Raw genomic sequence first — 288,358 nt, 5'->3', positions numbered from 1 at the left:
AAAAAAAAAATTTTTTTTTTAAAGAGTTTATAGACTGGGACCAAGCTTAAACAGGAGAGCACAGTAAACCCAGAGTTTGAGGAATAAAATATTCAGATACTAGGAAACCAGAATCAATGTACATAGTTGAGACATTATTTTCTCTAAGCTCCTCAGGTGAAACCATACTCAAGATACTATACTCAACTGGGATATTTGTTAGCACCAGTTTTAACTAAATTGGGAATTTGGAGGAAGAATTACCTCAACTGAAGAGTGAGATACAATGCGAAATAAGAATAAGAAATGGAAAAGAAAAAGATGGAGGATGTCGATACAAACCTTGCCACTTTCAGCATTCTTTTCAATCTCTAAATTTTTGATCTGTTTCTCAGCTGCCTCGAGCTGCTGTCTAAGGTTCTCGATTTCTGATTTACCTTCGGAACTGGCTTTCCGAAGCGCATCAAGATCCGAGAGCTTTTCTTCGGCAGCCTTGAGCTGTGATGTAAAATTATCAATAACCTTGGTTTGTTCCTTGCATTTGGCTTGCAGTACCTCTAGCTCCTTTACCTTTATCTCGGCCTCCTGCAATTTGTTTAAGGTGTCCTCCATTTCTACGAGGTGCTGGTCTTCCACTCTGTCCAGCTTCGACTTGATGGCTTCCAGACTGTTCTCCTTCTCTTTAATGACCTTCATCAGTTTAGCCCTTAGGGCTTCCAGCTCTTTGGTGTGAGCAGACCTTTCGGAGTCTTGTTTGTTCTGCAAGCTTTCTATTTCGTGCTGGTAATCTAGCCTCATCTTCTCTATTTGTGTCTTTAACTCGGCAAGTTCGGCTGTCTCCGTGCCGACCCCCTTGCTGAAGGACACCTTCAACTCCTCCATCGCCTGTTGGTGGGACGCGATGGCCGTCTCCAGCTTGGACTTCCACAGGGCTATCACGTCTGAGTTCTCCTTGTTGGCGTGATCGAGCTTGCCTTTCAGAGACTCGTTCTCTTTGGAAAGCTTCTCTGTGGCCGCCTGAAGAGCCTTGATCTCCTTCTGGTGTGTTTCTTCCCGAGCTCCAAAATGCTCCTTCAGAGAAGCCATTTCTTTCTGGTGGTCTGTGTGGGTGGCTTCTAACTTTTCTTGCAAAGAGCTTATCTCTTGCAAAAGGGAGAGTGACATGTCGACATCCCCGGCAGGCTTACTGGACTCCAGCCTCCTTCGCAGCTCAGTTACTTCCTGCACTCTGAGCGCCAGGTCTTTCTCTAGTTCCATTATGCGGGACTTTTCAGACACCGTGGCCACCTGGGATCGGCAGTCAAAGAAAAAGAGATCATTTAAATAACAAATCACAGATGGTTTTCTTTAAACTTTAAGATCTTTAGTAACTACTCCATCTCAAGCAGCAGTCAAGCCGCCCTGTGAATCTCACAGGGATAATGGGAGTTCCAATTCAAAATTACAGTCTTTGGCAAACTTTCACTGTTTTGAGATGCTGGAGGAAAACACAATGGATACTGAGTTTCGCTCACCCCCAAAATACTTCTTTTTCCCCTAAAGAACCTTAAATCAGGGGAAGGACTCATTAACCGGCATTAAGTTAATAGAAACAGTACCTTTCAAGGTTCTCATGTCTCTGCCTTCCAGAAAAAAGAATCCTTATTTTGCCAGTTTTTTCTTTCCTACTTCACCCAAGGTGTATAAACACTTATCTACATGATGGAGGTGACTTTACAGAAGCGTGCTGTCCAGCAGAGTATCCATTAGCCACATACGGCTACTCGGCACTTGAAATGTAGCCCTAAAGTGTCAAATACACATCAAATAATGAAGACGTGGGAAAAAAAGAATATATCTTGTTAATAATTTCTTATATGGATTACACGATGAAATGACAATACTTTGGACATACTGGTTTAAATATATTATTAAATTAGTTTCACATATTAAAAATATGTTAATGTAGGTACCAGAAAATTTTCAATTACATACATGTGGCTCATATCATACTTCCACTGGATAGCACTGATAAAATGGTGTGAAACTATCAAATGTTTTAGTGAACATTGCAATGACAGTAGAATAAAAGCCTCAAGTGGATAATGAAGAACTGATTTACTAGCCTTTTTTAAGAAGGACAAAGAAAGAATGACTACTTACCGGCAGTGATACGTAAGAATCTTATACAGAGTTCCTCCCCCTTTTAGATTTTTATAACTCAGCATCTTGATGAACGTGTCTCGCCCCTCTAACTGAGCAGTTCTCTGGCTTTAGTGCACGTGAGGCACCACAGCAGGTGGGTGAGAGGAGGTCTATGGTGCAGATCCCTGTGCCCATCCCCTGCTGATTCTAGCTGAGCTCTGGGCTAGTGGCCAGGAATCTGCTATTTAAACAAACACCCCAGGATGAGGAAAAACGCTTCTCTAGCCTGTAGCCTCTTATTCTTGGTCAAATCAGAGCTGCAGCTGCCGGCCTATGACACAGCCAGAGCAAAGCCAGATCTGAGCTGCATCTATGACCTACACCTCAGTTAATCTTTAACCTACTGACTGAGGCCAGTGATCAAATCTGCATCCTCATAGATACTAGTCAGGTTAATTTCCGCTGAGCCATAATGGAAATTCCCAGCCTTTTATTCTTAGGAAGTTATTTCTCTCTACTATCTGTTAGGTAGTCTGTTTAGTACAGAAAATTGGTGGGAGGTGGGAGCTCCAGACATAAAAATTAATTATTTGACTAACCTGGGAAATAGAAGGCAACATGAGTAATTTACAAACATCAGTGAGTCCCTGATTTCATGGACCAAAAGTCCTCCAGAATGCAGGCTCCCCCGCCACTGCCTTTATCAGGACAGAAGATAATGGGTGTGTATTTCCTTCATTCCTTCTGCCCACCTATAGGCTGTGAGATGGACAGACTATGGACAGACTAAAATGTCCACAAAGAACAAGAAAATAAAGCACCTGGGGCTCTAAAACTGCTAGATCAAGTCACTGAATATTTCAGAGATGGCTATAATTGTTGTGTTTCAGGGTTATAAATGCTTCAGGTCAAAGATTCGTTTACATAGTTTTTTCGGGGGGGGGGGGCAAGAGTTCGTTACCACAAAATAATATACATTATTAAACTTCATTGTTAACATCTGTAACATAAATCAGTTAAATTCGATAGGGCACTAGTTCTTAATTAGTCACAATGAAACAGTCAAACTGAGGAAGTCCCAAGTTAAAAAAAACAGGGAGGTAAGAATTCCCGTTGTGGCTCAGTGGTAACAAACCCGACTAGTATCCATTATGGCTCCAGTTCCATCCCTGGCCTTGCTCAATGGGTTAAGCATCTGGCTGCTCAGACCCCAAGCTGCTGTGGCTGTGGTGGAAGCCGGCAGCTGTAGCTTTGATTCAACACCTAGGCTGGGAACTTCCATATGCCACACCTGCAGCCCCAAAAAGCAAAAAAAAAGGGGGGGGGTGATAACAAATAGTGTGATTATGCAGCATTTTCACAGCACTTCTGTTTTATATTTTATTTCTCAAAATCTGTCCTCAGGTGAAATGATGTGTCTGCCTTTGCTGCCATAAAAGTCAGGTATGATTTCTTATTCTTGCTAATAAGAAATTTCTAGAGCACCAAGCAGTGTTCATAAACTGGGCTTACTGGCTTAGAGGAATTATAAAGCACTTCCTAAAAAGGAATGTAGGTGATGAGAAACTTAGATGAGCCAGTGGTTAGTTTCATGCTTGGTAAACTGTGAGGGACGATCAACTGGCTTGTGACAGAAAGATAATGGCTCGAATCTGAGTATGTGAATACTCACTACTAAGCCTGTGAATGGATGCCTTAATCTTAGTATTAGTCCCCTGTATTTCCTAGATGGAGCCTGTGGCTCTTCAGGTAACAAAGACTTGGCAGCAGACTACCAGGATTTTTTTTTTCCTTATCAAATACCCAGGAAGTATCTTTAGTTTTGAGGCCGACTGAGAACTTTTTTTTTCCCCTCTTAAAAAATAAAAACTCATGATTTGAAGAAAAATTACTCGATTTTCTAGATTTGTAGATCAGTCAATGATTTCTCAAAAAGAGAAATTTCTACAAATACTAATAATTCAAAAGAAAAAAAATCAGGATACCAAATTTAATCAGAGACAGAGTAATTTTTGAAAATTTCAAGTTTTAGAGATCTGAGTGATTTAGCCAGTGACAGTCAAATCCATGATGTAAAAGGATGTATGTAAAAACATACATAAATGTTTCTTATATGTAAGGGACTCAGATTACTTCTTGAATCTTTTAACACACAGCTACTTCCATAATAGACAGACTCCACCCTGTTGTGGTTAGAGCACAGACCCTGGGGTCAGATGGCCCAAATACAAATCCTGGCCCTGCTATCTCAATTAGCTATGTGACCTCGGGCATATTATTTAACCCCTCTGTGCCTCAGTGTCCTCATCTGTAAAATGCGGTTGGGATGAGACTGAATAAGTTAATTCAGTGTGTGGAAAAGTGCCTGCCAGGAAGTAATAATCACTATATGGGTGCTTAAATATATAAATAAGTAAAAATATGACTAATGCACTGGCTCGAGGGCCAAACACAGTGAGCTGAGGTTGTAAGAAGTCATTCTGTCCCCAACACACTTTTCCCTCCTGATCACTGAAATTTTAACCTACTGGGTAACAGAAATGCAAAGAGAGCAGGTGCTAAGAAAAAAACATAACTGGGGTGAAAGTGCTTAACTCTTGTTAAGAAGAGCCAATGTTTCAATTCCCTTCCCCAAAAGGCTAGGGAAGAAAGCAAGAAAAGAGAGCTAAAGTAAAACAACAATAACAAAAAGTTATTTCAAAAACCCACTAGGGATATGAGAACAAGAGGCCAAATGACTGCTGGCAGCAAACTGGAGGAAGGGATTTCATGGTTTCAACACAAAGAACCTCAAAGGCAGTTGTGGATGCCCACACGGCCTATACGCTTGCAGGGTCTCTGATCTTGATTTTGGTTCAGTTAACCAAAGGAACGAGTCTTTACCTTTGACAAAAGGTTGGACATAATACACATGTGCCCACCCGTCAGCCTATGCTCCAGAGCACCTGAGCAGTACCGAGGCCAAGCTCAAGTCGAACCACTGGGTCAAGGCGTCGGCCAACAGCAAGGCCTGTCACCCGCGGTGTCCACCGTTCACAAACATGGGTCTGCTTCATTAAATAGTGAAGACCATTACCCTAGTGTCTTCTAACTCCCTCTGGAGTTTGTCAGCTTTGGTCTTTTCAAAGAGCAGGCTCTGTTCAAGCTCCTTAATGCGGGCATGCTCCAGTTTGGTCTGCGTCTGTTAGTAAAAAGGAAGAGGAAGAAACACAACAGTGCCACCATGACATGCCAGCACAGGAGGAGAGAGCGCGGCATGCAGGCTGAGCCACCAGTACCTTCCGCCAGAGGATGAACAAAAGGTTGATGGAGACGGGATGGGGGTGCACTGAGATGAGGAGATTGGGGGTGAGGATGAATACTATGGACAAGAGGATGAGGTGGGCAGGGGTCATGAGCTAGTCTATCGAGAAAGAAAAAATGGGAAACATGAGGCAAGATGAAAAGTGTCAGATGCATGCAGCCAAATATAAGTTATATTGATAAGTGAAGTTTATCAGCACAAATTAGAATAGTTAATATTCCCCTAATCTATCATTTTCCCTCCTCCCCACAACAGCTACTTGACATTAATGTGTATGTAACTGACTCAGTGATTTAAAAAAGTAGATTGACACAGGGAACTATAGCCAGCCTCTTGAGATAGACCATGATGGAAGATAAAAGAAGAAAAGGAATAAGTGTATATCTGTATATGCACGACTGGACCACTTTGCTATACAGCAGAAATTGGCACACTGTAAATCAACTATACTTTCATACAATTTTTAAAAAGGTAGATTGACTCCCAAATGATCATCATTACCACCTAAATATGGAAACAATAACGTCTTAAGTCTCAGTAAGTGTTCAGTAAATCCCTAAGCAGATCCTTGCCCTTTGGCATACAATTTGACATGAGCAAGGGTCAAGTATTAAACCTAACAAGGGGAATCTAGAAACCAGAGCTGAGGAAATCACACCAGTGGCCTTTGCCAAGATGAAGGGTCTGAGATTCTTGGCAACATTCTCACAAGTGGCAGGGGAGGAGCCACTAAAGCTCTCATTTTCCTCCCCATGGTGGACTTTCCAAAGACTGTCTGCCACTGGAAATCAAAGGAAGGGGGCATCAGGTTTAAAAGAGAAAATTCAGTAATGAGTATGCTTGAGAGCTTCCATCCCTGAGACAGGGAGAAGCTTAGCTGGAACTGGTAAGGGGCTTATAATATTGACTCTGGGATGAAGTCATACTTCTCAGCTCAGAGGTAAGAAATGGTAACTCAACAGAGAGGCCTGAGTTTCAACTCCATGCAAAAAGAGCTGGTAAGATCCTCATCATCACTTACTTAGACGTAACCTGATGGAGAACCCAGAAAGCAATCTCTCTCTAAAAGGCTTAAGTGCAGCAGAATCATAATCACTTTGAAATAATGGAGATTAGTCTGAATGCACCTCTGTCCCTGCTCCCCTCTCCCACCCAAGAGGTCCTCAACACAATCAACTGTCAAAACCGGCTGACGGAGCTGCTCTCAGCAGCTTCTAGTTATCTGTATTAAAATCTATTTTGTGGTTCTAACTGGTGGGATTTCTCAGTCTGGACAACTCTGGGGAACCAAGAATATAACAACAAACTCTAGAGTCCCAGAAAGTGGGCCAGAGCTTATGTGGAAGGCAGACTGTTTTACATTATAAACATTTTTACTCTCTGGGGATTTCAATGCATTCAAGACGTCACTTTTGCTTGTGAATCAGGTATAAACCATCATGGAATATTTAAAAAGTAAACAAAAAATTTTTAAAAATTCTTCACCTGCTTCAGCTCTTTACACTCAACAAAAATAACGAAATAAAATTCGAAACCTAATTGTCTGGATAGTCCTCTTCTTCCGCATGTGCCTTAGACAGAAGTTATTCAAATTACCTGCTTACAAGAATCTAAGCCAAATCTACATAATTGGGGTCGCAACCTCAAGAACAGAAATCCAAAATTAACAGGGAGAAGCAAAAGGCCAGCAGGACCTTTCTTCTCTTGACACCGAGTTCAGGGTCCTCTGGGTGCAAGGTCACCACTTCAAGATAAAAAGCAAATATCCACATGATGTGACCTCTTCCCCCTTCCAAGATCTTCCAGGTGCCTCCTTACAGGGGAGGCTGCCCACACATGATCTGGGCTCTACAGCCGTCCCTGCCCAACCATCAGCAAGGGAACTAGTGATCCGCCTCCCTGCCACCGGATATGGTAAAAACACTACGCTGAACAGGACAACTCTCCTTTTAAAATTACTCTTGTCTTAGTCTAGGTCAGAGGATCCTGAGAGCAGAGTCCTGGGGCGGGGGACTGAGAAGGAAAAGCAAAGGATCTGTGAGAAGCACACATGAGAGGCAGGAGGCAGGTCCCATGCAGGCCAGCTCCAGATGCAGGGATGCAGCGGGAGCCTGTTTTGGAAGGAGACAAGAGACCCAGATCACTGAAGTAGCTGCACAACAAGGAAACCTTCAGAACGGAGGCTTTTTAAAAAAATTCAGTCTTTGGTGGTCTGTTCCAGCTGCCAGGAGGTGGTGGGAAGAAAAATTCTGTTTTTTAATTTCGTTCTCTTGTGGTAGTAAACAAGAGTAAGAAGTTTTTAGGTGTTTTTCAATTGGCATCTTGGCTGGCAGTGTGAACCGAGAGGCTGTGCTTCTGAGGCCACTCCGGTTAAGATCTGAATAAGGTGTTTGATCCTAAACAGAGGAAGGAAGGAGAAAAACACCTCTATGGCTAGTGGCACTACTAGTAGAAAAATCTCGCTTCAAGAATAATAAACTTAACACACACAATTCTTCATGGAAGAATGCTTGCCTACAACTTCACAAACTAGGGAAAATTCTGCCCCAACAAATTCAAAGAAGCTGACAAATTCAGTTTGAATTTGTCAGCTGCACTGACAGCTATTGGCCAGCAGTGGGCGCTCAGGCAAAAGGCAATCAGTCCGGGACTTAATTCCTTTATTCTAATGGGGATAAAATTAAACAACTTGGGGAAACTTTCTCCCAGAATTTCTATAACAACTTCGTCTAATATGTTTTATGTTTCAATGAGCTATCATATACTTTGGAATAATTCTATTAAAACTAGAAGGCATTATGAATTAAGTGAAGGCAGCCAGGCACCTCCAGACAAAATTCTTCTGTTTTTGCCGAAATTCTTGATAGAACAAATATTTGCCTAGGTGTTAGATAAATGAGTTTACAGAACTCAGTCATTACATACAATTTCTTCAGGATTCAAATGTAACTGCTTTGAAAGCCACATGCACAGAAGTATTAAGGACAGTGTCTCAAGGTCAGATTATGCAGTTAGTATTTGAGTATATCAATAAGCATTTTAATCTGTAATCAATCTGGGTGGGTTAACGAGGGAAATATCCACACAGTTAAGTGCCCTCTTACATTCTCAGGATCTTCAGAAATCTGGCTCTTTTGCTATCAGTAAAAAAATAAAAAAATTAAGCAACAACAAAAGAGAGATTCAACTAAAGTTTCAACATGTGTTAGGGTTTCAAAATAACTTTGATTAACTACAGGTAAGTTTACCAGACAGACTACACTTGCCTCGTGCTGATGTAAATCTTTTAACTTGCTCCACCTCAAAACACCACAGGCTATAGTTGACATGAATTAGATGATATGAAACTTCTAATGAGGCTTTGGGGTGTTTTTACATGGATGAGAACAACACAAAAGTCAACTAAAGGATTATGATTGTATATGAAATGAGTGAGGAAGATATCTATTAAATTGCTAATAATTCAATAAGTTCTTGGCCTTATAAAAACGGAATTCAGAAAATGTTTCCCTTATGTGTGTTGGCTGTAAAGATACTTTTATTTCCAAAGAAATCAGAGTTCCTATTTGGGAGGGCTCTTAAAATTTAAGCACAGTGTGGGCAGTCAATAGACTCTAAAATTGCAATGGTAGCAAAAACATATATTCTAAGAACTGCACAGATGAGTCAAACTTTTACTAAAACATTTCAGATTAAAGTATCGAAAATCTGCAAAATTTTGAAAAATCTAATTATATTTGTCATACATATAGCAGTGGTCTGAAAGGCATCAAAACCATTTAATTGGTTTAAAAAACTAATAAGAATAACTGTTAAGAGGTGAAAAACTTGATGCTAAAGGAAAGTCCATTTAAAATATTTTAAATATTCTATGGAATAAAAGAAGTTGAAATACAAATTGGTTTTTTTTTCTGATTACTTTAAAAAATCAATTACTAGAACATGTACTTATTTCCCATGGGTTATAAAGGATTTATCAAGTGAAAAGCAAGGCTGAGATTGTTCTGGACCATCACAATGAAATAAAAAATGCTCTTTAAAATGCCATTTCTGACCATCAGAGGGATGTATAGAGCCTCACTGAGGACACACTGTCAGATTTATGACTTGATTAACTCCAATTCAAGGTTTAAATTTTGAAGCATGAGAAAGGAGCAAAGAGTTGGGACACTTAGCCACCAGGGTTGGGACACTCAGCCACCAGAGTTGGGACGGCACAGGGACAGGGGCCAAGCAGAGCCACGCCCACAGCCCAGAGGCTGGGGTTCCTGCCACTCCTTCTGCTGCCTGTTCCAGCCACACTGACTTTATCCATGGTTCTGAATACTGCACCCATTAAGCTTTAGGGAGCTGGTGGGGTTTTACCTCAAGATCCCCCTTGGTAATTGATTCTTCCTCAACTCGGAACTGAAGGTCCTCAACCTTCCTGTGGAATAAAACCAAAACAAAACACTTAAGAGAGTAACTAAGGAACACCTCTGTCTCACCCCCAAGTTACACAGATATAATATATATAAATATGTAATCAATACATATTTAGCAGATGATGGTGGAAACCAATACCATCGAGACATAGAAAATAAAGACATGCATCTTTAAGCCTCTGGTTTATAAATAAAAAAGCTTTACTCTACTCGGGAAGCTCCCAAGTTTTATCTGGGTATGGATTCCAGAAGGGATGAGGTAACAGTTGAGAAAAATCAACTCATTTCCTGGGGTTGCTGTCATGGCTCAGTTGTTAGTGAACCCGACTGGCATCCATGAGGATGGATGGGTTCAATCCTGGGCCTCGCTCAGTGGGTTAAGGATCCAGCGTTGCCGTGAGCTGTGGTGTAGGTTGCAGACGTAGCTCAGATCCTGTGTTGCTGTGGCTGTGATGTAGGCCAGCAGCTACAGCTGCAATTGGACCCCTAGCCTGGGAACCTCCATATGTTGCAAGTGCAGCCCTAAAAAAGAGTAAAAATAAATAAATAAATAAATAAACTGATTTCCTAGGTCACAACCACCAGAAGTGCATCCAAGCCTAAAAGAAAAGGTCTGATTACCACAGAAATAGGATGTCTGTAATTTCTATTTTCCAGTATAAGACACAGGGGAAAGTGGCACAGAAAACAAATCTCTATACTGCCAAACATCAGCTGTTTTAGGATGAAACTAGCAGGCTACCCACGCAGGGATCCCCAGAACAATAGGAGGACCTGTTCCAAGGCTGGGAGGACAGGGCTGCAGACAGTTTGGGAGGGAAGTAATCAAGGATTCTACTTCTTTGCTTCTAAAATGCACATTTTTTTTCACATTTTAAAATCTCTATTTGGTGTGGAGTTCAATCAAGACCATCACAGAGTGAAATATATTAGGAGGATTTACAACATCTGCATAACGTCCACATTATGAATCTTTACAAAATTGGGTGTAAAAGAAGGAAAAAAGGAGAATGAAGTAAAAACCTACATTAAAAAAAAAATCCAAATTCACTAGCATTTCTAACAAAATTAAGAAGAAAAAAAAAAAATTCTCCTCAGTTAAATCAGAACTATAATCATAGGTTAAAGCCCTCAAGCTTTACTGGAAAGCTGTGGGGACATTTCTACTGCCACAAGCCAGCAGACCAAGGGCTGGTTTGAGAATAGAAGCAAATGGTACTAGTGCCTTGGCATTGAGAAGAGCCTGGAAGGGTCTGTCACTCTCTCATATCCTTGTAGCCATTTTTTTAGGATTCAAGGAGAACTTCCTCTGCAGAGTGCCTCTCTCACCAGTGGGAAAGTCATTTCCTGGGTCAGATGCTGTATTATCCCCACCCACCCCCGTGCTCCCCACTACAGCAGTGCCTGTGACCATCCCGAGCCCACAGTCATGCTAAGTACCACTGTATTAGGTCACTGCCATCATAAATGACAGACCACGGCAGGAAGTGCCACCTAGGACAAACATCCCATAACCCAGAGATGTTCAAATGCTTTCTGTGCAGACACTTTTCCCAGAGACCTTGTTTGTTCATGGCCTCAAAAAGACCTTTTATAAGAACAAATCTCCCGTCTCATCTCACACACTTTAGCACTGGATTTCACCCTGACCTGCATAATTCTCTAATTGAGAGTTTTGTTTTCCTATTAAGGTGGTAAGTTTCTCAAGGGCAGGGCCCCTCTGTCACCTCCTAGACACAATACAATTTCATCAGATACGTGGACAGTGTCTCACCAACACCAGTAACTGGACCCAACCAAGATAGCCTCTCACCAAGAGGGGCTCCGGGTAGAAGCTGGGTTTGAACCAACTGACTCAGGCCCTCCTGGAGAGGATGTCTGGCACACAGTAGGTGCTCAGTACAGAACTGGTGATTTAATCAGGGCATGTCTGGCTGATTCCAAACTTCTCAAAAAAAGTCAGACCAAAGCAAACGATTCTCGGAGTTCCCATTGTGGCTCAGCAGGTTAAGAACTGGACTAGTATCCATGATGATGTGGCTCGATCCCTGACCTCGTTCAGGACTTGGTGTTGCTGTGGCTGTGGCGTAGGTCGGCAGCTGCAGCTCTGATTTGACTCCTGGCTCAGGAACTTCTGAGGGGTTCAATCTCTGCCGACCACACAGACAGTCCTCCGGTTCTAAGAGCTGGACACTAACAAGGTTGTTAATGGGAAGCCCTCCCTCAGGTCATTTAGGACGAGAGCAGTTTGGGGGGCACCTTTTCTCCTCTTCAAGTTGGTTGAGCAGCTCCACCTTCTCCCTGTCGGCAGCTTCCACCATCGTTCGTAGCTGGTCCATCTTGGCCTCCAGCTCCAGGACGTGCTGGGGAAGGCAAGGGCGTCAGTGAGTGGCTGCTTTCTGACCTGGATGCAGGCCCAGGGATGCCTCCCACGGGCTCCAGCTAAGTGGCAACGCTGTGGGTCAGCATCATTCAAGAGCTTGTCACATTAACATCCTCCCTATGACCCCTAATAGGTTATTCTCTGTGGCACTCCTGGGAGCTGGATGATGAAAAACCGTACCATTAAAGCAACAGGGCGCAATGCTCAAACAACTCTCTTCTTTTTGAAGCTGAAACTCATACGAGGAATAATCTAACAGAACAGGAGCTGTCACCAATGCTAACCTCCCAATACACATGCTCACCTGACACACAGAGACCCAGATGTAAAGACCCAAAGAGTACGGCAGACTGGAGAAGGAAAGAACCTCATCGTTACAATCATGCAACGGGTACCCAGGCACAGCGTGCTAACCAGCCCAGCAAAAACATTTACACTCATTTCCAGGGCTCTCAAGACCAGTTGCCTGGTGCCAAGCACCAGGTCCGATGTTCTGCCTCCTCCCTCAACTTAGAACCCGTGACCGTCTCCGCAACAAGGCTGGCACCAGACTTCACCTGGTCGTGTCCATCCCGGGCCAGAGCTAGTTCCTGTTCTATCTCCCCCACGTGGCTTGTGGCCTTGGCCACCTCCGCCCTCTCCAGATCCCGCTCAGCCAGCAGCTGCTCAATGTGCTGCTGCTTCTCCTTCAGGGCCTCCTGGAGGGCGGTGGTGCCGGAGATCTTCCTGGCGTAACGGGACGAGGTTTCAGTCAACTGCAAAAGCAAAGTCAGAGAAGTGAAGAGCTGACGCTACCAGGGGTGTGAGGAGGGAGCGATGCATGCATGGCGGGCATCCCTTCGAAAAAGCAAAAGCGCTGCCCAAGCGCCCAGGCTCCCTGAGGATTAGGGAAGGCTTTTCATCGAGGAAGTGAGATAGCACGTGCCTCTTGTCTGCCAACTTCACAAACAACACGTCAACGCAAAGAGGCCATGGAACAGCCAGGAAGATGTTTAGAAGAAGTGGCTCAAAATCAAAGGTTCCCTGAGCTTGGTTGACAGGGTGTGGGAGGAATCCTGAAAATTTTCTTAGAACCCTTGTATTAAGCTTCTCTAGACTCCATTTTGGCCTGAGCTTCATTAATTTTATTTTCATGTTATGATAATTTGGCCAATTTTTTTGGTCCTCAAGCTTGAGGATAAGACTTTCTTCATCTTCTTAAGATTCTAAATATCATGAAGTGACCAAGAGGTCACCCTTGGAGTCACAAACCTTCCTTCAATTGATTACATAGCTGGATCTTTGTCAGGATTTTCTTCATCTTTCTTTCACCATGAGAGGAGGAGCTGATTACACTCAGGAAGCCAGCCTTGAGGGCCTGAATGCTAGGCAGAGGGATTTGTAAAGATAAGAGTACAAGGAAACCTGTATTTGCCTTCTAAGCATGTGTGAGTGTGCAAGTACACACCTAAGGGAAAGGAAGAAAAGGGGCACGGGGGTGGGCAGAAAGTAGGAGAGGGAAGGAGGGAGAAAACAGAGGTTATAGAGAGGGAATGGGGTTCAGCTCTGCCTTCTGTTAATCTCTGCTGTTTCACGTGCCCAGTGTTCCCCCATGAGGATAATCATCATGTGAGGACAGAGAAAATAATCTTCTGTTAAAGGTTAATCGGTAATTTGGGCAAGTTGAATAATACTCTTCCAAGCTGGGCTCCAGGGCCAGAAAGTTGTCCAGGAAGGGCCTCATCCCTTGGCAAATGTTTGTCCAAGGCTGTTCACTTCACTCTAGATAAAGGCTGACTTGACTTCATCCTCTGCAATCAAAGCCTTCTTTGCCACTCGAATGTTCTCATCATCCATCTCCCTGAACCCCATCCAGGATACAGACTGACAGCAAGGATCTGCCGTCAATGAATAGTTGGGTAGCTGCTCGACTATGAGAGTGAATTAAACCCAAATTGTCCTTTGCTGTATCTATTTAGTGAAATTGTTGAATTACTTAAATAGATGGGGGGGGGGCAGAGGGAGGGCAGCAATTCCTTGTTCTCTTTAACTCTCTGACCTTGATTTTCCAATTTCACCACGTGGTTATACTTTCCCGTCCTAGCAATTCTTCCTGGATACACTAAATCTGAGGTTCCCAAACCCTCCACAGAGATACACCCCAGGGTGCTGCAGCAAACTCACAGGGTGCTGTGGAATGTTTCTAAATGCCTAGGGAAACAGCGACAACTGTTGGACACAGTGCAAACTACTAGCTGGAGGCAACTGGGTTTCAGTTGTGGTCTGTACTACATTCCTTTCCATAACGTCATGTCTTTCCAAAGCTGGGTTCTGGCTACTGCCAGGACAAAAAGAAAGTTCTGTGCAAAACTCCATGCAGCACAGGACATGGGGACGGTAGTGCTCGGTAAGAGTCCACCCTTTGACAGGATACACAGTGCCCAACGAGAGCATGCAACCTAATAGTAACTGTGGCTATTTAAGAATGAAAACAAAATGTTACGTTTCCTTTCAATTAATGCGTGTCATTGTTTTTTTTTTGAAGAGCTACTAAATTGTAAGGACATAAGTATTAAGTTGTTTGGACCTAATTACTTAATAAACAGGACTGTTAGTTATTTCTTTTGGCCTATAGGCACTGTGAAAAAATAATTCTTTCTTGAGTAATTTTTATTGCGTTGTACTTAAGTGTCTGTGAAACTGAAAAGTTTGGGCACCTCTGTACTCAACACTTTCAGAAGATCATTAAAGAATCTTTCGGCATTTTCATATACACACAAGGAATCCTACTGCTGAGATGTCTTTTTAGGAAGTCATGCTTTCAATTATTCTGTATTTTTGGTATATTCATTTATGGTCATTTTTGCCTTAAAAAATGACAGCTCTCTATAGAAAGATGTACAAAAACTAGCTGTTTTACAAGGCAGGGAAACTCATTTCTCTTTTGCTAGTTTTTGTCACTGAATGAGGTGTGAGCTAAAAGGAGTCAGAACTGGTCTAAAAAGTACAAGAGGCTAGAAGTTTCCACTATGGTGCAACGGGATGGACGGTGTCTGGGGAGCGCTAGGTCACAGGTTTGATGGCTGGCCCGGCACAGAAGGTTAAGGATCTGGCATTGCTGCAGCTGCAGCTTGGGTTGCAACTGTTGCTTGGATCTGATCCCCGGCCCAGGAATTCCATGTGCTACAGGGCAGCCAAAAAAGAAAAAAAAAGTAAAAGAGGCTGGAGGGAGCAAGGAGGGCTTGGGTATTCTCCAAACAGACACTTAATTACAACGCAATAAAAATTACTCAAGAAAGAATTTCTAACCCAGGGTAGACACTTCTGCAGAATTGTTCCCGGATGAGCAAAGTAAACCAGACATACACCTTAGAGTTCACCAATCCATGCTAATACGGCATGGTCCAAACAGAGGGGTTTCTTCACCTCCATTTCATTCAAACATCCAAAAAGTTCTTGTCAAGCTTTTCTCATAAAGTTCATTTATAATTTTTATGAAGACACAGACTTTTTTTTTTTTTTTTTTTTTGGCTTTTATGTTTTAGGCCACATGTGTGGCATAAGGAGGTACCCAGGCTAGGGATCAAATCAGAGCTATAGCTGCTGGCCTACACCACAGCCACAGCAACAAGGGATCCAAGCTGCATCTGTGACGTACACCACAGCTTGTGGCAACTCAGGATCCCCAACCCACCAAGGGGGGCCAGGGATCAAACCTGCATCCTCATGGATACTAGTGGGATTCATTTCTGCTGTGCCACCTCGGGAACGCCCAGATATTCTTTTATATGCAAAATGACATAGTCCGAGCAGGTTATTTATTTTACATGAACATTAGAGGAAGGAAGTCCAGCTGGCTGCAGAGGAGCATAACCCCTGCTTTAAAGAAATATTCCTCCTCTCCTCCCTTCCCTGTCCAACATCAGTGGAATGAAGGTGAAAAGAAATCCAGGGCCAGTGGCCTTACTTCCCATCATGCTTCATAATCCAACTCCCGTCTGTGGACCCTGGCATAACACAGAGATCCAGGACTCAATCTGGAGTATAGCCTTATCCTGCCATTTCAAATTCAAGCAGTGTTTGCCTCACTCCAAGTGAATAAACTAAAGGGGGGGGCAGTGAATCCAAACAGTCATTGCTTTGACCCTAAAAAAGCATGACATTAACAAACAGAATGAGAGGCTGCCTGTTTTGATTCTGATGATTTTTATCTTACTGATCTAAACAGGAAAGATGGAGAGTGAGGAAGACGGAGGAGTGGGATGGGGGAGATGGAGAGAGAAGACAAAACAACACCTGGCTTTCCCTAGCATCCTTTCAAGTTCCCCAAGTTCCCTTCTGCATCCTCCATCAGGAACACTCCACACTGTGACTACTTTCAGGCGGCTCAACTGTATTAATGTAATATTGAAATTCTAAGAACATGCCTTTGCTCAAAATACTTTAGTTCCTAAAGTTGAAGTCAAAGAGAAGGAGACCCAGGTCCTTGAAGCAAAGGATCCCTCCAATGTTCCTATCATTCTTGCACCAAAATAATTTCAGAAGAAAGAATCATGCCATATATTAGATGAAGCAGTAGTTACTAGAGATTCACTAAGAACTGGGACATTTACTTAAAGCCTCAAGCATCAGAAAGGGGCTGTTAAAAACTCTATTTAAAGCTTTTATTCTTACTAGTGGTCAGTTTGTTTTCTGACATCTGTAGGGGCTCTCACACACTACAACTAGCATTTAGTGCAAGGGCAGGGGGAGATTAAGCATTTCCCAAAGCAAAGCAGGTGCACTGACGGGGCGTTGGTCATGCCTGGGATGTGGATATGCAAGGGGGGCTCACCAATCCTGTCCGACTGGGCTTGCTGCTCACGGAGGAGGCCACGGAGCTCATGGAGCTGAGAGAGGAGGCGGAGGGGCTGCGCTTCAGGCTGGCGGGAGTGGTTGCCATCACCCGCCTCACAGCAGCAGCTTTGGCTTTGGCTGGTGTGGTGGAAGGGAAGCCAATCTTGGTCACTTTGTGGACAGGAGCAAACAGGCCATATTTGGGTTGACATTGAAAATACCTTTTGAGGACAAGAATGAGAACAGTAGCAAAAAGAAACTTAATTATGAGAAATAACAACTATAACAAAAAGCTCTCCTGACTGGTAACCTGTGACTGGTTCACTGTGAATTTTACCAACCAGCCTGCAGCATTCACTTGTGTGCAGGCTGGTAAACAAACTCCATGATGTTTTAGAAAACACAGGAGGACATAACAATATGATACATAGACAGGGTATTGATCATCTGTTACCAAGATTCTACACGAAGGGAAAATATTTCTCCTATCTGATAAACATACAACAGAGGAGTTCAACAATTCAGGGATTCCACTTAAGAAAACCTTGCCAAGGAGTTCCCATTGAGGCTCTGTGGTAATGAACCCCATCAGTATCCATGAGGATACGGGTTTGATCCCTGGCCTCACTCAGTGGGTTAAAGATCCGGTGTTGCCATGAGCTGTGGTGTAGGGCGCATGTTCAGCTTGGATCCCCCACTGCTGTGACTATAGCGTACACCAGCCTCTGATTCGACCCCTTCCTGGGAACTTCCATATGCCACAGGTGCAGACCTAAAAAAAAAAAAAAAAGAAAGAAAGAAAGAAAAGAAACCCTTACCAAACAAAAGGAAAAAGAAATCAAACAGGCAGGTTCACTCAAATCAGGGTGGGGAAATATCAATGGCTAAGTCAGTTTACTGGACTGACACTAGAAATCTTATGACTCTAGAGAATTATAACTCTTAATATCAAGGATGGCTTCATAACCATGGCAGCACCAAGAGATTTTGATCTCCTCAAGGCATTATTATTATATTTGATACATAAGGTCTATATGCTTATAATTAGTCTGTATACATTTTATAAGTAAAACGTTAACTACACCTTCTACTACTACTAATAATGCATCATACATCACAACTGTGCCTAAGGCCTTCAAAACATCTGAAGTGTGGGTCATGCCTCCTACATTCATTTGTGAGGTTTAACTCCCATCCTGTCCTGGGAGGTATGAGTGGGGTAGAGGTGTGCCTGGCGTCAGTTCTCCTGCCACAGGATGGAATCCTTGCCATCAGATATAAAGACACATCTTGCGTTCTTGTGTCCTAACAAAGGCAAATTTCTTCTCTCCACTCCCCTACCCCCAGTCCCCAACGCCCAGAAACTCACTCAGGCTCAGACTGCTATCAAAGAAAGAGAAGCCAAAGGAAAAAAAGACAGAACGCTTCCTTTCTATTTTGAAAAATAAAATGAAAATACTATACATGATACCATAACGGTGGAAAGGGGTCATTAGACACTTGTCTAAACCCCCAGAAAGTATACCAAGAATGAACTATAATATAAACTACAGACTCTGGGTGATGATGTCTCAACTTAGGTTCATCAGCTGTAATAAAGGTACCCCTGGGTGCAGGGTGTTAATAACAGGGGAGGCTGTGCATGTGTGGGGCCGTAAGGTGAACTATGGATGTCTCTGTACCTCCCCCTAAATTCTGCTGTGAACCCAAAACTTCTTTTTAAAAAAGTCTTAAAAATAAATAAATAAACCAAATGCTTGTTCAGAATCTACTCAGATGCACTGCACATATTACTAAAAGAGACAGTAAGAAGAACAATTCCAATTCTAGTTGGGGGAAAAATCAATAGATGAGTCTCAGGAAATAGAAGTGCAGCTCTTCAAAGCACTCAGGTCCATTTTGTTATCCACTCAGCGGGATCTGCTTGACCACGGTGATGAGCAAAAGGGTGACTAGATTCCAGCTGCATACAAACCTGGTTCCGGCAACAGCCCCGTCATTCTTCCCCAGTGGCTCATCCAACTCCACACCACACCACTCCCCCTTGGCGAAGTCTGTCTCCCCCAGAAACCGGACCACACCAGCCTTCGTGCCACCAACCTGCAGGAGGAGAAAGTCACAATGAATGAAACAATTACACTAACATGTGCAATCTAACCACCCATCCCCCCCACAATGATACAAAAGAACTTAGAAAAAAAGGAACAGACTTTTCTTTTTCTTTTTACCTTTTTTATTACTTTTTACTTCCTTTTTTGGCAGCACTTGCAGCATATGCAAGTTCCCAGGCTAGAGGTCGAATCAGAGCTGCTGATGCCGGTATACACCACAGCCATAGCACCATGGGATCCGAGCTATATCTGCAATCTACACCACAGCTCACAGCAACTCAGGATCCTTAACCCACTGAGGGGGCCAAAAGGCACTGAACCCACATCCTCACAGATACTAGTGAGGTTCTTAACTTGCTGAGCCATGACAGGAACTCCCAGACTCAAAGATTTTTGAAACCAAATTTATGGTTACCAAGGGGGAAACGTGGGGCAGTAGGGATAAATTAGGGGGTTGCAAATGACATATACATACTACTGTATATAAAGTAGATCGGTAACAAGGACCTACTGTATAGCCAAGGTAATCTATTCAATACTGTGTAATAACCTATATGGGAAAACAATCTGAAAAGTAATGGATATCTGTATATGGATAACTGATTTACTATGCTGTACACCTGAAACTAACACAACTTTCTAGGTCAATTAAACTCCAATAAAATTTATTTTTTTTTAAAAATTACAGTTCCACAACTTAACCCTTCGCAGCTGCAGCCAATAATCAAGTACTGTGTTTCATCATTTCTACAAGTGGCGGTTCTCTTCGCCTTCTCTCAAATCTGAAGAATTCTCTCCAGAGATTGGCAAAGTTCACCTGGGTGACTTATTTGCTAGAGGGATTCGGTACCTGGTATAGTCCAACAATGAAATTGCCTGTGTAATGCGTAGTCATTAACATGCAGTTAAGTTACTCCTTTCTTTAAAAAAAAATACCTTGTTATTCCAGAGGGAGTTTCCTGCTCCAAAATAAATATTTCCCACAAAAACAAATCTCTACATCACTAAAGAAAAACAAAATTCATGCATAATCCACTGGAATAATTGCTTGTGTTTGTTTTCTCAAACTTCCTTTACATTATTATCCATGTAAAGCAGTAACACATACTTACTAAGGACATATTCACACAGCCACACACAATGAAGTGTATTTTTAAAATATTTAAAATATTGCTATTTTCAGAGTTCCCATCGTGGCACAGCAGAAACGAATCTGACTAGGAACCATCAGGTTGTGGGTTTGATCCCTGGCCTCACTCAGTGGGTTAAGGATTCAGCGTTCCCATGAGCTGTGGTGTAGGTCGCAGACGCAGCTCGGATCCAGCGTGGCTGTGGCCATGGCGAAGGCTGGCAGCTACAGCTCCAATTAGACCCCTAGCTAGGGAACCTCCATATGCCTCAAGTGTGGCCCTAAAAAGACAAAAAAATTTAAAAAAAAAATATTGATATTTTCAATTTTTCCACAACTGTTAACATTACTGTTCTTCACATTTTATTTTACATCATCTGTTCAAAACTGTGAATATTATTAAATGTCTCTTTGTCCCAGCCACTGTTTGATATAACATGCAAAAATTAATTATTTCCAAAATTTTCCTGTCAGCATTAGTTAACTATTCCTTCCTTTGCCATCATTTTTCTTTTAAATACTCATTTTATCATGTGTACATAAGAACAGATATGTCTGAGCTTTTCATAGTTTTAAAACGTCATTATCTGCGCTGGTGTCATAGCATTTAAATTACTGTTCCTTTACAATCTGTATCATATTTGCTAGTGCTGCTTTCCCTCACTACTCTTCTTCAGAATATTCTTTTCTTTTCTTTTTTGGATTTTTAGGGCCACAGCTTCGGCATATGTAGGTTCCCAGTCTAGGGGTCTAATCAGAGCTACAGCTGCCAGCCACAGCCACAGCAACGCCAGATCCGAGTCTCGTCTTCAACCTACACCACAGCTCATGGCAACACCAGATCCTTAACCCCCTGAGCAAGGCCAGGGAATGAACCTGCGTCCTCATGGATACTAGTCAAGATTCGTTTCCACTGAGCCACGATGAGAACTCCTCATTTGTTTCTAATTTTTCTCTGAATACAACTTCCTATGATACACAATTTTTTTCCAGCTCTATTTAACCTTTGTTGAAGATGGAAAATGTAAAGCCTCAAAGCTATATACCTTTTCTCTGAAAGAGAACTGTGAAACTGATTTAAGGGACTAAAGGAGTTATGGTTTAAGGTACTCTAGGCAGGAAGGGTGTGTGAAAGGTGACAGCGAACAGGCAGAGCCCAGACATTTCAGAAAATCCCCGTGTCATGACAGGTGTCACTGAGGAAAGACAGAGTTGGAGGTTGGAAAAAACTCTGCGCAGGAACCCTGTTATGTCCAGCCCTGCACCCCACAGTGCCCAGCAGAGCAGGGGAGGCACTCAACAAACATGTGCTGAAGAAATGAAAGGTGACCTTCTCCTTTGGAACTACACACAAAAGGCCACTTTCCCAGGTAAGCCAACGAAAGGACAAAGATGCCCCAAGCTTGGGGTTGACTCCGATGGCTCAGAAATGAGCAAAGGAAGAAATATGCTGACACAGACTAAGACTGGGCTCCAAAGTTAGACAAATTCAAATGTCAGCTCTGTCGATGAGTTAGTCAAGTTATTTAACATCTAAATCCTGGTTTCCTCATAAGTAAAATGGGCATAATTACAGGACTATTGTGAGGATTAAATAAAATATAATCCACATAAAACTGTTCAATGGAGTGTCTGACAGACAGTGTAAGAGTCTGATATATGTTTGCAGCTAGTTTGCCCATGTCAGGGAGAATACTCCATTCTAAATCTGGCAAATTGAAAAAAAAAAAAATTAAAAAAAAAAATTAAATAAGTAAATCTGGCAAATTGGACTTTTTAACACTCTTACTGCTAATCCTGGGATGTATGATAGTAACCTATATGAAACTGGCCTCTGTTTCCTCTTACACACCTTTCAGAGGCAGACTAACCAATATCACTCGAACAGCACATAGCACATTAGTTAAAGATGATGTAATCTCTTTAGATAATTTGTTGAATTCTTTCGGGGTGAGTCTGAGTTACTGTTATGACAATTGTTTTTCTGAGAGGCGTCTAACAGGCTGTGGGCAGTAAATTCTTCAAATAGACCACAAGCTTCACTCAGATCAGAAGCTTTATCATTAAATTACCACAAATAACAGATCAGCTACTTTTCCTCTAAATGCAGGTAACAGAATATACATCTACCCTTTAAAAAAAAAAATTGCCACAAAGTCTATTTCAAATGGATGATTACTAGTTCCTAGTTCCTAGAATGGGCAGTTTTCTTATACTTTTTCTCTCACTTAACTTGGAATTCCTGACTCATATAGCAGAAAATACACTTTACTTCTTCCTATAAAAGAGCCGTAGTAATTATTCAAAGTATCTTCAACAGAGACAAGAAGTCACAGGAAGTCCAAAATCACTCACTTTTCTATTTAATCATTTTACAAATTTTTTCTAAGCATTTAAACATGATTTTATAAAGTTAAGTTTTATTTTTCATGTGTTCCAGGGCAGCCAGAGTATTCTCATATATGCACTTACATTAAGTCACAATTTTCACATGTATATTTTAGGAGACATGGAGATTACTAAAGATAAAAATTTCAGGAGTTCCCGTTGTGGTACACTGGAAATGAATCTGACTAGGAACCATGAGGTTGCGAGTTCGATCCCTGGCCTCGCTCAGTGGGTTGGGATCCAGGGTGGTGTAGGTCGCAGACGCAGCTCAGATCCTACGTTGCTGTGGCTGTGGCATAGGCTGGCAACTGTGGCTGTGGCGTAGGCTGGCAGCTGGTATAGGCTAGCCTGTGAACCTCCATATGCCTTGGGTGTGGCCCTAAAAAGCAAAAAAGTCACTACTGGAGATGAAATTTATTTAAACTAGAAACTCAGCTAAAGGAAATCTTAGCTGTGTTCATGCTTTAGCCAATCTTAAGTTTTCATTCATTCATTCGATATGCATTTCTTGTGTGCTTGGGCCCTTAGGATACAAATGTAAAGAGAATACGGGGTTGGCCACTGACAGAGAAATTCAAAAAATTCCAGTAAAAAGTGATAAGCACTTGATATTTCTATAAAATGCTGTGGGAACAGAGACAGCTACCTTTCTTGTAAACGCTTGTGAAAAAAATAAGAACGCTGGTTAAGTTCTGCTGGGCTAATGAATGGGTCTACAAACAGGAAACACTTAACCATCCCTGAACATTCCCATCTATCCATCACTGAGTCCCACACAAGTCATTTAACCTCGCTGCGCCTCAGCTTATAAAGCTATAAAATGTCCAATGAGTGGTAATAAGGGACTGTTCCGGGAGCAACACGATTTCGTGAAGTGGCTTCTTATCTGCCATACTGTAAGTTAAGCATCTTACTTTAAAAGGTAAATATGGCTAATTGGTATTTACCAAATACAGATTTAGCCCTGATCCAAAACTTAATCATCTATGAGATGAAGGCATCAGCGTAGGTATTTTATGTTATCTCCACTGGAGAGCAGTTTAGCTTTGGGCAGCTCTACGGGGCAACTCCTACAGAAAGGCAAGATCTATATGGCCTGGTTTTTACCCATGGGTTTTAACTACTGGCTGTACTTTACAGTGTTACTCCTCCCCTTTAAGGGTATGATGTGACAATAGAATTTAAAACCCCTCTGACTCTTTCAACAGTATTATACAAATACCTCCTATGTGCCAGGCATAGTTCTAAGTGCTGTGGAAAAGAACGGATGAATGAGAAAGTTTCCAAACTCATGGAAGGCTACATTCTGGTCAGGGTTGGAGGAGGGAAACAGACAATGAACAAGTAAATAAATGAACAGATCATTTAAAACATGTAGAGGGCCATGGAAAACACGGCAGTGTCATGTGATAATGCTGTGAAGGGTCTTTATTTGGGGGGACAGGGCAAGGATGCTTGAGGAGGTTAAGGTGAACCACAATTCAAGGACTGGGAGACACCAGTCATGTGGAGACCTGGGGGCAAAACATTCCACGCAGAAGAAAGAGCAATACTGAGATGGGAATGAGTCTGTGTGTGGAGGAGACAGTAAAGCGGCCGGTGGAGCTGGAACAGAGAAAGGGGGAGCGAGAGAGCTGAGTCCAGATCATCAGGTCCTACGGGTCTTCGGAAGGATCTGAGATTTTGATTTTAATGCAATGGGAAGTCTACTAGAGAACACTGTGCTGGTTTTGGTCACTGCCAAATCCACAGCACCTAGAGGAACACCTGGCACATAGGAGGCACAGTGCATTTACTGAATGAATTGGAAGGTGTTAAATACAGCTGTCAGAGCCATCTTCTTTTTTCTTTTTTTCCTTTTTCAGCCACACCCGTGGCAGATGGAACTGCCTGGGCCAGGGAGGAAATCCAAGCTGCATCTGTGGCCTATGCCATGGCTGCAGCAATGCTGGATCCTTAACTCACTTCGCCATAGCAGAAACCCCAGAGCCATCTTATTTTTTCTCCAGGCCAAATGAAAAATCCCTTTCTTTCACTATTCCCTTTATGTCATCACTTTGAGTCTTCCAATCTATGAAATACGATGGTAAGTAAATCCCCTTAAAAAACTAAAAGAGCGGATGGTGTATAACAGATATTCTCTTATAACTGGAACACCCTGGAACAAACAGGTGAACAAAAGATGACATAATTAGGGAAAATACTAGTTAAAAGATATGCCTGACTCGCACATCTAACTCTTGAAATTAATCTTCCCTTCTGAAGGGCATATTAACTCCTTCAGGATCAAGGACCCTGAGAATACCAAGAAACAGGGGATAAAAGTGGGGAGAGAAAGCTAACTTGTTATCACAGAGAGGGGCATAAAACTATTTTTTAATATAAGATCATAAGCACCAAAAAATGTGACATTTTAAACTATAAGCAAGGGGTGTTCCCTAGTGGCACAATGGGTTAAGGATATGGCATCATCACTGCAGCGTCTCGGGTTGCTGCTGTGGCATGGGTTAGGTGCTTAGGCTGGACTTCCACATGCCGTGGGCATGGTCAAAAGAAACCAAAAAACTGTAAGCACGGATTCCTTTAAAAATTTTTTTAATTAATTAGAACTAAATAGGTGATATCAAAACAGACAGACAGACCAATGGAACAGAATAGAGAACCCAGAAATAAACCCTGACACCTATGGTCAATTAATCTTTGACAAGGGAGGCAAGAACGTAAAATGGGAAAAAGAAAGTCTATTCAGCAAGCATTGCTGGGAAACCTGGACAGCTGCATGCAAAGCAAAGAAACTAGAACACACCCTCACACCATGCACAAAAATAAACTCAAAATGGCTGAAAGACTTAAATATACGACAGGACACCATCAAACTCCTAGAAGAAAACATAGGCAAAACACTCTCTGACATCAACATCATGAATATTTTCTCAGGTCAGTCTCCCAAAGCAATAGAAATTAGAGCAAAAATAAACCCATGGGACCTCATCAAACTGAAAAGCTTTTGCACAGCAAAGGAAACCAAAAAGAAAACAAAAAGACAACTTACAGAATGGGAGAAAATAGTTTCAAATGATGCAACCGACAAGGGCTTAATCTCTAGAATATATAAACAATTTATACAACCCAACAGCAAAAAAAACAATCAATCAATGGAAAAATGGACAAAAGACCTGAATAGACATTTCTCCAAGGAAGATATACAGATGGCCAGCAAACACATGAAAAAATGCTCAACATCACTGATTAGAAGAGAAATGCAAATCAAAACTACCATGAGATACCACCTCACACCAGTCAGAATGGCCATCATTAATAAATCCACAAATAACAAGTGCTGGAGGGACTGTGGAGAAAAGGGAACCTTCCTGCACTACTGGGGGGAATGTAAACTGGTACAGCCACTATGGAGAACAGTTTGGAGATACCTTAGAAATCTATACATAGAACTTCCATATGACCCCACAATCCCACTCTTGGGCATATATCCAGACAAAACTCTACTTAAAAGAGACACATGCACCCGCATGTTCATTGCAGCACTATTCACAATAGCCAGGACATGGAAACAACCCAAATGTCCATCAACAGATGATTGGATTCGGAAGATGTGGTATATATACACAATGGAATACTACTCGGCCATAAAAAAGAATGACATAATGCCATTTGCAGCAACATGGATGGAACTAGAGAATCTCATACTGAGTGAAATGAGCCAGAAAGACAAAGACAAATACCATATGATATCACTTATATCTGGAATCTAATATCCAGCACAAATGAACATCTCCTCAGAAAAGAAAATCATAGACTTGGAGAAAAGACTTGTAGCTGCCTGATGGGAGGGAGTGGGAGGGATCGGGAGCTTGGGCTTATCAGACACAACTTAGAATAGATTTACAAGGAGATCCTGCTGAGTAGCATTGAGAACTATGTCTAGATACTCATGTTGCAACAGAACAAAGGGTGGGGAAAAAAAATGTAATTGTAATGTATACATGTAAGGATAACTTGATCCCCTTGCTGTACAGTGGGAAAATTAAAAAAAAAAAAAAGAATTAAATAGGTGAGTGGACAAATGTGACATATTCCTAAAATGAAATATATTCAGCCATTAAAAAGTAAGATAAACCTTAGAACACTATGTTAGGAGCTCCCATTGTAGTGCAGCGGAAATGAACCCAACTAGTATCTATGAGCATTCGGGTTTGATCCCTGGCTTCTCTCAGTGGGTTAAGGATCAGGCATTGCCGTGAGCTATGGTGGCTGTGAAATGTAGTGTAGGTCGCAGATGTAGCTCAGACCCTGCATTGCTGTGGCTGTGGTGTAGGCTGGCAGTTATAACTCCAATTCAACCCCTAGCCTGGGAACTTCCATATGCTGCAGATGCAGCCTTAAAAAGCAAACAAACAAAAAACACTATGTTAAATTAAAGAAGCCAGACGTTACAAAACTGCATATGGTTAGGGGTATTTATAGAGAATATCCATGAAAGGCAAATCTATAGAGACAGAAGACACATCAGTGATTGCCTGGGGCTGAAGGTGGAGTGGGAAATTACTTACAAACTGGCCAGTTAAATAAAAGATACGTTTACCTTAAAATAAAAGATGGGGGTAGTGGATATCTGTTAGCAAGAATGAGGAGCTGGCAATGCAAAAAATCTAAATCTTCTGAGGAGCTGGCAATGCAAAAAATCTAAATGCCACCTGAGCCTCACACAGCATTTCTTTATTTATTAACTTCTAAAATAAAAAAACATACCAAGATGTATAGAGATAACCAGAACCCAACCTCCAGATTAACTTGTGAATATTTTACCATATTACTTGAAATTTTTCTAGAGGACTACCACAAGAAATGAGCCAAGGTGTGAGAGCTAAGCATACCAAATAAATTAAATAAACATGCATATTATTAAATAGTGTGCATATTAAATAAATGTATAAATGTCTCCTAAAAAGGGTTATCTGGGAACCAGGAAGACGTCAAATAAATCCATTATCAGTCCCTAGGAGGCTGCAAAGCAGATTTCTACAGTTTTCTATCTCTATACACTCCTATTCAAAACTTCCTTTGCCCAAACTCCTTAAAATAACAATGAAACAAAAAAAACAAACAAAATTCTGTGTATTCTATAGTTATGGCTTTTTTTTTTTTTTTTTTTTTTTGCTTTTTAGGGCTGCACCTGCGACATATGGAGGTTCCCAGGCTAGGGGTCTGATTGGAGCTACGGCTGCCGGCCTACACCACAGCCACAGCAACGCCAGATCTGAGCCACATCTGCGACCTACACCACAGCTCACGGCAATGCCGGATCCTTAACCCCCTGAGTGAGGCCACAGATTGAACCTGCAACCTCATGCTTCCTGGTTGGATTCATTTCTGCTGCACCATCATGGGAACTCCCCAGTTATGGTTTTCAAAACAGGCAGTGAACGTGAATATATTCCAGTGTTCTACAAGTGTTTTACTTTTTAAAATCTATTTGTAACTTTTTAAAACTTATTAGAAACCAGGAGTTCCCTGGTGGCCTACCTGTTAAGGAGGTTAAGGATTCGGCACTGTCACTGCTATGGTTTGGGTTCAATCCCTGGCCAGTGAACTATGCTGCACTGTGGGTGTGGCCAAAAAAAAAAAAAAAAAAAAAAACCCTCACATACACACAAAAAAGCAAACACTTGACAAAAGCAAAAAGACCCTGAGGAGTTCCCATCATGGTGCAGCGGAAACGAATCTGACGAGGAACCATGAGGTTGCGGGTTCAATCCCTGGCCTTGCTCAGTGGGTTAAGGCTCTGGCATTGCCGTGGCTGTGGTGTAGGCCGGCAGCCATAGCTCCAATCAGACCCCTAGCCTGGGAACCTCCATATGCTGCAGGTGCAGCACTAAAAAGCAAAAAAAAAAAAAAAAAAAAAAGACAAAAAATTTTTAAAAAGACCCCTACTAGCCCTGAGGTTGATAAAAGTGCAGAATATTTAATTTCCAGAGTCACATTCTTATGTGGCACTAAGATCAAAAAGTATTCCTCTTGGGAGTTCCCGTTGTGGCACAGTGGTTAACGAACCCGACTAGGAACCATGAGGTTTCGGGTTTGGTCCCTGCCCTTGCTCAGTGGGTTAACGATCTGGCGTTGCCGTGAGCTGTGGTGTAGGTTGCAGACAAGGGCTTGGATCCCGCGTTGCTGTGGCTCTGGCGTAGGCCGGTGGCTACAGCTCCAATTCTACCCCTAGCCTGGGAACCTCCATATGCTGCGGGAGCGGCCCAAGAAATGGCAAAAAGACCAAAAAAAAAAAAAAAAAACAAGTTCACAATAACATCTAAAAAAAAAAAATATTCCTCTTGATCAAAATCGTACCAGCCCACTTTGCTTTTCTAGTCTATATGTTTGGTAGGCTGTAAAGACCCTCAGGCTCAAGGTATTTTTATAACTATGCTTAAAGAATTCACAGAAGCCCTATTAGAAGTTAGAAGGTTCGTTCTAGCAACAGGCATTTCGACATTAGGCTCAGGCCTGGGCAGTGGTCAAACCTTCCTCTCTTCAAGTCCCAAAGCTGGATGGTGTGAACTGCCTCCTCAACCTTGAAACCCCCACCCCCAGGAGCCTACACAGAGTCCTCAAGGCAGAGATACCAGCTCTGACATCTTTGGTGTTAAGATGCTGGCTTGGGTTTGCAAAAAGGACCTAATTTCCTGGTCAGCCAGGGGCAGGTTCTGAGCCCTGCAGGAAACTCCCAACACTGAAAACAGCAGTGGCAGACAGGGCACCACCACACAGAGGAAGAGTATGATCAGATCCACATTTCAGGTGCATCACTCAGTAACTGTGTGAAGAAAGGAAAAGAGATGAAGCTAGTGGCACAGACTGCCGAGTGGAGGTCTAGGTCAAGAGGATGATGGCCTAGGTCAAGGCAGCTGAAGAGAGGAGGATGGGCAATAAAACCAAAACAGGAGGAATTCCCTAATGATGCAGTGGGTTAGGGATCTGGCTCTGCCACTGCAGTGGCTCGGGCTGCTGCCCTGGCCCAGGAACTTCCACATGCCACAGGCATGGCCAAAAATATTAATTAATTAATCAAAACTAAAGACAGAAAATCCAATGGGCAGATGGATGAGTTTCTGCATTCCCAAGCCTCCAAAGTGAAAACAGAAGAAGCACATGGATCCTGCCTTCAAGGCTGAAAGCAATGAGCAGGAAGAGGTATCAATTAAGAACTGCTGAGATCTGACTTTACTAAACCTGGGCTGTACAAACAGGAGGAAGCTTCTCATCCAGAGTGTGATTCTCTGCATTTCCCTCCCAAACAAACCTACAAGGCTAGGCTGAGTAAGACCTAAGGCTCTGGAAAGTGAAAATGAAAAAAAGCAAAAGAAAAAAGAAATGCAAATCTACAGCAATCCGCATTGCAAAGCAATCAGGCTAAGCAAAGACTTAGGTGCTGGAAAAGATTTTAACATTCAGCCAAGGTGTCCACAAAGTGGTTTTCGTTCTGTTTGTTTGTTTTGCTTTTTTTAGGGCCGCACCTGCAGCACATGGAGATTCCCAGGCTAGGGGTCTAATCAGAGCTACAGCTGCCAGCCTATGCCAAAGCTGCTCACAGCAACACCAGATCTGAGCCGAGTCTGTAACCTACATCACAGTTCACAGGAACGCTGGATCCTCAACCCACTGAGTGAGGCCAGGGATCGAATTCAAGATTCCTTTCTGCTGTGCCATGATGGGACCTCCTTTTTCTGGTTTTTCCTTTTTTTTTTTTTTTTTTTTCCAGAAGTGTTTTTAACATAATGTAAACATCTGGGGTCTTTTCAACTCTAAGCCATACAAAATAACAGATCCTTCTACTAACAACCACTCTATCAGCAACCAAGGGAAGATGTCACCACATCAAGAATACCTTCTTCCCCCACTCAACCAAAAAGAGCCCAAGAACCGACCCCGCAGGCAGATGATGAACAACTAATACAGGTGCAATGTCACACCCAGACTCAAAGATTTGAGGGTTATAAGTCACTGATAAGAAGACGGAAAAAGAGGAGTTCCCATCGTGGCGCAGTGGTTAACGAATCCGACTAGGAACCATGAGGTTGCGGGTTCGGTCCCTGCCCCTGCTCAGTGGGTTAACGATCGGGCGTTGCCAAGCTGTGGTGTAGGTTGCAGACAAGGGCTTGGATCCCGCGTTGCTGTGGCTCTGGCGTAGGCTGGGGGCTGCGGCTCTGATTCGACCCCTAGCCTGGGAACCTCCATATGCCACGGGAGTTGCCCAAGAAATAGCAAAAAGACAAAAAAAAAAAAAAAAAAAGACAGAAAAAGAGAAGAAATCGGATTAGAAAGGGCACTTACTTGTACACCCTTTGTGAGAACACAAAAAGGTAAAAAGCTTTTTGGACTGTACTTTGGCAATATTTACTAAATTTTTAAATACTTATACAAATTTTGACTCTGAAATTTCATTTCTAGGGAAAAAAAGAAGGAATAATCTAAATGTCTATGATTAAATCAGGTGCCCCAAACAGTGTGATACCAAACAGCTGCTTAATATTTTAAATAAAGAGCTGTATTTACTAGCATAGAAATGCCCCAAATCTACCAAAGTGTATGGTAAAATGGTGTATATAGAATAGGATCCCACTATGTGTGAGTTTTAAGTTTATATTTTATAGATTAGTCTCACAAGCAATGTTGAACAAATTAAGAAAGACACACAAGAAGTACATGGTGAATGAATAGTTATTCAGGGGTTATTTAGGGCTCAAACACAAGGAAAATTGCTTATAAACAGAGATTTCTTCAAATCTCAGGAAGATGTCTTTCCCTTTCATAGTGTCCAAAAGACCTACAGATTCCCATTGTAGGCTTCTTAGTTTAAGAGCCCTGGGAGCAGCTCACAGAAAGATAAAGCTTGTCACTTTGACAACAAAAGCCTAAAAAGTCTCCTTCTCATATTTGCTCATAACCTAAGAGTTCAGCATAGAACATACAGTCCCAGATATGGAGAAAACCATGTCGAAACAGGTCAAATTTCTCAAGAACCTGACATCACATCCTGGAAATAGTGAATACACCCAAAAATGCAGCAAAACCATAGCAAAAACATTCAGAGTAATTAGTCACCCCAGAGATTCCCTGCCTGGAAAGAGCTAAGTCCTTGAGAGTCAGGTGAACTTCTTCAACCCAAAGAAGCTCATCCCACAGGACAGACGGAAACAATATTCAACTAACAAAAGCCATGGAATATTCATGAGGACAAATGGGAAAGCAGAGAGGCCAGAGAGATGGGAAGGAGGCAGGTGGGTTTGTTAAAAGCAACTCTGACTGACCCTCCCTGACAGCTCATTTGCCCTCTCAGGACTAGGAGCATGAGGAGTGGGGGTGGGGGGCAGGCTTCCCCAAGCCCGGGCTGCCTCCCTCAAGATGAGTACCCCATGCAATCCTAGTTCAGGAACCCCCACCTGGATCTTAAGGCGGTCATTTAGCTGAACCTCCTGCCTAACAGAGAAACCACTTTCCTGCTCTGCTATTCCTGAGATAAAAGGAAGAACTGAAGGCTCGTAGGGAGAGCTGTGTGGAGAAGGCAAGCTCAACCCTTGCCCTTTCTGCACAACTTGCAAGTGGAAGGAAGCACGGGGGCACTGCCATGAGACTGGGAAAACTCTAGACCACTCCTTAACTAAAAATGATCTATTGGTCTTCGTCCCATTAGATTTTTTTTTTTTTTTCAATGGCCACACCTGCGGCATACAAAAGTTTCCAGGCCAGGGACTAAATCGGAGCTGCAGCTCCAGCAATGCAGGATCCTTGAACACACTTCGCCGGGGTGAGCACCAAACCTGAACCTCAGCAGCAACTCAAGCCACTGCAGTTGGATTCTTATCCCACTGTGCCCTGGCAAGAACTCCTGGAATTTTTTATTTTTATTTATTTTCTTTTTAGGGCCACACTTGCAGCATATGGAAGTTCCCAGGCAAGGGCTCAAATTGGAGCTGCAGCTGCCAGCCTACACCACAGCCATAGTAATGCTGGATCCTTAACCCACAGAGCGAGGCCAGGGATCAAACCCACGTCCTCACAGATACTATTCGGATTAATTTCCACTGGGCCACAACAGGTACTCCAAGAACTAGAAGAATAACTGACTTACTGTATCACATTCATTCAGGAGCACAGCCTAAGAACCTGATATTCTCATATGTTACAAAATGATCATCATGAAAATCCTAGTAACTGGCTATCACCATAATAAGTTATTACAGTACTGTTGACTATATTCCCTATGCTGTACATTACACCCTTGTGCCTTATTTATTTTAGAGGTCTGTACCTCTTAATCCCCTTCACCTAATTCATGCACTCCCCTTCTCCCCTCCCCTCTGGCAACCACCAGTTTTTTCTCTGCATCTATGAATCAGTCTGTTTCTGTATCATTATGTTTGTTCATTTGTTTTGCTTTTTAGCTTCCTCATACACAAGTGAAATCATATTTGTCATTCCTTGTCTAACTTATTTCACTTACCATAATACCCTCTAGGTCCATCCACGCTCTTGCCAACGGCAAGATTTTCTTTTTTATGGTTGGGTAATATTCCATTTTATGTATAGACCACATTTTATCCACCCATCCACCGATGTACATTTAGGTTGCTAATAGAATTTTTCTTTTATTAGGAAAACTCCAAATATTTCAGATTTCTCTATCTAATTTCCTTAATACATTAATTTTGAAGTAAAAATGTTTTACATTTATAAATCAAAGATTTCTATGAAACAAGGCAGCATATGAAAGTAGAAAAAAACATAGGAACTGGGAACAAGAGGCCATAATGATGTGTGCACACATACATCACACACCACCTGAGGCAAGTCACATTTCTTTTTTGGGCTTCAATATTCTTCCCCACCCCACTCCCCTGCCCCCGGCTACAGCCACAGCATGAAAAAATTCCCAGGCTAGGGATTAAACTCCCACCATAGCTGTGACCAGAGCCACAGCAGTGACAACACTGGATCCTTAACCTGCTGAGCTACCAGGGAACTCCCTGGGCTTCAGTATGCTAAGCAAAAAGAGGCATTTGGTGATCATGAAACAGTCTTTTCAGCCTAAAATACTGTGATTCTAAGGTATGCCTTTAATTTCTCCTAGAAATACCACAAGTACATACTGCCTCCAAGAACACACTCATTAGATTTAAGATCTTACAGATTCAAATTGTCCCAAGTATGCTACTTTTGAACATGTAATTAGAAATTTCCTACAAATATGCCATTCAAACCTCTACAAACCAGTCTGCATCTGCAGATTCTCCTTCTTCCTTCCTACAAAAATGGGGAGTGTCACCATCCATCTCAATCAAAGGCAAAGCAATCCCCTGTGTGTGTTCAGGGTGCCACCTCTTCTCAGGAACCTCATTCCATCACTGGTCCCTCTGCTCTGCTGACCTGTACCTGTTCCTCTAGTCCAGATGATTTTAGTCAGGATAGAAATACCCTGGATTCTGCCATCTTTAGAAGATATCTTTCCTAGATCCAGCACTCCTCTGGCATTAGTCTGCCAACCCCCGCCCCTTCAACACTCAACTTCTTCAAAGAATGATTTCTTCAAAGAATGGTCCCCCCATATCCACTTTCAACCACCTCCAGTCCATCCTTCCTTTTTTTTTTTTTTTTTTTTAGGATCACACCTGGGGCATATGGAAGTTCCCAGGCTAGGGGTCGAATTGGAACTGCACCTGCCAGCCACAGCCACAGCAACACCAGATCCAAGCCACATTTGAAACTGATGTAACAGCTTGGTACAATGCCAGATCCCTAACCCACTGAGCAAGGCCAGGCATCGAACCTGCATCCTCATGGATACTAGTCGGGCTCCTAACCACTGAGCCTCAATGGGAACTCTGAGAGTTATTTGTTTTGAAAGTGTTCCATATGCTTTCCCATTTCAGTTACAGCTAAGCACTTAGAATGGCATTGCATACAACCTGCAGTCTACTCTACAAAGTAGTCCTGGGCTAAGGTAACAGGTTTCTGACTTAACCAAAGCTTACTAGATAAATATGTACCGTAAGTCTTAAACATGTTTATGCACTTTGACCTAGTAATTCCACCTCTACCACAGACACAAAATTTAAGGGCATTCATGGCAGCAATATCTACACAGTAAACAGGGATCAGAGAGTCAGCATTAGTTAAAATGAAAAAACAAGCATCAAAAAACCTTTGCTACAACAAAAGAGCAACTGCGTCAAATTTTTTTTTTTTTTTTTTTTTTTTTGCCACAGCCATGGCATGCAGAAGTTCCCAGGCCAGGGATCAAACTCATGCCACAGCAACGACTCAAGTCACGGCAGTGCTAATGCCAGGTCCTCAATCCACTGAGCCACCAGGGAACTGTTCCAATTCAAAACTGATGCAGCAAGTGGAGTACTAACTAAACAGACAAGTTACAGACTGAGCTGCTAGCACTGAAAATGCTGTTTTAAGAATGCTCCATTTGAGTTCCCATCATGACTCAGTAGAAACAAATCCAACTAGTATCCATGAGGACCGGGGTTCGATCCAGCGGGTTAAGGATCCAGCATTGCCATGAGCTGTGGTGTAGGTCACAGGCGTGGCTTAGATCCCGCATTGCTGTAGCTATGGCATAGGCTGGCAGCCGCAGCTCTGATTTGACCCCTAGCCTGGGATCTTCTATATGCCTTGGGTGCGGCCCTAAAAAGAGAAAAAAAAAAAAAAATGCTCCAAGTCCTGAAGCATCAAGCCCTGAAACTCACTATTATAACTGGAAGAAGGAACCTACTGACCTTGAAACTAAGAGCTCCAGAAGGAACCCCTTGAAGGTAACAGGAATTAAAGGGTTCCCACAGGGATGTGGGGCCTCCTGGATTCACAATGCTGTAAGACAAGCAGTCACAAATACTTCCAATTTTCAAAAATAATTTGAAAATTATACTATCAATCATCAGCTCTACATTACAAGTTCTGGAGTAAAGATACCTAAATTTAAATTGCAGAGACACCACTCTCCAGGCTGTATGACCTTAGGCAAGTGATTGTACTTCTTAGCACCTTTGCTTCCTCATCAGTTCTATGGGGGCTACTCAGTACACTGCTGAAACATTAAACAAGACGCAAGGGACACTCTAAAGGCTAAGAGCCACTCTTCTCTTTCTGTTGTGTTATTGGAAGCCTGCAAGCCTGAAGGAATTTTACGGCAGTTGAACATATATAAAGGAGACTGAAAGAGCACAGGGTCAAAGACTTCAGACAAACATCATGCTTCTACTCAACTGACTCAAGTGCTGAAAAAGCTAAATAGTAAAGCTTTAAATTTTCATCAATGAAAAATATAGCTACCATTTCTTGAGTGTTGATGGGATACCACACACTGCTAAGAATTATATATGCATCATCTAATTTAATCCTCACACCGATGCTGTGAGATTAGCACTATGATTCAACCTCATTTTTACAGATGAGAAAATTAAGAAATTAAATAACTTGCTGAGGTCACAAAGGCAAAGCTGGACCTAGCTTGTGTTTTTAGCACTACCACACTGCCTCTCATTTAAAACAAAAACAAAAAAGAATAAATCAATCACCATGTGAAATTCATGGGTTCTAAAAAGTACAGCACACAGACCTTATACACTGTGTTTCCTACTTATTAGTAAAACAGAACCTACTACACATTTCCTTCCTTTTCCTTGATCATTTATAATGCAATAAAGAAATTCTGAAATAACATCCTACGATGTCTGAGTTTCCCAAGACATATAAGGAAACAGGACCTCATATTTATTCACACACTATCCTTAAAGCAAAAAATGAAAAAACAGAAAGAAAAAAAAATCCACCTTGTAAAAAATAATCCAGGTCCACCTCCGAGCTTGTTTTATCAAACAAAGCTACCTTAATATTTACAAGCTAAAAACTCAACATTCTTTTGGCAAAGCTGGAAGATAAATTTAGAGTCAATCATTGTAAACCTACACTTACACTACACACAACCTATGCAGCCAGTTTCTAACCTCTTGCACATTTACACATAAACAGAACCAGGAAAGCTGGTTAATTTCCCTATACATGAATGATCACCCTACAGAACAGATTCGGAACCAGCATGTGTGTGTTTCAGCACCTCACTCAGTTCCACCCAATGACCTGGGAGGTTTCGGGACTCACCAACACTCGGTCTCCGATTTTGAGCTCTCTTTCTCCTTTCTTGATTGAGCCGGCCTCTGAAAGGTTGGAGATAGATTCACTAGCAGTTTTTGTAAGGTTGCTGATCTGAGACGTGGCCGAGGGCTCCTTTGCAGTTGGCTGAGACGATTTATGAGGAATGTTTGAGGAGGTGGCTGGAGGAGAGGATACCATGCTGGCTGCCGAAGTGGACAGGGGCGAAGTAGCTCGGGAAGCCTGAGTTGTCTGCAGGCCGTCAGCTTCATCTTCTGCCTGCACCTTCCTCGTCAACTTTGAAGGTCGGGTGAATATGCCCTTTAAAGGCTCACACTGGAAATACCGAACTCCGGCCACTGAACCGTCATTCTTGCCTATGGGTTCATCTAAAACGATCCCGGCCCACTGGCCTGGTGCAAACTGGGTTTCTCCCAGAAACTGGATAAATCCAGGTTTATTCCCATTCACCCAAACTCGCTCCCCAACACGAAAGTCATCCACAAACTCCTCTTGTGCTTCAGAGGATGGAGTGCTTGATGCTTTGTCACTGGATATTGTTTTTTCTATTGGAACTACAACTGAAAAGAGAAGAAAGGATCAGAAAAGAGTCCCGTATTTAAACAGACAACCCCTAAGCTAAAGGAAAATAAACTAGAAAACGGGCCAAAAGCAGCAGAAGTAGCCGTGGCTCTTTAAGAGGTGCTCTATTTACCTTTTTCTGTCTTCCTTTTTCTAGCAAGGAGGCAAAAAATACTTGATCCATCACTAACATTTTCACTGCTGTCAAAACTCAGTGAGCTGATAAGACTGAATCCTTATTTGCGATTAAAATTGCAAGAAATCCATGTGGATGTGTACAAAATTTCACTTTAGAAAAATAATCTGTATAAGTAGATGGTTTTTAAAAAACCATCTGAAACAGTACTGTGAAACTTATTTTCTCAAAATAAAGTCATAGTAACTGGTTAAAAAAAAAAAAAAAAGATCGGAAGAAGTCAGAGTTCCCTCATGGCTTAGTGAGTTAAGGAGCTGGCATTGTCACTGCTGGGGCACAGATTTGATCCAACTTCTGAATGCCACGGGTGCGGCCAAAGACAGGGGTCAGTTGTTTTTTGTTTTTGTTTTTGTTTTTTTTTGAGTCAGTTCTAACTTTGTACATTGAGATTAACTATATATAAACACTACTATACATAAAATAACCAAAAAGGACCTGCAGCATAGCAGAGAGAACTATACTCAACATTTTGTAATAACCTATAAGGGAAAAGAATCTATAGAAGAATATATATACATATATATTTAAAATGTATAACTGAATCATTGTGCTATACAGCTGAAACACTGCAAATCAACTACATTTTTTAAAATGGTAATAAGAAAAAATAAAAAATAAAGATGGCGCATCATGGCACATCAATGAAATTAAGATAAACTACAAAAAAAAGTCAACTCTTCATTAAGACTTCTAGATATAAAATGCTATGTCTTTCAGTAGAAAAAACTTTTTCAAATATTTTCAAGAATATGAAGTTGTGGAGTTCCCATCGTGGCACAGTGGTTAATGAATCTGACTAGGAACCATGAGGTTGCAGGTTTGATCCCTGGCCTTGCTCAGTGGGTTAAGGATCCAGTGTTGCTATGGCTGTGGTGTAGGCCGGCGGCTGCAGCTCCAATTAGACCCCTGGCCTGGAAACCTCCATATACCGCAGGAGTGGCCCTAGAAAAGGCAAAAAGAAAAAAAAAAAAAAAAAAGAAGAAGAATATGAAGTTGTGTAAATTAAAAAAAAAATTTTAGGAGTTCCCGTTGTGGCTCAGTGGTTAACAAATCCGACTAGAAACCATGAGGTTTCGGGTTTGGTCCCTGCCTTTGCTCAGTGGGTTAACGATCCGGCGTTGCCGTGAGCTGTGGTGTAGGTTGCAGATGCGGCTCAGATCCCACATTGCTGTGGCTCTGGCGTAGGCTGGCGGCTACAGCTCCGACTCGACCCCTAGCCTGGGAACCTCCATATGCCGCGGGAGCGGCCCAAGAAACAGCAAAAAGACAAAAAAAAAAAAAAAAAAAAAAAATTTAAAGCAGAAGGCTTCTGATAAATTGAAATTTGCTTGCTATTAAGGAAAAACATCAAGCATTACCAGCTGGTGTCTTGAGGGCTGTGCTTCCAGGCTTAAGGATCTTGGTTGGGGCCTTAAGCCCACTTGGTTTTAGCATACTCATTGTCCTTAGTGTGTCAGAGCTGTTCTTCCTTTGCTTGTTGCCACTATCTTTCCCCAGTCATTGATACAACTGCAGGTGTTTCTATTATGAAGTCTGTCTCTGTGTTAAATCTGCAAAGAGAAAAATATAAAGAGTTTAGACTCTACTGGAGAAACAGTTATGTTTTGGGTTTGGGGAGGGGGTTGCCTTTTTTCAGGTCCACTACCAAGGCATATGGAAGTTCCCAGGCTAGGGGTCCAATCGCCAGCCAACACCATAGCCACAGACATGAAGGATCTGAGCCACGACTGCAACCTATACCATAGCTCACAGCAACACCAGATCCTTAACCCACTGAGCGAGGCCAGGCATCAAACTTGCATCCTCATGGATACTAGTCAGGTTGAATACCACTGAGCCATGATGGGAACTACCAAGAAACAGTTATTATGAAAGTAGCTTTCACCATCTAAATTTTTCCTTATGTGGGATAATAAAACCATCTCCCCAATGAACCTAGGAAACTAGAAAACTCCAGATATTAAAAATAAGTACTACTCAGCCATAAAAAAGAACAAAATAATGCCATTTGCAGCAATGTGGATGGGACTAGAGACTCTCATACTAAGTGAAGTAAGTCAGAAAGAAAAAGACAAATATCATATGATATCCAAAGAAAAGAAAATCATGGACATGGAGAACTGACTTGTGGTTGCCAAGGAGGGGGAGGGAGTATAATGGACTGGGAATTCGGGGTTAATAGATGCAAACTGTTGCCTTTGTAATGGATAAGCAATGAGATCCTGCTGTATAGCACTGGGAACTATATCTAGTCACTTATGATGGAGCATGATAATGTAAGAAAAAAGAATGTCTGTGTGTGTATGACTGGGTCACCTTGCTGTACAGTAGAAAACTGACAGAACACTGTAAACCAGCCATAATGGCAAAAATAAAAATCAGTTTTAAAAAAAGTAGATGCTGCTGAAATAGATTTAGAAGCAATTTACTATCCTAAAGACAAGTAGTTGAGGCTGGCAATCTATTCAGCTTTTTTTTTTTTTGGTTGCCACGTACAGTGGTTTGATATAGGATCTCAGTTCCCAGATCAGGGATTGAACCCAAGCCACGGCAGTCAAAGCATCAAATTCTAACCACCAGACCACCAGGGAACTCCCTCACTTCTCTTTATAGTATTAATAATTCCAGCTCAGTGCAGTGCCTAAAAACCACACAACCCATACAAGAGGGTTCAGAAAAATGTGCATCAATCTTAATAGGGGGATGAGAAGGGTGCTTTCAATTTTCACTTCACTCACTTCTATGTTGCTTAAGTTTTATGACAAGCCTATGAAACTATACACACTGTTTAATCCACAGAACTACATGATAACAATATAAAACCACATATGTTAAACTAGTGAAAGGTTCAAATTCAAACTGTAAGAAAAAGCTGTATCTGGAAAGTACTAAAGGAAAATTTGTTCTCTCTACAGAAACTTCTGATTTACTCAAGACCAAGTATGTATCTACAACTTTGGGGCTCAGGCAAAATATCTCAGGAAGACCTTGGGAAATTGGAGTATGGAAAAAATATTTCTAGACATATTAACTAAAAAAATCAGAATTCGAAGAGAAAAATGCTATTTATTGGCTCCCTCTCAAATGATGGCATTTAGCATTTTTTCCTGCTAGTCAAGCTTGGATGACAAAGCTCAGACCCCACTTTATCACTGTCTCTCTTACAGGCCATGCCAAGCATCAGTAAACAACCTTGCCAGGGTTGACAGAGGAGCCTGCTATGGCCCCTGCAGCGGGTTGAACCGTGGCCTCCCCAAAAGATATGCTCATCTGGAACCTGAGAATGTGACCTTATTTGGAAAAACAGTCTTTGGAGATTTAATTCAGTTACGGATCTTGAGATGAGCTCGTCCTGGATTACCTGTGGGGGCCCTAAGCCTGGTGACAAGCATCCTTATTAGAAGAGGGCACAGAGGAGACAGCCACAAGAAGATGGAGGCAGACTGTGGCGACGTGTCTACAAAGCCAAGGAGGGCCAGCGGCCGCCAAAAGGTGAGAGAGAAGCATGGGATGGGTTCCCCCTCAGAATTCCAGAAGGAACTCCCCAATGCTGACACTTTGCTTGTGGACTCTGGCCTCCAGAACTGTGAGAACACGTTTCTGTTATTTGAAGCCACCCAGTTGGTGGTCATTTGTTAAGGTGGCCCCAGGAAACTAATATAGCCACTAAAGTTTTTTCTATTCAAAGATAATCAGACTGAAAGGAAATCAAACCATGACAGTGGCCTCATTAGGCCCACTCTGCAGATTTCCCATGGTTCCCAAAAGGGTCCAAAATGGCACAAAGTGTTTCTTAAAAAGTCAAAGGTAAACTAAGTGGTTTGGGGGAAGACTGTGATCAATAGAGAGAGAAGTGCTGTATACCTAACTGGTTGCCAGTCCTGGGCTCCATACCATCACCATCACTGTCAGGATGGGGGCCGTGGGCTGCGAGTCTGTGTGCCAATCAGGTGGTCCTGATTCAGTCAGATTTGAAACCACTGGCTTTACTGCCAGACCCTCACCAGACATAGTCTGTAAGTTGCAAGTAAGGTTAGCTGCTCCTACTACTGCCTTAGACCGATGGAGAGGTTTGAGTCTCCTCTAGATGATTTACACATGCAAAGATATTGGTAGAGGATGAGAATAAGCGAAGTGCAGAGGTTACAGTGGGGTCTTATACTGCCTTGTCCACTCTTCACCCTGGTCCAACATCACACAGGGACTGGGGTCAGGAAGGTAAAGACAGAACAGCCAGAGGAGGCATGATGTCCTGGAAAAACTATTATGGTGGTGAGAAGACAGGATGAAGTACTCCTTAAAATATTTTGCTTGGGAGAAACAGTGAATTCTTGGGCTCTGGTCAAGCACTCCTCCCTAAAGAAAAAAACCTGCCACAGTAAGCGACTGGGCAACCTCAGCCAGTTTCAAAGCTTGCAGCTCAACATCCTAAGCTCACAAAAAGCTGGCCACCTAAAAGCCTCCATCTAAGAAAGAGAGGTGTATCAGGCATCTAAGAATGGTTATCAACTCCAAGTTTTGAGTCTTCTGTTGTCTAATCTTCATGCCTCTGGCTCTTGGTCCATCTGAGTTACTTGAATCCCAAAGCAGGGAACTGTGACCAGGATTTAATGAAGGAGAAAAATCTAGTCTGTCTCAATAAGAGAATTAGGAGCTACATCACCAATGTTGGTTTTTAAATCTTCCAATTTAAGTTTCTTCTTCATGCATTATTAATGAATGCCATGTCAGGCTTGCTTTAAAAAATCAGTCGCTGAGAAACAAAAGATCAAAGTCTTGGTCATGGTACCCACAAAATGTAATGACCCAGAAGCAAGAGCTCTGCATAATGCTTCAAGGTTAGTGAATGCCATACTGAAACCAATCAATTCCAAAACATGCAAAAGGAAAAAAGATGTTCTTGCCTCACTAATGCACTGAGAATATTTAAAATGTTTATGCTTATGCTCATTGAATCAAGAGTGTGGGACCTGAAATAAGACACTCCAACTTTTAGAACATGTGAAAGAAAACCACAACACCAGAACCTTATAATTTAGAAATAATTGTTATCCTTATTACCCCATTTGAGCTTTACAATAATACTATGGATTAGCTACTGTAATTATTCATTCTTTAATGAGGCAACACCTCAGAAAATAACACATGTATTTCCTCATCCGTTAATGACTGGCTGCCTAAAGTCATTCAGCCCAGAAGCAGAGATGGGAACATAAATCTTTCCCTAAAACTAACATTCAAACTTAGGAGAGACCACATACTACAGGTGTATACATTAGGACTAGTATTACAAAAAGGATCTACATAGGTACAGCACCAAGCATGTACAAAGCACAAATATAAAACTGCCTTATTTATGGGAGTTCCTGTTGTGGCTCCGCAGTATCCATGAAGACCTGGGTTCGATCCCTGGCCTCTCTCAGTGGGTTAAGGATCTAGCATTGCTGTGGCTGTGGTGTAGACCGGCAGCTGCAGCTCTGATTAGAGCCCTAGCCTGGGAACTTTCATATGCCACAGGTATGGCCCTAAAATTCAAACATTAATTTTCTAAAAAAATTAATAAAACTGCCTTATTTCAGTCTCAAAATAACTGTGGAGGAAGGTGAACAATTATTTTTATGCTCATTCACAGACAAAATGAAGTTATGAAAGATTAGGTAACTTTCCCAAGGTCACTCAAAGAAGTGGTGGCACCTTGGGGTGCTAGTACTTTGCCTAATAGATTCACTCTCTGAAGGAACTCTTCCCCCAAGATGGTCATCCATTCATTCCACAAATATTTCCTAAGAAACTGAAACAGAAAGGAAGGGAGCAGGGCACAACTTTTAAAAGAATGATATGACCATAGAGGACACAACAAAAACTGGTTAGAACCAACTAGATCCAAGATGGTGAAAGATTCAGGACATCTTGAGCCTCACTAAAGCTCACAGTCATACATCAGCATCTAAATGACATGACCATGGGCAACATGACAGCCAATTATAAAAGGCCAAAAAGTGGGTGGTGGCCCAATTCCTGGAATTCCCCACCCCCTTCCCCCCCACCAAATGGAATAATCCTCATACTCCTTAGCCTATGAAATTACCCAGCCCATAAAAAACAACCACCCATCAACTATACTCCAATAAAATTAAAAAAAAATAACCACCCCATATTTTGGGGCCACCCTCAAGCCTTTTGAGATGAACTGTATTCTATGGTATGTGTATCTCTCTAAATACATCTAATTCCTTTTTAAATTTTTTATGGCCACACCTGCAGCATATGGAAGTTGCCAGGGCAGGGATCGAACCTTAACCCACTGAGAGAAGCCAGGGATTGAACTTGCCTCATCATGGATACTAGTCGAATTCGTTAACTGCTGAGCCACAATGGGAACTCTCTCCAAATCTACTTCTTGCCTATCATTTTGCCTCTTGCTGAATTCTTTCTGTGTTGAGACAAAAAGAACCTGAACTACAGTAAGTCCTGAGACAAAGTGTGTGATTTTTAATTAGAAGACTGTGGGTTCAAATCCCAAACTGGGGTTTGGCTGGGTTAGAGTTCCAGCCCATGGGTTCAAGTCCCATCTGAGTTATGCTATTTCAAAACTACTACATAAAAGTTACTCTTCCATTTTTCTCATCGGCCGGCACGGTAAGCAGGAAAGGAGAAATCTCTGGGGAGTTCACAGAGTGCTGAACACACTAAATATTTGTCTTTGAGCAGAGAAACAGACACTTACTGGGGAAACATAGTAGGAATGCCAAACAGCACAAAGTATACGTGAGGTTTGTGGTCATGAATTTAAAGTGAAACCAGTCACCCATTATTTGTTCTCTAATAACAAGCTTCTTTCTGCTCAGGCATAGATACAAGGAAGGTAGATAGCTAAGTTAAACTGCAATCAAAATTCTGGTCAGTTGAATTAAAATAGAAGAGAAAGGCAAGGGAGGTGATGGTGACTTTAACGGAGGGTTTTAACGGAGTGATTAAAATGGCACAGTTCCCTGGCAGCCTAGTGGCTAAGAATCTGGAGTTATCACTACTCTGGTTAGAGTTCAGTCCCTGGCTTGGGAATGTCTGTATGCCATGGTGCAGCCAAAAAAGAAGGAACTGCACGAGGAATTAAGATGGGTAAAAAGGGAAGCGAAGACAGGGTGGGGTCTGAGAGTGAAAAATCAGATGAGAGGTCTCAAGGAGAATGAAGGATTGTTACAATGAAGATATTGGATACTCAAACATGCATACAAATCTCTTGGAATTTTATTAAACAGCAGATTCTGATTCAGTAGGTCTGGGATGGGGCCTCAGATTCTGCTTTCTAACATTCCCAGAAGATACTGATGCTGCCACTTTGAGGACACCTCCTCCCCTTTGAGTAGCAAGGGGTCAGTGGTTAGAATGAGAAGCTTCAAGGCTCTGACCGTGGGGATGGAACTCTGAGGCCTAAGTGCTAAAGGGATTCTGGGTAGGATGTGGGAGTATAAAACACAGGGCAGAGGAGGAGATGGTGATGGCAAGAAGGAAACAGGTTAAAAAGAACAATGGCCAGATGCTGAGGTGGGTGGATATCAGCCACAGGAGAGGTACCAGATGGTAAAGCTTCCAGGTAGCTGGGGTGACTGAAAACCTGAGAAGGAGCAGTTCAGGGCATCAGACAACATGTGGTCAAGTCTGAGGTGGGCCCTTGAGAGGGCTGCAGGGGAAAGTGTTTTCAGGGGCCAGCCAAGTTCTAGATAAGGCAAAGAGGGAAAGAGGATGCTCAGAGAAGGGCTTGGTGATATAGGGAGAAGACTGATAATCACAGAAGGGCTCAGTCAGTAGATGAACCCAGCAGTACGGGAATGAATAGGTAGGTATAAAATTACACGTCCTACATTGTAGTTTGGTAGTAGGAAGGAAGGAGGAAAGAAGAAAGAAAGAAAGAAAGACAGACAGACAGACAGGGAGGGAGGGAGAGAGGAATTAAAGAAAGAAGAAAAAGTGGATTTTTTTTTTTGTGTGTGTGTGTGCTTTTTAGGGCTACATCCATGGCATATGGAAGTTCCCAGGCTAGGGGTCAAATCAGAGCTATAGCTGCTGGCCTACACCACAGACACAGTAATGCAGGATCCAAGCCTTGTCTTCAACCTGCACCACAGCTCATGCCAACACTGGATCACTGATCCACTGATCAGAGCCAGGGATCGAACCTACATCCTCATGGATACTAGTTGGATTCGTTTCTGCTGTGCCACAATGGGAACTCCTGAAAAAGTCGATTTGTGAAGAAAGCAGCCTAAACATAATGAACTTAAAATTTAACAAACAAAAAATAATGCTGTTTTGTAATAATCTGTTATAAAAATAATATAGAAAGTCAACATAATGGTAATGTTCAATTTCTTAAACTGGGGTGGGTAGTGTATGTGGGTATCCACTCCATTTGTTCATTATGTGCCTACAAATCCTGGGCATCTTGTTAAACTGCAGATTCTTATATACATATACACACACCCACACTCATCTCATATGTATAACTTAACGTGAAAATACACCAAAATGAAGAAAGGTGATCGTGTACTGCTAAACTAAAAAGCATAGCCCAAAAAAGTCTAGAAAAAGAGTTAAAAAGAAAAGGTCTATTTTACTGACACTGGAGAAGGGTTCTCCAGAAAATAAACACAGGGAGTCTATAGAGCAGGTATACTGCTGACTTAGAAAAGCTGGGTAAAAATCTGTAGCATTGAGGATATTTCAGACAATGCTCCAAAATCCTGTGCTCAGATTAAGGTTTGGGTTTCTAAGAGCGAACAAAGGGAATGGTGCCTTTTGGCATTTCTCTCACCATAAATACACAGTTATAATTTATGAACTACCATCTCTGCATTTGTTAGTATGAGTCTAATCTCTCAGTAAATGGATAGAAGACTTTCCGAATTTACAAAGTAGAGAGTGAGATCTCTGAGACAGGAATGACACTGACTTTCATTACTACAATACAGTGGTTCTCTAAGTGTGCTCCATGCACTCTGAGGGTGCCCACAGACCCCTTCAGGGAGTCAAAACTATTTTCACAATATTGCTAAACGTTACTTGCCTTTTCCCGCCATGCTGACATTTGCACTGGTGGTACAAACGCAGCAGTGGGTAAACCTGTGGGTGCTCTAACACAGCAGCAGGTAGAACTACACTACACTGTTCTTTTCTGTATTCTTTGCCACGGGTGCTTGCAGGGGAAAAAAAAAAAAACTGCTTTCACATAGACAGGATTAAGATAGCAGAACAGAAGGACTGGAGCTCACCTTCTCTCATAAAAACAACAGAATTACAACCAAATGCTGAACAAACTTCTACCAAATGGAATGAAAACTTTCAAAAAGATATTCTGCTCCAGAAGACAAAGAGGAGGCCTTATCAAGATGGCAGGAGGGGCGATTACACAATATAAGCAACTTCATACCTGCAGGTGGGCAGCCCACAGACTGGAAAGTAACTGTATCACAGAGACTCACCTACAGGAGTAAGAGCTCTGAGCCCCAGAGATCAGGTCCCCAAATCTGGGGATCTGGCATTGGGAGAAAAAGCCCCAAGAGCATCTGGCACTGAAGGCCGGTGGGGCTTGTGCACAGGAGCTCCACAGGACTTGGATAAACAGAGCCCCATTCTTGAAAAGCGCACACAGGCTTTCATGTGCACTGGGTCCCAGGGCAAAGCAGAGGCTCCACAGGAATCGGGGTCAGACCTGACTGCAGATCTTGGAGGATTTCCTGGGAAAACAGGGGCTGACTGTGGCTCGTTGTGGAGGAAGAACATTGGAAGAAAAGGTCTCGGGAATATTCATCAGTGTGTGTTCCTCTAGATGTGGCCATTTTGGGAGAATCTGGCCGCACCCATCAGTGCTGAAAAGTCCCAGGCCAAACAATAATTCAGGTGGGATCACAGCCCCACCTATCAGTAAACAGACTGCTTAAAGACCCCCCCAGGCACACAGCTGCCTCCAATCACCCCCAGAGACAATGACCCACCCACCAGAGGGATAAGAATAACCCCATGTACCAATGGGCAGGCACCAGTCCCTCTCATCAGGAAACCTACAGCAAGCCCCCACACCAACTTCAGCCACAGGGGGGCAGACATAAGAAGAGAGGCTAGGAGTTCCCATTTGTGGTGCAGTGGAAAAGAATCTGACTAGGAACCATGAAGTTGCAGGTTCAATCCCTGGCTTTTTTCAGTGGGTTAAGGATCCCAAGTTGCTGTGGCTCTGGCATAGGCCGGTGGCTACAGCTCCAATTCGACCCCTGGCCTGGGAACCTCCATATGCCATGGGAGCGGCCCAAGAAATGGCAAAAGGATTAAAAAAAAAAAAAAGGAAGACGAGGTAGAAGAATGAATAAGCAAGGTGGAGGACAGACTAGTGGAAATCTCTGATGCAGAATAGAAAAGAGAAAAAAGATTGAAAGAAATGAAGACAGTCTAAGGGAACTCTGGGACAACGTTAAAACACACCAACATCTGTATTATAGGGGTGCTAGAAGGAGAAGAGAGAGAGAAAGGGACAGAAAAAATATTTGAAGAGATAATAGCCAAAAACTTCCCCAACACAGGAAAGGAACCACTTGCTCAAATCCAGGAAGCACCATGAGTACCATATAAAATAAACCCAAGGAGGAATACCCCGAGACACATATTAATCAAACTGACCAAAATTAAAGACAAAGAGGAAAATATTGAAAGCAGCTAGGGAAAAGAAACAAGTAACATTCAAGGGAACCCCAATAAGGTTATCAGCAGCTTTTTCAGCAAACTCTCTGCAGACCAGAAGGGAGTGGCTTGATAGACATAACTTGATGAAAGAAAAAAAACCTCCAATCAAGATTATTTTACCCAGCAAGGCTCTCATTCACATTTGAAGGAGATATCAAAAGCTTTACAGATAAGCAAAAGCTAAGAGAATTCAGCAACATTAAACCAGCTTTACAACAAATACTAAAAGAACTTCTCTAGGCAGAAAAGAAAAGCCTGCAACTAGAAACAAAAACACCACAAATGACAAGGCTCACGAGTAAAGGCATGTATACAGTAAAGGTAGGAAATCATCTAAGCACAAATACATTACCAAAATTAGAAATCATGAGAAGAGGAGGGTAGAAATGCAGGACACTGGAGATGCACTTGCAATTAAGAGACCAACAACGTAAAACAATCTTGTATATATATAGACTCCTGTATCAAAACTTCAGGGTAACTGCAAACAAACAAACAAAAAAATACAATTGATACACACACAAATAAGAAAAATCAACTCAAATACAACACTAAAGATAGTCATCAAACCAGAAGAGAACAAGAGAAGGGAAGAAAAAAGGAAAAAAAATCCAAAACAGTTAATAAAATGGCAATAAAAACATACATATCAATAATTAAATGGACTAAATGCCACAACCAAAAGACAGAGACTGTCTGAATTGATATGAAAACGAGATCCATATATATGCTGTCTTCAAGAGAGCCACTTCACTTCTAGAGACACATACAAATTGAAAGTGAGAGGATGGAAGAAAATATTCCATGCAAATGGGAATCCAAAGAAAGCTGGAAAAGCAATACTCATATCAGACGAAATAGACCTTAAAATAAAGAATATCGTAAGAGACAAAGAAGGACATTACATAGTTATCAAAGGATCAATCCAAGAAGAAGATATAACAATTGTAAATATATATGCACCCAACATAGGATCACCTCAATATATAAGGCAACTGCTAACAACCTTAAAAGGAAAAATTGACAGTAACACAATAATAGCAGGGAACTTTAACACCCACTTACAGCAATGGACAGATCATCCAGACAGAAAATCAACAAGGAAACACAGGCCCTAAATGAAGCATTAGACCAGATGGACTTAACAGAAGGTATTTAATAGGACATTCCATCCAAAAGCAGCAGAATACACATTCTTCTCAAGTGCACACAGAACATTCTGTAGGACAGATCACATTCTGGGCCACAAATCAAGCCTCAGTAACAATTAAGAAAATTGAGGAGTTTGTGTCATGGTGCAGCAGAAACAAATCCGACTAGGAACCATGAGGTTGCGGGTTCGATCCCTGGCCTTGCTCAGTGTCACAGACATGGCTCAGATCTGGAGTTGCTGTGGCTCTGGCATAGGCCAGCAGCTACAGCTCCAATTAGATCCCTAGCCTAGGAACCTCCATATACTGCGGGTGTGGTTCTAAAATTTAAAAAAAAAAAAAAATTAAAAAAAAGACATAAGACCAAAAAAAAAAAAAAAGAAGAAGAAAGAAAACTGAAATCATATCAAGCATCTTAACGAGCTTATATCAAGCATCATCTCAAGCATCTTATACAACATTATACGACTGGAAATCAGCAACAAGAAAAAAACTGCAAAGAACACAAACACATGGAGACTAAACAACATATTACTAAACAATCAATGGATCACTGAAGAAATCAGCGAGAAAATTAAAAAATACCTAGAAGCAAATGACAACAAAGATATGACACTCCAAAACCTATGGGATGCAGCAAAAGCTGTTCTAAGAGGAAAGTTTATAGCAATACAAGCCCACCTCAGGAATCAAGAAAAAGCTCAAATAAACAAGCTAACTTTACATCTAAAGCAGCTAGAGAGAGAACAGACAAGACCTAAAGTTAGCAGAAGGAAAGAAATCATAAAGATCAGAGCAGAAATCAATGAAATAGAAACAAAGAAAACCATAGAAAAGATCAATGAAACGAAAAGCTGGTTCTTTGAAAAGATCAACAAAATTGATAAACCCTTAGCCAGACTTACAAGAAAAAAAGAGAGAGGACTCAAATCAATAAAATTAGAAATGAAAAAGGAGAAGTAACAACGGACATCACAGAAATACAAAGGGATCATAAGAGACTACTACATGCAACCATATGCCAATAAAATGGAAAACCTAGAAGAAACGGACAAATTCTTAGAAAAGTAAAATCTTCCAAGACTAAACCAAGATGAAATTGACAAGATGAATGGACCAATCACAAGTACTGAAATTGAAACTGTGATTTAAAAACTTTCAACAAACAAAAGTCCAGGACCAGATGGCTTCACAGGCGAATTCTATCAAACATTTAGAGAAGAGCTAACACCTATCCTTCTCAAATTATTCCAGAAAATTGCAAAGGAGCACTCCCAAACTCATTCTATGAGGCCTCCATCACCTTGATACCAAAATCAGACAAAGATACCACAAAAAAAAAAAAAAAAGAAAAGAAAATTACAAGCCAATTTCACTGATGAACATAATTGCAAAAATCCTCAACAAAATACTAGCAAACTGAATTGAACAATACATTAAAAGGATTGTACATCATGGTCAAGTGGGATTTGTCCCAGGGGTACAAGGATTTTTCAATATCTGCAAATCAATCAGTGGGATACACCACATTAACAAACTGAAGAATAAAAACCATATGATCCTCTCAATAGATGCAGAAAAAGCCTTTGACAAAATCCAACACCCATTTCTGATAAAAACTGTTCAGAAAGTGGGCACAGAGGGAACATACATCAACATAATACAGCCCATATGTGACAAACCCAAAGCTAACATCATTCTCAAAGGTGAAAAGCTAAAAGAATTCCCACTGAGATCAGGAACAAAACAAGGACGTCTACTCTTGCCACTACTATTCAACATGGTTTTGGAAGTCCTAGCCATGGCAATCAGAGAAGAAAAAGAAATAAAAGGAATCCAAATTGGAAAGGAAGAAGTAAAACTATCACTATCTGCAGAAAACATGATACTATACCTAGAAAATCCTAAAGACACTACTAGAAAACTGTTAGAGCTCATCCATGAATTTGGCAAAGTCGTGAGATAAAAAATTAATACACAGAAATTGACTGTATTTCTATATACCAACAACAAAAGATCAGAAAGAGAAATTAGGGAAACAATCCCATTTACCATTGCATCAAATAGAATCGAATACTTAGCAATAAACCTACCTAAAGAGACAAAAGACCAGTACTCTGAAAACTATAAGATACTGATGAAGGAAATCAAAGACGACACAAATACATGGAAAGACATACCATGCTCTTGGATTGGAAGAACCAATATTATCAAAATGACTATACTAACACAAGGCAATCTACAGATTCAATGCAATCTCTATCAAATTACCAAGGACATTTTTCACAGAATTCAAACAAAGTATTTTAAAGTTTGTTTGGAAGCACAAAAGACCCAGAATAGCCAAAGACATCCTGAGAAATAAAAATGGAGCCAGAGGAATCAGGCTCCCTGACTTCAGACTATATTACAAAGCTACAGTCATCAAAACCATACAGTACTGACACAAAGACAGAATATAGATCAGTGGAACAGGATAGAAAGCCCAGAATTAAACCCATGCACCTACAGCCAACTAATCTATGACAAAGGAGGCAGGAATACACAATAGAGAAAAGACAGCCCCTTCAATAAGTGGTGCTGGGAAAACTGGACAGCCACATGTAAAAGAATGAAACTCAAACATTTCCTAAGACCATACACAAAAATAAAGTCAAAATGGATTAAAGACCTAAATATAAGACCAGATACTATAAAACTCTTAGAGGAAAACATAGGCCAAACACTCTCTGACATAAGCCACAGCAATATCTTCTTAGATCCACCTCCTAGAGTAATGACAATAAAAACAAAAATCAACAAATGAGACTCAATTAAACTTAAAAGTTTCTACACAGCAAAGGAAACCCTAAACAAAATGAAAAGACAACCCACAGAATGGGAGAAAATATTTGCAAATGAAGAGACTGAAAAGGGATTAATCTCCAAAATTTATAAACACTTTCTGCAGCTCAGTACCAAAAAACAAACAACCCCATCAAAAAATGGTCAGAAAATCTAAACAGACAATTCTCCAAAGAAGACACATGGGTGGCCAAAAAACATATGAAAAGAATGTTCAACGTCGCTAAGTATTAGAGAGATGCAAATCAAAACCACTCTGAGGTACCACCTTACACCAGCCAGAATGGCCATCATCAAAAAGTCTACAAACAACAAGTGCTGGAGAGAGTGTGGAGAAAAAGGAATCCTATTACACTGTTAGTGGGATTGTAAATTGGTGCAACCACTGTGGAAAATAGTATGGAGATTCCTCAGAAAACTAAACATAGAACTCCCATTTGATCCAGCAATCCCACTCCTGGGCATATATCCAGAGAAAACCACGACTCACAAAGACACATGAACTCCGATGTTCACTGCAGTACTATTCGCAATAGCCAAGACATGGAAACAACCTAAATGTCCATCGACAGAGGAGTGGCTAAAGAAGATGCGGCACATATACACACAATGCGATATTACTCAGCCATTAAAAAGAAAGAAATAATGGCATTTGCAGCAACATAGATGGACCTAGAAATTATCATGCTAAGTGAAGTCAGTCAGACAATGAGACATGAACATCATATGCTATCACTTACATGTGGAATCTAAAAAAAAGGACACAATGAACTTCTTTGCAGAATGGATACTGACTCACAGACTTTGAAAAATTTATGGTTTCCAAATGAGACCGTTTGAGGGAGTGGGGGGATGTGCTGGGGGTTTGGGATGGAAGTGCTATAAAACTAGATTGTGATGATCATTGTACAACTATAAATGTATTGAAATTCACTGAGTAATTTAAAAAAAAATTCTGCAGAGAAAGAAAAAAAACTGCTTTCACATAAGAATGTGATAAAGCACCTGATGAAGCTGAAAAATGAGTAATTTTTACTAAATTTGTACCTTGAGTAAGTGTCTTTTTAATACTCTTGAGTAACAAAACAGGAAGTCCACACAAAGACCTCTGCTGCACAGCACTGCTTAAGGATGCCTCAATGAAAAGCACATGTGTGACTGGGGTGCAAGCTCCATTAGCCACTTGGTTCATGGAACACTATTTCCCCCTTCAGAGGTCTGACTAAGGTTACCCAGACTTGGTATCCACAGACATCCTCTTGAAAATGAACTACGTGAGCTTGTTACTTCAAGGACAACAACGATTTGTTGACAATGATAAAAATTTAAGCTTTCAGAGTTTCTGCCTTGGCTCAACGGTAACAACCCCGCCTAGGATCCATGAGGACCAGGGTTCAATCCCTGGCCTCACTCTCGTTGTTGTGAGCTGTGGTGTAGGTCACATAGACACGGCTTGGATCCTGCATTGCTGTGGCTGTGGCATAGGCCAGCAGCTACAGCTCCATCTTACCCCTAGCTTGGGAACTTTCATATGCCTCGGGTACAGCCCTAAAAAGACCCCCCCAAAAAAATATCAAGTTTTCAAGAGACAGTTAGAATTTTAGAAAACATATCCTCTGCTGTGAGCTTAACAGCTTCTCAATACCACAGATTTTTCTGATGAGATTGATGGTATTAACAAATATAGTTTTTATATTGCAAAATGAAATGTACCAATATTTGGAAGATCTCATAACTCAGTAAGTCAATACTTTCCAACCAACAATGTATAATGTTACAAAATCTTTTATGGTAAAGGATTCATTCAAAGCACAAATTAGAACAATGAATTTTCATGCAACAAAAAAGTTCATTCCTATAGTTTGAGATTCCACCTTTAAGAAACTACAACCGGAGTTCCCGTCATGGCGCAGTGGTTAACTAATCTGACTAGGAACCATGAGGTTGCGGGTTCGGTCCCTGCCCTTGCTCAGTGGGTTAACAATTCGGCGTTGCCATGAGCTGTGGTGTAGGTCGCAGACATGGCTCAGATCCCGAGTTGCTGTGGCTCTGGCATAGGCTGGCAGTTATAGCTCCGATTAGACCCCTAGCCTGGGAAACTCCATATGCCGTGGGAGCGGCCCAAGAAATAGCAAAAAGACAAAAAGACAAAAAAAAAAAAAAAAAAAAAAAAAAAAAAAGAAACTATAACCTATGAATTTTTTGAGTAATATTAAAGAAGAAAATCCAGGGAGTTCCTTTTGTGGCTCAGTGGTTAACAAACCCAACTAGGATCCACAAGGATGCAGGTTCAATACCTGGCCTCAATCAGTGGGTTAAGGATCGGCATTGCCATGAGCTGTGGTGTAGGTCGCAGATGGGGCTCTGATTCTGAGTGCTGTGGCTGTGGGGTAGGTCAGCGGCAGCAGCTCTGATTTGATCCCTAGCCTGGGAATTTCCATATGCCATGCGTGCAGCCCTACAAAGCAAAAAAAAAAAAAAAGAATATTCATTAATTATCTGAAAATGCTCTTCCTTTCCTATAGGCCTATGTGAGGCCAATTTTCTTTATGTACTTCAACCAAAACAATGTGTCACTACAGATTAAATGCAGAAGTCATTCTTCCATTAAGCTTGTTTTCTTTCTTTCTTTTTTTTTTTTTTTTTGTCTTTTTGCCTTTTCTAGGGCCATTCCCGCCTCATATGGAGGTTCCCAGACTAGGGGTCTAATTGGAGCTGTAGCCACTGACCTACGCCAGAGCCACAGCAACTTGGGATCCGAGCCACATCTGCAACCTACACCACAGCTCACAGCAACACCGGATCCTTAACCCACTGAGCAAAGCCAGGGATCGAACCCGCAATCTCGTGGTTTCTAGTCGGATTTGTTAACCACTGAGCCACGGCAGGAACTCCTATTAAGCTTGTTTTCTGTTAAAGCCAGACATTTAGAGATTTGTAAAAATGTAAAACAATGCCACCTTCTAATTAAATTTTGTACTTTAGAAAATAGTCATGCTTTCTTTCTTTCTTTCGGGGGGAGGGGGCTGTACCCACAGCATGTGGAAATTCCCAGGCCAAGGACTGAAGCTGTGCCACAACAGTTACCCAAAACACAGGAGTGACAATGACAGATCCTCAACCACTAGGCCACCAGGGAACTCCAAAAATAGTTACTCTTCATTAAAGATTTATGTAATATGCAATGGGTTTATTTTTTTTAATGAATGAATTGTTTTTTGCTTTTTTTTTTTTTTCTTTTTTATGGAGGTTCTCAGGCTAGGGGTTCAATCAGAGCTATAGCTGCCGGCCACAGCCACAGCCACAGCAACATCAGATCCAAGCTGCATCTGTGACCTACACCACAGCTCACAGCAACGCCAGATCCTTAACCCACTGAGCAAGGCCATGGATCGAACCCGCAACCTCATGGTTCCTCGTCGAATTTGTTTCCGCTGGGTCACAGTGGGAACTTAATGAATTAATATTTTAAGCTTTAACTTATAATATGGTAAGTATCATAGATAATACCTACATAAATAAAAACTTTGGAGACTGCAGTAACTTTTTGTTTTTAATGGCTGCACCCGCAGTATATAGAAGTTCCCAGACCAGGGATTGAATCCAGGCCACAAATGTGACCTATGCTGGATACTTTAAGCCACTGCACCAGGCTGGGGATGGAACCTGCGCCTCCGCAATGACCCAAGCTGCTACAGTTGGATTCTTAAACCACTGAGCCACAGCAGGAACTCCAAGACCTCAGAAATTTTTAAGATTGTAAAGGAGTCCTAAGGAAAAAAGTTTGAGAACTGCTGCATTTTTGCTTTATATTTTGAATCACATAGGGCTTGCCAGATCAAAAAGGTTTCCAGAAGCATGTGCTTCTCATGCAGATAATTTTAGATTTAGATGCCAAGTTAGCAAGTACAGAATTTATTACTGTATTACCATTGTTACAGCACTTTGCTGGGGGTTATGGGATGTAAGAACCCCAAACTTACAATCTATAGGAAGACCAGATGTATACTCATAAAGGAACAAGAACCCAATGATGCATTAACATTGGGATACTTATATATTAAGACAGACATTTCTCTAAGGCAGATACCAGATGGACAAATCCTCTCAATCAGCACTTTTCAAAATGTGCAGCAGCAGCAGCATTGTGACATAGGAACTTACTAGAAATGCAAATTATTTGGGACCCTCCCCAAACCTACTGAAACTCTGGGGGTAGGGTCAGCTATCTGCATTTTCAGCCCTTTTGGTAATTCTGATGCTTAAGTCTGAGAAATGCTGCTAAATGACTGATACGATGATCAAAGGTTCACCTTCTCAATTCCATGCGCAGTAACGATCCACAGGAACGATTTCACAAGTACCCCTACAGAAGCCTTGGTGCTTTTACTCTATGGTTTTGTTTCAGGTTTGTCACCCAGCCTTGAATGCCTTATCCAAGCCTAGCTATTTTCATCTGCTGAAACCTTAGGGGCAAATTCAGGGATGCAGCCACCCACGCAACCTCCAATCCTCACCAATGACAATGTGTTCACCCTTCAATTTCCTATAGAACTGAGTCTGTAGCTCTTTCTTATCACTGAGCACACTGAGCTGGGTGTACAAAGTCTATAGATTCTACCGGACTATAAATGCCCTGGTGGGGGGAGAAAATGTGTTTTAGCCATCATTATATTTCCCATGGTACTTTATAAACAATGCTTACTCAATAAAAATGAGGAAAATGGTCTCAGCTGTTTAAATATTCAGTTGGGATATAGTCAGTATTTTAAAATAAAACCAGTTGGGATATACTCAGTATTTTTAAAAGTTTTATTTAGTGACAGAAAAATATAGGACACAGACCTCAGCTCAAAGAATTTATGATGTAGCTACAGAGGGAGGACTCACATCCATGAGAAATAACCAAGAATACAATGCAACTTATGAGAAACACCGAACCATGTGATACGATGGTCCTGGATGTGTTTTAGAAGATGGGAGGGCAGAGTAGACTGAGGCAGAAAGAAAAGGCTTCCACGGCAAGGCAGGATTTGAGTGGGGGGTCAAAGAAAACAACAGTGTCAGGTATTGGCAGTTGGGATTTTTTTTTTTTTTTTTTTTTTTTTTGGTCTTTTTGCCATTTCTTGGGCCGCTCCTGCAGCATATGGAGGTTCCCAGGCTAGGGGTCTAATCGGAGGTGTAGCTGCCAGCCTATGTCAGAGCCACAGCAACGCAAGATCTGAGCCATGTCTGCAACCTACACTACAGCTCACGGCAATGCCGGATCGTCAATCCACTGAGCAAGGGCAGGGATCGAACCCACAACCTCATGGTTCCTAGTCAGATTCGTTAACCACTGCGCCATGACAGGGAATTCCTGCGATTTTTTTAAAGACAGAGAAAAAATCTCTGAAAAGACGAAGGAGAAGGAAAGGTACAACATATGATTAAGAGTGAGAAGCTCAGTTTGGCTAACATTAAGGATTCTTGTAAGAATTGAGAAAGGTAAACGGAAAGGAGGCTTTAATGAGCCTTAGAAGATGGCCAATAAGCACATGAAAAATTGCTCAACATCACTGATTATTAGAGAAATGCAAATCAAAACTACTATGAGGTACCACCTCACATCAGTCAGAAGGGCCATCATTAATAAGTCTACAAATAACAAACGCTGGAGAGGGTAGAGAAAAGGTAACCCTCCTACACTGTTGGTGGGGATATAAACTGGTATAACCACTATGGAAAACAGTATGGAGATACCTCAGAAAACTAAATATAGAACTACCATATGGGAAGTTCCTGTGTGGTACAGCAAGTTAAGGATCCAGCATTGGTGCAGCTGTGGCACAGGTTACAACCGTGCCATAGGTTCGATTCCTGGCCAGGGAACTTCCACATGCCATGTATGTGACCTCCCAAAAAACAGAAAAAAAAAAAAAAAAAACTACCATATGGGAGTTCCTATCGTGGCACAGTGGTTAATGAATCCAACTAGAAACCACAAGGTTTTGGGTTCGATTCCTGGCCTTGTCCAGTGGGTTAAGGATCTGGCATTGCCGTGAGCTGTGGTGTAGGCTGCAGACGCAGCTCGGATCCCGCGTTGCTGTAGCTCTGGTGTAGGCTGGTCGCTACAGCTCCGATTAGACCCCTAGCCTGGGAACCTCCATATGCCAAGGAAGTGGCCCTAGAAAAGGTAAAAAGACAAAAAAAAAAAAGAACTACCATATGATCCAGCAAACCCACTCTTGGGCATATATCCGAACAAAACTTTCCTTGAAATAGACATATGCACCCGCATGTTCATTGCAGCACTATTCACAATAGCCACGACATGGAAACAACCTAAATGTCCATCAACAAATGAATGGATTAAAAAGATATGGTATATATATACATAGTGGAATACTACTTAGCCATAAAAAAGAACAAAATAATGCCATTTGCAGCAATATGGATGGAATAGAGACTCTCATTCTAACTGAAATAAGTCAGAAAGAGAAAGACAAATACCATATGATGTCAGTTATATCTGGAATCTAATACACGGCACAAATGAACCTTTCCACAGAAAAGAAAACTATGGACTTGGAGAACAGACTTGTGGTTGCCAAGGGGGAGGGGAACGGAGTGGGTTGGACTGGGAATTTGGTAGATGCAAACTATTGCCTTTAGAATGGATAAGCAATGATATCCTGCTGTATAACACGGGAACTATGTCTAGTCACTTATGATGGAGCATGATGGAGGATAATGTGAGAAAAAGAATGTATATATGTATGTGTGACTGGTTCATCTTGCTATAAGTAGAAAATTGACAGAACACTGTAAACCATCTATAATGGAAAAAATAAAAATCATTTAAAAAATAAATAAAAAGCCTTAGAGATCAACCCAAGAAATTTACTTGCTGTACACTTCAAATGAAAAGCCTCCCTTAAGATTCTACTGGCACAAAATGAAAGATGTCTAGAGTTCCCCTTAGGCCCTATATGTATTTTGCTTGTTCATGTTGGTTCTCTTAATGTAACCATCATCACCAAGCTAAGATTTAAACCAAAGGTTGGCAGCCTCTTTCCAGAGACATGCCTAGTCTTTATTCACTACCGCTATGGGTGCTGGTAACAGATCAGGGCTGCCAGGACAGGTCTTAAATTTCAGAGAAGAACCATGAACACAAGAAGATGATGATTAAACCACAAACAAAAAGAAAGGTGCTCATCTAAAACCCTTCAACTATAATAGAAAAAGTAAAAATCTTAAAAATAAATAAATAAAAATAAATAAAACCCTTCAGATAACAACTTAGCAAGGGTAAACTTGGAGAAGCTGTAAACACCACTGAACCCATACAAGACAAATTCCAGGCTTTTCTACTACTCTTCAGACTGCAGGAGGGAAGATCAGATATTCCACAGGCCACTCGGCCTTGGTAACTTTCCATATCCTACCATAAATTGCTCGTTCCAGTTTCTAAGTCAGGTTGAAAGCTAAATATTCTAGGTCCAATATAGTAGCTGTTAGCTACATGCACTATTTAAACTTAACTTTAAATTATTTTAAAATGAGGAGTTCCGACTGTGGCACAATGGGATCAGTGGTATCTTGGAAGCACTGGGACGCAGGTTTGATCGCGGGCCTGGCACAGTGGGTTAGGGATCCAACACTGCCGCAGCTGCGGCTCAGGTCACAACTATGGCTTGGATCTGATTCCTGGCCTGGGAACTCCCTGTGCTGTGGGGCGGCCAAAAAAGAAAAATAAATAAATAAATACTCTTGAAATGAGATAAAGTTAAAAAATTCAGTCCCTCAATCACACCAGCCACATTTCAAGTGCTGAACAGCCATAAAACATAGAAAATAATTTCCACCACCACAGAAAGTTCCACTGGACAGCACTATTCTAGAACCTCCTTTGTCCAGGGACCATCTACCTGTCAAACGGACAGTGTCCTTCAAACCTGAGGAAATGGTTAGTTTATATAATAAAACTACTTTGGTCAAGTTATTTTCAACTCTTCTTTTAGAAATAACGTTCGCACGTTATTAGTGACCCAGAGCGACAGTGACCGTCTCAGTCCCTCAAATGCACTTCATTAGACTTGGCTCTTAAAATGCTACTAGCTATTTCCAAAATGTGAATCCAAAAACGTCAAAAATATAATAATAGGCAACTACGGAACACAGCAACAATGTATCCTAGGCGCACAGGTCAATTCCAAGAGTTTCAAAAAGTATTTATTAATGGCTTATCACTGTAATTAATGAACAATACCTCCCTAGATGAATGAACTTAGGTTCTGGTGCCTTTTTTTCTTTTCTTTTTTGGTCTTTTTAGGGCCGAACCTGCAGCATATGAAAGCTAGGGGTGAAATCAGAGTTACAGCTGCTGGCCTACACCACAGCCATAGCAACTGGGGATCCAAGCCACATCTCTGACCCACACCACAGCTCATGGCAACACCAGATCGTTAACCCACTGAGTGAGGCCAGGGATCGAACTCTCATGCTCATGGATACTAGTCGGGTTCATTTCCACTGAGCCATAAGGAGAACTTCTTTTCTTCTTTTTTGGCCGCTCCTTTAACTTCATGAAGTTCCTGAGCCGGGGATCAGATAGGAGCTGCAGTTTCGACCTACTTGCAGCTGTGGCAACACTGGATCCTTAACCCATTGTGTCAGGCCAAGGAAGGAACCTGTGTCCCAGCACTCCAGAGATTGCAGCTGATCCCGTTGTGCCACAGCGGGGACTCCTTATTTATTTTTGAAAGTCAGTTATATTATTTTATAATCCCACTTTCCAAACTATACCTAGAATTCTTTATTTACAACTCTAACTGATGCCATAGTTCCAATATTTTTTTGAGCCAAAAGCTGTTCGTAAAGTGTTTATCTCTAGAACCACTCACTTCTCAACAGTCAAAAATAACTCCTGTTTGACTCATAACATCCTCAAGAGGGAAATGTGGAGAGACATCTACTTCTAAGCACTAATCATGTACCAGGGGAAGGCCTCCTTCTGTCTGAAAGGTTTACATTTCCACCCCAAACCAGGAAGTTTTACTGCCAAACATCAATACTAGAGGAACGTTTTTTTCTTGTTTTGTTTTGTTTCTCTGTAACCTACAGATTTTAAGAGACAAAAAACCAGGCCTGAAATAAACAAAAATTTCCAACTAGATTAATAGCTTGCTTCTGTGATTTAACATCAAGATCTGATCTAAATAACAAATATAAAAAGGCAAAATATTAACTTCAGGGAAGCAAATAACCTTAAAAGATCTATCCTCTTTGGTTGCGTTTTTTTGGGGGGGGGGTTGTTTTTTTGTTTGTTTTTATCTTTTTAGGGCCACACCCACGGCATATGGAGGTTCCCAGGCTAGAGGGCTAATCAGACTATAGCTGCCAGCCTACACCACAGCCACAGCAATGCCAAATCCAAGCCGTGTCTGCGACCTACACCACAGCTCACGGCAACGCCAGAGCCTTAACCCACTGAGCAAGGCCAGGGATCAAACTCGCAACCCACGGCTCCTAGTTGGATTCATTTCTACTACTCCACGACGGGAACTCCCTCTTTGGTATTTCTAAAAAAAGAAGTATGCATTGTATGTCTTGAGAATGTCAGCTTTACAGAAAGTTGAGATTTCAAAGCAGGACCATTCTTTCGCCCAGCAAAATAAACACCTTCTCCCCTCTATGAAATCAAGCATTGGTACACATTTGTCTAGTGTGCTGGGTACTGGGAAATACCAACATTTGGGGAGGTTTTGTGAAATCAAAACAATGTTGGGACATAGAAAGCATCACAAATATTAGCTATTATTAATTCTAAGGATCCAAGCACTGTATTTTCCTTTCCGATATAACCTCTCTCGATACAAGTTACTGGAGAGGAAATTACATACAAATCAATCTCCCATTCTAAACAAACAAATTTTCAGAGGGTGAAGATACAGTTCAAGACGACAGCGTTTTCAAAACATAAAACACAGACTTATTGCTGTTACTCCTTTTAAAAATCAATTTCAAAAGCAATTACCTGTCATCTGCCTCATAAAGGTAAGAATGTTGAAAACATCCAAATAACAAAAAATGTTACTTGTAGTAAATAACGATAGTGGGTTAGTTACCAGGACCTTGAAGAGGAGGAAAAAAAAGACCCTAGGAATGAAGCCCAAGTTCAGAGGTGGTACTACTCACACTTTATGCAAGACACAAAGAGCTGTTACTGTCCAGCCATCCCACGAAAGTACCAGAGTGTCATTTCAAAAGGCCTCCAGGATCACCGTTCATCTGCTAATACCCACTCTCATTCAGTCCCCATCCTCATAACCCCTCCACCAAAGAGGTCTTGCAAAGGAAACAGGAATTCAAGAGTTAAAGATTCAGTTCTACGCTCCCTGTGTAACTATATATAAACATATAAACAGAAATATTTTCAATAGTGAAAACTGACCTAAAGCAGTTAAAAATTGCCCCCATCGCTAAAACTGATTTTAAATTGGCAATTTCAAGTATCTACAACCTAAGTGCACAGGATGACTCATTTCTTAAAATCTGTCTTAAAGGAGCTTCCACTGTGCCACAGTGGGTTAAGGATCTGGTGCTTCCAGAGCTGTGGCGTAGGTTGCAACTACAGCTCGGATTCGATCCCTGGCCTGGGCACTTCCACATGCCAAGGGTGCAGACAAAAAAAAAGAAGAAGAGAAGACATCCCAGTTAAAGAGACAGACACATTTGGCACATTTGGCAGGGAACAGACCTAGCGAATCTAAAAAGGGCTCCTAGGAGTTCTCCTGTGGTGCAGGGTTAAGGATCTGGCACTGTCATTTCAGCAGCTTGGGTGGCTGCTGTGGCGTGGGTTCAATCCCTGGCCGAGGAACTTCTGCATGCCATAGGCGCAGCCAAAATATTAAAAATAAATTAAAAAGAACTCCTATGAGTTCCTGTCGTGGCTCAGTGGTTAATGAACCCAAGTAGGAACCATGAGGTTGTGGGTTCGATCCCTGGCCTTGCTCAGTGGGTTAAGGATCCGGCGTTGCCATGAGCTGTGGTGTAGGTCGCAGACACGGCTCGGATCCCGCGTTGCTGTGGCTCTGGTGTAGGCTGGCAGCTACAGCTCCGATTAGACCCTTAGCCTCGGAACCTCCATATGCCACGAGAGCGACCCTAAAAATGGCAAAAAGACAAAAAAAAAAAAAAAAAAAAAGAACTCCTAGTCTCAAAGAAAGTAAATATTTTAAGACTCTAGGTCATATGTGTTTAGGAAAATAGGAACATATGACTGTTACAGAGGGGAAAATTAGAGAACACATAAGACAATGCTTCACATACAGATGGCCAACAGGCCACATGAAAAGATACTCAACATCACTAATTATAAGAGATATACAAATCAGGACTACCGTGAGGTGGCCTAGCAGTTAAGGTTCAGTTGTCACTGCTATGGATCTATTTTACTTCCTGGCCCAGAATGCTGGTGCAGCCAAAGAAATAAAAAATAAAAAATAACTACAGTGAGCTCCACCTCACACCAGGCAGAATAGCTTTCATTTTATTTTACTATTTTATTTTATCTTGCTTTTTAGGGCTGCACCCACGGCATATAGAAGTTCCCAGGCCAAGGGTTAAATCGGAGCTACAGGTGCCAGCCTATACCACAGCCACAGCAACACGGGATCTGGGCTATGTCTGCAACCTACACCACAGCTCATGCCAAGGCCAGATCCCCTACCCACTGAGTGAGGCCAGGGATCAAACCTACATCCTCATGGATACTAGTCAGATTTACTTCCAGAGCACCACAATGGCCATTATTAAAAAGTCTACAAATAACAAATGCTAGAAAGGATGCGGAGTAAAGGGAACCTTCCTACACCATTGGTAGGAATGTAAGGTAGTGCAACCACTATGGAAAACAGCATGGAGGTTCCTTAAAAAAACTAAAAACAGGGTTGTCATATGATCCAGCAATCCCACTCCTGGGGTATATATCTGGACAAAATTGTAATTCAAAAAGATCCAGGTACCCCTAGGTTCATAGTAGCACTATTCACAATAGCCAAGACATGGAAACAACCCAAATCTCCACTGACAAATGAATGGACAACAAAGATACGATAATATATACAATGGAATACTACTCAGCCACAAAAAAGAATTTACAGCAACATGGATGGACCTAGAGATTCTCATACTAAGTGAGGTCAGAAAGACAAATATTATATGGTATCACTTATATGTGGAATCTGAAATACATCACAGGGAGTTCCTGTCATGGCACAGTGGAAACGAATCTGACTAGAAACCACGAGGTTGCCGGTTCCATCCCTGGCCTTGCTCAGTGGCTTAAGGATCCAGTGTTGCCGTGAGCTGTCGTGTAGGTCGCAGACATGGCTTGGATCTAGCTTTGCTGTGGCTGTGGTGTAGGCTAGCAGCTACAGCTCCGATTGAACCCTTAGCCTGGGAACCTCCATATGCCGAGGGTGTAGCCCTAAAAAGACAAGAACGACAAAAAAAAAAAAAAAAAAAAAAAAAAAAAAAAGAAGAAGCTAAAATACATCACAAATGAACTTACCTATGAAACAAAAACAGACTCAGAGAACAGACTTGCAGTTGCCAAGGGGAGAGGGGTTTGGGAGGGATGGACTGGGAGTTTGAGATTAGCAGAAGCAAACTCTTAAATATGGGATGGATAAACAACAAGGTCCTACTGTTAGCACAGAGAAACCACAATGGAAAAGAATATGAGAAAGAATATATATAACTGAATCACTTCGTTCTACAGCAGAAATTAACACAACATTATAAATCAACCATACTTCAATAAAATAAGTTTTTAAAAAAATAAAAATCAGAGTTCCCACTGTAGCACAAGGGGATCTTCAGCATCTTGGGAGCAATGGGACACATGTTCAATTCCCAATCCAGGACATTGGGTTAAGGATCCAGCATTGCCACAGCTGCAGCTGAGGGCTGAGGTCGCAACTACATCTGGGATCTGATCTCTGGCCCAACAATTCCATATGCCGCAGGGTGGCCAGAAAAGAAAAAGAAAAAAAGAAGGAGTTCCCATCATGGTGTAGCAAAAACGAATTTGACTAGGAACAACAAGGTTGCGAGTTTGATCCCTGGCCTTGCTTAGTGAGTTAAGGATCCTGCATTACCGTGAGTGGTGGTGTAGGTCGCAGACACAGCTCAGATCCTGCATTGCTGAGGCTGTAGTGTAGACCTGCAGCTGTAGCTCTGATTTGACCCCTGGCCTGGGAACCTCCATATGCCATGGGTGTGGCCCTAAAAAGACAAAAAATAAAAATAAAAAAATAAGACAAAATAAAAATAGGCCTTCCCTTGTGGCACAGTGGATTAAGGATCTGGTGTTGTCACTGCAGCAGCTGGGGTTGCTGCTGTGGCATGGGTTCAGTCCCTGGCCCAGGAACTTTCACATGCTACAGGCATAGCCAAAAATGGAATTAAATTAAATTATAATAAAAAGAGGTCCACTTCAAAAATGGGGATGCTTAGTCTCTAAGATAATGACATGCTTTGCTCGGAGGAAGGTACAGAGGAAGCAATTACAACCCCCAAATTTTTTGCCACATAATCTTTCAACTTAAACTCACAGAATCAAACTTAGGAAAGGGGTCAATATCTTACATAAAATAGAAGGGAATAATTTATCAGGTGCTTGCACCCAGCACATAGGAACACAAGGTTCTTTTTTTAATTTACTTTTTATTTTTTGCTTTTTAGGGCCGCATCCACGGCATATGGAGATTCCCTGGGTAGGGGTCTAATCGGAGCTACAGCTGCCGGCCTACACCACAGCCACGCCAGATCCAAGCTGTGTCAGATCCAAGCCGAATCTGCTATCTACACCACAGCCCATAGCAACGCCAGATCCTTAACCCATTGAGTGAGGGCAGGAATCAAACCTGCAACCTCATGGTTCCTAGTTGGATTCATTTCTGCTGTGCCATGACAGGAACTCCAGAACACAGGTTCTTAAAGTCTTTGTTTAAAGGATGACAACATTTTTTTTTTTTTTTTGGCCACACTAGTGGCATATGGAAGTTCCCCTGGCAAAGGATCAAATCTGAACCATGGATTGAATCTAAGCCACAGCTGTGACCTACACCACAGCTGTGGCAATGCCAGGTCCTTAACCACTATGCCACAACAGGAACTCCAGAAGAACAATTCTTTTTTTTTTTTTTGTCTTTTTTTTTGCCATTTCTTTGGCCGCTCTTGAGGCATATGGAGGTTCCCAGGCTAGGGGTTGAATCGGAGCTGTAGACACTGGCCTACGCTAGGGCCACAGCAAGGTGGGATCCGAGCCGCGTCTGCAACTTACACCACAGCTCATGGCAACGCCGGATCGTTAACCCACTGAGCAAGGGCAGGGACTGAACCCGCAACCTCATGGTTCCTAGTCGGATTCGTTAACCACTGCGCCATGACGGGAACTCCCAGAAGAACAATTCTCTCTCTCTTTTTTTTTTTTTATTACTCAAACGAATTTATCACATCTGTAGTTATATAATGATCATAACAATCTGATTTCACAGGACAGAAGAACAATTCTTAAGAAAATAGTATTATGTATTAACCCTAAGACGAGAATTCTGGATATTTGTGTGAACCAACATCTTTTCTTCCAACTCCAACTAAAACAAGTTGCAAAAATATGTTCAAAACCAAAATGGTGACAACTTCTCAATTGTAACACATCAGAATTTAGGGCTCTGGGTCATAAATAACTTACACCACTGAGAAACAAGTCTATTCATTCCAAAGGGTTACTTGTCTAATGCTGCAAATACATTTTCACAGAACAAAAATGTTATGTTTATTTGTAGCGAACAGGAAAATTGATAGCAAATTTCATAATAGAGAGAGCTACTGGTTAACCACATACCCATTCACACAGTAAAATACTTGTGCTCTACTATTTTATTTTCTTTTTTTTTTTTTTTTTTTTTTTTTTGTCTTTTGTCTTTTTAGGGCCGCACCTGCGGCATACGGAGGCTCCCAGGCTAGGGGTCGAATCAGAGCTGTAGCCACTGGCCTACTCCAGAGCCACAGCAATGCTGGATCCAAGCTGCGTCTGCGACCTACACCACAGCTCACAGCAACGCCGGATCCTTAACCCACTGAGCAAGGCCAGGGATTGAACGCAAAACCTCATGGTTACTAGTCGGATTTGTTAACCACTGAGCCACAACAGGAACTCCCTGTTTTCTGTTTTTAAATATCCTGCCAAAGGATATATTTTTTTCTTTGGCTGTGCCTATGGCATGAGGAAGTTCCTGGGACAGGGATCAAACCCATGGCACAGCAGTAATCAGAGCCACTGCAGTGAAAATGCCAGGTTCCTAACCCCCTGAGCCACAGGGGAACTCCCAGAGGATATTTTAAAAGTGATTTTATCATTATAAAATCATTATACTCTTTTCCAATAAAATATAGAGGGTTCAATGTCAATGTTTTTACTTTTTATCTACCCAAGTTGCAGAAAAGTCAACACAAATCTAGCAAATGATACAAACTGATACCTCATGATGTCTGTAGAATCCGGCCAGGCCTCAACTCATATCCTGGCAGAAGTTGGGAAAACATTTTGAGCAATCCTGGCTGTGAAGTCATGATGATGACATCACAAATAAAAATTCTGATGATGGTGGGCCTCTAGGTGCAACCTAGCCACTTGAAAAAAAAAAAACCACAAGGTTCTGGAGTTCTGGTCGCAGCTCAGTGGTTAAGAACCAAACTAGTACCCATGAGGACATGGGTTTGATCCCTGGCCTCATTCAGTGGGTTAAGAATACGGCATTGCCATGAGCTGTGGTATAGATCGCAGACATGGCTTGGGTCTGGCATTGCTGTGGCTGTGGTGTAGGCCAGCAGCTACAACTCTGATTCGACCCCTCTGGGTACCTCCATATGTCACAGGTAAAGCCCTAAAAAGACAAAAAAAAAAAAAAAAAAAAACTAAACAAGGTTCTGTACCCCTGAATCTGGAGCTGATGTCTCAAAAAATGCGCCTGCTCCCAGGAAATTATCTTCCCATGTGAAAATAAAACAGTATTCTCCACTACTGACCAGCACAGGCAACACAGGTAAGAGGAGAAAAGTACCTCCACCTAAGTATTCAGCTCACCACGAGGAATGTGTTTTTATATAGTTCAAGTTTGCAAGTTTTTTTGTTTGGTTGTTTTGTTTTGGCCACACCTGCAACATGTGAAAGTTCCTGGGCCAAGGATCAAACCCATACTACAGCAGCAACCCAAGACATTAGAGTGACAATACTGAATTCTCAACATGCTGCGCCACAAGGGAACTCCTGAGTTTGCAAGTTTTTATTTCAGTTCAGTTTCAAGCACCTTTTCTTAGCATTCTCTCCTGGAAAATTAAGCTATATTTAAGAATTCTGAAAACTGAGTAGGAAGTAAGTTATAAACTTAAAATGTCACTTCAGCCTTGTCACTCTACTACATTGCTAACTTCCAATCCCAATATTTATTCTATTTAGTAAGGGAGTGAGGATTACAATGTGTGAGCCAGAAGTTCATTTTGAAAATGCCGGAAGTACAAAGGCTCACCACAGCTCCACAATAGTGTATCTTTGCTAAGAAAAGCCAAAACTGCCAATTGTTGTCATTGTTGTGTTTTCCCCCTGCACCTTCAATGAGTTCTGAAATTTGCAAGCCAGCACAGAATAAGAATTAGTGACATTTTATTGTTATTTCCAAGGGGTAAAACACTCAAATTGGAAGGAAATGTAACAAAGGATTAATAATAATTATCTCTAGGTGATGGGATTATCAGTCATTTCAATACCTCCTTTTATGTTTTCCTGGGTTTCTCAAACTTTATTTGATACACAGTATACTTTAACAAGTTGGAAAAAATTGTAATGCTTTTTTTTTTTGCATCACAGTACTTCAACCAAGGAGTACGGAAGACCCTACTGAAACATGAAACCAGCACAACAGGCCAGTGTAAGCACTGAGATTTAGTATCCACAGAGAATGGCGAAGCATCACCAAGCCAACTTAGTACACTTCACTAAGACTGACTGTATGTAAAATAAGGCTGAAGTGAATTGATAAGTGTTCAAGAGTTAGGGGACAGTGCTACTCTCTCTACTTTCCTAAATGTTTGAAAATATTCTATAATAAAAAAGGTTTTACTGTAGAAGGTATTTTAGAAATATCCCAACCCCATCTTCTTCCTCAGCCTTCATAACCTCAAAATAGCTATAGCAATTTACAGAAACAAGAGGTTCCTCAAAACAAGCAGTTCCCCAAAACAAGCATGGTGTCAATTATGTCCAAATGAAAAGGATTAATATTCTCCATAATTCTCTCGATTTCTGAAGGTTTTGTTTACTCTTCCTTGTTATTTTGTGGGGGTTTTTTGTTGCTGTTTTATTATTTTTTAGGGCTGCACCTGCGGCATATGGAAGTTCCCAGGCTAGGGTTTGAATTGGAGTTGCAGCCACCAGTCTCCGCCACAACCACAGCCACACCAGATCTGAGCCTCGTCTGCAATCTGCACCACAGCTCATGGCAATGCCAGATCCTTAACCCACTGAGCAGGGCCAGGGATGGAACCCTTGTCCTCATGGATACTAGTCGGGTTTGTTACCACTGAGCCACAATGAGAACTCCTGTTTCGCCATCATTTTTGTTTACTGTTACTAAAAAAAAGTATGAAAAGAGAGTTAGCTCAGAAACACCTGGATTCCATCCCAGCTGAATGACCTTAAACTAGTATTTAATCCCTTCCTGGACCTCAGCATCCTTACCTATAACCTAAGGATACTCATTAATAAATAAGGTCAGTTTCTGACTCCGTCCTTTGGTAGTTCTACTGTTTTGAATTTAAATTCAAACTCCCTAAGTGAAAGTGCAATGATACAAAAGTGAAAGGAAAGCAACTGTGACTCAAACTTTGCCAAAGTAAGAGTACTCTGCCATCAGCAAAGACAGAACCACGTCTGATAAGATCAGCCCCAACAAGTGCAGCGTCTCCTGGCACTCTTGGAGTGGCACAGTGCCAAGGTGAATCACATCTCCATACTCAGCCCCTTCACAGTCCATTTCACCCCATCAGCAAAACGAAAACACTCTTTTATTTACTAAATCTGGAAATTCTACTGGGAGGCAAAGGAAAGTTGAAGAATTTGCAATGAATTTAACCTGCCAGGAGAGGGAGTTTGGCACTGAGCCTCCAGAAACAGGCTGCCTGTGACAGCCAAGTGGCCACCTGGTTTCCCCTCCACCCTGCTGGGTGACCACGAGGGGATCAAGCACCAGACAGGCTGAGTGACTTACCTGTAGACAGCTGGGCTCTGAGCTCCCTTCTAATCCTAAAACGTTAAAAGTCCACACGCTTAATAACAGAGGTAAAGAAGTTCTCAGAGTGATGGAACGTCCACTTTAAGAAAACAGATGTTTCTGAAGTTGTTTTTCAAGTCAAGCTAAAGAGAAAAAGTCAAAGGCTGTGTTCTAATGTCATGTTCCTGAATTTGGGAGGTTCATTCACAGCTTTCTCCCGTCCCCTGAAGTCATGGTTATGTAAGCGTCTGTTGTGTGCTGTGTCACTTGCTGTCCCCCACCCCCAACATGGGAGATGCCCTGTAACCTGAGCTCCTGCACTTCAGCCGCTGAAAACACTTACACAACACTCTGGTTGCTTTCCAAACTGACTTACATTTCTACTAAAGAAAAGCAAGTCATTCCATTTTTTCCCACCTTTCAGTTTCGGTCACACTGATATTTCTGTACATACGTAAAACGCAAGTAAAGTTGAAGACCATTTACATGTTTTCTTCAACTCCTGAGCAAAGCAAGGAAGGTCAACTATTTCGACTGCACAGAAAGCTATCAAAACCTAACAAATAAGCTGATCAGCTTGCCCGGGGCCAAGTAAAAAACACCTCATCTCCCAGCTGAACTGAGCTTAAGGTCCTTGTATAGGAACTGCACAGTCATGCCTGTTTATACACCCAAGGCCTATATTCCTCTGCTCCACAAGGCACATCCCCACAAAGAAGGGTTTCCGGGGGACACAGGAAATGACTCTAGAAGAACACGGGCAGACCCATCACCTCCTTGCAGGGTCTTTTCTGACTACACTTCCTGCCCTGTCTCCTCCTTCTCTGGACTGTGCAGCCTTCTATTACTGAATGATGAATCATACACTCACCCCTCTGGTGGTATGCACATCATGCTATGACTAAGTTTCTCATGGTCAGGGATAAAATTTTTCTTTGCACCCAATGGGCCTGAAAAAGTATTTAGTACACAGAGTTCAACAAAGTACTGAACTGGAGTTCTCCTGTGACGCAGCAGGTTAAGGATCTAGTGTTGTCACTGCAGCGCCTCGAGTTGTTGCTGTGGCGGGGGTTCAGTTCCTGGCCCCAGAACTTCCACATACCACAAGTGTGGCAAAAAAAAAAAAAAAAAAAGTCCTAAACTGACTCAACAAAACAAGAACCCCCTGGAGTTCCCGCTGCAGTGTAATGGGTTAAGAACCTGACTGCAGCAGCTTGGGTCACTGCAGAGGCAGGGTTCAGTCCCTGATCTGGTACAGTGGGTTAAAGGATCTGGCATAGCAGCAGCTGCAGCTCAGTTTCAATCCCTGGCCCTGGAACTTCCATATACCAAGGGTATGAACATAAAAAGAAGAATAAAAGAAGCATTTACAGTAAGAGGATCTTTAAAACACCTAGTTGACAGGGATACATAATGTATAAAGAAGCCCTGCTTATAGCACAAGGCATTGCCCAGTAAAGCTGATAGCTCAACGAAATGAGTTGAAAACACACCCACGCAAAACTCAAAGCAAAGTACAGAGATCGAGTTACTGATGAAAATTTAATAAGTGTGTCTCAAGATACAAGAAAGGAAACTGAGAGGTAGTGACTGGCAGATTTAAGGGCAAGGGAGCAGGAGGTAGCATTTCAAATACAAAGAAGGGAGTGAAAGCATCGTTCTACTGAAGTGGCATCACGCTTAGCTGCCTCTGTCCTTCCCATCACAGGAAGCCAACACAGAGTCAAAGAAGGGTGGGATAAGAACATGCAGAAAGACAAGCCTGGAAACTGGAGAGAAAACCAACAGGAGAGAAAGAGAGGCTAAGGATGGATTGCACTATCAGTTGTTTCTTACCCATCTGTTATTTTTTCCCCTAAACTTCGGTAAATTGACTTTGACTTAGAAACAGACGAGTGACTATAATTTAAAATGAAAGGGAGGTCCCTGGTAGTCTAGGGGTTAAGAGTCCTCCACTGTCACTGCTGTGGCTCAGGTTCAATCCCTGGCCTGGGAAGTTCTCCATGCCTTGGGCAAAGCCAAAAAATAAAAAAATAAAAACTTAAGACCCAGGGAAAAAAAGTATTGTCCCTTGGAGCTCCCGTTACAGTTCAGGGGGTTAAGAATCTGACTAGTATCCATGAAGCTGTGGGTTTGATCCCTGGCCCTGCTCAGTGCGTTAAGAATCCAGCATTGCTGCGAGCTGTGGCACAGGTCACAGATGCGGCTCAGATCTGGCATTGCTGTGGCACAGGCCAATAGAAGCAGCTCCAATTTGAGCCCCTAGCCTTGGAACTTCTGTATGCCACAGGTGCGGCCAAGAAAGAAAGAAAAGAAGAAGAAAAAGCACTCTCCCATGTTTTAACATCTGGGAAACTTGTCAGTCTACTAAATGAAGACACAGAGTACTCCATGGGGATGGAGAAAGGAGCATCTCCTCCAGGGCAGGGTATCTGGCCAGCAGAGTGTTCAATGTTCAACATGCAGCAACTGATGATGAGTGACGTGAGGCCACTTAAGGTCATCCTGAGGTTCTGGCCTCCCAGAAGCTGGCCCCCTTGACCACAGAGAAAATGTGTGTGATGTCACCAAACACAGTTCAGTGCACAGGCCACCAAAGAGCCACTGCTTCACATCAGCACAGTAACAAGTGAGATAAACTAGAGAAGAGGAAGCAGCAGACTTCAGTTTTAGCAGCAACTAAGTTGTTGGTTTAAAGGGTAAAAGGATAAAATCTTAAACGCGAGAGCTAATTTGGCTAAGACTGGGTGATGATAGAAAGGGAAAATCCAAATGGCCCATCTCCAGCAGAGCATTCCAATTCTCAGGAATACTGGAAAAATTAACTGGGGAGAAAGGTCACACTGCCCTCTCAGAAATAAACACACACACGAAGTGAGAGAAAACGAGAGAATCCATCTTCCAGAGAGCTCTGTCCTTGTCAGGGGTATGCCTAAGAGGGTGGGGCCGTGTCTCAAACTTGCTTAGGAAGCTACAGCATCTGAAAACAGTGGTGTTCTTAAGAGGATACCATGAAATATTGAGATGGACAGAGCCTAAAACATCTACGGTCACAGTAGCAAGAGACTAAGATTACATTAAGAAGCCCTATACAAGGTGAAAAATGATTGATATCCACTGTTCGTTTTAAAATTTCTGATATAAACTGGAAAAGGCAGTGTCTTAGTCTGCTTGAAGATCACTAGCACTCTCCAAAGACCACCTGGCTAAAGAAGCAGCCCCTTCTAAGGATGGAAAGTTGCCTGATGCCGCTCTCACAGTTCATTCAAGTTATTTTGGTGCTGCATTTGATAAATTTACAGTTAACCCACAAGCTGAAGACAGAGCTAGTAATAATTTATGTTTGTGGCATGCTAAATGCATACTTTTCAGCAATCTTTAAGCATGGCACACACACACACAAAAATAATGTAAATTAGAGGGAGGGAAAAGGAAAGGTAGGAGACACAGGTAGAATCAAAAGGTGAAAAACACAAACATGAACTCGGAGCCACTGGTCAGTACTTCTGTTCAGCCCCGCATCCACTAAGTTTACTGCCCTGTTTTTACAGGATTTACTTACACTAACTCAGAATAAGAGTACTAGCAGCCACTCTTCAAAAGCATGGTCCTGACTGTCTCCACTTCCAACAAAGAATCATTTTTTATTGACTTCGGGTCAGGGTGCCTTTCATCTGGTAGACTGCTTAACATACACCTATCCAACCTTAAAGCTGTGTCCTTTTTTAAAAATTCCACTGTCAACTATATTCATAACACCAATAGATTCTCAAAGATTTCCAACCAGAGCCCATCAAGTGTTCTTTCAAATCTGTGGTCCAGTCACTACCCAGTGATGACATCGAGAAGTGTGACAACTCTGGATGGACTGCTTGGTGGCTGGAAGTCTTGGAGGAAATACTGGTGTTTAGGAAGAGTCCAGGAGGCATAATTCTGGGTCTTCTTCAGCCTCTGTCCCTGTGTTGTACTAGAGGACCACTAAGATCTGTTTTCACTGATACTTATCTACATATGCAAGTATTTATATATATTTCATATACAATCTATGTAAACAGGCCAGACTCAAACAGCTTGAAAATCAACACAAAGATTTAAAACACAAACAGCTCTGGAGTTCCTGTTGTAGCTCAGCGGTAATGAACCCAACTAGTACACATGAGGTTGCGGGTTCGATCCCTGACCTGGATCAGTGGGTTAAGGATCTGTCATTGCTATGAGCTGTGATATAGGTCACAGATGTGGCTCAGATCTGACATTGCTGTAGCTGTGGTATAGTCTGGCACCTGCAGTTCCAGCTCCAATTCAACCCCTAGCTTAGTAACTTCCATATACCCTGGGCGCAGCCCTAAAAAGACAAAAAAATAAAAAATAAAAAAAAACCCACAAACGACTCATTTCTAGCTAGGATAAAGTACATAAAATGAAAGTAAAGAGTGTAGTCACTGTTTGTTTAAAGGGATCAGTGTGAAAAGCCCACTTAGACACTAAAGGGCTGACACAAGCCAGGAAGGGTCAGAAAATTAATTAGCTCCCTAATTCATACAATGCTACAAGGGAGCTGTACTTCCAATTCTAACTGATAGAACCCTTACAGAGCAATTTATAAAGTCAGCCTATCTACCCAAAGTGTTGACTTGAGAATACCACACAATAAGATGCTGAAGGTAAATAGAAAGTTTTACATCTTCTCATCAAAGTCAGAAGCAGAATGTTAAATGATTAAAGACTCAGTTTAGGAAGTTTTCCAAACAGAGTCAGGCCCAGGATGTCAGTAGACAGACAGAATCCCTTGAAAAATTTTTCTGTGCTTGAAAATTGCATGTTTTTAAAACCTGAAGTGTATATGACATAGGACTCAATCAAGTTGTACTCCGCGTTTCCAAGTCTACAGCAGTTTTTAAAAGGAGGGGGAGGGTGCCAAAACCCAAGCAAGGCAAAGAGGGCTGGAGCATTAGACACTTGTTTTCAAGACCAAACGCTGAGCCATGATGCATCAGCCTGCAATTATGAGTGTCTTTGTATAGCTCAGTTTGAGTGAGGATTTATTTTCTGTTCCTGTTACTTAGACAAGTAGAAAACAAGTGGCCTCCCAAAGTTCCTTCATCTGCAAAAGAATTTTTCTTAAAAGGAGGGGCGTGTGTAAAGCTGAATCACTTGAGCTATTCTGCTCATTTACACAAGTTTCTGCAAAATTCCTGTGCCTCTGTGTAACTCTGATACCACCAGCCTAGAGACAGATCTTAAAAGGAACTGAAATTACCAGGCCTGGTTAGTATCTCCCAGAAGAACTTACTTAATAGGTCAGCAGCAGTCAATTACACTAATGTGTGAAAAGGAGCAAATGTGCTGAATATAGCATCATAAAATTTTAGAATCAGAAGAGACCTGCAATCTAGTTCAACTTCCTCATTTTACCACTGAGGAAATGGCTTCTAAAAGGTGAAATCACTCGTTAAGGTCACAGTTACTGAACAGTCTAGGACTTAAACCCCACTCTCCAATTTAAAGACTCCTAAACTGTGCTGCTGAATAAAAGTTTCTGATCTGTTATAAAAAGCCCCCGAGATGAATGAGTCAATCTCGAGGCAAGTTAAAACTTGCTTCCCCTCCCAGTCTCCACAAAGGAATAAGAGTAGGCATATTTTCACTTGCCCTTAAACACATTGCCCATACGAAAGCAAACGCACACCAACTGCTTGTTCTTAACAGGAAAAGGACATAAAGACAACTCACAGAAAAAAATCAATGGCTTCCTTACTGGTTTTTTGGCCTTCTTTTGAAAATGTTCTTGTTTTACTTTGTAAATGAGCAAACAGAACAGATGCAGGTTTTAGATCACATGGGAAAAAGAACCACATTTCTCTTTTCACAATACTGAAAGATACTCGGCTGTTTCGAATTCATTCACAAGTCCCTAAGACAGTTTTCCCTAAAACCTTCCTAGATGCTGTAAATAGAAACTAGGAATTGGCCTCATCTGGTCCTTAACACTCAACTTCATTGTTGGTCATTTTTTTTACCTGTGTAGGTAATTCACACAGACACAAAGAAGTTCTACCAGACCTCAGACACAAAGAAGTCCCTTTTAATGAAACTGTGGGAAATAAAACTGACAAACATGTAAGAGGGCCTGAAGTTTGCCAAGACCTTGGCAAGGCACAAGGTCTGACATGAGGAGCACGAGTTACTTCTCTGTGCTGAATATTTAGCTCCTCATAAATTACAGATCTTCAGTGAAAGCTGTTCATTAACAATGTGCCCTTCAGTAGTGGCAAGGCACTCCTACTCAAATTAACTTTCTAAAACATGGCAAGAAGAAAGGTTTGCATTTCCTGGGAACCTCCATTTGCTATGGGAGCAGCCCTCAAACAGACAAAAAATAATAATAATAATTAGTAAATTCAGCAACAAAAAAAACCCAATTCAAAACTCAGCAAAGAACTTCAATAGACATGTCTTCAATGATGCACAAAAGCACATGAAAAAGAATCTCAACATCGGTATCATTAAGGAAATGCAAATCAAAACTACAGTGAGATAAAACCTCATACCCATTAAGATGGCTACTATCAAAAACAAACGAATAAACCAAAAAAAAAAAAAAAACATTAGGTGTTCCCACTGTGGCACAATGGGATCAGTGGCATCTCTGCAGAGGCTGGACGCAGGTGTTTTTTGGCTTTTTTTTTTTTTATCTTTTTAGGGCTGCACTCAGGCATGTGAAGGTTCCCAGGCTAAGGGTCCAATCAGAGCTGTAGCTGCCGGCCTATGCCACAGCCACAGCAACTCGGGATCTGAGCCATATCTTCGACCTACACCACAGCTCATGGCAAACGCCAGATCCTTAACCCACTGAGCAAAACCAGGGACTGAACTCATGTTCTTATGGATACTAGTTGGGTTCGTTAACCACTGAGCCACGACGGGAACTCCTGGACACAGGTTTGACCCCCAGCCCAGCACAGTGGCTTAAAGGATCTGGAGTTGCTGTAGCTGCAGAAGAGGTCACAACTTCGGCTGGGATCTGATCCCTGGCGCAGGAACTCCATATGCTGCAAGGTAGCCAAAAAAGAAAAGAAAACTAAAACAGAAAATAAGCGTGGGAGTTCCCGTTGTGGCACAGTGAAAACAAATCCTAGTAACCACAAGGTTGTGTGTTCGATCCCTAGCCTTGCACAGTGGAAACAAATTCGCCTAGTAACCGTAAGGTTGTGGGTTCAATCCTGCATTGCTGTTGTTGTGGCTGTGGCATAGGCCAGTGACTACAGCTCTGATTCAACCCCTAGCCTGGGAACATCCACAGGCCGCATGTTCGGCCCTAAAAAGCAAAAAAGAGAAAGAGAAAAAGAAAAGAACAAGTGTGGGCAATGATAAGGAAAAACTAGAACCCTTGAGCACCGATGGTAGGAATATAAAATGATCTCTGTGGAAAACCAGTATGGTGGTTCCTCAAAAAATTATGAATTAGGTGTGCTGAAAAAGAGAAAAAAAAAAATCTAACCTTAACCGTATGATCCAGCAATTCCAGTTCTGGGTATGTACCCAAAAGAATTGAAACCAGGGTCTCAAAGCAACCATTATACACCCATGTTCACAGCAGCATTATTCACAAAAATAGCTAAAGTGTGCCAGCAATCCAAGTGTCCGCTAACAGATGAATGTTAGGCAAAATGTGATGTAAACATACAATGGAGTATTATTCACCCTTTAAAAGGAAGGGAATTCTGACACACTACAAGGATGAACCTTGAGGACACTGTGCTGAGTGAAATAAGCCACTCTCAAAAAGACAAACACCATAGGATTCCACCTACACTAAGTGCTTCAGAGTACTCAAAATCAAAGGGAAAGTAGACTGGTGGTTGCCAGGGGCTGAGGGAGGGAAGAATGGGGAGTCACTGTTTAATAGATAAAGAGTTTCAGTTTCGCAACATGAAAGGAGCTCTGGAGCTGGATGATGGTGATGGTTGCACAACAATGAGAATGTTCCTCCCTTTTCTTCTCTCTCTCTTTTTCAGCTGCCCCACAGTACATGGAAGTTCCTGGGCTAAGGATCGAATCCGAGAGGAGCTTCAACCTACACCACAGCTGTGGCAATGCTGGTTTCACTGTATCAGGCTGGAGGATCAAACAAGTGCCTCCACAAAGACAAGCCGATCAATTAACCCACTGTGCCACAATGGGAATTACTTGAATGTCTGTCTTTAACGCCACTAAACCGTAAACATAAAAATGGTTAAGATGGTAAATTTTATGTTATATGTTCTACCATAATAAAAGCAATTTTAAAAAAGATAACTGGTATTCTTTCATATAACCTTTTTATCCTAATGGCAACATGCTACTATTCTGCACTTTGCTCTTTATACAAATATTCTGAAAGCCTTCAAGTAAATGCAAATCAAAATCATGAGATACCAGGAGTTCCCATTGTAGTTCAGCAGGTTAAGAACCTGAGTAGTGGAGTTCCCATCGTGGCTCAGTGGTTAACAAATCCGACTAGGAACCATGAGGTTGCAGGTTCGATCCCTGGCCTTGCTCAGTGGGTTGCCGTGAGCGGTGGTGTAGGTCACAGACATGGCTCAGATCCCACATTGCTGTGGCGCTGGAGTAGGCTGGTGGCTACAGCTCTGATTAGACCCCTAGCTTGGGAATCTCCATATGCCATGGGAGTGGCCCTAGAAAAGGCAAAAAGACAGAAAAAAAAGAAAAAAGAAAAAAAAAAAAGAACCTGAGTAGTATCCACGAGGATGCAGGTTTGATTCCTGGCCTCGCTCACTGAGTTAAGTATCTGCTGTTACCCTGAGCTGTGGTGTAGGTCACAGACACAGCTGGATTCCACGTTGATGTGGCAGCCACAGCTCTCATTCAACTCCTAGCCTAGGAATTTCCAGATACTGCAAGTGTGGCCCTAAAAAGCAAAAAAAAAACCAAAACAAAACAACAAAAAAAAACTATACGATACCAAACTTCACCCTCACTAGGATGCCTATAAACAAAAAGATAAGTGTTGACAAGGATGTGAGAAAACTGGAACCTCATTCATTGCCGGTTGTACAACCACTTGGGAAAACAGTCTTTCAGTTCCTCAAAAGGTAGGGTTCCCATATGATCCAACAATTCTTTTCCTAGGTGTACACTCAAGATGAATGAAAACATATGTCCACATAAAAACTAATACACAAATGTTCACAGCTGCATTATATTAGCAAAAAGTAGATACAACCCAAATGTCTTATCTGATGGTGCACAAACAAAATGTGGTATATCCACACAAAGGAATGTATTTCAACCACAAAAAGAAATGACATAGGGGAATTCCTCTTGTAGCATGCACCAGTCCTATGTCATTTTTTTTTTTTTTTTTTTTTTTTGTCTTTTTGCCTTTTCTAGGGCCGCTCCCGTGGCACATGGAGGTTCCCAGGCTAGGGGTTGAATCGGAGCTATAGCCTCTGGCCTACACCAGAGCCACAGCAACGTGGGATCCGAGCCATGTCTACGACCTACACCACAGCTCACAGCAACGCTGGATCCTTAAGCCGATGAGCGAGGCCAGGGATCGAACCTGCAACCTCATGGTTCCTAGTCAGATTCATTAACCACTGAGCCATGACGGGAACTCCTACAAGGATGAACTTTGAAAACATTTTGCTAAGTGAAAGGAGTCAGTAAAACTGTATGATTCCGTTTATATGAAATTCCAGAATAGGCAAATCTATAGAGACAGAGAGTAGAGCTTGGGAGCCTAGGACTGGGAGAGTAGAGGGGAAATCCAGTTAACTATTAATGGGTAAAGGGTTCCTTTTTGGGGTGAAGAAAATATTCTAAAATTGATTGTGGTGATGGTTGTACAACTCTGTGTAAAAAATGAAGATATTAGTATTCCCAGAAATTTTCCTATTTACTACATAAAACCAGGTATTTCTGACCCAGCAGCATAAAAATGACTGGCATAAAAACCTTAGGATAATAAGATGCTCAAGACCACTTAGAAGGACTCCTCCCCAGGGCAGGGAGGCCTCGCCTAGATATAAACCCAAACATCTTAATTTTATTTCCTGTTACCTGCCCTCACACTACAGAGCAGGAGACTATTATCTCCACATCCTACTTTTATGCCTTTGTTCAATCTGGCCTAGAATGTCTTATCTAATCCATCCCTGCCTAGCAACCCTCCATCTCCATCAATGCCAAATACAAGGGCTAATTCCTACCGAGGAAGCTTCTTTAATTCCCTCTCATATATACACACACACAAGCGAAGTGAACTGACCAGGGTCCCAAGGTTGTAGGAAGGGGTTCCCTGCCAGGGCTCTTGTCTAACACCTGAAAATGAACTGTCTGAGGAGACACACATGCTGACAAAGTCAGAGACTTCATTGGGAAGGGGGCGCCCGGGCAGAGAGCAGCAGGGTGAGGGTACCCAGGAGAACTGCTCTGCTTCATGGCTCACAGTCTCTGGTTTTATGGGAATGGGATTAGTTTCTGTGTTGTCTCTGGCCAAGCTTCTTGCTCGGCCCATACCTGGTCTGGCCTAAAGTCCTTCCTGATGGTGCCAGCATCTCTCAGCCAAGATGGATTCCAGCGCCAAGGATCCTGGGAGGTTGGTTGTCTCCTCCCTCCTATTGGCAACCTCCCCAAATCCTCCAGGCTAGTCTTCAGGGCAGCACCTGGTTCCTTATCAGGGCCTCCTGCTGTGAGACAACTCATACAAACTGCTATTATCATGCCTGGACTAGATGGGCAGTTTTAGTCAACGGTCATCTAAAGCCAGCATACATCAGCTTCAGCCTACACCTGGCCCACAGGACTGTCTCACCTTGTGAGACAGAGCTCCTTCTACCCAGCACAGTCTTCACAGCAGTCAACGAATGTTTGATTAATCGGTATTTCTGGGGTCTTCTCCCACCCCACAGGACAGTTTCTATTGGTCGCATTCATCGAAAAAGCTCTAACCATTCGCAAAATAGGCCAGGTGACTCACAGTCAGCCAGTGACACAGACTGGTCTTTCCTTTGTCTTCCTAGGCCCCTTTGCTATTTGAAAACAATGATGACTCCCTTAGCACTGTTATGACCACCACATCTTCTTCATTAATACAGGAACCCCACCAGGTGGACAGGGCCGGTGCTACCCCCCATTTTACAGAGTGAGAAGCAGATTGAGAGAAGCCAGGCAACCTGCCCAACTTCACATGACTCACTGAGTTGGGGCTGAAGCAAATCCAGGACCTCAAACTTCTTAAGAGTAGTTCTGATTTCCCAGGTTGGTTTGCTGAGAATATTCTCAGTGAAAATATTAATTATTGCAAAATAAAAATATAGATCCAGTCATAAAAATATTTTTTACACATAAAGAAAAAAAACTAGGACATACTCTGAAACACTGAAATAATTTTCTCTGGGCAGTAGGATTATGGATAATTTGCTTTTTTCTGTGTTTTTTAATATGTCTGTTATATATCTTATACACTGAAACCACATATAACTGGATAACTAATATGCTATTAAAATGTAAGGGCCCTTCAATTAAAAAAAAGATATATAGCACTTCTCTGGTGGTGTAGCGGGTTAAGGATCCGGCATTGTCACTGCTATGGCTCCAGTCGCAGCTGTGGCACAGGTTCAATCCCTGGCCTGGGAACCTCTGCATACTATGGGCACAGACCAAAAAAAAAAGACATTAGAAGATAATGTCTCCAGTAAGAAATAATTCTATGAATGAAATGAAGATCAAAAGATTTGATTGAAAGTTTTTTTGGGGGGAAACATCCGTAATCTCTCTTAGCCTTCCTGACAGAGAAAATATGCCAAATATTTCAATGCACTATTTGACTGGCGCTCTGCAGAATGGGGGGGGGATCTCATTAAAGTTGCCTTCCCTTTTACATCAAACCCAAATTTTGGATGATTTGCACGTCCTGAACATCTGGAACTTCAGGCCTTTAACTTCACAGAAGATACAGTAAATCAAGGACTCTGCAATTTTAAGTGTAAAAAATGGGCAGAGTTAAAACCGGGATCTAATCCAAACTATACTTAGACATAAGTAAGCAAAGGAGAATACAAATATCAAGTACTTAATTCAAGTTGGAAGTATATTACACCTTATGCTTATATAAAACACTAGGGCAGCAAAATGTCTGTCTGGAGTCTCATTAGGTTTCCTAAGAAGAGGCAGATGAGAATACATTTCCCCCGGGAAAGAGATATCAGAAAGGTTTCCCAACAGGGATTCTGTAACAGGACTACTTTTCTAAGATTCTGCAAAGAATACTTCTCTGATTTTGTGGCTGAACCACCATAACATAAACAATTAAAAAACAGACCCACCCATTGCGTTAGTGCTAGTGGAATCTGTCCTTCTGGAAGTGCCAGATGGAGATTAAAAAAAAAAAAAAAAAGCTCTTTACTAATTGTGGCCAAGATTCCTTGGTACTTGATGCCAGGGCCAGGATATTAACCCAGATGTCCTAGCCAAATTCAAGGTTGGTTAATTACAGTCTGCCAACTCCCCCCCCCGAACACACACACACACACACACACACACACACACACACACACACACACACACACAAAAGGCTTCGTATGTTCCCTGATTTGAAATCTGAACAGGTCACTCTTGAAATTCTTGCAGAGTGCCATCAGTCAATATGTTTTCCTTTAAAAGTGCATTGTAACTCAAATATTGATTTAAAGCATATGGATTCCTTGAGTTCCATCTACATGGGAAATATACATGTAATCCTAAAAATATATAGGATTCCAATAACAACTACATACACACACATATATAGGGGATGCTACCTTAGTTTAAAGCCTCCCTAAACAGTCCTCTAAAAAATTCATATTCAGAGTAATTCTGACATTGCCTTCCAATTAAGATTGAAGGGACTTAAATAAAGGTTTATATTAAACACAGATTTTGAGCCATGAAACTTTTAAGACTAAAATGGAAGGCTCTGCTGCTAGGAAAAAGCTATATACGAAAATGTCAGTTACAAGGCCTCCCAGGGTTGAGCAAAAATCCTGCATCCAACAGCAAGTCTGAACATCAAGTACAGGTCTGGCCTTTCTGCCATCCACTTACTTAAGGTTTCACTGCCAACATATTCTGTGCACTGCTTAAAATAATGTATATGGGGGTTCAATTTCTAGCTCTGTATTCACTGGCTGGGTAGCCTTTTAGGCAAGTTAGTGAAATTCTTTACTCCTGAATTCCATCTTTAACTTTTTCCTCATCAAAACCACTAATAACATGGCACAAAATTATTCTGTTTCTTTCACTATTTTTAAATACTTTAATACACATTTTAAGGACTACCATCTATATGGCCTTAAATTGTCTGCCCCTCCCAAGCTCCCACTTCAGGACCTTCGTACTTGCTGTGCCCTCTTCCTACTATGCCCTTCCCTCTGGGATCTACATTTCCTCACTTCCCCTAGATCTCTATTTAAAAGTCATTTTCTCAGCAAAGCCTCCTTTTACCACTCTATCTAACATTTCCATTTCCCTAACTCTTGTCCCCCAAACACTTCATATTTCTCCTTCATTGATTTATGTATTTTTTCTTACTATGTCTCACTTTCCAACACACAATAAATTTTATTAATATGGTTATGGTTTGCCTCCCCTGCATGAAGAAGGGGAGTTCCACATGAACAGGGATTTCTGTTTTATTTACTGCTGTAGCACCAGCTCCCAGAACAGCATCGGGCACACAGTAGTTGCTCAATGAATATTTGTTGAAAAATTACCAAATGAGACCTAAGTACTGCCCACATATAGGTACACCAGAGCTCCACAAGCTCCCTTTGGGAAGACTATCACCACTTCAAAAATAAAGAAAAAGAGAACTAGTGGCTTGCAATGATTAGGAAACAACATTGTCCATTCTGTATATCTGAGAAAAACACACTCGACATCCCACCTCATTTTTATGAGGAAAAAAGGAAAGAAGCTAATAATTAGGATAAAGTGGAAAAGTAACAATTTATATGAGATGAAAAGTCTCACTTTAGTTAACAATGCACAAAGTTTTAATGCTAACAAATATTAAGCCATCTTCCTGTGACTTGACTACATTACCTTCAGTTGTTTTTCTTTAGCTTTAACTTCTATAAAAACCAGTCCTGAAACTTAGGGACCTATTTTCAATTAACTAAATAATGAATATTCACTGAGCACATGGGACTGCAGAATTCTGCAGGGGGTGCTACAAAGTGAAATACAAGGTCTTTGAGATATAGATACAGATATAGACAGATATCGATATACACACATAAACATATACACATACTGGAGTTCCCGTCATGGCTCAGTGGTTAACAATCCCAGCTATGATTCATGAGGATGCGGGTTCAGTCCATGGCCTCGCTCAGTGGGTTAAGGATCCGGCATTGCCGTGGATGGGGGTGGAGGTCGAAGACCCGGCTCGGATCCTGAGTTGCTGTGGCTGTCAGGTAGGCCAGCAGCTGCATGGCCGATCCAACCCCTAGCCTGGGAACTTCCATATGCCTCTGGTGCGGCCCTAAAAAGCAAAAAAACAAAATAAAATAAAAATATACATATACACATACATGTACACAAACATATACATTATTGATTATGTGTGCACACACACATACACACATATACATATACGTACACACACATACACACTAGGAAGAACAGAAATACATCTGCACAAAATTAAGAACAGGCTGCCAATATGTGACAAAAATCAAAAGTGCCTATCTTTGTACAGAGTATAAGAGGTCCAATTTATCTCTTACACACCATGCATTGGGATTAGAATCCCAACAGAGATAGCACTTAAAAGGCAAGAAAACTAGACTTAAGTTCACATGCTTTTATGGGTCACATGAGATACAAGAGGCTTAATATCAGACACTAGATGAAAAAAATTTAAGGTAAATAAGAGCACCAAATTCTAAACTCTTGAAGAACAGAAACCAGATCCGCTCATGCCATATTCAAACTCAAGTAGGAGCTTAAGCAATTGTTGAGAAAAACAGGGAAGAGCACCATCTTTATCTTTAGAATACCTTCGAAGGGTCCATCCAGTTTGTTTTTTTACCTTTTGAACTAGGCCTAGCAGAAGCCTAAGCTGTACTTCACTTTCTCTGAACCTTAAAAACCCAGGACAAGCCCTTGGCCAAGCAAAGACCCACTGTCTTTGCTTTAATAAGGGCCAGCCTTGCTCCTTGTCAGACAGCCACCACACTAATTCAATAACAAAGCACCTGGAGTCAGAATACCTGAGCTCAAATCCTGACACCACCACTTATCAGCTGTGTGGCCCTGGGCAGGGCAAGGTCCTTGACCTTTCTATGCCTCCTCTGTAAAATGGGGATAATGATAGCACAGTCACAGGTTAGATTAATTAATAAGATAAGACACACGAAACACTAGCCCAGGGCCTGACCACCAGAAACCCTCAATAAAGGTTAACATTTCCAGAGAAAAATGCACCAAAGCTGAGGAGCAACATACCTGAGCACTCTTGTCAAAGGTTATCATTAAACCCAAAGGTCTAATACATTTGGTCTCTAGGCTGTGCATACTATAGGTAGTAGCAGTTTTTAAAAAATAAAAAATAAAAATAACACCAACCAGAACCACAACCATAAGAGCAACAGCAGTAACACTAATACAAAGCTCTTATTGGCCAGGCAGGGTCCTAACCTAGAACAGAAAGAAGTCAAGGCTGCCGAACCAAAAAAAAAAAAAAGATGCAGCATTTTTTCCACCCTCCTTTTAAAATACAGTAATTGGCGCCCAGGTTTTGCTAAAAACAGGTATCGAAACATTGCAGACTGAACGTGTAATTTCTTCAAAGCAAAGAGGTGGGGCTGTGACGGGAGGGGGGGGTGGGGCGCGGTTCCTGCCAGATGGAAAAGCCACATGAAGTGGAGAAAGATGAGTTCAGGATTTCTCCCCAGATCAAAATCAGATATTTGAAGCACAGGACCGCCAAAGGAGGGGAAGCAGTGGTGTCTGCTTTTAAAATAACCTCTGAACAAGTGTCATCTGCCTTCAGAGCCAATCCCCTGCCGAGGCAGAAGGTTCGGGTTACGGGGCAGCGGGGTTATTTCAGAAATCCCTATCACCTCTCATCATCTACCTTCTCCAACAATCAGTCCCACTCGGGGGGGCTGTGTGTGGGGGACAAAAGCCACGGCCGGCCAGGCCCCAGGCCAGTTGGGTCAGCTCGCCGCCGAGGCCACGGCCAGGGTGCCCTCCATTCCGGTTCGCGGGCACCGCTGCCAAGGGCCCGGGCAATGCTCAGGTGGCCGCCGGGGCAACAGGTCCCGCCGGGCCTCGGCCCCTCCAGGGGGTCCACCCCCCCAGGGCCGAGGGGAGCAGAGAGGGACGCCAGGGAGGGAGCGGCGCCTGGGGCGGCGCAGGGGCAAGGAGTCCAAGCTCCATCTTGAGGCGGGCGGAGGAAGGGAAGGCCGGGCTCGGCGCTGACAGGGCCGGCGACTTTTCCGGCTCCGGGGGAGCACCCCAGAGACCCCTGGCCTCCAGGGCCATCCCCCTGGGGCTCCCCGGAACCCCTCGAGGGGGGGCGGTGCGCGGGACTCGGTCCCCCTCTCGGACGCCGGGCCGGCCCCCGACCCCAAGCCGGGAGGGCAGGAGAGGGCCCGGCGGGGCGGGAGGGGAAAGGTGAGGAGGGGACGGGGAAGGGGAGAGGGCCCGCGCCGCGCCCGCTCGCCCCGCTCACCGCTCGCCGCCGCCTCGGTAGCCGCCAGTCGCCGCCACCTGCCCCACTGCAGCAGCAGCAGCCGCGCGGCCGCCGCCTCCCGGCTCGTCGGCTCCGGGCGGGGGAGAGCGTGACGCGCCGCCGCGGGGCCGGGCGGGCGCGCGCCGCCTGGAGAAGACGCCGCGGCGGCTCCACCCCGCGCGCTCCGCCGCCGCGCCCACTCCGGTCGGCCCAGCGCCTCGGACCCCGCCGCCAGCTCCGCGTCCGAGCCCCCAGCCGCTGCCTCTTTGTCTGCACCCGGGCCGCCGCTCTGGAGAAACGAACCTCAGACCCCCGGCGCGCCCGCCATCCAGCTCTCAGATCCCAGAGAGGACCGGGATGGGGAAGAAGGTGCGAGGAAACCCGAGAGGCCTGGACCAAGGGGCTTCTCATCATCTCGGTTAGTTCCCCATTTTCTGAACGTGTTCCCAGAATTTGCAAGTCACACCCGAGAGCTCCATTGAGACTTGATCGCACAGCCTGTTAATTTGCAGCTGATTTTTTTCTTTTTTCTTTTCCTTTTTTGCCAGATCCAGGGTGAGAAATCCTTTGAAATAAGCTCGGAGGAGCTGCCCACAGCTGGTTAACTTTAGGGAGCGTCCTCTCTGCCCTCCTCGCCCTCCAAGTAAGACCCAGGGTGAGCAACCTCTGGGGAAAGCACTGCAGCAAATGAAGCTTGAGAAGGACCATCTCCTCCCTCCCCTTCCCTCCAGGGAAAGACCGAGAGTTTAAAAATCCCTTGAAACAAACCCAACACTTGCTCCGTCAGTTTGAGAAAAGCCTTTTATTCGCCTCAGCCGCTTGGAGGGAAGCCCTGGTTAACGTCCTGTCCTCCCACCTCCCCACAGGGATCTCCTTTAAAAGCTTTTGAAAGGGACTGGAGGGGAGGCAGCAACAGCCTGCTCCGGGCCGGTGCAGCGGAGGGCGGCCAGCATTTCACTCCCATGGACCATGGCAACCCCAGAAGCTTTGCAGCTCCTGGAAGGAATTTGCAGCTGTGGGTGAAGCCCAGTATTTTACAACGACTTAGTAGTGGATAGGGGGCCCAGGGCTTCCCCATCCTCTCTGGTGGAAGGGAATAATCAGGAGGGTGACCCCCTTGCTGACCTTTATTCAAAGCACTGGTGCTGCTTGGACCAACAGGCATGCACAGAGCAGGGGGAGGGAACTGCAATGAAAATGCATGGAGTTCTGAACAAACAAGTAAATGTATCTGCTGGCACCTCCCCTGGATTCAGGCTTAAGTCACAAAAATCCTGTTTCCTAACTCAACATCACCTTAGTTTGCAAGTTGCAAGGTCAAAGTGTGGTGGCACCCCTGGTATCCAGTATGGATATTCCTAATCTGAAAGTCATACCTCACCCTCTCATCTGAATACTTTTCAGCACTAATGCACAACCTATATAATCATAGATGCGGTAGAAAAAGGCAGAGACTACTGTTGAGTGGGATGCAAATAAACACTTCTGTTTTCCTCTTATCTCCTCTTATTCTTTTTTTTTTTTGGTCTGTTTAGGGCTGCCCTCTTGGCATATGGAAGTTCCCAGGCTAGGGGTTGAATCAGAGCTGTAGCTGCCAGCCTGCACCACAGCCACAGCAACGCAGGATCCAAGCCGCATCTTTGACCTGCACCACAGCTCACTGCAACTCCAGATTCCCAAACCCACTGAGCGAAGCCAGGGATTGAACCCGAGTCCTCATGGATGCTTGTCGGGTTCATTAACCACTGACCACGATGGGAACTCCTCCTCTAATCATTCTACTGAGCCTATCTTTATTTCTAAATGTTGTTCATCATGGAATTTTTGGCATTAATTTCAGTGTTTAAAATATCGCATTGGAGTTCCTGTCGTGGCTCAGTGGTTAACGAATCCAACTAGGAACCATGAGGTTGTAGGTTCGATCCCTGGCCTCCCTCAGTGGGTTAAGGATCCAGCGTTGCCATGAGCTGTGGTGTAGGTTGCAGATGCCTCTGGTGTAGGCCGTTGGCTACAGCTCCCATTAGACCCCTGGCCTGGGAACCTCCATATGCCTAGGGAGCGGCCCAAGAAATAGCAAAAAGACAAAAAACAAACAAACAAACAAACAAAATCTCATTAAAATAATAGTTTCCTTGAATACTGAGTTTTTAAAGCCCCCTTAAATTTTGTGACCAAGGCCTAGTTCCAGCCCTACTACCAGGGCATTGACTGTGCTCATTCCCATGGTGTGGCTGGTGTTAGGACTAAAGAAGTTGGTCAGTTCTATTTCAAATTAAGCATTCTGTTTTTAGATGGAGCCACTGAGCTTTTTTAAATACATGTCCTCTGTAAAAGTATTAGAACAGCTCAGTGGACAAGACTTTGGAAGGTGGAGGAGAGTGGCAGAAGTTGAAAGTCAGATAGGAGCTCCCTAGTCTTCATTTTACAAGGCGGGGAAGTCATTAAATACTTTTTTTTTTTTTTTGGCTAGAAAGGATAAAAAATAAAAGTTTAATCATGTCATTAATTAACCAATAACTACAAATAGTGATAGACCTGTGTGGAGGGGAAGCGGTGCTTTAGTCACAACATAAATTCAATAGATCATGTCCAGAGATGATAACTAAATAAGAATATAGGTATACTTTCAGAGATATAGAAGTTACACCTGAAGAACTAAAGGCAAAAATGTGGTGGTCTTTGGAGAACAGAGTTGGGAGGATGGGCAGAACAAACTGCTGCTTTTCATTATAAACCCTGGTGTACTTTATTTTTTGAAATGTGCATGTATTACTTTGATTTCTTAAAAAAAAAAAGAGAGAGAGGGAGAGAGGGAGTTCCCATCATAGCTCAGTGGAAACGAATCTGACTAGTATCCATGAGGACACAGGTTGAGTCCCTAGTCTCGATCAGTGGGTTAAGGATCTGGCATTGCTGTGGCTGTGGTGTAAGCCAGCAGCTGTAGCTCCAATTTGACCCCTAGCCTAGGAACCTCCATATGCTGTGGGTGCGGCCCTAAAAAGACCAAAAAAAAAAGAGAGAGAAGAGTTCCCATTGTGGCTCAGTGGGTTAAGAGCCTATCTAGTACCCATGAGGGTTCGGATTTGATCCCTGACCTCGATCAGTGGGTTAAAGATCCAGTGTTGTTGCAAGCTGTGGCATAAGTGGCAGATGGGCTTGAATCTGACCTGTGGCTCTAACATAGGCCGGCAGTTGCAGCTCTGATTTGACCCCTAGCCCAGAGAACTTCCACATGGTGTGGCCGAAAAAAGAAAAGGAAAACAAAAGGTATTTAAGGATTTGAGGTCCTCAAACAAATGAGAATATTCTCTGCAAAGTGATAGATGTTCATGGTTTGTTTCTACACAGCTCTTTAGCTTCCTTCTTTCTCTGACAGTTTTCCACAGTACAAAAGGTTGATTATGTTATTTATTACCTATCTTACTCCACCCCTACTAGAATATAAGTTTCAAGAGAGCAAGGATTGTTGGCTCATTCATTGCTCTGGTTGCATCCCCAGAATATGATTGGGTTTTTTTTTTGAGGGGAGGGTGGCAGTGAAAGTTGTTAGCTTTTCGTTTTTTGTTTCTGGCTGCCACATACCATGTGGAGTTCCTGGGCCAGGGATCAGAGCCAAGCCGCAGTTTTGACATACACTCATCTCAGGGAAGGCCAGATCCTTAACCCACCGTGCTTGCTGGATATTGAACATGCCCCCTGGCACTGCAGAGACAGTTTCCAATCCCCTTGATCCACACCAACCCCCACACCCAGAGTACACTGGTTCATAGTAGATTAGATTTGTAAAGAATGCAGTATAGACTTAAGTATGATTCTAAGTAGCTGGGGACTTTTTTCCAGTGATTTTTGTGTGTGTGCACTCCTCACCCACAGCACGTGGAAGTTCCTGGACCAGGGATCAAATGGCACCATAGCAGCGACCCCTGCGGTGACAACCCTCGGTCCTTAACCCACTGCTCTACAAGAGAACTCCTGTCTTTATTTAAAAAAAATAAAAAATAGAAGTTCGCATCGTGGCGCAGTGGTTAACGAATCCGACTAGGAACCATGAGGTTGCGGGTTTGGTCCCTGCCCTTGCTCAGTGGGTTAAGGATCCGGCATTGCCGTGAGCTGTGGCGTAGGTCTCAGGTGCGGCTCAGATCCCGCGTTGCTGTGGCTCTGGCATAGGCCGGTGGCTACAGCTCTGATTAGACCCCTAGCCTGGGAACCTCCATATGCCGCAGCAGCGGCCCAAAGAAATAGCAAAAAGACAAAAAAAATAAAAAAATAAAAAATAAGTGTTCATTACATAAAAGTAAAACAAGCAAAATGAAGAAAACAAAAGTTATAATCTCACATATCCAGAGAGAATTGCTATAAATAATGGTTTTAAATTCTTTACTCTTAAAATATTTTAAATGTTTCACTAAGGCACAAGTAGCTCTTATTGCCATTCAGTACTTTGTAAATTTTGAAAAAGATGTGCGGATTTATAGAGCCTTTAAAATAGAAAATGACACAAAAACTTTCAAAACAAAAGCACTCTAAATTAAATGTTTTCTGTCTTTTTTTCTTCTTTGAAGCTCCTAAACCATGATAGATAACAGTTAAAAATGTAAACCCTCCAGTTATAAAATAAATAAGTCATGTGGATATAACATACAATATGATGACTATAGTCAATAAATTTTTTTTTTTTTTTGGTCTTTTTGCCATTTCTTGGGCCACTCCCGCAGCATATGGAGGTTCCCAGGCTAGGGGTCCAATCAGAGCTGTAGCTGCCAGCCTACGCCAGAGCCATAGCAACGCGGGATCTGAGCCGTGTCTGCGACCTACACCACAGCTCACGGCAACGCCGGATCCTTAACCCACTGAGCAAGGGCAGGGATCGAACCCGCAACCTCATGGTTCCTAATCGGATTCGTTAACCACTGAGCCACGACAGGAACTCCAAGTTAATAATATTGCATTGCATATTTGAAAGCTGCTAAGAGAGTAAATCTTAAAAGTCCTCATCACAAGAAAAAAAATTTTTGCAACTGGGTATGGCGACAAATGTTAAACAGTCTTACTGTGGTGATCATTACACAATAGATACAAATAGTGAATCATGTCTTATACTCGAAAATAATATAATGTTATACATCAATTATACCTCAATAAAATGTTTTAATGGAACTCCTAAGAGGTACTCCATAATTAATCTTTATAAAGAAGAATATAAGAATTCATTTTCACTCTGCTATTTTTAAAATTACATCTACATTTATTAGCACTGTTTCAGAAACCAGTCACATTAATTTCATTCTCTCATCCATCACATATTTACTGACCCCTTGCTGTGTCCCAGGCACTGTTCCACATACTGGGGAGAGCACAGCACTGAAGAGCAAGTCCTCACCTTCCAACCTTGACTTCTCTGTGGTTCTCTAAATCAAGGTGGGTTAATCTCATTCCACTGGTTTTATGCCCATAGGGGATGAAATGCATGAGACCATAGTCCTTGTCAATTTCATCCATCTCCGCTAAAAATTGAGAGATTTATAAAGTCAAAAACAGGATAAATGTTTAAGTGAACTTTAGTGTTTTAGGAACTATTCACATTCCCTTGCCAAGGTAAGGAGCTAGTGCTGGTTCCTTTAAATAAAAAGTGAGCAGGATAGTGCCTTAAACTACAAAGAAAGGAAACCCAAAAATAAACCCCACAGCACATGACGAACCATTCAGATTTGTCTGGACCAAAAATTAATTTTATCACTGAAACCAATTAAGACTGTCTGCCCAGTTCCCATCATGGCAGCTCCTCTTCGACCCCTAGCCTGGGAACTTCCATATGCCACAGGTGTGAAAAAAAAAAGATTGTCTGCTATATCTACTTATATAAACAATCCTGACAGTGGTGGTTTTGTGAAATTTTTTAAAAAGCAAAACAAGGAAAGGATGACAAGCTACTAAATTTAAATGCATAGATCACTTCTCAAGGAGAAATGGAGAAACATCTTGTGACAACAAAAGCTGTATTGTGCACAGTCAGTTAACAAAGAACAGTATCAGGAGGGTACCACACATCATGATGTAAACTGTATTTAGGGCCTTCTAAATAGACTGCCTCTTTGAGGGCGTGAACTTTCATGATGAGGGGGTTGAACAAGATGACTTATAATAAAGTTCCTACCACAAACATTTTTAAGATTCTATGACTTTTACCCAGTGAAGCAAAACATTTGTGAAATCAGTGGTTGATGCAGCAGTTCTAATCTCATTCAGCAAATATTTGTTGAGTACATGAAAAGTTGATTCTATCTTCAGCAAAAAATCATGCAGACTCAAACAAATGCACATATATACATGTTCACAGCGGTACTATTCCCAACAGCCAAAAGGTGGAAACAAGCCAAATATCCAGCAATAGGATAAACAAATTATGGTACACACATACAACACAATAATACTCAGTCAAAAAAAAAAAAAATGAAGTACTGATACCAGCTACAACCTGGATGAACCTTGAAAACATTATGCTGAGTGAAAGAAGCCAGATACAAGAGGTTTCATCTTGTGTGATTCCATTTATATGAAATATCCAGGAGTTCCCGTCGTGGCGCAGTGGTTAACGAATCCGACTAGGAACCATGAGGTCGCGGGTTCGATCCCTGCCCTTGCTCAGTGGGTTAACGATCCGGCGTTGCCGTGAGCTGTGGTGTAGGTTGCAGACGCGGCTCGGATCCTGCGTTGCTGTGGCTCTGGCGTAGGCCGGTGGCTACAGCTCCGATTCAACCCCTAGCCTGGGAACCTCCATATGCCTCGGGAGCGGCCCAAGAAATAGCAACAACAACAACAACAACAACAAAAAGACAAAAAGACAAAAAATAAATAAATAAATAAATAAAGTCAAAAAAAAAAAAAAAAAAAAAAAAAAAAAAAGAAATATCCAGAAAGAATATTTATACGAGATAACCAGAAATATATAAATCCCTAGAGACAGAAAATGTATCAGTGATTGCCAGTGACTCGGGGGAAAGAGAAGTTGGAATCAAGAGTTAAATGGGTACAAGTCTCCTTTCAGAGTGATAAAAACATTTGGAACCAGATAGAGGTGCATACTAAATGCAACTGAATGGTGTATTTTATTATTATTACCATTATTATTGGCCACACCTGCAGGAAGAAAGAAAAAATTAATACCAGATTAACTAGTTTATTTAACTCTTTAGTACCAAATTAATTGATTTCCCGCCTCACAGTCTGTGTGGGTATATGAGTCTTTTGGAGTAGACATTTGTTTCACATAAAGAGGTCAGTTGGATTGGTGGTTGTCAATGAAACGTGTATCAGGATTTCCTGGGGAAAATATACTAATTAATATTTTATTATTCCTTAGAAAAAGCAAGGTACAAAACAGTGTATAAAATGCTATGTTTTTTTCCTAGCCACATCTGTGACCTATATCAAGCTTGTGACAACGCCAGATCCTTAACCCACTGAGTAAGGCCAGGTATAGAACCCACATCCTCATAGACACTGTGTTGGGTACTTAACCCACTGAGCCACAATGGAAACTCCTGGAAGTACTTATTTTAAACAAAGTATTAATGCACTAGTCTTGTTCCTCGTATCTGAACTTGACCCTAAACACTTGCTATGACTGAGAGGTGGGAGAGAAAGTGAGGTAGGGTTGGTACCTAAGAAGAGAAAAGAAAAAGAAGGGAATAATATTCAGATTTGATATTCAAAACAGGATCTTTGTAAGAGCTTTGTGAGATGTAGCTCACATACCCTATAATAAACCCTTTAAAGTGTGGAGTATGTTACATTACTAACTTGTTTAAACTGTAGTTAAAAATATGTAACATAAAATTTGCCACTCTAACCTTCCTTTTTTTTTTTTTTTTTTGTCTTTTTGACTTTTCTAGGGCTACTTCCCTCAGCATATGGAGGTTCCCAGACTAGGGGTCTAATCAGAGCTGTAGCCGCCGACCTATGCCAGAGCCACAGCAACGCATGATCCGAGCCGCATCTGCAACCTACACCACAGCTCACAGCAACGCCAGATCCTTAAAACACTGAGCGAGGCCAGGAATCGAACCTGCAACCTCATGGTTCCTAGTCGGATTCATTAACCACTATGCCACGACGGGAACTCCTTACTCTAACCATTTTTTTTAAGTGTACAACTCAGTGGCATCAGTTGTATTCACAGTGTTGTGGAACCCCCAAAAGGAATTTTGCAGGGAAAAAAAGGCTGGATATTCCAGCAATGTCAAGCAAGAGAGGATTATTAAAAATTCCTTTAGGAAGATCACTTGTGGTGCAGTGGGTTAAGGATCTGGCAGCCTGGGTTGCTGCTGTGATGCGGGTTTGATCCCTGGCCTGGGAACTTCCACACATGCTGCAGGTGCAGCCAAAAAAAAAAAAAATCCCTTTAGCTCTCATTTGCCATACCAAGGGCCTGAAAGACCACAGAGTTTCTGCTACAATGTATAGAAACTCCTGCCTAACATTAAGACTTAGTCAAAAGGCTGGATATGGTAAGAAACTATATGGCATCGAAGAAAGAAGAGAGAATGCTGTACTTCCACTTCCGGGCCTGGGAGTTACAGTGGGGTAGTTTAAGAGAGCAGGTGAGGAGTTCCTGTTGTGGCTCAGTGGAAATGAGTCTGATAGTATCCATGAGGACTCAGGTTAGATCCCTGGCCTCACTCAGTAGGTTAAGGATCTGGCGTTGCTGTGTGCTGTGGTGTAGGTCAAAGATGTGACTCAGATCTGGCATTGCTGTGGCTGTGGCGTAAGCCAGCAGCTGTGGCTCTTATTCAACCCCTAGCCTGGGAACTGCCATATGCCGCAGGTGCAGCCCTAAAAAGACAAAAAAAAAAAAAAAGAAGATAGAGAGCAGGTGAAGGAAGTTCCCATTGTGACTCATTAGGTAATGAACCTGACTAATAGCCAAGAGGACTTGAGTTCGATCCCTGGCCTCGCTCAGTCGGTTAAGGATCCAGCATTGCCGTGACCTATGGTGTAGGTTGCAGCCGAGGCTCAGATCTGGCATTGCTGTGGCTTTGGCGTAGGCTGGCATCTGCAGGTCTGATTTGCCTGTGAACTTCCACATGCCACTAGTGCAGCCCTAAAAAAAACAAACAAACAAAAAGAGAGCAGGTGAGGAAGGCAGATCCACAGGTTGAGATCTGGGGCAGGGAGGAGGCGTGTCCCCCAACAGGAGTCTCCTACTCCACATTTGAGAGTCTGGAAGAAAACCCTTAGGCAGGGTGGGCACTCCTATGTGAACGTTGTTAAGAAAATAGGCGGCAAGTGCAGGCATAGGGAAGGACCAGTTTGAGCTTCTGGGCCTCCCTCAGACCCGTGAATGGCGAGTTGAGAGCTTTGTGCGCCTGCTGTGGGACCCACTGTAGCAGCATCATGGCAGAGCCTCAGAGGTGCCAGCTGTGCCAGCGAGAAGAGGAAAGGCTGACTCAGCAGGAGGAGATGCCGGGTCTTGACTGAGCCAAGAAAGAGCATATGTTAGGAACAGACTGTAAGCAAACACTGGGACTAAGAACCAAGACCACGCCCTCGAGGAACTCAGCTATGGCCAGCTCGCTGATTGCCTACCCAAGATCACCTCCTCTCCTTTCACTTAACAAACTCCAGTTACATTTGACATGTCAAAATGCCCAACAATTTTTTTTTTGTTTTGTTTATTTAGGGCAGCACCTTCAGCATATGGAGGTTCCCAGGCTAGGGGTAGAATGTGAGCTGCAGCTGCCAACCTATGCCACAGCCACAGCAATGCGGTATCTGAGCTGCGTCTGCAACCCACATCACAACTCATGGCAACATCGGATCCTTAACCCACGGATCGAGGCCAGGGATCAAACCTGCATTGGCATGGACGCTAGTTAGGTTCTTAACCACCAATCCATGATGGGAACTGAAAATGACCAACAATTTACACTCGCTTACTCAGACTTTCCCTGGGAAATTCATCTAGAGGTGCTTCTGGGAAAGCTTTTCTCTATCTACCCCTTAATACTGCTGTTCTTCAACAGTCTGTTCCCTCTTTTCTCACCCATCATTTTTCCTCTGATAATCTCACCAATCTACTTATCTTCAGTTACTATCTATATACAAAATAATTCCCAAATCTATATCTCCAGCCCAGAATTCTTGACTTTCAAATTAGTATATACAGATGGATATTGGGAAGTTCCCATGTGGGTCAGTGGTAACAAACCTGACTAGTATCCCTGAGGATGTGGATTTTTTTTTTTTTTCCCACTGTACAGCAAGGGGGTCAGGTTATCCTTACATGTACACATTACAATTACATTTTTCCCCCAGCCTTTCTTCTGTTGCAACATGAGTAGGATGCGGATTTGATCCCTGGCCTTGCTCAGTGGGTTAAGGATCCGGCATTGTCACAAGCTGCGGTATAGGTCCCAGATTTGGCTCGCATCTGATGTTTGCTGTGGCTGTGGTGTAGGCCGGCAGGTAGAGCTCCAATTAGACCCCTAGCCTGGGAACTTTCATATGCCATGGGTTTGGCCCTAAAAAAAAAGTTCGTTGGGCATCTCCACTTCAATTTATTCCATAATTATTTACTGGTTGTGTCTAAGGTACAAATTGCATCTATTCACTACTGAACTGCTAACTCCTCCTCTAGGTTCCCTGTTTTTTTGTTGTTGTTGTTGTTGTTGTTGTTGTTTTGGCTTTTTTTTAATAATATTCACAGAAGCGTTCTTTTTTTTTTCTTTTCTTTTTTTTTTTTTTTTGGCTGTGCCTGCGGTATTCAAAAGTTCCCAGGCCAGGGATCAAACTCACACCACAAGTGACAAGCAGTGACAAGCCAGATCCTTAATCTGGCGAGCCACCAGAGAACTCCATAACAGCATCTTTACAATAACCAAGATGTGAAAGCAACCTACGTGTCCATCAACAGAGGAATGGATAAAGAAAATGTGGTATGTAAATACAATGGAATACTACTCAGCCACAAAAGAGTGAAATGTTGCCATTTGCAACAACATGGATGGACTTGGATGGTATTATGCTTAGTGAAATAAGTCATACAGAGAAAGACAAACACTATGTTTGTGTGGAATCTAAACAATAAAACAAATTAATATAAGAAAATAGAAATAGACTCACAGGTATAGAGAACAAACTCGTGATCACCATCGGGGAGAAGGCAGGAGGGAGGAGCATCATAGGGTGTGGGACTAGGACGTACAAACTGCTGCCTATCAAATAAATCAGCTACAGGGATATACTCTTCAGTATTTTATAATAACTATAAAGGGAGTATAACATTTAAAAATCATAAATCTCTCTGTTGTACACCTGAAACATATAATATTGTATGTCAACTATGCCTTATTTATTTATTTAGTCTTTTTTTGTCTTTTGTAGGGCCGCATCTGCGGCATATGGAGGTTCCCAGGCTAGGGGTTGAATTGGAGCTCTACCTGCTGGCCTACACCACAGCCACAGCAATGCAGGATCCGAGCCGCGTCTGCGACCTACACCACAGCTCATGGCAACACCAGATCCTTAACCCACTGAGCGAGGCCAGGGATCGAACCCAAAACCTCATGGTTCCTAGTCGGATTTGTTAACCACTGAGCCATGACGGGAACTCCATCAACTATGCCTTATTAAAAAATCAATTAAGGGAGTTCCCGTTGTGGCGCAGTGGTTAATGAATCCGACTAGGAACCATGAGGTTGAGGGTTGGGTCCCTGCCCTCGCTCAGTGGGTTAAGGATCCGGCATTGCCATGAGCTGTGGTGTAGGTCACAGACGAGGCTCGGATCCCGTGTTGCTGTGGCTCTGGCGTAGGCCGGCAGCTACAGCTCCGATTAGCCCCCTAGCCTGGAAACCTCCATATGCCGTGGGAGTGGCCCAATAAATAGCAAAAAGACAAAAAATAAATAAATAAATAAATAAAAATTTTAAAAAAATAGGGACTTGTGGCTTAGCAGGTTTTAAGAACCTGACTTGTATCCATGAAGATGCAGGTTGGATCCCTGGCCTCTATCAGTGGGTTAAGGATCTGGTATTGTCGCAGGCTACAGTGTCGGTTGCAGATGTAGCCTGGATCCAGCATTGTTGTGGCCGTGATGTAGGCCTGCAGCTGCTGCAGCTCGGATTCAACCCCTGGCCTGGGAATTTCCATGTGCCACAGGTGTGGCTGTAATAATAATAATAATAATAATAATGATAATAATAATAATAAAATCACAACCCCCCCAAATGTCATAATATTAACAATTTCTGAATCTAAATGATGGTTTATGTGAATTCATTGTATTATTGGAAATTTTACCTCTATTCCTTCCCTAAATCTTACCAAAATGGTGATAAAGGGATGAAAATCCACAAGGAGAAAGAGAAGGGAAGAGATGCCAAGTGTTTTGTTGTTTTCTTTTTCCTCCTCTCTCCAACAGCACATTTTTGGAGGATGGAAGGCAGGTGGAAGAATGCTGCCTTTAGTATCAAAAAGGAAGCTGTAGGAGTTCCCGTGTGGCACAGTGGAAATGAGTCCAAGTAGGAACCATGAGGTTAAGGATCCGGTGTTGCCGTGAGCTGTGTGTAGGTCGCAGAACCGGCCCAGAGCCTGTGTTGCTGTGTCTGTGGCGTAGGCCAGCAGCCACAGCTCTGATTCGACCCCTAGTCTGGGAACTTCCATATGCCGTGGGTGCAGCTCAAAAAAGTGAAAAAAAAAAGGAAGCTGCAAGTAACTTCAAAGGTGATACTGATAAGGACAGGATGTAGGAAAAACACAGAAAGGAGGCACCAGGCCCTACCAAAGATGGGGATAAAAAAGGTGGCTGGAGTTCCCGTTGTGGCTCAGTGGAAACGAATCTGACTAGGAACCATGAGGTTGCAGTTTCAATCCCTGGCCTCGCTCAGAGGGTTAAGGATCCGGCCTTGCTGTGAGCTGTGGTGTAGGTCACAGAGGCGGTTCAGATCTAGCATTGCTGCAGCTGTAGCTCCAATTGGACCCCTAGCCTGGGAACCTCTATATGCCGAGGGTGCAGCCCTAAAATAAATAAATAAATAAATAAATAAATAAAGAGGCTGGCCTTTTCCCACTGGATGCTTCTGGCCACGCTTTGACTTTTGGCCTTGCTGCATCCACAGGGAATCTTTTTCAGCTTTGCATGGCCTTTGAGGTTCCTTCCTCACGATTTTAAGTCTCAGTAGGTTCATCCAATTGGCCCAGCCTTGGTCCCAGGATGGAGGCAATGGAACAACACTCCCTCTTTGGTTCTGTATCAGAAAGGGGGGCTCAGAAGCAACCCCACAATTCCCCAAGTTGGAAAGGCATTTAGATTCTAGGTAACAAGAAGTGATAAATGTCCACTTCCCCTCCTAGTGCTTAAGAGTTTCAGTTCAAAGCAGTCCAAAGAGCGACTACTGAATTTGAATAAACATCTCATCAGTCAAAATGACTGTTTTGTCAACCTTCCCAAAATGTTAAGAATGATAATTGTGTGGCAGGGATTCTCATGTTATCCTCAAGAAAAGATCCCATAATTCAAAGAGCTTAATGAAAACCTTATTTCAATTCTTAAATTATGACTACTCCATTAAAAATCATAAGCTGATATCAAAACTCATCATCTTAAATCTTCCATTTTTCCATTTGTCCATCAAGCCCTAAGACTCATAAATCTTCTTAGCATCTTAAGCCAGCTTTCTTCATGTTGCACCCCAATATTTTTTCACTTTGTAAATATATGAAAACCATAAAAGCCAAAATTGGCATCTTTGGTGAGGAAGTTAATTTGAGTTTAGAACGTTCCTTTTGTCATTATGGAGTGCCTTAGGGCTGCTAAAGTTAATTCTCCTTTCTGTGTTTATTTCAAGGAGCTTAAGTGCAAAAGAAAATTAGTTTGTTTTTTTTTTTTCCCATTATCTAATCTGTATGCAGTGCTTCTGGTTTGGCAGTAAAAACACAAATGAGCAACAGTAACAACAACACACACACACACACACACACACACACACACACACGCACATAGACAAAGACATAGGCTTTCTTTGTTTTTTGTCTTTTTAGGGCCATACCTCGCACCTCGCTATGGAAGTTCCCAGGCTAGGGGACAAATCAGAACTGCAGCTGCCAGCCTACATCACAGCCACAGCAACACTGGATGCGGGAAGCATCTGAGACCTACACCACAGCTCACAGCAACACCAGATCCTAACACACTGAGTGAGGCCAGGGATCAAACCCACAACCTCATGGATACAGGTTCATTACCACTGAGTCACAATGGGAACTCCAACAAACGCATAGGTTTTAATGCTAAATGCACAACGGGATAAGACAAATTTTATCTAAATGAATTTATTCACATATGATATCTCCTTCAGAAAACAGAACAAATGAAGAAAGGTGGTCAAATAATATTGCTCAAGGGGAAGAAAGATACAATCTCTTCCCAGCATAAAATTCACCTTTCCAGCTACTCATGCCTATAAAAAGATACATTAGAAAACTACCTCCCAAGAAAGCCAGCCACTTATATTTTCCATGTCTTCCAGCTAAAAATACATCCAGTGTAATAATAAGCAGTAATGCACTCACTGCTTCAGATCTCTGCATCTGAATAGCACAGGCTAACTACTTGCTATAATTCTGTCTTTGTGGGAACATGAAGTATTATTATCCCCATTTCACAGATTAAAGAACTGAGACCAAGTAAATTAAAAGTTCAAGACTACTCTGAGTCAACAATAACTGAAACTCAAGTTCATAGGCCTTCCTACAAAATTGATACGTGTGCTTTTCTGCATCCAGCCTCTTGGCAACTGTCAGGTGGAACCATGTGAAATTGCTGGCATTAGGTTATTTTTGAGTACAAAAATGTCAGCTTTTGTGTGGTTCAACTTAATGATTTGTCTACATTTATTGCGGCATAGTGTCTGTACCAAAGCACTGCATTTTCTCCTCTTTACAGTGCCCTCCAAAACAGAAGGTCCTTGACGATCTTTTGTTTGACTCTCAAACAAGTTGAGATTCTATACATCTTACATTGAACCACTGTCCCTTGTGTGAAGCATCTATTGAAGGATAACAAGTTAATCTAAAACCTAGAGGCTTGGAGTTCCCTGGCTCAGTGGGTGAAGGATCTGGCTTTGTCACTGCTGTGGCTTGGGTCACTGTTATGGTGTGGATTTGATCTCTGGCCTGGTTAATTCTGCATGCCAAGGGTTTGGCAAAAACAAAAATAAAACTTAGTGACTTGAAACCATAAACATGATCTTAACACAGTGTCTGAGGATCAGGAATCCAGGAGAAACTTAGCTGGGTCCTCTGGCTCATGGACTTTCATGAGGTTGTAGTCAAGGTGTCAGCTGGAGCTGCAGTTACTCAAAGGCTTGTCTGGAGCAAGAACATGCATGCTCTGTGGGGACTTTATTGTGCCCAGGAGCATGAAAATTTGCTCTTGGATATAAATATAAAGGTAGTGGGGGGAATCTTAGCTATTACAATGGCTTTCTAAAGCTCAATATTACCTGCAAAAATATTTTTTTAAGTTTTTATTAGAGTAGATTTACAATGTTGTGCCAATTGCTGCCATATGGCAAAGCGACCCAGTCATACATATACATACATTCCCTTTATCATCCTAAATCTTATTCCTTAGTAGTATATAACTTCTCTCATTAAGGAGAAATGAAATAATTAAGATGATTACACTGGAAGTTTAATATAATTTAACATGTCTCCTTAAGGAGGTTTCTTAGTCCAATTGGACTGCTCTAACAAAATACCACAGACTGGGTATCTTATAAACAACAGAATTTTATTTCTTTCTGTGCTGGGCTAGAAGTCGGAGATCAAGGTGCCAGCAGATTGGTTCAGTGTCTGATGAGGGCTTGCTTCCTGGTTCAGAGATGTCTGCTTCTCACTATGTCCTCACATGGTAGAAGGGGTAAGAAGCTCTCTGTGGTTTTTACAGCTGTACCTGCAGCATATAGAAGTTCCCAGGCCATGGGGCAAATCAGAGCTGCAACTGAGACCTAAATTTACATCCTTCCAACAATATTTGAGAATGTCTGTCACCCTGTACATGAACCTTTCCTAAGTGCAAAATCAGCATTACATTGAGGAGTTCCCACTGTGGCACAATGGGCCAAGTATCTGGTGTTGGTGAGGCTATGGTGTAGGTTGAAGCTGCAGTTCAGATTTGATTCCCATATGGGAATTTCCATATGCCAAGAGTGCAGCCAAAATAAGAAAAAAAAAATATATACAGGTTATCTAAAGCTACCTGAGAATCACCATGTATAGGTTCCTGCCAGATAAAGCTACTTGAGTCTCAGACAAAATTCCTAAAGTTAAAAGAAGATCATGGTACTTAAATTTGCAGCAGCCAGGGAGAGATGGAGGTTCACATTCTGTTCAAATATTTGCTTAATTTTTTTTTTTGCTTTTTTTTTTTTTAGGGCTGCACACACAGCATATGGAAGTTCCCAGGCTAGGGGTTGAATCAGAGCTACAGCTGCCGGCCTACACCACAGCCATAGCAATGCCAGATCCAAGCCGAGTCTTCAACCTACACGACAGCTCATGGCAATGCTGGATCCTTAACCCACTGAGTGAAGCCAGGGATCCAATCCACATTCTCATGGATACTAATCAGGTTCGCAACCCGCTGAGCCACACCGGTAATTCTCCCTCTTACATTTTAACAGCATTGATTTCATCACCTAGTCTAACTCAACCGAACTCTTAACAGAGAAACTTGTTAGTTTGCAGAGCAGGAAATTTGGAGCAGGACTGAGCTTCAGTTGAGTTGATTCAGCAACTCAAACCTTTCAGGCACCCAAAACCTTTTCCCTTTCCCTGAAGTTTGCAGAACCAATTTCATCCTAAGGCTGGTTGTGAGATTGTTGCCAGAGCAATGGGTGATACACATTTCCTCATTCATGTTTTCATGTGGCTTTCTAAGAACACAAAGTCTCTCTCTCTCTCACTCTCTCTTTCTCTCTCTCTCTCTCTCACACACACACACACACACAGACAGACACGCCTACACACCCTTTGGCATGCCTCTCCTGGCCTCTGATTGACATACACTTACCCAGGTCTGTCCATTTGAATACACCTTGATCAGGGTAAAGTGAGTATTGCATTCATGACATTCACTACACTGCTTTGGTTTTGAAGACCGTGGCAGAGACTGTTAGATGCCTCTCTCCCAAACCCCCCTTCCCAATTCTTCCTTTTTTCTGCACCTGAATTTTCCAGCACACAGATATGCAGAATGAAGCCTATTTTTCCAAGCTGTTACTAGATGTGGCTATGAGACTAAGTTCTGGCCAAGCTGAAGTAGCATGTACAACATTGGAAGTGTTCTTAAAGGGAAAGGGCAAAACCATCCCTTCCTTTTCTCCTTCCTGCTGACTGGAATACAAACATGATAGCTGGAGCTGGAATGGCAATGTTGACACCAAGAGGAAAAACCACTCATTGTGACTGACAGAGCATCAACAAGAGGGTCCTGGGTCCTAATAATGAAGGTCATTATCCATTATATTATCCATGCTAATCAGCTAACTGGGTGTATTAATCTCCCGGGACTGCCTTAACAAAGTACTGGGAACTAAGTAGTTTAAACAATTGTCATTTATTGTCTCACGATTCTTTCTTTTTTTGCTTTTTAGGGCCACACCCACTGTATATGGAGGTTCCCAGGCTAGGGGCTGAATTGGAGCTAGAGCTGCCAGCATATGCCACAGCTGCAGCCATGCCAGATCCAAGCCACATCTGTGACCTACACCACAGCTCACGGCAACACCAGATCCTTAACCCACTGAGTGAGGCCAGGGATCAAACCCATGTCCTCATGGATACTAGCCGGATTCATTTCCATTGAGCCACGACGGGAACTCCTGTCTCATGATTCTGAAGGCAGGAAATCAGCAAGGTTAATTCCCTCTGGGCACTCTAAGGGAGAATCTGTTCCATGCCTCTCTTCTGCTTCCAGCATTTGCTGGCATTCCTTGGCTTGTAGATGCATCACTCCAACATCCGTCTTCACCTAGCAGTCTCCCAGTGTATCTTTGTCTGTGTCCCAGTTTCCCTCTTGGAAGGACATCAAGTCGTATTAAAAGCTTACCCAGCTCCAGAATGACCTCATCTTAGCTAATTATAGCTGCAACCATCCTGTTTCCAGATAAGGTCCCCGTCTGAGCTTCTGGATCACATTCCACCTAGTACAAAAGCGAATGCCAGTGGTAACATCTTCAAACACAAGTTACTCTGACTCTAATTCTGGCACAAGCTGTGTGTCTCTCCTCGCAGGATATTATCCAGGGACATAGCCCAGGACCTCTACCTTTTTACCTAAGGACCAAGCCTAACTGTTAAAGTCGTTAATGTCAACAAGCATCCTTTCCACAATATTATGGCTTCAAGAAGTTTAATCTTTTCCTGAAGTTACCCTTAGGCTTCTCCTATTTGACTAAAGTATTATTGAAAGTTGACACAAATAGAATCTTAGTCATATGAAGAAGATAGCAAATGGCCTAAATATTTGTGCAGCACCTATTGTATGCAGTACACTTTTCTGAGACCTCTTTACACAGAGTAGAGTCAGACTTCTAGTCCTGGGAGGAAGGAGAAAGTACATGATTAACTAGATGGGTCAACTTTCAATTATATCAAACTGGTGTCTCACCACATTATGACACAAATGATATGACTTAAATATGGTACTTTGGGTCAATCATAAAACAAACAATTTCTTGGAAGAGCTGGAGGAGTAATCTGTTCTTGCAGGCCAAATAGATAAGAGTAGTGTTTTAAAAATTCAGTGCACTAAAATTAGTTTGGCTTGTTAGTACTACCATTTGACATTTTTATCCCAGTAGTTTCTGATGTTAAACATGATCTTATTCCACTTAATTTCTTTCCTATTCTGGAAGTTATGCGTGTGTGTGTGTTTGTCCGCTTGCCCCTGTGGTATGTAGAAGTTCCAGGGCCAGGGACTGAATCTGAGCCACAGCAGTGACCCAAGCCATAGCAGTGACAATGCCAAATCCTCAACCTGCTGAGCCACGAGGGAATTCTATAGAAGTTAACTGTTTTTAATCTCAGTTATTTCCAAAATAGGGGAATTTCAAAACAAGAGTCAATTTAGGTTACACGAGCAGAATGGTCCAGCCAGCCTACAGAATCATGAGAAATTATAAATTGTTGATGTTATAAGTCACTAAATTTTGGTATCGTCCATTATACAGCAATAGGTAACTGATAATACAATCTTTAATATCATTAAACATTACCATATTATTAGCCATCTCAATTATACATATCAACAAAAGGCAGAGTTAAAAGGAAAATACCTAATAAGCAGATGTTAGAGGTAAAATCAGTGAAAGTGAAAGAATTTAGGAGTTCCCATCATGGCGCAGTGGTTAACGAATCTGACTAAGAACAATGAGGTTTCAGGTTTGGTCCCTGCCCTTGCTCAGTGGGTTAACGATCCGGCATTGCCATGAGCTGTGGTGTAGATCGCAGACGCGGCTCGGATCCTGAGTTGCTGTGGCTCTGGCGTAGGTCGGTGGCTACAGCTCTGATTGGACCCCTAGCCTGGGAATCTCCATATGCCAAGGGAGCAACCCAAAGAAATAGCAAAAAGACAAAAAAAAAAAAAAAAAAAAAAAAAAAGAACTTAATCAATTAAATTAGATAATAAGAACATGAAATTTAGAAATAAATTTACTCGGTGACATTTGGCACATGGATATGTGATCATGGAATGGGATATTTTTTGCTCTTAGGGTTAATAATGAGATAACTTCCTCAATAACTCCTCAATAGCAGTAATGAATAACTATCATAACTTAGGAAGATGAGAGATTTTTTTTTTTTCTTTTTAGGGCTATACTTGTGGCATATGGAGGTTCCCAGGCTAGGGATCAAATGGGAGCTACAGCCATTGGCCTACACCACAGCCATAGCAACACAGGATCCAAGCTGCATCTGCAACCTGCACCACAGCTCACGGCAACACTGGATCCTTGACCCACTGAGTGAGGCCAGGGATCAAACCCTAAACCTCATGGTTCCTAGTTGGATTTGTTTCTGCTATGCCACAGTGGGAACTCCGAAAAAAATTTTTTTAAATAATCGTTTAGGAGTTCTCATGGTGGCACTGTGGAAACGAATCCGACTAAGAACCATGAGGTGGCGGGTTTGATCCCTGGCCTCACTCAGTGGGTTAAGGATCCTGCGTTGCTGTGAGCTGTGGCATAGGTCGCAGACTCGACTCGGATCCGGCATTGTTGTGGCTCTGGTGTAGGCCGGCAGCTACAGCTCCAGTTAGACCCCTAGCATGGGAACCTCCATATGCCGTGGTGCAGCCGTGAAAAGACCAGGAAAAAAAAAAATTGTTTAAAGGAGTTCCCATCATGGTTCGGCGGAAACGAATCTGCCTAGGATCCACGAGGATGCAGGTTCGTTCCCTGGCCTCGCTCAGTAGGTTAAGTAAGGGTCCTGTGTCGTCATGACTGTGGTATAGGTTGCAGACACAGCTTGGATCTGACATTGCTGTGGCTGTGGCATAGGCCAGCAGCTACAGCTCTGATTTGACCCCTAGCATGAGAATCTCCATATACGGCAGGGTGGCCCTAAAAAAAGCCAAAAAGAAATTGTTTAAGGATACAAGCTCTCAGACAATTGGATTACAATCCACAGGCTCATTAATCATCATTGTACTTTAGAAATCAATACAGGGGGTTCCTGTTGTGCCTCAGTGGTTAACAAATCCGACTAGGAACCATGAGGTTGTGGGTGCGATCCCTGGCCTCGCTCAGTGGGTTGGGATCTGGCATTGCTGTGGCATAGGCCAGCAACTACAGCTCCTATTCTACCCCTAGCCTGGGAACTTCCATATGCCACACATGGACACAAACACACACACAGAAATCAATACAGGAGTTCCTGCTGTGGCACAACAGGATGAGTGGCATCTCTGGAGTGCCAGGACGAAGGTTTGATCCCTGGCCCAGCACAGTGGGTAAAAGGGATCCAGCATTGCCACATCTGCGTAGGTTACAACTGTGGCTCAGATCTGATCCCTGGCCCTGGAACATCTATATGCCATGGGGTGGTCAAAAAACAAAAACAGGAGTTCCCGTCATGGCGCAGTGGTTAATGAATCCGACTAGGAACCATGAGGTTGTGGGTTTGATCCCTGCCCTTACTCAGTGGGTTAACGATCCGGCATTGCCGTGAGCTGTGGTGTAGGTCACAGATGCGGCTCGGATCCCGCATTGCTGTGGCTCTGACACAGGCCAGTGGCTACAGCTCCGATTAGACCCCTAGCCTGGAAACCTCCATATGCCGCCGGAGCGGCCCTAGAAAAGTCAAAAAGCCAAAAAGCCAAAAAGCCAAAACAAAAACAAAAACAATACAAGAGTTCCTAGTGGGTTAAGGATCTGGCATTGTCACTGCAGCGGCTTGGGGGCTTGGGTTGCTACTGTGGCTTGGGTTCGACCGCCAGGGAACATTTTTTGGCACAGCCCTAAAAAATCAATACATCAAAAAGAGAAAGCTACATACTAATATTTTTATAATTACATATGTAAAATCCTCAACAGAATACTAGCAAAATGAATCCACTCATACATAAAAAGGATTATACAGTATGTTCAAGTGGAATTTATCCCAAGAAGGCAAAGTTGGTTTAACACCTGAAAATCTGTTACTGGAATACACTGTATTAATAGAATAAAGGACAAAAGCTACAGGATGATCTCAATGCAGAAAAGGTATCTGACAAAATTTAATGCTGCTTCCTGAAAAAACACCCATTGAGCTAGGAAAGTAACACAATCCATCCCAACACAGCTGATTGTTTATTTGTGCCTGCGGTTTTTCACATAATCCTTTGTAAGACACATTTGGTTGCAACTCCTTCTTGAGAGCACACAATAAGGTCTATCTTTGCCTACACGTCGTAAATACACCCAAGAGTGAATCATTCACACAAAGCATCATTGAATATGATGGTAATTTGCTCTGAATAAAGAATGAGCTTAGGAAATTACTTTGGTTCATCAAAAATGAAATGCAGTTCATAGTGGAGGAAGCCTAAGTGAGGACAAAAACAGAGAAATTCAGGAGTTGGAAGGGACCTTAAAAATCACAGAGTTCGAACTGTTTAACCTCTGCATGAATCCACTTCTCTGCCAAGATGCTGGCCCATCTCTAAAAAGTAATAAATAAGTAGGATATTCCAACTTTCAAATATGGTCATTTAACTAACAAGATATTGAGTGTTTACTAATGTGCCAGGGACATATCAACGGAAAAAGATCCCAGCACCTGTGGAACTTAAATTCTAGGGAGGGATGGAAGACAATAAGCAATAAGCAAAGTAATTCTATAATATGTTAGAGAGTGAAAAATGCTATGGAAAAGAGTAGTAAATCAAGGGAAATTGGGAGTGATTGGGCAGTCTGCGGAGTTTTAAATCAGGTGGTTAGGGGGTTCCTGCCGTGGTGCAGTGGGTTAATGCTCCAGCTTGTTTCTGCAGTGGTGCTGGTTCAATCCCCAGCTGCAGCAGTGGTTTAAGGATCTGGTGTTGCTACAGCTGTGGCATAGGTCACAGCTGTGGCTCAGATTAAATTCTTGGGGAGATGGGATTAAGATGGCAGAATAGAAGGACTGGAGCTCAACTTCTCTCCTAAAAACAACAAAATTCACAACTAAAGGCTGAGCGATTTTCAACCAAATGGATCAGAAACCTTAAAAAAGATATCCTAATCCAGAAGACAAAGAGGAGGCCACATCAAGAGGTATGGGGGCGATTACGCAATATAAGCAACCCCATACCTCCCAGGTGCGAAGCCCCACAGACTGGAAAGTAACTGGTTCACAGAGACCCACCTACAGGAGTGAGAGTTCTGAGCTCCACATTAAACCCCCATGCATGGGGATCTGGCACTGGGAGAAAGAGCCCCCGGAACATCTGGCATTGAAGGCCAGTGGGCCTTGTGCACAGGAGCTCCACGGGACTGGGGGAACGGAGACCTCATTCTTAAAAGGTGCACACAGACTTTCACGTGCACTGGGTCCCAGGGCAAAGCAAAGTCTCCATAGGAATCTGGGTCAAACCTGACTGCAATTCTTGGAGGACCTCCTGGGAAAACAGGGGTGAATGTGGCTTGTTGTGGGGGAAGGACATTGAAAACAAAGCTCTTGGGAATATTTAGCAGTGTGCCTTTCTCTGGAGGTGGCCATTTTGGGAAAATCCGGCCCCACCCATCAGCACTGAGAAGCCCCAGGCCCAACAACAATCCTGGTGGGATCAGTAAACAGCTGCCTAAAGACCCCCCAGGCACACAGCCCTGCCTCTAATCCCATCCAGAGACAAAGCCCCACCCACCAGAGGGATAGGAATCAGCTCCACCTACCAGTGGGCAGGCATCAGCCCCTCCCATCAGGAAGCCTACAGCAAACCCCCATACTGACTTCAGCCACAAGGGGGGCAGACACCAGAAGTAAGAGAGGCTACAACTCTATTATCTGTGGAAAGGTCACCACACCAAGAACCTATAAAAATGAAGAAACAGAGAACTATAACTCAGATGAGGGAGAAAGAAAAAACCCCAGAAAATCAGCTAAGTGATGAGGAGATTCTCAGCCTCCAGAAAAGACTTTAGACTGTTGATGCTGAAGAAGATGTAAGACATTGGAAATAAACTGGAGGCAAAGATGGGTAACTTACAGGAAACACTGAGCAAAGAGATACAAGATATAAAACTTCAACAAGAAGAGATGCAAAATACAATAACTGAAATAAAAAATTCACTAGAAGCAGCTAACAGCAGAATACAGGAGGCAGAAGAACGAATAAGTGAGATGGAGGACAGATGAGCGGAAATCACAGATGCGGAACAGAAAAGAGAAAAAAGATTGAAAATAAATGAAGAGAGTCTCAGAGAACTCTGGGACGTTAAACGCACCAACATCCATATTATAGGGGTGCCAGAAGGAGAAGAGAGAGAGAAGGGGACAGAAAAAATATTCCAAGAGATAATAGCCAAAAACTTCCCTAAGATGGGAAAGGAACCGCTCACTCAAATCCAGGAAGTTCAGTGAGTACCATATAAAATAAACCCAAGGAGGAACACCCTGAGACACGTATTAATCAAACCAACCAAAATTAAAGACAAAGAGAAAATATTGAAAGCAGGTAGGGAAAAGAACAAATAACATACAAGGGAACCCTGATAAGGTTATTTTGCAGATTTTTCAGCAGAAACTCTGCAGGCCAGAAGGGAGTAGCATGATATACTTAAAGTGATGAAAGGAAAAAACCTCCAACCAAGATTACTTTGCCCAGCAAGGCTCTCATTCAGATTTGAAGGAGAAATCAAAAGCTTCACAGATGAGCAAAAGCTAAGAGAATTCAGCAACACTAAACCAGCTTTATAACAAATACTCGGGATTAAATTCTTGGCCCAGGAACTTCCTTATGCCATGGGTGTGGTCAGGGTGGTCTCACCAAGGAGGTGAGGGACTTAGCCAATTGGATTTCTGGGGAAGAGCATTCCAGGCAGAGGAAACAGTCAGAACGAATGCCCTAAGGCAGGCCCAAGATACCTCTCCTCTCCTCTGATTGCTCTAATGTGAAGTTAAGTGAAGCCACAGACCTATTGGATTGAGTTTAAGGAAACTTAATGTTTCTTTCAATTATGAATATTGGCAACAGGTTCTGCTTCTACCAACACCTCCTGTGCCTGTCCTGATCTTTCTCTAAGTTATGAAACCACATTATATTTCAACCACTTTGACATAATAGGGCCTTGAGATTCTTCCATATAGTCTCATATAAAAACATAAGCGAACTGAACCAATACAAGAAATAAAATTGCTATTGGTTCAGAGAGTCAAGGATCAGGACAGGCATGGAAGGCAACAAGGTAGGAACAGAAGGATGCTTATTAGAAGCCCGTGAGAAATTTGCCCCCAGTCTAATCCCACAACCTGTCCCAATCCAGTTTGATTTGTTGTTCTTGCTTATGACTCATGAACTAGCCGCCACAAAACCTTAAGGGCTCACTCAGGCAGCCTTGTTCTTCTGGAAGAACAATCTCCTCTGTCTGGAGTGATGGAAAGCTGAGTCAGGGTTATACCCTTGCTTTTTCGATAATTCCTCATATTACAAAAATCCCAAATGTAGCCAGATGTTGTGAATTTTGTTTTAAAAATGTATTTCTGTAGTTCCCGTTATGGCATTGGGTTAAATAAGACGTGGTGTTGTCTCTGTGGCAATGCGGGTTCAATCCCCAGCTCACTGTGGGTTAAGGATCTGGCATTGCCACAGCTGTAGTGTAGCTTGCAGCTGCAGCTTGGACTTGATCCCTGGCCCAGGAATGCCCATGTGCCACAGGTGTGGCCATTAAAAAAATGTATTTCTGGAGTTCCCGTCATGGCACAGTGGTTAACGAATCCGACTGGGAACCATGAGGTTGAGGGTTTGATCCCTGCCCTTTCTCAGTGGGTTAAGGATCCGGCGTTGCCATGAGCTGTGGTGTAGGTTGCAGACGCAGCTCAGATCCCGCGTTGCTGTGGCTCTGGCATAGGCTGGCAGCTACAGCTCCGATTAGACCTCTAGCCTGGAACCTCCATATGCCGCGGGAGCAGCCCAAGAAATGGCAAAAAGGCAAAAATAAATAAATAAATAAATGTATTTCTGATATATATAGAACCTTCCCATAACCACAGACAAAGGGGTAGGCTCATAACTTTTTTCCCCAGCATGATCTGTTTCTCCATTTGTTTGGGTTATAAAATGTTTTGGGTATTCTGCTATAGTCATTCTTTCCAGGTGTTTTTTTTTTTTTTTCTTATTTGTTTACTTTAATCCATATGTAAAAAATAATCCAATAAAAATTAAAGACAATACCATTGTCTTTCCCAGTTTATTCAGAAAGAAAACTTACAATATAGTGATGTTAGGGTAGGGTGAACCCAATCTGGATGGCAATTAGCAAAATCATCTACATGAAAATAAACCGGGAGAGTCTTATTCATCACACAATTTATTTATTTATTTATTTATTTATTTTTGTCTTTTTGCTATTTCTTTGGGCCGCTCCCGTGGCATATGGAGGTTCCCAGGCTAGGGGTTGAATCGGAGCTGTAGCCACTGGCCTACGCCAGAGCCACAGCAATGCGGGATCCGAGCCGTGTCTGCAACCTACACCACAGCTCACGGCAACGCCAGATCGTTAACCCACTGAGCAAGGGCAGGGACCGAACCCGCAACCTCATGGTTCCTAGTTGGATTCGTTAACCACTGCGCCATGACGGGAACTCCAATCACACAATTTAAATACTAGGGAGGAAGTAATTTTTCAATAACAGTTTCAGTCAATAGCCACATTATTGGCTATCATACAGTGAATGTGCAAAAGAAATAGACTTTTGGAAAACACAGTATCACCCCAAATTGTCAATTCATAAAGGAAAAGATTCAAAGATCTGACTTGTAAGAATTTGAAACTTTTGTATCACAAAGGACCTCATGAACAAGTTAGAATATATGTGACAAATTAAAAACAATTTTGCAGAATACCTGCAAAAATACACATACACACACACATATTTTAATGGCCGAACCCATGGCATATGGAATTGTCTGAGCCAGGGACTGAATACCAGCCACAGCTGCAACCTACAGTGAATCTTTTAACCCACTGAGCTGGGCCAGGGATTGAACCTGCACCTCTGCATCAACCTGAGTTGCTGCAGTTGAATTCTTAACCCTGCATGCCATGGTAGGAATTCTAATAACTATTTTTAATTTTTAAAAATTTTTTAATTTTTCTTTTTAATTTTTGTCTTTTTCTAGGGCCGCACCCGAAGCATATGGAAGTTGCCAGGCTAGGGGTCTAATCAGAGGTGTAGCTACCGGCCTACACCAGAGCCACAGCAACGCCAGATTCTGAGCCACATTTGCAACCTACACAACAGCTCATGGCAATGCCGGATCCTTGACCCACTGAGTGATGCCAGTGATCGAACCCGAAACCTCATGTTCCTAGAGGGATTTGTTAGCCATGACGGGAACTCCAATACCTATTTTTTAAATAAAGGATTACTACACATCAAATAAGCTAAAAGAACAATGAGCAAAGGATATAAAGACATTTCATAGAAGAAATAAAAATTGCCCTTAAACATAAAATACTCAGTCTGATTTGGAGTTCCTTTTGTGACTCAGCGGTAACTAGCCCGACTAAAATCCAAGAGGATGCAGGTTCAATCCCTGGCCTTGCCCAGTGGCGAGGGTTAAGGATCTGGTGTTGCCGTGAGCTGTGGTGTAGGTCGAAGATGAGGCTTGGATTCCTCATTGCTGTGGATGTAGAGTAGGCCAGCAGCTGCAGATTCTATTTGACCCCTAGCCTTGGAACTTCCATATGCTACAGGAGTGGCCCTACCAAGCAAAAAAATCAGAAACGAAAACAAAAACATACACTTACGTATTCACAGCACAATAACAAAAAATTCTTAGTTACATGTGTTTGTTCAGGAAGACACTATACCAACCTGGGGACAGTGATTTTCTCTGAAAATTATGACATTTACTTTATAATATTGTTTTGTTTGAATATACAAAATAAATGTGTGTTATATTTACAATCTGCAACAAAATCAAGAAATCTTGTGACTGGGTCACCTTGCTGTACAGTAGAAAATTGACAGAACACTGTAAACCAGCTATAGTGGAAAAAATAAAAATCATTTAAAAATAATCAAAAAATTTAAAAAATCAAGAATTCTATTTTGGGAAAGAAAAAAAATTGGGGGTTTAGAAAATTATCTGGTAAGAAAATACATTTCTAAACCATATGAAGAAAAATTTGTGTAGGCTTCCTCTATAGGTTATTTTCCTTCAAATTTATGGCTTTATTCCTTCTGCTTACAATTTAAAAAGCAGGTTTTAAACAAAAAAATCAAGTATCTTATTTTATTAAATAGTTATGAAAGGGGGTAATTTAACTGCAATAAAGATGTCTTAGGAGTTGGATCTAATGCATAGATATTGAATATTAGCTCATAGAAGGGATTGGGAAGTGAGTTTTACAGAGAGGGCTGTTTTCTTTTTCTTTGTGGTCTTTTTAGGGCCACACCCTCGGCATATGGAGGTTCCCAGGCTAGGGGTCAAATCAGAACTGTAGCTACTGGCCTACACCACAGCCACAGCAATGCAGGATCCTTAACGCAATAAGTGAGGCCAGAGATCGAACCCTCATCCTCATGGATACTAGTTGGGTTTGTTACCACTGAGCCATGATGGAAACTCTGAGAAACTGTTTTCTAAATTATAAAATCCACAAACTCAAATTCCAAATGTGGATGAGAGACATGCTCAGCCATACCATGACTAGGAAGTGATGAAATAAAATTCTTATCTCAAAGCAGGACAAGAGAAGTTTAAACATAAAACTTTCCTCTGCTGGTTTGGGCCTCCTTCCTCCCCTCTAGCATCCACGGTGCATCTGTATTATTTGTTAACCAGACCTCCCCAACGGCAGAAATATCTGCTCAACCATAAAGCTCATTTTCCTTCTTCTGGCTCCATCCATGTAACTCCTTAGAAGATTACCTATTTATGACTTTATTAATGTTATAGCTATATTATTCATATTCTGCCTATTTTTTAAATCATTTCTTGCATTAAAAGATGAGTGACTGAGCCTCTGATAAAAAAAGGATGACTTGAAATGACCAAATATATAGTTCTATAAGGTCAATGATTGTAATAGCATAGCTCCAGCTATGGGAAGAAGCAACAAGAAGGAACAGTTTCCTGAACCACGACAGACCAGTAAGACAGGTGGCCAGAGGCCTTTGGTTACTGTTAACAGGGCCTGGTCCAGTTAACAGCATACTGAGTGGCTTATGAATGAAATGCCCACCTGACCTGGGAATGAGCACCATGGGACAAATTGGTCACAAAATGACTCCCAAAACCTTAGTCAAAATTAAGACCAAAAGGGAAGGGATTGTAAAGTAAAGAATGTCACTCACTATCCAGTTCTGCAAGAATCAAGTCATTAGCCGCTGCACGCACACCCTGAAAGGACTTCAGGGCGAAGATCAGGATGAGGCACTTTGTGCTTTGGGAAAGCTGGCAGAACTGGCCCTCAGATAGATACTTTCAAAAGAAAATTTTATCAACCCAGTTTCTTGCATCTTCCCATATTTCTCAAAGGACTAAAACCATTAACTACGCTGTTTGTTCCTTGCAAATAGCAGTAAACTTCTAAGATGCGTTGATTCATGTACCTCTTCACCAAAACCACATTATATACACTGCTCTCCCCTTACTTCTTTGGAACAGTCCTCAGAGCTTTCCATTATAATTCTCAGGTTAGCTTGGATAAAATAGTCCATTTCTTTCTTAGATTGACTTTTTTTTTCTGGCTGCGCCTGCAGCATGAAGAAGTTCCCAGCTCAGGGATAAAACCTGCACCTAAGCAGTGCAATCCTGGATCCTTAACCCACTGAGCCACCAGGGAACTACTAGATCTACTACTGATTACTTTTTTCATTGATAGGAGGGAGGTCTTTTAGCTTCATCTCATTTTATAGCTTCACTCCATTTCCCCCCAACTTTCTCTCACAAAATGCAGTTACGCCTTTAGAAGCCAAAAATCTATTTCAAATATAAACGTTCTAGCTAGATTGCTGGTAATTTTCAAAACATGCTTGTTCAGAGATTTCTACATTAAGAATATAGAAATAGCTCTGTAATTAAGAACTAATTAGAAAGGCTTTAACAGAATAATTTAATGTTAAACATTTAAAAGTGAATTTATTACCAATAAACCAAATGAAGATATTAAGTTGAAGAAAAATAATTTTCCTAAACACTAAAGAAAAACAGGATATGTATACATGAGTTCTTGGGAACTGAGTCATAGCTTGCATAGTTGTGATTGTCACAAAACCCTTGTTGGTTTTGTGCACTAATGATAATCCACAGAGGATGAGATGGAAGGGCAAAATGATTCCAGCAGCGAAACTGAAGAATAGAACCAACTGGAAGGAAGCCTCTTGTTGGTACAAAGTAGACTGTAGCTTTGACAGGCAACCTTTTGAAAAAAGAAATTGGTCATTTGGTTATTTTAGTAAGGAGGCTGCCTTCTGAAGGAGGTAACAAAGAGCTGGCCTTGTTTTAGCAACCTGTATGACAATTCACATTCCTTTTAACTGAAGGCAAAGATTAGAAACGTGGCCCCACCCCTGTTCCGAGTCTATCCTGAAGTACAGGTGTTTGGTTATGACCTCACCTACCCACGCCTGGAGACCTGGCACAGCATGGACAAGTCCAAACAGTAACTCAGTCCTCCACCCAACACTCTCTTCATAATACTCCAAACAGAACCCATTTTGAAAATGGGGCACCCCCTTAAGACAACTACCTCCCACTTTTCTGGGTTCTCTTCTATAAAATGTCTCCTCGCAAATCACTCTTATTTCTCAAGAAACCATTTGGATGAGGTCACTTCATATTGAGATTTTTTTTTTTTTTTTTTGGCTGCGCCTGCAGCATACAGAAATTCCCAAGTCAGGGATCTAACCTGCACCACAGTAGTAACCTGAGGCAAAAAGTGACAATGCTGGATCCTTAAGCCACTGAGCCATCAGGGAACTCCCCATGTTGAAAGGATCTTTAGCAGATCCTTTTCCTTAATAAAATTCAAGCTCCAAAGCAAAGGAGTCAAGAGTCCTTAGCATCAATGAATAAATAATCCTTTTAAGTCTTTCTTTTTTTGGAGGGGGCATGCCCCAGGCCTATAGGAGTTCCTGGGCCATGGATCAAATATGTACCACAGCAGTGACTTGAGCTGCCTACAGTGACAATGCCTGATCCTTTTTTTTTTTTTTGTCTTTTTTGTTTTTTCTTGGGCCGATCCTGCAGCATATGGAGGTTCCCAGGCTAGGGGTCTAATCGGAGCTGTAGCTACCAGCCTATGCCACAGCCACAGCCATGCTGGATCGAGCTGTGTCTGTGACCTACACTACAGCTCACAGCAACGCCGGATCCCCAACCCACTGAGCAAGGCCAGATATCAAACCCGAAACCTCATGGTTCCTAGTTGGATTCGTTAACCACTGAGCTACGATGGGAACTCCTGACAATGCCTGATCCTTAACCTGCTGTATCACAAGGGAACTTTCAAGTCTTTTTTTTTTTTTTTTCCCCACCCTCCTCCATTTCTTGGGTGTTCCTGCTTGTTTTTACTCATACCATTTCCTATATATTTCAATGTTCATTTTGTCTACGGAAATCTGTAGTCCCACTGACACTTTTTAAGGATTAGCTCAAAGGTTCTTTCCAGAAGTTTCAGATACCCTTCAAATGAATATTGGAAGCCCTGGCCCTCTCTTCCCTAGGTACATTTCTCACAGCCCCAACAAAGCCCAGGTACCTTGTCTTCACATGGCCATGTGGTGAACCTCCTGAGAGGAAACCATCCATTTCTTCCTGCTAGGGCTAAGATTCTTAAAACAGATTCTTGGAGTTCCTGCTGTGGCACAGTCTGTCTCCAGCACCTTGAGTTGCTGTAGAGGTGAGGGTTAGATCCCTGGCCTGGGAACTTCCAAATGCCTCATGTGCAGCCTTAAAAAACAAACAGAGTCTATCAGTTTCTTCTTTTCATGCCCCAAAGCACATAAAACAACTCAACACAAGTGTGATCTCAATACACAACTGAATAAACCAAGAAATTAAGAGTCAATTTTTTTTGGCCTTTTAGGGCCACACCTGTAGCATATGGAAGTAGCCAGGCTAGAGGTCAAATTAGAGCTGCAGCTGCCAGCCTACACCACAGCCAAAGCAACAGCAGATCCAAGGTGCATCTGAGACCTACACTGCAGCCTGCAGCTATGCCAGATCCTTTAACCCACATCCTCATGGATACTAGTCGGATTCCTAACCTGCTGAGCCACAACGGGAACTCCAAGAGTCAATTTTTTGAAACCAGTACTTTTATAGAGCTCTTGACAGGGAGGCAGTACAGAGATTAAGAGCATGGATGTGGGGGGTCAGAGTGATCTGGATTGCAGTTCACTGGGTTACTTACCTGCTGTGTGTCTTAGGCATTTCCTTCAAAAATGAGGTTAGCAGTAACAACAACTAGTTAACAATGCCCACCTGATGTGATGATGGTGACAATGGGGTAATGCACAAATAACCTCAACATGACTGCAGGATATGCTAGAGACAACTGCCAGATATCTCTGGTGTCAAGTGTGAAGGAAGACTGCACAATGCAATGGTTATTAAAGGAGCATTTATTTTTTTTCTTTATTGTTATCATTTTTTTTTTTGGTCTTTTTTGTCTTTTCTAGGGCTGCACCTGCGGCATATGAAGGTTCCCAGACTAGGGGTCGAATCAGAGCTGTAGTTGCTGGCTTACTCCAGAGCCACAGCCATGCTGGATCCGAGCTGCGTCTGTTATCTACACTACAGCTCACGGCAATGCCGGATCCTTAACCCACTGAGCAAGGCCAGGGATTGAACCCACAACCTCATGGTTCCTAGTCAGATTCGTTAACCACTGAGCCACGACAGGAACTCCTAAAGGGGCAATTAAATAACTACCTCTGTGATTGAGGAAACAGTCAAGACTTTAGTTGGCCTGGCCTCTCAACAACCACTTTTTTTTTTTTTATTTGGTTGTGCCTATGGCATACATAAACACCCAGGACAGGGATCAAACCTGTCCCACAGCAGTGACCATGTGGGATCCTTAACCACTGGGCCACCAGGGAAGTCCTCAACAACCACCTCCTGAATGCTGACAAGCCCCATTAACCTCTCTATGCTGCTGAAGTTTCCTTGTTATATACATAAGTGGTGATAATACATTTACCTGACAGAAATGTTGAGTGAGATAATGCACGTAAAGGCACTATGTAAACTACTGTAAGAGATCAGTTTTATTATGGACTTTAACTCAGAGAAAAAAAGCCAAGGGTAGTAAACATTTTATTCCATTTCTAAGATGTTCTGTGAGAGCCTTGAAAATAAATCTCCCTTTTTCATATAATTTTCCTTCCCTTTATTGTTTATAGAACAGTAAATTTGGTTATTCAAGTTCCCCAAATGAAAACTAAACCTGGAATGGTTATATTTTGCTCCCTCTGCTGGCCCGAGAGCAGAATAACACTACCTAAAACTAATAATTCATGATCTTCTAAATGTTTATTTTCATGGACTTGACTATAAAGTTGTAATGGCATTCCACATAAAGACAAAAAACATAGTTTCAGCTCTATCTTATATATGTATATGATAATTAAACACAATTTATGTCTTTCTGTTTTTAATGATCATAGGATTCAAATCTAGAAAATTATTTTTGCACAAAGGCTAGCTGCCCTCCATTTATTTTTTTTCAAAATAACTACTTTAAAAGATTCTGCTGTTTTTATATTAAAGGCTGAAATTCATTGAAAATACCCAAACTTGAAATTTCATATATTTCCCTTGCTACCACTAATTTTTGCAATCACATAGTTTACTTCTAAACTTACAAGGTTGTATATACTAATTTAATTGTGAGTCTTTTTTTTTTTTGTATTCAAAGTCTTAGATTATGTATATGAAAACTAATTTATTAAACTTTGTACACAAAGATGAACATACCTGTATAGCAAGCTTATATGAAGAATGAAATTACAAAAAAGTAAAAGTGTTATTAAAATTGATGCATGTAAATTACTTACAAAAATACCCCAAATGGGATAAAGCTGTTCATCCCTGATTTTTCTCATTTGGTTGTCAGAGTTGAAATATGAATTTTAAATGGTTAGGGTTTTTTTCTTTTAAAAAGTGATATATTAAACTTACATACAGGATAATTAGCAAAATGTAGAAAGGGAAAACAATATACAAAAGACAGATAAAAATCACCACTCTTGACAGACACTCACGATTCAAAAATAGTAGAAACCTTAACTATCTCTAAACCATACTTACATCTCCCTCTTGAGTTTTTATCAGTGAGAATAAAATATAGTAAACCAGCAAGCCCAGTTTTTCCGTTCTTTAAAAGAGGCCTGACTTTAGACCACGATTAAGCCTTGGATAGATTTTTCAACATGAGAGGGACAAGGAGGAGAACAACTCCACCTGTCCACCTAGAACTAATCACCGGAATGCACAGTTATAGATAATTAAATAGCTCTTGGTATTTTGTCAGTTATTCAGAAGTTTTTTTGTTTTTTTGCTGGTTTCGAGGTGAGTTCTTTAACAAGTTTCTTATCCTGAGGTACATTCCAGTAGATTCTGCCATGTTCTCAAACTCGAACGGCGTTATTCCGGTTGCAAACTTGCTCATGTCAGGGATGGGACTGTGGATTTTAGGGGCCGTGGCAGGACTGGTGTCCACGTGAAGGAGCTTCTGGCTGCCACCTCCATTGCTGATGGCACAGTTTGACTTGACGCTGCCATTACCAAGGGGAGCATCTTTGCAGCTGACCTGAGCAGAAGCTTCCTTTTCCTTCTGGTCGAGCAAGGCAGCCTCAGAATCTGGACTCGAGCACTGTTCAACCTCTGATTTCTTTGTACACGTGTCTGGTACCTCAGCCTCATCTGGCATCTGCTTCTCAGATGGTTTTTCCTCCAGGGCAGGGAGCTCGAGCTCATTCGGACAAGGTGAAGAGGCAACCGAATTCCCAGTTAGAGGTGTGTCAACGGGAATGTCAGAATCACTGTTGACGCTCTCGGCCTGCTCCAGGGCCGCCCATATCCGCCTCTGCTGTTCTTCAAGTTCCTCCAAAGTCAGTGCGTCCTCATCCATAGTCACAGACGCCGCTCTGGTCTGGGGTGAGTCACTGGGAGTCAGTGGTGGGGTGCCCTTGGGGAGCGGAGGGGTGAAGGTGGGTGGAGGGGTGCCCTGGGGTAGAGGGGGAGGAGTGCCAGGGGGCAGCGGGGGCTGAAACTGAAACGCTTCATTGCTTGGGACCTCTGCATCTGAAACAGGATATTGAGAAGCTGTCATGTAGCATTTGATTTTACAGATGTTTATTAATAAGACTTGGGTGGAGTCCAGAGATTCAATGGCCAAAAACAACCAGCTCAAGAGGGGATCCTCAGATACCATGACCATTGCTTAATGTCCTCAATCCACCTGAAAAGAACATCTGCACGGAGAGCTGGCAGGACATCTGGCGCTAAGAACTTGAATCAAGGGAAAGCTTTAACAAGGCAGGAAGTTTGGCTGGAAATTCGACTGCCTGGGCTCCTGAGTGGGTGGGAGCCAGAAGAGATGAAGCTGAGGAGGCAGGGCAGGAACTCCCCGGGTCTTACGGCCCAACTCTGCCCCGGGTCTAGACTGCTTGCCTGAACTGTGGGTTCATGCAGCTCACTGCTCATCACCACCTGTGTCCCACAGCACAACAGATCTGACCTGTCCAAAACAAAGGATCCTACGTGCTGTGCTCACAAATACCATTGCCAGGGCACCCAGCTGAAGTCTCCAAAACTGAAACCTGTTCGTCATCAGAGGGGAGGGCCCTCCCGGAGGGCCCTCCCTTCCCCCTACCCACACCAAGTCCTGGTCTTGCTGGGGTCCACCCTCTCCCATAGGTAGCCTGTCAGAGCTGCTATGTTACCTGGAGCCCATTACCGCTTGTCAGGAATATGAGAGTCATTCCTGCCTCTGGACTCATCTTCCTTATTATATCCATCCTCCAAACTCTTATCCTTCTAAAACACAAATCTGATCCTCTTAGCCTTCCCATCATCTATGGGAAGAAGTCCAATCTCCTCTTTGCCTTAGGAGGCTGTCTACAACAATGAATTTGTCTGTTTCCACCATGTTGCTTCTTACTGTTTGGTTTAAATGACTCCAGCTGTCACTCTGTTGTTGGACCAGTGTGCTGCAATGGTTCATGCTCTGCATTTGTATTCCCGGTGTCTCAGACACCTTAACCCTGCTCATCTCCCTGGTAAACCTCTGAATTCATCCTTCTAGATGCAGCTCAAGGTCATTCCTTAGAAGAGGTTATGTCTTCACTCAGCACAGCTGCTCAGTTTCTCCTTGGTGCCACTGTTACAGTCGGTAACCAGCTCTGAAATACTAACCTCTGTATGTATAACTACAGGCCTCCACACTTATATTAAAATGTTTACACATCTGCAATCCTAGGTGACAGAGAGCTGTGACCAAGGGCAGCAGTTGTGCCTTATGAATTTCCCTGTCCTCAGAGCCTAGTAGGGGAGTTTGAAACACACTATGTGTATTAAAAAATATGGAAAATTCAACCAAATAACACGGAATTGCGAAGGCCATGCAAAACTAGTCTGAACTTTATCATACAAGCAATAACACCTGTGAGAAAAGTAACTGTCACTTAAGATTTTAAGAAGTTAAGTCAATCAGAAAAGCAAAGAATGCATAAAAAAGTTGAAAGGAAGCATTTTTTAAATAGTCAGTTACTTTTTACTGACTAACCCAGGGAGCCGGTCTGGGGTGCTGGGCCTGGGTGGGTAGGTCTATCTAACTCAGGAATCCAGCTGGTTGGCCCAGCTGGCTTCACACCAACCAATGAGTCTTCCAACCCAGCTCTGAGCAGTAATATTGGAGATGCTCAGCTACCCAAGGATTAAATAAGACTCAGTATTTAGACAATGTTCATAAAGAGCTTCTTCTTTCATTCAGAACTCAGGAGCATACAAATTCGTCCTACTTTCTCAATGAAATCTAAGCCACAGGAAGAAACCTACCCGAGTCGAGCTCCATGTCGGCGGGTGAGGCTGCCAAGCTGCCCTCCTTCTTCTGCTTCTTTGGACTGCTGGGGCTGGACTGAGATGAAGCCCTCTTGCTGTTGGACCTTACACTTGGCTAACGGAGAACCAAACCAAATGAATGTTAGGTGGTGGCAGACCAAGATCGAAACTCCGCCCCTTCGCTTGAATACAATGGAGCAAGCCAATCTGGCACTAAGTCCAGGTACTAGAGAATGTAGCCATCTTTTTCCTTTGGATTCATTAGAAAACAAAGAGTGCTTTATATACAAAGCAAGAGGAGTTCCCGTCGTGGCACAGTGGTTAACGAATCCGACTAGGAACCATGAGGTTGCGGGTTCGGTCCCTGCCCTTGCTCAGTGGGTTAACCATCCAGCGTTGCCGTGAGCTGTGGTCTAGGTCTTAGACGCGGCTCGGATCCCGCGTTGCTGTGGCTCTGGCGTAGGCCAGTGTCTACAGCTCCAATTCGACCCCTAGCCTGGGAACCTCCATATGCCGCGGGAGCGGCCCAAAGAAATGGCAAAAAAAAAAAAAAAAAAAAAAAAAAAAGACCTAAATAAATAAATAAATATATATATATATATATATATACACAAAGCAAGAAAAGGCAGTAAAATGTCTATTGTGTTACAAAATCAAATCCCACAGCGATAAGCGATACATTTTTATAAACCACACTGAAAATCTGTTTACCGCTTGAAAGTTAGAAGTTAGGTAACTGGCAAACACGTCTTTCTGCTGACATGCCTGCATTGGTATGGAACCGAACATCCTCCATTCCTAATGATGAAAAGAGAAGGGAAAAATAAGTATGTACTCGGAAAACACCATGCCTTGAGATCTTGCTCACTGAGGTAAAGTGGAGGTCTCAAATTATAGTTCTGCTTCACATGGGACTTTTCCTTTTGCGGGGGAATAATGAAAACAGTGGTACATTGAAGAGAAAAAACCCCAGTTCTGCCTGCATAATGACCAGGACTGAAAACTAAAAGACTACTTGACTAAATCACTTGGCCCAAAAAGGTTCTATGTACAAGTAGTTACAGGCAGAAACATGGCTCCCACCCTCCTGACATGCACTCACAGGACTGTTCATTGCTCCTTCCTCTTAACTCACTCATGCTGAGTTTTCTATTTCCTGATTTTTTTCTTTCCAAACTGAGTACTAATCTTTAAGGTTCAACATCACTTGTTTCTCTCTCATCACTGTAACACATTCAACAGGGGTTCTCAAGAGCAATCACTTCAGGCTCTTATGAAACCAACAGATTCCATGGACTAAGTCAGTAAAGTCTAAGGGGAGAAGGAGGGGCCCTCAAGAATGTGCATTTCTCATGAGCACCCCCAAGGGGACTGGAATGTAGGCTGGTACTTGAACCCACTTCCAGAGGCACTAATGGTCTGCAACCTGCAATTTCGACCTTAATTATACACTTGTCTTTGTAGCTGTTCACTAGACTCCAAGTTCAGACCTTTAGCTGCTTCTCTATTGCTTAGACCCTTAGAACACCTAGAATGCATTTTTATTAAAATACCACTACCACTATAGTTAGTTGCCGAATCCTGAAACATAAAAGCTGGAAAAGATTAAGGGTAGAAAAACTTTCTATTATGGGAGAAATTTTACTTTGGGGAGGAAAATGGGAAGAGTAGGAAAAAAGAATTATGTATACTTAGATTTATTGAAGGCAGAAATTTACTTCCCAAGCAATTGTATAAAGCTTACAATACTGCTTCAAACCAACCCATATTTTTTTTGTTTCTATTTTTTGGCTGCACCCACAGCATGCAGAAGTTCCCAGGCCAGGGATCAAACCCTCACCAGAGCTGTAACCAGGGCCACAGCAGTGACAGTGCTGGATCCTCAACCTGTTGAGCCATGACGGAACTGCCATTCCATATTAAAAAAAAACCCAAAAACTTTTAATTTTAGAATAGTTTTAGATTTACAGAATCTATTCTATTTTAGCTCCTTTTCTTAGGGCATAAAATCAGAAAAAATCTGGGTTTTTTTCTTTTTTCTTTTTTTTTTTTGTCTTGTTGTTGTTGTTGTTGCTATTTCTTGGGCCGCTCCCGCGGCATATGGAGGTTCCCAGGCTAGGGGTTGAATCGGAGCTGTAGCCACCGGCCTACGCCAGAGCCACAGCAACGCGGGATCCGAGCCGCGTCTGCAACCTACACCACAGCTCACGGCAACGCTGGATCGTTAACCCACTGAGCAAGGGCAGGGACCGAACCCACAACCTCGTGGTTCCTAGTCGGATTCGTTAACCACTGCGCCACGACAGGAACTCCTCTTTTTGATGAATATAAGATTTCACTTAACATTCTAATCAACATAAAGGAAATTAAACACCAGAATTCGCACTGTGGCTCAGTGGGTTAAGAATCCGACATTGTCTCTGAGGATGTGGATTCGATCCCTTGCCTTGCTCAGTGGGTTAAAGATCTGGCATTGCTGCAAGCTGCAGTGCAGGTCGAAGATGTGGCTCAGACCTGGTGTTGCCGTGGTTGTGGTATAGGCTCCAGCTGCAGCTCTGACTCAACACTTGGCCCAGGAACTTCTATATGCCTCAGGAGTGGACTTAAAAAAGAAAAAAAAAGTTAAACATAATTTAAGTACACATTTACTTCTAACAGTAACTGCTACATAAGCTAACATTTTGAACAACCTACATAAATAAGGTCATATTCCAGAAGAATAAGAAACCAATACACTTACATCTGGAATTCCTCTGGGAGTAGATATATTAAAACCTGGATAGTTTACCAATTTCGAGAGATCATAAGTGACACTTTTATTTTGTTGTACTTCTCCAGCTTCTGTTTCTCCATCAGCACCATCTATTACAGACCATCAAAAAAGTTAATATTGCTAGATGCCCATATAAATATATCCCTCTCCAGACCAAAAGTAGACCTGGAAAGGACTTATATTCATGGTCAAAGAACCATTCTCAGAATAGCTTTAATTATAACTTGTCTGAACCATTAAATTAAGAATTTTTAAACAACATGGACATATCGTTTTGCTAAAATACTTAAAATCTTGGAAATTTTAGTTCTCCCATGAGTTGCTTAAAAGTCTACCTTGCACTCATGATTTGCCTGGTGCTCTATTCCAATTCCTTTATTAAACATTTATATAATGTTTACTTTGTACAAAATAGTGTTTTCAGATAGCATTTTAAATAGTTTACAACTGTTCATTTACTTAATCTTCATATCAACACTAAGAGGTATTAAAACCACTTTATAGATGAGAGTAGTCTTCAAAGGATACCTGGGGACCATTTCATTATTTTGAAAAATACTAGCGTTGTTTCATCCATGGGGAGTTTCTCTTTTTCTCTTTTTTTTTAAATTTAAGACCAATGGTATCATATGTAAGTCATTCAGAAACTTGCTTTTTTAAACTCAGTTATCGCACAGTGATTTTGCTATGTTAGCTCATCCAGATTTACTCCACTCTTTAAATACTGCAGGGGTTCCACAGCTTAGATCTACCATGGGTTACTTAGCCATTCTCCATTTTCAGTTTTTCACTATCATATTCAATGCTAAAAAGTATCTTTATATACATCATTTCCTTGTGCACATGTGACTATTTTTCTAGAGAAGTTCTGGATTATAAGAGGGTTTATGTATTCTAATTTTATAGGTCTCCTGGCCCAGATGGGTATATTCCTGTTACCATTACCAAGGAGGACAAGACCTTATGAGGACTAACTAGAGAGCTAATACTTTGGCCTAGGTAGTCCCTGAGCAAATCCAGATAACCATCTAATAATTCTCAATGAAGTTTTAGTTCCCCCCTTGTAAAACAAAGGAAAAATTATCATGATATTTTTTAGTTAACTTAGCAACCATTAAAACAAGCCAGCCATTCCCATCATATTTTACTGTGATATTTTAATTTAAAAAAAGATAACACTTAAGCTGATTTATTTAACTGAACATACTGTACCTTTGCCATCGTAGAGTGCAAGCCCTGAGTTCTCTAGTTCGGCCTCTTTAAGCCAGCCTGGTGGGTATCCTAGCTGGCGCATTCGATATATAAAAGGTGGGAGACTCTTGTCTGTCACACCCAGTGCATCTTGAAGTTCCTCACTAAATAAAAATAGACGAAGAAAAATACTATATTCTTGTTTTGGATGAAAATACAATCTGCTTTGATATTTTATTTTATTTATTTGACTGCATCCTTGGCACATATAAATTCCTGGGCCAGGATTGAACCCGAGCCACAGCAGTGATAATGCAGGATCCTCAACTGCTAGGCCACCAGGGAACTCGCTGTTCTGATATTTTAAAACAATCCTATGTCTTGTATTACACAGCATGTGGCATGGTGCCTATTAAACACATCGTTACAATTTCAATAAATGTTTCCGGATTAATTGATGTACACTAGAGCCTTGTTGGAAAACATTCATATCTTGATTATTACCCTGAAGATACACAAAATGTTCCAAATACTGGCAAAACAGAAACGGTGTTCACCGCTAAAGTGACAAAGGTACCTAATAACTCCTGGCTTGAACCTTCCAAATCTTTCTTCTACTTCTTCTGCATGGTATCGCTGCTGAAAATTCTGATTGTTTGTCTCACCACAGGCATCCATATACTCTTTTCTCTTCTCACTTATTCGAGCAGCATTCCGAGGCTAAGTGTGTAAGAATGGTATCAAGCATTTTAGATGTAGTTCAGAAATTAAATACAAACAATATAAACAATAAATAAATATAAACAATTGGTCTAGGTTAAGCAGACAGATGCTATCAGTTTTAATGTACAAAGAACAAGTATAAAAGAGAGTGGATATTTAAAAAAAAAAAAAAAGCAAGGAAGAGAAGCAGTCATTGAATTTCTTACTACCTCGGTAGTATACTACAAAATCAAGTTTTTAAAATAAGCTGTCTGAAAATAAATGCACATCTTTCATTCATCTCAGATACAGAGCACTATAATGAATTATTTAAAAAAAAATCCGATGTTTCAAAATTTATATACAAATGTGAAAAGATTTCAAAGTCAAAGACTACAGGAAAGTAAAGACAGGGAAGGTGCTTCATATCACACAATGCCACAGCTGTCTTGAAAACATTAGAAAGTTCTGGTTCAAAGATTTTTTTTTTATATGAGAAAAATTTACCATTGGGCAATCTTTCATTTGATGCTCTTCAGAACCACAATTGAAACAGTGAGGCTTTGGCCTATTTAGTCAAAAAAACAAAGATTTTCATATTGTAAATGGAAATATAAAAGCAAATCAACAAAATTTTATATGATACCAAATTGTATCAGAGAAACAAGAAAGTAAGTAGGTCACAAATCACTAATATCTGTGATAATGAGTAGACGTTCACCCTTAAACACACAGTAATTTTTTTTTTTGCCGCACCTGCGGCATGGGGAAGTTGCCAGGCCAGGGATTGAACCAGCGCCACAGCAGCAACCTGAGCTGCTGCAATGACAACACCGGATCCTTAACCCGCCGCACCACAAGGGAACTCCTAAACAAATGGTACTTTTAACTAGTCTTTTAACCAAGAACCCTTATGTTCCCAAGTGATCTGTTACCTCTGAGTTTTGTCAGTGGCTGGTAACAGAAGAATCGAGGCAAACAGATTATCTTATTTTCCTTGAGGTAATTTGGAAAGGGGCAGATGGTTATAAGACAGCAATCAGATTGACAGCAGCAATTATACGTTTCTACCCACCCAGGCATATCAGGCGTGAACCAATGATTTCCAGCATGATCAATTTAAACATTTAACATATGTCTATATGAAATTCTAGATTAATCTGTTAATTTATTTATAGTAAGCCGGCAATAAAGAATAGTAATTTTTCAAGCTAAAAGAGTTTATGGTTTTGTTAAAAAAAAAAAAGAAGAAAGCAAAAACAACTCCCCACACAAACCTTTTTGCCTTTACTTGTATTTCTTGCCCTTCTAGAGAAACAATGTGGCTGAAGACTTGCTGGTACCTTTAGTGAGTTTTATTAAGGAATAGTTATCATTGTCTGCAAAATTTGGTTTGTTTGTTTGTTTTTAAGGTGAACTTAATAGCAAGGTGCATAAAGATCTTCATTCACTATGTAGGATACTTGGGTATTTCCCATCCTTCCGTAAGCTGAGGGTTTTCATTTAGTAGCGGTTGCCCCAATTTATCAAGGCAAAAATTAGTAAAATACAGGACACTTCCTACAACCTGCAGAAAACAAGTCAAAAAATATTGCTATTTAAGCAGAAAAAAAAAAAGACATTAAATAATGTAAGACTATGATTAACTGTTTTAACAATTTATTTCTGGATGAAATTACTAGAAATAATCATCTCCTTAGTTAAAGGAGCCAGATTCTGGTGTGTAAATAAAATCCCCATCAGTGAATGTCACCTAAGTCATTGAGTTTTTCCTCTCAACTGGATCATTACTATTGGCTGCACTCTCGCCAGACTTAAAAAACAAAAACTTGTCAAGAACTCTTGTATTTCCCTCCAATTCCCCATTTCTTTGCTTCCTTTTGCTGCAAGATTCTCTGAAAGTTGTCTATATTTTACATTCATTGTTTCCATTTCCCTTTCTCCCAATCACTCTTTTTCTTTTCTTCCAATGTTTTGGGAAGATTTCCTACAGAGAAGTTGAAAAATTGGTACAGGGGATACCCATGTACCCTCCACCTAGATTCAACAATTGTTAATTGATTTTTGTGTGCATCCCTCTCTCCTTACACACACACACACTTTACTGAACCATTTTTAAAATGTTAAGTCGCCACCATTATCATATTATTATAAGCCATTTTCTTCTCTTGCTTGAAATGAATACAGGAACTTTCTACCCGGGTTCCAGCTTCCATACTAAGCAACTATAGATTCTTTTTCATGACACTTCACCCCTAAATGCTTCATATGAGCCCTGTAAGAACATTTTCTTACAAATCACAATACCACTGCCACACCTAAGTAAATTAATAACACCTTCATATCATCTACCCAATCTATTTTCAGTTTTCCCCAACTGTCCCCAAAATGTCCTGTAGGCTTTCCCCGCCCCCAACCCAGGATTTGATTTAGGCTCACACATTGCATTTAGATGTTAAGTCCTTTTAGCTTCTTTTTGTCTAGAATAGTTCTCCCCACTTGTTTTTTAAATGACACTGCCATCCTTTTTTGAACATTTCCAGTAAGACTTCTTTCTGTGCCTAACACTGCATGAAGCTATCTAACAATGGAGCTCCCTGATCACCCCCAGACAGCCAAATTCAAAGGACAGTTCCCAGCCTTTATCTCAGCCTGTCCGCTACAACTGGCATGGTTGATTCCCCCTTCCTTCTAGACACTCCTTCGTCCTTTGGCTTCCAGGACACCATTCTCTCCGTTTGCTTCCTGACCTACTCTCCTCGGTCTTCTTTGCAAGATCCTTGTCATCTCTCCATCTTCTCTCTACTTCACAACCTAGGTGATTCACCCAGGGCGTGAATGGTACGAAATAAGATTTCTATGCTGCCAACCCTCAAAGCCCAGTTCTGACGGTTCCTAAACCTCAGTCTTGTACGTACAAGTGCTGACTTGACAGCTCTCCCTGGACATGTAAGAGGCATCTCAAACTCACAGATGTAGAACTGCACTGGACGGAGTTCCCTGATGGTTCAGTGGGATAAGGATCCAGCACTGTCACTGCTGTGGTTCAGGCTGCTGCTGTGGTGCAGGTTCAGTTGCTGGCCCAAGAACTTCCATATGCTGTGGGCACAGCCAAAAAAAAATTAAAAAAAAAAAGGGGGGGGGGAGTTCCCATCATGGCTCAGTAGAAACAAATCTGATTAGTATCCATGAGGACACAGGTTTGATCCCTGGCCTTGCTCACTGGGTTAAGGATCTGGTATTGCCATGAGCTGTGGTGTAGGTCACAGACGCAGCTCAGATCCCAAGTTGCTGTGGCTCTGGTATAGGCCAGCAGCTATGCTCTGATTTGACCCCTAGCCTGGGAACCTCCATGTGCCACGGGTGCGGCCCTAAAAAGACCAAAAAACAAAAAAAACCTGCACTGGATTCCTATCCCATCCAAACCTGCTTCCCCGGCCAGGCTTTCCCTTTAGAAAAGGTAATGATATTGCAGTTGTTCAGACCAAAACCCTGTCATTCTGCTCTCTCGCTTGATCTCATACTCTATATTCAATTCATCAACACATTTGATCAGTTCTACTTTTAAGGTATATTCAGGTTCTAACCACTTCTCATCATGGCCATTCACACTGTAGTCTAAGTTGCCATTTTTTCTCACATGAGATGAAACTTCTTAACTAGTTCTCAGCTTCCACATGTAACCAGCTACAGATTGTTTTCCACAGAGAAGTCAGGTCTTTTAAACATTCAAATCTTGTCATGTCACATTTCTACATAAAACCCTCCAGGAGTTTCTCAGAGTAAAATCCAAAGTCCTCACTCTGGCCTATGAGGCGACATAAGGATTAAGATGCTATGCCTAGATTCAAACCCTGGCTGTGCCACTAACTAGTCCAGGTCTGTTCCCTCACCTGTAAAATGAGAATAGCATTTTAGTACCTTCCTGAGTAGCATCTGTAATGAGCTTGAGCAGTACTGGCCGCAGTGTGCAGATGTCTGCTTCTGCCCTGGGGCTTCTCACTTACTTCTCCTGCTGCCTGGAGTGATCCTCACTGAAACTGCAGCCCAGCTCACTTCCTCAATTTCCTCAGTCTTGGCTCAGATAGGCTGTCATTAAGTACTCACTCTCCAAACCAAGTGCCTTGCAGTTACCCTCTCACTCCTGCCCCTGCTCATTATACTAGCTTTTATTTTTTTTCTCCCATTCCTGTCCCTAGAATCTAGAATGGTCCCTGGCACCAAGAAGCATTTAGTAAATATTTATTCAAGAACCAACTGAATAAATATGCAAAATCCCCCGTTCCTAGACAAGTATCACTTTAAATCCCAGTTCTTAGAGTTTAGAAAAGAAATGAAGTTATCTAGTTCAAATAAAGAATCCTTCTTTAAAGTGCCCTTAGAGCATTGTGGTCTTTCTTTGACTCTCTCCAATAACATGGAATTCACTTAAAAAAAAATTATTAGACATATCACTTAATTTTTTTCCACCTCTGATAGAAATGTCCGCTTTCTAAAAGTTGAGCTGAAATGTGCTTCTTTCTACTCTACCCAATCACTGGTCCTAGTTCTGCCACCTGGCACTCTACAGGGTGATCTAAACAACACCTTTGTAAGTAACAGCCTTTGTCACTTTTGCAGAGATGTGTACATACTGTACACATCTTTTCAATAACATTTACGGGCTCTTCAGCATCCCAGCAGCCCCATATCTTTAAAATTGTGGTATATCAGTGGGACACAATATGACATGAACGTGAAAACCAGTCTTCCTTTAATGGAATACAGGATAATATCATCTTCTTTAAAAAATTTTAAGGAGTTCCCATTGTGGCACAGCGGAAATGAATCGTGACTAGTATCCATGAGGATTCGGGTTCAATCCCTGGCCTTGCTCAGTGGGTTGGGGATCCAGCGTTGCCGTGAGCTGTGGTATAGGTTGCAGACACGGATTGGATCCCACACTGCTGTGGCTGTGGCATAGGCCAGCAGCTGTACCTCCGATTTGATCCTCGCACGGGAACTTCCATATGCTGAGGGTTTGGCCCTAAAAAGCAAAAAAAAAAAAAAAAAAAATTCTAAGTGGCAAAATCATACCACTACACTGCACTGACTCTGCTGATTTTTGCACAGGTACTGGAAGACCTCAATGTATGTTCATCCCTGTTATGCTTCCTCTATGTTTGCCCACCATTTGACAACACGTATAATTTCCTATCTGCCACCTGTTACATTAGCTATTTATCACTTTCAGTTTTATCTGTCTGTAAGTTCCACAAACATGCTTTCTATATCTTTATCCAAGTTCTAGAAAATGAATACACAGAGCATAGTCAGGACAAAAATAAAGTCCTCTGGGAGTATATGTACTATGCCTCCAGGTCCCAATGAAATAGTTATTAAAAAGCAAACTATAATATTTAGAGACTGAAGCCTACAATGTTGTTTGTAACAAATTTAATGAAAGAAATGTGTGGTCATTTGAGGATATACAACATCACTTTCTCATTTAAATGCCACCCAACTGACAGAGGATAGGAAACATAGCTGCAGAATTTAAACTAAAATGTCCAAACTTACACTAAAAGCTTCTTTGTTGTTTTGAACGTCACTGGATTCTTCTACTTTATGGTCCTCTTGTAGCATAACACTGGATGGCTAATACAAAGAAAAACACGTCACAGAAGGCAACCAATTTTTAACAACTTTACATTTCAAATATTAGAAATTTGAATACACTTACTTTACTTTCTAATACATACCATTAATGCATATAAAATTCTGAATTCATTATTGCATAATTAGGGTGAGTTTAAAAGCTAATCTAGGTAGGAATGTTTAGGAAAGAAATTTCCCAAGTGGGAAGGTCAAAAAAGATATAAAAGATAGTATCTTCTGAAGCATTAGCATACACTGTGACTTTTGTGTTAATAATTAATTATGGAGCTTTCAACACTTAAACTGACAAGACATACTTTATCTTGAAATCAGATTATCAGAAAGATTAAAAAATATATAACTCCAGGGAGGGAGTTCCTTTCATGGCTCAGGGGTTAACAAACCTGACTAGGATCCATGAGGACACGGTTCGGTCCCTGACCTTGTTCAGTGGGTTAAGGATCCAGCGTTGCTGTGAGCTGTGGTGTAGGTTGCAGATTTGGCTTGGATCTGGCATTGCTGTGGCTGTGGTGGAGGCTGGCAGCTGCAGCTCTGATTCGACCCCTAGCCTGGGAACTTCCATATGCTGTGGGTATGGCCCTAAAAAGCAAAACAAAAAAAAAACAAAAAAAACCATATACATATATACATATATATACACACACACATATATATACATATATACATATATATAAAACTTGATATTACTGGTCAATACTGATACTATAACCCTTACAGACCTTAGGCCACTACAAATTTTGTAGTGTTTCTTGAATCAAAAATTAAATAACATTCAGTATGGTTTTTATTGTTAAATATATCTTGTTCCTTGAATCTTTAAAAATTGTATATGACAAGAGTTCCCACTGTGGCTCAGCAGAAATGAACCCGACTAGTATGTATCCATGAGGATTCAGGTTTGAGCTCTGACCTTGCTAGTGGGTTAGGATCCAGGGTTGCCATGAGCTGTGGTGTAGGTTGCATATGTGGTTGGGATCCTGAGTTGCTGTGGTTGTGGCGCAGGCCTGGAGCTGTAGCTCTGATTTGACACCTAGACAGGGAACTTTCATATGCCACAGGTGCAGCCCTAAAAAGCAAATAAATAAATTCATAAATATAGGAGTTCCTGTTGTGGCTCAGAGGTTAACAAACTTGACTAGCATCCATGAGGATGTGGTTTGATCCCTGGCCTCTCTTAGTGGATTGGGGATCCAGTGTTGCCGTGAGTTGTAGTGTAGGTTGCAGACATGGCTTGGATCCCACCGTGCTGTGGCTCTGGCATAGGCTGGCAGCTACGGCTCTGATTTGACACCTAGCCTGGGAACCTCCATAAGCTGTGGGTGTGGCCCTAAAAAGACAAAAAAATAAAAAAATTTAAAAAAAATTGTATATGATAGGTGCAAACTAAAGGTGATAAATAAAACAATTAATTCAAATACTCCATTCTCCAATCTCTGAGGATAAGCAGCTAAAGATCTTTATTTGATAGACTCTACTCACCTTAATTTTTAAATAATAAAAAAAAGCCCAGAAATCACGAATTCTTATTTTCTTAACATAAATTCATGCCCTAATACTCATAGAATGAAACTTCTCAGATTTCTCTGGGCATGCTATTGATTTTTAAAATAAGTACAGGGCAAAGAAAGGATGGCCTATGAACATATTCATTTTAGACAAAAAGAAGCCCATTTTTTATGAACCCCGGAAACAATGAGGGTTTTTTTTTTTCTTTCTTAAAATTAATTTTCTGCCCCACACCATGTATCCCAGTTAGGGAACGGAGGGAAAAAAAGCCTTTAGGAGTTTCCGTTGTGGCTCAGCAGAAACAAACCCTTCTAGTACCTAAGAGGATTCAGGTTTGATCCCAGGCCTCTCTCAGTGGGTTAAGGATCCGTCATTGCCATGAGCTGTGGTGTAGGTTGCAGACACGGCTCAGATATGGTGTTGCTGTGGCTGTGGTATAGGCCAGCAGCTGTAGCTCCGATTCAACACCTAAAGCTTGGGAACTTCCATATGCGGCAGGTTTGGGCCTAAAAAGCAAAAAAAAAAAAAAAAAAAAAAAAAAAAAGCCTTTAATTTTGAGTGTAGCCAGGTGTGACTATGACTCCTCAGAAGAGCAGCCACAATTCAAAAGAAAGCTGTGCATCTGCACTTGAGATTGTGGAGAAGGACAGGAGGTGAACAGACAATCTTAATAAACATTTTGATTCTGATTCACAAGGATCCCCGGAGCCTGATAATTGGCGATGAGAAGCATTACCTACTAATCTTAAAGTCTCTTAAGTTTGAAGTACCTGGGGCAAAAGATTAAAGGAAGTCTTTTCCACATCATTTTTCTGCTGTTCCTCAAATCTTTTTACTAAATTTGATACAAATTCCTCTATTTCTTGATGATATTGCCTGTGTAAGAGGACAAAATGGTCAGAACCCAGACAGAGTACAACAATGAATTGATCGAAGTCTTAATGCCATGTGTAAATTTTGTTATTTTGTTTTTCAGAGTTTATCAAATCACTGTCTCTTTGTAACACTCAGAAATCTACTCCTTAGGAAAAAATACACATTGTTACCAAGATAAGAAAATGATTATGATAACCTGACACAGTGCCCAGCATCTAATAGTTGGCAAATATTTACTGCAAAAACTAAACAGGGAGTTCCCGTCGTGGCGCAGTGGTTAACAAATCCGACTAGGAACCATGAGAGGTTGCAGGTTCGGTCCCTGCCCCTGCTCAGTGAGTTAACGATCTGGCGTTGCCGTGAGCTGTGGTGTAGGTTGCAGACGCGGCTCGGATCGCGTGTTGCTGTGGCTCTGGCATAGGCCGGCGGCTGCAGCTCCGATTCGACCCCTAGCCTGGGAACCTCCATATGCCGCAGAAGCGGCCCAAAGAAATAGCAAAAAAAAAAAAACAAAAAACAAAAAAACAAAAACAAACAAACAAAAAAAAACTAAACAGATTTTATTTCTAAATTTTACATACTTAATTTTTGAATATATAATACATGTAAATGGTTTAAAATCCAAAAGAAGGGTTACTTAATGAAAAGCTCCACTCATACCCTGTCTCACAGCCACCTATCTCTGCAACACAATCAATGCATTCTGTTCTTCCACATCCTCCTTTCAGAGACTCTCTCTGCATATGTAAGGAAACCTCCTATATAAATATTAACTGGAGAAAAAAATGACCAAAACACAATGCAAGAAAAACTGCTGTGGTCCACTTCCTCCAGTTTTCCAGGTCAAGGACCTGCGGCGCTCAGTGCAGAGGGGCCAAAGTTCTCTTAGCAAACTTGATCATGGGTCAGGTCTCTTTAGCTCTCACATCCTAAGATTTCTACAGGCACAACTGGAGGTGAATGTGCAGAAGTTAAGACTGCCAGAAGCTTGAGTCAGAGGCCAATTCTGCTGGTGACAGTAGCACTGGAGCCCCGAGTGCCTGGCACTGAGCCCCTGTTGTGCTCACCACCCCGCTGGCTGCCCCTCAGCTTCAGGATCCGGTCCCCCTGAGATAAAGTAGGCAATGGATGTGCCACACAGCAACACCCTATGTGTGGTTTCTTTACCTTCTTTACCTCACCGAGCACATAAGATAACAATATAATTAGGTGTTGCTGGAGGGGCAAGCAACTGCCTGAAATGTCTGTGACCATGCTCCAAGGAAGAGATAGGTCAAGGCCTCAAACCATTTCAGAACATTCTAACAAGCACTGCAGGAATGCCCCGAGTCATCCTACTCCCAAGCATGCTGGAAGACTCAAAAAGTCTTGTTTTATTATTTAAAAAAAAAAAAAAAAAAATCACCTGGGTAAGCTTTGAAAATAGCTAAGAGAAAACCTCAGTTGCCTGATTTTGACAGAGAAATGACTAACATTATTTATGGTGGTAGGGGTTATTTTTACTAGAGGCTACTTATTATAGGTGCTCGCTTAGCTACCTAAGAGGCAGTTATTGATGGTATCCTTTTTCCAGTGAGGAAACTGATATGCAGACGGAATCAGTGACCTGTTCAGGCTCACATATGTAGAAAGTAGAGTCCAGATTCAAATTCAGGTTTATATGACTCTAATGTCCTTGCTCTCATCATGATTCCATAAATTTTAAGTAAAAGGATAAAGATCGTCTTAAGTACAAATGAAAACAGCATATTTATAGAAGATATTATATCATAAATACATTAGCACATTATGTTTAGGAAAGGAAAAATTACTTACTTTGAAATAACATTGTTCATAAATAGAATCTGTAATAAAGGTCCATCTAACTTAGTATTGTTCACCAATATTCCACTAAAACAGAAGTTAAGACATATTTTTAGAAGACATGAGAGTAAAACTTGCATATGTATAAACATTGAACCCTTATAATTATTAAGTACCAAAGATTATATAATATTTTACAAATAAGATCAAGAACTACCAGGAACTCTAGTTTTCACCAAGTTTACCTACTTTAAGTTTTACAGAGGTATCTTTTATATTACATATTTTTAAAAATATTTCACAAAAAAAATTTAAAACAGAATCAGTGAATCTGGCTTGGAAATATATGAGAAATTGAAATAACTTTATAAATGGGTAAACTCTTTCTGGAGGGCAAAGCACACTGTACTTAACATCTCAAATCCAACATTTTAAAATAGAGATGTAAAAAGTTTACTGTTCCTGTATTTAACTTTCAAATACTGCCACAAAAAAAAAAAAAAAAAAAAAAAAGGAACTAGACTGCAGCCTAGAAATCTGCTAGAAATGCCTTTGGAAATCTGGGAGCAGATGAATTTTGATTTCCCCACACCTGCCTCATGTCTTTTTACCTGTAAGGAACGTGAAACAAATCTGTTACCTGGAATGACTTGCATGAAGTAGGGAGATAAAATTAAAATATGAAGACAGGCATTCCCATTGTGGCTCAGCAGGTTAAGAACCTACATAGTCTACGTGAGGATGAGGTTCCATCCCTAGCCTTGCTACGGTGTAGGTCCCAGGGGCAACTTAGATCCAGCATTACTGTGGCTGTGGTACAGGCCAGCAGCAGCAGCTCAGATTCAACCTCTAGCCTGGGAACTTTCACATATAGTAGGCGTGGCCCTAAAAATAAAAAAATAAAAAAATAAAATATGAAGACATTCAGAAACTTGTTTCAGGAGTTCCCGTCGTGGTGCAGTGGTTAACGAATCTGACTAGGAACCATGAGGTTGTGGGTTCGATCCCTGCCCTTGCTCAGTGGGTTAACGATCTGGCGTTGCCGTGAGCTGTGGTGTAGGTCGCAGATGCGGCTTGGATCCTGTGTTGCTGTGGTTCTGGCGTAGGCTGGCAGCTACAGCTCAGATTACACCCCTAGCCTGGGAACCTCCATATGCCGCGGGAGCGGCCCAAGAAATGTTTCAAATGGCGCGAACTTCAGTTTTAAAAAATACATCATATTTTTCAAAACTACATTCAATTTTATGACCCCTGACTGGAGGCCAGTTTGAGCAATCAGCAATAAAGGCATTCAGGTGGGGAAATCTGAATAAGGCTGGGAATGTTACTACGAAAATCATGCCAGTTATTAGGTGTAATTATAGTGTTGTGATAATACATGAAAGTCTTTTAAAAAAATACATGCTGGGGGTTCCCATTGTGGCTCAGCAGTAACAAACCCAACTAGGATCCTTGAGGACGTGGGTTCGATCTCTGGCCTCGCTCAGTGGGTTAAGGATCTGTCATTGCTGTGAGCAGCAATGTAGGTTACATATGCAGCTCAGATCTGGCATTGCTGTGGCTGTGGCACAGGCTGTCAGCTGTAGCTCTGATTCAACCGCTAGCCTGGTAACTTCTATATGCCACAGGTTCACCCCTCAAAAGACAAAAAACAAAAAAAAAAAACAAAAAACACAACCCCCCCCCAAAAAAAAACAGCTAGAGAGTATCCTGGTGACCCAGTGGATTAAGGATCTGTCATTGTCACTGCTGTGGTACACATTCAACACCTGGCCTGGGCACTTCCACATGCCATGGGAAAGGCCAAAAACACAAAAAACCAATTAAAAAACCCAACAACAACAACAAAGAAAAACATGCTGAAATGTCTGCGGTAAAAAAACGCATATGGGATTAGAAGGAAATAACAAATTATTAACTGTTAAGTCTAAGTGATGAAAATATGGGTATTAATTGTAATATACTTTCTACTGTATGTTTGAAATATTTCATAATATAAAGTAAAAACAGGAAAAAAACCCCAAAAAAACAAAGCACAATGTGTACTTCTGATCACGAAGGTTCCAAAAATAAGGGTTAAATCAAGAGACTTGGGGTACAAATATTTTCTAAAAAATCTTTTTTCTTTCTGCATTGGTTTTCCGTAGAATGCTTTGTAGGTCTGACAATATGGAAGGCACTAATTCTGAAGAAAAAATTCCTTTTTCATGATACTAATTATTGCTTCTTATAAACTGGCAAAGGCTGTGATGCTGCTATAATCATTTGAACTCAGGTAATTATAACTTTATAAATATTTAATATTTAAAGCATGTGGTTGTCTAAATAAAATATTTTCACATACATAAAAATTGTAAATTTTTAGAAATCCTAGTTACATTTCATTTACTACCTAATACCAAATGAATGTAGATCCACAAAGTGTGCTCAAATAATGGAATTCCTGTCATGGCTCAGCAGAAACAAATCTGACTAGCATCCATGAGGACGCAGGTTCAACCCCTGGCCTTGTTTAGTGGGTTAAGGATCTGGTGTTGCTGTGGCTGTGGTGTAGGCCGGTGGCTACAGATCTGATTTGACCCCTAGCCTGGGAACTTCCATATGCCTCGGGTGCAGCACTTTAAAAAAAAAAAAGGGGGTGCTCAAATAGAGGAAGGAAGGTATGGCACAGGGAAATTATTCTTTGGACATATTCTAAGATATGCCTAAATTCTAAAAATCTGAAGTTTTAGTTACTAATGTAGCCAGTTACTTCAGCTGGTACCAGGGACAAAAAAGTCCATATGAAACTGCATCATGGCACACTCAAATTCTGAAAGCCTCAAAATACCATTCTATGTAATAAATTTGTACTTTAACAAATGTTTTAGGTTTAGTGAGCTATTAAATTATGTTAAATTTACTCACTGTACTTTTTTCAAAAGCAACTACCTTCTCTTCTAAAATTCTGTATCTTGGAGTCCCGTTATGGCTTAGCGGAAATGAACCCAACTAGTATCCATGAGGATGGGGGTTTAATCCCTGGCCTTACTCAGTGGGTTAAGGATCCAGAGTTGCCACAAGCTCAGTGTAGGTCACAGACACAGCTTGAATCTGGTGTTGATGTGGCTGCGGTGTAGGTCAGCACATGTAGCTCTGATTTGACCTCTAGCGTGGGAACTTCTATATGCTGCAGATATGGCCCTAAGAAAATTAAAAAAAAAAAAAAAAAAAAAAGAATTCTATATCTTGCATTATTTCCACTTATGAACACACTTAAATTGTATGAATAAATCTACACCTAGATTAATACTGTAATCTTAATTCTAACCTCCCAGAAATGTTTGGTGAATAGGAACAGCTGGGTTGATAACCTGTCTGTTCTGAACATTAAGGCAAATATTTCCAGTTTGTGTTTCATAAATATTTTCACCCAATAAGTCAGTTTCAAGTTTCAAGCAGTTATAATTTAAACTTATGATTGTACTATCCTTTCTACTTTGTTTGAAAGCAGTTCAAGTTTTCCCTAATAAATTAAAAATAAAGGATCATTACTCTGATTTCTTCAGCATATATTGAACAAATAAAAATGATACAAAATTTCTAAACCTTCTTTTTACAAAAAAAAAAAAAACTAATTAAATATTAATACCAGGATAAAAAAACAAAGGACAACTAAAGTGCCATTTCAAGATCTCATACCTTGGTCGAGTGAGAATGTTCAATTTTCTTTTAAGTTCCTGATGTTATTCCTTGTTAAGGAGTAAGCCCTCAGTAAATACAAATATGAAGATCATAAACTTCAACTACTAATCTTACTTTTGGTATCAATGTTAGGAAAGTTAAAAGACAAATATTTTGAGGATGACACACTTGCTGACCTGCTTTGTTGCAGGGCTAGGTAACAGGACCTAAAAACTAAAACATCATTTTCATCCTTTTAAACGTGATCTTTCTAAGGCAGGTTCATGCAGTTCAAAAGAGACTAACAGACAACCAAAAACGTTATTCAGACAACGGTGTCCTGTCAGAAGTTAAACAGCCACTCACTAAAGATAATTGTCCAAGTCAGCAGCATCATGATTATTCAAATAAAGTACATGCAGCATAAGACACTGTTAAGGACCTAATAAGCTAGGATGGACTCTGTAAAGATCACTGTAAAATCCTTTCAACTTTCCTGTATTTTGAAATTTCTCATAATAAAATGTTGAGGAAAAAGGCATTATAAAAAATGACCTCTTAAACCTTAAAAGATGATTTACCAACCGCTTTCAGGGATCTTTCCATTAGCAAAACTACCTGAACCAAAGTTATCTGTATGAATAGTAAAACAAAACAAAAACCCTCTAAGAATGTGAAAAAACAGTCACACATCTTGCTAGAAAGGCTGTAAACTAAAGACAAACGGAAACTGATTTGGCGCGTCTTCTCTAAACCTTTGCAATACATCTTCACCACGGAAGCTATTTTAAAGTGGAAGAACTTTAAAATGAATCCTCAATGTTCTTCAAGCAATTAACCATTTTTCTTTCCGCGCTTCGAACCCTTAAGGGCCCCGACTCTACATCCCAGGACCCCTCACTTCTGCCCCACTGGAAAGACAGATCTGCGCCAAAGTCTAAACAGCCGGTATCTCCTAACTATAACACGGCTTCATCAACTTTAGCTGGGCTGCAGAAAATGAAGTCGGGTAGTGATTCCAAAGAGAGGAAGACAAGTGGTGAAGAGCCTACAATTTAACAGTTGAAACTGTCCGAAATAACCCTAAAATCCGGCCCCGGAATTGGGGGGGGGGGGGCGGGAGGCGCGAATCAAGTCCAGGAGACGCATCCCACTAAGGGAGAGGTCCCGCGCCGAGGCCTGGGGGACAGTTTACGCAATCTGAACCCTAGATTCTCAGCCTGAGTTCTGGCCCTGGTGGAATTTCCGCCCGCGCTCTTCCCGGCACCGCACCCACCACACGCCCGGGTGACACGGCCCAGCGAGGGGAAGGATATTCTCGGCGCGGAGCTGCTCGACGGTTTCCTCGCACTGCCGAAGCCGTTCCCGGAGCTCCGCGTCGCCGACTCCATTCTCATCCTCCTCGTCGCCGTCGTCTTCCTTGAAGCGGGTGTGAACGGGCTTCGGAATCGACTCCTCGGCGTGGTCAAACGCCTCGAACAGCTCTAGATCGCCAAAATCCACCTCCGCCGCCATTTTGGGCTGTGGGAAAAGACACGAGAAGAGGCGGAGCTGGCCACCCGGCCGGCGGCCAAGGTTGTTGGGCGGCACCGCTCTCCCGGCTCCGGCCGATCTAAGCCACCCAGTAGGGTTTCCTCCTAAACGTAGGCCGCCGGAGCTGCACAAGGGGCGGGCCAGTCCTGTGAGACTACAACTCCCAGAATGCAACGGCGTTTCCTCAGACCCACCTCTGAGATTGCTCCGAAGCATGGCATGCTGGGACATGTGGTTTCTAAGCGACTGTTAACTCATTGTTTGCACTGCATACTGGGATTGGTCCTTTTAAAACGTGAAGAAAGCCCAACTAGATCAAAATGTTACGAGTTGTCCCTGTTATGTATCTAAGGCTGAAAAAAATCAGAGCACGATGCATGGTTTATCACATGTTGTGGTTGCGTGCCAAACTAGAGAATAAGGAACTCCAGCTTTGCCATAGGATACATTTGTAATCTTGGAGAAGCTACTTCAGTTGGTTGGTTTTTTTTTTTTTTTTTTTTTTTTTTCCATGAAGCTCAAGCTTTAGGTTACTTTAGCTTTGTCTGTTGTGGCTTTTGGTGGTTTCTCCTTCAATCACCCATTCATTCAGTAACATTTATTTACCACATTCAGTGTGCCAGGTACTGTTCTAGGAGCTGAGAATGCAAGAGTGAGCAAAATAGGGAGTTCCTCTTGTGGCTCAACAGTAACGAACCCGACTAGCATCCATGAGAATGAGAATGAAAGGTTTGGTCCCTGGCCTTGCTCAGTGGATTAAAGATCCGGCATTTCTGTGGCTGTGGTATAGGCGGCTACAGCCCCAATTCAACTCCTAACCTGGGAATTTCATATGCTGTTAAGTGTGGCCCTAAAAAGAAAAAAAAAAAAAAAAAAAAAAAGGAAAAAAATTCCGTATGAAAAGGCAGAGTGGAGCAAGAGGAGGCCCGGGGTGGAACGTTAATTAGGCCAGTACTCAGAGACCATATTAGGCATATTCATTCTTCCCATCCCCAAATTGGTAAGCATTTTAAACAGGTGGTGTGTCTGTGAGCTACAAATTTACATTTTGATAGGATGGTCCTGATTGCATGGTAGGAAAAGAATTGGTGGCAGTCTAGGAGACAGATGGAATAGATTTTTGTAATAAAATCAACAAATGTTAGATTAGGTAGTGGCAAGTGGTGGAGAGTTGGTATTTAATAGAGGATATTTGAAAAATAAAGAACAGAGATAACTCAAGGGTTATGGGGAAGGAGAGGAAAGGGTTGTGAATTATTTGCCAGGATCTGACTTAACAAACTTGAATAAATGATTACTAGAGATAGAGAACAACATATGTTGACCAGGTTTGGAAGCCAAGAGTGAGTTCAATTTTGACTATGATGTACCTTGAGATAATTTTATCCTAAAACAGATGAGTAACTTGAATAGTGGAAGAAATTTTTGAAGCACTGTTTTACTGGTAAATTGAAGGTAAAATTTTAGGCCCTAGTAAAGGTGTATATTAGGCAGCTAGATATTCGAGTAAGCTCCCCCCCCCAAAGTATGATCTCAAGGTTAGTAAATACAACTGTTATCTAGAGAATGAGACTGTATAATGAAGAGTGGAAAGTCTAGGACTTTCTATAGGACTGGAATTGAGAAGGGTAAGACTACAGAAATTGATGAATGGCCAGTGGGAGAACTGAGTCCCAGAGAAATTATATTTAAGTACATACTTAAATCAACTTTTCACCTGTGAAACTCTTAACTTGGAATGATATATAACAAATTAATTTCTGCTATCTTCTGCCAGCCTACTTCTTACATGGTATTTAAGTTTTCTAATTTTAATCACAACCTATCATCACCCAAATCACCTCATCTTTCAATTTGGTAATCTTACCCTCAAAGCCAATTGCTCTCACACAGTTTATCATAACTTGCCTCAAATAGAGTAGTCTTATCTTCTTGTTTACCTACCTACCATGTCTTTGAGGTATCTCTTGGATAGCAACTTATGTTCCTGTTACATAAAAGCCATCATGGAATATGAGACTTTGAAACTGAAAGCACAGCTTTCATAGCAGCTAGGAAAAAGTTTAAGCACATAAAAACTGTGAAGTATCTTCCCTATAAACTGAAACTCATTTCCAATTGAGCCAAGCTGTTAACTTCCCAGGCCCCAGGCCTCTAATAACTGCTTCTTGAAGTTTAATTATACAAGTTAACAATTGCCCATACGCCTACCTCTAAATTGCAAGGTCCAGGATGGTTGCCCCTGGCCACATGGTGGCTACTGTTAACTTTCTTGACCACCCCCCCAACCCCCAGCTTGTGGAAATTCCCAGGCATGAGATCAAAACCACAGGACAGTAGAGACCCAAGCTGCTGCAATGTTAACACCAGATCTTTAACACACTGCATCAAAAGAGAACTCCAGCTATTGGTAACTTCAAATGTAACTAGTCCCAACTGGGATTTTGTAAAATCTCAACTAAAAATACCAGTTACCTATTCAATTATTCTAGATATAATAAATGGATCAAAATTAGCTACAAAAATTCTTAAAATTACTACTCTAGATGAATGCAGGATGGACCCTATCACCCCTAATGAACTGCCAGATCCTAAAATACTGTAGAAAAACAGGTAGCAGTTAATGCCTACTTTTTATATCCACAGTGCATTACAAGCCATGAAAATTTTTTTTCTGTCTTTTCTAGGGCCACTCCCACAGCATATGGAGGTTTCCAGGCTAGAGGTTCAATCCGAGCTGTAGCCGCCAGCCTATGCCAGAGCCACAGCAACTCAGGATCCGAGCCGAGTCTGCAACCTACACCACAGCTCACGGCTACACTGGATCCTTAACCCACTGAGCAAGGCCAGGGATGGAACCAGCAACCTCATGGTTCCTGGTCGATTTGTTAACCACTGTGCCACGACGGGGAACTCCAAGCCATGAAAAAAATTTTAATGAAGCCAATTCAACCTTTAGCTCAACATAAAATTCAATTTGGGATGATTTCAAAATGGAAAACCATGGTATCTTTTCTCCAGAAACATGACTTTGTCACTGAAGCATGAAGAGCCATCTCTCCAGAGAATCATTGTGCTCTAGGAAAACTAAACATATTGAGCAGACTTCTGCTGCTGCATTGTGCTACTATATTGTGGAGATTATTTTCAAAGGATTTTTTCCCTACAGAAAGCTAGAAATTATGACTTTGTTGTAATGAAAGCCAATTAAGTTCAAATTTTGTAGTACTCTCTCCTCCAAATTTATGCCCTAAATTTATTCAACGTAGTGACAAAGTGATTTTCTACTGTTTTAGTACTTTATAGTAGAGAAAAATTCAAAAGGGATAATGAGCAAAGGGCATACAGAGAACTTGTTATAAGGCACTTTATTAAAATAAAAGTGCTTACATCCCTTTAATGTATTAATCTATTTCCTGAATAACATGGAATATTTAACAAATACTGTACACCAATTCTGTCCCTTATAGTAGGAAAACAGTATTACTCAGTAAGTTTGTTCACTTCTCCCGACTTCCTTTTACATTTTTGTTCACCATGGTATTGCCTGTATCATAGTTAATTGTTCTTAAAAAAAAAAAAAAAAAAGGAACTTCTAAGCCAGTGTCTTCTAATAGCAATTGCAAAATGCTACAAAAATCATAAAACAAATTCAAATAAGAATTCCAGGTAACTTAAATTAACACCAGTTTTGAGAAAACCATTTTTATTATCATCACCACCCAGCTTATTTGTGCTGGATTATGTACCAAATGGCCAGATCTTCTAAAGAACATCTACATTAACATTTCTTTCATGTTTCAAGAGATGAAAATAACTGTACAAGGTTAAGTACAAAAGTACACAAGACAGTGGACACCAAAAATCCATGTATGAGATTTTTATCCCAACCTGCAGCGTTCATATATTTGAAAAGTAGAATTCATGAACTAAAAAATATTGTCCTTCTATAATCCTGTCAAGTTTAATGGAAGTGGGTTTAACCTGATTACAACACTAACACCAGTATCACTGATCTGATATTTACAAAAAATTGTATTTTTCAATAAATTAAAGTCAATGCAACACCCATGCAAGCTAGAATGCTAGCTGTTTGGTGAACAAGGACCTGACATCAGAACCAGAAGTCTATAAAGTCCCAATATTAAGTGTGATTTTCTTCAAACTGCATCCATTCCTCGCATTGATGATGTGAAACCCAATCCCATTCCTCTTTGTGTGTGAGTTTGTGATCTTGCCATTTCATACTGAGCATCCAGATTTCTAAATACTTCTTCCTGCTGTTTCAATGTCTTGTAACTTTCTTCATCAACAGAGCTACATCCAGCTTCATCTTCACTCTAAATAAGATATAAAACATACTATTAAAATGAATTCACCTAGGAATAAAAAGTGCTTCTCTCACAAGTATTGGTAGATCACATTTTTTTGCAGTATATATGTGACCTCATACATTCCTTCCATACATTCATTCAGCAGCTACAGAATTCAAGGCAATGTTCATTCTAGGTATTGGGATAGAGCAGGATGTAACAACAATCAACTTCATTTCAGTAGGCATCTGAAGAGAACATGTACAACATGCTAGACAATGTACAGATAAATGCCTTTTAAAGAAAAGCAAAGTAGAAAGTGGGGGTAGAGTGCTTGCTGTTTTTAAAAAGGCAGGTGACAAAGATTCTAAGAGTGATATTTGAGCAGAAACCAAAACTAAGAAAGAGCCATGCAGGTAGCTGTAAGAATAGTGCAAAGAAAGCAACAACAAAGGTCCTCTGACATGTTTGAAAATAGCCAACTTAGTGTGGCTTAGTTTAAGTCAAATATCTCTTTAATGAAAAGCCAACTCCACTAGCAGTAACCAATATCTGAACATTTGTGTACCATACCAAGTTGCTGTATAAAACCTAGTATCGTTATGCGTTATTCAACAAATCACAACTTTCTATATCTTCAAAAATCTTCCCTGAAACATTAAAAATTAAGGTGGTCCTACCCCACCAAATATAGCTGACCTTAAATGGGCAATGATTTTTTTTTTTTTTTTTTTGCTATTTCTTTGGGCCGCTCCCGCGGCATATGGAGGTTCCCAGGCTAGGGGTCCAATCGGAGCTATAGCCACCGGCCTACACCAGAGCCACAGCAACGCAGGATCCGAGCCACATCTGCAACCTACACCACAGCTCACGGCAATGCTGGATCGTTAACCCACTGAGCAAGGGCAGGGATCGAACCCGAAACCTCATGGTTCGTAGTGGGATTCGTTAACCACTGCACCACGACGGGAACTCCTGGGCAGTGATTTTTTTTAAAAAAAGCATATTCACTAATTCCTTTTCACAATTTCATTTTTACTAATAGAAACTTATGATCTTTAAGTTCACCTAATATATAAACACTAAGTAATAATAATTCTGTGAAATTTAATCTAGAGAACATAAACAAAAAAGCATTACAAAGTACCCAGAGTTGACATATCACTGAAATAACATTTAAGTTGAGAACAAATGTCATCCTAAAAATATTAATAGGAATTTTAATACAAAGTGTGTAACTCACCTTAATACCCATTAATTTCCTAAATTTGACATTTTGGTCCTTGTTTCCAAAATTCAATTTCTCCCATATTTCAGCAGACTGGGATTTGTCCTGTTAAGAAACACAAAAGTCTTAGGGAATGTCAAATTTAAGTATCTTTTATGAGGATATTATCTCCATAATATAGCCTAAGTAGAACAACAGCATTTACAGCATTCTATCAACAGTTTATAGTTATCTTAAGCTTTCTATTACAAAATGAAGCACAGAAGTATAATACTCCTTCAAATAAAAAACCAAGCTAAGGAACAAACTCTTTCTCCTTAATAAATGCATGGCAATAATGGCTTTCTTTGAAAGACTGATACAGATCATGCATTTTTTTCTGAATTAAATTGCAGCAAATTAAACTACTCCAGACAGGTTCTCAGAAGAAAGATAAAACCAAACCTTTCCCAATCCAAATTTGTTTTTATAAGCAACTGTTAATTAGCAATCAATGACAAAAGAGTGGAACAAAAGAACTTACCCCTTCTTTCTTGCCTTGCCAAAGCATTTTCCTTTTCTTCTCTTGTTCAGCAAATTTCATCGGATTCACAGCTGCTGGGTTGTAATAGCTAGGTACAGCTATTCCGGTCTCTGCCAAGGCTTTAGCCTGCAAGGCTGCCATTTGAGCTGCCATAGCTATTTGAGGAGTTACTTGTGTTCCTGAAGCCAACAGGGCAGCAACATTGAGAACAGAACCTCCCGTAGCTGCAGCTGCTAAAGATAATTATGGATTTTAACTAAAACCTCCTGATTTATGTTAATACATTATTTATATATAAGAGCTACTAATCAAAAAGGCAGGATATTTTCATCAAGTATTAAAAAAAAAAAAAAAAAAAAGGCAACTGTTTTATAGCCATACTCACAGCATGTGGAAGTTCCAGGGCCAGGGATCAAACCCTGACCTGAGCCACTGCAGTGACAACACTGGACCCTTAACCCACTCCACCACGAGGGAACTCCAACTTAGTATTAATAAGCTTATAAGGCAACATTTTAATGAACATTTAACGTGTTCATCAATAGACATTTCTGTACATGATCCCTTAAATATACTAAAACTTCATTTACTTCTCTAAGGGTAAAGAGAATTCTGCAAATAGTAAAAAGGTGTGTGATTTCCAAGGAAATGAACTATGGTCACTGTAACTAATAAGTTAACTTTCATTTGTATAGTTCTTTACACCTTACAAAGTGATTTACACAACATCTCAACTGAAACTTATATAAACATCTGAAATCATTAAACAGGTATGCACATTTAACAGATACTAGACCCAAGTTCTATAAAAGTTAAGTGCCAAGTTTGGTACTTCCACCCTGCAAATTGCACTTCATACAAGCGCACTCTGATCACCTTTAAATCATTCACATAATGCATGTGTTATGTTTAAAAACTTGGTTTCTTAACCAATGAGACAATACATACTCGTTATCTTTAACAAACTGCATTTCTAAGATCTTAAAGACATATACAGTGATGCCTAAAGTGCTACACGAACGAGTCACTATTCACTTGCCAAAATTATCCACACTGACCAAATCAGAATATACATGCATAAAGGTTTTATAAGGTGGAAAAGTAACTAAAAATAACATTCATAATAATTTTTAAAAAGTTTACGGCATAATCATTGGTAGTATGGAGCAAAAGTGATTGTCTTCCTATTACTTTTCTAAACTTAATATTTTACAAAGAAATGCTATACTTCCATAATAAAGAAAAAAATTACCTGCAGCCATTTCTTGTTGTTTTTGTTTTTCAACCATTTCCTTTTCTCGCTGTTCTTGTAATTTCTTTGCCCTTTCCAATCTGTCAAAGACAATTTAAATAAATTAAAAATAACAAAACCCAACATTTATTACTGTATGTATACATGCGTAGGCACAAAAAACTTTATATGGAATTTTAAATTAGGTTTATTCTAATGCCCCTCTAAGTTGTTATCCACATGTGGGGAAAAAAGGTAATCATTCTTAAGATGGTATCAGTCACAGTTAAGTAATACTCCAATACGGATTTTAAACATTTTAAAATTCACTTATTAATAGCCAACAACTGTAATAGTTTTCATAATAGTTCCCTCTGAGAATGATTAAAATCATTAAATAAAAATTAATCTTTATGAGTGCTAGTTACAGAAAGACAAAATTCAATGTTGCAAATTGAGACACGCTAAGCAAACATACTTAGAGCTGAGTAAATCCTAAGAGTATATTCAATAATTTACAGAACTACCTAAATGCTTATTTTTGGCCAGGCCTATGGCATACGGAAGTTCCCAGGCCAGGGACTAAAACTACCACAACAGTGACCTGAGCTGCTGGAGTAACAACATGGGATCCTTAACCTACTGCGCCAAAAGAGAACTCCCCCTAAACACATTTTAAGGGAGGCTGACATAGGATAAAGATGGTCAGAACATGCAGATAATTTTTATATTAAAAAAGACTTAATTAGTCTCTAAATTAATGAAAATTAAAAAGCCAAAAATAAAAATTTAAAAAGCAAGCAAACTCTATCTGCCATTCTCTATTATCCAATAAAGCAGGGGGAAGAAAACGCAGTATTAGAAAATTACTTTTGGGAAAAAGAAATTTATCATCAGCAAAGAACTAGAAATACGAAACATAAATTCATCCCAAAACAAAAACGAATTCTAGTTCACACTAAATTCACTAATACATGTACTAAGCTGTATGTGCTAATCAAGTCAGTATCTACTTGTTACACAGCAAATCATAAGTAATGTTATCTTCATAATGAGTTCCTGAAAGAGAAATTACTTTTCTTCAGAAGATTTTCTCATTTACCAATCATAAGCCACTCCCTCCCCCTCCTTGCATGTGGTATAAAGGGGTAAGGATTGGGGGAAATGTTTTTTGGGGAAAGGGGGAGGGGGCGCTCTGGGTAAAATACAGTGGTAGAAAACTGAAATTTGCTTTAAAAATTGCTGAAATTCACATACAATAAATATATAATTTATAATTTTGTTTACTTCTATTGTGCATATATGGAAGAAACAGTACAGACGTTGTCCTTAGAAATAAAAGTTTCTGACTAGGATTAACACTAAAATGTAGGTTCACAGATACTTAAAAAACATTTCTAGGAGTTCCCATTGTGGCTCAGCAGTAATAAACCTAACTAGTATCTGTGAGGATGTGGGTTCAACCCCTGGCCTTGCTCAGTGGGTTAAGGATCTGGCGTTGCCGTAAACTGTGGTGTTGGTCATAGACTTGCCTTGGATCCCGAGCTGCTGTGGCTGTGGTGTAGGCCAGCAGCTGTAGCTTCTGATCCGACCCCTAGCCTGGGAACTTCCATATGCTGTGGATGTGGCTCTAAAAAGACCAACAAACAAACAAACAAACAAAAAACAAACAAAAAAACCAAAACCAAAACAGTTTTACAATCATCCCTATTCGAAAACAAAAAGGAACAAACAAAAAATGGTCTACAAACTGTAGTTTAGCAACAAAAGACCACCCTTCAAATTTTTGGTGTTCTGAGATTATAGAGTATCTCCTTGTACTGCCATCTGAAATCACTAAGTTGACTTTTTTAAGTCGAAGTTGTAAATGATAGTTACAGATTCAACTTTAATAAAATTCAAAAATTAAGACACAATAAATTTAAAGTAAGAACAGACTTTAAGACTCAAAAAATTCATCAAAGCTAATGGACCACTTAAAGAGTAAGTTCAGATACTGTGGAAAAATTACTTCCTAATTCTGTTAATTTTAGTTTCAGAAAGAAAATGATTGAGTACTATTGGCTGCATACTGTATATTATTTTTTTGGCCATGCCTGAGACATGTGGAAGTTCCTGGGTCAGGGATCAAACCCAAGCCATAGCTATAACCAGAGCCACGGCAGTGACAATGTTGGATCCCCAACCCCCTAAGCCATGAGGCAACTCCTTGGTTGTGTATTTTAAATGGCCATTGCAGGTTTGGAATCAACACCATTCACTAGGGTGAATGGAATGAAGGAGGGGTGAGCTCACACCTTTGCTGCTGCTGCTGTTCAGCTGGAGTTTCTGCCAGGCTGGGTTCGCAGGGCAGCAGCCCATCAGGTTACATTGTGATAACTGTATTTTTGTAATGAAAAAAAAAATAGAAACTCAATTTCATAAAGAAAAAAATATCAAAATCAAGAGATTTTAGTTTTCAGAACATGGGAAAACCTGCAAACAAGGGCTTGGACTTTACTTCTTGCTTCTATGAGGCAATTCCTTCAATGGTTTTGAAGATTTCAGCTAGATAGCCTTGCTGTGTGTGGTCCCACAATTACCCATCTTTGAAACATTAGAAAATTTAAAAATACAATGACTTTACTATTGCTATCAGCAGTAAACTTTACAAGATCAAATAAATAAATTAGCTTATTATTTGCCAACCTTCAAAATAAGAAAACTTTATCAGCAGATTTCTTATTGTTTCAGAGACTTTGTTTTCTTAAAGAAATACGAGAGTAAAAGAAAAAGTAGTTTGAGAGAAAAAATTAACAGTGCTTTAATCGGATTTAGAGGGTTTTTTTAAAATTTCAATTGTAAATTAAAAATATTTAGGAGTCTGGATTTGAGAAAAATCAGTTAACGACAAAAGAAAAAAGAAATGTTGCAGAAGCACAACTCTTTCCAGTTGTGCAAATAAGTTAACGTTTTAAGATAAAAATTAACAAACCACTCATTGTAGTTCTGTATCACAAAGGGTGCCACAGTAGTCATGGCTAGATTTAATTATTTAAATTATCATCTGATGGAAAGCATATACTTTATCCACACAATTGAGTATCTACCTCAAGCTGAAAAGGAGAAAAAAAAATGCATCAAATAAAAAATTATACGCACCTCCTAGCTAAAGCTTCTTGTGCATCCATTGCTGTGTTTCTGCCTCTGAAGGGAGGTGGACTAGGAGTTCGGCTCAAACTTCTGCTAAATCTTCTTGGTTTTTCAATTCTCTTCTTTCTATCTCTTTAATAAACCATATTTTACATGTCTCAGTATACCAAGTAATAATTATTCAGTCAAGACCAATTATATTTACATAATTATATATATATGAAATTAAAACAGTATAGGAAATACATTCTGAACTTTCCTTTCCACCTCTGTCCTACATCTTTCACAAGCATCTCAAGTTCCTTGCGTTTAAGATTAGTTTTCTATAAATTTGCTTAACCACCCATTTCAGATGAACATTTATGTTGCTTCCAATCTTCTGCTATTACACCCATTGTTGCAAAGACCTTCTACATTTACACTTGTGTGGGACAATATGTTGGATAAATTCCTAGTAGTGGGATCCGACAAGTTAAATGGTCCTACAAATTTTTTTTTTTTTGGCCATACCCACAGCATGTGGAAGTGCCCAGGCCAGAGACTGAACCCGCACTCCAGTTGTGACCTGTGCAACAGCTGGGGAAACACTGGCTCCTTAACCCACTGTGTCACAAAGGAACTTCTGGTCCTAGTATTTTAATGTAAAATTCGTAAATGTTTTAAAACCAAAAGATATAAATCACTAAAACAAAGTAAAAATCAGAATAAAAAGTTATCGCTATCAGTGGTTAAAACAAGAAATGCCAGAAATAATGACCTGATTTGCCCAAATAGCAATTTAAAAAAATGGTAATTAATGGTGATATTACCATTTACTTTAAAGTTCAAATTAGGCAACATTACATACTAAAAGTTGAAAAAAATAAACAAGTGACAAACTAGGTTATTATGAGTAGGTCCACTTTTACCCATATTTCAGTCTTTTATAGACTGTTTGACTTAAGGAACAATAAATTAAAAAAAAGCCTTTCCATTACTTTAATACCAGTATCTGTGAATATAGTAAAATACATAATTAATAACTACATTAGTAGAGGATAAACATATTCTCCAAGTATTAATCATTAAATGCTTAAAACAAAAACAGGAGTTCCCGTCATGGCGCAGTGGTTAACAATCTGACTAGGAACCATGAGATTGCGGGTTCAGTCCCTGCCCTTGCTCAGTGGGTTAAGGATCCGGCGTTGCCGTGAGCTGTGCTGTAGGTTGCAGACGTGGCTCGGATCCCGAGTTGCTGTGGCTCTGGCGTAGGCCGGCGGCTACAGCTCCGATTAGACCCCTAGCCTGGGAACCTCCATATGCCGCGGGAGCGGCCCAAGAAATAGCAAAAAAAACAAAACAAAACAAAACAAAACAAAAAAACAGCCACACCCTTGACATATGGAAGTTCCTGGGCTAGCGATTGAAACTGAACCCCATCTGCAGCAACACCAGATACTGGATACTTTAATCCACTGTGCATCCACAGCGACCCAAGTCATTGCAGTCAGATTCTTATCCCACTGTGACACAGTGGGAACTCCTGTAATTAAAGGCTCTTTACTGCACTTTGTGTCCCAACAAATTAAAGCATCCTTCTAATCAAAGTTTGAATTTATTATCTTTTTGAGCATTTGACACAGTATAACCAGTATTATCCAGTATGGTGGGTTATGTACACCTGACTTGGCTTTCAGACACATTTGGGACTAGGTCCTGGTTTTACCATTTAAGAGCTGGGCTTCTTGGGCAAGTTACTTAACCTCTCTAAGCCTGACCCAACAGACCCTGTAAGGGGCCTATTTGATTTAATTAGAGATGGATACCTACCGACTTCTACTCCTCGTCCTACTCCTGCTTCTACTTCTATGCCTGTGTCTCGACCTTGAGCGGGAACGAGATCGGATACGACGTTTTCTCTCCCTGCTTCTGGATCGTGATTTCTTCCTCTCTCTGCTTCTGGATCTTGATTTCTTCCGCTCCCTACTCCTGGACCTTGACTTCTTCCGCTCTCTGCTTCTACTACGATGACGCCTGAAATTAAAGCACACAAATTTGTAGTTACTTAGAACTGTGTCTTCCATTACAGACATTACAAATTATCTATAGCATATGCAATCAGGACAGGCAATCAATGACTCTGGTCTGTAGAGAAAGGATAACTGAGGTTTCTAATGGAAAGAGTTATAAGCAAAAAACAGACTTTTGATCTTGTTTGATGATGCTTCCTAGGGAACTCCGTAAAGTGATAACCTATCAAAAATGCAAAGTACTCTAACCCAAGATTCTGTTTAATAAAGTCTATTGTCTTACCAAACTATTTTAAAGAATAACAATGAAGTTATTCTACTCCTGAAAAACTTTCATCAAATCTGCTATCATACACATACCTGCCCCACCAAACCTCCAAATATAAACACTGGCTTCTTAAAATGTCACAAAACACTGAACTATTACCTAGTTTCTAAAAAAATCTTTTCAACCTATACTTTAAGAAAACCTAGATTAGAGTTTAGCAGCAAACAAATCCTGCATTAGCAATACAAAGGGATTGTTATACTGGAAAACTATATGAATGCAGTTCAGAAATAATTTTTTTCACTCTAAGAAACAAACAAATCAGAAAGTTAAGAGAAATATAATTTCTAACTGAATACTTAAAACCATCCCTCATTCCCCAGTTTTGGACACTATTTCTGCCTTCATCAGAAAGCAAAACCCAGAAGACTTCAGATACTAGTCATATCAGTGGACAAACAAATGGGTCACATTAACAAAAAGTTATCATTTTCTAAGATTTCTTTGGGTGTTGCTCAGTTAATGCAAAGCATTCTGTAATTTAGGAGTTCTTTAGAAGGCCATAACTTAGAAAAACCACTTACCTTTCACGAGACCTAGACCTTGAATGACTTCTGCCTCTCGATGACTTTCTTTCCTTTCGTTTGTGTCTGTCCTCACCATTTTCAGATGAATTTAGCCGCTCTCTTCCTTTATCAGAAGAATGTTCTTTGTCATTATGTTCCTCAGACTTATGTTTCTTAGAGGATTTATCTTTGGATTCATGTCTTCTTGCCTGTTTTAAGAAGAAGTTGGTTCTTTCAGGAAAATAGTGCAACAAAGAGAGTTAGTATGGGTATCAGTAGCAAAAATGTTGTGATGCAACATTAGTAACCTTAGGAGTGTGTCGCAAATTAAAAAAAGATCTAGTTTCATTCAGATCACCCAAATGTTGCAGATGTATATATATCACTAATTATTTTTTCCTGTATAAACCCCCAAAATGCAGTCTCCACCCCAAAATATTTTCAGTACAATTAAAACAACGACTTTCAATGCTGAAATAATATTGAAAAACCATTACTTCAGAAAGAGAAATCCCTGATTTTTTTAATCTAAAAGAATAAGGGAAGTAATATGTATCAAAATTGTTTCAATTTTTCCACAAACCTTTTAGAAACAGACCATGTATATACATCAACTTCTAAATCCAAAGTACACAGTAATGAGTTAAAAAGTTAACAATAACAGAGATAAGGACACGAAGAAATGCACCAGAAAATGCATTTCCAATTAGGTAGCTAAGTAAATCTAAGTATTAATACTTTCTACAATTTTGATTACTTTACAGAGTTGAAGTGTCCTTTTTTATAACTATACTGCCACATCCTTTCTACAAGACGGCTCTTGATTTTTCTCCCAATGTCTAAACTGTGAAGCAATCACTTTTCATCTTGCAATATCCCAACAGGCTTGGAGTTCTATTACATTTCATGTACCTAGGGTAGAAAATGGCAACCACATCTTTATTTTTATGAAATAAACTACATATAACATAATCAATCCCTGTACCATTGTATAACACATACTTTCCCCATATTCTGAAGGACCATAAAAACCAAGGCTTTCGCTTTCACAACAAATGCAATTCAGAGACTGAGCTAAAATTAACTGTATAATCAAGTCTCCATCCTACACTCACATACTGAATCAGGAAGTGCTTAACATTAGATTTCCCCACATTAAGATTTGTTGAATCCATCTCATAGCTAAAGCTTAAAATCTTGGACATTTAAGAATCTCAATTTTAAAGCTGAAAAGAAATTCAGATCCTCTTACTCCCTTTACTTTATATATGACTAAATTAAGATCTGAAGCCACAAAGCTACATATTAGAGGAGAGTTGAACCCAGATCCCATGTTCTTCTGATGCTCAGGCCACCGTTTTCCACAACACAACATTTATCTCATAGTTCCCAAAACAGACCTTAACATATTTCTGTCCACTTAAAATTAACTTTTCTTAAAAAACTTGGTCAAATATTTTGGAACATGCATAATGATACATCTGACAAGGATCATAGTATGTAATTTATTATTTTGCATAAAAATAAGAGACATGGAGACACAGCTAAATTTTAGTTTCAATGCCAGTTCTCTATAATGAGCTTATAAAAAAATATTTCCTTGATTTTGCCATATAGTGGCAAACTGGAAAAGTTTTAAGTGGTTAAGCTTCCAAAAGTTTGAGTTTATTTCAAACCAGTTTTCCATACATAACATTACTATTATTATTTAAAAAAAACAAAAACAAAAACCAACCATTAAACCCTTAACTGATTTAATATGATATACTTAAGGGAAATAGGAGTTTGAATGCTAATAGTTACCTTATCATGAAGTAGGCTTATTATTTTGCTATCTGAGTCTGCAGCGTCTTCAGTTCAGTCTCTTCGCGCATTAGCACGCTGAGTATGATTTATTATAGAAATGTTATCATGTGAGCTAAACAAAATAGTCATTTTCACAAAAACTCTCCTAAATTAAAAATTTAACAGAGCTTCCATTAGGGGAAGAGGTGAAGTCCCTGCCAAGTTTGTTTCAGGAGTCCCTTGCCCAGCCCCCATGAGACTTCTCCCTTTTTGGCTGCTACTTCTCTTCCTTTGTTGGCTCATTCCTTGTCTTCTCAGGTGGGCAAGTCAACTCCTCTGCAATACAGCTGCTGCCTTTATCCTCAAGTTTTGCTGTCATCGCCACCTTTCCAACTATTCCTGACACTTTTATTTCAAAATTCAACACAACTATTAGCAATCAAACCAGTTTACTAATGAAAATGACTCTTGTTATCTTCCATAAAGAAAAAGCAGCCCATAGCTATCTAGAGTATTTCTACTTAAAGATGATTGCTTTTTAAAAATTCTGAGCAGTCGTCAGGCATAAGGAGACTCGGGACCTCAGATTAATGGAAGCTCTGTGAGACAGACCTAAAAAACCAATTATATTCTTCACATGAAATTTTTATTGTGAATATTTTCACAACACAATATAATTAATAGTTGTTGAATGAACTTTTCATATAAATAACTATCTTCTTGAAAAACGATGAATCCAAATCATGCTTATTTTATAACTCAATTAAACCTTTTAAATTTCAAGTTTGGTACTTACCTTGAAAATATATATTCATACAAACATTTCTACCAGATACTTAATAAGTATTTTAAAGTGCCTATTCACTAAAAGTTTTAATTACCTCTTTGCTTCTGCTCCGGCTCCTGTGTTTTCTTCCTTCATTATCTGTAAACACACAAAAATTCACCATTAAATAAAGGTACAGAATCATACCTTTTAGAATCTCAAAGTCCAAAACTCATAAATATAACATTTCTGTCCACTTGGTTAACTAAAGAATCTATTTACCAGTTATCTTCTATAGCCTATTTTTTTATGGGAGGAGGCAGGGTGCTTATTCTACTGTATTAATACCGCACATATTTGAAACAAATTAAGCAATCTGAGAAAACCACAACATAATCAAGTAATTAAGCAAAAAGGGTTCCAAGACAAGTCCACATTCCATGACATATGACAGATACTGTCTTTTGGGGGGGGGTCACAGATTCTTAGTATTTTACAAAACATGACTGGGCTCATCTTTACAAAGGGTATTAGAGGAAAACAATTAAAAATAGGAACAAAAAAGCAAGAGAAAAACAGGTTTAATTATATTTGGTGTACTTTAAGTTCCCAAACGGATGTTTTAGTTTAGTCAACCATTTTGTAGATGCTTGTCTGTGGGAGTGAAGAATAAAAAACTAGAACTCAGGTCCTGAAACTTTTAAACTCACTTCTTTTCTACTTCTCTTTAACTACTTTATTTATTATTGATTCCTCAGCAATACATCATGCTTTCTATACCACATCAGCCTAGCTTCCTTTTTTATTTTTTTAATTTTTGGCTGCCCCAAAGGCATATGGAGTTCCCAGGCCAGGGTGTGACCCATGCCACAGCTTGGGCAACACGAGAGCCTTAACCCACTTTGCTGAGAACTGAACCTGTGTCCCAGAGCTCCAGAGATGCTGCTGATCCTGTAGTGCCACAGCAGAAACTCCTAGTCTAGTTTTTCTTATCTTTTTTTGGGGGAAGAGAGGGTCTTTTTAGGGCCACAACTAGGCATGTGGAAGTTCCCAGGCTAGGGGTTGAACCAGAGCTGCAGCTGCCAGCTTATGCCACAGCCAAAACAATGCAGGATATGAGCCACGTCTGTGACCTACACTGCAGCTCAAGGCAACATCAGATCCTTAACCCACTGAGCACGGCCAGGGATCAAACACGCAGCCTCATGGATACTAGCTGGGTTTCTTACCACTGAGCCACAAAAGGAACTCTCTTTTTTAAAATTACCAAATAAGGAGCATTTTAAAACACCAAAACTCATGCTTTCAGAAATATTAATGTTATATAATGTTTAACTTAATGTTAAAAGTTAAAAAGAAAAACAAGGTTAAAAGTGTTCTTGTAACTTATGTCAAAGACATTAAGTAAGTCTGGAACACACTACTGCCTAGACTACATCTTTCGAAATACTGTCTTACCAATGTTGAAAGGATAATAAACATCTGAGGGCTAACCAAATAGTTACTGTGACACTAAACATACATTTTGTCCTTGACAAGTTATAAAATTCCTGTATTAGAACATCTGTATTCCTCGAAATTGAAAAATTCTCCTGAAAGTTACCAATGCACTTTCACTATCCATTTCTCACCTGGAATAACACATATTAATAATACCAGCAAAATGAATTTATATCTTATACACATTTCTACATAGACTATAAAAATGCTGGAAGTGGTACCATTTCCAGCAATTCATACCTGACTTTCGCTTTCTTTCTCTTGACCTTGATCGTGATCTTGAATAATGATGTTTTGAGGCTCTAGGAGAAACAGATACATCCGACTGCTCTTTTTTCTTCTCTCTATCTGGGGATGTCTTTTCTGGGGCTAGTCCATCTCGTTCTGTATCACTAGCCTAAAGGTTTAGAGAAAAATATGACTGTAAATTCTTGATTGCATTTAAAATGCTTCCAATTTCTTAAAAGAGTGGGAAGAGAGGAAAGATAATCATCCTTGATCTTTACAAAATTAATGAAAATAATCACAACAGCTAATTTTCAAGTAGCTAAATAGGCTTCTATTTGATAAGCAGACCTGAATAAATTGAAATGACTAAACCAATAACAAAAAGACAAATGTAATTGGATGAATATATATTTAACTTTGTCATTTTTTAAAGGCTGCACCCTCGACATATGGAGGATCCCAGGCTAGGGGTCCAATCGGAGCTGTAGCCAGTGGTGGCCTACGCCACAGTTACAACAATGCCAGATCTGAGCCGAGTTTGCAACCTACGCCACAGCTCACTGCAACGTTGGATCCTTAAACCACTGAGCGAGGCCAGGGATCGAACCTGCATCCTCATTGATACCAGTCAGATTCTTTTCCACTGAACCAGGACAGGTGCTCCCTGTTTAACACTTTACAACGGGGGAAGGGGAAAACAAGGGCCTCAAGTATTTCCAGTAAATATTCAAGCATAAAAAATAGAGTCCATTTTATTTTTTACTTTTTGGCCACCCAGTGGCATATGGAGTTCCCAGGTCAGGGATCAGATCTGAGCTGCAGGTGTGACCTATCCTGCAGCTGCAGCAATGCCCGATCCTTTCAACCCACTGCGCTGGGCTGATGGAACCTGCGTCCTGGCCCTCTAGAAACAATGCCAATCCCATCGCGCCACAGTGGGAACTGTGTCCATTTTAGATTTGTGACATTAATTTAGCTGAATTTACCAATACTTGTATTTTAAATTGGCATACATTAAAAAGGCATTTTAAATGCGCTATTGAAAGTTAAAACAGACTCAAGACTGTAAAAATCTTAAAAAGCACAGGGACTGCTTCTAAACTACTGTAAAAGAATAAACAGAAAATTAACTTACCTATCTGAGAACCCAATCTTAATTTCATTAACCCTCTTTAATGAAAGCCCCTTGGCACAGTGCTGCAGCAAAAATGGTCTGCCTCTCCTCACATATGCTCTGGGCTATGGAAACATTAAGTTTTCTACTTTAAAGCATTTTATAAATTATCACAACATAAATTTTTAAAAAATTAAAATAGCCAAGCATATACACTCTTTCCCAGAGACCTGATTAAGGTTACCTAAGAGAGCAGGTTCCTTCATCTAAGTATCCGTTGTTTTCCAGTTACAAAAGGCAATTTCACCTGCTTTGATCATAACATAGTATTCAGCGCAGAAATCAATCAAAAAAAAAATCAAGAAATCAATTCCAGTCATGAGTTTTCCATTTAAAAAAAAGTATTTGTGTATCTGCAGAACTGTGTGGTCCAAATTACAAATTACAGAGTACCACAAAGGAAGAAATTGATTTAAATGAATCACAGGAAAAAAGGCTCAAAAAGAAACTAGAACCTGAATGTTCGCAAGTCAGGTTCTGAAAAAATGTGAAGCAAAGTTTCAATCATATGTGGAAAGTGGACTGTGGTGACCCATCTGACCAGAGAGCAAATGTGAAAATAGTCGGTATTCCTGGTGAGTTCATTACTTAGGCCATGAGTTGGCAAGCCGTAGCCTTTCAGCTAAGAATGGTTTTACATTTTTAAAAGGGTTGTTAAAACAAGCAAGTAAGGAATGCGACAGAGACTGTATATGTAGTCCACAAGGCCAAAAATATTTACTAACTTGCTCTTTACAGAAAAAATCTGATTGGATAAATAGTGAATCACTACACATTTTCAGTAGGAGGAATACTGAACTTCTTCCCTTGAATAGTCCAGAAAACACCAAGTTATCTAAATGAGTATTTTAACAAATGAAGTATGAAAGGTGTTATCTATCCATCCAATAACTATCTTCTGAGGGTCAAAAATGCACCCAATGAGGCAAGACTTCAAAAATAACAAATAAGGGAGGATTAACAACTTAGTTAAAATGAAAGACAAAGTATGTGCTGAGCCTCCAACAATGTTACCAAAAAACAGGTAAGATACAGGAGGAAGCAACTAACTATAGTGGAGGCTCATTCAAGCATACATGCTTCTCTGGTTTTCGGATGTATGGGTGATTTGTGGAATCGTAAAATTTTTGTGCTGAAAGGCTCTCATTCCTTAGACTCAAACTCAACTTTCTGATTTTACAGATGAGATCCAGCAACATTAGCTGACTCACTTAAGATGGTACTTTCTTTGCTGTCTACTACTGTTGTGTGTGCGCGCGCACATTTTTTAGGGCCGCTCCCGCAGCATATGGAAGTTTCCAGGTCGACCCAGAACTACAGCTGCAGGCCTAGGCCAGAGCCACGGCAACGCAGGATCTGAGCCGTGCCTGGAACCTACACCACAGTCACAGCGACCGTCGGTTCCTTAACCCACTGAGCAAGGCCAGGGATCGAACCCATATCCTCATGGATACTAGTCAGAATCTGAACCACGAAGGGAACCGCTTGCTTTCTACTATTAATACACGATACTGTATCACACAACTAAAGATGACTTTGATTTTCAAAACTAACATTGGTCATTTTTCTTTCATTCTTGTTCTCACCACTATTCTTAAGGACTACAAAGACTATGTGTTGGTAAAGTTACACTTAGCAAAAGAGTAGCAAAAACGTTATGCACTGTTATCATCTCTGGGCAGGCCACTTTTCTGCCCAACAGATGCAGCTTTCCTGAATCACCAGCATATCTCCATTCACTTTTACAGACATCATGACTAGAGTCAAAAACCTTCCCATGGAAATGTCAGCGACTAGCCCAGTCAGTTAAGTTTTCAGTTAATACTTTAACTACATGCTTAACATCACAGAAGCCCCGAAATAGGGAAGTCAAATACTCTTGACTTAGGAGAAAGCACTCTGCAATAACTTACACTAAACATTTTCATCTGTTAAGAAATACTATAGGAAAACAAAAACCACTATATCACTAAAAAGACATGAATAAGTGGCCACTTAGCCCAAGCAAGACTTTTATTACTTATGGTAGCATATCAAAAAGTATCCAGGTAAAATCGATTAAGTATGAAAACTTCTTTGAAAATGCCTAAGATTTCAACTGAGGAAGGACCTACAAGCAAATCTTAAAGGCTAAATGCAAAAATGCTCTCCATTCCAGCATGTGCTCTATTAGAAAAACACCATGTTTTTAAAAAAATTACGTCTTCTTTAAAACCCTGATAACACTCAAGACATAGCATAGGAATCTCTTTCCAGTGCAAAGAAGGTACACTGGATTTAATAGTAGGCCACTTCTCCAGGGGATTTTTTTTTACTGAAGGAGGCACTGCAGAAACAAATGCTTGAACTGTTTTTAAAAAATATTTGAGCCCAAATAAAATAATACTATTCTTTAAAGTAGATTAAGAGGCCCCAAACACGATTTAAACAAAGAAAAACACCCCATCGACTAGCTGCACAAATAGCCTGCCAAGCGATTTCAAACTAGTTCTAAATCGGTTAATAAAAAAAGGGGTTCTAAATCAAATCAACTGGGCATGGGAGGAGGGAGGATCTTCCATGATTTCTAAATTCCAGGTACTCCAGTGATTAGGATGAGCTACAAGGTTTTACTTATGCTTCATTTCCAAAAACAAGAAAATACAACTTTTTAGTCAATGGAAAAAGAATACAAAATTCTCGCATTTTTCTTTTAACAGGATAAGTAAAAGGAAGTAATCACACAATAATGTGATCTATCAGGACTGGACATCTTATACCCAAAGAAGGTTTATTTTTCGAAAGTGGTGATTTAAGAACCGTACTCTCCATTTAAAATTAAATGGGCCAATGAAGAACTCTTAAGTTTAAAGTAACAACGTCAGCGACAGGGCTGGATTATGTTTCTCAGACTTCAAAATGACGGCATCGAAAGCCACTTCGGAAACAGAGCATCAATCAGAATTCGTAGTGCCAAAATCTTCTCTTAATTAAATCGAATTTTTACTCCCTTCCAGAAACACGTTATCTAGCTGCTAAGGAATAAACTAAAGTACACAGATGGAACACTAACGGAAATTATGCAACTGGAATCGCCTCCTAGCACTCAGGCAAAAAAGGAAAAAACTAAAAACAAAAACGCTACAAGACCGCTCGCCCCCCACGTTTCTATCCCTTACAGGCACCGCCTTTATGACCCAACACTTTTCACGGACGACTCCAGGTCCCACCGCGAACATATAAATGCCTAAGCCCTAACAAAATTCAATATAAATCACTAGACTAAGCTAAACTGCAGTCAGTTCGGTGGGCCAAAAAGAACACACAGCTGGGAAAGAGATGAGGAAAGTTCTGGAAAAAAAAGACACTCCCTGCGGCTCCCCACCCCCAACGACACCGCCTCACTTCCCCCTCCCTAAAGGAGGCAGCCATGATGGCGGGCGCAGAAGAAGGCCGCGGCGCCATTTTGTCCACACACAAGCTCGGACAACAGCTCTGGGAGCCCTTCATCCCTTCTTCGGACAGTAGCAGAGAAACATCCCTGACTTTAAACTCAGATTCGGCACCTACCGCCATAGTCCACAGTCCTGGCCGCTGGAGCGGCGCCTCCACTTGCCGCTTCCCACAGTACCGGCCGCCTAGACGATTCGCCACAGACTGAATCGCTCGAACGAGAGACCCGGATGGCACAAACGGGCTAAGGCCCGGCGCGTCGCACAGCCTGCTGGGAGGAAAAGGGGTGGTGATGAGTTTCTGTAGCAACGCTGTTCAACGGTGATTGGTTGTTCTTTTGAAGGGGGCGTGTAAGGCCAGGGATGGGGCGGGGCCAAGAACACACCCTAGAATGCAGTTTCCTGGTTCTCGGAACCGGTGGAATTTAGGGTGGGGCGACTTCCTATTTCGATTCTTAAGCAATCTTGGCCTCCGCTGGCTGCCGTAAAAGGGGTTGGGCTTGGTGATCTCCCGCCAATTTAAACCTGTGGGATGGGCCCTGACGCGTCTAGGAGCCGCTGTGGGTGTCCGAAGAGGGGCTGTAAACTTGACTGTTCTTTAGTTTCTTCAATTGCGGGTGAGGAGGGGGAACCGCGCTGTTGTAGCTTGCGGGGGGTGGGCTTATGTTGAAGTAGCAGAGGCCTCAGCTCAGTCCGGGGTGTTTTCCCCACTAGACGCTGGCGGGAGAGAGATTGGGTTCTTGCTGGCCCCGGTGTCCAGCTGAGAGCATTTACGGCCTGAAGGCCTTGCTGAAACTGTTTTTGCCTAATTCGTTCATCTTTTCACCCGGCAGCCAGTGTAATCTCAAATCGTTAATAAAATCACGTTCCTGGTCATCTTTCCCTCCCTAGCACTGAGGATTTAACCCAGTCTTGAGATTGGGGATTCACTTAGCTCCACCTATCTAGTTCCCGCACTTTTCCATTCTTGCTCAGGCCTGGCAGCCGCCCCAAACTCAGTCCATCCTCTGAGCCTTTGCACCGGGCCTGCATCTTTGTTCCCCCTGAGCTTTGCATAGTTGACTTCTTGGTATTAGGGTCTCTGCCCACATGTCTACAGTTGCCAAACAGGTCCTTCTTAGGCGTTCCTCCCCCCCTTCTTTTGTACACTCTTTGTAATTATGCAGTATAATAGTTAACAGCTGGTGTGAATTTGAGTCTACAAATTCGCAGATGAGTATAGCTACATCATCAATTCGCTTTAGGTGACCTTGGCCATTTACTTAGTCCCTGACTCATGTTTCTCAGCTGTAAAGTGGGTTGTTGTGTAGATTAAAAGAGTGATTCATTCACTCTTCATTGCCTACTCAATACCGCAGTATATTTTATTTTTGTATGTCCTTCCTGTGAGAATATAAATTTCATACTGTATTCTCAGCTCCTAGAACAGTGACTGGTATGTATTAGGCATTCAATAAACAGTTGTTGAAAGAGTTGAGTGTGACAGACCTGGGAGGCTGACACTATTTAACTATTTTTACAGAGATAGGACACTGAGACCCATGAAAATTTTCACTCCAACCTTTCCTTCCCATCTCCTCCCAACTACCACCCAAACATAGCCATTAAAGCTCTTGTTTATTCTAATATGCGTTGTTTCTGTACTCCTGTTTACACTTCTATTAAGAACTCTTTTCTTGGGCGTTCCCATTGTGCTCAGTGGGTTAAGCACCCAACTAGTGTCAGTGAGGATGCTGGTTCAGTCTCTGGCCTCACTTAGTGGGTTAAGGATCTGGCGTTGCTGTGAGCTGTGGTGTAGGTCACAGAAAAGGCTCAGATCCTGCGTTGCTGTGGCTGTGGTGTAGGTTGGCAGCTGTAGCTCCAATTCAACCCCTAGCCTAGGAACTAGGGAGAACAGAATGCCCAGATCCTTGAGGGAGACTAGGAGGGACACTTGGGGGCACAGCCGGGGGGGGGGGGTGGGGGTGGGGGGGTGGGGGCGGGGCAAGGAGATCCAGAGACACCTGATGAGAGTTTCAAGGATGATATTTAAGGGAGAATAACATGCAAGGGAGCAGCCCAACAAAGGGGCTGGGAGACCCAGAGAAGGCTTGCTTGTTGACTGTCTCCTTCCTCATCAGACTCAATTCCATGAAGATAGGGCTTGTTGTCTGTTTGTTCCCTGTTGTATCCCAAGGGAAGTAGCTGGCAGAGCTTCTGGGATGTGGTAGACATTCAATAAACGCTGCTGATGGAATGAGTGGGTTGTCACGGTGCTGGGGAATGAGTGACAAGTGGCAGAGGTGCAGTTGGCTGAATCTCTTGAGAATGTGGGGATGGAGATGGGGGGTGCAAAGCAAGGGGCCCAGACTCCTAAGGGGGTGGCCAGAGGAATCAGAAAACACCAGAGTAGCATCTCACTGGGAGGTGGGAGGGAAGGAAGAGTAGTGGAGGCCACTGACCCCACAGAAATGAATCTGGGGAGGCCTAGGCATCTGGGGACAGGGAAGAGACTTGGAGAGTGTTGGGAAGGAGAAAGTGGAAAACCCAATGCCAGCTGCCAGTGGCGGGGGCACCAGGAGAAGCAGTGATTGTCTGTCCATCCATCCATCCATCTATCCATCTACCCATTCATCCCAGCTGTCCATCCCTTCCTCCATTCCTCACTCATTTATCCATTCATCCTCCAATCATCCATCCACCCGTCCCTTTACCCACTTAGACCACCAGAGAACTCTCCCTCTTTTCCTATATTTAAAAAAGCTCCTGGAGTTCCCGTCGTGGCGTAGTGGTTAACGAATCCGACTGGGAACCATGGGGTTGCGGGTTTGGTCCCTGCCCTTGCTCAGTGGGTTAACGATCTGGCATTGCCGTGAGCTGTGGTGTAGGTTGCAGACACGGCTCGGATCCCGAGTTGCTGTGGCTCTGGCGTAGGCCGGTGGCTACAGTTCCGATTCGACCCCTAGCCTGGGAACCTCCATATGCTGCGAGAGCGGCCCAAGAAATGGTAAAAAGACAAAAAAAAAAAAAAAAAAAAGATTACAAATAACTCTTTGGTCATTTCAGACCTGATCCTGTTTTTTTAAGTTCATCTGGAACCTTAGTGTCCTGAGTTATCCCAGACAGTCTGACTTAAGAGCCTTTATTATTTAATGCTATACTGATGAAAGGATTATTTCACGGAGTTCCTGTTGTAGCACAGTGGGAACAAATCTATTAACCGTGAGGACGAGGGTTCCATCCCTGGCCTTGCTCAGTGGGTTAAGGATCTGATGCTGCTGTGAGCTGTGGTGTAGGTCACAGACGTGGCTCGGATCTGGGATTGTGGCTGTGGCTGTGGCTGGCAGCTATAACTCCGATTCAACCCCTAGCCTGAGAACTTCCATATGCCGTGGGTGCAGCCCTAAAAAAAAAAGGGGGGTTTACTTCAAATGAAAAGTTGCTATAGTTTCAACTAGACAACCAAAATACCAGAAGCTCTAGGACACAATGGTAAGATCAGAGTTGTTTGCTTGTGTAGGTAAACCAATATGTTCTTCTCTAGTAACAGTCATAGTTCTAGTCCCATTTATCCTACTGATCAAAAATGAAAATGTCTAGTGACCACAGACATAACAAGAACATAGAGAAATTTTTATATATATATGCTTTTATATATATGTCTTTATGTGTGTATGTATATGTGTATATATATATATATATATATATATATGTCTTTTTGGATAAAACCTTTTCATTTTCCAAGGAACTGGATTCTATGCAACAGTATAATTATACTCTAATTTTACATATTGTCACAGGGAAGGCAGTGGTTCCTGATTCAGGAAAACAGTCTCAGCAACATGTGGAGTGATATTGAGCTACTAACAAGCGATGACACAGGAAGTGGGTACCTAAGTGTTGGTTCAAGGAAAGAACATGGAACTGCTTTATATCAAGTAGATTTACTAGCAAAGATCTCCTCTGAAAAGGTAATGGTTATGATGTGGGCCTTTTTCATTCATAAAATTTTTACTGAGTGCTTTGTAAGAGGCCACAAGGTAGATGTTTTATAAATGTATATAGCCCTTTCTTAGGGAATCCGGGTTCTCTATCAGATTATTACTGGAAATTTCCATCTGAATTCCCATGGCATCATCTTAAAGTCAGTATTTTCAAAACTGAACTTTTCATAGCTCCTCTTGACATTTTGGACATACAGGTATGTATAAAATGATGCAAAGAGGAGTTCCTGTTGTGGTGCAGCTAGGAATCATGAGGTTGTGGGTTTGCTCCCTGGCCTTGCTCAGCGGGTTAAAGATCCAGCATTGCCATGAGCTGTGGTGTAGGTTGCAGATGCGGCTCCTGTCTGCTGTGGCTACGGCTGTGGCTGGTAGCTGTAGCTCCCATTAGACCCCTAGCCTGGGAACCTTATGCCGAAGGTATGGCCCTAAAAAGCAAGCAAGCAAACAAACAAAGCAAAGAATGTCCACCACCAGCTTAGGAAATAAAACATTAGCAATAGAATTGAAGCAAGCAAGCCTCTGGGGTCCCTCCCTGATCTCATGCTCTTCTCATGCTCCATCTCTGAATTAAGCACTCTGCTGAGGTTGAGATTATCTGATCTTTTCCATGCACTTTCTTCTATAGTTTAACTTTTTTCTTTTAATAGCTATTCTACCATTCTCACTCCCAGCTTGAAACCTTATTCTCTGCCTTCGATGAAGAGAATTGCTGTTAGTTTTTTATCTTTGATTTTCCTTCTCAGTAATTTGCTTTTGGTAAAATATTGATGATCTTGGTAAACAGAAGTTTCTTTAAGAGAAAGTACAAAATGATCTGTCACAGTATTATAGCCTAGGATTCCTCTATAGAGGCTATAGTAAGTTAATGTAATGTTTAATTCTCTAATTTAGAAAAAAAGTATTTTAAAAGAAAGGAAAAAGAGACCAGACAAGATTTGTATTTTCTAGGGCTAGAAAGGCAGGGCCTTCTCTGGGGATCTTATTCAAAAAGGGCTTCAAATGTAAGCTTTTGACTTTTCTTCAGATGAAGTTCTACGTATATTCAAAAAAACTTGTCAATAGTTTTTTTTTTTTTTTTAAATCATTCTTTATGTAGCTTGCATCCTATTGCCAGACTTACTGTTTCATGGCATTTATAAATCACAGAATTTAGGAGTTCCCATCATGGCTCGGCGGAAATGAATCTGACTAGCATCCATGAGGACGCAGATTTGATCCCTGGCTTCGCTCAGTGGCATTGCCATGAGCTGTGGTGTAGGTTACATATGCGGCTCGGATCCTGTGTTGCTCTGGTTGTGGTATAGGCCAGCAGCTACAGCTCCAATGTGAGCCCCAGCCTGTGAACCTCCATATGCTCAGTTGCAGACCTAAATAGACCCCCCAAAAAAAAAAAATCACAGAATTTATAATTATGAGTAGTCCAGATAAATTGTATTCTTTGGTATTAAATTGTTTATTTGTTAAGGGCAAAAATTTAAAGAATACCTTAAGTTCTGTAATGAGAAAGTGGTATTTCTTTATTTTTTAATATTACCAGCCACCTTAAAGCTTGTAAGTGGCCCAGGCCCCTCTTGATCTCTGAGGGCTCCTGTTGATCTCTGAGGGCTCCTGTTGAAAAACAGTAGTGTGTATTGTGAGCCTTGAACTCAGGAACTAAAATTCCATAAGTATGCATTTGGTGGGGGGGAAGGAAGAAGGAATGTTTGCCCACGTACGGCGGCTCTCTTTACTTAAAACAAAATGATGCTTCTGTAAAGCGCGTTTGTTCTGAAAGCACACATGCAGGTACCCATGCTAGGCACTTGGTAAGGTCACCTTATCTCTTTTTAGGATCTTAAAGTTAGGCAGACAGGACACAGCAATAAAAGTTATCCAGCTTACAAGTCAATATATTCCAAAATCCAAATGAATGGTACAGACAGTAAATGCCGTAGGAATTTAGAGGATGGAGAGCTCACTGTGGGTTGGGACAATTTAAGGAACATTTTGTAAACCAGCACCTGACTTGGGCCTTAAGAAAAAGGAGGGGAAATGAAAGCACACCTTACCAAATTTGTAGAATGCAGTAAAAGGAGTGATTAGAGGGAAATTGAATGCATCTATTAGAACAGAAGAAAGGTCTAAAATCAATAATCTGGAGTTCCCGTCGTGGCTCAGTGGTTAACGAATCTGACTAGGAACCATGAGGTTGCAGGTTTGATCCCTGGCCTCGCTCAGTGCGTTAAGGATCTGGCGTTGCCGTGAGCTGTGGTGTAGGTCACAGATGCAGCTTGGATCCCGAGTTGCTGTGGCTCTGGCATAGGCTTGCGGCTACAGCTTTGATTCGACCCCTAACCTGGGAACCTCCATATGCCATGGGAGCGGCCCTAGAAATGGCAAAAAGACAAATAAATAAATAAAATCAGTAATCTGAGTTTCCAGTTAGGACACTAAAAAAAAAAAGGAAGAGTAAGTTAAGTCCAAAGTAAACAGAAGAAAAGAAAGAAAGAGAGCAAAAACCCATGAAATTGAATATAGGAAATCAATTTAAAAAAATCAGTGAAAACAAAAGCTGGTTCTTTGAAAAGATCAATAAATTCTATAAGCCTCTAGTCAGGATAAATAAGAAAAAAAAAGAACACAAATTATTCATATCAGAATTGAAAGAGAAGGCATCACTACAGATTCTATGGACATTGAAATGATAATCAAGGAATACTATGAACATCTCTATGTCCACAAATTTGATAACTTAATGAACTGAACCAATTCCTTGATAGACACAATCTGCTAAAACTCACACAAAAAGTTGACAAAGTTTGTATGAATCATCATACTGAATGATCCCAACTACATGACATTCTGGAAAATGAAAGACAGTAAAAACATAAGTGGTTGCCAGGGTTTGGTGATGGAGGAAGGGTTGAATAGGCAGAACACAGAGAATTTAGAGTAGAGAAAATACTCTGTATGAGATCATAATGCTAGATGTGTCTCATTATACTTTTGTTAATGCTCACAGAATGTACAACAAAAGTGAACCATAATGCGAACTGTGGACTTTGGGTAATTATGTGTCAGAGTAGATTCATCAGTTGCAACAAATGTACCATCTGGGGAGGGATGTTGATAGCGTGGCAGGCTATGTATGTGTGAAACAAGGGATAAACGGGATCTCTCCGTACCTTCCTCTCAATTTTGCTGTGAACATAAAACTGCTCTTAAAAAACAAAGTTTTAAAAAGAAGAGGAGAAAGAGCAGTCTAGGCAGAGAAAACAGCCTGGGAGGATCTCTAGAAGGTGTGGCAAAGTTGCTTCTTCGCAATATGCTTTGGTGTAACTTTTTGCTTATTGGAGAAGCTAGCTAAGAGTATAAGAGAGGGAGTTCCTGCTGTGGTACAACAGGATCAGCAGCATTTCTACAGCACTGGGTTGCAGGTTTAATCCCTGGCCCATCACAGTGGGTTAAGGGTCTGGGGTGCCCTAGTGCAGCATAGGTTGCAACTCCTGCTCAGATCTGAACTCTGCCCTGGAAACTACATATGCCTTGGAGCAGCCAAAAAAAAAAAAGTGTAAGAGGAATCAGAATGTGGGGGAGATCTCAAGAGTTACAACTGCAGAAGATGACTGTTGAAACAGGGATAAAACAAACTAATGGGTTTAGTTTGTCAGAGAAGCGTAAGAATAGTTAACATTTATGAGCATATGCTACAGGCAAGGTTCCCATTTAGGCCCTTTACATGAATTAATTCACTTAATCTCCATACCAGCCAGAGTTGTAGGGAATATTAACATTCCTGTTGTACAAGAGAGTAGATGGAGACATTTGCCTGAGATGACTCAGCTAGTAAGTGACAGAGCATTCTCAACCCCTAAGCTGTCCCATCTGCTTCAGGATACATATGTGTGGGCAGCCTTAATCACCAGAAGCGGAAAACTGAAGACTCATTCGGTTTGCATATTGTTTTTCAAAGTGTTGGCTTCACTGCCCGTGTTTTTAAAAATCAGAACATTTCACAGGAAGATCCAAATTTTCATGATAAAATGGAAGCTGTGGCCATGCCAAGGTTGCCTTTCCACGGGGTTTTCATTTGGCCCCATCCTTAGTGTACGTGCGGCTTCGTATCCTCCAGTTAACAGTACACCACAGTCCCCCTGGCTGTTACATCCCGGCTACTGAGACTTTATGCCAGTATTGGTTCATTAATTTATGTCAATGCCTGCTGGCTTCTGTGGGCCTAAGATGGACCCTTACCAAAAACTTGTACTTTGAAACCCTTTGCCCTTTCCTAGCAACCCTGGACTATTTTCCCTATTTTAGGCTCTGGAGGCATTAAGATATGCAAAAAGCTTCACTAAGTAAATACATGGGCTAAAAAAAAAAAAAGTCCTGTCAAGTAGAGTATTAAACATGGGTACATGAGATTGTGGTGATCCTATTGATAAGCATTGTTAAACATGTATAAAAATGTTTTATTTTAGTCATGCTTTTCCCTCCTACAGGCCTTGCTAAATCCAAAAATACAAGCATGCAGTTTAAGTGATGGATTTATTATTGTAGCAGACCAATCAGTGATACTGCTGGACAGTGTTTGTAGATCGCTTCAATTGCATCTTGTATTTGGTAAGTCTAATGTGATGCAATAAAATAAATTGGAAGTCAAATATATCTTGCCACCAATTTCTCCAGCATTGCTTTTTCTTTTCTTTTTTTGTTTTTAGGGCCGCACCCGTGGGATATGGAAGTTCCCAGGCTAGGGGTCGAATTGGAGCTGCAGCTTCCAGCCTATGCCACAGCCACAGTTGTGGGATCTGAGCCATGATCCTTAATGCACTGAGTGAGGCCGAGAATCCAGCCTGCATCCTCATGGATACTAGTCATGTTTGTTGCCGCTGAGCCACAACGAGAACTCCAGCCTTGCTTTTTCTTCACTCCATTATTTATAAGACTCGGAATTGGACTAATTTCAAGAAATTAATCTTGAGTACCTTTTGTTGTGTACCAGATGCAAAGGATCATGAGATGATCCCTTTTCTCATTCAGTCTAAGGGATGACGTACATGGAAAGCTGTAACAATTTATTCGCATGCTTTTTGTATTAGAATACTGTAGAAAACAGTGGAGCCCAGTTATTTTCAAGTTCCCGAATCAACAGATATTTGAATACTTTTAGAATGTATAGCACTATAAAAACTTTTTAAAAAGTACTTACGAATTCTTCATGAGTTAAAGAGCTTTAAATATCTATATGGCAACATAGACTTAACTGTAAATTAAGGGACACATAAGACAGTGGTTATGCTGAAAAATAGGTGAAAATATTGTGAAAACTTTTTCTGAAATTTTGAGAGAAAGGTGGTTGAAGTGTTTACATAAGAACAGCTGTACTCATGTCGCAACAGAAGAAAGGGTGGGGGAAAAAACTGTAACTGCAATGTATACATCTAAGGATAACCTGACCCCCTTGCTGTACAGTGGGAAAATAAAAAATAAAATAAAAAAAATAATAAATTAAAAAAAAAAAAAAAAGAACAGCTGAAACTTTGTTTTTTAAAAAAAGAACTTAGCTGAAAATCAACCAGGAGTTATGCCTCTGAGAACAAAATCTCGATCATAAAATGCAGGAGAAAAACTCTTATTTTGAGGAATCTTAGTGTATTTAACCCTGATGGATCCACAAGATTCACACTTTCTCCAGTGAAAAGTGAGGCTGTGTTTATGATACCTTGTGTGTGTGTCTGTCTGTCTTTTTAGGGCCGCACTTGCAGCATATGAAAGTTCCTGGGCTAGGGGTCGAATTGGAGCTGCAGCTGCCAGCCTACACCACAGCCACAGAAATGTCAGATCCAAGCCAAATTTGCGACCCACACCACAGCAATGCCAGATCTTTAACTCACTGAGCGAGGCCAGGGATCAAACCCGGGTTTTCATGAATAGTAGTCAGGTTTGTTACCGCTGAGCCACAATGGGAATTCAGAAGATACTGCTTTTGAGGGAGTTCCCCTGTGATGCAGCCAGGTTAGGCATCAGGCTTTGCCACAGCTATGGTGCAACCTGTGCCTGTTGCATGGGTTCAACCCCTGGCACAGGAACTTCCACATGCCATGCCATTAGTACATGGGAGTTCCCTTGTGGCACAGCAGGTTAAGGATGTAGCACTGTTGCTATACAGCCCGGGTCACTGCTGTGGCATAGGTTTGATCCCTGGCCCAGGAACTTCCATGTGTAGCCAAACAAAAAAAGATCTTGCTTCTGAATAACTTTGGTTATAAGCAATTTACACGATACTGCTTTTATTTCATAGCCTTCCTCTCTCCGTCTCCATCTCACCCTCCCTGGTTTTCTTGCTGTTGTGCAAACAATAACTCCCTCATCTCCTTCAAATCTTAGCTCAAATCTCACCTTATCAAAGAGGGCTCTCCCAGCACTCCAGTTAACTGCATGGCTCTTTGGAGCTCTTTCCCTGCCCTACTTTTTCTTTTTTCCTGAGAATTCATCATGTTCATATAGGTCATGTAACTTGATTACTAGGCTGACACTCATCAATTTCTGCCTTAGAATTTGAGCTCCATGAAGATGGGGCTCTTGTTATTATTCTCAGAAATATGCAAAAGGCTTAAAACAATGCTTATCATATACTGTGCTCAGTAAATATTTGTTGACTGAATAAGAGTCTGTTGCATTTCTTTTTATGTTAATCTCTACTTTTCTGAAATATTTAAAAGAGGCTTAAATAGTTGACTTTTAATAATGAAATTTGCAAATTTTTTGTTGAAGATAAACATTTTGGGAGGAAGCTCCTAACTTTGATTTGAAATTTTCAGATACTGAAGTGGATGTGGTTGGCCTATGTCAAGAAGGAAAGTTTCTTTTGGTTGGGGAGAGAAGTGGCAACTTGCATCTTATTCATGTAACATCAAAGCAAACATTACTGACCAATGTAAGATCCTGTTGTGTTTCTCATATTCATTCTAAATTCTCTCTTAGACAAAATTTTCTTTACTGTGGATAGGTTCATTTGTGGGAGCTTGGGGTTAATAGATGCAACCTACTGCTTTTGGAATGGATTAGCAATGAGATCCTGCTGTGTAGCACTTGAGAACTATGTCTAGTCACTTATGATGGAGCATGATAATGGGAGAAAAAAGAATGTGTACATGTATGCGTAACTGGGTCATCATGCTGTACAGTAGGAAAAAAGTTGTATTGGGGAAATAACAATAAAAAAATTATCTCTTAGACAACTAAAACTCAAGCAAAACATTACTTGATTTTGTATTTTAAAGAATAATGTTTCTTTACACTAAATTTAAGAGTTATACCTTAGAGGAGTTCCCGTCGTGGCTCAGCAGAAACAAACCTGACTTGTATCCATGAGGATGAAGGTTTCATCCCTAGCCTCGCTCAGTGAGTTAAGGATCCAGTGTTGCTGTGAGCTGTGGTGTAGGTTGCATACTCAGCTCAGATCTGGCATTGCTGTGGCTGTGGTACAGGCCAGGAGCTACAGCTCCGATTCAGCCCCTAGTCTGGGAACCTCAATATGCCTTGGGTGTGGCCCTAAAAAGAAGAAGGAAAAAAAAGAAATCATCCCTTTGATAGGCACCTTAGCTCTCTGTGGCCATTATCCCATTCTTGCCCATCTCAAGTTCCTGTGGGGGTGGCTGCAGCAACTGAGGGCTTGGCAGCAGGCAGCCCATTTGTCTCCATCCTAAGTTCCCTCATGGCTTGATGGCCACAGCATTCTTTGTTTGTTCAAATAGCGGGCAATATTTTTCATCCACAAAACATGAAATAAATGCAAAATTGAAAAATTATGGTTTGAAGATAGTATGCTTGTGGAAAATAGTTTTCCATTTTATGTTTATTTTGTAAATTTTTTTTTTTTTTTTTTTTTTGCTTTTTAGGGCCACACCTGCAGAACATGGAAGTTTCCAGGCCACGGGTCCAATTGGGGCTGCAGCTGCCGCCCTATGCCACTGCTACAGCAACTCCCGGGATCTGAGCCGAGCCTGTGAACTACACCACAACGCACGGCAATGCCAGATCCTCGACCCACTGAGAAAAGCCAGGGATGAAACCCACATCCTCATGGATACTAGTCAGATTCATTTCTGCTGATCCATGATGGGAACTCCCTCGTTTTCCATTTTAAAACTAAAATGTCTGGAATATAGATGAATTATTGCTAAAGATAATTGATAACCCTAGAATTTAAAGAATATAATCCTTGGTTATATTTTTCTGGATTTAATCTTAACATTTGAAATTAATTTGCAATTAGGCTTTTGTTCAGAAAGCTAATGATGAAAATCAGCGTACTTATCGGAATCTTGTTATTGAGAAAGATGGTTCACGTGAAGGTAAGTGTTATAATTTCTTTTTTAAGGTTTTCTTATCAATACCCAATCAAAAACCAGATTTATAGTTAATATATAAATTACTTGGTAAAACTACACATTGTTAAAGTTTTACGGATGCAGTTAATTATTCTAAAAACCACATTTTTTTTTTAGCTCTTTTCAGAAACTTAAATGTACTTTTCTTAAACTATTCTAAGCTTTTATAGTTTTGAGAGTTCTGTAGATTACCAAGGAGACATAATATTCTTTAAAATGATTTTGTGGGTTTCAGCATGTTAATCATATTTTCTTTCCTCCTTTTTTTTTTTTTTTTTTTTGTCCTTTGTCTTTTGAGGGCTGTACCCAAGGCATGTGGAGGTTCCCAGGCTAGGGGTCTAATCAGAGCTGTAGCCGCTGGCCTACACCAGAGCCACAGCAGTGCCAGATCCGAGCTGCGTCTGCAACCTACACCACAGCTCACAGCAACGCCAGATCCTTAATCCACTAAGCGAGGCCAGGGATTGAACCTGCAACCTCATGGTTCGTAGTTGGATTCTTTTCTGCTGCAACACAATGGGAACTCCAATCATATTTTCTTTCTTTTTTTTTTTTTTTGTCTTTTTGCCATTTCTTGGGCCGCTCCCGCAGCATATGGAGGTTTCCAGGCTAGGGGTCTAATCAGAGCCATAGCCACCGGCCTACACCACAGCCACAGCAACTCGGGATCCGAGCCGCGTCTGCAACCTACACCACAGCTCACGGCAACGCCGGATCCTTAACCCACTGAGCAAGGGCAGGGACCAAACCCGCAACCTCATGGTTCCTAGTCGGATTCGTTAACCACTGCGCCACGACGGGAACTCCCATATTTTCTTTTTAACAAACGTTAACTAGACCTTAATTTATTTTGATATAGCTGATTTTTTTTTCTGGCAAGTGAAGTTTGGTTTATAAAAGTTTCAAAGAAGTTAACATTGTTTTTGCAAATAACTTACCAATTCTTTTTAAATAACGTTTATCTATGTCATTATTATTTGATGATTAGAATTTAAATGAGCAAATTGACGTATTTTTAAGCTAGGTCCAGACTCTGGTTTAAATTTTTTTTTTTAGGGCCATACCCACAGCATATGAAAGTTCCCAGGCAAGGGGTCAAATAGGAGCTGCAGCCACCAACCTACACCACAGCCACAGCAAAGCAGCATCTGAGCTGTGTCTGGGACCTATACCACAGCTCATAGCAATGCTGGATCCTTAACCCACTGAGTGAGGCCAGGAATCGAGGCCAGGGATCCTCACATCCTCATGGATGCTAGTCAGTTTCTTCACTGCTGGGCCACAACAGGAACTCCTAAATTTTATATACACGTGCCTTTAAAAAAAAAAATGGTTGATTTTATTTTTAATAGGTACCTATTATATGCTGCTTCTTACAAACAATGGATTTTTTTGTGTCACAAACCTTCAGCTTGTAAAGATTCAACAAGGTAAATAATGCATTATTTTCTCATTACTAATTTACAGCAACATTTCTTACTAGTTTTCCATGTAAATTTTAAAATAGTCTCTTTAAGAATATTAGTTGAATTCCATTCCATGATATTGGGTATATTTTCAAGGATTCATAATATACTTATTCTCCACAGTTGCAGCTGCCACAGAATCGGAAGACATACGATTTTTTCATAGCCTTCAAGGACTTTACAGCTTAGTTGGGGAGACAAGAGACAGGCTAGCACAGTAATAAATGCTTTTTGTTGTGGTGAATGAGCGTGAAAACTGAAATGACTGAGTAAGTGTTAATACAGGGCAATAATAATCTGCTGTGTGTGCCAAGTGGTGTGGTCCTTAGATCCTTCTGAGCTGGCAGAGAATGAGAAATTGATTCAGGGCATATATTCACCAGATAGTGTTTAAAGATTTACTGTGTGCCAAGAACACGCCAGATCCTGGGTATATGAGATTTAAGATACATGGTTCTCTAGTTTATTGAAGGAGCTAGGCAAGAATGAAACACCCCTTCCAAAAGGCAGTGCAAAGTGATGAAGACTTCACAGGTAGGACTTCAGAGCTTCGATGGAAGAGTTGGAACAGGGAGAAGACCCTCTTAGTAGGAAGAATCTTGGAAAGGGAAGGTAAGGAAAGGCACTACAGGACCCATAAGGCAGCCTGGCTGGCATCCTGAGTATAACATGTCATCATGGTTTATCTCATTGGTCAAGGGTAAAACTGAAAAGTCACCAGCTCCGTATTAATTTCTGACCAGTGTCTTTCTCACTAGATTGTGTAAAATTTCACCTTGACAGAAAAGGCAAGTGTATGTATTTTGTAAGTTAATAGTATAAGTTTAGCCTGCTTTCTCTTTTTCATGCAGCAATTGAAAAGGTAGACTTCGATACAGCAAAAAAGGTAAGAAGACAAAACCGCATTGTCCTCTTGAAACTTAGTTTAACGTAAGTTGAAGGAAGTGTTTCTATCATTGTCTAATGGTTGATATTTGGGGAATTAGTATGATAGAACATTTTAATAACATTTCCCTTTAAAAATACATTTATAACTTGCTTTAAATAGATTTTTATCAGTCTTTCCAAGGAATTTGGACTGTGGAGCATATATATAACCTTCTTATTTTTTAAATCTTACAGTTACAAGGACAAATCAAATCCAGTTTTATTTCTACTGAAAATTATCACACCCTCGACTGTCTCAATCTTGTGGCTGGTGATTTAGCGAGCGAAGTCCCTGTGATAATTGGGGTAATTCTTTTTAATAAAATTTTTTTTTTTTTTTTTTTTTCAATTTTTAGGGTCACACCCACAGCATATGGAAGTTCCCAGGCTAGGGGTCATATTGGAGCTTCAGCTGCTGGCCTACATCACGGCTACAGCAATGAGGGATCTGAGCCCTGTCTATGACTTACACTATAGCTCTCAGCAACACTGGATCCTCAACCCACTGAGCAAAGCCAGGGATTGAACCCGAATCCTCATGGATACTAGTCGGATTCATTTCTACTGCACCACTACGGGAACTCTCTCTGAAATGTTTCTTCATTAAACATAGTTTGGGTCTGGGGTACCTGTTGTGGCTCAGTGGTTAATGAATGACTAGCATCCATGAGGTAGCAGGTTTGATCCTTGGCCTTGCTTAATGGGTTAAGGATCTGGCATTGCCAAGAGCTGTGGTGTAGATGCGGCTCAGATCCTGTGCTGCTGTGGCTGTGGCGTAGGCCGGTGGCTGTAGCCATGATTTGACCCCTAGCCTGGGAAACTCCAAATGCCACAGGTGGTGGCCCTGAAAAGCAAAAAAAAAAAAACAAAAAAACCCGAAACCCATAGTTTGGGTTAAATTACAAGTTAATCTGTAATGTTGCACAGCATTGTAAATCAGCTATAATAAATAAATTTTTAAAAATTTGTGGACGCGTTGCTGTGGCTCTAGTGTAGGTCGGTGGCTACAGCTCCGATTCGACCCCTAGCCTGGGAACCTCCATATGCCGCGGGATCGGCCCAAAGAAATAGCAAAAAGACAAAAAAAAAAAAAAAAAATTTGTGGAGTTCCTATTGTGGCGCAGCAGAAATGAATCCGACTAGGAACCATGAGGTTGTGGGTTCGATCCCTGGCCTCGCTCAGTGGGTTAAGGATCTGGCGTTGCCGTGAGCTGTGGTGGAGGCTGCAGACACGGCTTGGATCTGGCGTTGCTGTGGCTCTGGTGTAGGCTGGCGGCTACCGCTCTGATTCGATGCCTAGCCTGGGAACCTCCATATGCAGCAGGTATGGCCCTAAAAAGACAAAAAAATAAATAAATAAAAAATTTGTGATGCGGGGCGTTCCCATTGTGTCACTGTGAGCTGTGGTGTAGGTTGCAGATGCAGCTCAGTTCTGGCATCGCTGTGGCTGTGCTGCAGGCCGCTGGCTACAGCTCTGATTCGACACCTAGCCTGGGAACCTCCATATGCCACAGGTGCGGCCCTTAAAAAACCAAAAAAAAAAAAAAAAAAAAAAAAAAAAAGTGTGATGTGTAACAGAAACAGGGAAATTATAAAATTAGAGTCATAAAATTAACTCAATGAATAAATCTGAGTTTCTATGTTGGAGAAGATATTGTGTCTTTATTTTTGCTAATCTCTACCTGAAATTTAGCTTGTCTTTCAGTTATGAGTGTAGGCAAAAACAACAGCAACAAACAAAACATCTAATATTATATTCAAGGAGTATACAAAAATTCTATATTGAAGAATGTCATTACTGCATCGACAACATTTTTCTTGCCAAATTTATATGTTAAGAAGCAGTCGCTTGCCTCCATTTTTTATGTATCTAGTTCAGTATTTCTTTTTTTTTTTTTTTTTTTTTTGGGTCTTTTTGCTATTTCTTTGGGCCGCTCCCGCGGCATATGGAGGTTCCCAGGCTAGGGGTCGAATCGGAGCTGTAGCTCCTGGTCTACGCCAGAGCCACAGCAACGCGGGATCCGAGCCGCGTCTGCAACCTACACCACAGCTCACGGCAACGCCGGATCCTTAACCCACTGAGCAAGGGCAGGGACCGAACCCGAAACCTCATGGTTCCTAGTCGGATTCGTTAACCACTGCGCCATGACGGGAACTCCCTAGTTCAGTATTTCATCAGGGTTTCAAATAATTTAAACGAGTATTGATGGGTTTTTTTTTTTTTTTTCAAATTTTAATGCAAATACTTCATCAAAGACTATATTTATCTGGTAATATCAGAAGGGGTTTTGAAGCTTATCTGATGTCTCCAGAGTGAGTTGCCTGAATTTGCCTGCTCCTTATTAAATGTTCATGTGAGAACAGTGCACAGCAGGACTTTACTGATTCTTTCCCTTCCATCCACTGAAAACAAACTAAGAGAGGAACTGGAAGATAAAAGCAAGCTAGCCTTGAATGCCTAACTATACTTTGGAATTAGTCACTTGTGCACCTTAGGTGTTTCTCCTTTGAGGAGAATTCAGATCTAAAGCCAAGTTTGTAACTGATGGACTATTTTCACTTCCATAGGGAACCGGTAATTGTGCATTCTCAAAATGGGAACCAGATGCTTCTAGGAAGGGAATGACGGTGAAAAATGTTAGTGATGCAGAGATTATTCAAGGTAAAATAAGTTATTGAAACTACTTTTGGTAATTGTGAATTGTCATTTTTTTTTCCTAATTTTTTTTTTTTTTTTTTTTTTTGGTCTTTTTGCCTTTTCTAGGGCTGCTCCCACAGCATATGGAGGTTCCCAGGCTGGGGGTCTATTTGGAGCGGTAGCCGCCGGCCTACGTCAGAGCCACAGCCAACACAGAATCTGAGCTGCGTCTGTGACCTACACCACAGCTCACGGCAACGCCGGATTGTTAACCCACTGAGCAAGGCCAGGGATCGAACCCACAACCTCATGGTTCCTAATCGGATTCGTTAACCACTGCGCCACGACGGGAACTCCATGAGTTGTCATTTTCATGTCAATACCCCACTTCTCGCATATGAGCCATTTTACCATTCCGCTCATGGAAACAAGCCAGCATAGTCTGATGATAGTACACTTATGTGACTGTTCTTGGCATGTTGCATTTGTTACTCTTCATTTTGAGAGGTTTTATGTTTTAGTGGTCATCCAAAAAACTAGAGAAGTGGAAATAAATGGGAATGGAAATGCCTTGTTTAAATATATAGTTCTGCCTTTTCATAAATTGGTTAGTTTATTATTTTAAATATGGCTACATGTAACCCAGAAGCATAATCCTTATACCCTTGCTTTCTCTTTTGTAGGTGCAAAGAAGTTCCAGCTGATAGACAATCTACTTTTTGTTCTTGATACTGATGTATGTTTCTGATTAGTTCCCCTTAAGTGTTTTCACTTGGTATTATGTTTAACAACAGAAATCTTGTTAAACTTAAAAAGACCAGGACTTTAGCCAAGGTGGATTACTGTCTGTGTATTGTGCTTTATTTCAACTATACATCAAAAGATAGATTCTTTTTTTTTTTTTTTCTTGCTTTTTAGGACTGCATCTGTGGCATATGGAGGTTCCCAGGCTAGGGGTCAAATTGGAGCTGGAGCTGCCAGCCTGTGTCACAGCCATAGCAACACAGGACCTGAGCTGCATCTGTGACCTACACCACAGCTCACAGCAACGCCAGATCCTTAACCCACTTCACGTGGCCAGGGATCGAACCCACAACCTCCTGGTTCCTAGTCGGATTGTTTTCTGCTGCACCACAACAGGAACTCCAAAAGATAGATTCTTAAATGTAGATTTCTGGTAATTAAGAAGATGTATCAATAAAGTGTCTCTTTTGCAGAACGTGCTGAGCTTATGGGATATCTACACCTTAACTCCCATATGGAACTGGCCCTCCCTTCACATAGAAGAGTTTCTTCTCACCACAGAAGCAGATTCGCCTTCATCAGTCACATGGTACATTATGACCCTCACATTGATTTCTCTTCTGTTAGAACCAGGTTTCTTGCCTGGTTCTGTTCAGATCATGCATTATGTATTTTGTTCCAAATAACACTGTGAACAGACTGATAAGTTAAAGACCATTTCATTGTTAGCCAAATTCATCCTCAGTGAATCTCAAATAGGCGATACGAAGACCCCACCACCACCCCCTGAGTAAATGTGTTAGACAAAGTGTCAGTCTGAGCTATAAATGTTCAGAAGTCAAGTTCAGTATCTTCTGTGTGAATTAATTTTAACTTTTATACAAGGATATCACTTTGACTTAGCCTTTGTCTAGCAATTGGCTTATTTGACTCATTTAAACCTTCTTTTCTTTTTCAGGCAAGGGATTACAAATCTCAAATTAGTAGCTCTGACAACTACTACTAATAAGAAGGTATTGGAAAATTTATTTCAGATTTGTCCACATTATGTGTCTGAAATCACATTAATATAAAAGTACTAGTTGTTAAGTAGTGTTCACAGCATATTAGCTCTTAGTTCACAAAGATACTTGACAGATTAGAAGTAACCCTGCAGAGTTCTTTTTTCTCATTAAAAAGAAAATGATAAAAAGTTCAGCTTCACAATTTAATTAGAGCATTTCAGCAATAAAAGTGTCCACAAGTAAATGTTTATTATAGTGACTCTTAGCTTGTTCTGGCACTGAAGAATTTCATTTGCCTTAAATACAAATTATAGAACGGACTATAGGTATGTGGATTTTTTTTTTTTAACAGATATAGAAGGTGGCATAGGACATAATTTTGTATGTAACAAATAATTTTATAACAGACTTATTTTTTGCATTTTACTTTGTATCAAGTATTCTAATCTGTGCCCTGGATTGTGGAGTTCTGTCTTGTGTTCATAGGATTATATTGACACATGAAATTAATTACTGTGCACATTTTTTTATTAGATTAAAAATCTCATGGTATATTCATTACCTGTGATGGAAATACTATATTCTTTGGAGGTGTCTAGTGTTTCTTCTCTGGTCCAAAGAGGAATTAGCACAGTAAGTTGACATATATTTTGAACTACTTTTTTTTTTCTCTTTTTCTTGTTTAGTCTTTTTAGGGCTGAACCTGCACTGTATGGAAGTTCCCAGGCTAGGGGTCAAATTAGAGCTGCAGCTGCCAGCCACAGCCACAGCAACATGGGATCAGAGAAGCATCTGTGACCTACAGCACATGCCAGATCCCTTAACCCACTGAGTGAGGCCAAGGATCAAACCCACATACTAGGCATGTTCGTTACCACTGAGCCATGATGGGAACTCTCTGAACTGCTTTATCATTAAAAAAGAAATTAAGAATAACTAAACTCAGGGAGTTCCCGTCGTGGCGCAGTGGTTGACGAATCCAACTAGGAACCATGAGGTTGTGGGTTCGGTCCCTGCCCTTGCTCAGTGGGTTAAGGATCCGGCGTTGCCGTGAGCTGTGGTGTAGGTTGCAGACGCGGCTCGGATCCCGCGTTGCTGTGGCTCTGGTGTAGGCCGGTGGCTACAGCTCTGATTCAGCCCCTAGCCTGGGAACCTCCATATGCCGCGAGAGCGGCCCAAGAAATAGCAACAACAGCAACAACAACAACAAAAAGGAGAGACAAAAGACAAAAAAAAAAAAAAAAAAGAATAACTAAACTCAGCATGATCGAGGCCTAGGGGAATACTGGTTAGAACTCAGGTTTATAACCACGTTTATTGTTACCAGAAGTCATCACGTACATTTGCTGGAGGTCAGTCTTCACCTAAAAAGAAGAAATTAGAACTAATCGAAACATTGGCCAAAGGCATAATCAATTTTCTTGTCTCTATAGAAAATATAGATGGTAGTTAATTTGGGGAAGGTTATTGCTTTTATTTATTTAAAATTGTTATTTACTATTTTTTTCTTTTTGTCTTTTTAGGGCCGCACTTGTGGCATATGGAGGTTTCCAGGCCAGGGGATGAATCCTACGCCACAGGTCATGGAAATGCCAGATCCTTAACCCACTGAGCAAGGCCAAGGATCGAACCTGTGTCCTTATGGGTGCTAGTCTGATTCATTTCTGCTGAGCCTCAATGGGAACTCCTATTTAAAATTGTGATTTAAAAAAATGTTTCTACTACATTTGTTCTATCGCTTTTGAAATATACACACTGTATTTTCCCAAACCATTTGGAAATTATTTGCAGACATCCTGACCTGTCACTCCTAAATATTTCAGCAGGTATCTCCTCAGAATAAGGGCATTCTTCTACAACACACTTATGATACAAAATTTAACATGAATGCAATCCTAGTATAAAATACACCAACCGAATTCAGATTTTACTAATGGTACCAATTACATGAGAACTTTTTTTTTCCTGATCCAGGATTTAGTCGAGCACCACAAATTGAATTTTGTTGTCATGGTCACATGGTATCCATTTTACTTTCTAAAACTTCTTAAGTCTTAGGACATTGACGTTTTTTTGAGCTCAAGCCTGCTGTGTTGTAGAATGTCCTTCTATTTGGATCTGTCTGTTTTGTCATGATTAGATTCTTGCTAAGCTTTTTGGCAAGAATACGGCATAGGTGATACTGTTTCCTAACTGTCACATTAAGGCACTCATGTCCATTTATCCTGTTATTGGTGCTTTTAAATTTGATCACTTGGTTAAAGCAGTCCTGCCAGATATCTCCATTGTAAAACTAATTTTTATGGTGTTAGTTTGAGACTATGGGAATATCCTTTTCCTCGACAGTTTCCCCCAGTAATTTTAGGATCCATTGATGTATAATTTCTGCCTAAACCGTTTTGTACTCTAGTAATAAAAAAGTGAATTAATGCTATATTTCAATTTTAAACATGTTTTTGCTGTTATTGTAGGATACTATATACCTTCTGGAAGGAATTTGCAAAAGTGATCCAAGGTAGGTCATGTTTTGTTTTATCAGATAAGTTGTTACATAACAGCTAAGTTAAAATTTACTCACTAATATTAAATGATAAATGTCAATATTAAATGAAAAACTTTGTTTCAGACTCTCTGAAGACTCAGTCTCTGTTTTAGTGCTCAGATGTCTTACAGAAGCTTTACCAGAAAACAGGTAACTTCCCATTTTCTTCAAAGTCTTGCCTCTAGTGGAAAATTTGAGTTCCCTGATTAATAAAAATTTCACTGACATGTCTTTTCAACTTATCAGATTGAGTCGGTTACTTCACAAACACAGATTTGCTGAAGCTGAGAGCTTTGCCATTCAGTTTGGACTAGATGTTGAGGTAATCATTCATATATTCATTCATTCATTGAATAAGCATTTCTTCATGGGAAGATGACTATATTAAACAAAACAGGAATTTAGTGTGATCAGGCCTGTAATTAAGATAAGGCCAAAGTAGAATAGGAATTCAGAGGAGCCACTGACCCTTAGGAGGGTGGAAAGGCTTCATAGAGGAGGTAGTTTTTATGTCAGATCTTGAAGGTGCTCCAGATGGTCCTGGGAGAGGAGGGAATTTCCAGGTATTGGGACACACGAAGGAAGCGAGCAAGGCTTGGGTGCTTCCTGAAACTCCTAGTAATTAAATAGGACTAGTGTGTAGATTATAGGCACATAGAAGGAAAAGGAGATGATGGAGAAGGAGACGGTCAGAGCCTGGAGGGCTTTGTTTGCACTGCAAGGATTTAGATTTTATTCTGCAGGTAGTGAGGAGCTACTGAGAATTTTAAGCAGGAGACTCTCTTGATTAGGTTGTCATTCTGTAAAGATGGGAAATTGTTTGGAAAAGGCCAAACCTAGAGGTGCAAGGACAAATTGGAAGACTGACTTGGTGCAGTGAGGTGAGTATGTACTGGAGGGGAGGTCTGACAGAGAATTGATAGAGAGAAGCAGTGGGGCTCAGTGATCAAATATAGTGGGGGCACAAATACCAGGAACAGCCCAGCAGGACTCTGACTCAGCATGCTAGTTGGAATGTGATGGCATTACCCAAAACAAGGAACATGTGTGGAAGAGCAGGTTAAGGGGAAAAGATGAAGAGTTCTGCTTTATAAAAATTGCATGTAAGCGATCTTATAAGCCTTTCTGATAGGAAGTTGGAGAGTGATCTGAACTGACTCTGGAGGTAGGTAACACCAGGGGTATGACTCAGACACTTGAGAGTGTGTAGAATGAGATCTGAAGATGAGATACAGGGGCACCAACACATGGGGAATAGAGAAAGAGGGTCTGTAAATGTGTTTGTGAGGAAAACCACATCGAAGTACAATTATAGAAGCCAAGGAAGGAGAAATTTGAAGTTTGGTGGGGAGTGATCAGCAGTTTCAAATACTACAGATGAAATCAAGTATTAAAACTAAAAGTTGTCTGTTGGATTTAGTGGGTGGGAATTCACTGATAACCCTTAAAAAGTCCTAGAAAGTGATGAAGGAGGAAGCCTGAGGGTAGTAAAAAACTTAAGTGGGTGGTAAGTACCCTTGTGTTTGTTACTTTTATTTATTTTTTTTTATTTTATTTTTTTTGTCTTTTTGCCATTTCTTGGACCGCTCCCACCAGCATATGGAGGTTCCAAGGCTAGGGGTCCAATCAGAGCTGTAGCTGCCGGCCTACGCCAGAGCCACAGCAACGCGGGATCCGAGCCGCGTCTGCAACCTACACCACAGCTCACGGCAACGCCAGATCGTTAACCCACTGAGCAAGGGCAGGGACCGAACCCGCAACCTCATGGTTCCTAGTCAGATTCGTTAACCACTGCGCCACGACGGGAATTCCTGTTTTGCATGTTTTTTTTTTTTTTTTTTGTCTTTTTGCCATTTCTTGGGCCGCTCCCGTGGCATATGGAGGTTCCCAGGCTAGGGGTCTCATCGGAGCTGTAGCCGCCGGCCTATGCCAGAGCAACAGCAACTCAGGATCCGAGCCGCGTCTGCAACCTACACCACAGCTCACGGCAACGCCGGATCCTTAACCCACTGAGCAAGGGCAGGGACCGAACCCACAACCTCATGGTTCCTAGTCAGATTCGTTAACCACTGGGCCACGACGGGAACTCCTGTTTTGCATGTTTTAAAATGCTACATTTAAAAAGCAACAAACGGAGTTCCCGTTGTGGCTCAGTGGTTAACGAATCCGACTAGGAACCATGAGGTTGCGGGTTCGGTCCCTGCCCTTGCTCAGTGGGTTAAGGATCCGGCGTTGCCGTGAGCTGTGGTGTAGGTTGCAGGAGCGGCTCAGATCCTGCGCTGCTGTGGCTCTGGCGTAGGCCGGTGGCTACAGCTCCGATTCGACCCCTAGCCTGGGAACCTCCATATGCTGCTGGAGCGGCCCAAGAAATCTCAAAAAAGACAAAAAAATAATAATAATAATAATAAATAAAATAAAAACATGCAAAACAATTCTGTATATTGTTTAGAAATGTGTATGAGTAAAGGGATAAATAAATTAATGGAATAACAGGCACCAAAGTCAGAATAATGGATACTTCTGGTTGGAGGAAGGAGGGTGATACATTTGGAAAAAGAGAAAGGGATCTTAAACTGTATTAGTAATGTGCTTTTTTTTTTTTTTTAATTTGGGTGAAGAGTATGTGAGTATTTGTTACCTTTTTGAACATCTAAAAATTTAATAATAAATAATTTTTTTTAAGTGACTGAAGCAAAAAATCAAACTCAATAAAGGGAGAAACAACTAGAGAAACTGCTCTCTCATATCAGTTTTGACTTTCAGAACCAGAGAGCCCATGTCAAATTTGGTATTTTGTTTATAAAAAGGGAGACTGAGGGAGTTCTCGTGTCTCAGTGGTTAACGAATCCTACTAGGAACCATGAGGTTTCAGGTTTGATCCCTGGCCTCAATCAGTGGGTTAAGGATCCAGCGTGGCCGTGAGCTGTGGTGTAGGTCGCAGATGCAGCTGGGATCCCACATTGCTGTGGCTGTGGTGTAGGCCAGCAGCTCTAGCTCTGATTCATCCCCTAGCCTGGGAACCTCCATATGCTGCAGGTGTGGCCCTAGAAAAGACTAAAAAAGAAAAAAAAAAAGGAACCTGAAATTTTGGTTTTTGCTAACTCATGCTTTTTCTAGCTGCTAAAGAATCTTTGATACAGTTAAGAAACTAGACATGAAATATAATCGTGTCATCTTTTAAAAACGAGCTTCATTCACATTTGAACCTCAAAAGAGGGTAAGGAATGTGTCTGAAAGGAATGTGTCTTTTACACATTCCTTAGATAAGGTGCAAATGTTTACTTAGGTTTTTATGAGAATTAACTGAAGTAATTCACGTAAAGCTCTTAGTACCCTGCTGGATACATTTAGTGAGGACTCAGTAGAAGTCCTTTCCATAAACATTTAGTAATTTGGATTACCTTTCAGTCATCTCACTCTTATCTTTAATGCTTATCCTTGAACCACATGGATATTCTTGTTTTTTCATCTATAGGCATTATTTTGCTTCAGGTTGCTTCATGTGGCATGTTTATTTTACAGCTTGTTTACAAGGTAAAAGCAAATGATATCTTGGAGAAACTAGCTTTGAGTTCTCTGGATACCCATGAGCAGAGCAAATGGCAGAAACTTGTAAATGAAGCTAAGGAAAATCTACATAAAATCCAAGTATGTTTTCCCTGTCATATACTAGAGGATTCAAATTGAAAGATTGGTCAACATTAGATTGCCTTACCATGTGTGGTATTTATGAAACAGGATGATGAATTTGTGGTGAATTACTGCTTGGAGGCTCAATGGATAACCTATGAAACAACCCAACAAATGCTAAATTATGCCAAAAACAGGGTAAGTTTTTATAATGTTTGTACATGTTAGTTTGTCTTATGCAAAAGAAATAATTTCCAAATAATAAATCCTTCCATCAGAGGCCTTTTTAAAAGTGCTTTTGTTGTTGTCCCTAATGATTCCATTTTTACTATACATCGTTCCCCTCACTGACCTTTGAATGAGTATCACTGCTAGTTATATTCCTTCAAATTAAGGTGTAATGGAGTTCCCACTGTGGCATTCCCACTGGTGTTACCACAGCTGAGGTTCTGATTTGATCCCTGGCCCTGGAACTTCCATATGCCTCAGGTGGAGCCAAAAAAGAAAAATAATTTAAAAACCCCAAAGTGTAACAGATGGACAAAATAAAATGTAAGCTGTTTTTTATAAAATTCATTATTTTTAATATATATTATTTGTTTATTATTCACTGTTCATCTCAGGGTTCAGTGCATTTTTTCTTTTAGGGCTGCACCCTTGGCACATGGAGGTTCCTAGGCTAGAGGTTGAATTGGAGCTATAGCTGCCAGCGTACTCCACAGCCATAGCCACAGCAACACAGGATCCAAACTGTATCTGCGACCTATACCATAGCTCACGGTAACACCGGATCCTTAACCCACTGAGCGAGGCCAGGGATTGAATTGCAACCTCATGGTTACTAGTTGGATTCATTTTGCTGCGCCACAACAGGAACTCTGGTTCAGTGCAATTTAGTTTTTTTGGGGGGGGGCTGCGCCTGTGGCATTTGAAAGTTTCCCGGCCAGGGATCGAACCTGTGCCACAGCAGCAACTCAAGCCATTGCAGTGACAACACTAAGCCGCAAGAGAATACAATTAATTTTTAAAGAAAACTTTTTCCCTCTAATTCACAGAAAATCTATTTTCTTTCATGTAAAACTTTTTCATTGTTTATTAAAAAAAATTATTGAAGTATCATTGATTTACAATGTTATGTTAATTTCTGCTGCACAGCAAGTTGATTCAGTTATACATATACGTATGTCCATTCCCATATAGGTTATCACAGAATATTGAGTAGATTTCTCAGGGCTATACAGCAGGTCCCCATTGACTATCCATTCTATATACAATAGTGTGCATATGCCAATCCCAAACCCCCAGTTCATCCCTCCACCCAACCCTTCCCCTTTGGTAACCATAAGTTTGTTTTCTCACTGTAGTTCTGACTTGCATTTCTCTAATAATTAGCCATGTTGAGCATTTTTTCATGTACCTATGGGCCGTCTATGTTTCTTCTTTAAAGAAATGTCTATTTAGGTCTCCTGCAGCATGGGGCCCTTCTAAGTGCAAGGCTTCTTATTATTGCATGAAGCTTACCTGTCTCTCAGGTAAGCCACACCTCCCCTGGCTTGGGGAACATGTGATTTGGTGAAACTGCACTTCCTTGGAAACCAGGGACCCTAATGTGCCACCCTGCCCGTCTTTGGTTCTGACCCAATTTCCATTCACTCTCTGCATCAGCCTCTGGGTAGAGAGAGAAATCATCTCAGCTAATCTCAATTCTACCAAAGATGCTTGGCAAGGCAAAAGTAAACTGCTTTTGAAAAAAGGGAGAAATCACAGTTCCCTGGTGGCTCAGCAGGTTAAAGATCTGGCTTTGTCACTGATATGGCTCTGGTTACAGCTGTGGTGCAGGTTCAGTCCCTGGCCTAGGGAATTTCTACATGCCTTGGGTGCAGCCGAAAAAAAAAGGGGGTGTGGTGGAAATCAAGACATGGAGAAGTTCATTACTGCCCAGGATCACTTCAACCAGCACATGGAATTGAGGGGCTCTTTCATGAAAAACTTAATACAGTCAATATTCTGACTGTTTCTTACTGTTTATCTTAGCTTTTAAAGAAAGAAGACAAAACTATTCCTGTCTATTCTGATGGCTTAAAAGAGGTAATTACATTAGATTTATAGATTAATTTGGGGGTGAATGTTCTGTTACAATATACTTAAGATAGGTCTGCATTTTTTTCAAGAGGAAGTTCTTTTAATACATTTTTCCTTATTGTAAAATGGGAGTAATAATAATACTTAGAGGGTTATTTTGAGGTCAAATGAAAAATTTCCTATAAATCATGCAGCATAGTGCCTGGTATCTCAAATAATTGTAGACCGTGATGATAGTTTTGATGGTGCCAAAAATATGTGTGTGTACATATGTACATACAGATCTCCTTTGACTTATGATAGGGTTATCTCCTGATCAGTTGAAAATATCATAAATCGTAAATGCATTTAATATACTTAATCTCCTGAACATCATAGCTGAGCGTCATCTACCTTAGATGTGCTCAGAGCACTAACATTAGCCTAGAGTTGGACAAAATCATCTGACTCAAATCCTATTTTGTAATAAAGTATTGAATAGCTCATGGAACTTACTGAACATTCTCCTGAAAGTGAAAAAAAAAAATGGTTGTATGGGTACAGAATGGTTGTAAGTGTATCAGTTGTTTGTGATTGTGTGGTTGACTGGGAGCTATGGCTCCTTATTGTAATATATGTATATATATCTATCTATATATATATATCTTACTAGCCTGGAACAAGATCAAAGTTCAAAATTTGAAGTATGGTTTCTACTGAGTGCGTATTGCTTTTCCACTCATAATGTAAAAAAATAGATCATAAATTGAACCGTTTAGGGACCATCTATTTTTTAACTCTTATCTCAAAGTGAATGTTTAGTATAATCCCTCTAGGTATTACCATAAGAGCATACTTATAAATGTGGGAAAATGGATTGACTTTGAAAGGTACCTACCGTTAATGTACAAATACCTTTCTCTCCTTTGCAGTTTTATTGTGTTGAGTGTGAATAGAAATGTTACCATTATTCCAAGGTTTTTTTTGTTTTGTGTTAAATAAAGGCAGTCATCTATGGGAACTGACCTGTAATTGGGATAAAATGAGAGTGTGTGCAAGACTTCTGAAACAGAATGGCTAATTTTGGGTGTTTTTTATTTTTATATTATTGCACACATCATTCAGCCTATCAAGTTATTTCTTTTTAGGTACTAAGGGCTCATGCAAAGCTGACTACTTTTTATGGAGCATTTGGACCAGAAAAATTCAGGTGTGTACATTCCCCATTTTTAATTCCTAGATTATGAATTGGATTTAATTTTGGAATGTCATAAAAGATGCAGCATTACTTTGAAAGAGCTTGTGTTTATGGGGAATTGAAAGATGGAAAATGTTACCTTTCCTGCTAAGCTTTCGGTATTTCCTGCATCAGTCTTTGGAATTGGTACATTTAAAAAGCAGATTTAAATGCATATACCTTTTACCTTATCAGGTCACTTCTGGAAATTGATCCTATTAGATATACTAACATGTGCACCAAGAATATCATTATTTACAGATATGAGCTATAGTTACCTTGAAGTTAAGACAAGTTTATTTATCATGATAAACTAACAATGAAGGAAGCTTTATTTTTTTCCTTCTGACTAGTCAGTTATCCCAATACTATCATTAAACATTCTGTCTTTTCACTGCTGATTGAAATGTTAGGCTAAAAAAAAAAAAAGTTAGGCTAAAACTCTCATATATATTTAAGTCTATCTCTGGAATATAATTTTATTCACTTGATCTCATCTCTGTTCATTCACCAGCATCAACTACTTTCAATTAATCTAGCTTTAAAGTATCCCATTAACTGATATTATTTTTCAGAATTTGGGAGTCTGCTCTTTCCTGTATGACATTTGGAATCAGAAACAACTTCTCTAATTTTTTAAAAATCTTACTTATATTGGATTTTTTATTTTTATTTTATAATTGGGAGTGTGCTAACCCAAGATCAATTTGGGGAGAATCAGGATCTTTACAATATCAAATCTTCCTATTTAAGGACAGTTATGTGTCTTTCTACTCATTCTGTCCTTTTTTTATGCTCCTGAGTGGTATTTACTCAGTCATATATATACTGTTGTGTGTGTGTGTATATATATATATATATATAGTTGTGTATATATATATTTACTCAGTTCATATAGATTGTGTATGTTTTTCGTTAATTTTATCTTTCTCCCTACTAAGTGAGACTTTTCTCTATCAAATTTTCTTTTAAAGTTATCTTTTTGGAGTTCCCGTTGTGGCGCAGTGGTTAATGAATCCGACTAGGAATCATGAGGTTGCAGATTCGATCCCTGGCCTTGCTCAGTGGGTTAAGGATCTGGCATTGCCATGGGCTATAGTGTAGGTCACAGACATGGCTTGGATCCCAAGTGGCTGGGCTGTGGCCTAGGCTGACGGCTGCAGCTCCAATTCGACCCCTAGCCTGGGAACCTCCATACGCTGTGGGTGCGGCCCTAGAAATGACAAAAAAATGAAAAATAAAATTACCTTTTTTTTTTTTGTCCTTGTCCAAGGCACATGGAACTTCCTGGGCCCGGAATAGAACCCATACCACTGCAGTGACCCGAGCCTCAGCAGTGACAATGCTGGATCCTTAACCCAATAGGCCACCAGGGAACTCCTAAAATTACTTTTTAACCAGCTACTTATTGAATTCCTTTATTACTTATAGTAATATTTCAGTTTATCTTATTTTTTCTGAGTATGCAATTATTTATGCAAATAATGGTAATTCTGCCTCATTTTTTTCCCTGCTGAATTTCATTGACTGGTACTTGTAGAACATTATTAAATAAGAGTGATAAATAGATATCCTTCTCTTGTTCCTGATATTAGTGGAAATGATACTGTTTTATCATTTAAGCATGACACAGGCTTATAGGGTTTTTTCTTTATCATTTTAAGGAAGTATTCATCTATCCATTTCTGAGCTTTAATCAGGACTGGGTAGTTGTTATAGCACTGTTGGTTATAGCAAAAGACTAGCAATAACTCTAATGTTCAACTATAGGGGTCTATTTAAATAGTAGTAAATCCATGCTGTGGAAATTATGTAGTCCTTAAAAAAGAAAAATATTTATATGTGCTAATTTGGTATAAGTGCTAACATAATCAAATTGAATTTTTTTTTGCTGTACCTATGGCATGCAGAAGTTTGGGGGCCAGAGATCAAATCCACGCCATAGCAGAAACCCAAGCCACAGCAATGACAATTCCAGATCCTTAACCCACTATGTCACTAGGGAGCTCCAAAACTGAATATTTTAAAATACAGATGGTATACATAAAAATATTCTCATTCAGGGGAGTTCCCATCTTGGCACAGCGGAAACGAATCTGACTAGGAACCATGAGGTTGCGGGTTTGATCCCTGGCCTTGCTCAGTGGGTTAAGGATCTGGCGTTGCTGTGAGCTGTGGTGTAGGTCACAGATGCAGCTTGGATCCTGCGTTGTTGTGGCTGTGGTGTAGGCCAGCAACTGTAGTTCCGATTTGACCCCTAGCCTGGGAACCTCCATATGCTGTGGGTGTGGCCCTAAGAAACAAAAAGAAAATTCTCATTCATTTAAAAATTACAAATTGTTGCTTGTATACATATGATTATCTCAGGAAGAACGTACAAGAATTAGTTAAAATGGTATGGCCCTAAAAAGACAAAAAAAAAATAAAGAACAAATTAAAATGTGTAATAGGGTCTACTTATATAACCATATATATATATATATATATATATATATATATATGTATATTTAACTTCTCACTTTCTTCATCTCTTTGACTTTGCAGTGCTAGTTCTTGGATTGAATTTCTGAATAATGAAGATGACCTTAGGGATATTTTTTTACAGCTAAGAGAAGGAAACCTTGTTTGTGCTCAGTACCTCTGGCTGAGACATCGGGTAATTTGTTTTGCATTTCTTTTCTTAATGGTAAATATTTTAAATTTAAAATTTTAAAATATCATAAAATAGGAACTTATCTCATCATTCAGACTCTAATTAGCTCCTAAACTTAGCTCAAGAAGTAACATTAGTATTTTATTTTATTTATCTATTTTTTTAGGGCCACACCTGGCTCATATGGACGTTTCTGGGCTAGGGGTCAAATCAGAGCTGCAGCTGCTGGCCTACACCACAGCCACAGCAATACAGGATCTAAGCTGTGTCTGTGACCTACACCATAGCTCACGGCAATGACAGATGCTTAATCCACTGAGTGAGGGCAAGGATCAAACCTGCATTCTGATGCATACTAGTTTGGTTCTTTTTTTTTTTGTCTTTTTAGGGCTGCACCTGCAGCTCGTGGAGTTTCCTAGGCTAGGGGTTGAATCGGAGCTAAAGCTGCTAGCCTACACCACAGCCACAGCAATACAAGATCTGAACCACATCTGCAACCTACACCACAGCTCACGGCAACACTGGATCCTTAACCCACTGATCGAGGCCAGGGATCAAACCTGCGTCCTTATGGATGCTGGTCAGATTCATGTCTGCTGAGCCACAATGGGAACTCTCTAATTGGGTTCTTAACCCCCTGAGCCACAACAGCAACTCTGTAACATTATTTAGTAAGCAATTTATTGATGGGCTTTCTTATTTGGGACTGGTGGAGAGAACGGTCCTATTGCAGCTCAGATTGTGGTAATGGATTGTACATTACAATTGCTACTCTGAATCCCCTTAATGTTGATAAGAATGTTAGGTCCAAAGAGTACTAACTGGGTGTGATGCCATTAAAGACACACGCTTTTTAGGATTTGTACTGTCACCTCCAGTTGTTTTCCTTAGAATGCACTCTGTCAGTTCCTCTGCTGCCTAATTTATTAACTAGTACTCACTGCCATGAGGTTTCATGGAATTTGTGGGTGAATCACTTGCACAGAGTAAATCACCTTTAGGGGTCATTATTAAATCCCAGTAAAATAGGTCCTGAAATGACTTCGTAATAGATCTTTCTCTTTGGGGAGGCTATCAGTTTAAATTTGTTGGATAAATCTTAATTTCTCATTCTGTATAATTTAGGCATACTTCGAAACCAGATTTGATGTGAAAATGCTTGAGAACTTGCTTAACTCAATTTCTACACCAGTGTCTTTGCAAAAGCTTTGTCCATGGCTTAAAAATGATGTGATCCCATTTGTGAGAAGAACTATACCTAAAGGACAGGTAGGTTGCCCTTCAGTATTTATACTTTCGAGGATTCAGTTTTATATATTTTTTAATTTATTATTATTATTTTTTTGTCTTCGTCATATCTTGGGCCGCTACCACAGCATATGGATGTTCCCAGGCTAGAGATCTAATCAGAGCTGTAGCCGCTGGCCTACGCCAGAGCCATAGCAACTCAGGATCTAAGCCGCAACTGCAAACTACACCACAGCTCACAGCAACGCCAGATCCTTAACCCGCTGAGCAAGGCCAGGGATGGAACCCGCAACCTCATCGTTCCTAGTTGGATTCGTTAACCACTGAGCCACGATGGGAACTCCTCAGTTTTATTTTTTACATTATATCATTAAAGAGTAAGTTATGCTAATACCACTTAGTTCATTTTAGTGTCTCTTAAAAGATTATCATGGAGATTTTAGATTATTTCTGTGATTATCTATTTGTGTTTTATTTTTGTTTTTATATGATTTATCTATTTCAGAAAATTCTTGCAAAATGGTTGGAGCAAGCAGCCAGGAACCTTGAATTAACTGATAAGGTAATACCAGTATAATTTGCACTGGAAAAGCAATTCTAATACTCGCAATGGCATAAAACATCATTTTTAATGGTTTCTATTATTTTTTAAAGGCAAACTGGCCAGAAAATGGGCTTCAACTGGCAGAGGTATTTTTTACAGCAGAAAAGCCAAATGAGTTGGGATTGGCATCCTCTTGGCGATGGAGTTCTTTGGTATGATATGGAAAACAAATATTTAGTAATAAAACATTTAATTTATATTAAAGAGTTTGTTTGCCTTGAGAAATAATATCCGTTTCTCAAATTTTCTTTTTTTTAATGTTCTTTTGATGTATACTTTTAAAATCCACAAAAAAGAAAATCAGCTTTTTTTCTTCCTGATGTTTTTGATACAATTTCAGCCTATTTTGATGTGTTTTTTTTTCTACTGAGCCAACCAAAAGGGAAACAATATGTAAACATACTCTAAATGATCTAATTGGGATTTTATGCGTTAGTAGCATTTCATAGTCCTTTCTTTTTTTTTTTTTTTTATTATTATTTTCCCACTGTACAGCAAGGGGGTCAGGTCATCCTTAGATGTATACATTGCAGTTACAGTTTTTTTCCCCCACCCTTTCTTCTGTTGCGACATGAGTATCTAGACATAGTTCTCAATGCTATTCAGCAGGATCTCCTTATAAATCTATTCTAGGTTGTGTCTGATAAGCCCAAGCTCCCGATCCCTCCCACTCCCTCCCCCTCCCATCAGGCAGCCACGAGTCTCTTCTCCAAGTCCATGATTTTCTTTTCTGAGGAGATGTTCATTTGTGCTGGATATTAGATTCCAGTTATAAGTGATATCATATGGTATTTGTCTTTGTCTTTCTGGTTCATTTCACTCAGCATGAGATTCTCTTTTTTTTTTTTTTTTTTTTTTTATTAAATTTTATTTTCCCACTGTACAGCAAGGGGGTCAGGTTATCCTTACATGTATACATTACAATTACAGTTTTTCCCCCACCATTTCTTCTGTTGCAACATGAGTATCTAGACATAGTTCTCAATGCTATTCAGCGGGATCTCCTTGTAAATCTATTCTACGTTGTGACTGATAAGCCCAAGCTCCCGATCCCTCCCACTCCCTCCCCCTCCCATCAGGCAACCACAAGTCTCTTCTCCAAGTCCATGATTGATTTTCTTTTCTGAGGAGATGTTCATTTGTGCTGGATATTAGATTCCAGTTATAAGTGATGTCATATGGTATTTGTCTTTGTCTTTCTGGCTCATTTCACTCAGCATGAGATTCTCTAGTTCCATCCATGTTGCTGCAAATGGCATGATGTCATCCTTTTTATGGCTGAGTAGTATTCCATTGTGTATATATACCACATCTTCCGAATCCAATCCTCTGTCGATGGACATTTGGATTGTTTCCATGTCCTGGCTATTGTGAATAGGGCTGCAATGAACATGCGGGTGCATGTGTCTCTTTTAAGTAGAGCTTTGTCCGGATAGATGCCCAAGAGTGGGATTGTGGGGTCATATGGAAGTTCTATGTATAGATTTCTAAGGTATCTCCAAACTGTTCTCCATAGTGGCTGTACCAGTTTACATTCCCACCAGCAGTGCAGGAGGGTTCCCTTTTCTCCACAGCCCCTCCAGCACTTGTTATTTGTGGCTTTATTAATGATGGCCATTCTGACTGGTGTGAGGTGGTATCTCATGGTAGTTTTGATTTGCATTTCTCTTCTAATCAGCGATGTTGAGCATTTTTTCATGTGTTTGTTGGCCATCTGTATATCTTCCTTGGAGAAATGTCTATTCAGGTCTTTTGCCCATTTTTCCATTGATTGATTGGTTTTTTTGCTGTTGAGTTGTATAAGTTGCTTGTATATTCTAGAGATTAAGCCCTTGTCAGTTGCATCACTTGAAACTATTTTCTCCCATTCTGTAAGTTGTCTTTTTGTTTTCTTTTGGGTTTCCTTTGCTGTGCAAAAGCTTTTCAGTTTGATGAAGTCCCATGGGTTTATTTTTGCTCTAATTTCTATTGCTTTGGGAGACTGACCTGAGAAAATATTCATGATGTTGATGTCAGAGAGTGTTTTGCCTATGTTTTCTTCTAGGAGTTTGATGGTGTCCTGTCGTATATTTAAAAATATGGAACGCTTCACGAATTTGCATGTCATCCTTGCGCAGGGGCCATGCTAATCTTCTCTGTATCGTTCCAATTTTAGTATATGTGCTGCCGAAGCGAGCACTCATAGTCCTTTCAAAGGGCAAAACTTGATGCATTAGGATTAGTTTTCAAAGGCTATATCAATTAGGTTTATTTTTTAATTTAAACTGGTAAACTACTTCTGGTTGCATTTTTTTTAGACATTTCAAAAGCCATAATGGCTTAAGTATCAAAGAATTTTTTAAAATAGCAAATTGAAAAAAAAACTGGGATTTTCTGACTATCTGAAAAAAAGCTGTGTTGGAAAGGGAAGATCAGAAATATTGACGTTGGAATTCCTGCTGTGGTGCAGCAGAAACGAATCCAACTAGTAACCATGAAGTTTCAGGTTCTATCCCTGGCCTCGCTCAGTGGGTTAAGGATAAAAAAAAGAAATATTGATTTTATATTTGATGTTTATTTGAAGTTAATGAGCTGAATTTGTAATTTGGCTTTTTTTTGATTGATTGATTGATTGCCTTTTCCCAGACTAGGGGTCGAATTGGAACTGTAGCCACTGGCCTACACCACAGCCATAGCAATGCCAGATCTGAGCTGCATCAGTGACCTACAATATACCACAGCTCACGACAACACCGGATCCTTAACCCACTGAGTGAGGCCAGGGATTGAACCTGTGTCCTCATGGTTACTAGTCAGATAAGTAGTCATTCCACTGAGCCATGACGGGAACTCCTTTACTTGGCTTTTAAATTTCTTTTTAATACATCTGGAAGTTTTATTTATTTACTTATTTGTCTTTTCAGGGCTGCACCCGAGGCACATGGAGGTTCCCAGGCTAGGAGTCCAATCAGAGCTTAGCTGCTGGCCTACACCACAGCCACAGCAACTTGGGATCTGAGCCACGTCTGCGACCTATACCACAGCTCATGGCAATGCAGGATCCTTAACCCACTGAGCGGGGCCAGGGATCGAACCTGACGCCTCATGGTTCCTAGTCAGATTTGTTTCCACTGCGCCACAACGGGAACTCCCAGCTTTTAAATTTCTTAAGATTGAAGGTCCCTTGTGGCATGGCAGTCCTGGCCCGGGAATTTCCACATGCAGCTGGCACGGCAATCAATCAATCAGTTGACCAATCAGTCAGTCGGTATGTTAAGTTCATCTATTTTTCCCTTCAGATTTCTAAAAATTAGAAAGTATTCATTATGCTGAGAAAACAAAGTGCATTCTTGGAGTTCCTGTCATGATGCGGGGGAAATGAAATCTGACTAGGTACCATGAGGCTGCAGGTTTGATCCTTGGCCTCCCTCAGTGGGTTAAGCATCTGGCGTTGCCGTGAGCTGTGGTGTAGGTCGCAGATGCGGCTTGGATCCCACATTGCTGTGGCTTTGGTGTGGGCCAGCAGCTACAGCTCCAATTGGACCCCTAGCCTGGGAACCTCCATATGCCATGGGTGGGGCCCTAAAAAGACCAAAATAAAAAAAGAAGAAAGAAAAAAGTTCATTCTTGTATTTTAATAAAAGTGTGTTGGGGCACCATAATTCAGTTTATAAATTAATGTATTAAGACATCTCAATACAATCTCATCTCTAAAGTATAACGTACTTAAGGATCAGAAGGTATGACGCTATGTAAGGTCAAACATACATTATGAAATTACATTTATCCCTAAGTTTCTAGGGCTCAAAAATAAATAATAAATTTTCTCCTGCTTTCTGATATAGCAGATTTTTGTTATTAATTATACTTACTGATTATGTGCCACTAAGAATAAAATAGGAATTTTTTTCTATAGCTTTCAAGCAATATATTGATATTATATAATCAGTATATATAATAATATATAATATGTATGGATCATTATATGTATTTTCTCACAAAAGAGCTCTTTGTCTTGCTATAAAACACTACTTTGTTTTTTTCCTAATTGCTTTTTATCAGTCGAAAATTCTGTTCCTATAACTTTCAGAAATGTGATAGCTTTGTATCTGGTCATGATCTATGTGGATGGGACATTGACCATCTAATGATATTTGTGTATCTAAGCATATTGGGGTTCTGAAAAAATACTACACTAATATTATTTTCTGGTTTTTTAAGAAAGAAAATTTATTTCACATTTCTGTTGGATTCTAATCTGTTCACTTGTACCAGTTGATTTTAGTTAAAATTCTACAAAATTGAAAGGCATAAGTTGCAGGTTTCCTCTCATGTACATAGTGATGGTCATTTCTTATCTTTAAATAATTCTGAGTTTTTTGTATTTCCCTCTCACACTTTTATATCACATCCTTAAGTACTTTGACACTTTTGTTTTATAAGGATTATCAAAACACAGAGGAGGTATGTCAGTTGAGGACTTTGATAAATAACCTGCGAGAATTGATCACATTGCATAGGAAATACAACTGCAAATTGGCTCTCTCTGATTTTGAGAAGGTAAAATTCTAGATTTATCAGAATTATTATTATTTTATCATGGCCAACATGCCTAGAGTTTACATTTATGCCATCTTTATTCTGACACCCAGGAGAACACAACCACCATTGTATTCCGAATGTTTGATAAAGTGCTGGCCCCTGAGCTTATTTCTTCTGTCTTTGAGAAGTTTATAAGAGTTTACATGAGGGAACATGACCTACAAGAGGAGGAGCTTCTTCTGCTGTACATAGAGGTAACTTCTTCTTTAGCTCTAGTCTTTTTTTCTGGATCTGTGCAGCGCGGCATTGTATTAAATGTTTAACTCTCTAAGGAATGTCATGCTTTGCCATTGGGATTCCAGCAGCATATTGTATTGGTTAAGAGTGTGGGTTAACTCTGCTACTCATTGACTGGTAACCTTGAGCAACATGGGATAATACTAAGGGCTTTCTCTAAGAGGTTATTGTGAAATAATAGGAGCATAAACAAAGTTTTCTACACCATGTAAAACTGACAGCCAGAGTTTTGGCAGTTTTGTACTTGCTGACTATTGTTCAACATTCATAGTTAAGCAGAAGTTTTTGGGTTTTTACATATCCATACAAGCTATTTATCTCTGTGTGTGTTTTCCCTTTTTTTTTTTTTTTTTTCTTTTTTGACTGCCCTATGACATGGAGATCCCTGGCCAGGGATCAGATCTCCAAGCCATACTTATTACCTACACCGAAGCTGTGGCAATGCCAGATCCTTAACCTACTGTGCCTGGTCAGGGATTGAACCTGTGTCTCAGCACTGCAGAGATGCTGCCAATTCTGTTGCACCACAGTGGAAACTTTTTTTTTAGTGAGAGTTTTAAATTTTTTTAATTGTTTATCCAATTTTAGGATTTATTGAAGAGATGTAGCTCCAAGTCCACATCACTCTTTGATACAGCATGGGAAGCAAAAGCCATGGCAGTAATAGGATGTTTATCTGACACAGATGTAAGTAAATAGTGACCACATAGATTTTCCTTTTGAACATTGCATCTTTTCTTTTCTTTTTTTTTTGTCTTTTCCAGGGCCGCACCTGTGGCATATGGAGGTTCCCAGGCTAGGGGTCTAATCGGAGCTGTAGCCACCGGCCTACACCAGAGCCACAGCAACGTGGGATCTGAGCCACGTCTTCAACCTATACCACAGCTCACAGCAACACTGGATCCTTAACCCACTGAGCGAGGCTAGGGATCGAACCTGCAATCTCGTGGTTCCTAGTCGGATTTGTTAACCACTGAGCCATGACGGGAACTTCTGCATCTTTTCTTAAAACTTTTTTTCTACTCACAAAAGCAACATGTATTTGTTAAGGAGAATTTATATGATATGAAAAAGGAATAAAAGCAAAATATAAAAGTCACCCATAATTCTTTTCCTTAATTACAAGCCACCCATAATTCTCTTTTCCTTATTATAAAAACAAAGTGGAAGGTTTCCTCATTCCCACCCCCAGAAATACCACCATAGACTATTGGATGCCTATATTTCTAGGCATTTCTATAGTCTTACAAACATAGAGACATTTTTAAATATGTTTACCATACGCCTTTATTTTGACTTCACACTGTTATTGGTCACCATTTTAAAATATGAATAAAATCATGAAAAATATTTTGGGAATATATCATGGAAACACAGAGACTATAGAAAGTCAGAGCTATATGATTTAACATTCAGCAGAGAAAATACTTTTCAGAATTTTTTTATATACTAAAATTGCTCTTTATGTGTGAATATTGGAAGACATAATATGCTTTTGCAGTGAGAAGATAACATATTGCTAAGCTTCTGTACAGTAGATGCAACATTCCTGCTGTAGATTAGGCAGCATCATTAATTTGCAGGAAAAGTTAATCTGAGGAGTATTCACTGTCAGTGTGTATGTATCTCTGTAGCTCATATTTGATGCTGTGCTCAAGATAATGTATGCAGCAGTGGTTCCCTGGAGTGCAGCTGTGGAGCAGCTGGTGAAACAACACTTAGAAATGGACCATCCCAAGTAAGATTACAGTCTACTGAACTGCTTCTTTGGTGTTGGATACACCTCACATTTTGAGTTGACATTCATCTATATTTTTCTGTCCTTTACTTTGTCCCTTAGTATCTCATAAAAAAGATAACCCATGTTAATATCAATAAATTTATTTTTAGAGTCAAGTTATTACAGGAAAGTTACAAACTAATGGAGATGAAAAAACTTTTACGAGGCTATGGAATAAGGGAGGTGAATCTCTTAAACAAGGAAATAATGGTAAGTACAGTAATTGAAGAGTCTTTTAACCCCTTTGTTCCATTTCTAGGACAACATGGAAAATTTAACCAGATTTTATATTCTTTTTTTTTTTTTTTTTTTTTTTGGTCTTTTTGCCATTTCTTAGGCCGCTCCCATGGCATATGGAGGTTCCCAGGCTAGGGGTCGAATCAGAGCTGCAGCCGCTGGCTTATGCCAGAGTCACAGCAACTCAGGATCCAAGCCGCGTCTGCAACCTACACCACAGCTCATGGCAACACTGGAGCCTTAACCTACTGAGTAAGGCCAGGGATCGAACCCGCAACCTCATGGTTCCTAGTCGGATTTGTTAACCACTGCGCCACTATAGGACCTCCAGATTTTATATTCTTAAAAGTTAATAGAACTAGGTTATTTATTACTTTCTCTCTTTTTCTGTATTTTAATATTTTGACCTCATTTTTAAAAAAACTTTATTGAAATGTATCATTGATTTACAATGTTGTAATTTCTGCTGTACATCGCAGTGATTCAGTTATATATATATACATATTTGTTTTCTTTTCCATTATGGTGTATCACAGTATATTGAATATAGTTCCCTGTGCCATGCAGTGGGACCTTGTTGTTATCCATCTTATATATAATGATTGTATCTGCCAATCCTTTTCTCCCTTACTGCCCCTCCCCCTTGGCAACCACAAATCTGTTCTCTATGTCTGTGAGTCTGTTTCTGTTTTCTAGATAATTATTTCGTATTTCATTTGTGTTATATTTTAGATTATACATGTAAGTATTTGTCTTTCTCTTTCCTACTTTGCTTAGTATAATTACAGGTCCATCTTTGTTGCTGCAGTTGGCATTATTTCATTCTCTTTTATGGTTGAGTAATAGTCTATTGCATATATACACCACATCTTTATCCATTCATCTGTCCATGGACATGTAGGTTTTTTCCATGTCTTGGCTATTGTGAATAGTGCTGCCATGAACATAGGGATGAAAATATCTTTTCAAATAATAGTTTTGTCTGGATACATGCCCAGGAATAGGATTTCTGGATCAAATGGCAACTGTATTTTTAGTTTTTTGAGGAATCTCCATACTGGTTCCTATAGTGGCTGTACCAATTTACATTCCCACCAACAATGTTTCACTATTTTCTTTTTGTTATGTAGAATATTAATAGAGTGTTTGGCTCTTAGAGTAGTAAAGACACATATAGTAAATTAAGAAGTTAAAGGAATATATTGCATCATCATGCTGTATACATTTAATATATATAATTTTTGGCAATTAAGCCTCAGTAAAGCTAAGGGGAAAAAAGGAAGAAAGGACTGTCATTGAATTTCAGAATACAAATCAAATGTTTCAATTTTTCATACACTTTAGTTTTTGCTGCATTGTTTTAAATATATGAACCAATGATTTCTGGGTTCTCTGAGGTTTTATAATAAAGAAATGGATATTGTCTCTCTTTCAGAGGGTGGTCAGATACATTCTCAAACAAGACATCCCATCTTCTTTAGAAGATGCTTTAAAGGTGGCCGAAGCATATATGTTGCCTAAAGATGAAATCTACAGTCTAAGGATTATTGACCTGATTGACAGAGAACAGGTGTGAAAGTTTATATTGTCCTTTAATATGGTTTCTTTCTTTGTTTTGCATTTTTAAGATCTTAACTATCAAATTACCCAAGTAATTGGATAAAAATAAGGTTATACCAATATTGGACATTAGATTGGCCTATATCTAGTTTTTTGTTTGTTTGTTTTTTTGTTTTAGCTTTTTAGGGCCGCACCCACAGCATATGGAGGTTCCCAGGCTAGGGGTCCAATCAGAGCTACAGCTGCTGGCCTACACCACAGCCACAGCAAAGCCAGATCCGAGCCGCATCTGCGACCTACACCACATCTCACAGCAACACGCTATCCTCAACCCACTGAGTGAGACCACAGATCGAACATACATCCTCATGGATCCTAGTTGGGTTTGTTAACTGCGAGCCATGGTGGGAACTCCATTTTTTGGTTGTTTATTTGTTTAATTATTTTGTGAATACCTAAAAAGCTTTCATAGTCTTTGATAGGTGAAAAAACTCAGACTTAGGTTTTACATATGCTGTTGAACCCTTTGGTTCCAGAATAGAATATGGGTTTTCTTTTTGTGTTTTTAAGGGTCTTTATATAATTCTCAAACTGTATAGGCTTACCTGAGAATTTTAAAAGTACAGAGGGTGGTATTTCAATTTAGTTTTTCTGCTTGCTGTCATCCAAAGGAGAATTTCCAGATTTTTAAACCATGGGACTATCATCTATTTTTCAAAATGATGTCTTTTCATCTTTAAATGGAAAAGTAAGGGGTAAATCGAAATCGTCTTTTGCAGGTACTAGCTGTTTTTTTTTTCCTTTCAAACTCCGTCTGTAGGGTGAAGACTGTATTCTTCTGTTGAGGTCCATGGCTCCTGCTGAAGCTCAGAAAACTGCAGAAAGAGTAATCATATGGGCACAACTGGCATTACAGGAAGAACCAGATAATTCTAACGAGGTGAGATTCTCACTAAATAAAACGCCGATAAATCCAATTTTTTTTTTTTTTTTTTTTTTTTTTTTTTTGGTCTTTTTGGTTTTTTTTTTGTTGTTGTTGTTGCTATTTCTTGGGCCGCTCCCGCGGCATATGGAGGTTCCCAGGCTAGGGGTCGAATCGGAGCTGTAGCCACCAGCCTACGCCAGAGCCACAGCAACGCGGGATCCGAGCCGCGTCTGCAACCTACACCACAGCTCACGGCAACGCCGGATCATTAACCCACTGAGCAAGGGCAGGGACCGAACCCGCAACCTCATGGTTCCTAGTCGGATTCGTTAACCACTGCGCCATGACGGGAACTCCGATAAATCCAATTTTTAAAGAGTTCTTGTCATGGCTTAGTGGTTAACGAACCCATGTAGTATCCATGAGCATGTGGGTTCGATCCCAGGCTTTGTTCAGTGGGTTAAGGATCCAGCATTGCCATGGACTATGGTGCAGGTCGGAGACGTGGCTTGGATCTGGAGTTACTATGGCTGTGGCGTAGGCCGGCAGCTACAGCTCTGATTAGACCCCTAGCCTGGGAACTTCTCTATGCCATGGGTGTGGCCCTAAAAAGCAAAAAATAAAATCAAATCAAATCCAATTTTTATAAATATTAATCAATAGAAGAGAAAACATAAATTTACAAATATTTGTATTTGCCCTTCTCACTGCTAGAATGACATGAAATGGAAATTCCTTTTTATTCTATAGAACATTTACCACAAAGAAATAACCTATATGAGAAAAAAATCTTAAAAAGGAATGGATATATGCGTATGTATAACTTATTTACAGTGCCGTAGGCCTGAAATTAACACAACTTTTTAAGTCAGCTATTTTCCAATAAAACTTAAAAAATTAAAAAAAAATTTTTTTTTAAATTTACTGTACAGAAAAAAGACAGGCGTTCCCTCGTGGTGCAACAGGTTAAGGATCCAGCGTTGTCACTGCAGTGGCTTGGGTCGCTGCTGTGGCACAGGTTCAATCCATGGCCCTGGGGATTCCCATCTGCCACAAGAGAAGAAAAAGAAAAAAGCCACTGCTGCTGTGGAGCAGTGGCTTCGAGCCCACACTGAATAATCTGGGATCTGCAAATCAGAAGAATTAATTCAAGTGTCTGTTGTACATAAAGAGTTTTCCTTAGTACCTTGCAGTATAAACAGTGTTTTGCATTGTAAGGAACATAGTCATTACCATCAAGTAATGTCAGCCACAGAGCTGGTTTAATGGTTTCAAGAGAACCAGTTCATCTTAGAGAGATAAGGGACTGCAAACCTAATTTATCCAGAGTAGTTGTGTTTTTTAAACACTTAGAGATGTTTGCCTCCCAGCCACTCTCAGTGGTGCACTTCCACCACTTTTTACCTTTAGGGAAGTGATTTTTTTTAAACACCTAAAATTTATTATCCCCTTAATATGCACTAGCCATTAGGTTAAGTGCTTCACATGGATTCTCTATGTCTTCCTCACAACAAAGCTGTGGACAAAGTTGTGAAGAATGCCCTGTTGCTGGCTTATTATTGCTAGATTTCAGAAACTGAAATTGTAAAATAAGTGACTTTCCCAAGGGTGTTGGAAAGTGGTAGAGCCTCATCCTAAACTCTGTGGGATGTCGAGGTCTGTGTTCTCAACCACCAGCTTCAACTACAACCCGTAGTGAAAATGTTTGAGTGCTCTGTATGAACCTAGCCCTGACTAAGCATTTTACATACATCATGTCTTCATTTAAAACTTTTCCCTCTTTGGTTTTTATCTTTTTTTTTTTTTTTTTTTTGAGGTTTGTAATATATTTTATTTATTTATTTATTTATTTTTGTCTTTTTGTCTTTTTTGTCTTTTGTTGTTGTTGCTATTTCTTGGGCCGCTCCCTCGGCATATGGAGGTTCCCAGGCTAGGGGTTGAATCGGAGCTGTAGCCACCGGCCTACGCCAGAGCCACAGCAACTCGGGATCCGAGCCGCGTCTGCAACCTAGACCACAGCTCACAGCAACGCCGGATCGTTAACCCACTGAGCAAGGGCAGGGACCGAACCCGCAACCTCATGGTTCCTAGTCAGATTCGTTAACCACTGCGCCACGACGGGAACTCCTTTTTTTTTTTTTTTTTTTTTTTTTTGTCTTTTTGTCTTTTTTTGTCTTTTGTTGTTGTTGTTTTTATTCATTTTTTATAGTGATTTTTATTTTTTCTATCATAGCTGGTTTACAATGTTCTGTCAATTTTCCTTTTTTTGTCTTTTTTTGTCTTTTTAGGTCCGCACTTGCGGCATATAAAGGTTCTTAGGCTAGGGGTCTAATCAGGGGTACAGCTGCCAGCCTACACCACAGCCACAGCAATGCCAGATCTGAGCCATGTCTTTGACCTACACCACAGCTCACAACAACGCTGGATCCCAAACCCACTGAGCAAGGCCAGGGATCGAACCTGTACCCTCATGGTTCCTCGTTGGATTTGTTTCTGCTGACCATGACGGGAACTCCTTTTTGTTGTTGTTGTCGTTGTTGTTTTTTGTTTTCTTTTCTTCTGTCAGTTTTCTACTGTACAGCCAGGTGATCCAGTCACTCATACACATATACATTCTTTTTTTCTCACATTATCATGCTCCATCATAAGTGACTAAATATAATTCCTGGTGCTATATGGTAGGATCTCATTGCTTATCCATTCCAAAGGCAATAGCTTGCATCTATTAACTCCAAATTCCGAGTCCATCCCGCTCCCTCCCCCTTGGCAACCACAAGTCTGTCCTCCATGTCCATAATTTTCTTTTCTGTGAAAAGGTTCGTTTGTACTGTGTATTAGATTCCAGACATAAGTGATATCATTACGGTATTTGTCTCTCTCTTTCTGTCTTACTTCACTTAGTATGAGACTCTTTAGTTCTATCCATGTTGCTGCAAGGTTTTTCTTATCTTAAAAAAAATTTTTTTTATAGTACTTACGGCGTATGGAAGGCATAATTCCCAGGCTAAGGGTCAAATTAGAGCTTCAGCTGCCAGCCTACACCACAGCCACAGTAATGCCAGATCCAAGACTTGTTAGTGACCTATGCTGCAGCTTGCAGCAATGCCAGATCCTTAACCCACTGATCGAGGCCAGGGATTGAACCCAAATCCTCATGGATACTAGTTGCGTTCTTAACTGAATCACTGAGCCATGACAGGAACTCCTTTTTTTTTCAGTCTTTTTTTTTTTTTTTTTTTTTTTGTCTTTTTGTTGTTGTTGTTGTTGTTGTTGTTGTTGTTGTTGTTGTTGCTATTTCTTGGGCCGCTCCCTCGGCATATGGAGGTTCCCAGGCTAGGGGTTGAATCGGAGCTGTAGCCACCGGCCTACGCCAGAGCCACAGCAACGCAGGATCCGAGCCGCGTCTGCAACCTACACCACAGCTCACGGCAACGCCGGATCGTTAACCCACTGAGCAAGGGCAGGGACCGAACCCGCAACCTCATGGTTCCTAGTCGGATTCGTTAACCACTGCGCCACGACGGGAACTCCCTTTTTTTTTTAGTCTTGAAGGTAATGATTATTTCTTAGACCTCTGATTTCTGTACAAAGCAAGTTCAGTTCTTTTTAACTTTTGCAGAGATTTTTTCCAAATGTTTTCTCAAATAATAATTAATAACTGTTTAAAAACAGGAGTTCCCATCATGGCTCAGTGGTTAACAAATCCGACTAGGAACCATGAGGTTGTGGGTTCGATCCCTGGCTTTGCTCAGTGGGTTAAGGATCTGGTGTTGCTGTGAGCTGTGGTGTAGGTTACAGACGAGGCTCAGGTCCCACGTTGCTGTGGCTCTGGTGTAGGCCAGCAGCTACAGCTCCAATTCAACCCCTAGCCTGGGAACCTCCATATGCCGTGGGAAGCAGCCCTAGAAAAGGCAAAAGACAAAAAACAACAACAACAAAAAACTTTAAAAACAACAACAAAAGACCCACAAAACCCAAGTGCTTGTTCATCATAGTGTAGCTGAAAAGTGATTTTGGGAGTTCCCGTCGTGGTGCAGTGGAAACAAATCTGACTAGGAACCACCAGGTTGCAGGTTCGATCCCTGGCCTCGCTCAGTGAGTTAAGGATCCAGTGTTGCAGTGAGCTGTGGTGTAGGTCGCAGACTTGGCTCGGATCTGGCATTGTTATGGCTCTGGCGTAGGCCAGCAGCTGTAACTCTGATTTGACCCCTAGCTTTGGAACCTCCATATGCCACGGGTGTGGCCTTAAAAAGACAAAAAGACAAAAAAAAAAACAACCCAAAAAACTGATTTGGGAGGTTTGCATGTTCTCCAGTATTTCTAAATCATATATCCAAGAGTCTTTATGGGTATTTTTCATGTTTAGCTTATATATTATTCAATTATGATCCATTTCTCATCTGCCCAGGTCCATTTAACACAGACCTCTCAACCCTTCAGCCATTTTTATGGCTTTTTCTGATTCTGTGCTTTTTATATTTGTATATGCACTACATTTGCAACGGCAGATACAAGAAATGGATTTCATTTTGCATTTTTTTTTTTTTTTTTTTTTTTAGGACAAAGCCTGGAGAATGTCTATAGCGAAGACATCAGTAGACATTCTTAAAGTACTGTGTGACATTCAGAAAGGTAGATTCCATCCCTGTTGCCTCATCTTGGTTTAGTTCTAAAGCTGATCCTTTTCAGAAGGGGGTGGGCATCAATGACAGCTCTCATCACAACCCACAGTTTTCCTGGCTCTGGTTGTCTTTTTCATGCCGTACATTTTTCTTCATGAATAAGCTTCCTTACCTTATTCTTTTGATTAGCAGTGTAAGAACAGAAGCATCTAAGATCAACTCATCATTCGTGTATGTGCTTCTGCTTAATGTTGGACTAGATTCCTTTGTGCCCTTGTACTTGTTACTCATATTATTCACTTGGCATTTGGTTATCATTGGGGAAGAAAAACATTTAATCTTGAAATTAAAAAAACAGTTAACAAAGTAACTCTTGGGGGAAAAATCTATAATTTATTTCAGAAAAATTGCCATTTCTCTTAAAATCCATGCACTTCTCTTTTCAACCTTCAGAAATAATAATTAAATTTCTTTTTGTACTTAAATTGTCTTCTATCAGAATCTGAAAAGAACTACTGAAGACTTGAGAAAACTAAAGTGAAATACAATTGTAGCTTTTTAAAATTCTGGTAATATCGGAATTTGGATGTCTGCTATAACTTTTAAAAATTGAATTACAGACAATCTGCAGAAGAAGGATGAATGGGAAGAAACCTTGAAAGAATTCAAAAGTGTTGTTAGCTTACAGGTAAAGATGTTAAGCCATGTTGAGCAGTTTTACTTGACTAATTGGTGCATTTGACATAGATGATCAGTTCCTCCTTAAAATTTTCTGCACTAGCCTTCAGCGTCTTGAAATATGCTGGGTTTTCCTTTTTCTCTTTTTTAAAGCAGCTTTAATGAGTAAGTCACATACCATACATTTCATCCATTTAAAATGTATAATTTAGTAGTTTTTAATGTATTGCATTATTGTTTAAATTGTGGTACAGTTCATACAGTGTAAAATTTGCTGTTTTAACCATTTTTCAGTATATAATTCAGTGATATCGACTACATTCACAGTGTTATACAACCATCACCATCACTAGTATCTACTTTTCATCACCTCAAGCAGAAATTTTGTACCCACTAAGCAATAACTCCCCCTTTCCTCCACAAAGCCCCTATGGATTTGCCTATTCTAAGAATTTCATAAAAGTGGAATCATAAAACATTTATCCTTTTGTGTCTGGCTTTTTTTTCCTTTTTTTTAGGGCTGCACCTGTGGCATATGGAAGTTCCCAGGCTAGGGGTCTAATTGGAGCTGTAGCTGCTGGCCTACGCCACTGCCATAGCAACACTGGAGCCAAGCTGAGTCTTTGACCTACACTGCAGCTCACAGCAACACCAGATCCTTAACCCACTGATCGAGGCCAGGGATCAAACCCAAATCGTCATGGATACTAGTCAGATTCGTTTCTGCTCTGCCATGATGGGAACTCTCATGGCTTTTTTTACTTAGTATGATGTTTTCAAGTTTCATCCATGTTGTAGGATGTACAGAGCCTCCTTCTTTTCTCTGGCTGAATGATAGTCCACTGTGTGGCTCTACCACATTTTTGTTTATCTCTTGATGGACACTTGGGTTGTTTCCACTCTTGGGCTATTGTGAGTAATGTTGCATTGAACATGGATGCACAAATATCTGTTTAAGTCCCTGCTTTCAGTTCCTTTGGGTATATACCTAGGAGAGGACTTGCTGAGTCATATGGTAATTCTATGTTTACCTTTTTGAGGAACTGCTCTCCCTTTTTTTTTGGCCTTGCATATGGAAGGCTTGGGGCCAGGGATCAAACCCACACCACAGCAGTGACAACACTGGATTCTTGACCTGCTGTGCCACCAAGAAATTCTTCCCTTTTTAAAATTGTATTCTAGTTTATGCTTTTTAAAAAAACCATTTTGGTTTAAGTATCTTTATAGGTTATTTACTTAACTCAGGTGGCCTGAATGATGGCTATTAGCTGTCATCTATCCAGTACTTGACCATGTGCCAGACATCATTCCAAGGGCTTCACATGTGTTATTTAATTGTCACAGTATCTCTCAACAAAGGGTAGTGTTATCATTTTCCTCCATAGATGAGGAAACTGAGGCACCACAGTGTCTCAAAATATTGTGAAGGACGGTGAAGTATCTATAGAAACTGGCCCCAAAGATTATTGTCTACTTCATAGTGTCTTAAATTTGTTCTATATAGTTTTTCATTCTAGACAATTCACTTTTTCTTAAAAATTAATTTCTGTTCACTTTGAATTGATTAACTGTCTTCAGATTTGAGATTTGAACTGGATTTTATTTTGATTCAAGGGCCTTTTTAATGTGAAAAGATTTTGTAAATAGAAGGGCTGTCAGGGTTAACTGATAAGTTTCATCAAGTAGAAGATCTAGTAAATGTAAGGATCTCTTTGTGAAAACTTGAAATTAACACACCAGATTGTTTAACTCTCAACTGTATTATCTCAAAGTGTGTAAAGAAGAAATAATTTATCACAGTTTATTTTACCATTGTTTATCAAGGTATAGCCCATGGAATCCTAAGGGTTTCTGAGACCTTTCAGGCAGTCTGTGAGACTAAAACTATATTTATGGCAAAAATAAGAAATTATTCAAAGTTCCTATTGTGGCTCAGTGGGTTAAGAACCCGACTAGTATACATGAAGATGCATGTTCGATCCTTGGCCTTGCCCAGTGGGTTAAGGATCTGGCATTGCTGCAAGCTGCAGCTTAGGTTTCAGATGCAGCCTGGATCTGGCATTACTGTGGCTGTGGTGTAGGCTGGCAGCTGTAGCTCTGGTTCGATCCCCAGTCTGTGAACTTCCATATGCTGTAGGTGTGGTTCTAAAAAGAAAAAAATAAAATAAAAATTAAAAAATTTTTTAAATTAAAAAAAGATTGAGAAACCCAGATCTAAAGTGTGTTGTCAAAGAAAAGGTTTTCACGTATTTGCACTACCTGTTGGTGTCCTTCCCTGGGCTTCAGTAGGATTTTTTTTCATTGGGTCAGAAAAATAAATGCTAGGTCTGGAGTTAGCAGCCAACCAGGAATTATTTCAGAAAAGAGCAAAGCTGACTTCTTCAAGTCACCAGGGTAGAATTATACAAACCTAACACCTCATCCCTCCCTCCCTGTTTATGGTTCCCTGACAACAGAATTACTGACCCAAAATGCCAGCAGTGCCTAAGTTGAGAAAACTGTTGCTTAAAGTGCTATTTTCCCCTTCTCCAACCTTTTTATGCTTCAGTTACCTTTTTTTTTGTCTTTTTTCTTTTTGAGGGCAGCACCTCATATGGAGCACATGGAGGTTCCCAGGCTAGGGGTCCAATCAGAGCTGCCGATGCCAGTCTACACCACAGCTCATGGCAACGCCAGATCCTTAACCCACTGAACGAAGCCAGGGATCAAACCCGAAACCTCATGATTCCTCGTCAGAATCATTTCCACTGCGCCACGACGGGAACTCCAGTTACTTTTGAAGCCTGGAGTCTTAAATTCTTGGCTGCCCTGAGGAATGCAGAAGTTCCAGGACCAGGGTCAAACCCAAGCAGCAGTGACAATGCTGGATCCTTTACCCACTGAGCTACCAGGGAACTCCTCAGTTTCCTCTTTTTTTTTTTTTTTTTTTTAAATTGTCACACCTGCTGCATGTGAAAATTCGTAGGCTAGGGTCAAATTGGAACTGTGGCTGTCGGGCGACGCCACAGCAATGCGGGATCCGAGCTGCATCTGTGACCTACACCAGAGCTTGTGGCAACACTATATCCTTAACCCATTGAGTGGGGCCAGGGATCGAACTTGTATCCTCGTGGATACTAGTTGGGTTCTTAACCCACTGATCCACAACGAGACTCCCATGGAGTCTTAAATTCTTAATTTTCAAGGGACAGAGAGGTAATCAACAGAGGTTTGAGATACACTAATGATTTTCAACCACAGATAAACTGAGCAGACGTGGGCTTTGTCTCACTTGCCTTTGCTACAGGAGAACTTTGAGGTCTTTCTCTCGTTTGGAGATTATAACAATAGTTCCCTGGTAGCAGATCTCCGGGAACAGCACATTAAAGCTCTCCAAGATGCACAGGCTAAATGCAGATCCCAGAGGCCTGCAGAGCCCACGGATACCCAGAAAAAGAGGCTGCATGCTGAGGCCAAGCTGCATAGACAGGCGCTGGCCCTGCAGGTATCCAGACAAGAGCTGGAGTTTGAGCTGACCTTGAGAGCCTTGAATGACGGGAACGTGGAAGCAGCGCTGAGAAAATGCAGGTGAGTTTCGGGTCCCCACATCACCCAGCTCATCAGAAAGGAATACAGTCTTTGTTTATGTCTTCAGCGAGGAAGGTAGGACTGGTGACCCTTTTGCAGAAGGGATTCTTGGCTTCTCAAACTGAGAGCTTGTTTTGGGCATCTGGGGCAGACTCTGCATTGTCAGGTGACCTAACCACTGAATTTAGGTCATCCTGCACACTAGCAGTTAACAGTATCCCAAGTAAGTTGAAATACTAAGCTCGCTGTGCCATGAAAACATTTAAAGATGTTGTAGGAAGTTCCCTAGTGGCACAGCAGGTTAAGGATCCAGTGTTGCTGCAGCTGTGGTGCAGATCGCAACTGCAGTGTGGATTAGATCTCTGGCCTGGGGATTTCCCTATGCCATGGATGTGGCACAAAAAAAAAAAAAAGACGTTTTAGATATTGTTAGTAGTTATACATTAATCCAAGAAAGGCCAGTGCACTTGCTTTCCACATGCGTATTCTAACTTCTGACACTTCCTTTCCTCCACAGAGACTTGTTTAAGTATCACCGCAAGGCGGACACTGGGGAATTGCTGTTCCTGACGTGTCAGAAGCTCTGCCAGATGTTGGCTCATGGCATTCCAATGACCATCCCTAAGGGACTAAATCTTCCTTCTGAGATACATGATCTAGCATGCCAGGCTGCCACCATCTGCAGTCCAGGTAACAAGATTTATAATCCACAGAGTTGTATGTTCTCTGCTTATATTTCCTATATATGTCCAGATACTGTCTCCTTACAACTGGACATTGTAGTGGGGAGAGAAGCAGTCATTATCTCCATTTCACAAAAGGGCACTTAAAATTAAATTTCTACTCAAATTACTGTTTTAAAATATTTCCAGAATTGAAGTTTCCACTCTGGCACAGTGGGTTAAGAATCTGACTGTGGTAGGCACAGGTTCATTCCCCAGTGGGTTAAAAGATCCAGCATTGCAATAGCTGTGGCTCAGATTCAATTCCTGGCCTGGGAACTTCCATATGCTGCAGGTGGGAAAAAATTTTTTTTCCAGAATTAACAATGTCATTTCTGACTGTTGACAATATTCACTTTCAGAGGATTGTGGAATTCCTTGCCTCCCTTATCTGATCTCACATTCCAGTCAACCTTAAGAAAAATATGGAAGTGCCTTGTTTAGGGTAGTCAAAGCTGTGTGGAAACCTTTTTACTCTGTGACCTTCCTTAGAATTTTGAATGGTAGCTATTAGAAGGCTGTCTGGAGTTCCTGCGGTGGCGCAGTGGTTAACGAATCCGACTAGGAACAGTGAGGTTGTGGGTTCGGTCCCTGCCCTTGCTCAGTGGGTTAATGATCCGGCGTTGCCGTGAGCTGTGGTGTAGGTTGCAGACGCGGCTCGGATCCCGCGTTGCTGTGGCTCTGGCGTAGGCCGGCAGCTACAGCTCCGATTGGACCCCTAGCCTTGGAACCTCCATATGCTGTGGGAGCGGTCCAAGAAATAGCCAAAAAAGACAAAAAAAAAACAAAAAAAATAAAAGGCTGTCTGTTATTCTGAACACATGATGTTATTAGTTTAATGGTTTTTCTCCACTTTCTTTCAGATTTTTTGCTAGATGCCTTAGAACTCTGTAAATATACGTTAACAGCAGTAGAGCTTTCCAGACAGTGCCAAATGGATGACTGTGGAATTCTCATGAAAGTAAATTGCTTTGAATTTCTTTTCCTTAAGCAAAATCCCTGCCCAAACCATTATTTACCACTTTTAAAGCACTTGCACAGTTGATAAAAATACTGAATCTACCTTATGCTTTTTCTTACTCTAGACCAGAGAACTACTTAAGGCATGAGACTACTTCTCTTTCCTAGTCATATTTATTGGCTTTAATTTGCACTATCTTTTGAAATATTGGGCCTCAAACAAGGCATCCCTGGACATTGTCCAGAGTAACAATTTAATTTAAAGTGGCACTATTATAAGCCATAGGTTGGGAGAAACAGACCACATAGTTGTATTTGACCATCAAAGCTGCATTTGACTCTGATGGATCTGATCTGGTTCTGGATTCTGCTTGGTGAAGAGGGTGTCTGTGTTTTGCAGTGGGCTCATCCATGTCTTTTCTCTGCGATTTGTTATTTAGACTTCTCTGGGGACTCATAAAGATCCATACGAAGAGTGGTCTTACAGTGACTTCTTCAGCGAAGATGGAATAGTTCTCGAGTCCCACATGGTTCTCCCTGTCATCTATGAGTTAATTTCATCACTTGTGCCTCTAGCCGGTAAATCTCATTCTGTCATTTTTTTTTTTTCTGCATATTTCTGCTTTGTGCAAGTTTAAACTGCAGAGGTTAATGGCTAGTATCCAGGAGGATTCAGGTTCCATCCCTGGCCTTGCTCAGTGGGTTAAGGGTCTGGCATGGCCACGAGCTCTGGCATAGGTCACAGATGCATCTCTGAGTTGGCATTGCTGTGGCTGTGGCGTAGGCTGGCAGCTATAGCTCCAATTTGACCCCTAGCCTGGGAACTTCCATATGTTGTGGGTACAGCCCTAAAAAGAAAAACAAAACATATCTAGAGGTTTGGAAGTGGAACTACACAGGGTAATATAGATGAATCCTATAGGCATAATCTTGTAGGCATAATGCTGAACAAATGAAGTGCAACAAAAGAGTGCGTGTTGTGTGATTTCATTTACATAAAGTACAAGGACAGTCTATGAGGAGGTCATGCTGTTAGAAGTCATAGTCATGGTTACCCTTGCAGGGCTGACTGGAAGTGGGCCCGGGGGCAGCTCCTGGGTGCTAGTAGTGTTCTGTGTCTTGGTCTGGACATACACTTATCTGTGTAATTTTCTGTATGTATACTTAAGTTTGGGTTTGTTTGTTTGTTTTTTGTTTTTTATTTTCCCACAGTACAGCAAGGGGATCAAGTTATCCTTACATGTATACATTACAATTACATTTTTTTTCCCCACCCTTTGTTCTGTTGCAACATGAGTATCTAGATAAAGTTCTCAATGCTATTCAGCAGGATCTCCTTGTAAATCTATTCTAGGTTGTGTCTCATAAGTGTTTGTTTGTTTTTTTAAGTAGCAGGTTGCTTTAGAACATTATTTGATAAGAGCACAAAATTAAAGTATTTCTGGGACCATGTGCTCTATACAAGAGTTTATTTTACTTATTGTTATTGAATTTATCCTCTTTTGTAGAAAGCAAGAGATATCCCTTGGATTCTACAAGTTTACCGTACTGCTCCATCAGCGAAGGTATCTGACATCAGAAATGTATACCATTGTATTATAACTCTGTAAATGCCCAACAGAGAAATTTTTAGGGAATTCCCATCATGGCTCAGTGATTAACAAATCCAACTGGGAACCATAAGTTTTCGGGTTTGATCCCTGGCCTTGCTCAGTGGGTTAAGGATCTGGCATTGCCGTGAGCTGTGGTATAGGTTGCAGACGCTCTCGGATCCCACGTTGCTGTGGCTCTGGCGTAGGCCGGCGGCTTCAGCTCTGATTAGACCCCTATCCTTGGAACCTCCATATGCTGTGGGTTCGGCTCTAGAAAAGACAAAAAAAAAATTTTTCTTTTTTTTGAAATTCTGAATGTGAATCTGATGATGTCCTTACTGTAGTTACTTAGTTATTACTGTTTCACAGTTACTGTTCCAAAGGGTCAGGAGAATGTGTCATTTGCCTTATAGGGTTCACTTTTATGAATTGGTTGATAAATTTTGGTCTTCCAAGTAGAGAAATGGTTTTCTTCTGCTAATTATTCAAGCATCTCAAAACTGACAAGTTATAATTACCTCAGTGTCCATGTAACTAGCTATTTTCTGCTTTAGACAAGCCTCATGTTAGCTTTCTCATTTATGACCATTACCTGCATTTAAAAAGTAGACCATGCTTGAGAACCATTTCCAGATAGGACCTTTCTTTGTTTAAAAAAAAAATCTAAGAGTTCCCATTGTGGCTCAGCAGGTTAAAAACATGACAGTGTCCATGAAGATGCAGGTTCAATCCCTGGCCTTGTTCAGTGGATTAAGGATCTGGTGTTGCCACAACCTGCAGCATAGGTCGAAGATGTGGCTCCGATCCGGGGTGGCTGTGGCTGTGGCGTAGGCCAGCCCCTGCAGCTCCGATTCCACCCCTAGCCTGGGAACTTCCATACCCTGCAGGTGCAGCCTTAAAAACATCAAAAAAATCTAAATTTTGAAATATTTTACTCAAATAAAATAACTTCTATCATTTCACAGGAAACAGTCTTGTGTTACCTGTTGTCAGTTCCATCTCTGCCTTGCTTCAGAACCTTCAGGAATCCAGCCAGTGGGAGCTAGCCCTGAGATTTGTAGTTGGTTCATTTGGTACCTGTCTTCAGCACTCTATGTCAAATTTCATGAATGCCAGTTTGAGTGAAAAGGTATAGTTTTGAGAACAAATACTTTCACTCTACATGAGCATAAATACAGAAGCACTGCCCAACAAAAGCATTTGGAGAATTTCCTGTTTGGCTTTGTAGTAAGGAAATTGGTAATTTGTCAGATTTAGGAAACATCTGTTGAACATCTGTGCAGATTCAGGTGTAGTTCAAAGTACTTGCACACATTTTCATACCCAATCTTTACAAATAAACCTCAGAGACTCCACTTTGCAAATAAAGAAACTCAGATTCAGGGAGGTAAAGTAAGTCATCCGAGATTTTTGGTTGCAATGGTAAGTTCTCTTATTCTAAGCCCAGTGACCACATCAAGTCAAAAGTATTGATCTGCTATTTGTGGCCCCAACTATTATAATTATTACCTGACAGCTTCATTGAAAAGATTCTAGGAGTTCCCGTGGTGGCACAGCGGAAGCGAATCCAACTAGGAACCATGAGGTTGCCGGTTCGATCCCTGGCCTCGTTCAGTGGGTTAAGGATCCAGGCTTGCCATAAGCTGTGGTGTAGGTCACAGATGCGGCTCGGATCTGGTGTTGCTGTGGCTGTGGCGTAGATCGGCAGCTGTAGCTCCGATTTGACCTCTAGCCTGGGAACTTCCATATGCTGCAGGTGTGGCCCTAAAAAAGCAAAAAAAAAAAAAGGGAAAGAAAAGAGACTAGAATACAAAAAAAAAAAAGGAGGAATTCCCATCGTGGCGCAGTGGTTAACGAATCCAACTGGGAACCATGAGGTTGCGGGTTCGATCCCTGCCCTTGCTCAGTGGGTTAACAATCCGGCGTTGCTGTGAGCTGTGGTGTAGGTTGCAGACGCAGCTCGGATCCTGCATTGCTGTGGCTCTGGCGTAGGCTGGCAGCTACAGCTCCGATTAGACCCCTAGCCTGGGAACCTCCATATGCTGTGGGAATGGCCCAAGAAATGGCAAAAAGACAAAAAAAAAAAAAAAGAATACAAAAAAAAAAAGACTAGAAGATAGGCTACTTGCTGATAATTTGCTTATGAAGCTGATCTCAGAGGGAATTGCATTCATTTCTATTTGTTGATATTTACTAAATGCCAATTTTTTAAAAAGTTAACTTGATCCAAGTTTAGCTTTCACAATTAAAAGGCTCATGTTTTAAGTATATCAAGCAATGTCACTTTATCACCAACACCACAATCAAGATTACAGAGTATTTTGGAGTTCCTGCCATGGCTTAGCAATAACAAACCCGACTAGTATCCATGAGGAAACGAGTTCGATCCCTGGCTTTACTCAGTGGGTTAAGGATCCAGTGTTGTCGTGATCTGTGGTGTAAGTCACAGAATCGGCTCAGATACTGCATTGCTATGGCTGTGGTGTAGGCTGGCAGCTGCGGCTGTGATTTATTTGACTCCTAGCCTGGAAACTTCCATATGCTGAGGGTGTAGCCCTAAAAAGACAAAAAAAAAAAAAAAAAAAAAAAAAGATTACAGAGTATTTTATTTAATCTAATTATTTTTTAAATGATTTTTATTTTTTTCCATTATAGCTGGTTTACAATGTTCTGTCAATTTTCTACTGTGCAGCATGGTGACACAGTTACACATGCATGTATACATTCTTTTTTCTCACATTATCATGCTCCATCATAAGTGACTAGAGTTCCCAGTGCTACACAGCAGATACAGAGTATTTTAAAACGTTCTTTTTTGCCCCTTCCCAGTCACTTCCCCTGCAAGCCCTAGCTTTCTGTTGTTATAGATTAAAATGCCAAATCTTTTTGCATGTAATGATGAATTTTCAAAGTTGGTGAATATTTAAACAAAGTTTTCAAAACAGTGCACAGAAGTGTACCTAAAGATTCTTTTGTTCTTTTCTAAAAGTTGTTTGGAGAGGCCACATTAGTTAAATCCAGGGATGTGGTTATGGAATTGAAAGAGAAAGCTGTTACGTTTATCAAGGGAAATGCCACAACACTCTTGTACAAAGTGAGTATTTGTGGTAAGTGCTCAAGCTCTCATGTTCTCTTCCATGCTCTTTCTTCCCCTCTCCCTCGCCTTCTCCCTCCTGGTTGCATCTGATTTCTCAGTGCGGTAAGAGTCAGGAGCTGGGAGTTGCCGTTGTAGCAGAAACAATCTGACTAGCATCCATGAGGACGCAGGTTCAATCTGTGGCCTCACTCCGTGGGTTAAGGATCTGGCATTGCCTTGAGCTGTGGTGTAGGTTGCAGATATGGCTCGGATCTGGCGTAGTTGTGGCTGTGGTGTAGGCCAGCGTCTATAGCTCTGATTTGACCACTAGCCTGGGAATCTCTATATGCCGTGGGTGTGGCTCTAAAAAGACACACACACAAAAAAAGAATCAGGATCTGGAAGGGATGTTGGGGATTTGAAGAGAAATAATGGATTACTCATGCAGGAGACAAGGTAAGGGATCTGGGTTGTATAGAACTTGTAATAGTTGCTTTCCTTTAATTTATAATAGTGATAAAAGACATTAAAACTAAGCAAATAAGTTGGAACTAGTTTATTATAAATAACTTTTCATGAAACGGTTGTTCTTTCATAGGGTTTATAATTAAAATTCAGGGCAAAGTCAGCTTTTAGAGACTAAATTCTGTTTTGATGGTGAAGAACTTGCTCCTCTGGATGCTTTCTCCCGCAGGTATTTAATTGCCGCCTGGTGGATCACGACTTGGCCTTAGGATATTGTACTCTCTTACCACAAAAAGCAGTCTTTGAAAATCTCTGGAAGCTCATAGATAAAGCATGGCAGAATTACGACAAAGTGTTGGTATGACCAGAAGCACACCTTCAGTCCTTAAAATAGTAAAGATTTAGGGGAAAAAATAAAGTTGTCTTTGCCACCAGATCTTAAAGATTTAGTGAAAGAAAGGTCAAGCTAATTTACATAGTTTTTACCAGCTTTTCCTTAAGTAGTGACACACCAGTGAATAAATATGCAGATCCTAAGCATTGTTCAACCCAAAGAATAATGATATTTTCTGTTTCTTAAATCTGTATGCAGCCAGAGAGCCCCACTGCTCTGTGTATTTGAAACCAAAGACTCAGGAACTTTTTTTTTTTTTTTTTTTTTGGATAGGTTGAGTTTAATGAATGCAAAACTTGTCTTTGATGCTATTTAAAATTTGCCTTTTGTGGGGGTCTTATATGCAAGATAGCTAAAGTTTAGCCTTTTCTTACTAAAGAAATTCAATTTATGGCAGCATACTAAAAGCCAGATTACTTAAATATTGTGTAGGTAATGACAGTATACAAAGCAATGTTTAACATTCCAACTGTTAACATAAAGATTGTTTTTTACTGTTGGGTTTCATATCAAAGGTAAAACACACTCTATTTCCATTTTAATTTTAATTTTAATTTTTCAGGCAATATCTCTGGTGGGCTCTAAGCTGGCCAGTCTCTATCAGGAAACAGAAATGGAGCTTAAGTTCTGTGAACTCAGTACAGATGCTCAGTGGGGTATTCGTCTTAGTAAACTTGGTGTGAGTATTCTTCAGAGTGTCAGGAGTTTCCTCCATTCTGATAATTACCCGGTTGGAAAGTTTAAAACAAAGATCTCGTTATTCTTTAATTTTGGAGAGGTCATGTATAAATTGACTGGCACATTTTAGTTATATTTAAGTACACACATTGGTGCTTTCAAAGAAACCAAGACCTTTTGCCTCATTTCCTTTTTGCTCTATTTTGAAGGAAATTAGAAGAGGCTTGACACTTCCTCTGCTTAGCCTTCTCGTTAATAGGAATATATCTAATATTAATTGACATTTAAGCTATTCTAGGCCTACTTTTTTTTTTTTTTTTTTTCCCCACTTTTTAGGGCCGCACCCGTGGTACATGAAATTTCCCAGGCTAGGGGTCGAATTGGAGCTTCACCTTCCACCCTACGCCACAGCAATGACAGATCTGAGCTGTGTCTGCGACCTACACCATAGCTCACTGCAACACCAGATCCGTTAACCCAGTGAGTGGGGCCAGGGATTGAACCTGAGTCCTCATGGATACTAGTTGGGTTCGTTATCTTTGAGCCACAACAGGAGCTCCTAGGCCTACCCTTTAACCTCATAATTTTTTTGGTGCCATTTAAAGATAATATTAAAATGTAGTACAAGTGTACTAAGCTTCAGAACTCCTAGGAAAGGTAAGTGGCCTTTATTTTTCAATTTACAGAAACAAAGCCCTGTTTTACTTGCTTGTGAATGTAAAACATTTTATTTTATTTGCAATAGAGGCAATTCCCATTGTGGCTCAGTGAGTTAAGAACCCAGCATAGTATCCATGAGGATGTGAGTTTGATCCCTGAGCCTTTCTCAGTGGGTTAAGGATCCAGTATTGTCGCAAGCTGTGCATAGGCCTCAGCTGCAGCTCCAATTCAACCCCTAGCCTGGGAACTTCTATATGCCACAGGTGCAGCCATATAAACAAAAAACAGAAAAAAGAAGGAAAGATGTATTTGCAAATAGTTGACTTATTAGGACTGTAACCACTACAGAAATGAGGTATGCTTGGAACCTAGTTCCTATGCAGTAATGGGACTATTTGTTGCTAACAAACAAACTTCGCTGATGAAGAGACAGTGAGTGTGACCAAGAGAGATTTTGGATACATAGCCAAATATACCTGAAATTTCAGAGTGAAGTTCGAGTTGGGTAATATGATAAAAGTCAAAGGAGCTATAGAAAAATGTTTCTAGGTGTTCTCTGGTAGCCCTACAGGTTAAGGATCCAGCATTGTCCCTGCTGTGGCTCAGTTCACTGCTGTGGTGCCAGTTCAGTTATGGGCCTAGGAACTTGTGTATGCTGCAGGCGCAGCCAAAAAAAAAATGAAAAAGAAAAACATTTCTCTATAAAAATGGATAGTGAACCGGCAAGTCATGATGGTCCCCTTATTCTGATACATTTCAGTTTAGCATGGTTTTTGTTTTGCTCTTTTTATTTCTAGATTTCTTTCCAGCCGGTTTTCCGGCAACATTTTCTTACCAAGAAAGACCTAATTAAAGCTCTTGTGAAGAATATAGACATGGACACAAGCCTCATTCTGGAATATTGCAGGTAATTCTTTAAATTTCAGTGGTATTTTTGCTGTTAGCTTAACAAACTGGAAATTCTACTTGGAGAGCACAGTAGTAACTGATTATTTCATGTGGCCCATAGACCTCTGTTTTCTTTTGCTCACCCACTTTTTAATTCACTGTTTAGTCTTTTCCCAACTTACCTCAGGATAAGCATCACCTCAGGCACTTGATTAAAAATACAGATCCCTGGGTTCCTCTGTGGTGGTTCTGACTCATCAGGTCCGGGCTGAGACCCCAGGAATCTGGTATTAATAGGAGCTCCAGACAGTTCCATTGATCAGGGAAGTTTGAGACTATTCTCCTGAGCAATTAAGTTTAATCAGATCAATTTAGGAATTCCTGCTATGGTGCAGTGGGTTAAGAATCCAACTACAGTGGTTCAAGTCACTCTGGAGGCGAGGATTTGGTCTCTGACCCAGCACAGCATAGGTCACAGCTGCAGTTCAGACTCAGTCCCTGGCCTGGGAACTTCTGTATGCCATGGGTGCAACCATTTAAAAAAAAATTCAGGAGTTCCCATCATGGCTCAGCGGAAATCAATCTGACTAGTGTCCATGAGGACGAAGGTTCCTGGCCTCACTCAGTGGGTTAAGGATCTGGTGTTGCCATGAGCTGTGGTGCAGGTCGCAGACATGGCTCGGATCTGGTGTTGCTCTGGCTGTGGTGTAGGCCGGCAGCTACAACTCTGATTTGACCCCAGCCTAGGAACCTCCACATTCTGTCCGTGAGTGTGGCCCTAAAAAGCAAAAGAAAAAAAAAATTCAGATCACCTTAGGAACAAGGTGATCTTAAATTAAAAATTGATGGAAAGTATGATTCAGGGAGAATTTTTTTTAAATAACTTAAGTGAATAAAAAACTAAGACTAAACATTATTTATAGACACAGTTTACTGTGATAAGGTGGATCAAATGATTTGTAATTTATATCTCAGATGTTTTTAATCTAATAAATACAAAACAGGTTTGCTGACCCATTGTTAGTTTCAAAGTGCTTTCCCACAGATCATCTCCTTTAATTTTTATTGTATATTATCAGCAATTTATTTATGTATTTATTTTTCTTTTTACAGCTGCACCTGTGGCATATAGAAGTTCCCAGGCTAGGGGTCGAATCAGAGTTGCAGCTACCAGCCTACACCACAGCCACAGTAAGGAGGTGTCAGAGCCATATCTGCAACCTAAATCACAGCTCATGGCAACACTGGATCCTTACCCCCTGAGCAAGGCCAGGCATCTAACCCACGTCCTCATGGGTACTAGTCATGTTCATTAACACTGAGCCACGACAGAACTCCCTGCTGAGTAAATTTAGATGACTTTTAGAATTTCAGGGAATGACTTTAAAATTATCATATTTATAGCTTTTCTTGACATTTCAGTCATTCTATACAGCAAATTAAACTATCCCTCTTTTATTAATAGGGGATAAAAGGCATTTCAGCTATTGCTTTGTCTATACTAACCCGACTCAATTTTGAAACTACTCTTTTTTCTAATTCAGATGGACCATATTAAAATTGAAGTCCCACATAATCCCACCCCAAGGGATCATCACTGTTAAAAGAGTTTGGTCTGTATTATTCACGTGGGTTTTTTTTTTTTCCTTACGCATTTACTAACATGCATTTTAAAAAATTTCTCAGAAACAACTGTACATTATCTTGTAGCGCATATCATTCGTGTAACAAAATAAAAATGTTGTCTTAGACTAGGACATATATTCCCTTTCTCATATCTGTTAACCCTGAGATATTCTTTTGTATGAGTCATTTAACCAGCTCCCTGTTGATGAGTTATTGTTTCCAACTTTTTTTTCTTTGCTTTTAGGGCTGCACCTACAGTAGATGGAAGTTCCCAGGCTAGGGGTTGAAGTAGAGCTACAGCTGCCAGACTGCACCACAGCTACAACAAGGTGGATTCTGAGCCGTGTCTATGACCTACATCACAGCTCACGGCAATACCAGATCCTTAACCCACTAATCGAGGCCAGGAATCAAACCCATATCCTCATGGTTACTAATCAGATTATTACCACTGAGCCACAATGGGAATTCCCATTTCCAACTTTTTTTATTTTTTATTTTTTATTTTTTTTTTTGTCTTTTTGTTGTTGTTGTTGTTGTTGTTGCTATTTCTTGGGCCGCTCCCTCGGCATATGGAGGTTCCCAACTAGGGGTCGAATCGGAGCTGCAGCCACCGGCCTACACCAGAGCCACAGCAACGCAGGATCCGAGCCGCGTCTGCGACCTACACCACAGCTCACGGCAACGCCGGATCGTTAACCCACTGAGCAAGAGCAGGGACCGAACCCGCCACCTCATGGTTCCTAGTCGGATTCGTTAACCACTGCGCCACGACGGGAACTCCCTATTTTTTTTTTTAATAATTTTTTTTTTTTTTTTTTGCTATTTCTTGGGCCGCTCCTGCAGCATATGGAAGTTCCCAGGCTAGGGGTCGAATCGGAGCTGCAGCCACCGGCCTACGCCAGAGCCACAGCAACACAGGATCCAAGCCCCGTCTGCAACCTACACCACAGCTCACGGCAATGCCGGATCGTTAACCCACTGAGCAAGGGCAGGGACCGAACCCGCAACCTCATGGTTCCTAGTCGGATTCATTAACCACTGCGCCACGACGGGAACTCCCCATTTCCAACTTTTAAATATCGCAAGCAATTTTTACGGGACACCCTTATGTGTATCTTTGCTACTTTTGTGAAGTGTATGAAAGTGGATTTGCTCTAATAAAGGACATAAGTAGGAAGTTCCTGTTGTGGCTCAGCGGAAATAAATCTGACTAGCATCCATGAGGACGCAGGTTCAATCCCTGGCTTCACTCAGTGGGTTAAGGATCTGGCATTGCCGTGAGCTGTGGTGTAAGTTGCAGGGACAGCTCGGATCTGATGTTGATGTGGCTGTGGCATAGGCCAGCAGCTACAGCTCCAATCCGACCCCTAGCCTGGGAACCTTCATATGCCTTGAGGCGGCCCTATAAAAAAACAAGACTAAGTTTTTTTTTTTTTTTTAATTTTTAAATTTTTTTATAGTTGAATTACATTGTTCTGTCAATTTCTGCTGTACAACAAAGTGACCCAATCATACACATATATACATTATTTTTCTCATGTTATCTTCCATCAAGTTCTGTCACAAGTAACTAGATATAGTTCCCTGTGCCATACAGCAGGGCCTCATTGCTTATCTATTCTAAATGTAATAGTTTGCATCTAACTAACCCCAAACTCCCAAGGACATAAGTATTTTCAACTTTATTACACATCTCTCTCCAAGATTGTGTGAGTCTGCATACCCACCAAGAATATCTGGTTTTGGGGTTTTTTTTTGTCTTTTTAGGACTACACATGTGGCATATGGAGTTCCCAGGCTAGGAGTCGAGTGGAAGCTGCACCTGCTGGCCTACGCCACAGCCACAGCAGTGCTATATCCGAGCCACGTCTGTGACCTAAACCGCACCTCACAGCAACACTGGATCCTTAACCCACTGAACAAGGCGAAGGATCTAACCTGTGTCCTCATGGATACTAGTCAGGTTCATTACCACTGAGCCACAATGGGAACTCCTCAAGGACATAAGTATTTTCAGTTTTATTATGAATTTCCCTCCAAGATTGTGCCAATCTACATGCCCACCAAGAGTAATCTAATTTTTTTTTTAAAGGCAGTAATTAACTCTGAAAACAGGTACATGACGTGATCATGAGACTGGACAATGGAAGGGTTAGATTTCAGTGGTGGGAGCACATACCTAAATTTTCCGTGAGAAATTCTGTATAGAAATGCATGCAGGACCTCATGGTTCCTAGTCGAATTCGTTAACCACTGCACCACGATGGGAACTCCTATTGTTTGTAGACTTTTTGATGGTGGCCATTCTGACTGAGGTGGGGTGATATCTCATTGTAGTTTTGACGTGCATTTTCTCTAATTAGTGATGTTGAGCATCTTTTCGAGTGCTTTTTGGCCATCTGTCTGTCTTTGGAGAAATGTCTATTTAGATCTTCAGACCATTTTTTCAATGGGTTGTTTGGTTTTTTGATCTAAAGCTGTGTGAGGAGTTCCCGTCGTGGCTCAGTGGTTAACGAATCCAACTAGGCACCATGAGGTTGCGGGTTCGATCCCTGGCCTCGCTCAGTGGGTTAAGTATCTAATGTTTCCGTGAGCTGTGATGTAGGTCGCAGACACAGCTCGGATCCCATGTTGCTGTGGCTCTGGCGAAGGCTGGCAGCTACAGCTCCGATTAGACCCCTAACCTGGGAACCTCCATATGCTGCGGGAGTGGCCCAAGAAATGGCAAAAAAAATAAAAATAAAAATAAAAATAAAAAAGAAATGCATGCAGGAGTTCCCATCGTGGCGCAGTGGTTAACGAATCCGACTAGGAACCATGAGTTTGCGGGTTCGGTCCCTGCCCTTGCTCAGTGGGTTAACGATCCGGCGTTGCTGTGAGCTGTGGTGTAGGCCGCAGACGCGGCTCGGATCCTGCGTTGCTGTGGCTCTGGCGTAGGCCAGTGGCTACGGCTCCGATTCGACCCCTAGCCTGGGAACCTCCATATGCCGCGGGAGCGGCCCAAAGAAATAGCAAAAAGACAAAAAAAAAAAAAAGAAATGCATGCACTCTGGAAGATGCATGTGTTATTGAATACTTCTCTTAGCACATTTCAGTTGGACTCTGATGCGGCCCTTCAGCTATTCATCGAAACACTCCTCCACAACACTAACGCCAGCCAAAGCCAGGGAGACGCAAACACGGAATCTACACAGGAGCAGCGTTCCAAACTCCTGGCCAAAGCCATCGAAATGGTCCCTTTACTGAGGAGCACAAAAGATTTGGTCATCAGTCTCAGCGGAATACTGCATAAGGTAGATGAACGGTGAAATGAATGCGTCAGATCTTTCAGACATCCCTCCCAGCCTTCATTAATCAGATAGGTAGAGTAACAGACGGGAAATATAAGTCCTATTTTTTTTGTAAGCTATTAACTTTGAAAAAAAATTTTAGATTTTTCTATTTTATTATAGTTTAATATACCACTTTTCCTGTCTCCTCCCCCCCCAAAAAAAAAGAAGGGCCCCTTTTTTCCCCCTGAACTTTTAAAAATTGCACACATCTCTCTGAAAAAGATCAAACTAGAGAAGAAGGTATAAATCAAAAAGTGAAATTTCCCTATAACCCCACTCCCAAAGATAAAAATGTTTACAGTTTGGTGAACATCTTAGACTTAAATATACTATCCTGTTACTCTTCTTTCATTTACCATATTGTCATTGTATGTCAGTACATATACATCTATGTCATTTTGGACAGGTACATATTTCTTATCCCACTATGTAGACAAAACATCTGGTATTTAACCAGGCCTTTATGAGTAGACATTTAAACTGTTTCTAAATTTCATTATCTTAAGTTGTTAAAAATGTCTGTCTTCATGTACACATAATTTGCTCTCATCTGATTATTTTTTAAGATCTTCTGAGAGTTGGAATTTTTAGGTTAAGGGCTACTTTGATGGGGGAATGAAGGTGAATGGAAGGAGAAATAAAACTATAAGACTAAGAGAAATACTTCAGTTTTTATGTTTTACCTATAATTCAGCCAAAAATTACATAGACTTGCTCAAAATTCTAGGGACTATAGAGATCATCTTCCCACTTTGTTCAGTGTTGTTATTCATGTGAATTTAGTTGGCATTTAAATTTTTTTTTAATGTAATGGTGTGTGGGCAGAACTAGAACAAAGAGAATATTTCCTTTCTCCTAAATGCATATATAGAAGCCACCCAGCTTGTTCTTGCATCTTAGTATATAGTTATAGTCGGAATGAAATCCTTTGAAAAGGTTTTGTTTGAAGGTTTTGTTTGCATTTTTAATTATGTCATTTCCCTCCAAAAAGGTCAGTTTTCTCCTATTTTAATTTTCTCATCATAAATGGAAGTAGCAGAATTTTAACAATCTTATAAAATTTTGATATGTGTATCTTTCTAGGTTTTTAGTACCTTAACATTTTTCTTTATTCAAACTTTGCTTTGGAGTTCCCGTTGTGGTGCAGAGGAAATGAATCCGACTAGGAACCATGAGGTTGTGGATTCGATCCCTGGCCTTGCTCAGTGGGTTAAGGATCCGGCGTTGCCATGAGCTGTGGTGTAGGTCACAGACGCGGCTCAGATCCTGTGTTGCTATGGCTATGGTGTAGGCCAGCAGCTGTAGCTCTCATTGGACCCCTAGCCTGGGAACTTCCATATGCTGTGGGTGTGGCCCTAAAAGGCAAAAAAAAAAAAAAAGGCCTTGTACAGCTTTTTTTTTTTTTTTTTTTTTACTTTTTAAAACATTAAATAAAAAATTGTCTTTTGTACAGCCTTAAAAATAGCCTTTGAGACATTTTAAAGCATAGAGTTAATTTTAGAAGTTCCCAATGTGGCGAAATGGGTGAAGAATCCGACTACAGCAGCTTGGGTCCCTGTGGAGGCACAGGTTCGATCCCTGGCCCAGTGCACAGTGGGTTAAAGGATCCAGTATTGCCATACCTGTGACATAGAGTGCAACTGCAGCTTGGATTCAATCCCTGGCCTGAGGACTTCCATATGCTATGGGTGTAGACATTTTAAAAATAATAATAATTATAGAGTTAATTTTAGAGATGAGGAAATGTTAGTTTATTTTTCAAATAACAATTTAATATTGTAGGGCACTGAGATGTTATATATGTAACCTGTACTAATGCACATAACTGAATAAAACCATCAACCAGCCTGGCAACATCTCTAATTCTCATATATTTTTGTTTTTATGCAGTTGGATCCCTATGACTATGAGATGATTGAAGTTGTCCTGAAAGTCATAGAAAGAGCTGATGAAAAGATAACCAACATTAATATTAATCAGGTAGAACAAATATATTGTAAATTTTCAAATTATGTTTTTATTTGTATCATTGAAAAATTACTGTTATCTAGTGTCTTTCTGGACTTTCCTCTGAGCTCCCTTTAAACTGTCCCTTTTTTTTGGAGTTCCTGTGTGTCTCAGCAGGTTAAGTATCCGGTGTTGTCATTACTGTGGCTCTGGTCACTGCCGCAGCTTGGTTTTGATCCCTGGCTTGGGAAGTTCTGTATGCTACAAGTGCATCCAAAAACAAACAACGACAAAATAAACTGCACATTTTTTTATTCTATTTCCTTTTCTTTAATAAAAGGGATACAGAAGTAAAAAGAGTTTTTGTGCTCTCCATATTTTATTTTAATCCATTTTGCTCTATCGAGGCAATTTAAATCTGTCCAAGAGTGCAATGTCACTGATTCGGAAGAATTCAGGCAAAAATTTTGTCATCTGGCAACAAAAACCCCAAAGCATGTGAGACCCAGAGTCAGATTTAGCTTTCTATGTTAGTAGGTAGGTCCTGGCCTCAATTCTATTTTGGTACTTTAAGCAATTTTTTTTTTTTTTTTTTTGTCTTTTTAGAGCCGCACCCACAGCATATGGAGGTTCCCAGGCTAGGGGTCCAATACACCACAGCCATAGCAACGCCAGATCCAAGCCGCGTCTGTGACCTACACCACAGCTCACGGCAACACCAGATCCTTAACCCACTGAATGAGCCAGGGATCAAACCCAAAACCTCGTGATTCCTAGTCAGATTGTTTCTGCTGTGCCACAACGGGAACTTCTAGAATTAGGTGATTTTAAAACAACGATTGGTTTAATCTCACTGGAAAATACTTTTTTATTTTAATATAGGCATTGAGCCTTCTGAAACATTTGAAGTCATACAGAAGAATTTCTCCTCCAGTGGACCTAGAATATCAGTATATGTTGGAACACGTCATAACTCTGCCATCAGCTGCCCAAATCAGATTGCCTTTTCATCTGATATTCTTCGGCACAGCACAGAACTTCTGGAAAATTCTTTGTATGTTCATTAACTTCTGAGGAATTGCACAGAATAGCCAAGACCTTTTTCTTAAATAAATCATGCTGTCTTTGTTTCCTTTTCAGCTACGGAACTCAGCGAAGAATCCTTCCCAACCTTGCTCTTAATTTCTAAATTAATGAAGGTAATGGGTTAAAACTCATAAAAGTCATATATCTTTTGCCTATAATTCATTCAGACCCCATGTAGAGGGATTTTATGCAGCTTTCACATAAAGCCCTTAACGGTGAACATAAAAGTCAGGCTTAACTTCTCCTTTCTTTGAAGTTCTCTCTGGACACTCTGTACGTGTCTACAGCCAAACACGTTTTTGAAAAAAAACTGAAGCCTAAGCTGCTGCTGTTAACACAAGCTAAATCCTCAACACTGATTAACAAGGAGATAACGAAGATCACACAAACCATTGAATCCTACTTGTTATCCATAGTTAACCCAGAGTGGGCTGTAGCCATTGCCATCAGTCTTGCCCAGGATGTCCCAGAAGGTATGGATTCTTCCTTTAATTGGGCTTCAGGTGGTTGGCTGTGTTGTTTTTGGAACTTGAAGTGAAAAAAATATACAGAGAAGCAGTTTGACAGCTTGGAGTTATACATGCCTCGTCTCCTCTCTTGCAGCATCACTGAATGTTGTAGGGGTATCTATCAGTGATGCTGCTTGCTCTGGGTACGAGGACACAGGCGTTTCCCAGCTTGAATACTAATTGATGAATGCTTCCCCTTATACAACCATACCTACTTTCTTTTGTTGTTTTCTTTTCAGGGCTGCACCTTGGCATGGGAAAGTTCCCAGGCTATGGGTCGAATTGGAGCTTTAGCCACCCACCTATACCACAGCTCACAGCAATGCCAGATCCTTAACCCACTGAGCAAGGCCAGGGATCGAACCTGCATCCTCATGGATACTAGTTAGTTTTGTTACTGCCGAGCCACATCGGGAACTCCCATACCTACTTTTAATTATGAATTCTTAGATGTTGTCATGTGAGCAACAGGTACACAAACACGTGCACTTATTGCCATGTTTTTGGTTGTTAACAAACGTTAAAAATCACTGTTTCTTTTTACTGCTCATTCATAAGGAACTGGTAAAAAAAAAAAAGAGCATATTCATAGAATGGAATACTACATAGGTGATTTGGAGAGGTATCCAAGATAAGTGTTTTTTTTTGTTTGTTTGTTTGGGTTTTTTTTTTTTGGCTTTTGTCTTTTTAGGGCCACACCCATGCCATGTGGAGGTTCCCAGGTTAGGGGTCAAATCAGAGCTATAGCTACTGGCCTACACCAGAGCCACAGCAATGTGGGATCTGAGCCTCATCTGCAATTTACACCACAGCTCACGACGATGCTGGATCCTTAACGCACTGAGTGGGACCAGGGAACAAACCTGCATCGTCATGGATGCTAGTCAGGTTTGTTTCTGCTGAGCCATGATGGGAACTCCCGAAGATATGTATTACGTGAGAACATCAAATTATATTAAATGTGTGATCTTATCCCATTTGGGTTAAAATGTTTGTAAACGCGTGTTTGCATGCTCGGGTGGACACACACAGGGAGGAATGTAAGAATCTAGGAAATAGGAATAGAAGCTGAAGAGGAGGGCCTTTGTGGACTTTTACTTCCTGCCTTGTTTCCTTCTGTCCTGTTTAAAATGCTTTTTTTTTTTTTACTGTCAGTGTACATTTCCGCAATTGTTTTAAAACTGACTAATTTGACTAAAATACATAGTCTTGAAAGGATCAAAATTTACTTAGAAATCATTTCTTTATCTCTTTAGGTTCCTTCAAGATGTCCAGTTTGAAATTCTGCCTGTATTTAGCTGAGAGGTGGCTGCAGAACATCCCATCTGAGGTGTGTATGAACTAAAAGGTTGAGTCTCTTCTTCCTTTCTTTTTTTCTGTCTGTCTGTCTTTCTTTTATTATTATTTTTTTTAAGTCAAGAAATAGATTTATTAAAATAGGACGGTTGTGAGAAATGCAAGCGGGCAGGCAAGGAGGCTCTGCCTATTTTTTTATTTTCTTTTTGGCTTCAACTGCAGCATGGAAAAGATCTCAGGCAGGGAATGAACCCTCACCACAGCAGTAACCAGAGCCACAGCAGTGACAACACTGGATCCCTAATCTGCTGAGCCACCAGGGAACTCCTTTGCTTCTTGGCATTTGTAAAGAATGCTGCCGTTGAATACTGGGGTGCAAGGTCTGCTTTCTCTTTAATTTAAATTGTGCTCTTATCCTTCCCTGGTGATTTCAAGGGTTGGATGCCTGAAATGGAGAAAATGGATAAAGCTTAGTGTAGAGACTGAAGGATATAACTAAGTCAGAGGGGAACCTTGATTGATAAAGATGGATTCTTAGTTTCATTTAACATTTAGAAAATGAGATTTTCTTTTTGCTTGGAATTTTTTTGAAAGGATGAAACACATGAAAAAGCTGAAGCTCTGTTGAAGAAGCTTCACATTCAGTACCGGAGATCAGGCACTGAAGCTGTGCTCATAGCCCACAAGCTGAACACTACAGAGTATTTAAGAATGATCGGCAAGCCAGCACATCTCATTGTCAGTCTGTATGAACATCCTAGCATAAATCAAAGAATTCAGGATTCATCTGGCAAAGATTACCCTGGTGAGGGCAAAACCCTTTTTATCTTTGCATCCAAGGAGAACTAGCCCTTTGATTCTCTCTGGTATCTTGCATTGAAAACTTGGGGTTTTCTTTTTTTAATTCTTTGTCTTTAATATCTTAGATATTCATGCAGCTGCTAAAGAAATAGCTGAAGTCAATGAAATTAACTTGGAGAAAGTCTGGGACATGTTGTTGGAAAAATGGCTGTGCCCGTCCACTCAACCTGGTGAAGTAAGTCCTTGCTTGGCCAGAGTATCTGTTCTTGAATATGAGCTGCTGGTCTTTTCTCAAAGGCTGATGGTTCATCCTGCAATGATGTGTGACCTCTAACGGGAAGCACAGAATCTTAGAAGAAGGAACGTTTGAGCTTTTTTTTTTTTTTTTTTTTTTTTTTTTTGGTCTTTTTTTGATCCATCTCTTAGAGTAATGAAAATAAAAACCTTTTTAAACAAGAATTTTTTCATAAAGTAATGAACTACACTGTAATTACTTGTCTGTAAATATCATTTTGTATACTGGGCTTTTTCATCTAATAGTTTTTCATAAGCTTATATAGTCAACCAACTTTCTTCAGTTTTTAACTTTTTTTTTCACTTTTTCAAAGAAACCATCAGAATTATTTGAACTTCAAGAAGATGAAGCACTCCGAAGGTATTCTTTATATTTACGTTTGTCTACATCCCATTGCCCAATAAGAATCTTACCAATGAATGTGTCAGAGGTTGGTTTTGAAAAGACTTTCTTGATATAACAAGAAATCAGAACCTCTGAGAAGAATCAGTTCATTGATATATGGCTATGAATGAGTTTAAGTATCTCCAGTGAATAAATAAGAAACAACCCAGATCTGAAACTTCAGTGAGTTCCTTCTAGAACTTCTTTAGCAGAACATGTACCTCAAGCAAAGGAAAACCCTTCTGTAGCTAGGACTCTGGCCTCAGACCCCTATGTATTCTCTCTCTCCCTTGGGAGCTAGGCTGGTTCAGATACGGGTCTCCAGGATTCCTTTTTCCCTTCTGACCTAAATGTGAGACGAAAAAAGGCACACTGGTGTACTGTGCTAAGTCTGATTGGTCATGGCTTGCTCTCTTGAGAAGACTATATATGTGCTCAAGTCAAAGAATGTGGTACTCCATTAATGATGCCTGGCACAGGCTTGGGAGAGGGAGTGGTGGCATGCATGCCAGCCTATTGCCATTCTGGTCTAGACGAAAAGTAGGTCACGTCCCTCATGAAGCCCTACATCCTACATCGGCCCTGGACTTCTGATAGGATATGGAAAGATAAACCCTGGAAAAGAATTCCCCTGGTTTGGGCAGAACTGGCCTAGTATCCCCTCCATGGCCTACTTTCCTGCACTCCATCATCCTTGCTTAGTCCTTTACAGGCGGGGACACCTTTGTCTAAGCAAGAAGTAGCTCCTGGGGCATTTGTCTGAACCAGCCACCTGGAAAGGTTAGAGGGAAACAGTTCAGAGAGAGAGAAGCCCCAAAGAGAAGATCCCAAAAGGTACTTCATGCCCATCTCATCACTTCCTGCCTTTTCCCACTGGAAGCCCCACCCACACCCACACCCTCCAGCATGCCTGATCCAGCCTGCCCTTTTCTTGGGGGGGCCAGTCAGTCCTGAGTCTAGAGGTTGAAATGTGCCACTAACACAGTCCTGTGGACTAAAACAGAAGTTTTCTTTCTTTCTTTCTTTCTTTCTTTCTTTCTTTCTCTTTCTTTCCTTCTTTCCTTCTTTTTCTTTGTCTTTTTGGGGTTGTACCCACAGCATATGGAAGTTCCTTGGCTAGGGATGGAATCGGAGCTGTAGCCACTGGGCTCTACCATAGCCATAGCAATACCAGATCTGAGCTGTGTCTGTGACCTACACCAAACTCACAGCAATGCCAGATCCTTAACTCACTGAGCAAGATCAGGGCTCGAACCTACATCCTCATTTCCACTGAACCACGATGGGAACTCCTAAAACAGAAGTTTCTGAGTGGAGCATTCAGTGTGCTTTGCAGCTATGGTTTGTATTAATTTCCTAACTAGAGAGTATTTAGGTTATCAGAGGTTGACTAGCCATTTCACAGATGAAAAGACTGAGGCCCTGAAGACTGATGACATTCTTTGTATTTATTATCTTCTTCAGCTCTGAAGGAACTCAAGAAAAGATTAAGCATCCTTTAAAGGGGATAGTAAAAATGTCCTTGACTCATACCCCTTTCAGCCTGTGTTTGGGATGTGTAATGACTTTTTCTATGGAGAGTAAAACAGGTTTATCGTTTTGCTAATCTGTCACTAAATTAAAATCTAAATGTGCTTAAACATTTTTTTTTCAGAGTCCTGTATCTCCTTCTGTCTCGTCCAATTGATTATAGTTCAAGAATGCTGTTTATTTTTGCAACATCAGCTACAACCGTAAGCTCTAAAAACTTATTCAAAATTGTCTTTGCATCTCAGCCACACAGTTTACCATTGTCATGTTTGATTAAGATAGTGCTCACTTTTGCACTTATTCAAAGTATGTCTTACTTACTCTACAAAAGGTGATTGTAGTATCTGCCGAGCCCCATTTAGTTCTGGCTTCTGAAACATCTTGCTCTGCGAGCTGAGTGGTGCACCTGTGGACAGTTCCCACTGGTTGTCCACGTCCACGTTCACTGTTTTAACACCCTGGTCCAGCAGCATTCCTAATACCGGGGGCCCAAGCCACCTGGCCTGAGAGAAGTCTCCACCCTGGTCTCCAGACCCTGCCTGACCTGTCACAGCCCTCCCTCCCCACTAAACTAAAGCTAGTTAGACTAAACTTTCCCTTTCCCCTAAAGGCAATGTGACTTCCTTGGCCTTCAGGCTTTTGCGTTAGAAATGCTCTCCTGAGGCAGCCAGAGCAGGGGGAGAGGAAAGGCATAGATAGAAGAAAGGGAAAGGCTGAGATGCTGATGTCCTTGACAGCAGGGGTGGAGGGTGTCCCTTCTTTTTCTTCATCTGATAGTCATTCTTTCAAGAAAAAGTGATGTTCCATGAAAAGTGCCTGGTTCAGCTCACAGCTCAGTCGTACAGGTGCTTCTCCCTGAAAACACTGCACCACAGTGTGTTTCTCACAAACTTCCCATAGATCATGTAGAACATGAATGAGAACAGTTTGATGAACTAATATTAGTATATATTCAAATGTGAATTCATAGTAATATATTCAAGAGTTGAGGTTTAATAAAATTTTTACCACTTCATCAAGAACCTTCTTAAGCAAATGTCTCTTTTGTTTACAGTGCTGCAAATGTGAAGAATGCGGGGGCTGCCATAGCAGTTAGGTATTCCTACCGTTCACCCACCAGAGCTTTTGCACCACCCGTGCAAATATTAACATAGTGCAAAAGGCAGACCCCCTCATGGTGTTAGGAAAGTGGCTCTGACCCTGTTGCTTCTGAAAGAGTGTGAGGAACCCCCTCACCTCACCTCACGCAGGGGTCCATGGAACACACGTTGAGAACCACTAACTCCCTGAAGGGCAGACACAGATTTTAGTTTTTTTAAAAACCAGTGTGGCTCAAATTGAAGCTCAGTGCCCTAGTTACACCACATAGGTGCAGCTCTCCAAACCTCTTTTTTGGTCTTACAGACGTTAGGCGTGCACCAGCTCACTTATGCCCATAGAACGCGAGCCCTGCAGTGTCTTCTCTATTTGGCTGACAAGGACACTATAGAATCTCTCTTCAAAAAAACCATTGAAGAAGTGAAGTAAGTGGAATTTTTTAAGTTGTGTTCATAGAAAACAGATCATTCTTTGGAAACATAACTCTTAAGCCCCTTAGTTTGGAAGAATACATTAGGGGGGCCGTGTCAGCATTGCCTTGAGTGTCCTTGACATTCTGGCAAAGGGGAAACAGGCCTTTAAGAACATCTTGTTTCCCTTAGTTCTTTGAGACATTTAGAACCCGAGTGTTTTCTTCATCTTGCTCAAATTGATTTCTTTTTAATATTCCATGACTATATAGAAGCCTGAAATAGACATTTAACAACAAACCAGCCCAATATGTCCAAGTGCTGGCTTTTACTTTCAACCTAAATGTGGCCAGGGAGGATGATTCCTGTCCGTGTCTCTGTTTTCCAGATCTTATTTGAAAAGTATAACTTTTCTGGCATCATTCGAGACTCTGAATATCCCCATCACATATGAATTATTTTGCAACAGTCCTAAAGAAGGAATGATCAAGGGTCTATGGAAAAACCACAGCCACGAATCCATGGTATGTACCCTGAATCACCCAACGGCAAGGGACTCCGTCTCTTGTGTTCATTCAGCTGCCTGCCAGCAGATTCCTGAAAGACAGAAGCAGAGAAACTCTTATTCCTGAACAGCTCTACTGCTCTGAGAGCTGCCCTACTTTCCTATCGCAGAAGGTGACAAAGCAGCTTGGAAGTCCCTTTACCTAAGGCCTGAAGCCTTCCCCACCAACCAGAGAGAACACTTTTATAATCTGTCCCCAAGGCCTGCCTGTCCTCACCCAGACGGAGCAAAGACTGCCCTGTGCGGGGACTGTTGTTTCTCTTCCTCCTGGTTACTGGTGGGAATTTAGTCTCTGAGACAGTTGGAGCCCAGGGTGGGAAGGATATGAGGTCAACAGACAAATAGCAGCTAGGGATTCCTACTGTTCACCCAGCAGTGCTTTTGCACCACCAGCGCAAATATTAACATAGTACAAAAGGCAGACCCCATCATAGCATTAGGGAAGTGGTTCTGACCCTGTTCTTTCTGAAAGAGTATGAGGAACCCCTCTACCCCCCATGCAGGGGTCCATGGAACACACTTTGAGAACCACCGACTCCCTACTTCAGACAGAAGAAAGCAAAGGGGCAGAGGGAAGTCTGAGATGCTGTTTTTGAGTCCATAACAGCAAGAAAGAAGAAGAATAGGAGTTCCTGTTGTGGCTCGGCAGGTTAAGAACCCAACTAGGATCCATGAGGATGTGGGTTCAATCCCTGGCTTTGCTCAGTGGGTTAAGGATCTGGCGTTGCCATGAACTGTGATGTACGTTGCAGATGTGGCTCAGATCCTATGTGGCTGTGGCTGTGCTGTAGGCCAGCAGCTGCAGCTCTCATTCAACCCCTAGCCTGGGAACTGCCATATGCCATGGGTGTGGCCCTAAAAAGAAAAAAGGAGTAATTGTTTTTCTTTCCCTAGGGAGATGAGGGCCTTCATTGCAATTAGACAAATAAACATACCTTGATTATAAGCATATTTTGTTTTCAGCTGCCCTACTTTTTCCAAAGGTGGTTTGATTTACTGGTGTCCTGAAACAGCAGGATATTTTTTTCTTTTTCTGCTTCAGGCGGTAAAGTTGGTGACTGAGCTTTGTTTAGAATACAAAATCTATGATCTGCCCCTGTGGAATGGACTCTTGCAAAAACTTCTTGGCTTCAATATGGTAAGACTCAGTGCCCTAGACTGCAGAGTATTTTAACGATTTTGCACATGGAGTTCCTGCTGTGGCACAAGGGGATTTGCAGCGTCTCTGTTGTACCAGGATGCAGGTTCTATCCCTGGCCTGGCACAGTGGGTTAGAGGATCCAGCGTTGCCATAGGTCACAGCTGCGGCTTGGCTCTGATCCCCAGCCCAGGGACTCCATATGTCTTGGGGTGACCAGAAAAGGGGAAACAAAAACAAAAAAAGAAAAGAAAGAGATTTTGCACTACGTGTCCTAAACATTTTGCAACTGATACTTGCTATTAAATAGACGTATGCTAAAAACATTCGCTCTTGTTGGGTTTGTGCCCAACTAAAGAACTTGGGGTTAGGCCAGAGTAAATGCAAAATCAACTGACATAAATTTCACTGGAAACAAACAGAAGTTTCCCTGGCCTTTTTTGATGTTTGAACTCATCAGTGACCTTCTCTGGTGTTCCTCATGGAAGATAAGTTTTACTGATATTCCTTGTGAAAGTTTAAGAATTTGTTATTTCACATTGGAGTTTTCCTTTTTGGTGGTCTTTAGAACTTCTGTTTTATTTTTTCAGATTCCTTATCTAAGGAAGGTTTTAACAGCCATTTCTAGCATCCATTCTTTATGGCAGGTATGTAGTTTTCTAAAGTAAACATTATAGAATTTAATCATTATACTTGCTGGCCTCACTGGGACACTGGACTAAGTAGTCAGCTCCACAGTAAAGCTGCAGGATGCCGTTTGTTCCATTAAAATGTACCTGGACTTAGCTCAGGCATCACCTCCTTCTCCAAGACATCGCTTCTCCCAGTTCTCAGGCTTCATGAGTTACATCTTCACTTAATGCCCTCAAAACATTTTGGCTCAGCTGTAACATTAGTCACAGTGTAGTTCAACTACTGCACTTATACTACAGTTCACCTGCTCCTCTTAGACTTTGAAGATCCGTAAAGTCAGAGACCATGTTCTTACTCATTTTTTTTTTCAATTTCATGTGTTGTTCACACATATAATCACTCTCTCTATGTATATATACATATACATATAATCATTATATGTATATAAGATCACTGGAATTCCCATTGTGGCTCAGTGGAAATGAATCTGACTAGAAACCTGCAACTAGGATTGTGGGTTCGATCCCTGGCTTCACTCAGTCTGTCAAGGATCTGGCGTTGCCATGAGCTGTGGTCTAGGTCGCAAACTCGGCTCGAATCCAGCATTGCTGTGGCTGTGGTGTAGGCCAGCAGCTGCAGCTGCGATTCAACCCCTAGCCTGGGAACTTCCATATGCTGCAGGTGCAGTCCTGAAAAAAAATCACTATATATAAAATACATTATATATATAACACATATATATGTATATAGACATATGTGTGTGTTGTGTATATGGTATGTATATTATATATAATACATTATGTACAATAATATCATGTAATCACTATATGTATAATACATATAATCATTATATATGTAATATGTGTAATACATAATAGGAATATATAATTTATTCTAGTGTAATAAAGTAAGACTATAGAAATATGCTTAGTAAAACATAACTATGGTATCTTGGAGATTGTTTCATATCAACACATATAGATCTCTTTTTTCTTGAATTCACGTGTAAAATTTACCTTTTAAAGTATGCAGTTAAGTGGCTTTAATAGTCACAAAGTTTGTTACCATGACCTCTGTGTAATTCTAGAACATTTTCTTCACCCCAAAACTATACCCCCTATCCATTAGCAGTTATCCAATCCCCCTTTCTCCCTCACTCCAGCCCCTGGTAACCACTAGTCTACTTTCTCTCTCTCTGGATTTGTCTCTCTATGGACATTTCATATCAGTGGACTCATATAATATGTGGCCTTTTGTCCTTCTTTTACTTACCATGATGTTTTCAAGGTTCAGTTGCATTATAGCATGTTATCAGTACATTACTCCTTTTTATTGCTGAAAAATATTCTATCTTATGGTAGACTACATTTTATTTATCCATTTATCAGTTTATGGTTTTTTGGGTTCCTTCCACTTTTTGGTTATTGTGAGTAATGCTGCTCTGTGAACATTTGTGTACATGTTTTCATGTGGATGTATGTTTTTATTTTTCTTTAGTATATATCTAGGAGTAGAATTGTTGGGTCTTAGGATAACCATTTAGCCTTTTGAGATATCTCATTATTTTTAACTCTTAATGTTCTCCAAAATATAGAATAAAATATAAGTTACTTAACAGCTCCCCTACTGATGAAAATTTATGTGTTGCCTTACTCTTTTCTTTTCTTTTTTTTTTTTTTTTTTTTTTTTGCTTTTTAGGGCCACACTTCTGGTATATGGAAGTTGCCAGGCTAGGGGTCAAATTAGAGCTATAGCTTCAGGCCTACACCACAGCCACAGCAATTGTGGATCCTTAACCCACTGAGCAAGGCCAGCAATAGAACCTGCGTCCTCATGGATACTAGTCAGGTTCGTTAACCACTTAGCCACAACAGGAACTGCTCCTAATTCATTTTTTGAAATTCTTTCTGTTCTTTCTCCTTTCCTATGGTCCTAGCAAAGTGTCTGGCACATAATGGACTTGGTATAAATTTTGTTTTCTGAGTTGGATTTTGATACTTTTTTCCCAAATGGAACAATAATGAATCATGAAAAGATACATGCACCCCAGTGTTCCTTACCACACTGTTTACAATAGCCAAGATGTGGAAGCAACTCTAAGGCTCATCAACAGACAAATGGATAATGATGGGGGGTGGCAGGTACACACAATGGAATGGAGTATTATTCAGCCATTAAAAAAAGACTGAAGTTTTGCCACTTGCAGCATGGATGGACCTAGAGAATATTATGCTTAATGAAAGAAGTCAGACAGAGAAAGACAAATACTGTATGATATTACTTCTATATGGAATCTAAAAAAGACAAATGAGTATATATGTGAAATAGAAATAGACTCACAAATGTAGAAAACAAACTAGTAGTTACCAAAGAGGAGAGTGAAGAGGGGGCAAATTAGGGGTATGGAATTAAGAGATACAAACTACTATATGTAAAATAGATAAACAATAATATTGTATAGCACAAGGAATTATAGCCATTATAATAACTTTTAATAGAGTATAATCTGTAAAAGTACTGGATCTCTATGCTGTACACCTGAAACTAATATAATATTGTAAATCAACTGTACTTCAATTTCTAAAAATGTAAATATAAGAGTATTTAACAGGGCAAATAATAATAATAACATATCAGCGAGGACTGTATGTCAATATTCTCAAATACACAATTATGGAGGAAATTATACTAGAATATTAAAGATGTAAAACAGGGAGGTATCAACTTATGAGTTTGGTCTTAGCATCAAGACTATGAGCTCTAACCATATATAGTTCTGCAGTGCAAAAAAAGGGGAGTTCATAAGATTCCAGACATGAATTCCTTAATAGGCTTGTTTCCACAGGTTCCCTACTTCAGCAAAGCTTGGCAGCGTGTGATTCAGATACCACTACTTTCAGGTATTTTTCTCTCCCCTGAAACATTGACAATAGCATTTCATAGTTCTATGTATATATACACATTATTGTTTTTTATTCTCAGCCTCTTGTCCTTTAAGCCCCAGTCAGCTGTCAGATTGTTGTGAGAGTCTCATTGCTGTTCTGGAGTAAGTAAAGTATTTGTCTTCCTAGCCCCCCAAATCAAATCTGTTGCTTGTAAAATTCCTTTCTAATAAACATTTGTTATGAGTAATTTCCATTTTACCTCTTGATTTGAAAATAAAATATCTCTCTTGTTTTTACAATGTCTACTTTCCAACATGCAGTACAACTAGTGAACTTTATTCAATATGCATCCTCTAAAATTTGTATCCATATTTAATGTAAGTACAGGGTATCTTTTTTTTTTTTTTTTTTTGCTTTTTAGGGCCACACCCGCAGTATATGAAGGTTCCCAGGCTAGGGGTCCAATCAGAGCTACAGCTGCTGGCCTACACTACAGCCACAGTAACACAGGATCCGAGCAACATCTGTGACCTACACCACAGCTCATGGCAACGCCAGATTCTTAACCCACTGAGCAAGCCCAGGAATCGAACCTGCAACCTCATAGTTACTAGGTGGATTCATTTCTGCTGTGCCACAATGGGAACTCCCAGTACAGGGTATCTTTTGTGAATACTGTAAATCATACAGTGTTGTCTTATAGATGTTGAGTCTTTTAAGTATTCATCTTTAGCCATGTATAGACTTTCAGACACTCATAGCTTCAACAAGGAGTCTATGTAGATAGATTCTTTTATTCCATGAAGAGTTCCCTGGTGGCTCAGCAGGTTAAGGATCTGGTGTTGTCACTGCTATGGCTCCAGTCATTGCTGTAGTGCAGGTTCAGTCTGGGAACTTCCACATGGCGGAGATGCGGCCAAAAAAAAAAAAATTAAAAGACTCGAGTTACTTGTTACTAGGCATATTTAATGCTCTAGCACTTTAATGTTTAAAATTTCTGAAAGCATAGACTTGTAAGCACTGTGGAAAACTAGGAAGGCCAATATAATCTAGTAAATCAGGTTATTAACTAATTAACAAACTCTCTTAAAGATGTCCAGTTTCAGATGATCTTGACCTGATCAGAGTGGCCAGGCAGTATGTCCAGTTAGACCTTCCAGCTTTTGCATTAGCCTGTCTGATGCTCATGCCCCACTCGGAAAAAAGGCACCAGGAAATAAAGGTATCTTGTAAATTATTCCTCCAGGACTGCCAAGGAAACAGAAGGGCTCAGGTTGCATGTCCCCTGCAAAAGGTTGCACTTTGTTTTTACCAAACCTGTAAAGCATGAGTGGGGTGGGAGGTAAGACTGAAGAATAGATGAAAGTTTATCTGAGGGATGCCTGAAGAGGGGTTGAAACCTCATTCTTTATCCATGGGGAGCAATGAATTTTCCTGGAAGAGAAAAGTGAAATGGTCAGGCAGTATTTTCGAAGGAATAGTCCCCATGGGCTTGGTCAGAAGAGAAATGTGGCAAGAAGTAAAACTCTGGGAAAGCTATTGGATTTGAATAGGAATTTATCTCACTTGATCCATATCCAGCAACTCTGTGACGAGGGAAGGGAAGCTTCAGGGGAAAAGTGCCCAAAGTAGAATGGTGGCAACGAGAATGAACTCAGTGGAGAAGATGGGGGGCAGCGTGACTTGGTGACTATATGTGGGAGAAGAAGGGAGGGAAGAGTCAGGCTGTGTGTGGGTGTCTAACAAAGGAGCCAGAAGCAGTATGAGGACAGAACTTTTAAAAATAACTCCATTCCCTTTATACTATAGAATAAATAGAACGAAGCATTTTGAGATGTTTTACAATCATTTCCCCACGGGTAGAGAAGCCAGTACCTAGAGATCTATATAAATGAACAGGCATGTTTTTTTGTCACTTGCTCTAGTCATTGCATTTTTTTTGAAACCATCTGTGCCCATCTTTGACTTTGTTCTTTTCTGACTATTCTTAAACTCATCTGTTGATGCTTTTCAAAGTTTTAGTGTTTAAATAGATTTCTTTTGGCACTTAGAAGGACAAAATGCTTATTAAACAGTTCTTTTTTGGTGGAGGAATGGGTATTTGTAAAATGCTTTCTCTCCCTTTATTTCAGTAATTTTTTTGGTTGGTAAAGGTGTTTTTTTCCTAGTAGATAAGCTTTAAGATATTTCAGATTTTAAAATGAAAACTTTCTAGGCTTGACAGAAATTAGTAGTAATCATACTTATCTATTCATTGTGTTTTAAATTTTTTTCCTATAGAATTTTCTGGGCTCCTGTGACCCTCAGATCGTTTTACAGCAATTAGAGGAGCATATGAATACTGGCCGGTTGGCAGGGTTTTCACATCAAGTAAGAGGCATTTTCTTCTTTCGTTATGAAAAAGTTTGTTTTTAGAAGGTAATAATTTTCCCCAAACCAAGATTAAGTGAAAACTTAGCATCTTGATGTTTCTTCATATAGACAATTATTTTGCTTTCATTAAAACCTCAATAAATTTTTAAATGGCAAGGACCCTGGCTGTCCTGCTTACTGCTATGCTCAGTGGAAAATTCTGTAGCCTTCAATGCTTGTCATTGTGAACAGATTTTCCTCATAAGAAGTACTAAAGTGCTGGAGTTCCCACTGTGACGCAGCAGGTTAAGAATCCAGCATTGTCTCTGCAGAGGCAATTGTCCCAGCACAGTGGATTAAAGGATCTGGCATTGCCGCAGCTGTGGAGTAGGTTGCAGCTGCATCTCAGATTCAGTTCCTGGCCCAGAAACTTCCATTTGCTGCCTGTGTAGCCAAAAAAAAAAAAAAAAAGAAGAAGGAAAAAAACCCCGAAAAACTCCTAAAGTGCTTAACAACAATAATGTATTATTTATTCACTCTATGCTGACATGAGCCAAAGCCATCCCTCTTCCACCTGCAGTGATAATTTAACTCCTAATTATCAGGAATGTCTTGGTATTGAATAGGACTTGGCAAAACATGTTTTGAATATGATGATACCTGTCATTCCATAGATTAGAAGTCTGGTTCTGAATAATATCATAGACAAGAAGGAGTTTGGGATTTTGGCAAAGACAAAATACTTCACAGTGTTGAAATCACACATGATGAATACCAACAGCATCACTGAGCTAGTAAACTATTTGGCAAATGAGTTAAGGTAAGTTAATACAATTTTTTAAAAAAATCTTAATGTTGGAGTTCCCGTCGTGGCGCAGTGGAAACAAATCCGACTAGGAACCACGAGGTTGTGGGTTCGATCCCTGGCCTTAATAAGTGGGTTAAGGATCCAGTGTTGCTGCTGTGAGCTGTGGTACAGGTCGCAGACACGACTCGGATCCAGCATGGCTGCGGCTGTGGCGTAGGCTAGCAGCTACTGCTCCGATTCGACCCCTAGCCTGGGAACCTCCATATGCCACAGGTGCAGCCCTAAAAAGACAAAAAACAAAAAAAAAAAATAAAAATCAGAAAAACCTTAATGTAGAATTTCCTTAAAATTTATTTTTACTTTGGAGGAAAACGTCAAATAATTTTAAAGCTATTTGGTTATAATTAAAGGCTCCACATATTAAGCTGTAGCATCACTACTGTGCCACTAACACAGGGTATTCATAGGGTACTTGTCTTGGAACCTAATCTCTTGGAACCAAACAGTTAATCAAGCTGCCTGAATTACCAAAATAGGTGTCTTATAGTCCTGCTCTGCAACCCTACATTAGGAGTTCCCGTCGTGGCTTAGCAGTAACAAACCTTACTAGTATCCATGAGGATACAGGTTCGATCCCTAACCTTGCTCGATGAGTTAAGGATCCCACGTTGCCGTGAGCTGTGGTGTAGGTGAAAGTCACGGCTCAGATCCCACGTTGCTGTGGCTGTGGTATAGGCCAAGACAGCTGCAGCTCCAATTTGACCCCTAGCCTGGGAACTTCCATATGCCACAGGTACAGCCCTAAAAAGACAAAAATAAATAAAACCCTACATTAGGGAGTTCCCTGGTGGCCTAGTAGTTAGGTGAAAGCCTAGGGGTTTCACAAGTGTAGCCCAGATTCAGTCCCTGGTCTGGGAACAGAGATCACACATCAAGCCCTGCATACCATGGCAAATCCATCAATCTCTACGATACAACTTAAGACACTTGACCAGAAAATTGGTAGGTATCTGTAACATAAGTTTTTCTGAGTTTGGTTATCTAATTTTCCAGCACCCACAAGTTTAGAAACAGAAAGCTCCTTGGGATAGGCTTGGGAGCGGATTTGGAAAGTGAAAAATGGGAGAAATGGGCTGGCACTGAAGAAAGGAAAAGCTATCAGGATTGAAATCCTTACCGGGCCCATCCCTACATTTGGTCTGACTGTGTGGGTCACTTGGGAGGTGTCACTTTCCCGTTGCCATGCCATGGGTTTCTTTCTGCTTGTTTACCACTTGTGATTCAACCATAACCACAGGTTGTCATGAATGAATGAGTAGTATTTTTTGAGCTAAAGTTGAGATATATGTAATAAGCTGCACATACTTCAAGTGTGCACTTTGATACATTTTGATTTGGGGAGACAGCTTGGAAGCCTTCACTGTGGTCAAGAGAGCCAACATATCTATCACTCCCAAATTTTCTTCATGCCCCTCTTCTTTTCTGATTCCATAGTTTAGATGAAGCTTCGGTCTTTATAACTGAGTATTACAAGCATTGTGGGAAACCTGTGCCACCAGACGCTACTCCCTGTGAAACTCTGAAGGTAAATCTGGCCCAGAGTTATTGGGTTCTAACCTGGCACTATTTCTATTTCCGGGATTTTGAAATTGAGTCTACCTGTTCTGGCATTCTGGAGATAAATGTGTTTTTATGCATCACTGCATGTATTTTTTTGTATGAGAGAGCCCTTGATCAGGAATCAGGGGGCCTCGCTTCCACTCTCAGCTGTGTCACAAGGCAGCAGTGCTCTGAGGCCAGTAGCTGTACCTGTGCAGTCTGCCATTTTCAGATCTGGCCCTCTTGGCCTCTCAGGTGCTTTCCAGCATTACGTGTCCTTGTGAAGTCTTGTTTTTAAATACAGAAGGATGTGAAAAACTGAACTTTAAAAGGCTTTGATTGGAGTTCTCATTGTGGCTCAGCAGTAACAAACCCGACTAGTATCCATGAGGACTCAGGTTCAGTCCCTGGCCTCACCAGGGTAAGGGTCCCATGAGCTGTGGTCTACGTCACAGATGCAGTTCAGATCTGACATTGTTATGGCAGTGGTGTAGGCCAGCAGCTGCAGCTCCAATTTGACCTCTAGCCTGGGAACTTCCATATGCTGCGGGTGCAGCCCTAAAAAGACCAAAAAAAAAGGCATTGATTAATGTTGTGCTTGAGTATTCATTGTTTTTATTTCTTTTCCTTCTTTAATTAGCTAAGAGATGTAGTTCACTATAGGAAAAAAACAAAATTGGAAGAGCAAAAAATAAAAATCCAATAAAACTGATCACTGGAAATCTCAGTAACTAGAGATAAGATCAATGTTAACATTTTGGTATACATTCTTCCAAATGTTTTTTATATAAAATATGTATGTAAATCACTTCTATTCCTATTCTGAACTTAAAGTTTTTTATTTTGGAGTTCCCGTCATGGTGCAGCGGAAACGAATCCGACTAGGAACCATGAGGTTGCAGGATTCGATCCCTGGCCTCACTCAGTGGGTTAAGGATCTGGTGTTGCCGTGAGCTGTGGTATAGGTTGAAGACATGGCTTGGATCCTGCTTTGCTGTGCCTGTGGTGTAGGCTGGCAGCTGTAGCTCCAATTCAACCCCTGGCCTGGGAATTTCCATATGCCATGGATGTGGCCCTAAAGAGCCAAAAAAAAAAAAAGCCTCCATTTTGTTAACATCCATTAATAACTTCACTTGTCACTTCTGATCTCTAGTGCTCAAAGGCATAAGATTAATTTTTTTCAAAAAGAGGGAATATTGGAAACTTCCATATGCTTCATCCATAGCAAAAAAAAAAGAGAGAGAAAGAGGGGGAGAAAGAGTCTTGGTTCAAATTTATGGCCCTTAAATGTATGATTTTCTTCAAGCATATCTGTCTAAAAAGCCAAATAATTTTATACATAATTTTTAGTAATATAGTTTAGTCTTAAATTTTATAGTTTATCAAACCACTTTCTATTTAAAAAACTGACACTCATGAAAATGCTTCTGTGTTTCTTCTCATTTAGATGTTTCTTAATGGATCATAGTAGATCATCAAACCTTTTTCCAAGAAGAATAAGAAGTTTGGATTCTGCTATTAACTGACCATATTTATTGTAGGTTTAAATTGTGCAGTGTGTGTTATAGCTATTGTCAAATGTCCTTCAAGAAGAAATAACCAAGATGCTTAATAATAGACACTTGTCGCATAAAGAACTCATGTCCTGAATTAATAAATCTTTTTTTTTTTTTTTTTGCCAGTTACGTATATGACTTAAAGAAACTCTCAGTTTTTTGCACTCCATTATGAAGGAAAGTATTTTGCTCCTCCCCCGTAAGAAAAGCAACTACTTCTATTTTGTTTCTTCCACCTATATAAACATCAGTCTTTTTAATATCGTTCTGGTAAATATGTATATAATCTAAGCTGCAGAGTGTATCAGTCAGTGACCAGCCAGAAATATGGCAGCCACCCTAGGTAGTTCAAGCAGAGAAGGATTGAGGGTCAGGAATTGATTACAAAGGTGTCAAAAGGACTGAAAGGCAAAGGGGAGATTGGAGGGTAGTGCTGGAGAAGCTAAAGGGAAGGGGCTGTTCCCAGAACATCAGAAGCTGCCTTGCCTCTGAGCTGGGGCATTACGGGGAACTGCTGTTCAGGTGGCTGAGCCTCGGCCCCAAAGCTGCCGAGTCATGCTGCCGGCTGCTAAGCCATCTCTGAAAGGTAAGAGAAGCAGCATTTTGCTTTCTCCCACCTTCTAGTTCTCTAATTGGCGTCAGTGCCAAGAAATGACAGGACTGAACAGAAGCCATCTGGCAGGGAGTCTGGAGGAGGCTGTCTGCAGGCCGGAAGCCTCCAGTAGGGCAGAGGCTGGCCTGCAGGGGCAGCATGGAGCTGGAAGGCGGCGCTGATGCCCCACTCACAGAATTGCTCGTCACACCTCTCTCTCCCTTCGCAGTTTTTTGTTCTATTTGTGAATAAACTCAATTTGATTCTGCTAGAATTCACTTGCCTTTGTTTTGCCTGTTGAGAAAAATAGTATTTCTCAATATATAGAAATACTATTTTTAGTATTTCTCAGTGTATAGAAAACTTAATGTAATATGATTCAGTAACATGGGTTTGGGACTAAAACCAGTCTGGGTTTGACCTCTGACTCTCTCGCCTACTAACTGTGTGCTCCTGGGCAAGTTACATAACATTTCAAAGCCTTAATCCCCTTATTTGTAAACCTCTTACTTGTAGGAGATTTAAATGGTCATCCACTTACTCTTCTGGACATTTGCACCAATATCTTTCACAAAGCTTTTTCTGTATTGGAGTTATGTCCTTAAGATACATTCCTAATAACAGATTTACTGGTTCAAAGGAAATGAAGGACCTTTTAAAGACAAAGCGAAAATGGCCAAACTGCATGCATTTCTAAAGGTCTTCTTCACAGAAGCCAGTTCCTACCAGAAACCCTTGTCTGTTTTACTTTCCCTATCCTCCCCAAGGATACTTTTTAAAACTTGTTGCTACTTTGATAGGTGAAAATAGTGTCTCAGCATTTACATTTGTGTTTCATCAATGTCTATGTGCACCTTAAGAAAACTAATTATAAGGCTGAGATGATAAGTAGAGTCTGTGACAGTATTCTTGGGCATGAATGTGCAAAGAACGAAAGGGTCAAGTGGTGGCACTAGAACGCAGCAAATGAAAATGAAATTTTGAGCTTCCTGCACTCAAGCCGGGCTAAAAGGAGTTCTTTCCCAGCCTTAACCCTGGTTTCATTATTCAGTATAAAGTTCTGGATGTTAACTAGATTTATTGTGACGATCATTTCCTAGTATGTACAAATATCAAACCCCTGTGTTGTATACTTGAAATTGATGTTATGTCAATTTACCTTAATAAAATAATTTTAAATTGGAAGTAGATCAAATAAATGGGAAGATTAACACGCATACAAATTCTGACAGGTAACGAGTTTTTGATAAGCCAAAGAAGTGATTTTTTTGTAATATAAATATATTTGGATTTAAGTTCAAATATATTCTGCTGTATAGCACAGAGAACTATATCTAGTCACTTGTAATGGAATATGATGGAGGATAATGTGAGAAAAAGAATGCGTGTATATATATATATATGTATGTATGACTGGGTCACTTTGTTGTACAGCAGAAATTGACAGCATTGTAAGTCAACTATAATAGAAAATAAAAATCTTAAAAAGTTCAAATACATAAGTGGCCAGGATCCTTTTTGTTGACTTTTTATTATATTTTTATTATTTTTTTTGGCCACACCTATGGCATGCAGAAGTTTGGGGGTCAGGAATCAAACATGCACCATAGCAGTGACCCAAGACATAGTGGTGACAATGCAGGATCCTTGACCCCCCGAGCCACAGAGAACTCTGTTACTATATTTTTATTTACCATGGTGTTATTTTTATTCCACTCCTGGCTCCATACAGCCATTCTTCATTCCCTTCCCTAAGTATATTCTTAAAACATAAGATGGGGTTCCCTTGATGGCACAGTGGGTTGGGGATCCGGCATTGTCACTGCTGTGGCTCAGGTCACAGCTGTGGTGCAGGTTCAGTTCCTGGCCAGGGAACTTTCCTGTGCCATGGGTGCAGGCAAGAAAAAAAACAGGAGTTCCCATCGTGGCGCAGTGGTTAATGAATCCGATTAGGAACCATGAGGTTGCGGGTTCGGTCCCTGCCCTTGCTCAGTGGGTTAACGATCCGGCGTTGCTGTGAGCTGTGGTGTAGGTTGCAGACGCGGCTCGGATCCTGCGTTGCTGCGGCTCTGGTGTAGACCGGCAGCTACAGCTCCGATTCGACCCCTAGCCTGGGAACCTCCATATGCCACAGGAGCGGCCAAAGAAATAGCAAAAAGACAAAAAAAAAAAAACAAAAGCGAGATCTCACCATTGTCTTGCTTCATACTTTTTACTGGCTCCCCATGTCACTTAACAAAATCCAAGTTGCCAACTGAGGCACACTGGCACCTTTGTTCAAATTAGAAACAGATCTTGATGAAATAAAAATACGCATTTTAAGACAAGAAAGGTTTAAACAAAACCTTTTCTCTGCTCGTTTTGTCCTCTCTCATGTGCACTGTGCTTTAGGCATCAACCAGACTCCACAATGGCAGAAATACCTGCTCAAGCGTAAAGCTCAGTTTTTCTAGCACCAGTCATGTAACTCCTTAAAGATAACATTCCTGTCTCAATCCTACAAGGAGTCGCAATGACCCCCCCCATTCACCTTGTATGTGGAGACATCTTTGGTGAACACTGTGTAAAATGCCAATACAACAGTTCTCTTGAAAATGGGTGCCACCCAGGCTGATCAGGCGACCTGGGGAAGTACTGGGCCACACTGAATTGGAAGTTCTTAGCTTAAGTTCCTAGTTCTTATGACTTTATTAATGTTACTAGCTGTGTTACGTATATTTGCCTCTTTTACAAAATTATTGTTTCCTTGCATTACCAAACATATGACTGCACCTCAGATAAAATTAATGATGATTAGGCAACTTGCAATGATCAAAAACATAGTTCTATAAGATCAATGATTATAATAGTGGAGCTCCAGCTATGGGAAGAAGCAACAAGAGGGAACTATTTTCTGAACCATAACAGACCAGTAAGGCAGGTGGCCCAGAGACCTTTGGTTACTGTGAACTGGACCTAGTCCAGTAATGGTGTATTGAGTAGCCTATCAACAGAATCCGCACCTGACCTGGGAATGAGCATTCCTAGGACCCTGGGACAAATTGGTCCCAAAATGCCTCCCAAACCCTGGTTGCAATTAAGACCAAAAGGAAAGAATTATAAAATAAATAATGCTATAGTTCCTGTCGTGGCTCAGTGGTTAACCTAACTAGTATCCTTGAGGATGAGTGTTCGATCCCTGGCCTTGCTCAGTGGGTTAAAGATCCGGCATTGCTGTGAGCTGTGGTGTAGGTCGCAGACAAGATTCAGATCCCAGGTTGCTGTGGCTGTGGCATAAACCTGGCGGCTATAGCTCCGATTGGATCCCTAGCCTGGGAACCTCCATATGCCGTGGGTGCGGACCTAAAAAGACCAAAAAGAAGACAAAAAAAATAATGTTGCCCACCATCCAGTTCTGCAAGAATCAAGTCATTCACCACTGCAGTCACTAACATGTAAAAGCGCACCCTGAAAGGAAATTAGATCAGGGTGAGGCACTTTGTGCCCTGAGGAAACTGACAGAACACAGATATTCTCGGGAGAGGATTTTGTGAACCCAGTTTCTTGCCTCTTCCCACACTTAGAAAAGCACTAAAACCACCAAGATGTCTGTTCCTGGTGACTAGCAATAACCTTCTACCAGAAGTGTGCTTGCTTGCACGTACCCCTTCACCAAAATCACATATGTACTGACCTCCCGTCTTACCTCTTTGGAACAGTCCTCAGAACTCTCTGAGACATTGTCTCCCAACTTTTTTTTTTTTTTTTCTTTTTTTTTAGGGCCACACCTGCGGCATATGAAAGTTCCCAGGCTAGGGGTTGAATCAGAGCTATAGCTGCCGGCCTACACCACAGCCATAGCCACAGCCATGAGGGATCTTTAACCCACTGAGCGAGGCCCTGGATCAAACCCGAATCCTCATGGATACTAGTTGGGTTTGTTACTGCTGAGACACAATGGGAACTCCCAGGCAGGTCACATTTTTAAGAGAACAGGGTTTGAAAGCCAGATCACAGTTAGAGCTCAGTGCTACCTACCCTTCCCTTCCATAGCTTAGAAGTGGATCCAGCCCCATCTGCCTTTCCAGCCTCAGTGCCTACCACTCTCCCCTTTTCCCTGGCTAACCTCTTCCCATCCCTTGGTAGGGCATGAACGTAGTAGCCTTCACAGTACTATGCAAAGTTATCTTCACTGCCTTCTTCATTAGCTCCCTATTCATGTTTTTGTTCCCAAACCTTAGCACCATGCCCATGTGGTAGACTCTTAACACAGAGCTGTGAGATAAATGAACTTAGGCTACCCACGTTCGGGGTAAAATTCCATCCTTCAGTGTCTTAAGGGTCACATGAACAAATGAAGCCATCTCATTATGCATAACAAAAAAGGAGGAATTTAGCCACTAAATAAGGTACTATAGTTAGTTTTCATGACTCATACACATTCTTTCATCATCCCTGTTTTACACGAGGTGGCTCAACTGCTCTTCCTTGGACTAGTTGGAGTAGAAAATTTAATTAGTGGGGCCCTCTGCCTGCCCTTCCTACAGATGGAAAATCTGGTCTGACAAGGTGCAGGATATTCAGTCTTCATTCTGCTTGTTTTTTCTGGGGCCCAGAGATTTGGAATCTACTTGCTATGCTTATGTAAACACATGGGTAGTTTCTGACAGTTATCTTTATTTATTTATTTTGCTTTTTTAGGGCCGCACCCATGGCATATGGAAATTCCCAGGCTAGGGGTCCAATCAGACCTATAGCTGCCAGCCTATGCCACAGCAATATCAGATTCGAGCCGAGTTGGGACCTACACCACAGCTCACGGCAATGCCGGATCCTTAACACACTGAGCTAGGCCAGGGATTGAACCTACATCCTCATGGATCCTAGTTGGGTTCATTAACTGCTGAGCCACAAAGGGAACTCCCCAAGTTATCTTTTTTTTTTTTTTTTTTCTTTTTGCCATTTCTTGGGCTGCTCCCATGGCATATGGAGGTTCCCAGGCTAGGGGTCTAATTGGAGCTGTAGCCGCAGGCCTATGCCACAGCAACGTGGGATCCGAGCCACGTCTGTGACCTACACCACAGCTCACATCAACATCCGATCCTTAACCCACTGAGCGAGGCCAGGGATCGAATCCACAACCTCATGGTTCCTAGTCGGATTCGTTAGCCACTGTGCCATGACGGGAACTCCCCAAGTTATCTTTAAATAAGAGAATAAGACTAAATAGTTTTGGTGATCATGTCCAGCCAGATGGGAGTAGCCAAGTAAACATACAGATGTATTTAAGATCACCAGCTGGTTCCTTTTGTGTTGAATGTTGGTACCCTAGGTATAATAGACTCGTGGTCCCCCAAGTTTTTAATTGCATGCCCTTCAGTAAAAACTTTTGGTAATAAATCATAATGGAAAATAATATGAAAAAGAATACGTATATGTATGTGTATAAACAAGTCACTTTGCTGTACAGCAGAAACAAACACAACACTGTAAGTCAACAATGCTTTAATAAAATAAATTTTAAAAAACTTTTGAGGAGTTCCTCTCGTGGCTCAGTGATAACTAACCCAACTGGTACCCATGAAGATGCAGGTTTGATCCCTGGCCTCGCTCAGTGGGTTAAGGATCTTGCGTTGGTGGCATTGCCGTGAGCTGTGGTGTAGGTTGCAGACGTGGCTCGGATCCCACGTTGCTGTGGCTGTGGTGAAGGCCGGCAGCTGCAGCTCCTATTTGACTTGTAGCCTGACAACTTCCATATGCCACGGGTGTGGCCCTAAAAAAAAAAAAAAAAAAAAAAAAAAACAAAAAACCCTTTTAAGAAGCTCCTATGTGGCTCAGGATCTGGCATCATGGCAGCAGCTCCAGTCGCTGCTGTGGTTCCGGTTCGACCCCTGGCCAGGAAACTTCTGCATGCTGTGAGTGAGGCCAAGAAAACCCCAACATTTTTTCGTGTGTCTTCTTAGGGCTGCACCTGTGGTATATGCACATTCACAGACTAGGGGTTGAATCAGAGCTGTGGCTGCCAGGCTACACCACAGCTCATAGCAACGCCAGATCTGAGCCACGTCTGTGACCTATACCACAGCTCGTAGCAACACCAGATCCTTAACCCACTGAGGGAGTCCAGGGATCGAACCCGTGTCCTTGTGGATGCTAGTCAGGTTTGTTAACCACTTAGCCATGACGGGAACTCCTACATAAATCTTAAGTTCAAAGCTGGGTTACTTTTTACAAGCTGTACAATGATAATCTTTATCAAAATATAGAACATTCTAGCACCCCAGAGGACTACCTTGTGCCCCTTCCCAGAGCAGAACCCCCACTGGTAACTACTGTTCTCTATAATCACTGATTAGTAGTTTTACCTGGTTTTGAACTTTATATAAATGGACTGTTACAGCATCTACTCTTGAGTCTGAATTCATCGCTCAACGCTATAATTGGTGGACAGAAGTCCTCACAACCAGTGGGTGTGTTTCAGGGAGTGGAAGTGCATTAGTAAATATTGCCACATGGTCTTGCCAAAGGGGTTGTACCATCTACATGCCCACCAGCCACGTGTAAGAGAAGGATTGCTTCATATCCTTGACAAGGCTTTGAATCATCAGTCTTCCTAATTTTAGCCATCTTGGTGGGAGACCTTACAGTGCTCTTGATGACGGGGGCAGAGATACCAGGACAAACATCTTGTCTTCCCTCTGGCTTATCCCCACTTGAGGTTTGTGGAGAAGTGAGGTCCGCAGTGTATCTGCACATCTCAGAGTCCGGTGGCCATCACGCTATACTATGTCAATGAGGACGCCCAGCAGGATTCTGAATCTTAGCTCACAACAGCTAAGTCTTAACCCAAACTTGACAAGAGATTAGAGAACTACAGAGTGGGTTTTGTTTTGTTTTTTTTCCCTGTTTGTTTGGTTTTTTCCTAATCTGCATTTTTTTCTTTCAAGCACTCTTGATGTCTTCAAAAGCAACCAGAAAACAAAGGCTCGTGCTTTCAGAACAACCAAGGCTGAATGTTTTCTAAAGGGAATAAAGAAATTTCTAGAGCAATTTCTCTTTCTGAACTCTCCTTCCAATGTCCATAGGACCCAAGAATACCACCTCTACCTTGACTTTCTGGAGTTCCAGGAGGGATGCAACAGGATCAGCAGTTTCTCTGCAGCATCAGGACTCAAGTTCAAATCCTGGCCTAGCACAGTGAGGTAAGTTAAAGGATCTGGTGTTGGTGCAGCTGTGGTATAGGTTACAACTGAAGCTTGGATCTGATCCCTGGCCTGGGAATTCCATATGTCACAGGGTGGCCAAAAAAGAGGACAAAAAAACCCAAACTGATTTTCCCTTGATAAGTGATCCTACAGCTTAAAAAAAAAAAAAAAAAAAAAAAGACGTGCTTTATTGAAATGCAGTTCACATACCAAACAATTCACCTAAAGCCTTAAAGCATACAATTCAATGGTTTTCAGTATATTCACAAATATATAAACCTTCACCACAATTTTAGAACATTTCCATCACCTCTAAAAGAGACCCCATATTTTTAACTACCATCCCCCTCCTCTCCTTCAATCCCCACTCCCCACAAGCCACCACTAATCTACTCTCCGCCTCTATGAATTTCCTATTCTGGACATTTCCTATAAATGGAGTCATACAATATGGAGCCTTTGTTCACTTAACATAAGTTTTCAAGGCTCACCTACGTTGTAGCCTGAGTGGACACTTCGTTCTTTTTTATGGTGGGATAACAGCCCCTTAAATAGATCTCATTTTGCTTATCCATTCATCCATTGATGGAAATTTGAGTTTTTTCCACCTCTAAGCTATTATTTTAAAAAATATTGCTATATCCTACAGTTTTTTAACCACCTCGATTCTTTTAGAGGTTTTTGTTTAATTTTCTGGCCACACCTGTGGCATATGGAAGTTCCTGGGCCAGGCAGGGATTGAATCAGAGCCACAACTGCAACCTATGCTGCAACTGCCCTGATGCCCAAATCCTTTAACCCACTGTGTCGGGCCAGGGATCAAACCCACACATTCACAGTGACCCTGTGCCACTGCACTTAGACTCTTAATCTATTGTGCCACAGTGGGAACTCTTGGGTGTTTTATTAACTTATTTTCGATATGTATACACAGACTTGTTCATTCTTAAGATATCAGGTAAGACTGTGATCAGATTTTTTTCCACTCCCTGTCTTGTCTCTGGGAAAAGTTCTTGGCACATACTATGCTGTTTCCTTTTTTTCTTTTTTTTTTTTTCCCGCTTTTCTGGGCTGCACCCTCCACATATGGAGGTCCCCAGGCTATGGGTCCAATCGGAGAGCTACCACTGCCTGCCTGCCTTCCGGCCTATGCCACAGCCACAGCAATCCAGGTCCGAGCCGAGTCTGTGACCTACACCACAGCTCATAGCAACGCTGGATCCTTAACCCACTGAGCAAGGCCAGAGATCGAACCCACAACCTCGTGGTTCCTAGTTGGATTCATTTCCATGGCACCACGATGGGAACTCCCAAACTATGTTCTTTCAAATCTTTGTTCCCATTCCCTTTGCCTAGTTACCTCCCACTCATTCTTCATTATATATTTACTCAAAACCCAAGTTCCTTGAATAACTTAAGAGAATATCTCATTTATATGATTATGTATCTATGTATGAAGTGTTAGGATATTCTTTGCATTCAAAGAAATATGAACCAGGAAGAATTGCATTTATCTCAAAACCAAGATCATTGTCCACTCGTTTTTTCAAGACTTTATCTAGACCTGATTTTTTTAAGTCTTAAAAGGATATGTTACTCATAATCCATATATATTTCATACCTCAAAAGAAGAAGTGGTAATTTACAAAATTTCTTCCTCTTTCTTCCCACCCCATAATATCACATGTTGAGTAGCTGCTGCTGTTTTCGTTCCTGTGCAGCCAGAATATCTAGGAAAAATTTTGTCATCAAATGACATGGATGCATATGCTGGTGCTTCAATCTGTGCTTTTTGTTTTTTGGGGGTTTTTTTGGGTTTAGAGCCTTACCAGAGGCATATGGAGGTTCCCAGGCTAGGAGATGAGTCAGAGCTTCAGCTGCCGGCCTACAGCACAGCTGTAGCAATGTGGGATCCAAGCCAAATCTTCGACCTATACCACAGCTCACGGCAACACCGGATCCTTAACCCACTGAGCAGGGCCAGGGATTGAACCCTCATCTTCATGGATCCTAGTCGGGTTCGTTAACCACTGAGCCACAAAGGGAACGCCTTCAATCTCTGTTTTTAAAATGACTCTTAAACAATCACATTCTACAGTATTGATTGTAATATTTCATTCATTTGTAAGTTTTCATGCTCTTATATTAGCAGGTGGCCTTTTGTCAGGAAGTTCCATGCTTTTGGTTCAATTGAGATTACTGGTGGGATTTTACTATATTTTCATTTTGACTTTCATCTCCGGACTTAGCGAAAGTGAAAAGAAAATGTAAGTGGTGAGGGCTGTCAGGAGAAGTGAACCAAGACACCTTAGAGGAAAAGGAACCAGAAGGATGAAAGCCAGTGACCAAGTTCTGCCGTGACATCGTCTTCATCCAGCATCCTTTGTTAGGCCTCTGAAAAGGCAGTGGAAAAAACTCAAGTTTGTCTCCTATTTGCCGCAAATATCTCTGTATTCACTTTCTAGGCCTGTCAGAATGAAGGATTATTAACCGGATGATTTAAAACATCCAAGAGGTCCCACTATGGTTCAGTGGGTTAAAAACCTGACATAGTATCTGTGAGGATGCGGGTTCAATCCGTGGCCTCACTCAGTGGGTTAAGAATCTAGCGTTACCTAAAGCTACAGGGTAGGTTGCAGATACAGCTTGGATCTGGTGTTTTTGTGGTTGTGGTGTAGGCTGGCAGCTGCAGCTCCAATTTGACCCCTAGCCTGTGAACTTCCATATGCTGCAGGTGTGGCCGTAAAAAGAAAAAAAAATCCAAAACTTACTCTCTTACATTTCTGGAGGCCAGAGACCCAAATTAAGGTGTCATCAGGACCACATCCCTCCAAAGGCTGTAATGGAAAATCCTTTCTTACTTCAGCTCTTGGTGGTTTCAGCTGTTCCTTGGCATCACCCCAACCTCCATCTCCATCATCACATGCATCGCATGCATGGCCCTTGTCGTGTGTGTGTGTGTGTGTGTGTGTGTGTGTGTGTGTGTCCTAATCCCATGTGATCTCATCTTTCTGTTTGTCTTTTTACAGCTGTACCTGCAGCATATGGAAGTTCCCAGGCTTGTGGTCAAATCAGAGCTGCAGCTGCCTGCTTACACCATAGCCATGCCAGATCTGAGCCACACCTGCAACCTATGCTGCAGCTTGCAGCAACACCAGATCCTCAACCCACTGAGCAAAGGCAGGGATCGAACCCGCAGCCTCATGGAAACTATGTTGGGTTCTTAATCCACTGAGCCACATCAGGAACTCCTCGTCTTCTTCTTCTTCATATTTTTTGGTGGCATGTGGGATTTTCCCGGGGCCAGAGATCAAACCTGAGCCACAGCAGCGACAACTTAACCCACTGAGCCACAGAGGAACTCCCTGTGTGATCTCATATTAATCCTTACATTAATTATATCTGCAAATACACTATTTCCAAATAAGGTCACATTTTGAGGTTCCAGGTGAACATGAGTATTGTGGCGGGGGGGCAGGGGGACAACCTTCAACCCACTCCAACTTCCTTCTTCAAATTCTACCGCTTCTGCCTTTTGGATAAAGTAGCTATTCCTTTGAGTGCCACTGAGCTCTCTTACTTTGCCACTGATAAGAAACGACCATCTGATTTTTACCAAACTAATGGACAGAAAAGTACAGAAATCGTAACAGATTTTTCACAAAGACTATGCGCCCATGAAATAATAAGCACCTAAATCAAGATGTAGAAGGGAAGGAGTTCCCGTCATGGTACAGTGGTTAACGAATCCAACTGGGAACCACGAGGTTGCAGGTTTGATCCCTGGCCTTGCTCAGTGGGTTAAGGATCTGGCATTGCCGTGAGCTGTGGTGTAAGTTGCAGGCATGGCTCAGATCCCAAGTTTCTGTGACTGTGGTGTAGGCCAGCAGCTACAGCTCCAATAGGACCCCTAGCCTGGGACCGTCCATATGCCGCGGGTATGGCCCTAAAAAGCAAAAATCAATCACTCAGTCAAGACATAGAACGTTCCCAGTATAGATTAGGATCCATAGTCTGTCTCTTTTTTGTTTCTATTAAAGAAAAAATTTTAAATGTGGTAAAACACACATAAGACAATTTACTATCTTAACAATTTTTTCTTTTTTTCAATTTTTTCTTTTTTTTAACAATTTTAACAATTTTTTAACAATTTTCTCTCTCTCTCTTTTTTTTTTTTTTTTTTAAATGACTGCACTCCTGGCCTGTGGAAGTTTCCTGGGCCAGGAGACTGAATTTGACCCACAACTGCAACCTAGGCTGCAGCAATGCAGGATCCTTTAACTTACCGTGCCAGGCATCGAACCCACACCTCCCCAGCAACCCAGGCTGCTGCAGTCAGATTCTTAGCCCACTGTGCCATGGTGGGAACTCCATCTTAACCATTTTTAAGTGTACAGTTCAGCGGCATTAAGTACATTCACTTTGTTGGGCAACCATCCCACCATTCAGCTCCAGAACTTTCCATCTTGCAAAACAAAACCCCCAGCCCTGCTAAATAATAATTCTCCCAGCCCCTGGTAACCACCATCCTACTTCTGCCTCCATGAATTTGACTACCCTAGGGACCTCATGTAAGTGGAATCATATAGTATTTTTTCTTTTTTGTCTGGTTTATTTCACTCAGCATAATGTCCTCTTGGGTTCATTCATGTTGTAATATGTGTCAGAATTTCCTTCCTTTTTAGGACTGAATAATATAGGAACCATGTTCTTTTGAAAGGTGATGACAACCTCCGATGGATTTTTATGGTTAAACTTGTACTTATTTTCATCCCTGATTCTAATGAATGAACAATGAATGTATCATTAGTGTTTTCCTCTTTGGTGATTTTAGAGTTCAGTTTTTCAGGTGTTTTTTTTTTTTTTTTTTGTCTTTTTGCCTTTCTTAGGGCCACTCCCACAGAATATGGAGGTTCCCAGGCTAGGCGCCTAATCAGAGCTGTAGCCGCCAGCCTACACCAGAGCCACAGCAACTCAGGATCCGAGCCATGTCTGTGACCTACACCACAGCTCATGGCAACGCCAGATCCTTAACCCACTGAGCAAGGAAGGCCAGGGATCGAACCTGCAACCTCATGGTTCCTAGTCGGATTCATTAACCACTGCGCCACAACAGGAACTCCCAGTCTTTCAGGTTTTTAAACCAGAACCTAGCCCTCTGCTCTGTGGTTTCAGCTGTGTTACCCCATCTCACGTGCATTTTAATTATCCCACTGAATCTATAGAAGCTAAAGAATCAATAGCTTTCAAAAGTGGATGAGAGTAACCACAGGGGCAAGCCTTAAAAAGCCATCTTAGGAGTTCCCATTGTGGCTCAGTGGTTAACGAATCCAACTAGGAACCATGAGGCTGCAGGTTCATTCCCTGGCCTTGCTCAGTGGGTTAAGGATCCGGCGTTGCCGTGAGCTGTGGTGTAGGTTGCAGACGTGGCTCAGATCCCACGTTGCTGTGGCTGTGGTGTAGGCCGGTGGCTACAGCTCCGATTGGACCCCTAGCCTGGGAACCTCCATATGTCGCAGGAGAGGCCCTAGAAAAGACAAAAAAAAAATTTTTTTTTTTTAATTAGTCTTTCCAGAATTCCTGTTGTGGCTCATGACGATATGGGTTTGATACGTGGCCTCCCTCAGTGGGTTAAGGATCTGGCATTGCTGCAAGCTGTAGTGTAAGTCACAGATGTGGCTCCAATTCTACCTCTAGCCGGGAAACTTCTATATGCCACAGGAGTGGCCCTAAAAATAAAAAATAATTTAAATAAATTTGTCTTTCCTCTCCCTTTCTTTGCAGCTGACTCACAGGCAAACCTCGAAGGACCTTGACAGTAAGTAGTTTAGATTTAACTCAGTATCCTCATCCTGGCAGCCCTCTGCAAAACACAGAATTCTGTGTTTTGTTTCCTTTTATTTAAGCACACTTACTCATTGTTTTGGAAATACCTCACATTCCAGGAGATTCAAGACTCTCTTGAATAAACCAGTCACCTCTTTTTAAACAAGACCCATTGAGTATATGTGAGGATAGAAATGTAATCCCTTGTACCTATTAGAGATCCGCAGAAGAATACATCTTAATTCATTTTCATCATGGCTACAGCCCTGCAACATTTATAGACAAACGTAACACCTTCATCAGCAGAAGGACCTAGTTCCCTTAATCCATCAGGTGGAAAACAGGTTTTTACCACAGGCGACTTAAGTCATTTATTTCCATAGTTTACACATTACGCAATGATTTAGGACTGAGAGCCAAGAAATAGAGTTAAGCGCCAGACAAAATCCAACCACATTTCAGGTATTAATGTCTACTCTTAGCCCTTAAATGCCCTTGTGAAAGCCACCCAGCTGCATTATCCTTTCTCTGAAATCTTTCAACTTGTGGAGTAGAGCAGGCACCTTAAAGGGTGGCCAGGCCAGAACTTTCCAGAACCATAGAAACATGAGGCAAAAGTGGTGGAGAAGGAACCACTTATCTTTCTCTGCTTGCTCCCAGTCACAGCCTAATGATGCAGAAAGGTCAACCTGATTTTGAAAAGGGATCACCTTCACCGCATAGAATTAATGTTTCACACAGAGAAAGCGTGAGTTGTCTACAATGTCTGGTCCTGTTTGAGCGTTAGATGGTAAACTCAAAAACTGAGAGAAGCTGCACAGACCTGATGGTGTGGCCAGTGACTCCATCTTTTCTGCAGCACTCAGAGCCGACAACTCTAAAGTATCACACGTACACCTAGTCCATCCAGTTTTTGAAACACTAAGACTGGCTAGAAATAGGGAGCATGGGATCTGGGTTCATTTTGGGGATCACACACACACCCCTACACCCACACCCACCCTTTTTGCCTTATCCTGAGAATGAGCTGCAAGGGAGAATTCTTCATCATTCGCTGTCTACCTACAAGCTAAAAATGTTTATTTCTTTCACTTTCGCGGTAACAACACATTATGTTATCCTTTCTCTCCAGGGAGAGACACAGAAAATGAACATGGCTGCTGTTATGAAAATGAACCGGTCTTATGGTTCTGCTCCCATTGGGATAAAATCAATACACTTGCCTTGCTTTTTCAGAACTTTCCTTGGGTCATTTTGGTTGCAAGTAATAAAGTCTCAACTAGAAATGAGTTTAAGAAGGCATTTACCATCTTGCATAATCAGAGGTTCATATATGGAGTTTCAGAATTTACCAGTGATGTAACCAAGAGCCCAGGTTCTTTCCATCTCTCCACTCAGCTGTCCTTTAATGTGCTGGTTTGGCCTTATTAGCTTGTCTCCTCACAAAAGGTCTCAGCTGCTCCAAACATTACATCCTCAGGCAAGAATTTCCAAATGTCCTCTTTTTTTTTTTTTTTTTTTTTTTTTACAGTTGAGGTGAAATGCGCATGACATAAATAAAGTTAACCATTTAAAAAGTGAACAATGCAGGGAGTTCCCTTGCGGTGTAGAAGGTTAAGGATTTGGCATTGTCAGTGCCGGGGCTTAGGTCGCTGCTGTGGTATGGGTTTGATCTCTGGCCCGGGAACTTCTGAATGCTGTGGTTACAGCCAAAAAAGAAAGAGAAAGAAAGAAAGAAAGAAAGAAAGAAAGAAAGAAAGAAAGAAAGAAAGAAAGAAAGAAAGAAAGAAAGAAAGAAAGAAAGGAAGGAAGGAAGGAAGGAAGGAAGGAAGGAAGGAAGGAAGGAAAGACAAAGTGAACAATTCAGTGGCATTTAGTGCCATCATAAGTTTTGTAACCACCACCTCTCTTGAGTTCCAAAGCTTTCGCCTTACCCCCAAAGGAGACCCTTTGCCTGCTAATCAGTCAGCCCCCATTCCTTCTGCCAAAACCCAGCCTCTGTGCACTAACATCAAATGGAATTTGGGGTGAAGGAAGAAAGTGCCTTTTTTTTTTGCTTTTTATTGCCGCACCTGCAGCATATTGGAAGTTTCCAGGCTAGGGGTCAAATGGAAGCTATAGCCGCTAGCCACAGCTGCTCGCCACAGCCACAGCCACACTGGATCCAAGCCATGTCTCACACCTACATTGCAGCTCATGGCAATGCTGGATCCTTAACCCACTGAGTGAGGCCAGGGACTGAACCTGCATCCACATGGATATTAGTCGGGTTCTAACAACAGGAACTCCGGGGGAAAAAATAGCTTTACTGCTTTGCCAGGCACATCAGGCTTAAGCCTTCGAAAACTGTGTCCCACCCACCTGACCGGAAAGATCTGGTGAGGAGTTTTATAGCAATGGTTCAAGGGTGGGTTTGCTGTCAAGAGTCTGGTATGTGCAGGGCCTGCATTCCTTTAATCTGGCTTCAGGTGGTCTCCTGAGATGCTGATGTGGTTTGAGGTTATCAAACTGTGACCTTCTCTCTGGAATGAAGAAGGCTGCATCAAGTAGTTAACATCTTCCATTTGTTGGGGGAAGAAGAGCGCAAAGATATTGTGTACCCCTTAATGGTACACAGGCTGCACTATTGCTTCTCCAATGGCTCTTCCCTTGTCTCCGCGTCTTCTCCCTTCCCTGATCGGTAACTGTTTGAACCTGACCTTCAGAACACAGGAAATGTCATGGACACTGAAACCTATTCCCTACAAACAAGAAGTTTTGGGTTGGTAGATGCAAACTATTACATTTAGAACAGATAAATCATTGGGTCCTACTGTACAGCCCAGGGAACTGTGTCCAGTATCTTGGGTTAGAACATGTTGGAAGATAGTATAAAATAAAAAATGTATATATATACATATATATGTGAGTGTGTGTGTGGCTGGATCACTTTGCTGTTATAGCAGAAGTTGAAGGAATGTTGTAAATAAACTATACTTTAATTTAAAAAATTATTTTATTTTTTTGTCTTTTTAGGGCCATATCCGAGGCATATGGATGTTTCCAGGCTAGGGGTCTAATCGGAGCTACAGCTGCCGACCTACCCCACAGCCACAGCCACACCAGATCCGAGCTGCGTCTGCAGCCTACACCACAGCTCATGGCAATGCCAGATCCTTAACCCACTGAGCGAGGCCAGGGATCAAATCTGCATCCTCATGGATGCTAGTCAGATTCACTTCTGCTGTGCCATGATGGGAACTCTGAAAAATTTTTCAAAAATTAAGAAAATAGGAGTTCTAGGGGTTTTGTGGTATAGGCTGGGAGCTGTAGCTCTGATTGGACCCCTAGCCTGGGAACTTCCACATGCCACTAGTGCAGCCCTAAAAAGCAAAAAAAAAAAAAAAAAAAAAAGAAAGAAAGAAAAGAAAAAAAAGAAAATAGGCATTCCCACAGTGGCTCAGTGGTAATTAACCCAACTAGTATCTATAAGGATGCAGCTTCCATCCCTGGAATTCACCTATTCTGGACATTTCATGTAATTGGAATCATACACTGTGGGGTCTTCTGTGTGGCTTTTTTCACTTAGTCTAATATGTTTCAGCTCCATCCACATTGCAGCATGTGGTGGGGCTGTGCCCTGCAGGCCTCCAAGGCCCTGTGCTTGCCCAGCTTCAAGATGGGAGTCAGCAACAGAGACGTCACTGGTTTAATGGATGGGGGAGCTTAAACGTCAGAAGCAAGGTCCTGGAGCAACATCCCACAGTGTGTGGCTGATGGTGGGCAGGACACGGTGGCAGTTTTTGCTTTGCTTTTTGGTGGGGGAGGTTGCCACTTACAGGGGGAATTGAGCCCATCAGGTGGGCTCATTAGTTACCATAGAAACCAGCAGGGAGCAGGTGGAGCACGCCCTTCACTGCCCCTTTGATAAGCTATCACTTACTAGCTGGGGTTGGGGCTTAAGACAAGTTCATAGGAAGGTCAGTCGTGTGTAGGTGAAGCAGGCGTTGCCCAAGCAGGGGATGTCCAGAGAGCAAGAGAATAGCCACCTTGGATGGTCTGACCATATGTCAGCTTCAGTTCTTCATTTGTTTGTTTTTTGACCACAGCACACTCGGCACATGGAAGTTCCCGGGCCAGGAATGGAACCCGTGCCTTCACCATAACCAGAGCTACGGCAGTGACAACACTGGATCCTTAACCTGCTGAGACACCGGGGAACTCCTGTACTTCGTTCCTTTTTACGAAATGCCATTGCTTGGAGATGCCACCTTTAGTTTATCCATTCAGCTGTTGATGGACATTTGGGCTGTTTCTACATTATGGCTGCTATGACGAGTGTGGCTGTGAATGCGCCTGGGCGTGTCTTTGAGTTCTTTGCGGGGCATACCTAGGAGTGGAATTACTAGCCGTTTTTCAGAAAAACATCCCCTCACATCCTCCAGATGAGAATTCTGTCACATCTCTGTAGCTGAAAAGTGACCTCTGTTCACAGGCACCAATTCAGTCTCAGAGACAGAGTTTGGGGTGGACCAGAAAGCATAGCTTTATTGCTTTGCCGGGCAAAGGAGGCCACAGCAGGCTAACACCCTTAAAACTGTGTCCTCCCTTGAGGAGGGATGGCAAGGAGTTTTATATGTTTAGCTTGAAAAATCAGGGCTGTTGATAAGGGTTGGGGAGACTGCATTCTTCTCCCTCCATAGATCATTTAAAAGTCATCAAGGACAGAGTCAGGGTGTCCGGTGGTGGTTTCTGGTGGTCTTTGGGGGTTGTCTTGATTTTCTCTCTGCAGCGAAGATTGCTCCCAAAATGAAGACGGTGTTGGGAAGTGTTTCAAAGGAAAAGAAAACACCAGGTGCCATATAACTCTAACTAGCAAGCAACCATTAGTAAAAGAGCAATTAAGCAAGGAAGAAAGCATTTGTGAAAAGCCAGTTAGAGTCAGTGAGTGGGAAAAGGCAGGGTGTAACATTATGGAGACTGTTTTAACTAGTTTTTGGCTGCATCAATGTTTCCTAATCATTAACTTTTTTTTTTTTTTTTTTGTCTTTTTATGGCCACACCCACGGCATATGGAAGTTCCCAGGCTAGGAGTTGATCATGGCTGCACCTGCTGGCCTACACCACAGCCGCAGCATCACAGAATCCGAGCCATGTCTGTGACCTACACCACAGCTCAGATCCTTAACCCACTGAGGCAAGGCCAGGGATCCAACTTGTGTCCTCATGGATGCTAGTCGGATTGTTACCGCTGAGCCACAACAGGAACTCCTAATCATTAACTCTTGAGTCAGCTTGAGGCTGAGGGGAGGCCTGAGAGACTAAAGGAAAAGTCTTTTACTTCAAAACTCAAAGACTCAGGGGCTTGTACATCCCCAAACCTACGACAACCTCTTAACAAGGAGATGAGACCAGCACGACAAGATGCACTCCTCACGGTTCACCCTCTGTAGCTGGGTTGGAACCCAGTCACCTCTGAAGGACACCGTCACTCGGAAGAGGGCCATTTTCTGAAGGCGGTGAACTTGAACGTGAATGCCATGACACAGGTAGGCAAGCTCTCTGTCAATCAACCCTCCCCATATTGTTAGAGCCATTTGTATTCTGTTCAAGGGTGTGAACTTGTCTGTTCTAACTGCCGAGCAGCCTTTCCTCTGGGAATTGTTTATTCTCTAAGCAGGTGCCTTAAGGAAGAAGGGTGGAAACTAGGGTCAGGACAAACATGATGTCAGATGATGAAGGCTGTTGCTGAAACTTGGCCTCTGTTCACTGGTGCCAAGTAGAAATGTGGAGACAGGGTTTTGGATAAAGCAGAAAAGAATAGCTTTATTGCTTTGCCAGAGAGAGGGGGCCACAGCAGGGTGGTGTGTCCTGCCCTGGAGTGGGTAGTGAGGAGTTTTACAGTGTTCAACCAGCAGGGCATGATCTGCTCGGGGACATTCTTCTGACTGGCAGGTGGTGAGGTCATTGGAGTCAGTGTCATTAACCTTCTGGTTCCAACCAGTCTAGGGTCTCTGTGCTTGTGGGAAGCTTAGAGTTCATGTCTTCCACCTGGTGGGGGTTTCAGAATCTGCAAAACAGCTCAGAGGACATGGCTAGGAGTATTACCTATAGACCTTGAAGAAGAACTAAAGGTCCTTGACTTTGCTGAATGGCTAAACTATTATGATTTTTGTCTTGCCTCTCTGTATTTTTCTTTCTGCATTTTCTCACTTCTCTGATTTAATTTATTCTTTGACTAACATTCTTCTACAAACAAAAGGCAGGCAGAGGGCATGGGTGGGGGTCTATTCTGGAAAGGCCCCATAGGGTCCTGATCAGTTATAAGACTATGTGACAGGGAAGCTCTTAAAAAATACTAGAGGGGAGTTCTCTGGTGGCCTAGTGGGTTAAGGATCTGGCATTGTCCCTGCAGTGGCTTGGGTCACTTCTGTGGCATGGGTCCAATTCCTGGCCCTGAACTTCCACATGCCTTGGGTGTGGCTAATAATAACAATCTGTTTTATTTATTTATTTATTTATTTTTGCTGTTTAGGGCTATACACAGGGCATATGGAGGTTCCCAGGCTAGGGGTCGAATCAGAGCTACAGCTGCCAGCCTACACCACAGCCACAGCAACTCAGGATCTGAGCTGCATCTGTAACCTACACCACAGCTCATGGCAATGCCAGATCCTTAACCCACCGAGGGAGGTCAGGGATCGAACCCACAACCTCATGGTTCCTAGTCGGATTCGTTCACCACTGAGCCACGACAGGAACTCCTGAGTCTGCTAATTTTTTTATTCACTAGTTTGTTGTATTTTTTAGATTCCACATATAAGTGATATCATATAGTATTTGACTTTGACTTATTTCACTTAGCATAATGCCCTCCAAGTCCATCCATGTTGCTGCAAATGGCAAAATTTCATTCTTTTTGTGGCTAATATCCCATTGTGTGTGTGTGTGTGTGTGTGTGTGTGTGACATCTTTTATCCATTCATCTGTTGATGGACACTTAGGTTGCTTCCATATCTTGGCAATTATTATAATGCTGCTATGAACATTGAGATTATGCAGATCATTTTAAAATTAATATTGTGATAAATGGGATGAAGGGGAAAAAAAAGAGTACTATGAAAATGTGGGAAAGAGGAAGTAGTCCTATTGGAACCTCCATGACGATAGACAAAAAGAAAGACTGCACCAGTTCCTTGTAATGAGGGGTTAAGGGAAAGCGGTTACTTCAGCCAATGTCAATGAAGTCCCTCAATTAGCCAGCAAGGCCAAATGCAGGCTCTGGGACACTACTTAGAGCATAATTGGGATGAATTTGTTTTCAACTGAATGTTCACAAGAAAAATAGTACTAGGTTTGAAAATGAAGGATTGTTTTAGACCCATAAAGGCTAGAGGTAGGGAAGTTTTTAAAAATTGAATTGCAGGAGTTTGCCTCGTGACTCAGTGGTAACAAACTTGACTAGTATCCATGAGGACACAAGTTTGATCCCTGGACTCACTCATGGGTTAAGGATCCAGCATTTCCATGAGCTGTGGTCTAAGTAGCAGACTCGGCTTGGGTCCCACATTGCTGTGGCTCTAGCTGTGGCATAGGTTGGCAGCTGCAGCTCTGATTCAACCCCTAGCCTGGGAATTTCCATATGCTGTAGGTGCAGCCCTAAAAAGACAGAAAAAAAAATTGAATTAAAATCTCTATATCACTCTGTATTGTGCTGGAAGAGAGGCCCATGGCTCAAGTACCATGTCCTGTCCCTATCTGGGCTTCAGTTGACTAGACCAGCCCCAGGAAGTCATCACAGGCTGACTAGCAGCCGTGGGCTGGCCTGGTACATAAGCTTTGCTCAACAATGCACTCCGTTCTAGTTCTAGAGGCCAGAAGTCTGAAATCAAGGTGTTGGTAGGGTCCACTGCCCCACAAGCTCTAGGGAAGGACCCTTCCTTGCCTCTCCTGGCTCTACTGGCCCTAGGCCCTCCTTGACTTGTGGCTGCATCCCGCCCGGCTCCTCTGTCTTCACATGGACTTCTCCTCTCTGTGTGTCTCTCTTTTTTATTTATTTCTTTTTAGGAAAGACACAAAAGGTTATATATATATATCCAGGCCAGGGTTCAAATCTGAGCTGCAGCTGCTGGCCTTCGCCACAGCCATGCCAGATCTGAGCCGTGTCTGTGACCTACACCACAGCTTATGGCAACACCCGATCCTTAACCCACTAAGTAAGGCCAGGGATCAAACCCACATCCTCACATAGACAAGTTCAGGTTCTTAACCTGCTAAGCCACAATGGGACCTCCTCTGTGTGTCTCTTATAAGGATGCTTCTCCTTGGATTAGGAGCTTATCCAGATAACCTAGGATGATCTTATTTTGGGGTCCTAAATTCAATTGTATCTGCAAAGACCCTTTTTCGAAATAAGGTCACATTCTAAGTAATGTTCTGGGGTTAAGCCAGATGCAGATGTAGTTCTGTGAATTTTTTTCTTATTGTGATAAAATATATGTAACATATAATTCACCATTTTAACTATTTTAAGGTGGCATTAACTACATTCACAATGTTGTGCAACCATCACACCACTACTAGTTCCAGAACTTTTTCATCATCACAAACAAAAACCCCATATTTGGAGTGCCTGTTGTGGCTCAGCAAGTTAAGAACCCAACTAGGATCCATGAGGATGTGAGTTCAATCCCTGGCCTCGCTCAGTGGGTTACAGATCCAGCGTTGCTCTGAGTTTTGGTGCAGGCTGGCAGCTGCAGATCCGATTTGACCCCTAGCCTGGGAATTTCCTTATACCGCACATTCAGCCCTAAAATACAAAAAAAAAAAAAAAAAAAAAAAAAAAAAGAACAAGGAAATAAATGAAAACCCCATACCCATTATTAAGCAAGTACTTCCCAGTCTCCCATCCTCCTATGTCCCAGGAGACTATTAATCTATACTCTGTCTCTATAGATTTGCTTCTCTGGACAATTCCTATAAATGGAACCCTAAAATAAGTGACCTTTTGGAGTTCCTGTTGTGGCTCAGCAAGTTAAGGACCTGACTTGTCTCTGTGAAGATGCAGGTTCAATCCCTGGCCTCGCTCAGTGGATTAAGGATTCAGCGTTGCCGTAGTTGCTACATAGATTGCAGATGAGGCTCAGATCTGGGGTTGCAGGCTGTGGTGTAGGCCTGCAGCTGCAGCTCTAATTTGACCTCTGGCCTGGGAATTTCCATATGCTGCAGGTATAGCCATAACAACAACAAAATAGATAAATATGTGACCTTTTATGGCTTCTTTCACTCAGCATCATGTTTTCAGGGTTCACCCATATTATAGATATAAGTACTCTATTCCTTTTTTGGTTTAATAATATTTCATTGTACATATTGATGGATGGACTATATTTGTTTATCCATTCATCTGTTGGTGGACAATTGGGTTATTTCCACTTTTGGCTCTCATAGATAGTGTTACTATGACCACTTGCATTCAAGTGTTCGAACATCTGTTTCAGTTCTTCTGGATATATTCATAGGAGGGGAATTGCTGAGTTCCTATGGTAACTCTACATTTAACTTATCCAAGAAATGCCAAAACATTCTCCACAGTGGCAGCACCATTTTACATTTCGCAGTATATGAGGGTTCCAGTTTCTCCACATCATTACCAACACCTCTCCCCCTTTGAAAGTTTAATACCACACATATACCGTGTATTTATTTGCGTACTCTGGTCCTTTCAAGGGCAGACTTTGTGTCTAATGGAAACATTTGCAGGGGGTCACAGAGTCAGAAGCCTGCAGGAATTTATAAAAACACTGCTGGCTCACCATCAACACATCTGCCAGGCCTTAGGGCCAAGCAGATTGCCTGGTTGCAGACATTGATTTTATTTTACCAGCATGTGTATAGGGTGGATGTAGCATCATTTAATCAGTCATTTATTCCATTGTTTCCCTTTTCCTTCGATGGGTATTCACTTTGTGGCCAGTTTCCACACACACACACACACACACACACACACACACATACACACACATGCGCGCGCGGGTGCAAAAGAGCTCCAGTAAACATCCTTGTCCTTAAGTATTGCTGTTTTCATTTCTTTGGGATGCATTCCCCAGAGTGGGATTAATAGGTCAAAAGACTTTGTTTCCATTTTCACAAATGTTGCCAGATTGCTTTCCCAAATGACTGCAAAACTGCACGTGTATCAGAGCGCCCTTTTGTCCATATTCCTGCCAGCACTTGACAGCATCACTCATTTTAATTACATCAATCAGTCTGATGCATGTAATGTCTTATTATTCTTTCTTTCTGTCTGTCTTTCTGCCTTGCCCAAGGCATGTGAAAGTTCCTATGCCAGGGAATGAACCCGAGCCAGTGCAGCAACAACTCAGGATCCTTAACCTGCTGTGCCACAACAGAACTCCTTATTGCTTCTTTAATTTGCATTTTTCTGACCGCTGTTGGATTGGAAGTTCTTTACATTTGTTTGCCGGCCATTTGGTTTTGCTCCTCCATAAGTTATTAGTTCATAATCTCAGTCCATTTTTGTCTTGGTTGTTTGTCTAGATCAGGTCAATGTACAAAAGCTCTTTAGATCATGTTCATTTGGCCTTTGGCTTTATCAAGGAGAAATGATTAAGAGCCTTGTTCTCTGGGGCAGGCTGCCAAGGGTCACATCAGAACTCAGCCCCTGACTGGCAGTATGACGCTGGCAAGCCATTCAACTTTGTTATGCCTCAGTTTACTCATCTATAATGTGGCGACCATCACCGACATCATCATCCCTGCCTCATGCTGTTGTTCTAGACACAAATGAGTTCATACCAAGTAAAGTCAACAGGACTGGTGCGTGGCACACAGTTAAGTATAGTCAAGCACAGTTGGTGACTATTATTTATATTACAAATATTTTTCCAGCTCCATCATTTGCACTGGCTTTATTTTTGGTAAACTTTGTCACATAAAACATTTTAATGTTTACAAAGTCAAATACCCAACTTTTCTTTCATAGCTCTTGAGTTCCCAGGCTTGGTTAAGCTCTCCCCAGTTCCTTGCTGATGAATTTCCTTATTCTGCTCATTGGAGGCATGTAACTCACCACACCCACCCCGAGAGGCACTGTCCTTCCATCTCCCACATCTGTTTCCTCCCTTTCTCCCTCAGCCCAAGGAGACGACACCTTTAGGACGCTTATACATCCTCCCTCTCATTTACTTCCCCACGTTCCCTGCTGAGACCCATAAAACATTTTTCCTTCCTGTCTCCTAGTCACCAGTCTCCAAGGTTTGGCTGACATAACATAGCATTTGTTACAGTTTCCTTTTTTTTTTTTTTTTTTTTTTTGTCTTTTTGCCATTTCTTGGGCCGCTCCCAGGGCACATGGAGGTTCCCAGGCCAGGGGTCCAATCGGAGCTGTAGCCACTGGCCTACACCAGAGCCACAGCAACACCATATCTGAGCCATGTCTGCGACCTACACCACAGCTCATGACAATGCCGGATCCTTAACCCACTGAGCAAGGCCAGGGATCGAACCCGCAACCTCAAGGTTCCTAGTCAGATTCGTTAACCACTGAGATGCAATGGGAACTCCTTGGCCTTTTGGCTATGATCAAGTGTCAGTGTCTGTTTTTAGTCAGTGTCCTTGGCTGAACTGTAGTTGAAGGCTAGAGGGCAGTGTCCTTGGGGAGTTGCATAGTATATTGGTTGGGTGGCTTAGATGGCTGGGAATCCAGTCTGCATATAGAAGCAGCCTATGACCCAGGACATCCTGGCCACCTCCGCCAGCCTGCAGCCATACACCAGGGACCTGCCTGTGGCCGCCAGAATCAGCTGGACCATCTCTCCTAGGAATTTCTCAGGTTTCTCTCTGGCAACTGGTTGGTTCTCCTGGATTGCATTTATTTCATTCTATCAGTAATAAAGGACTGATCACTGGGCAGTTGAGATGGTGGGGAAGTGTTGGCTTAGCCCTCAGTGGAAAAGACATATGAAGAGTATTGACAGGAGTTTGAATTACATGCCCTGGCTGTCCTGTTTTTCTCAAGCCTATTATACATATATCTGAACAAAAGCCTCTTGAATGGAAGAATATAAGAAAGTACTCAAGGAGTTCTCTAGTGGCCTAGCAGTTAAGTATTTGGTATTACCACTGCTGTGGCTAAGATTTGATCCCTGACCCAGGAATTTCTGTGTTCCATGGGTGCAGCCAGAAAAGGTTTTTGTTTTTTGTTTTTGTTTGCCACGATCTGGGGCAGCTCTCTGGAATTTTAGGGGAGATGATGAAAAAGTTCTGGAATTAGACAGTGGTGATGGTTGCACAAGTTTGTGACTATACTAAAAGTGGCTGGACTGTATTTAAAAGGATGAATTTATCATTTATCCAAAAAAAAAGGAGTTCCCATTATGGCTCAGCAATAACAAACCTGACTAGTATCCATGAGGATGCAGGTTTGATCCCTGGCCCCAATCAGTGGGTTAAGGATCTGGTGTTGCTGTGAGCTGTGGTGTGGGTTGCAATGCAGCTTGGATCTGGCGTGGGTGTGGCTGCAGCTGCAGCTCCTGTTTAGCCCCTAGCCTGGGAACTTCCACATGCTACAAGTACAGCCCTAAAAAAAAAAAAAAAAAAAAAGATTGTATACAAGAGCCAATACAACAAGTGACCTAAAAAAAAAAGAGATGGATTTTGGAGTTCCCGTCGTGGTGCAGTGGTTGACGGGTCCGGCTGGGAACCATGGGGTTACAGGTTCGATCCCTGGCCTTGCTCAGTGGGTTGGGGATCTGGCATTGCCGTGGGCTGTGGTGTGGGTTGCAGATGCGGCTTGGATCCCACGTTGCTGTGGCTCTGGTGTGGGCCGGCAGCTACAGCTCTGATTAGACCCCTAGCCTGGGAATCACCATATGCTGCGGGAAGCGGCCCTAGAAAAGGCAAAAAGACAAAAAAAAAAAAAAAAAAAAAAAAAGGATGGATTTTATAGCAGGTGAATTATAGCACAGTATAAAATATATCCATAGCTCTAAGTGTCCTAGGCCTGGGACTGCTTTCATCATCTTTGCATCTCCAACACCTGGCCAATGAGTGGGAAAGCAGGAATTTCCACCCAAGAATGTCTGATTATCTTTTGCCTCTACCATGTTGGTACCAGGTAACCTGGTAGCTAAGCCATGCTGAGCTGGAACTTTATTCTTTTGATAATTGAAGGTTTTTGAGGTAGGAAAAGAGGCATGATTCAATTTTTGTTTCAGAAGGATAACTTTTAGGAACTTTTTTTTTTTTTTGACTGCCCTGCGGCATATGGAATTCCCAGGCTAGGGATCAGATCAGAGCCACAGTATTGACTTAAGCCTCAGCTGCAGCAATGCCAGATCCTTAACTCACTGTGCGGGCCTGTGGATCAGACCTGCATCCCAGTGCTCCCAAGATGCCACTGATCCTGTTGCACCACAGCTGGAACTCCTTAGGAGCTTTATGTGAACATTCTTTGTTAGAAATAATAGCAGTAGATAATACTATTCAGCAATTTTTTTTCCGGATGGATGGTAATAATTTAAGTAGTTTATTTATTTATTTATTTATTTATTTATTTATTTTGGTTGCACTATGTCATATGGAAGTTCCTGGGCAAGGGATTGGATCTGAGCCACAGCTGCAACCTACGCCACAGCTGCAGCAACACTGGATACTTAACCCACTGTGCCACAAGGAAACTCCTAAAAAAGTTTTTTTTTTGAAGTCATGACTGAAATATCAGCTTCTGTGGGAGCCCCGGAGAGCAGTAAGATTTATTTCCTCTCATTCAGTTTTTTAAAATATGCATTTTAATGAATTTGGAGATTGGTTTTCATCATTAAATGAAAGATATTCTGGAGAGAGAGAAGGAGCAGTTGGGCAATGTTTGCCTATGAAAAGTCCACCTGTCTTTAATGCTTTTCTTCTACCTTTTCTAAAATCAAATTTTTCTGCTGTGTAGCACAGCAGGCCTTGTGTGAAGTTCTACTCAAATGTATAGGTGATAAGAGGTTTTAAATAAACACATATGGCATTCCAGCCGAGCTCTGGAACCACTGGCTGACTGAAGCATAGGATGAAGATGATTGGATGCTGTATGAGCTCACTCAGGCCGCCATGGCAAAGTACCATAGTCCAGGTGGCTTACATTGCAGAAATTTTATTTTCTCCCATAGTCCTGGAAGCCAGAAGTCCAAGATCAAGGTGTCAGCAGGGTTTGTTCTGAGGTCTCCACTTGCTTTGTAGACGGCTGATTCCTCCCTGTGTCTTCACATGACTGTCCTTCTGTGTATATCTGTGTCCTAATCTCCTCTTTTTTTCTTTTCGTCTTTTTAGGGCCACATCCAGCATATGGAAGTTCCCAGGCTAAGGGTCCAAATGGCGTAGCTGCCGACCTACACCACAGCCACAGCAACTCGGGATCTGAACTGCATCTGAGACCTACACCACAGCTCATGGCAACGCCAGATCCTTAACCCACTGAGTGAGGCCAGGGATTGAACTCGTGTCCTCATGGATACTAGTTGGGTTTGTTAACCACTGAGCCACAACAGGAACTCCCTAATTTCCTCTTCTTATGAAGATACCAGGGAGTTCCCTAGTGGCCAAGTGGTTAAGGATCTGGCATTGTCACTACAAAGGCTTGGGTTTTTGCTCTGGCTCCATTTCAATCTCTGGTCTGGGAAATTCTGCATGTCACGGGCTCAGCCAGGAAAAAAAAAAAAAGATACCAGTCTTATTGGATTAAGGCCCCACCTCTATTGACCTCATTTTAACTTAATTACCCCTTTAACTACAGTCACACTAAGAGTACTGGAGGAGAGTTCCTTTGTGGCACAGTGGGTTAAGGATCCAGTGTTGTCATTGCAGCAGCTTGGGTTGTTGCTATGGTGTGCCTTCAATCCCTGGCCTAGGAACTTTCTGCGGCCAGAAAAATAAATAAGAGGTACTGGAGATTAGGACTCAACATAGGAATCTGGGGGTGACACAAATAACCAGCTCATAACAGACACCCTGGTCCATGTCTTGCTTCACAGGGCTGTAAGAATGAGGAAAATGTTTATACGAGAACCACCTAGTCTAGAGATGACCAGAAATCCAACAGACACTGACTCATACCTAGTATCCCATCAAATGCTGCCTCTAGGGAGGGAGTCTTGCCTGACCCAACAGGGTTTTTCGTTTTTTTAAATCAGGTGAAATTCACATAAAATGAACCATTTTATTTTATTTTTATTATAGTTATTTACAATTTCTGCTGTACAGCATAGTGACCCAGTCATATATATATATACACACGCATTCTTTTTCTCATATTATCTTCCAAAATGTTCTATCCCACAAGATCGAATATAGTTCCCTGTGCTGTACAGTAGGACCTCCTTGCTTATCCATTCCAAATGCAGTAGTTTGCATCTACTAACCCTAAATTCCTCATCCATCCCACTTCCACACCCACCCACCCTTTGGCAACCACAAGTCTGTTCTCTATGCATTTGTTTCTGTTCTATAGATAGGTTCATTTGTGCCATGTTTTAGATTTCACATATAAGTGATATCATACAGTATTTGTCTTGCTCTTTTTTTTTTTTTTTGTCTTTTTTTTTTGTTGTTGTTGTTGTTGTTGCTATTTCTTGGGCCGCTCCCGCAGCATATAGAGGTTCCCAGGCTAGGGGTCGAATCGGAGCTGTAGCCACCAGCCTACGCCAGAGCCACAGCAACGCGGGATCCGAGCCGTGTCTGCAACCTACACCACAGCTCACGGCAACGCCGGATTGTTAACCCACTGAGCAAGGGCAGGGACCGAACCCGCAACCTCATGGTTCCTAGTCGGATTCGTTAACCACTGCGCCACGACAGGAACTCCTGTCTTGCTCTTTCTGACTGACTTCACTTAGTATGAGAATCTCTGCTTCCATCCATGTTGCTACAAATGGTATTATTTCATTCTTTTTGGCTGAGTATTCCATTGTATATATATATACCACATTTTCTTAACCCATTCATCTGTTGTTGGACATTTAGGTTGTTTCCATGTCTTGGCTATTGTAAATAGTGATGCGTGAACATAGGGATGCGTGTATCTTTTTGTTTTTATTTTATGTATTTTTTGCTATTTAGTACCACATCCGCAGCATATGGAGGTTCCCAGGCTAGGGGTCCAATCTGAACTACAGCTGCCGGCCTACACCACAGCCACAGCAACATCAGATCTGAGCCGTGTCTGCAACCTACACCACAACTCACGCCGGGTCCTTAACCCACTGAGCAAGGCCATGGATCAAACTCATGTTTCCATGGATGCTAGTTGGGTTCGTTAACCACTGAGCCTGATGGGAATGCCAAAATGAACCATTTTAAGGTGAACAGTGGGCGTTCCCTCATGGCTTAGTGGGTTAACAATCCACCATTGTCACTGCTGTGGCTCTAATAACAACTGTGGCCCAAGTTCAGTCCCTGACCTGGGAACTTCCATGGGCCCAGCCAAAAATTAATTAATTAATTAAAAAGTGAACAGTTCAGTGGCATTTAGTACATCTTCAGTGTTGTATAGCCACCATCCTATCCAGTTCAAAAATTCTTCATCACTCGAAAAAGAAACCCTCCACCCTTTAAGAGATACATGATGTTTTGCCACCAGCACCTCTAACTCCAGAATGTTGCAAACCCTGACAGGCATTCAGTCCCCACCCCATGTAATGGGTCAAGGCATTCACCCTATTTTTTCAGTTCATGTGGCTCATCTCTCCTGTTTTTTCATAAGTTTATAGGCAAAGACTCTGGAACCAGACTGCTTGCATTTATTCTCTTAGCTCATCACTTACAGGTTGTATGACTTTGGGAAAATTATTCCAGTTCTCTGGGCTTCAGTTCCCTTTTCTGTGAAATGCAATAGCACCTACCTACCCTATGAAGTTACTGAAAGGATGAAATGAGACTATAAGACTGAAGTCGTTCCTACCTCTCTGCTCCTTCCTCCTTCACTTGTGTACTCATTCTAGTAGTCCTCTGTCTGAATTGTCTTTCCACTCTAAAAAGACTGCATGACCATAAGCAAGAGTCTGCCAACCAAATCGAAAGGATGAAATGAGATCATCTGTGTAAAACACTTAGCACAGAGTAAATCTTATGTATAGGAGTTCCTATTGTGACTTAGTGGAGTAAGAACCCGACTAGTGTCCATGAGGATGCGTGTTTGATCCCTAGCCTTGCTCAAGGGTGTTGCCGAAAGCTGCAGTGTCGGTTGCAGGTATAGCTTGGGTCTGGTGTTCCTGTAGCTGTGGCGTAGGCTGGCAGCTGCAGCTCTGATTTGACCCCTAGCCCAGGAACTTCCATATGCTGAGGGTATGGCCCTAAAAAGAAAAAAAACTTAGGTATAAAAAATAATCAATGGTAATCAAATGATGATAGAAACAGCTCTCTGATTGTGAGTCTATTTTTGCATCATGCCACATTACCAAAGTAAAACAATTGATTTTTTTTTTTTCTTTTTGGTCTTTTTGCCTTTTCTAGGGCCACTCCCACGGCACATGGAGGTTCCCTGGCTAGGGATCTAATCGGAGCTGTAGTCGCCGGCCTACACTAGAGCCATAGCAACGCCGGATCTGAGCCACATCTGTGACCCACACCACTGCTCACAGCAACACCGAATCCTTAACCCACTGAGCAAGGCCAGGGATGGCACCCACCACCTCACGATTCCCAGTCGGATTCGTTAACCACTGAGCCACAACAGGAACTCCCAACAATTGATTGCTAATACCATTTTTTCCTACTGAAATACTGTGTTTCAGAGGAGGGACATTTTGTAAGCACAGAGAAGAAACCCACTGTTTTCCAACCTGATAATGTCAGTAAGCAGCAGTTTTCTTTTCAGTTGCCTTGGGAATGTCATGTATGGTTCTCAGCATGTATTGATGCCTATTAATCCCTCTCTGGGTGTGGCCAGAGCGCCCAGTATATCAATATTTGTTAAGAGCCTTGAAATGCTTGTCTTTCATAGGACAGGGCTGTGGGATTGTGGTCAGGCCTGATGTTGGTAACATCACACGCAAACCCCTTCTCCCTGAAGAGATAGAGGAGGGTCAGATCTTAAATTTGAGCCCCAAGAGAATCCATTGCTGATGGAAAATAGCCATGTTTCACTTGTCCTAGAAGACACAAAACTTAGTTAACAGAATGTCATGGCCAGGTACTCCCCACAGCTTTGCATGCCAAAGAGTGTTTCTTTGACTCAAGGTAATTAAGCAATATATAAATTACAAAGACTTTAAGCCTTCAGAAGGGCTCTAGAATTCAACATCTGGAGGCACCTATCAGTTTCGGTTGGGCACAGTGTGAACTGTATTTCTTCCTGAAGTCTGGCTGATTACCTCTCTGTTCCCAAGACTTGTGTAATGTGGCAGAAATTTTGCAAGCAGAAGAACTGAGATCAACTCTGCTGAAAGCCCAAAATGCTTTTTTTTTTTTTTTTTTTTGCCACACCCATAGCATGTGGAAGTTCCCAGGCCAAAGATCGAACCCACACCACAGCAGTGACCCAAGCCACACCAATGACAATGCCAAATCCTTAACTGCTCAGCCACCAGGGAACTCTCAAAAATGCTTTTTGAATGAGTGACATGAATGATGATCTGAAATGTTATCTGAGGAACACCTGGCAGAAAGCATGTATTTACACAAACTAATTTAAAATACCCTTGGAGTTCCCGCTGCGGCTTATTGAGTTAAGAACCCAACATGGTGTCTGTGAGGATTCCGATTTGATGACTGGCCTCAGTCAGCAGGTTACGGATCTGGTGTTGTCACAGGTTGTGGTGAGGATCACAGATGCAGCTCAGATCTGGCGTTGCCATGGCTATGGTGTAGGCCTGCAGCTGCAGCTCCAATTTGACCCCTAGCCTAGGAACTTCCATATGCTGCTACAGCCTAAAAAAGAAAAGAAAAAAGGAAAATAACCTGACTGCAGCAGCTTGGGTGGCTGTGGAGGCATGAGTTCAATCCCTGGTCTGGCCCAGTGCGTTGGGTTAAAGGATCAGGCATTGCTACAGCTGCACTGTAGTTCGCAGCTGAGACTCAGATACAGTCCCTGGCCCAGGAACTTCCATATGCCATGGGTGTGGCCACAAATAACAATAACAATAATAATAATAATAATAAATAAAAACAGAAATACCCTTTAGTGCTACCAGAGGGAGTAGGGGGAGGAGGGAGAATTGGATGAAGATGATCGAGAGGTACAGACTTCCAGCTATAAGCCACATAAGTCCTGGGAATGCGATGGACAACACAATAAATACAATGAACACTGCTGTATGTTATATATCAAAGCGGTTAAGAGTAAATCCTAAGAGTTCTCATCACAAGGAAATTTTTTTCTATTTCTTTAATTTCATATCTGTATGAGGTGCTACATGTTCACTCACCTTCCTGTGATAATCACTTCATGATGTATGTGAGTCAAATCATACTGTGCACCTTAAACTCATACAGTGCTCTAGGTCAGTTACATCTCAAAAAAACTGGAAGATTAAAAAAACCTCAAGCCTTTACACAGCCACTGCATGACTATTGTCCTTATGACCCTGTTACGAAGTGTGGGTTGGAACCAGTCAGATTCTCTCACGTGAGAAGCTGACCTGAGAAACACAGATTTTTTTTTTTTTTTGCTATTTCTTGGGCCGCTCCCGCGGCTTATGGAGGTTCCCAGGCTAGGGGTTGAATCGGAGCTGTAGCCACCGGCCTACGCCAGAGCCACAGCAACGCGGGATCCGAGCCACGTCTGCAACCTACACCACAGCTCACGGCAACGCCGGATCGTTAACCCACTGAGCAAGGGCAGGGACCGAACCCGAAACCTCATGCTTCCTAGTCAGATTCGTTTACCACTGCGCCACGACGGGAACTCCGAAACACAGATATTGAGGGTTGAGTCACGTTCACGGTTCCCAGCTGGGGTGAAGAGCTATGAGCTGGTCTCCTGGAACTGTCCACAGCTGATTTCATTCCTTCTCAATTTCTGTGAGATATAGTGCTATATTTCTTTATATTTTTAATTGTTTTGCTTAAGTCAATTTTTTTTTTCTTTTGGGCCACCCTGAGGCATATGGAGTTCCTGGGCCAGGGATCAGATCTGAGTCGCAGTTGTGACCTAAACAGCCCACAGCTGTGCCAATGTTGGGTCCTTAACCCACTGTGCCAGGCCAGGGATCATCTTTGCCACACAGCAGGAACTCCTGCTTAAGTCAATTTGAAGTGTGTTTTAGTTACTTCATCCATGAGCACTTTGAGTTAAACAATTCTAGTAAGGCATCTTTCTCCTGCAATAAAAGAGGGGGAAAAAAAAAAAGAATTTCCAGTAACATGAATAGCCCAGCCTCAACCATTGAAGAAATTCATCAAAATCTCCTTTCTAATTTGAAGTAGCCAATTTGAACCAAAAGATGGGGAAGCAGAAAATGACCCATGTCTGCATTGGCTTGTATAGTCAATTTCCAGTACTTAGGGGCTCCACCAAGCTGCTGTGGTCAACCAAATTCCTCAGCTAAATTCAGATTATACAGGAGTTCCCTTGTGGTGCTGCGGGTTAAGGATCTGGCATTGTCACTGCGGCAGCCTAGGTTGTTGCAGTTGCTCAGGTTTGAACCAGGGCCTGGGAACTTCCACATGCCACAGGGTTTGAAAAAAAAAATTCTGATTATAAAAGCAAAGTGGGGGAGAGAGGTTAACAGGGCCTTATTGACCTTCTGTGAATTCAACCACTTGTTGTAAGCAGAAAGGTCAACAGATGGACAGACCATCATCAGGAAGTATTTTGAAACTTAGACCAAAAGGCATATTAAGAACCAGAGTACTAGGTGCAATTTAAATCCCCTTCCTTCAGGCAAGGTGCCCTGGGGTAGGTAGGCTAATACATTTTGAAAGAGAAGGGAGTTCCTAAAATCAGAAACAAATATGACTTTGCACTCCTGATTTTATAGGTTCTGTATTTCTGGGTAATCTCTTAAAGCTTGGAAGACACTGGGGACAGGGAAACAGTAATACTACTTTTTTCTTTTTCTTTTTCTTTTTGGCTGCACCTGTGGCATAGGGAAGTTCCAGGGCCAGAAATGGAATCCTTAATGCACTGCATCACAGCAGAAACTCCAGGAAGTCCTACCTTTTATTCTGCAGAGAGCAGGTTCATAGAATCACGACTCTAAAAATTGGTACCCTCCAAAATAAAGAGGAAGTTATGAGAAAGATGCAGAACATCTTCACACAATAGGGTTCTTTACCTCATTGTGTAGCAGACCTCCATTCACTGTATCCGGTCATGCTAGCCTTGCTTCTGTTCCTCCTTGTGTTGTCTGAAGAGACTGATGTGCTGACAAAGCAAAAGACTTTACTGGGAAGGGGCACCTGAGTGGAGCAGCAGGGCAAGCAACACAGGAGAACTGCCACGTGGCTCACAGTTGCTGGTTTTATGGGAATGGGGTTAGTTTCCAGCTTGTCTCTGGCCAGTCATCTTTCTTGGCCCATTTTGGGTCTGATCCAGAGAGAAGAAGGCTATGTAGAGACAGAGGCAGAGATGGGCCCCTGGATATATCTGCAAGCTGGGAAATGCTAAGAACATTCCTGACAGCCATGAGAAGCTGCGTTGGGGCATGAGGTTGATTTTTTCCCTCAGATCCTCCAGAAGGAACCATCCCTGCCCCTGCTGACACCTTGATTTGGACTTCCAGGCTCCAGAACTGTGAGAGAAGATTTTGCTGTTCTATGCCACCAAGCGTGTGGCCCTTTATTACGGCAGCCTTAGGAGACAAATGCCCTCACATACACCAAACATCCTCACCTCAGGGCCTTTGCACTTCCCATGCCCTCTGCCTAGAATGCCCTTCCCCCAGATGTTTGCATTGTCTGCTCTGTTTTGTCATTGATGGCTCAGCTTGAGGTCACTTCCCAGTCACCCCAGCCCCACTCCCTCTTGAGCCTGTCACTCTTGGCTTCATAGTCTTCACAGCCATCCCAAGTTCCCCTTCCTTTTGTTTACTGACTGCCTCACCCACCTTGAACTTGAGTTCTATGACCAGAGGGTCCTGGGGACCTTGTTCCTTGCTCTCTTTCCACTGACCACTCAGAGCAGCGTCTGGCACACAGATGGTGCTTAATACATAAAAGCTGACAGAATGAATGAACAAAAGGATGA

The 288,358-nt window shown here is 41.3% G+C and overlaps 5 protein-coding genes and 1 non-coding gene across 43 annotated transcripts in view; 2 read left to right on the top strand and 4 right to left on the bottom strand.

The window, feature by feature from the left end:
• The window catches only part of CLIP1 (CAP-Gly domain containing linker protein 1), a 147,537-nt gene extending 60,007 nt beyond the window's left edge, over positions 1 to 87,530 (bottom strand). For 4 of the 19 annotated variants that reach the window (XR_014827225.1, XR_014827226.1, XM_021072964.2 and 1 more), the window contains exons 1-10: positions 87,383 to 87,530; positions 38,966 to 39,157; positions 36,839 to 37,410; positions 19,005 to 19,129; positions 17,028 to 17,250; positions 12,772 to 12,969; positions 12,091 to 12,194; positions 9,773 to 9,833; positions 5,180 to 5,284; positions 322 to 1,266 (exon numbers count right to left, since the gene is read on the bottom strand). Coding sequence is in view for 17 of the 19 variants with exons in the window: in XM_021072964.2 (XP_020928623.1) it covers positions 322 to 1,266; positions 5,180 to 5,284; positions 9,773 to 9,833; positions 12,091 to 12,194; positions 12,772 to 12,969; positions 17,028 to 17,250; positions 19,005 to 19,129; positions 36,839 to 37,410; positions 38,966 to 39,047 (2,415 nt within the window). In the remaining 2 variants the exon portion in view is untranslated. Of the gene's footprint in view, positions 1 to 321; positions 1,267 to 5,179; positions 5,285 to 8,511; positions 8,545 to 9,772; positions 9,834 to 12,090; positions 12,195 to 12,771; positions 12,970 to 17,027; positions 17,251 to 19,004; positions 19,130 to 36,838; positions 37,411 to 38,965; positions 39,158 to 70,653; positions 70,899 to 87,382 lie in introns of those variants that run through there. The other 15 variants (XM_084996045.1, XM_021072961.2, XM_084996038.1 and 12 more) reach the window with 10 other exon arrangements.
• On the top strand, positions 86,550 to 88,881 carry LOC146396550 (uncharacterized). Its single transcript, XM_084997474.1, has 3 exons — positions 86,550 to 86,907; positions 87,094 to 87,800; positions 87,931 to 88,881. Exons 1-3 carry the CDS (start codon positions 86,550 to 86,552, stop codon positions 87,985 to 87,987), a joined length of 1,122 nt encoding a protein of 373 aa, XP_084853600.1. The 3' UTR covers positions 87,988 to 88,881.
• Positions 88,882 to 120,325: 31,444 nt separating this feature from the next.
• ZCCHC8 (zinc finger CCHC-type containing 8) lies at positions 120,326 to 143,928 on the bottom strand. 5 transcript variants are annotated; one of them, NM_001190154.2, is made up of 14 exons: positions 143,631 to 143,928; positions 142,333 to 142,375; positions 138,664 to 138,738; positions 136,743 to 136,848; positions 134,368 to 134,445; positions 130,272 to 130,375; positions 130,086 to 130,151; positions 129,316 to 129,376; positions 128,684 to 128,826; positions 128,128 to 128,270; positions 126,883 to 127,004; positions 124,854 to 124,940; positions 124,140 to 124,257; positions 120,326 to 122,384 (listed from the first exon to the last, which is right to left on the bottom strand). In NM_001190154.2, the coding sequence occupies exons 1-14, from the start codon at positions 143,827 to 143,829 to the stop codon at positions 121,612 to 121,614; spliced, it is 2,118 nt and encodes a 705-aa protein (NP_001177083.2). In that variant the 5' UTR covers positions 143,830 to 143,928; the 3' UTR covers positions 120,326 to 121,611. The 5 variants fall into 5 exon arrangements, with proteins under 5 accessions (NP_001177083.2, XP_084849096.1, XP_020927669.1 ...); XM_084992970.1 differs by having other exon boundaries at positions 120,329 to 122,384; positions 138,664 to 139,790; positions 141,239 to 142,375; positions 143,631 to 143,849; XM_021072010.2 differs by lacking the exons at positions 130,086 to 130,151; positions 130,272 to 130,375 and having other exon boundaries at positions 120,329 to 122,384; positions 143,631 to 143,849.
• A 3,272-nt stretch (positions 143,929 to 147,200) lies between these two features.
• RSRC2 (arginine and serine rich coiled-coil 2) lies at positions 147,201 to 166,221 on the bottom strand. 8 transcript variants are annotated; one of them, XR_014827304.1, is made up of 11 exons: positions 166,120 to 166,221; positions 161,409 to 161,565; positions 159,784 to 159,827; positions 157,136 to 157,348; positions 156,084 to 156,287; positions 154,284 to 154,406; positions 153,440 to 153,521; positions 151,164 to 151,243; positions 149,912 to 150,144; positions 149,404 to 149,493; positions 147,201 to 148,187 (listed from the first exon to the last, which is right to left on the bottom strand). XR_014827304.1 is itself a non-coding variant. In XM_005670609.4 (11 exons), exons 4-11 carry the CDS (start codon positions 158,926 to 158,928, stop codon positions 148,008 to 148,010), a joined length of 1,131 nt encoding a protein of 376 aa, XP_005670666.1. In that variant the 5' UTR covers positions 158,929 to 158,998; positions 159,784 to 159,827; positions 161,409 to 161,565; positions 166,120 to 166,221; the 3' UTR covers positions 147,201 to 148,007. The 8 variants fall into 8 exon arrangements, 7 of the variants coding, with proteins under 7 accessions (XP_005670666.1, XP_084852385.1, XP_084852384.1 ...); XM_005670609.4 differs by lacking the exon at positions 153,440 to 153,521 and adding an exon at positions 158,921 to 158,998; XM_084996259.1 differs by lacking the exon at positions 153,440 to 153,521 and adding an exon at positions 158,921 to 158,998 and having other exon boundaries at positions 149,912 to 150,141.
• On the top strand, positions 166,010 to 254,679 carry KNTC1 (kinetochore associated 1). Of its 9 annotated transcripts, none has more exons than XM_084995979.1 (65): positions 166,010 to 166,323; positions 169,781 to 169,951; positions 174,466 to 174,586; positions 176,788 to 176,903; positions 178,245 to 178,323; positions 179,712 to 179,789; positions 180,677 to 180,711; positions 180,948 to 181,058; positions 183,321 to 183,414; positions 184,074 to 184,126; positions 184,608 to 184,723; positions 185,093 to 185,147; positions 185,673 to 185,771; positions 187,610 to 187,653; positions 187,765 to 187,830; positions 187,927 to 188,002; positions 191,203 to 191,328; positions 191,419 to 191,508; positions 193,345 to 193,398; positions 194,520 to 194,581; positions 197,153 to 197,264; positions 198,387 to 198,530; positions 199,015 to 199,071; positions 199,164 to 199,265; positions 203,536 to 203,652; positions 203,745 to 203,888; positions 204,520 to 204,618; positions 205,566 to 205,669; positions 205,822 to 205,921; positions 207,384 to 207,518; positions 208,329 to 208,448; positions 212,993 to 213,065; positions 213,676 to 213,743; positions 217,020 to 217,300; positions 217,818 to 217,990; positions 218,886 to 218,983; positions 219,423 to 219,561; positions 220,491 to 220,547; positions 221,540 to 221,703; positions 223,564 to 223,668; positions 224,345 to 224,473; positions 225,072 to 225,188; positions 226,645 to 226,754; positions 228,280 to 228,348; positions 231,450 to 231,657; positions 233,587 to 233,676; positions 234,526 to 234,697; positions 234,784 to 234,842; positions 234,986 to 235,202; positions 236,495 to 236,568; positions 237,129 to 237,339; positions 237,461 to 237,570; positions 237,944 to 237,990; positions 239,669 to 239,747; positions 240,949 to 241,067; positions 241,441 to 241,576; positions 242,660 to 242,755; positions 243,346 to 243,402; positions 246,234 to 246,288; positions 246,371 to 246,434; positions 247,366 to 247,495; positions 248,554 to 248,643; positions 249,300 to 249,445; positions 250,928 to 251,018; positions 252,480 to 254,679. In XM_084995979.1, exons 2-65 carry the CDS (start codon positions 169,823 to 169,825, stop codon positions 252,498 to 252,500), a joined length of 6,693 nt encoding a protein of 2,230 aa, XP_084852105.1. In that variant the 5' UTR covers positions 166,010 to 166,323; positions 169,781 to 169,822; the 3' UTR covers positions 252,501 to 254,679. The 9 variants fall into 9 exon arrangements, 6 of the variants coding, with proteins under 6 accessions (XP_084852105.1, XP_084852106.1, XP_020929741.1 ...); XR_002338925.2 differs by lacking the exons at positions 166,010 to 166,323; positions 228,280 to 228,348 and adding an exon at positions 166,518 to 166,618 and having other exon boundaries at positions 252,480 to 252,569; positions 252,715 to 254,679; XM_021074082.2 differs by lacking the exon at positions 166,010 to 166,323 and adding an exon at positions 166,518 to 166,618.
• On the bottom strand, positions 201,186 to 201,292 carry LOC146396549 (U6 spliceosomal RNA). Its single transcript, XR_014828492.1, has one exon. It is a non-coding gene; the product is annotated as a U6 spliceosomal RNA (small nuclear RNA).
• Positions 254,680 to 288,358: the final 33,679 nt, after the last annotated feature.

Source organism: Sus scrofa, chromosome 14, assembly GCF_054392235.1.
Source record: "Sus scrofa isolate SSC_HxYL_T2T_F1_AM1 chromosome 14, Sscrofa_HxYL_maternal_Yorkshire_Landrace_v2.0, whole genome shotgun sequence".
In the NCBI taxonomy this organism is placed as follows: domain Eukaryota; kingdom Metazoa; phylum Chordata; class Mammalia; order Artiodactyla; family Suidae; genus Sus; species Sus scrofa.
This window is presented reverse-complemented; position numbering and strand designations above follow the sequence as displayed.

Coding starts and splice junctions, on each gene's coding strand:
- LOC146396550 (XM_084997474.1), top strand. CDS start 86,550: ATGGAAAAGCCACATGAAGTGGAGAAAGATGAGTTCAGGATTTCTCCC. Junction 86,908..87,093: donor CCAGGGTGCCCTCCATTCCG/GTTCGCGGGCAC, acceptor CTCCATCTTGAG/GCGGGCGGAGGAAGGGAAGG. Junction 87,801..87,930: donor AGGGGCTTCTCATCATCTCG/GTTAGTTCCCCA, acceptor CTTTTTTGCCAG/ATCCAGGGTGAGAAATCCTT.
- RSRC2 (XM_013982805.3), bottom strand. Junction 159,828..161,408: donor AGAAAGAAAGCGAAAGTCAG/GTATGAATTGCT, acceptor GTGTGTTTACAG/ATAATGAAGGAAGAAAACAC. Junction 151,244..154,283: donor CAAGAAGCTTTAGCTAGGAG/GTGCGTATAATT, acceptor TGTCTTTGACAG/ATTGGAAAGGGCAAAGAAAT.
- KNTC1 (XM_084995979.1), top strand. CDS start 169,823: ATGTGGAGTGATATTGAGCTACTAACAAGCGATGACACAGGAAGTGGG. Junction 221,704..223,563: donor ATGCCAGTTTGAGTGAAAAG/GTATAGTTTTGA, acceptor CTTTTCTAAAAG/TTGTTTGGAGAGGCCACATT. Junction 233,677..234,525: donor CCAACATTAATATTAATCAG/GTAGAACAAATA, acceptor ATTTTAATATAG/GCATTGAGCCTTCTGAAACA.
- ZCCHC8 (NM_001190154.2), bottom strand. CDS start 143,829: ATGGCGGCGGAGGTGGATTTTGGCGATCTAGAGCTGTTCGAGGCGTTT. Junction 130,152..130,271: donor GAAGGATGGGAAATACCCAA/GTATCCTACATA, acceptor AACTCACTAAAG/GTACCAGCAAGTCTTCAGCC. Junction 124,941..126,882: donor CTCCCAGAGGAATTCCAGAT/GTAAGTGTATTG, acceptor TTTCATCATTAG/GAATGGAGGATGTTCGGTTC.